This window comes from Hippoglossus stenolepis, chromosome 16 (assembly GCF_022539355.2).
Source record: "Hippoglossus stenolepis isolate QCI-W04-F060 chromosome 16, HSTE1.2, whole genome shotgun sequence".
Lineage (NCBI taxonomy): Eukaryota > Metazoa > Chordata > Actinopteri > Pleuronectiformes > Pleuronectidae > Hippoglossus > Hippoglossus stenolepis.
In genome coordinates this window covers 13366914-13652823 of record NC_061498.1, presented here as the reverse complement: position 1 = coordinate 13652823, position 285910 = coordinate 13366914, and the positions used below count along the sequence as shown (strand labels likewise).

General features: G+C 42.1%; 12 protein-coding genes and 7 non-coding genes across 35 annotated transcripts; 11 read left to right on the top strand and 8 right to left on the bottom strand.

Moving 5' to 3' along the window:
• Nucleotides 1-66226: 66226 nt before the first annotated feature.
• Nucleotides 66227-72207, bottom strand: arf2a (ADP-ribosylation factor 2a). The gene is made up of 5 exons (XM_035180747.2): nt 72077-72207; nt 70316-70470; nt 70066-70176; nt 69829-69953; nt 66227-68853 (listed from the first exon to the last, which is right to left on the bottom strand). The coding sequence occupies exons 2-5, from the start codon at nt 70458-70460 to the stop codon at nt 68692-68694; spliced, it is 543 nt and encodes a 180-aa protein (XP_035036638.1). The 5' UTR covers nt 70461-70470; nt 72077-72207; the 3' UTR covers nt 66227-68691.
• A 3292-nt stretch (nt 72208-75499) lies between these two features.
• Nucleotides 75500-81430, top strand: wnt9b (wingless-type MMTV integration site family, member 9B). The gene is made up of 4 exons (XM_035179805.1): nt 75500-75762; nt 76258-76511; nt 77821-78086; nt 79533-81430. The coding sequence occupies exons 1-4, from the start codon at nt 75677-75679 to the stop codon at nt 79992-79994; spliced, it is 1068 nt and encodes a 355-aa protein (XP_035035696.1). The 5' UTR covers nt 75500-75676; the 3' UTR covers nt 79995-81430.
• An 8834-nt stretch (nt 81431-90264) lies between these two features.
• gosr2 (golgi SNAP receptor complex member 2) lies at nt 90265-96422 on the top strand. The gene is made up of 6 exons (XM_035180244.2): nt 90265-90471; nt 90642-90706; nt 93012-93120; nt 94191-94323; nt 94482-94622; nt 95090-96422. Exons 1-6 carry the CDS (start codon nt 90443-90445, stop codon nt 95249-95251), a joined length of 639 nt encoding a protein of 212 aa, XP_035036135.1. The 5' UTR covers nt 90265-90442; the 3' UTR covers nt 95252-96422.
• A 677-nt stretch (nt 96423-97099) lies between these two features.
• On the bottom strand, nt 97100-125228 carry gpatch8 (G patch domain containing 8). 10 transcript variants are annotated; one of them, XM_035180241.2, is made up of 11 exons: nt 124930-125227; nt 120327-120404; nt 119385-119420; nt 115515-115533; nt 112202-112274; nt 106076-109128; nt 103652-103719; nt 103019-103105; nt 102708-102851; nt 102457-102587; nt 97100-102203 (listed from the first exon to the last, which is right to left on the bottom strand). In XM_035180241.2, the coding sequence occupies exons 7-11, from the start codon at nt 103676-103678 to the stop codon at nt 98261-98263; spliced, it is 4332 nt and encodes a 1443-aa protein (XP_035036132.2). In that variant the 5' UTR covers nt 103679-103719; nt 106076-109128; nt 112202-112274; nt 115515-115533; nt 119385-119420; nt 120327-120404; nt 124930-125227; the 3' UTR covers nt 97100-98260. The 10 variants fall into 10 exon arrangements, with proteins under 10 accessions (XP_035036132.2, XP_035036131.2, XP_035036128.2 ...); XM_035180240.2 differs by having other exon boundaries at nt 106076-106117; XM_035180237.2 differs by having other exon boundaries at nt 103652-109128.
• Nucleotides 125229-127832: 2604 nt separating this feature from the next.
• On the top strand, nt 127833-142011 carry map3k14a (mitogen-activated protein kinase kinase kinase 14a). Of its 2 annotated transcripts, none has more exons than XM_035180148.2 (16): nt 127833-127964; nt 135138-135404; nt 135492-135564; nt 135661-135883; nt 136133-136525; nt 136620-136754; nt 136836-136965; nt 137731-137859; nt 139374-139478; nt 139578-139735; nt 139845-139995; nt 140361-140681; nt 140774-140883; nt 141128-141266; nt 141368-141468; nt 141566-142011. In XM_035180148.2, exons 2-16 carry the CDS (start codon nt 135152-135154, stop codon nt 141725-141727), a joined length of 2583 nt encoding a protein of 860 aa, XP_035036039.2. In that variant the 5' UTR covers nt 127833-127964; nt 135138-135151; the 3' UTR covers nt 141728-142011. The 2 variants fall into 2 exon arrangements, with proteins under 2 accessions (XP_035036039.2, XP_035036038.2); XM_035180147.2 differs by lacking the exon at nt 127833-127964 and adding an exon at nt 132558-132830.
• Nucleotides 142012-142639: 628 nt separating this feature from the next.
• On the bottom strand, nt 142640-146576 carry LOC118123058 (apoptosis regulator BAX). Its single transcript, XM_035180150.2, has 6 exons — nt 146368-146576; nt 145098-145146; nt 144844-145002; nt 144592-144727; nt 144367-144471; nt 142640-144259 (listed from the first exon to the last, which is right to left on the bottom strand). Exons 1-6 carry the CDS (start codon nt 146396-146398, stop codon nt 144161-144163), a joined length of 579 nt encoding a protein of 192 aa, XP_035036041.1. The 5' UTR covers nt 146399-146576; the 3' UTR covers nt 142640-144160.
• A 129-nt stretch (nt 146577-146705) lies between these two features.
• rps11 (ribosomal protein S11) lies at nt 146706-149270 on the top strand. The gene is made up of 5 exons (XM_035180152.2): nt 146706-146848; nt 147352-147492; nt 147716-147791; nt 148559-148688; nt 149077-149270. Exons 1-5 carry the CDS (start codon nt 146834-146836, stop codon nt 149198-149200), a joined length of 486 nt encoding a protein of 161 aa, XP_035036043.1. The 5' UTR covers nt 146706-146833; the 3' UTR covers nt 149201-149270.
• Nucleotides 147559-147641, top strand: LOC118124109. The gene has a single exon (XR_004698670.1). It is a non-coding gene; the product is annotated as a small nucleolar RNA SNORD35 (small nucleolar RNA).
• LOC118124110 lies at nt 148003-148085 on the top strand. Its single transcript, XR_004698671.1, has one exon. It is a non-coding gene; the product is annotated as a small nucleolar RNA SNORD35 (small nucleolar RNA).
• On the top strand, nt 148916-148996 carry LOC118124111. Its single transcript, XR_004698672.1, has one exon. It is a non-coding gene; the product is annotated as a small nucleolar RNA SNORD35 (small nucleolar RNA).
• Nucleotides 149271-172167: 22897 nt separating the features above from the next.
• On the bottom strand, nt 172168-172239 carry trnac-gca. Its single transcript has one exon. It is a non-coding gene; the product is annotated as a tRNA-Cys (tRNA).
• A 3853-nt stretch (nt 172240-176092) lies between these two features.
• trnac-gca lies at nt 176093-176164 on the bottom strand. Its single transcript has one exon. It is a non-coding gene; the product is annotated as a tRNA-Cys (tRNA).
• Nucleotides 176165-176452: 288 nt separating this feature from the next.
• Nucleotides 176453-176524, bottom strand: trnac-gca. The gene has a single exon. It is a non-coding gene; the product is annotated as a tRNA-Cys (tRNA).
• Nucleotides 176525-179923: 3399 nt separating this feature from the next.
• On the top strand, nt 179924-179995 carry trnac-gca. Its single transcript has one exon. It is a non-coding gene; the product is annotated as a tRNA-Cys (tRNA).
• A 2939-nt stretch (nt 179996-182934) lies between these two features.
• On the top strand, nt 182935-190698 carry lfng (LFNG O-fucosylpeptide 3-beta-N-acetylglucosaminyltransferase). The gene is made up of 8 exons (XM_035181278.2): nt 182935-183432; nt 187513-187561; nt 187766-187868; nt 187963-188116; nt 188228-188313; nt 188573-188738; nt 188856-188941; nt 189032-190698. Exons 1-8 carry the CDS (start codon nt 183076-183078, stop codon nt 189096-189098), a joined length of 1068 nt encoding a protein of 355 aa, XP_035037169.1. The 5' UTR covers nt 182935-183075; the 3' UTR covers nt 189099-190698.
• Nucleotides 190699-201358: 10660 nt separating this feature from the next.
• Nucleotides 201359-224055, bottom strand: ttyh3a (tweety family member 3a). Of its 2 annotated transcripts, XM_035179794.2 has the most exons (16): nt 223684-224055; nt 223115-223306; nt 219364-219533; nt 217060-217171; nt 216679-216899; nt 215831-215926; nt 215212-215284; nt 214413-214488; nt 211678-211733; nt 210952-211044; nt 209694-209786; nt 208825-208961; nt 207504-207677; nt 206684-206759; nt 205770-205871; nt 201359-203483 (listed from the first exon to the last, which is right to left on the bottom strand). In XM_035179794.2, exons 2-15 carry the CDS (start codon nt 223238-223240, stop codon nt 205791-205793), a joined length of 1584 nt encoding a protein of 527 aa, XP_035035685.1. In that variant the 5' UTR covers nt 223241-223306; nt 223684-224055; the 3' UTR covers nt 201359-203483; nt 205770-205790. The 2 variants fall into 2 exon arrangements, with proteins under 2 accessions (XP_035035685.1, XP_035035686.1); XM_035179795.2 differs by lacking the exon at nt 205770-205871 and having other exon boundaries at nt 223684-224053.
• Nucleotides 224056-225124: 1069 nt separating this feature from the next.
• On the top strand, nt 225125-234255 carry snx8a (sorting nexin 8a). The gene is made up of 13 exons (XM_035179796.2): nt 225125-225205; nt 226628-226755; nt 227378-227507; nt 228286-228476; nt 228677-228797; nt 229407-229543; nt 229651-229731; nt 229822-229982; nt 230140-230269; nt 230366-230434; nt 231256-231405; nt 231859-232008; nt 232844-234255. The coding sequence occupies exons 1-13, from the start codon at nt 225169-225171 to the stop codon at nt 232922-232924; spliced, it is 1566 nt and encodes a 521-aa protein (XP_035035687.2). The 5' UTR covers nt 225125-225168; the 3' UTR covers nt 232925-234255.
• nudt1 (nudix (nucleoside diphosphate linked moiety X)-type motif 1) lies at nt 233745-238538 on the bottom strand. 5 transcript variants are annotated; one of them, XM_047343879.1, is made up of 4 exons: nt 238335-238538; nt 238080-238244; nt 235663-235808; nt 233745-235005 (listed from the first exon to the last, which is right to left on the bottom strand). In XM_047343879.1, exons 2-4 carry the CDS (start codon nt 238229-238231, stop codon nt 234833-234835), a joined length of 471 nt encoding a protein of 156 aa, XP_047199835.1. In that variant the 5' UTR covers nt 238232-238244; nt 238335-238538; the 3' UTR covers nt 233745-234832. The 5 variants fall into 5 exon arrangements, with proteins under 5 accessions (XP_047199835.1, XP_035035693.1, XP_035035694.1 ...); XM_035179802.2 differs by having other exon boundaries at nt 238080-238269; nt 238349-238538; XM_035179803.2 differs by having other exon boundaries at nt 238080-238243; nt 238354-238538.
• Nucleotides 238539-238999: 461 nt separating this feature from the next.
• On the top strand, nt 239000-242473 carry mrm2 (mitochondrial rRNA methyltransferase 2). Of its 2 annotated transcripts, XM_035179799.2 has the most exons (3): nt 239000-239378; nt 239467-239600; nt 241244-242473. In XM_035179799.2, the coding sequence occupies exons 1-3, from the start codon at nt 239290-239292 to the stop codon at nt 241672-241674; spliced, it is 654 nt and encodes a 217-aa protein (XP_035035690.1). In that variant the 5' UTR covers nt 239000-239289; the 3' UTR covers nt 241675-242473. The 2 variants fall into 2 exon arrangements, with proteins under 2 accessions (XP_035035690.1, XP_035035688.1); XM_035179797.2 differs by having other exon boundaries at nt 239233-239600.
• Nucleotides 242474-285910: the final 43437 nt, after the last annotated feature.

Genomic DNA, 285910 nt, shown 5'->3' with positions numbered 1-285910 from the left:
GACAAAAATGAAAGCAGATTTTTCCTTATGATGGATTTGTGATGAAAAGTAGGTTTCCATGTTTTCTGAGTGCATTTACACAAGACAGGAAACCAGTGGCTCCCTGACAAGAAGGAAAACAGATAGAAGCAAAGCTAAAACTGGAACGTGGGTATAACCATTAATCTAAAGTAAAACATCTGAACCGTTACAAAAACATCTGTCCAATGCTTTCAGGTAAAGTGACATGCAAAAGACTAATCCATCAGGAAAAATGGATATAAAATGAATATACGAAAGACAAATCTGTGTTTATGGGACAATTTCAATTTCCGTATCCTTGCTCTGACCATTTGTCTAAATGTTAATATCATCACCCCTAAAATAAAGTGGGGACACTACAACCTCTGACAGAGCAAAGTAATACACTTGGCCCACTGCCTCATGTACGTAAACATCAACCATTAACAGTGGTGGAGGAAGTACTCAAACATTCTACTCAAGTCAAAGTACATTAGATAGAAAATAAAATGTAAATAAAAGGGATAAACTGATTATTAAAATTTTGTGGATATTTAGATATTTACTGATATATGTAGTAGAATAAAAATGAAAAGTACCCAAAAATAAATCTAAATCTACTTGAATAAAGTACAGATACATGAAAAATGTACTTAAGTACAGTATTTCATCCCATCTCTGACCATAAACACATGCAAATTCACATATAGCAACGCACAAAACCACTTGCAGACGTATTACTATTGTGATTATTATTATTACTATCGTTAATCTGATACGTTATTGATCCCTGCTGGATGTGTCTCTTCCTGCTGGACCTTGTCCGGATCAGAGCACAGTGTCAGTTACAGAAAAGCCTTTAGTGCCGGCAAGATATTAGTGTCAAGGCAGCAGATCACCTCTGAGAGAAAAAGGTGTAATTTAAGGGCCTCTCACTCTACACCATTGCCCTTTTTTCTGCAGTGAAGTGAATCCAGTGAGGACCTCCTGTGTGCAAAGTGAAATGAAGGAAGGAAGAGCAGAAACAGGAGGGTACTTCAGACCACATTTGATAAACCTTAATTTACCTTCCGCTACTTCAAATCTACAAGCGCCAGCGAAAAGCCCAAACTGGACTTGTTGCCTCTTTATATCACGCATAATTATTCACAAACAGAAGCAACAATCTGCAGCCACAGAGAGAGAGAAACAAAAAATCTATCTGCACATGTTCAACTTATCCTGTAGCTGTCGGAGGTACTATGTCAAATGCGAGATATGGCCCGATGTAGCTTCACGGTGATCTAAGCTAACGGATTCATCAGAGCAGTGCAATGCAGCACGCTGCTGAGCCGCAGAGCCAAGTGATGAAAGCAGCAACAAAACAAGGCATGAAAGAGTGATGGTGGAGAAACGCTGGGGAACAGAGTCACCAGCGGAACCATCCTACTGACTTTTCATGTCCTTAAACGAACACGCTGAAATCCTCCAACCACCAGCCACGTTTCTTTCTTTGAGATATGTCTTAATTTGAAAATATTTTGTAAATTATTGAACCGTTGACAAATATGAAAATTGCATGAATTTTGTTCCCATTTACAGTGTGAATGACGCGCTCAAAAGCTTTAAACGCAAAACACTCAAAAAGCAGCAAATAAAAACATCATTGCATAAAAGCAAACAAGTCAATGTGGCTGCCGAAAGGGAGCGGTATCAGAGGAACGGCAGCAAACCAAGGCTGGAAGAGCCAGACTTTCCTCGGGGGTTGGACGTGACTCTATCGTGAAAACAGGTCAACTGTGGCGGCTGCAGCAGGTGGATGCAAACTCTCAGCCAATCAGAGACTGTCCGCTCGCTCACATGTCGCCACACATCTCTCTCAAAGGATTCTTGAACCACATGAAAAGCGCTGCCACTTCAAAGAAAATGTGCAGACATTGAAAAAAGGAATTCCAGCTACTATTCTGCACCGCCCTGCCTGACAGACAGGGGGAGCTACAGCTAAGTAAGAGATAAAAAGCAGGCAGAAAACCACTCAGGTGGAGGTCACTGATAATAGACATCCTCCTGTGACAACTCCCAAGGACTCTCTATTAAATCTCTCAGGTTTCATAGGTCATTATCTCTCCCATAGGCCCTGTGTTATTAACACCAGAGTACACGCATACTTCTACGCAGCCACACACACACACACACACACGCATACTTCTACACAGCCACACACACACACGTGCGTGCACACACGCACGCACGCACGCACACACACACACAGACATCCAGATGCATGAAATGCTGCAAAGCGTTCACTAACTGAAATTTGACCGCTGGAGTGAAATTTGGAAGTATCTTAATCGACAAATGAAATCTGACGACTTAAAGAGAAGATTTAAGAAGTCGTCTCTATCGGAGCTGATACACAGAGCGTCAGCTTCATGAGATGTGCAGGGTTGTTACGAAGGAGGGGGCAACACCAGAAAAAGAGGGTCTGTAACTCTATAGAGCCTGTTGGACACTTTTAGTTTATGTCAGGTCTGTGTTTCTGTCAGCTTGTTTTCTGTTTAGCTTATATACACAGCTTTAAAACGTACAATATGCAACTTTGGCCCCAAGAGGGTCTCTCAATCAAAATAACAAAAGACTTAGTTTGATGACGTCATGAAGCAGTGTGGGATCATGGGAGTTGTTGTCTGTACCACCATTGTGGTACTGGATGTGACTCAGGCACAACTCATGTCCACGTATGAGGTAATGTGACAAAGGTTTATCCACGTTACGCAGCCAACGACAAGGAATAATCCTGATCCATAACAAGTGACCAATACAAACAGTGGAAGGACAGAAAACAGCTCACTGCCTAATTGGCTAACAGTGTTTTCCTTTGTCATTCGTTGTTTACGTCAAAAGTTATAGCAGAGAAAGACAAAGTCACGGGTAAAGTAAGAAATGAAGGGAAGTCAACTGCTGCCGAGTAAACTTAATGAGTTAGAGGTTAGTCAGACCTTGATAATGCATAATGTGAGTGTGAGTAAAACTGAATGTAAACAGAAACTCTTTACAACCTCCAAAAAGCACCTTTAAGTAAAAGTAGGTATTTTGTTTGTAATGTGGGCAACCAATTAACTCAACATCAATCAATTGTTAATTAAATGGAAAACAATGTGGCTACATTTTTAGGTTATTTGCCAGATGTTGATGAGGTAAAAATATCGGTTTTACTTTAATGACATCATGACAAAAAAGTAAAAAAAACAGCAAACACATTATACTTGTGCAGTACACTTCTTGCTCCTGTACATCACGTTCTGCAGGTTCATTAAGCTGCCTCTGGACAGGTCAGAGCCTCTGTCCGTTTCTCTGCTCCCCCACGCTCACAGAATCAGGCTGATTACACAACAACCTTCTGCAGGCATGTTGCCAACACTGATGGTCGGAAACCACAGCTGTCAAAACCTCCAATCTGGATGTTGTGCTGTGAGAGATACAGGGTGACGTTTTTAAAGATATCGCGGGGACCAAATTTCAAGCTCTTAATCTCTTAAAAAGCTCCCGAAGGAACAACCGGCAGATACATAATGAGAAGTGTGAAATAATGAAAATGTAACATCACGACTCGTGTACAGAATGTAAGACTGATAAGTGTTTTCTCTCAAGTGGGCGAGGGGAAAAAAAATCATCTTGTAGTGCTGCCACTATCGTAAAGGGGTAACGGATTAAATAAATTACAACAAGAGCTGTTTGAGAAAAAAAAGCTGTTTTGATTTAGTCCTGCTACGGTTAAAACACTTCGTCTGTCCCTCTCTTCCTCTAATAACAGCTGAACTCTCAGATTGAACAGGCCAAACACTAATGAAAATGCTCATTTAATGTTAAAAGGCTGACTGCCAACACTAATGACTTCACTGAAATTTAGCTATGAATCACTGAATTAAATGAAGCCCTGTTATCTGGCAACGTAAAAACACACAGCTCCAGTAGAAAAACGAGGTATTTGCAGACAGCATCTTCAGCATCCTTTTGTTGTTGTTGTGTTGTTGTTGTGTTGTTGTTGTTAAAAGAACACCCTTAACAAGATCATTACTGTTCTAATATCATTTGAGTTAAGTGAAAGCCAAAACACGATTTGCGCTGCTCAGACTGGGAGCCTAAGGTTTCCTAATGATCGTGTAATGAGGAGCAATTTGCAGTAAATCTTGTCATCGTTGCTGGTTAAATAAGAGGATCTCGGCTGCTGGTGGAGCAGCGCTGTTATAGTTACTTCTCCTTCTACGGGGCAGGATTACCGAGACGGCTCTTACACGCATTTGTTGCCTGCACTCTCGGCTGCACTGCTGCCAAGCCTCCTGAAGCATTAGCATGCTGCCATTCCTGCATCAGACGGAGCCAACCGGCCACCCTATCAAGCAACCCTCCCACAGGAACACATCTGTTGTCAGATTGGTTGGGCGCAGGCAACGGGTTATCAATCAAAGTGGTGAATTGCATTCCAAACTGAAATTCATTTATCACTTCCATCACTTGATTAAATGATCTACCAGAGCAGACAGGCAGGAGCGGTGGAGAGGTGTCGAAAAAAATAAAAACAAGGGGGATGTTAAGGAGAGAATGCATATTCAGCTCCACGAGGCAAACGGAAGCGACTGAGAGAAATGAGTGAGATCATCTGCTGCTGAAAATAAAGGGCGCCTGGCACAGAGTTTAGATGCATTTCACTCAGTAACATCATTTAATGGGTTTGTTGGACTCAGTTTGCTTGATTTGATATTTGACAGTGAAGTACAGTAAAGTAGCTCCCCGCTGAAGCATGCAGGCATGCAGAGAGGCTATTTAACCACACAGGTGGTATGTTTGTTGGTGACAGATGTGGTGGGAAGGCTGGGCTGCCGAGGGAGCTGGGCACCAGGTGATTAGAGCTTAAAACTATGCAGCACCAGCTGAGGCCCTGGAAACACGAAACACAAAGCCGAAAGGTTACGGAAATTTAATCCGGAGGGACCGTATGTGAGAACGCAAATGTCCGTGTCAGGTGCTCTGGAAAATAGCCCATTATTTTCCAAATAGCAAATTATTGTTGCACTGCTGTCCCTGCAGGATCTTGTGGCCCCTCAGAAAAGAGGCTGTATTCTCTTGTCTGTGACCTGGTGCATTAATGATACGCACAGTCACAATAGTGCAGACTTTCTTCAAATCATTAGAATAATTTTCCTCTTCGATTGGAATTAGCCTGACAGTTTAATTGGAAAAGAGCAAGAGGCAAGAAATACCTTCAAAATCTGAATAAGAAATAAGAAGGGATCAATCATAACATTAGCCGAGATGAGCCCGACAGCGGCTGTCACTGCAGATCGGTTGCCTTGGCAACGGGTCAGCTGTTTCACAAGCAGCAGTTAGCCAGCTACCCCCCCCCAACACACACAAACATACACACACAGGCATAAACACACGTTTGACACAGCCGGTGACAGATGTGGCACAGGCAGGGCAGAAGAGATTACAAGTTGTCGAGTCAACATGACTCAGATCTGTGTTTTGATGCCGATAGTCGTGTGTCACGGTGAAAACTCTGCTCTCTGTCAAGTGGCATCAGAGGAAAGAGAAAGGAGAAAACACAAATAGAGAATCAGAGGGTTCCTGTGGCTGCCTTGCAGGAAATGGCTTTTCACTGCAGAAGCCTGTGAAGTTCAAACCTCCAAATTCTCAACTCTTTCATCTTCACATCGTGTTTTGTAATCATTTTCTTTTGTGATATTAAAGGGAGGACAGAGAGATCAGAAAAATAATATGTTGAAACAGTGTCACAAATACAAAAGATGCCATCTTCTTTTTCTATGACGCTAAGTAAAAATTGTGCACAAATCTTCGATGACACCCCGGCACTGAGCCGGTTAAGAAAGGGCTTTTGTCGAGCCTGTTTGTGATCCAGGAATGAGAGGGGCGATCAGCGGCACACAGCAGTCCCTAGTGGGATGTTAGAGTAATTGCCTGTTTCACTATTTCCCAGGGGGACATCACAAAGCGTGCTGCGGGGAGGGTCTCCACAAAAAACAGCAGCCCCACCTTCTGCCTCACATCTCCCGTCACCCTCTGCTGCCTGCCTCTTTGTCTCTGTCACACAGGAGGGGACAAAAAGTACAACTTTACTTTCTACTTTACAGGATATGACTCTTTAGAGTGCCAGCCACTGAAAACAGATTTTTACCGCTAACTCCTTTGAGGGTCACAGGGGGAGCTGGAGTCAATCCCAGCTGACATTGAGCTAGAGGCAGTGTAGACCCTGGACACCACTGGGCCAAACATAGAGGCAAAAATAACTATTCACATTAAGAGTCAACAATTTGTAGTTAAGAGTGTGGGAGGAAGTTTCCGGGAGGATCCCACGCAGAGACTGTGAGAACATGCCAACTCCACAAAGAAAGGCCCTGGTTGAGCACAGAACCTTCCTGATGTGCCGCAACACAAATCATACTTCGGCTATTTGTTGTATAACACATTTACTGGGAGAAATATGTTGCACAAGGATTCAATGCTATATGTTTTGAAGGGTTTTTGTTTATGGCAGGGCTGCAGGTTTCATGAATAAACCCGAGATCTCATAATCTCACATCAGGTTTGGTCATTAGTGCTGATACGGGTTGGGAAATCTCTGAACGTCAGATGTAAATAAGAGATGATTCGACTGAATGTAGCTGAACAGCAGCTCATTAGAAAGATCTTAAACTGAGTCATCCCCTGGTGAAATCTTTACCTTGCATGGCTGACTTAGCTTTTATTTTATAATACGGATTATAGGGTATTATTTAGAACAAATTGCTTACTGCTGTATACAGAAAAATCGTCTGATGCTGTTGTTTGGTACAAACTAATAATAATTAATTGAAATAAAACTACAGAAAAGAGCTTTATGTGAAAAAGAATCCTCAGCACTCAAAGATCTCGGTCTGCACACGTTAGTAAAGCACCATCCGCTATATAAATAGACTTATTTAACTGCTCTCCCTGAAGAGAAAAGATTTTGATTAAGGAATTTAGGTCACAACTTACAGTAAAATTTTCATTTCTGTTCGGTTCTCCTGGATGGAGGATTTTAAAGAACTGAGGCTGGAGGAGAACCATTGATTTAACAGGCTTTATTTGTTGAGCCACAGATTTTATTTATATTGTAGCGTGTGTTACATTAGGTTACTGCATATTCATGACAGGCAAATGTATCAGTACCGCAACAGCAATGTTTAGGTGTCTTATGACGCAACGTATGTGGGCCTTGCATTTTTATGTGCACGCTACAATAAATAGAGGCATTTTCAGAATATCTATTTAATACAGTCGTTCAAAAAACTAGACGCAAAACAGCCCATTCCAAAAGAGGCAGGTTTAGAACAACCACTGAACTAGTGGTAATAATTCCCGGTGCCAGAATCTTTGTGGACACTTTTTACACATTTCACGTCAGTATTCGCACAGCAGCAGCGAAGATTGTTTAGAGGGCAACTGGAAGGCATCCCCCGTGATGAATATTTGCTAATTGCGTTAATTTGTATTCACTTACAGAGTTGTGTTATGATAATGTTGCATTTTCTGCAATCTGCTTCATTATTCCATGTCCTTGGGCTTGTGAAAAGCCTTTTTACAAACTGTAACCTTGACCCTACTTGACTCATAGAAATAGTTTTTTTCCGCAGATCCGGCTTATCCATCACTTCCTTCTCGATTGATTGGCTGTCCTATACACCACATTAGCCCAGACACTAATGGTCGTGCAGTAATGTATGCCACATCACGTGTGTCTGTCTATGTTTGGAGGCAGGATTTTCCCATTGATCTTTGTGCACATGCATTAAAGGCATCATTCTCTTGCTTCTTAAAGCAACGCTGCGTTCTTATCCTCCTCCTGAACCCTCCCTCTCATGCCTCTTTCCCTCTCCATCCCCCGTCTTAACCGGTGCCGCGCGTGTTCGGACCGTCTCACTTGGGTTCGGTCGCAGAGGGAAGGGAGGGGCGGGTCATCCGCGTACAGATGGATGTGTGGGTTTTTCTGTGGCGATGTGCTGCAGGTGAACGCAGGAAGAGCAGCCAGTTGGCACGAAAAAGAGGAGGAGAAGATGACGAGTTAGACGTTAACAAGCTGTCACTGCCAACACAACACGCGCCCACTGCAACAACAAAAACAACAGAGACAACCCCCCCTGACAAGCCTGGTGTGATAAACAACAACCAAACAGACGTCCACTCGGTTTTCACCCGCAGGGGAGTGTTAACAAACCGCAGGTCGGGCTTGTTAAATGGAAATTAATGTGTTGAGATGCGTCAAAAAAAAAAAAACAGTCTTAGTCGTGAAAACAGCTTTAGTTGGTGAAAGTTAGAAAAACAGCAGCAAAAGGTTTCTGTCTCCTTCCAGACTAACCTCGATGTCTCAGCTCATTCTCAAATGGCTTACTGCAGCAGGACGAGGATTAGTGAATGCTGCTGCTGCCACATCGACACTTCTCTTTGGATGCTGCATTCAAGATCAATCAAGCCAAACAGAAAAAGTTCACATGTATCTTGTTTGGAACTTGTGTTTCTTTATTTTAGTATTACTTTTTAATTCATGCTCATTAAGAGGGTCGCAGAGGGGCTGGAGCCAATCCCAGCTGACATTGGGCGAGAAGCAAAATAAAAATAATTAGTCAAAAGTGTAGCACAATGTTCCTACCACTAAAGGTGCATTGTGCTCTGACTATATTTTTAGACAGATTGTACAATGGGATTAATAGCTGCCGGGCACTGATGCACAATTGCCAGCATTCCCAAATCCCTGACACTCAGAGCACCATGTAACATTTACCAAAGTAAATTTGACATTTCACGATCAGTCCTGGGGGCTGTTTTACTGGATGCTTTCCTTCAGTTCTCACGCTGCCAATCACGCCCTTGGGAAATCTGTCTCTCCGGACACATCCACACAGACTGGCTATCACGCCTTACGGAGCTTAGGCAGGGCTCCTGTGGAGACCCAGCCCCAGAAAAAAGTTAGAATAGAGCAACATGCAATATTAATACAGACGTCAAGACATGTCTCTATTTTAGTAATTGTTCCGCCTCTTTCATCCTGCCACCTGCTGGCTCAATGAAACGGAAATCTGACAATGGTTAAGTGTTCTGCCCCACAGCCCAAGAGCACTTGGCAGAGCGGCCCATGGCTAATCCAGTAAGCAGTAACACTGACTCACAACTAGAGAGGCTGAAAAGAGATGGAGACTGACAGGGAGGGGAGACTGAGAGACAAAGGAAGCGACAGAGAGCGAGAGAAGCTAAGTAAAGATAACTGAGAGCCACGGACAAAACTGGAGAAGACAGAGGCTGGCAGAAAGAGGTTGGTGAAGAGGACACAAATGGATCTGTAGTGGTGTACAGGCCTGCAAACACAATGAAGAGGGAGGAGGAAGAGTGAGCAGAACTGGGTCAGGAGGTGGTTTATACATACGCAAATAAACAAAACAAAGAATTAAGGAAGACTTGGGCTTAGGGGCCATGGGCCGGGTGAGCGATGGCAGGGAGGAAGTCCGAGTTTGCAAGGTGTCCGATCAAACCCATTTGAAACCCGCAGACGGATTAGTGCTTGTGAGTAGGTGTTTGGTTATAAATAGTCTTTGGAGCGAGTGTTTGACAGGAGGGTGTCTACGATTTGACGGCAGGACATAAATCTCACCGGAGAACTCCAAAGAGACAAACAGACGGGTCTCCCAAAAACAAGGAACTCTTTCATCAGTCAGCGGCCCTAAAGATCAACCGTCTCTCACAGCCTCTTTACGGTGTCCGGAATCTTGCCCATATGGCACTTAGACAAAACTGACCTTTATCTGATACACATCTCTGGTTTTAAAATTTCAAAAGCAAAAACCCTCGCCCCAATCTCTCCGTCCCGGCTTCTTTTTGGCCGCCTTTTCACTTCCCTCCGAGTTCTGACTGCAGATCTCTTCATGCTTCACTGGACGCCTTTGAGATATTTCCAGTTCCCACTTAAAAGCTTGTCAGTCACTCACGGCATGCTCTCCAACTTCTTTGTCTCTCTTCGACTCGCTCCGCTCTTAATTGCAGCCTTTCTATACAGTTCCCTAAAATGCAACACTCTGACGACCTGTAATTAGTCATGCAGCAGACATCTGGTTATGACCTGCTGTTCCTCTCACCCTCCAGCCAGTTCGGAGCAGATGTGTGCAAATGCTCCATTCTTTTTTTCCCCCCATCTGTAGATGGCACCTCTAGCTACAGCTTGGCCTCGGCCTCATCACCCACCAAACACAAACTATTTCAAGCTCCACAAATCCCGTCTCCTCTCAGCATCAGCGTGGATCCTCCAAAAACCTGTGTCTCTAAGGTGACCTGCCACTAACCTCAGCATGGACCTTTGACCCCACTACGCAGTGGATCACTGGGACATAAAGCTGTCGCTGGGCCCGGGGAATGAATGAAGGAGGCACAGAGCTGTGGCTCAATCATGACCTGAAGCTGTGTGCAAATAGCTCAGCCCAGGCTGCTTTAAACTGCAGTGATCATTACTAATGACTGGTTTAATGATTCTGTCTGATCTGGTTTCTCATCACTGCCACCTCCCTCTAGTGATATCGGACTCCCCCAAGTGATATAATCCATAGAGACATAATGTGTACACATAAAAAATGAAAACGAAAACACCTTGATCGGGATCTGCGTTCAAATTTTATGAGTTCTTTCCTGACCCAGCCCGCATCCTTTCACCAATTGTGATAAATCATCCAAATGTTTTTTGTGTAATCCTGCTGAGAAACAGGCTGAAAAACAAACGCAAATGTCAACATAACCCCCCTCAGAGGCAGTAACAATATATAAATGAAACTTTACAGTTATCGCCTGAATGTGGCTCATCTCAGCTTGACAGACTTTCTGCTCACTTATGGTTCACTCTCACCGCCCTCATATCCTCATGTTTGGTCACAGCAGTAAACCCACTGCTCAGCACCAAGCAACGTGCCAGCTGGTGAACGTAGCTGAGCATTTAGCAGATATTTCCCTCAGGACTTGGTAGAGACAACAACAGAGTTAACAGAGAGTGAATATCGGGCTTACAGCACATCCATCATCCCTCACATGTGTAAATAAACAACGGTTTGTTAACACGTTTGCCATATCAACATCAAAATCAGGATCTGTCTGTGTTCTGCTTCCAAGGGGCAAATAAATCAGTTACAGCAGGTATGTTTTTTTTCAAAATTCTTTTAATTCCCTGTTCTATGTCTGACATTAATGTTTAGCAAATTATCTAATTTGTTATTGTTTTTTTTTTAATTATGTCTTGTCTTTTTATTTTTCTTACTCCTATGGAGAAAGAGAAGAATCCCTGTGAAGTGAGAAGGAACGACTCCTTGCTTGTAGTCCTGTGTGGCCGTTTAGTTTCGACATTGGCACCAGGGATCCCTACATGGATTTGTATGGTCCTGGGCATTAAGTTAATTTATAATGAAATAAAAAGCAGGATGGTGTGTGTGTTACCTCAATGGTGAGACGTAACAGAGCCAACGTTAATAAAACATTCAATTTAGGTCAACGTTTTTTGGGGAGAAGTGGCGCTAGCTACCAAATAACAACCTTCCTTTGCCTCATAGTTAACACAAGAATAACCTGAATGACAGTGTGTTCGGTCCTGTTGCATGGAGAGAAGCTCGCACCAACCTCTGGTCAAACTTCTGGCAATTTGAATGTTTTCATGCTCGCAATGGAATGAGAGCACAACCTCCACATTGTGTTGAACTCACCACATGACCATAAAAATCAAAGAATATCCGCTTTGTTTTTCAAACCAGGTACAAACGACAATATTTCAACCAACAGATTGGTATTAGTGATACTTAGAGATGGCCGATGTTGCTGGGGTGTTTTACAAATGTATAATTTTAATGCACTGTGTGACTATGTGCAACAATGAAGTTATAGCTGAATGGAGTTGAATTTAATCTGCTGAAATGTCCTTGAACAAGACACTGAGTCATCAGCTTCAGTCATGAGAGTCTCTTACTGAGCTCTGATGTCCTTTGTGGAGGGACGGCAGCGGATAAGAGCTTCCTGATAAAGATCAGTGAAGCATCTCATGTTGTTAACATGATTTAATGTGCGGTGCATCCATTGGAACATCTCCAAGTGCAGCAGCAGAGGTAAAACAATTTTTCAAGAAGATTGCTGCAGCTAATGTAGATCCTATGTGTTTCCCATCCCCACAGTCGCTGTGACAATGCAGGAGAGAGAGAATCTATGAAGACGAACCACCACAACGGAGGTTAGTGGGAACTTTCAGAAATACTGCCGCCACAGCCCTTCATCATCTCCTCTCTCTTCACGACCAATTTCACCCTCACATCTCGCTTCTCTCCTCCGTGGTTGTGACACGGCAGATCCCGAGCTCCAAGTTCAACCCGTGCCTGGAGAAAGGCGAGGGGGCGAGCAAAGTCGATTAATCAGAGACAGCAGCATTCAATATTTCCAGCTTCTCCGATGTGAGAATTTGCTGCTTTCCTGTATGATACAGTTGTTAACTATACAGGCTTTTCACTCTGGAGTGCAGTCTATAGATATCACCGTGGGCACTAGAAAATCATGGCCATTCCGTCAATCGGCCCCTCACAGCCGATGATTCAAATCCCTAGTTTAAAAGTCCCAGACTCAACTCGCAGCTTGTTAGCTGAATCACGACACAGAGTGGCACGACTCCGATGCTCTCAGCTCTGGTGCAACAAAGTCAGCAACGCTACTTCTGAAACAGACCAGACGAGTGTGACTCAGTTTTTCTGGCTGAGTCACTTGGCTGCTAGATGTATACTTTTATAGTTCTCTGTGTGGAAATCTGTTATTGTCACGTGACACATACCAAACAAACATAAAGGTGAAAACGTGAGACTCATACATCTGACGAGTTTCTTATATCACAAAAGTTGTTTTTCCACACCAAACACAAACAGCAATACTTTTTGTAGGTGTTTTAGGTCCAGACAACATTTTGGCCAATCTCTTTAAACAGGCTTATTGCATATGAATGCTGATAATAGCCAAATGCATTTCAGTCAATGTGTTCTGCTTTTTTTGTTGGGACCTGCGGACGATCAAATCCTGCTCAAATGTGATTGGTTAAATTGGACCCCCGGCCCCCAAATTTTCTCCAACACTTAAAGATTCTGCATATTCACATATCAGACTATATTTATATAGATTAACCCTTTATGAGTGGGGTACAGTGGCTGAGATTTAATAAAGTGCAGATGCCAGAGATTGAATCCAGGGCTTCATACATGCAAAGCATTACCACTTCATATGTATGCACCACTAGTGAACTGGACTTTGTAATAAATGGGTGGAGACCATAAACATGTCCAAGTTATGTAGCTGAGATTTCTTTGAAGAAAAAGAAAAACTTTATCAACTGACACATTCCCACTCACTTCAAGGTTCGCATCCATATTGTCAGCTCAGTAAATCCAACTCTGAATATCCTGATTCATATACAGCCAAAGCTTTTTCTTCTAGGTATTGTTATATTAAGATAGCCACACAAGCTCCCTCCATCACGTATACCTATACCTCCATATTGGCTATGATCCATCACCTCGCACACTGTGCCTGCCTCTGCTCAACAGATGTAAGGTATCCCTGTACAAGCGCAAATGTCAGCCGCTCACTTTTGATCTCCCACTGCCGAATCTCCAGCTGTCTCGGATCATTTAAACTAATTTTATGAAGACAACAGCGTAGGTGTGTTTGGAAGAAGTAAATGTGGAAAAGTCATTTATGCAGGAAAAGTTCACTGTGTTTTAATCTCTGTCGCTGCTGCTTCGCTAAAAGTGAACACCTGAGTGTGTGTGTATTATGCTCTGACTTTCTGAACCCTGCATCCTCCTGGCATTGATCCCAAATGTGCACACACACGCACACACACGCACACGCACACACACACACACACACACACACACACACAAACTCTCTATTCAATGATAAGATCGAACTGAGGGCATGATGAATAAATAATGGTTTAAACTCTGGAGATTCCCTTGACTAATTAACAAGGGGGAAAATATTCTTCTCAAGAAGCAACAACACAAGAGAGCCAAAGGAGTCCAAGTAGTACATCACGGATCACTGCACATATATAGACACCAACACTCTCTCTCTCTCTTACTCACACACTCACGCAACACACACGTACGCTTGTGCACATCCTAAATTGCGATTCAGTGTGCTGTGAAGCGAAAGACAAAAGTGGGGAGGAGAGGTGTTGGCCTCTATTGACTCCAAAGACTTTGGGCTAATGAGAACTCTAGCACACGGGCACACACACACACAAAACACACATACACACACTCATTACCGTCATTTAGCTGTGTCAGAGCGAAGGCGGCGAGTTGGTCATCACAAACAAATATCTAGAGAAAGAAATCCCCACTTGGTTGTCAGTGTCCTTATCGCTCTGTGAGCTTCGTGGTTACCGAGCTGCACGCACACACACGCACGCACGCACGCTCACTGTCACTGAGGTCATTAGAGGGGTATAATTATGAAGAATAACCAGTCTAGCTGGCCCAGCTGCTCTGCTCACATCGCCCAACTAATTTGCCCAGATCGCACACTGTCACTGAATATGAGACAGAGGTTCAGAGATTTGGAACAGGGAGTGGCAACGCTGATTGACTGGGGGCTTTTATTTTGGAGCGCTGACATCTCCCTGGAAACAGACATGCTCGATATACGAGGGATAGCAGGAGCCGAACATTGAATCCAAATTAGCTCCAACAGCAACAAAAAAAAAATTCACTCTCGCGAGCATCCACATATGAATCAGAGTGGCAGCAGAAGAGGCAACAATAGAAATCAAATGAACTAAAACTGACTGGCTACAAATGACTTAAAAAGTCCCACGGGAAGCCATGGCAGAGTTTGTGAAGAAGCGAGTGTCACGAGCGAGGCACCGGCAGCAGCCGCAGCTTGAGTCCTAGAGGAGCCACCGAGCCCCACAGCCTTTGAACATACAGGAGGCAGGCAGAGGCAGGCAGCAGGGCTACGTGACTCTCATGACAATAAGTGCAATCACACAAATACACAAACACACTGTCACACCCACGCATCCAGAGAGAGTCCCCTCAACGCTGCAAGTTATCAAGATTAAATACCACGAGAATCCAAGCAAATGTGCCAACTACAAAAAGGATGCCCTGAACCAAAGTCAGAGGTGGGGGGGGGGGAAGGAGACAGAAGAAAAAAAGAGAGGAAGAAACAAGCGGGACCGGGACACACAGGACGAGGAGGGGGGACCGCTGATGCGCCCACCTGAGGGTTTCCCAGTATCCTCCATTAGCGCTCCTTTCAGCCCTCTCCGCCTCGCCCTTTTCACGTCTGGGTCAATCCATGCCTCGACCCAGCTCCTCATTCATCCCCCGCCTGCTGTCCCCACTTCACTGAGAAACTGGCTTAGATAGAAAATTGTGTTTGGGAAAAAAACTAAAAAGAAACCAAAAATTCAAAAGAGTGGGAAGGCAAGAAGGGACAAAAGTATAGTGGAAGTGATGGGAGAGAGGAGGAGTATCGGAAGACACAGAGAGAGAGAGAGAGAGAGAGAGAGAGAGAGAGAGAGAGAGAGAGAGAGAGAGGTACGCCTGCCAGTTCTGAACATTGTCTCTTCCTCTCTGTCTGATCGTGTGTCCCTGACTGTCGGTCTCGCTCACTCCTCGCTCTCTCTCCATTTCCCTCATTATGTCGATGTGAGTGGTCGTGCCAAGCTCGCAGCAGATAACATGGCTCGCCGTGGCCCTGAAACACCTTGCAGACTGGCCACCTCCTGCTGGCCACTGACTGCAGACCTGCGTGCACTGGTCGTGTGCTGGAGGCCATGGATTGAGCAGGAGTGTGTTTGTGTGTGTAAACGCATATTTTTACATGTGTGTGTGTGCACGAGCGTGTGTCCTGTCAGCTAGCCAGAGCAGCAGATTACTGACGCTTCACTGGCACGTCCCACTTCATCCTTCTCTCCTGTCGCCCCGGCAACACCTCCGCTCCCTGCCTACTTCCCCCATCCCCCCCCCTCCGCCTCCATCTGCCTCCACTTCTCCCTCCCGACCTCTCTCCCCGCCTCGCCCCTCTCTTAGTAACCCTGAGTAAGAGTCTTTAAATTTAATTTCGTCCATCTCTGAAATCTATAGCGGCAGAGCTCACTCCTCGCATGCCCACAGGAATAGAGAAGATCGTCAATCTCTGCGTCACAACCCTGCTCTAATAAAACGAGCCCCATCGAAGTGGTGCATATACACATAATGCCCCCAGGGTGCTTTCTGGCTCAGTTACAGCGAGCCAATCACAGGCTGAGGGAGGCGAGAGGATTTGTGCATTAATGAGCACCACTGGGCCTGAGCTGAGGTCCACGTCGACCATGCAGCAGCCACGGTTCAGATCAGAGGTGGATGAAGGCGAAGGCTTTGCTCTCTGCTCTCCTGGCACAGAGATGTTTAATTAACATGTTAGACCGAGTCTGGATCTGCACCTGAGAGGCCGTCATGAGAAGCAGCGAGAGGTCAAGGCAGCCGTCAGGGTGATGACCCCCCCCCCCCCGAACACAAAGCAGTGCATGCAGGGAAGGAATCTCTGCACGGAGTGAGAATCTGCTCTGTGTCAGTGTGCGTGTTTGTCTGCATGTGAGAGATGCTTTAGAATTTATGCTCAGCTGGGACTTCTTGTGAGTGTTTGGTCAGACTGTGAAGTGTTTGAAATATAAATCGCAACATTACATATTCCGCACAATTATCCTCTTAATTAATCCCGTGATTGACTGAAAGCTAAACTCTTGGGTAAACTGCATATCTTTGGATTTACAACTGCAGGTCAGCAGACATGAAGAAATGTTTTTCAGTATTCAATAGTATTTTAAATAGAAAATGGTTGACTGATTAAAAGACTATGAAAATAATTATTGGTTTCACCCCTGAATTTAATATTTCTAAATTTGAAAACAGCCTTCATAAGCTAATTGGCTATTTTCAGTTCTAGTTTTATAATTATCCTTTTCAACAGAATACGTAAATGTTATTGAATGACTAGTGCCACTGGGCGATATATCAGCACTTAACCTGTGGATTTTTCAGAAACATGCATATAACCTCAAACCCTGACAAACCTTGTTTAAGTCTGTCTTGCAATCGCATCCAATGTTCCTGCTGGAATCATTTCTGATGCCATGTCAATGTAAAAGATGGGAGGTCCAAAAAATGAAGTGTATTTTTAATTATTGCATTTTTATTAAATAAGATTTTTATTTTTTTTCTTTCCCTGGACTACGATTGCAGTAACTTGAACCTTAGGAACAAATTAAAGTTGACATCTAACATTGGAAGGTGTCTGCTTGACACCAGAACCAGAACCGGAACTAAGAAACATGATCACATAGCTCCTGTTTTACCGTCTTTACACTGGCTCTCGGTCTGTTTTAGAATTGATTTTAAGATTTTACTGATCACTTTAAGGCCCTTCATGGCCTCGCCCCCTGCTACATCCCTGCTACATGTTGAGATCCTCGGCTGGAGGTCTCTTGTCTGTTCTGGAGGCCCCAGCTAAAAACTAAGGGGGACAGAGCATTTGCAGTCCGGGCCTCGAGGCTCTGGAACAACCTGCCTGAAGAGATCAGGTCAGCTGACTCAGTGAACTCTTTTACTTGGTCTTTCAGAAGCCTTTAAGTCTCTTCTTAAAACACACTTTTATCGGAGAGCCTTTCCTGATTTTACCTGAGTCTTAACTTTCTTTATAACTGGCTTCTTTAGAACTTTTACTGAGCATCTTACACGGCACTTGTATTTCATACACTAATGTATGTTTGCCTGTTTCTTCTAAACCTGATGTTTTATGACCTGTCTGTTTTTATGCTGCCTTTGTAAAGCACTTTGAACCATTGTTTTGAAAAGTGCTCTATAAATAAAGATTATTTATTTATTTATGTGTCAAACTGACAGACTGCTGCAGACAAGGTTTTGAATACACCTTTGCCCATCCCCATGGCATCACTTCCACTGGGTGTGTGTTGGGTTATTGTTCCTTTAATGACAAAACTACCTCAATGGTTATTTGGGCATCCACAGTAATTATTGTTATAATACGGACTGAAAAGTTACAACTTTTTTCCTTTCACGGGGAAGAAGATTAATCTGAACTGTGAAAAGCTCAGCGTCACTCCCTGCCAGTGCAGGAGAAACTGACATGTTGTAAAAATGGCAGAAATGTTGATTGACTGTTTGAACTGAGGTCACACATCGGCTACTGTACGTACATGATTTAAAGGCACATATTAAAGTGTCTGTCAAAACAAAAAAATAAAAACTGTCTAACTGCAGTGTCTGTGTGCGTGTGTAAGTGTGTTTGTGTGTAAGTGTGTGTGTGATTCTGAGACACAGGCCCACCCTCCACCTTCACTGTAGTGGAGATAGCACCCACAGATACTTCACCGGCTGCACCTGCTGAGTGGTGCAAGGTTAACAACGGCCACATAGGGCTCGACAACTGCTGAGCATGCAGCTTTTCTCCCCACAGCGTTCACACACACACACACACACACACACGTCATAGCAGCCTAAGCACATGCATGTTTTGCAGTGCTGTGCTGGTGATTGCCTATACTGTCTATGTCGTTAAGTGTGTGTGTACATGTGTGTGTGTGTGTGTGTGTGTGTGTGTGTGTGTGTGTGTGTGTGTGTGTGTGTGTGTGTGTCTAGATAAATGACAGGGGGAAAAAAAGTAGGTTGTTAAGGTAACACAGTGAGCTAATGGCTCACAAGGACAAGTAAACAACAAGTAAACAAAACAGCGTATCGTTTACCTTTGAAAAACAACCCTCTACCCACCGAGCAATTTAGCACCTACAAACACATACAGATGAGATATTAATGGCTGACTGTGTCCTCTTTGACCTTTTAATTATTCTGATTTGTGTACAGAGCAAGCGTGCATTAATTGCATTAGCATCTCACAGGTTTACTTAATGCTCAAGTAGAGAGGGAATTGTGATACAGGAAGCAGATAGTTTAACACTCTCTTCTTTTGTGAATATTAAACGATCCAGTGTGTGTGTGTGTGTATGTGTATGTGTGTGTGTGTGGTTGCAGTAAATCATCTGAGATTTATTAGCTCAGTTACCACCAGTCAAACCCTCTGACGTGCAATTATGCTCTATCAGCAAATAAATTATTTGTCCATTACAGGCCATAATTGGTTATGGGGCAATGGCTACGATACACTGTCCATCTCTCCTCTGCCATTGAACACACGGCCCCGCTCTTTGCTGCTCGTATTACCGTAGAACTCGACTTGCCCCCCGTTTGCCCCCTCGTGCTATTCCCCACTTCCCCTTCCTCCTTCATCTAAAACATTTCCCCAGAGAGGACGACTGCTCCCTCCTTCCCTTTATCTTGAGAAGGGAGGCATCTGGAAAACAGAACCCGTCTCCGCCTCCTTCCATCACATTCAATCATCCCCGTGTTTATTCAGCTCTCCCGTCCTTTCCACTGTCCTACCCTCCACATCCCTTTTCTCCCTCGCCTGTCCCACCTGCCCGCCTCTGTACGCTCGCTACGTCCCCGCTCTTGAACGCAGCATCGCTTATCGCAGTCCTGCATCTTTCCATTTCTATCCATCTCCCTCCAATTGTTTTCTTCCCCACTATCTTGCCTCCGCTTGACTCCTTTTCCTCCACATTTCCTCTCAGCCTCGGGGTGTTTGTGTTCTAGGAGATGCGGCGCCAATGTGATGTGTGAGCGGAAAGCTTAAAGGTAGCAATCCTATGTAAGGTGCTTCCATTTAGGTTAATTCCAGGCTTATCAAACAGGTAAAAAGGCTGACCCATGGCTCACTCCATCCATGACCACTTTATGCACTAACCCAAAAGCTTTTACACAAAGTATGTTTTCAGTCTAAATTCAGCCTCAAACGTCCCCTGTCCCTCCAACCCGACTACTTGCACTGACTTGTTTTCATACGTAGCAGGTTCCTAAAAACTACTCTAATTTCTGATGTATACCTCAATCCTCAAAACCCTACAGCATACCCTGAACCACCAGCTCAACAGATGGAGTGCAACAATCTGTGTCAGCCATATATTAAAAGAAATATAGCTAATCGTGACGTTTTTCTGTGTAACGTACTAACATGTGGTTTACTGGAGGGGTTTAAATCAAATTCTCTACTGCAGTGCCTGTTCTAAAATTGCCTATTTGGAATGGGCTGTTTGGTCGGTGGTGATGCTGGTTGTAGTTTTCTTTCTGAAACTGACAAACTGGACTGCAGTAGTTGGGCGGCAACAAGTTAAGACCGGCCACAGGAATCAGTAAACCTGAAGCTGCACCACCGCTGCTGCACAAAGAGCTGTTCATCTGTTCATTCAAAGTTAAGTGAAGCTCGACTCAGTTCACAGAACCTCAAACTAGAGAATGAGTTGTCGGCCGTGAACGCACAGTTTTCCTGAGCAACAACGTCAATTACATTGATGAGTCCGGGGGGCTGCTACTACAGAGCATGGATCACTGTTAATTCAAAGTTCATTATATTAATATTGAACGTATCGCATGTACGAATTTGACACTGCACTTCGTTGGGACACCAAGTGTGAAATCAATAAGAACGGTCCTGGAGATATACGAACCACATACAGACTGGAATTATAAGATAGATTAGATAGATTGTGGGCTGGTGAAGACAGCAACAGAACCAAGGAAAACAAGGCAAGTAACGGGGGGGGGAATATGAATAAAATGTTACATAAAACCCAATTACGATACATGTTGTGCTATAGCAGCAATTATGTCTGTTTTTAGCTGATTAAGTGAATTAACCGACAAATGAAAAAACTCAAGTGTACAATAATAGCATTAAATATTTTAACATCCTATTTGATCCTAACAAAATCAGAGATATTGATGGTATAGCTGTATGCATCTAGTACAGCAATACAGCATATCGTATTACTGAAAACCCTCAACAAAGAATGCTATATGCATGCACACATTGATTTTTTGCCTTCCGGAGTACAAATTCTGATTGTACACAAAGTGAAACCACCTCATTCAGGTGGACATACGTAGAGGCAGCATCAGCTGACGGCTCAGAAGAGGAGAAGTAATACCTATTGCTGTGGGTGAGGTTGACCGGTGTCTCGCTACGAAGGAGAAGATAAGCCGGCCGCCCAGAACTGCAGCTAATTAACGCTGAGGCAGTTCTGGTTCAACAAGGTCCGTGTCTTCAACATCTTGACATTTGGCAGAGTGAGGGAGAGAGATACAGAGAGATAAAGAGAGGGAGACTGTCATGGCAGCACAGCAAATCTTTTGGACCAGATCTTATTGACACGAGATAAAAAAATAAAAGTTGGTGGGAGAAGGATGAAGCTGGTATCTCCGCGCGAGAGGGTGGCTGCACGAGGAAGAGGCATCTGTCTCATTATACCCTGGCTTTGGCCACACAGGACAACTCCCTACCCCGCAGGGATGAGCTGTGCCTCAGATAAGAGGAAGCTGGAAGAGAATGTTCAGCCGATAAGAACTGGACTCAGCAAAAAAAAAAAAAACTGACAAAATGGAAGAAGAGCTCGACAGCGAGGCAAAGGGGGAAGAGAGCCGAGGGAGAGGGGATGGATGGATCTGCGGAGCAAATGGCTGCGAGCTAATCATGACGCTAACAGTAATAGATAGGCAGGGCTGTTCAGATTTTACTCATTGAAGGACACTTGAGTATCATTTAGGTAATCTCTCTGACGCACTCACAATGGATTTGAATCATGGAGACGGAGCGGTCTGCAAGGAGACGGATCACAAAGAGTTTCCTTATATACACGAGTGTTTCACGATTCTCAGGTCTGCGCTGACGTTGACGATGTGAGCGGTGTAGAAAATAGTGTAGCTCTGTGCGTCCCCAGGGGTGTCGGAGCTGACGTGGCGAGAGGTCAGCACACAGAGTCTGAAGACACCAGAGTGTCACTGGACTTTTGCCCATCTTTGATCCCCCACTGGAGGCAGAACAAGAGAATGAATGCCAGCGACCCCGAACAACCTTTGCTCGGATGTTCACACATACATCCAACTACCCACATACACATAAACACCAATATTATTGCCCTGGGTACGGCCATTTACACTAATACACAGACTCCTGTACGTCAGCACTCACTTCTCTTGCTCTGCACACTCCCTATGACTCTGTCCCTCTTCTATATTTTCCACTAATCTGTTTTTTATCTCTCCTCATCCCCGACAGCATCAAGGGTTTTGTTCCTCCCCTCAGTACCTCTCAGAGGTGTTGTTGACTGTACTGTGGCCCACACTGCAGTAATCCAATGTTATTGGGGCTGCAATAACTCAGTGTTATGGGATCAGGGGGCCCACAGCCCTGGCTCCTGCACCCTTATGACAAACGACCCAAGTCAGACATGGCAGAAATGAGTCAGCCGCTTTGAAAGCTTGAGATGAAAATCAACTTCTTTTGTGTTTCTCCTGGCAGCCGAATGTGTCAGTCAGCGCTCGTCATCGTGTGGGTGAGGTTCTCCGTCAGTGACGAGCGTCTGCTGAGGTTTAACATCAACATTAGATGCGATCGGTCCACCAGGACTTCAAAACAGACAGCGGAGCCATGTTGGGCTGTTAGCTTTGTAAAATGGTACAATGTAAGTGAACCACATGGCTGTCTGTTTGTTCTGCTCTCACAGAGGGAAACTCCCATCAGCCTGTTCCTCTCATTTAAGTAAAAGACTTCCGCAAAGGCACACAACAAAGTAAACGAAGAAAAAAAAAGACATGCGGATGATTCCTGTTGTTGCTCGCTCTCATTCTAAGCCAAGGGGCCGCAGTTGCTGTTTATTAGCATTCCCTCGCCTGAGCTATTCTCTGAGAAGCAAGAAAACAACTGAAGTGCATTATTTGACTCTAGATAAATCACTGAGAGGATCCATCTGTGTGAGGAGGGAGCGCAGCGTTAGACTTTCACAGTTTGCTTCAGTTTGTCATTTTAAGAGTCTTCACGAGGAAGTTAATCATACACACTGCTCTCAGATAATATTTTATTCTATATCGCAGAAACAACAAACAGTTCTGCATCCAACATGCTGTTCTTCAAATTCTTCAGGCTCATTTGTATCAATTATTACCAACTTTCATAATAGAATAGAGTAAAATGTCAATATTGTCCTTGTATTGTTTCTGTCATTTTAAATCTCACTGATGTTTGTTCAAGTTTGGTTTAAATTAGTTATTTAATCCAATGAAAATGGCATTGACTCGCGATATATGAGCAGGTGTATCGGTTGGACCTCGCTACCATGGCTCCCTCCCCAAATCGCTACTGTGCAGACTCTGACTCCAAATGACGCCATCACCGCAAGATGGCAGAAGTGGAGATGCGTCGTCCATCTTACTATACACCCTATGGTTCTTTTTAAACTTCTCTACTTTCATGCACCTACCAGGAGTAGCACTGTTGATTGGACCTATTAGTTTGCTCCAGGTCCCATCCACTCGCATGAGAGAGTCTTGTGTTATGACCTATATACTTAAGCCAGCCACCAGGGGGCGATTGTGGCTTGTGGCTTCACTTTTGGGGAGCTGTCATGTGTCTTTATAAACAGTCTATGAAAAGAACACATTCCACAAATAACATAGATAAAACAACCTAATATAGATAAGTACCATAGTGAGCAGTTTGCATAGTCCACAGAAACTATAACAAAAATCGTTGTTGCAGAGGTCACAATAATTATTGCAAAGTAAAATATAATGCAGTGTGAATGTTAAGGATATGTAGTGATTGAGAGTGTGAAAGAAAGAAACTGTCGAGGAGGCTGGTGGTCTGAGGGCAGGGGGTCATCAGGTGGTGGGTGAGGTGAGAACAGTCTTTGACAAGGTTTTTTTGCTCTTAACAGGTTCTGGCTGTTGTGAGGGACGAGGGCAGAAAACCTCTTTAGAGCTTTTTTCTGTCTGATGCTGAGCAACCAGCATATGATACAGTATGAAAAACAACCACAGCTTTTCATTCACATTTTATGTCTCCACTAAGGCAAAAAAGATTCCTATTGTAAGACTCACCACACTTTATTGAGAACAAGTTCGGTTTGCTATGTTACAAATTCAGAAAAATATCCCACTGACAGAAAGTGGAAAAGAGGAAGAAAATACAAATGAGCTGCTGATTATGCTCCTCAGTCCCTGGAAGTACAGTGAAAAGCAAACAGTTTGATTGAAGAGCGTTTGCTCTGCAAATTATATTTTTTAAATCCAACTGTCAGTGTTTTTCTATATATGATGTTTGCTCGCTTAAATAAACACTAATAAATAAACTAGTAAATGCTGTATTCAGAAAAATAACCTTATCCAATACAAAAAACACTAAAGAAGTACATCATTGTTACATATGCTCCCAAATAACCAGGGCTTTACATTAATCATGCTGCTGCACTACATCAGCAGTTCTGTGTAGCTGCCCTCTCAAGGTCTATCCATCAATCCTCCGTCCCTGATGACCGCCCGGTCCTGTGATGAGGACGGAGGCCGTCTTCATCCTTCAAAAACCCACTAAAAGCCACAGAGGATGGTCGCTCGGATAAGGGCGTCAGAAGAAGTTGAATCCCGCATAAAACCCCATGATGCAGTTAGGTTTATTAATCATGTCGATTTTGTAGCACAAAGCACTAAACACTCTCATCCAAATTAGTATCGGTGAGGCTTGGAGAGAAAGAAAAAAAAAAAAAAATGGAGTGCAGCGTTCTGTGAAGTCCTAAGCAGCTTTTAATGGCCGTTAGAGAGTGCACACGGGCCCCTGGCACAGTGCAGGAATTAGCATTCAGCAGTGGAAACACGGAGACTCGGTGAGGTCTGAAGGAGATCCGAAGGGAGTAGGGGCGGCTCTTTCAACAGGAAGCCGGACAGGACAATGTGACATATCGATCGGCTATTGGCGACGCGGTACTGAACTGCGGGGCTCCATCACCGCCGCGGCTACACTCTGTCACTCCCTCTTTTCAGCTGTTAATTTGTGATACCCTGGATCTTAACATTCTGCCCTACACTCTGGCAGCCATCACATTCAGGGGAGGACCACTACGTCAAACCGCTGCTATGACGACAGGAATCTCAACTACTCAGAAAAGGAGGTGGGGGAGTTGGCGGCAGAGCACAAATCCACACTAATGCTTTCGTGCATGGGTTTGTGTGCACCTTCACATGCACTTGCTCCTTTGTACTGCATGTCTGAAACCTGTCCTTCTCCATTACCCTCCATCCATCCACCTCTCCTGCTCTGTTACGTCACACTTACACACATGCATCGCTGCTTCACCCGGATGCCGATGTGCTGCATTGTTGTATTAATAAAGCCAGAGTGGCAAATTATGAGCGCTTCTTTATTTAAGAGGCTTTGCGGCTTCAGCAAGCAGCTTTTTAACTCTTCTACTTAACCTTATCAGCGCAGATCCAGACGTCCTTGGAGGGGGGGGAAGAAAACACATTCTGCTGACAATAAGACAACCAGACAAGAGTTTTACACAGCAAAAGTTAAGTTTCCGCTCAGGCTTTGTCTGCGCAGATGTCGACTCGGATAATCTGCGCGATGAAAAACAGACTGTATCACTAATGAATCCACTAATTGGCTATTTAATTGGCTGCAGTTAGAGACTTCTGTATCAAACAGTGAGTTCAAATATCAGCAGTAATGAGCTGCCGTATCTGATGATACCTTGTGTAGAAATGTGGAATACCATATAAGAGAGGGGTGAGGTTATCACAGGGGTGCAAGGGGAGAGAGGACGAGATAATAAACGGGAGGATGTTCCGCGAAACCAGAATAAAAAGGCTTAAAACGAAAACCCGGCGCTCGTGCGCTTTAATGAAAGTGCCGTTCATTCTGTTTTGCGAGCGAGGAATGAAATGTGTGTTTTATGGAGGGGGACTGGAGGGTTAATGCTCGGCTCTCTACTCAACAGGGCAGTCCCAGGCCTTCTGGGGGCCCTTGATGAAATTTAATTTGGGCTCTTCATTTTCAGGTCCGTGTCAACCATCAACCTCCACACAGCATCGACAAAGCATGAGGCACTTTCGCAAAAAACATTGGTTGTTTAACAGAAAACCGAAATAGACTATGACAACTGAGGAGAGCGTGTTCAAAATGATTCGGAAACTGTAGAGCGAGAGATGTCCGTTACCTCAATCAGCATCGGCCTGATCTATATTCAAATTAACGGTTAAACATTCAGCTCTTTAATCCTGTTTCTTAATCAATGGCTTAATGATAATTATCAACACTAACATTGTGTTGATTGCATTGTTCTTAAAATGTCGTCTATGAACGATCCCTGTTTCAATCGTCGTCTTGAAACTGAATTCGCCCTCCTACTCCTTTCCTTCGACTCAAACCTTCACCCATGCCATTATTTTTTTGTCTTTTTGCACAATACACCTTAACAAGAATCTTTCAAATATCAGAAAAGGGCAGAAGGAGACAACATCTTTGCTGATAACGAATAATTACAGCTATAATCAAGAATCAGACGTTAGTGGGAAATGAAAGTGAGCTTGGATATCTAATAATTCAAGAAATCTCTCTCTGTCTGTCTGTATCAGGCCTGTCTATTGTTAATGGCCCAAGCAAGTGCTGTGCCTGTTTTGTGCGATTAGGTTTTCTGACACATTCAATATTAAACTGAATAAACAGACGACTCTGGTGGCTGGGATTCATCAACGTGACGTAGTCGATCATGACAGTTTCAGAAAGAAATCTGCAACCAGCATCACCACAGGCCAAGAACAAACAAGCATATTTACAGGGGCCACTACACTATTATCAAATACTGTCATGTTTTACCACTTGATCACAATGAACTCAAATCTTCATTCTTATCATTATTTCGTTTTGCACTACACACCTTAACAAAAATCTGTCAATGTCAGAAAAAGGCAGAAGGAGAAAACATCTATGTTGATAAATGCAAGAATTCCTAAAAACTACAACTAACCCCAACTGATCGAGCATCAGACCTTGGTGAGAAATACCCCTGAGCTTGGAAATGGATTTAATTAGTGATAGCAAGATTTATCAGCCTTGGACACGTCGACAAACTGTGGTTGGTTTAGGATTTGCCAACTTAAACGTCAAAAAGTCCTCTCTGCTGTAACAAGAAGTCTGACTCTGTGACGCAGGCGGTGTTTTCTCCACCCTTGACCCTTCCCCATATGGAAGTATATGTGAGACCTCCGTATGAACTTGAGTCTGAGAATTGTTAATGTAACTGTCCGATTAAAATGAAGCATTCAAAATGCATGTGGGCTGGCAGGTTAGGTCTGCCGTAGCACAAAGTCATGAGTGATGTGGGAGGAGATTTCTGTCCCTTCAGCTGGTGGCTGGCTGCGAGTCCAGTCATCGGGGAGAGGAATCTGCATAGCTTCACCGCAGAGGAGTGCAGCCTGCAATTAAGAACTGACAAAAAAAAGGGGGCATTTCAGTGCTGCAGTTTTGCCTGTAGCAAAATGAGCTAAATCCAAAACATTATCAGCTTCCACTGACAAAACGCTCTGCATTTTTTAATTTCAGCCTTTACAGTGCCCTCTGCTATCTACACAGTTTGTTTTTTTATTAAAGCCCGGAGATATCCTGCCTTGCATATCCTGGTTCTGTTCGGTGTGTCGGTTGTCCACGTCCTACGCAATTAAAGATATAAGATGTAACAATTCTACTGGCCATATAAATATATATTTAAAAAAATATTTATCTTATATTATCCTAAATGTTTCCAACAATGTTCAGACCTAGAGAAATACCCAATTGTATTGGTCAGGGGTCGTTCCAATGTGGTCGCCTTTTGATTCCATCAAAATTGATTCCATTGTCTGTTTCTGACGTAACTTTAGGAGCAAACAACGTGTGACATAACGGATCGCGTTTATTAATGGGCTTTAGTCTTTTTAGTCAAACCTATGATAGTTTTTAGGGGTCCCATTCTCTGTGGCTCATACTGAAGACATAATTCTAATTGCGTAAAATAATATCAGGGTCCTTCCTGTTTCTGAGTTACATGGGCAGGATCTATTGCATGTGACTTGTGCCTCATATTTAATTTTTTGCTGATTGCCATTGGTTAAGGTTTTATAATAAAGATATGTATTGACCAATCATTGATAGTTGTTTTTCTACCATCTTTGTGTTAGTTCTGTTTCCTTAATATTGATCAATACTAACCTTTGAAAGTCAGTGTTTGTGGTTTTTATTTCCAGGTCTGTGTCCATTGCTTTATTAACACATTATTTAAAACTTACATATGATCCCAATAAGCTTCATGCAGCGAGCTGTGCAGATTTTCATTTGTGCAAGAGGAGATTATGTTTGGCACTGGGCATCAGTATATTGGCAGATATGAGTTGAGGCAGAAGTTGCCTCTGCAATATCCTGGTGCAGGAAGTATTCTGCATTAGCTTTCCGAGCAGCATTAATATTGTGAGGAAATGGAACAGTTTGACTTATTCAGTTCAGCACACACACGCACACGCGCACGCACACTGATCCACACAAACTTAAATCAATGATCAGACTAGACTTTGTGTTTTTCTTAAGACACCATTTCAGCCTCTCAGATCTGTTGTTTCCCAGGGGATTTAAAGAGCTACTGTCTCAGAAATTACTATGACTTAATGTGCATGTCATGTCTGATCATGATTTTGATCATCTTTTCACTTCTAATTATTTTGTTCAAAAAACTGAAACCTTGTGTGATATTCCTCAAGGGCTGAGAAAACCATTCCCCTGTTAACAGGTGGCTACCGAAAAAAGTAATCCCAGCCAGAGATGTGAGGATTTATCACTTTAAGCCTGACAGATCCGAGAGGAACTCCGGTCCTTTACCTAAAACCCTGCTCTCAGCTGTAGCCTAGCTCTGGAACGGAGGTAATCATTTGACTCCTCAAACTTTAACACCCTGAGTGTATCCAAACTGTTTAAGAGCATTTGTTTGATTTGACATAAGTTCCATGTAACGTCATGCGATTGAGGAACCCTAAGGAAGCACACAACAACATGTGTCTACGTGTTTGTGCGTTTTCACCTGAAACTCAATTTTTCAGGTCACAGGAAAGTCTCGACATTCACTTCGTTTTTGTCTCTTCTACCTGAGTACACATCAGTGTCACTGGCAGAACAAATTAGGGAGCATGCAGAGTGTGCTGAGCGTCAATAATGACTGAGCGGCGGAAACAGAGGCATGGGTAAAGGACGAGGCATTTCACATGGCTGGAAAGAGATGGAGAAGAAATCCAAAGAAAGATTTGTGGATGTGAAGGAGACAGATTTGAGGAACAAAAAAAAACATGAAGATGACATGAACAGTGAGGGAAACGGAGAGGCGAGGCTAGATCCGAGTACGACCCCTGTCATCTGTTGACAGTGTGGAAATAGAGTGGGGGTGCACGCCCTTGTCATCTCAGCGTCACGAGGATGACAGCACATGGAGTGAATCACAGAATGACTACAAGTCAGAGTTATTAAAGGGAGAATTGGACAAATGAGAGCCTGCACTTTCTACACCCTAAGAGGACCCAGATGCAGAAGTCCAACACGAAAGACAAACAAGACATCAGACTCTCGTCCTCATACTGACGACCCTGATTTGCTACTGTGATATCACGATGTGTGCGCATGCCTGAATCTTCTCCTCTACTCTCAGTGATGATGGCAGGGTGAGAATGTGTCAAAGGGAGGCAAGACACCCATGGGAAGGACGTCCAATCCTGTTGCCCCGCCGCAGGGAAAACAGGAGGAAAGCACTCTATCCTCTTCCTCTCAACCAACCACCGCCCCCCAGCACTTTACAGCTCTTGGCCTTTCCCTTTTGTGTGTCTGAGTGGTGATAATGGCAGGATGTCCGTCACGCAAGGTCTGACCCAAATTCACTCACTGTGAGGAGAAGGACAGGGAGTAAGATGATGAGGATATCTCAGCCCAATCGCCCATGGGAGCGATCCTCCCAGGTCGCTTCCCAGACAATGTTGAGAAGAGGCCAAGGGCACAGTCTAGCCAGCGTCTTCAACCTGTGCTACTGCAGGGGAGAAGTCTGAGTGAGGTGCAAAGCAAACCAGCAGCAAGCAGCTCATCAGGCCGATAACCACTGGTGCGGTGTCGACGTATTCATGCACAGCTCCACAGAATAAAGGCCACTGAAGCATAGTTAACTTGCTTACTAGTGTGTGCCAGGCAACGACATCTTAACTTTGTGGTCCACAGTCAAATGGTCAAACGTGTCCCCTGATGACAAAAATGACAAAAGCTATAAGCCAATAAGAGAAAAGCCCCTGTGGCCCCGCCCACACCTCCTTGCATAGATACGGTTACCAAGGCAGGCGAGAAGGAGCAGAGATAGCGGTGCTGAGGGAAGGCAGAGGAGACGGAGGAGGATGGGACACAGAAAAAGAAATAAGGAGACTAAAATCTATAGCCATGAGGCTGTAATAACAAAGTAGAGAAGAAAATGGGAAGTATTTTTAAGTGGGGAACATTTGTGAATAAATGTAATTGTAACATTTGGATTATTATACCAAATGTTATCAGAATAAAAATGTGTTTTTCTCTGTACAGTGTCAATACAAGGCCTCAGGGGCAAAAAGATGCTTGGAGCTCAATCCTAATGTTATCACATTCATCATTTGAATTTTACTTTCTTGAAAGCACTTAATCCTTAGTTAAAATAAGGTAAAAACTCAAAAACTTCCAAACATAAAGCCATGATAATTTTACAGAAATCTTATTCAAACTGCTCTTTTCTATTTAACATCCCACAAACATCCATCACTGCACTGTGCTTAAACATCATGTTTCAACAGGAACTACCTCAAATACAGGAAAAGTCAGGGAATCAGCATTTTTTTTAGATGTGTCCCCTGCGGACAATGTTTGTCTGTGCCAAAATAGCAATCCAGCCAATAGCTATCAAGATATTTCACTTTGGACATTTAAGGGGAAGCGTTGGACTGATGAACTGACTCTTCTCTCCCCAAAGCCGCACCAGCAGCATTGCTAAAAATAGTGGCAGGAGACAGTTATTTTGGCAACGACCCTGATATCTCACCATCAAATGGCCACTTTACAGGGATTAACAATTTAGTCATGGTGAAGAGAACTAGTGGGAGCAATGCACGGAATGACAAAAAAATAGAACGGTCGGCAGAAAGAGGAAGAAAGGAAACTGATAGTTTGCAAAGACGCCATATTTTGAGGAGAGATTTAGTAGTAAGAAAGTAAGACATTATTTTCTTTATTTGAACCTTAGACATCTAATATGTCCTGGTACTGTAATGACATATGCATGGTGGACATTCACTCAGGTGGTGGACAAACAAAGGTTAAATAAAGGCCTGACATTTAAGCATCCAGCCATAATCTATATCATGAATCCTTTGAGGGTAGCGGGAGGGGGGCTGGAGCCAATCTCATCTGATATTGGGAAAGAGGCAGATTACACCCTGGACAGGTCGCCAGCGTATCCCAGGGCTAAAGGCATAAGACAAACAACCGTATACACTCACACATACAGTCAGTTAAGAGTCTTCCATCGATCTAAACCCAATCTCTATGTCTTTGGACAAGAAAGCCCACGCTAACATGAGAAAACATGCAAACACAAAATGATCCACCATGCCACACACATTGAAGCATCAGAATTCGAATTACAATATCCACAATTCATCTAAAAAGATGAATATTATCAAAGACCAATTCTACAATGACACGACAAAGTATGCTTTGAATTTGCCCAAAGTCTGGGCAGATCTACACACCTATAGAGGCTCATATAAGTTGCCTATGAATATAAACGGAGCCCCCTGTCCGTACTGCTTTCGTTTTGTCTGTATTTGTGTACGTCCTCTGATAGATTAAGCATACAGATGAAAGAGACTATACAAAGCAGTACCACCGAAAAATAATAGGGGGCAGTGTAGCTAATATTTCAAGCAAAATGACCATCAGGCACGAGGAAGAAATTTCAATAATGGCGGAACTTTTTTCATGATAGACTTTGTAAGTTGGTAAGAAACTACCCAGACGCAGTCGTTCCTTCCTCTTTCTTATGACGTACATATCCGACCTCCTCCACCATGTTTGTTGTTGTCAAAAACTCTCGACTCTGCGCAGCCCTCTAGTGGCTTTATTGCTTAACAACCATGCCAAAGTAAAGGATACATGGAAATATATGGGCAGTGACGGATACATCATTTAAAACTAAAGTATCTCGTACAGGCAGCATAAATGAGCCTTAACACAGTGTTCCACTTTCTTAAATCCCCAGAGAACTACAGGTTATCAATGTAGAAGAAAGGTTGAACTATGCCACGGTGGAGGATCTGTGGTCAAGGCAGAGGACAGAGCCCTCTTATGTGATTGTTTGGTCCTTCCCCTATAATTTTGATCCATCACCAACCATAGTACTCTGTAGAATTAGTGTTATGTGCTTTTATTCAAGATTGTAAAAAACAGAAAAGAAAGGATGGTATTACTTTTCAATTTGTCCTCTGAACTCAGTAATAATGGGTTTTTATGATGGAGGACATGAGCTACAGTGGTATCATTCCCTCTCAGTTTGAATGCTCTCTGCCACGGAGGTGTAGCTATCCTCTCTCCCTCTCGCTTTCTCTCCCTCCCTCTGTGTCCTTCATATGTCCTTGCGTGACAATGCAACTGCAGTGTGCTCCACCGTTTCTGTGGGAGGTATCTCTGGGATCCCAGTACGTGGGAGAGGACTTCTGCCTGGCTCCCCACGTTTCCGTGGCTTATCTCGATCATGCACACTCCTGCCATCCCTTCCACTGTCTCTCTCCCCCCTCTCTCCCGCTCTCTATCATGAAGCAAAATATCATTCTTTCATTCAGCTCTGCTTCCCTTTTGTTATACAAACAAAAGGGACATTTCTCAATCCGCCACCCTGATGGTGACTGACAGCAAATTGAAGCATTAGTTGCATTAATTCTTCCAAAGCTACCTTGAAAATTATTCCATGCTGCTTAATTAATAGGCTATGTCTACATCATGCACCCCCATTTACACCAGGCATTAGAATGCGTTTTTGGTTAATACCTGACTCGAGCCGGGCTGGTTTCCGAAACAGAAAATTAGAAATTTGATATTTGATTTGGATCGGGTTGTACTGTTAGCCGGGCTGATTTTTAGACTGCCCATGTCCGCAATTTGGAAAAATAATAGCAATAACCAGGGACAGGGTAACAGTAACCCGATCAGCCGAATCACCTCCAGAGGTCGCCAGGGATGCATTGTGACCACAAGTGTAAATGCAAAAACCTTTGACAAAACAGTCAGATCCCAATCAGATCTCAATGTGACCACTGGAGACAGATATTAATACCAGGTGTAAATGTAATCAGGTTACAATCGATACAATCTGGATAGGAAATGCATTTTAATGCCAGGTGTACATGGAGTCTGAGACCATGACAATAATTTGCAAGAAATTCAAGGTTTTTACAATCCTACAGTATAAATGGCACGGAGGTTAGTAAGGTTAAAGTGAGAGAACCTCATCCCCGGGAGACCGTCTGACACCAACCTGTTCAGGGATGCAGTTTCACTGTGAGATAGATCATTTCATTTAAAAATATCTCAGGTTGTTGATGTACCCCACCAAAAGTGCAGGATGAATTTCCTCTAATCATCAAGGCTGATAATCAGGATTAATGACTGTCATAATCATAATTTAACAAAATGGTTGCGACAGTCACACACACAGTCACACAATGACACACACACACACACCCTGTACTGTAGCTCATAGCTGCAGAGGATTTCTCCTGATTGAGAGTGCTATAGTGGCAGAACTAATTATCAGCGTCTGATTGTCTTGGCGCAGAGGTGGAAGTCATTACCATTTCTCTGTCTATGCAGAATATAGTGGTTAAAAACTCCAGCAGATGTTTGCCATGTGGCTTTAGGTGTGTTTAATTCACATTCCAATTTCATCGAGGCAACATTACAAAACAATGAGGATGCTAATTGAGGCGAGACTTAAGGGGTTTCACACCTTTAACTTGTTTGGTTCAGACCTGTCAGTTAAGTCCGAACCAAAATAACAGGTGTGAGGGGTGTTGTGGAACATGGTCCGGAGCAACATTTTAGTGTGAAAACACTTTTTTGGAATAGTTCAGACTATGCAGGAAGTGCAGGAAGTTGAGACAGCATTAACCTCGAGAGGAAAAAACAGAAGTGGTTTGCAGGATTGCTTGTAGTCTTCGCCTCAGAGGTTATAACGACAAGAACTTTCATTTTGTTGCCCCCATAGTTTTATTTTGGTCAACAAACCAGCTAAATGAATGAAGTGAATTGGTTCATTCCTTTTCTCAGTTCAAATGGAAAGACTACTTTTTTCTATGCACTTTATTCAAAAAAGTTTCCCAATCCGATATAGCCAAATTGCCAACATGCAGATGTCAGACACACAGACCATCTACAAACCAATCAATGTCAAGTTTAGGTAGACGCAGCACATGTAGGTGAGGAAGACAGGACGTACGTGTGTCATACAAAAGTCTTTGGTCCGCTCCCTAAATCAAATGTGAATCCAAAACTAACTGGATCAAATGTAAACAATGTAGCAAAGACATGAACCTTGATTCAGACTTTCAGGTGTTAAAAACGTCCTAAATACAGAAGTGATATTAGTTTGATCCCTCCTTCCTACATACTTCTCACATTTATCATTGTGATAGTAGAAGGAGACACGATAGTTTTCTCATCTTCCCACCACATAGCTGTACTCCAGCCAGTTTGCCCATTCACTTCAAAGTCTTCTGAATGTTTTGATTGGGATGGAACAGGCTAATTAGCCTCTGTGCCTGTACAATACAGGCCAATGAGAGGGAGGGAGACAGAGAATGCAATGGAAGGGAGGAAAACTTGGAGTCACACATCCCTTTCCTATTCCTTCTCTGATGATCAATCAAAGCATCTCCTCCATTCACTCCTGTCCAAGCCTCACAAAGAGGCTCGCGGATATCAAATGAGCTCCGTAGCACACGTGGATAAAGCTGCCAGAGCACGACAGCCCACACCAAATTCACACATACAACATAAAGCAACAGCAGAGACAGAGAGGGGTATGAACACAGGAGCAAAGAGACTCCAAAAGCAAAAATACAAAAAAAGTGTCACACTTCTGTGAAATGTTCTCTCAGGCTCCAGTTGGCAGACAAAGTATCGGCCTAAATGATTTATGGGAGAGGGAACAAAGCTTGCCAGTTGTTTGTTTTAGATAAATGCGACACAAAGCAAAAAAACTAACAAACCCGATGATGGCAAAGGAAGGAGAAAGTTCTTGGCTGGGCAAAAAAAAAAAACCTACCTATTTTCCCTGAGCCCCACATTGCCATTTCAAGAGCGGCCTGAAAATCAAACCTGCAGGCTTTGGCGCAGATCGAGGTTTCTGTTACAGAGGAATAGATTTGAAAAAAGGTGGCTTTGCAAAAAGAAACGGATTCCCAGTGGCCGGAACGTGCTTACCTCCTGCAGCAGGATGCCCGCGCCCCAGCACCAGCACCTGGCCGACTGCCCGCCCATCAGGTAAGAACACCTGGTAGTCCTCGTCAAACATCTCCCCCCCCTGCATCGCCAGCAAACACCCTCTCTCCATCGGCTCAACCCGCACAACTCTCCTCAACTAAAGCGGCGCATCCCAGTACTGTACTTTATTGTGCTCCTACTGTAATCTACTATATTGAGACTAAAGAACATCCCCTTCCCACAGAAGCATCACGCCTCAATGATTATGTTAAAAGAGATACTGAAGTTGGAAAACGAAGCCGAGGCCCGAACAGGACGGCTGCCAGTTTACATAGTGAGCACACACAATAGGAGAGCTTCACTGACAGTACTTGGTCTCTTCTTAACACACACACACACACACACACACACTACTATGCATTCTTTCAACATCTGCGCTCTTCATCAGCAGCGCGTCTATTCAAAGTCAAGATTGGAGACGAGCACTCGGGCCTGCAGGAGCACTTCCCTTCTCCGTTCCTCTGCGCTCTCTCTCCCTCCCTTGATCTCCCCACTTTCCATCTTCCTCTTTCTTCGTCTGAAAGGTTTTCGGTGAAAGGGCTCGAGATGAAAGGCCACCCTCGGTGGGAGCGTGATTGCAGAGACAGCGCCGGCGGCCCAAGGTGCTACCAGAATTACTCACTCAGAGCCGATCCGCCCCACAAAAGATGTGCACCGCCATTGTCCGCAGTTTGTGCACGGGTGACATCGGGGGAGATGCTCGGTTCAACAAGCTACTTCTCACTCTGATTTATGTTGCAGAAGTAAACAGACTGTATCCGTACACAGGAAATCAGAAATATGAATGTAATATATCTTATGGAGGTGATGTAATCTGCTGTGACACACCAGAGAAACAGAATGAGATAAATACCAACAAAGTCTAAAATGTAGATACACCTACCGCACAATGCTTTCTGTGACAATATGATTATGTTCGGAATACACACACACACACACACACACACACACACACACACACACACACACACACACACACACACACACACACACACACACACACACACACACACACACACACACACACACACACACACACACACACACACACACTCTCTCTCTCTCTGCGATGATAAAACCACTTTTCTAATGATAGCCACAGGCCTGGGGCCTGGTGCACAGAGCAGGCAGTACACAAACATCTGGTTATGTGTGCGTGCCTGAGAAGAAGCAGGACAAACCAGACGACGGGCACTAACTGCCAAGAGGAAGAGACGTATTGCCCGATAACCGCCAGGACAAATCTATATCCCCCTCTCTCTGTGGCGAGCAGGAATGTTCTTGAGAGGACGACTTCAGCTCCAGTGGGCAAAATGCGACAGAGAAGCAAAGTTTAAAATCAATGTAATTAGGGCCGTGATCAGAGTCTGTGTCGCTGGGTTTCATTTATCAAGAGTTTAAACAGTAAACGTTGTATTTGGAGCGTAGGGCAGAGGGTCATGACAAGCTTAGCAGATACCGTGCAAATCATGAAGGAAGCTTATGGTTCCATCGGAGGGTGAATATGTTTGGAGGGAAGAACATTTCTGAACCAGAGAATATTCAGCAATAAGAGACTCAGAGAATAATAAATCACACTTTTTTGCTTTTGCACACATCATCAGCCCCGGATAGGAAAAAAGTTGAGATTTAATTATTTCCTTCAGTCACAGAACCACACAGAGGCACAGACAGTCCCCCTCAATATGTCTTGGTTATAATAATAGCGCAGCCTTGTCTGTTCCTCAATAAGAAAAGCTGCAGATCGATAATAGAGTGATGATGGTGTAATGTAACCACAAACCTTCTTTTCTACAGCTCTGGGATGAATACGAAAGTTGAAATGTGCCAAAGATGCTCGGGTGAAAGTGATTAAAATCAATGTGACTGAAATGATTTGACCGGCGCGCCAGATTGATAGTAAACACGTCTCGTGTCATGAGACATAAATTGTGGTGCGTAGTGAATTACATTTCCAGAGGCCAGTGACAGGAAATAAGTGAGAGAGAGAGAGAGAGAGAGACGAGTGCTGAAACATCCCAGCTCCGATGATGCTGCACAGCACGCACGCACAAAATGGCTACAGTGAGAGCTTCCTGTCAGATCTACAGAAAGACAGACAATTACCCCCTGGTAATCCCACAGGAAATATGCAAACATGCACACACAGACATAACCCCTGAGCCTATCCGTATATTTGAGAGGAAACAGTGGATTTTCAGACCAATTCATGCCAAATGCCTCTCTTATCTCCTATCAGTCACAGAATCGCCTCTTTCTCAGCTGCAGTCCAATTAAAGTGATTATGTATCAGAGGGGGACAAGTAAAAAGATGATGATGATGATGGTAATGACGGTGAAAGACAGACACGAGTCTCTCTGAGAAGAGGCACAGGTGCGAACTTGGCGGGAAGTTAGGGGGCAAAGAGTTGGGGAGTAAACAGTCGACCCTAGAAAACTCCAGAAACGGTAAAATACACACGAGCTGTGAAAAGACAAAACGTGTCACAGCCCATGTCTCTTAATTTCTCTGGGAGTGATTTACAACAGGAGCTCTGGGGAAGCTTCCATTTAATAGGTCTGCAGAGTCTGTGTGACTGGAATTCATCACGACGGATGACAGGTGTGATAATAATTCAGAAAAAGGCTTAGAAAGTTAGCAGAATGTAAAGAGCGTTGACCATAACAATGACATCAGCCTAAAAATCAGCTGCGATAGCACTTCGGTTATAGAGCCGCTGATTATTTTCAATATCGCCTAATCTGTCAGCCAATAAAATGTCATTACTCATCATAATTTCTAAGGGGCAAACATGACATGTTAACATGAAAGTAAATGAGCTGATACCTGCTGATGAAGATAAGTTAGATCTGCTCAAATACATTTAATGACATTCATTTTTTAATTAATGCATAACGTTCCCTTTTTTGATCAAGTTCCCTGAAATATTTCTTTTAATAGTTGTGACTAAAATGTTTTACTTTCTAAAACTTGAACTTGTCTGTGCCCCCTAATGGACAAACGATATAATGACAGCAATATTTGTAAATTTCCTGAAAAAACATCAGCATTTCTGTAACGTAATTCATTGTTATTAGCCGACATTTAGCCTAATACAATCCTATAAAATCCATACATTTAATTGTAATGCCTTAAAATCAATAATTATTATTATTGTTATAATGATAATAATAATGTTGTTGGGAGGACATATAAAATCTAAAGTGACATAAACAAATCCGAAGCATCAGCACTGTGTAAACAAAGTATGGTGCTTTTCTGCATATGCATGTACATATGCTGCACTCAACAACCTCCATCTTGAAGCTCTGACAGTGAGACGATTCCACATCCGGGCTTATGGCTGTAAACAGCACATTATCCCTTCTCTGCTCCGATCTCGATTCGAGTAACTGTATCGACAACTAGTTACACGTCCATTAGTGCACCGTGGAATTTCTGCATTTTCAAACTGTTTAACATACATGGATTTCCAAGGTGCTCTGGAATCAATAACTGGGATATTTCTTCATTTAAAAACCCCGTTGAGAATTCAGTGGGTCCTGCGGCTCCAGTGGAAAGTCACACAGGCCCGCGTGTGACACCAGTGAGGGCCAGCATCCAGAGGACATCCTGTCAGGCGGGCGGGACACATGAGGTCGGGCATTTTCTTGTGGTATATGGATAGGACGGAACAAAAACAAGGAACAAAAGGGCAACAACAAAGCCCTGCATGTCCCTGAACTCCTGCGTCAAACACCCACCGACAGAGCACAGTGAAGAGAAATCGATATCGAGTCATGCTATGCTCAGGAAGCTTCAGGTATATTTGACCGTGAAGACAAAACGAGACCGAGGAAGACATGAGGAGAGGAAGAGAGCAATGAAGACCACCAACGCTGCCTGTTGTTATTAGACAGCTCTGTTGCTTCCCTCGGCTGCACAAAACTGATGTTCTTTCTCCCCGTGACCTTCTTCTGTAAGTTCTTCTTGTACTCGCTTCCCAAACAACTCATCTATCGGGGAGCGTCTGCAGAAATGATTAATCTATTTCAATCTGGCGCTCATATTGCTTTCAGTCTTGTACGCATTGTGCCAAGTGTCATAAATTACCATACCAATGCACAAAGTTGGGAAAGGTTAAATCAAGCCTGGGACAAAAAGGAAATTAAGAACTTGCTGCATCAGTTGGCATTTTGCATGGAGATTCTTTGAGTTTGGAAATCGTGAGAGCGACATGTGCAGGTGACCAGCATCCCCGAGGGCTGAGCGACACCTAAAGGGCACAGCCTGGCTTCTCCGAGACATCTGCAGCATGTCTCATTAGTATTCAGCTATGAATCATTCAAACGCAGCCGGCTGTCATTATCACAAACAGCAGAAGAGGGGACACACACACACGCATGCACACACACATGCACACGCACACGCACACACACACGCACACACACACACACTCGGGGGCACAAGCATAAAATAAAATGCTCAGGAAAAGAAAATCGGCACCAATATGGAGGAAAAGTATAGTAGTGCTGAAACGTCTGCTCGATCAGCAGAGGGGGGAAAACTGTTCGAGACATTTATCAAGTAAAAATGCCAAATAGAAAACCAATCACTGTTTCCAGCTTCGGCACTAGGGTGATTTAGATTTCACATCTTTAACATTTGAACTGTTGGTTGGACAAAAGAGGAAACGTGAAAACATCTGATATGAGAAATAATACTTTTTTCATTATTGATTTATCTTCCAATTAATTTGTTGGATTGATAATTTGTTCAAACATTCATTACAATGATCTGAAATCTAAGGTGACATCTTCAGTTTGGCAGCAACTAGTACTTATATTCATTATCAAATACAATGTCTCTCTGTAGAGCACATAACTCTGCCAAGGCCCAACAGTCCCCTTATGAAACCACATTTAAATTCACTAGATCTGGATTTTTTATTTGGATCTGCATCAAATTTCACACATGCATAAATATCAGTCCCTTCAACAGGTCTGATGTTTTTCATCAAGATCCAAGAATTATTCTCTGAGAATGAAGGAAAATGTAAAAAAAAACAAAAAACCCTATATCACAATGTTAAAGAAAGTGAAAACATATCCTGGATCTTCCCCCTGATCCGGATCTGCACCAAAATATAATGGCGTTTCTCTTGAGTCATGTCACACCTCTCAACAACCTTTCAAGAAAATCAGTTGAGCAGTTTTTGCATAATCCTGCTAACAAATAAACACAAATTAAAACATAACCCCCTTGGTGGTGGTGATTGATCTGTTGATTACGTTCTAAATCAATTATTTGGTCTAAAAAACATGAAAACAGACAAATGTGTCATTACATATGAAACTAAATCGTGAACTGTATATTTGGCATTTTTGCATAAAAATGACTTAAATTAAAACTGTTGCTGAGAAATTTTATGATGTCTTACTTTGTCGGACCAATAGCCCAAAACCAAAAAGAGATATTCTTCATTGGGTCCTGAACAGATATTTAGTTAACAGTAGCTACAGAACCAGAGAATATTGAACATTTTTGCTTGAAATAACTTAAATAATTGATCAGTTTTTGAAACTGATGGTGTGTAATAATCAGACATCCTGCTTTAACAGTCAAAAACCAAAAAGAGATGTTCACTATTGGATCATAGAAGAACCAGAAATATCCTCATGTGTAATTTGCTGGAACCAGAGAACATTGAGCATTTTCGTTTGAAATACAAGTTATCGATCAATATTGATCAACTAATCCTTCCAGCGAGCTGATTCCAAACATATGCTGGTTTTTTACAGCCTATGCAACACCCAGCAGTGCTATGAGGAAACATGTAAAAAAAAAAGACGTCTCTTTGTGTTCCTGCACGATTTGAAACCGCTCTCCTCCTTACCACATTTTCACACAGTGCAACAACAGATTGTGGTTAACAAGCTCACACGCCCAACTCGAGCAGACTACTAATGCAGGAGGGATGAACTTCAAATAAAGACACTCCTCTCCATCTCTCTCCCCGTGTCTGTGTGAGTGAGTCAGAGTGCACATGCTCAGTGGGGATGCAGAACTACAAGGGCGCCACGTCTTTGTGTCCTCGACATTTCATCGCCATACTTGACATTGATTATCTATACGCTTACATTACAACAGGCGCTGTGCTGTGACAAACAACAGGAGCATCAATGGTAACCCGGTGAGCCGCGACGGCTTTGTCAATTTGCGCTGGACTTCGCTAAGACTCAGCATTTATTAAATACCTCACATCTAATCTCTTCTCTATTCACTTACTTCCCAAAGTATGCAATATAACTTTGCCATTGTTATGTTATTGCATACAGTGCAATATAAACACATACCGCGTCGATGTCAACATACAAGCACATAATGAATGCTTCTCCCAGCGAAGCTTAAAGCGTATCCGGGGAAGATCTCCTATTCCAATTGAAATGTTTCACCGCTCTCAAGTTGCATTGACGCGTCGCAGAGGGAAGCAGCCGTGCATTTTCAAAGACAACACTGGAGAAGTTAGAAAGCAATAAGGCAAAGTCCTCATTGGCCTCAGCAACCTTTTTTCTAGCATTTTACACATCTGAGAAACAGAACGTCTTTTAATGAAGCCAGTAAAATACAAACGCCCCCCAGAGCATGTGGTGAATTAATAATTCCATGATGGTATGAATATTTGAAGCTTTGTATAGGAGTGTCAGTGAAACGTCTGATATCTGAGGAAATCAGTGAGATGATGTTGGTAAAATGATCCAATGCTCAAACATTCAATGTATATAACCTGAGCAGGAATCACAGATGGTCAGAGAAGCAATCTCATGAAAAATAAATGGATTCTAATGCAACAGAGCCGCCAGCGGATATTCTTACATTTACTGATGCTTATAACTTAGAAAGCACTTAAGGTATTTAGAACATGGCATCACATTATGGAACACGGACAATAAAGACAACATGTAAAAGACTAATGAACATAGCAACATGTGGCTGAATGCCTGAGAAACACACCAAGGGCCAGGTCTGGAGATACGTCTGTTGGAATCGAATTTGCGGAATCGAATTTGCTTTTTAATTACTCCACAAACAGGAGTATGAACACGCTGGTATGTGCTTGACTCTGCCTACAGGCAACTTTCTGTCCGAGCCCAGGAGAAAATCAGCCCAGTCAGGAATTCTGTTGTTTGTGTTTAAACCAACTCGAGCCCGATGTTTTCCCCATTTACAGCGTAAGAAAAATCCAGTAGATAGCCCAGCCAACACCAGTGAACCTGACCCCAAACAGCATTCCAATATCTTTGTCCGAACCCGGCCTGACTTGGGAAACAACAGGTTAAATGCCTAATTAATTCTTCCCACATTCTGGAAGTACTAGTCAACAAATATTTAAAAACGTCTTAATATATGTAGAGCGTCTTGGATATATTCTTCACGGACTGAGAAAAAATTGTTGCCAGCAGCAAACACAAAGTTTATCACAAAACACTGGCTCCAGTGAAACTGCCTCACTTATCATCTAACAAAGAACTGGAACGTATTTTATGAGTCTCCAGAAAGAATTGGGAGAAAATGATGTTCTTGTACATCCAGTGAGACGGTGCACTCGTAATAATCCTATTTATCGTGTGAGATAATGTTTCGAATAAGGCAAACTGGCCTTGATTCTTTCTAATGACCTCATATTTGTTTGTTTTTTTGTTTTGTTCTCCATTTTTTAAATATGAAAAATGTTTATGAACAAAAAAGAAAAAATAATGAATGGATAAGAATCTTCATACACCTATACTCTGACTGTATTTTCAGAAATGACATCCCTGCATGAACAGATAACTGAACTGGGCACAGACTCAGGATCTGTAAAGTGTCCCTGAAAGTGACCCCAAAGACCCACAAGCAGATTCAAAATGACCAAAGAGTGAAGCAAAATAACTACAATTAACATAAAATGTCCACTAAGAGATGCACAATGTCCACAAAAAGTTTTCAAAATACTAAACACACACATTAAATGTCCACTAAGTAATGCAAACAACCACAAAGAGTCACAAAATGACTAAAGCCAGATGCAAAGTGTCGACAAAAGAGACAACCACAAACTCTGGGTGGCTTGGGATGGGGGCCAACTGTGTCATAATCCATCAATACATGGGAGTCGATATATAATAAACCGTCTCAATGACAGGCAGCGACCTATTTGTGTTGTCCTTGCCATCACGGTTTGTTTTTTGGTAGTGGGAGGGAGTGGGACCTGCTGCCAAACCCCGGAGCTTCTCACTGCAGCTCTGCAGCCGTCAGTGCTGCAGAGCTGCTGCCATCTAGAAGGTGGGGCTGATATTGTACCGTGATGGCCTTTGGCATCCCAGTGTGCCCACAGGCAGCACGAAGAAGAAGGAGAGAGAATTGCAGCACAAGCCAGCCCCCAGTTCCCGACACATCTGCCAAACCAAAAGGAGCTGAGGGAGCCAAACTGCCGCACCCACGTCTCTGCCAGGAATAAAATAATACTGCTAGAGAAACACTAAAATGTCATAATACATGTACCTGCACAAAAATAAAATAAATGCAGAAATACACAAGCAAAGACAGATTATAAGGCGAGGACTGCTACGCTTACACCTGCTGGAAGATGCAGTTGTTTGATGTACGGCAGTGTAATACCACATGCATGCTCAATGAGCTTAGCACGTTGTTTATCAGGGAGGGAGGGAAGTCTAATGACCAAGTGGAGTCATTAGGGCTGCGGACACATTTATCACACCAGAGAGAGAACAAATGTACAGCTTCACATTGTCTGAAATGTGTTTTTAAAAGGACGAATTTGATCAAACACACAAGAAAACGCTCTGGATCACTGTGAAGTCGAGATGCAGGGGAAGTGAGACAGAGCGTGCAGCATGTGTACAGGTGTCAACGTACTGATGCCAACATGTGACACACTGGTCTCTTTAATGCATGTCGCATTTTTATAGCTTTGAACCCCAGAGCCTCACTTCTCATAATCACGTTACCCCTTGATGCCGGTCTGCTCCTCGCCTGCACCTCCACAGCCTCCACAGCCGGCTCTGTGAGCCTCTTGTTTCCTAGTAACTGTGGGAGGATATGTAGGGCTCGGTGAACGCAGGAGCTGCTCTTATCTTAAGGTGTCTGTCATTCGTGAGCGTGCATGCAATGATTTAACAAATGATTTCATGAACACGTATGTACACGTTTTTCTTTTTTTGCTATGCATGTTGCAAAGCCGTGCAGGTGGCAGCATCCGTCAGGCAATCCCACACTTTGGTCCTGACTGGAAAAAAAAACTACACAGCTATTAAATGTGTTAATATGATTTTATTCAGATATGCAGGATCCCCAGAGTATGAATACTCATAACTTTGATCATCCTCTGACCCTTCCTCTATCTCCACCAGAAGGGCAAACGTTTTATATAGTTTAATATCTCACCCTCTACAAGATGGAATGGCACAAAATTTGATATACAGACATTCATGGTCCCAAGAAGATTGATCATGAATTTGATGGTCACACGTCTTTTCCTCTATAGTGCCACCTTGAGGTTCACATTTGTGGTTTTACAAATTTGTGAAAAGACTGCACAACTGTTAGCTGGGTTGCCACTGCATTTTGATTTTGTATTCAATTTAATTTGATCAAATGATAAATAAAAAATCCAAACAAAAAGAATAATTGGAAAAAGAATATGACTTGTTGCAGTCCTGAAGAAGGAACACGTCAGCACCATGACAACCTTCAAACACCCTTGCTGTAACCCACGGGCTGAGCTCCGGCTCCGGCACTGATTACCTCTGAGCCCTCAACAGAGCTCCTGTTATTGAACAAGGTCAAACATTAGAAGGCAACTCGTCGCCTTGCTGCTGGAATTATGACAGACGAGTGACTCACTACCACCGGCAACAATAACTCTGTTACACACAAAAAACCAGAGGAGCACATTCAGCTCAGCCATTTTCCTCCATCTTTCTCTTTTTCACCTACAAGTCAGAAAAACACCTTTCTTGCACAGTTGTGCCTCTCTCTCTCTCCTCCCGCTGTTGTGTGTCTGTTGCACACTGGCTGTGTTTCATGTGCCATGCACTGTGTATAGGAGATGGATGCCACCCAGCAAATCGATCCAAAGACACAAAACACAGGCAGCATCAGATGAAGCAGAAGGATACAGGTCCGTCTCAGGGGAGAACAGATCTGACCTTTTCATACTCACTGCTCTAATACTTTATGACAGTGAGTTTGGACTCATCCATGGATTTCACATGCAATGTTTGTTACTGCAGTGCCCCCCCCTGTTACAGAAAATCCATCTTTTAGGCTTGGCTGCATTTCTGGATAATGCAAAGTCCATATCTGCTTCTCAGCCGGTTACAAGTCATTACATGTATATTAGTGAGTGGTAACATAGGGAATTGGTTTCCTTGAGAGGAGGGTAGCTCCTAGTGGGGAAAACGGGAAAGGGAATGAAAAGTTGTGCACAAGGTCACAGCAGAGTTTAGTCTTTCGTGCAGCAGAAACCTGCAGTCGCATGGGGAGACGCACCAGACTAGAAACACATCTGACAGCGAATGTGGCTGAGGTTTAAATGTCGGATGGAAATGTAAATTGCAGCTGAGCCACAGGGCACTGCAAACACCCACCGATCGGCCACAACAGTAAAACTGCTGACTTATTTTGAGGTTTGTGGGCGATCTGTGTTTTTTGATGCTTCGCAAAGTGATTTGAAATCTCTCGTTGAGATTCGATCTTTAGTCTGAAAGGAAATAGCAGGAGGATAAAGAGGGAGCTGGTGAAGGAGTCTGTTGAGTCCAGGAACAGAATGAGATGGGTTGGGGTATTTGGATCCAGTCAGGAGCAGAAGGAGACTAATCTGCTCGAATTTGTGTTCCTGCCTGATTGTCTTGGGAATGAATATGAAGTCATATGGGGAGAAAGTAGGAGGAAGGGCGACTTTTACCGCTTCTTCTTCTGCTCGTTATCTCCATTTCCTCCAAATCTCTCTGCTGGGGAAGTTTTAGGGGGGACTACTATTTCCCTTCTTTCAGGTGTCTCAATTGCTGCGGTTCAGTGCCCTTTGTGAAATAACACAGATGCCAGAAATGAGCCTTCAGCCCAGAGGTATTTGAAATGTAAATGGTGCGCTCCCTAATTTGAAAGGCACTCCATCCCACGCTCAGGAGCTCGTAAGCGATTCGGCTCAGCCTGTTCTGAACCATTTGAAACCTTCACCTGCCTTTAAATGTTTAATAATAACCACAGAAAAACATGTCCACTTAACAAAACACAAGCTTGCAGGAAGGAGGACGGTGCAACATGATCTGCATTTGCTATGTTTAGACCGCCGCTGTCCCGTGCAGTATTTGACTCTGACACCGTGTGCCCCATTTCTAGCGAATATTAAAAGCAGAGTGGTGGCTGCTGCTATTTCAGGTAACAACTAAACACCAGGTGAGGCTCATACGCTTGGCGGTAAGAGATAAGGAGAGAATTTATTTGGTTTTAAAGATGCAGACGTCGTACAGTAGGTAAAAGATGCATTTCCTCCTCATGCTCATCTAAATATGCAGCTCCTCTCGTTGTTACAGCGAGGTTCAGTTCACTGCCTGGTCCACAATTTTGCTATTTAAGCTCACAGTAATTCTTCTCATTGCATCAATTTCTGTGCAAAAAACTAGAAAGCAAATGTTCGGTTCTCTGTTTAAGACCAAACAGCAGATACAGACACAGGTAGCGACTGGCTGGTGAACATCGTGGAGCATTTTGCAGGTAAAGAGACAGATATTTCCCTCAGGAGGTGGTAGAGACCAAAAACAGAGCTAAAACAGCCGCAAGTGGACACAAACTAGACTCGAGATAAATAACGTTGCTAAATAACTACTGGGTGTGTAAAGAAGATCTGCAAAATAGTTTGCCATATCAACCAATCAAGAGGGGATATGTTTGTTTCCGTGGTTTCCAAGTGGCAAAATATATTTACAATTTAAATTTAGCATGACAAAGATGACCACGCTTCAATCAGAAGTGATAAAACACAGAAATCGATGATTCTAAAATGAGAAAAGGAGGATTAACTCACTAAACTCTTGAAGAAAATGTTTTTGCAGCAAGGCTGAGACAAAGAAAAACCTCTAGAGTCAATAAAGCAGTGGTTCCAACATTTTTGGGAAATGCATTATTAAATGAGACGATTATACCACTCACCATGTATTTATGGTAAATGTGTAACTAGATCCAGAAAGCATTTTTACACAAACTAAATAAACAAAGACATTAGATGATAATTAGTGTGTTTCAGAGCTGCTCATAGGGGGATACAGTTATCTTGGATCGGTCCAAGAGTAATATACTCCTCTGATTTTTAATGTTAAACTAACTGTTGGCTGTAAAACCATATTTACTAGACAGACAGAGTGGCATTAATCTCTTTCCCAGCAAGAAAGCAAATGAAAACATTTCCCAAAAATATTCCATTAACCTGAACGAAGCTCATTTATTGACTTCATTACTAAAACATGACGTGATTACATCGGATAAACGTCACAGGGAGTGGTTCTCCCGGGTCTGACTCAGAGGGTTGATTCAGTGAATCAATGTTTGAGTTAATTACACAACTGAAAACAAAATTTGCATGTGCACGCACACATAAACACACACACACACACACATGCACACACACATGTCAATGATCACAAAGTCAGTTTTAAAGTTAGCAAAGGTTTTGCAAGTTGATGTCCCAATTCAAAAACACTATAAGATGCAGACATCACCATCCTGGAAATATGAGCTTTACGCTGCAGGCTGTCAGTCATGTGTGTGCTGATTGCCACAGGCTTAGAGAGCAGTGGAGGGAGAGGAGGAATGAAAAATGTATCATTACCTATTATATCTTATATAGGAGAAGTAGGATGAGAAAAAAAAATGTAACTACTTATTTTTTAATTAGTGCAGTTTCACTTCCAATGTCATCAGAACAAAAGCTGAGTTTTACAAACATTCATAAGGAGCAAAAAGTGGCTAATACGTTCTATGATCAGCTAATCACTGCAATGACATAATGGTCAGAACAAGGCCCCCTGGCAAAAAAATCAATTAAAGACTTGAACGATGTGGATTGGTATAATGTATTTCTCTGGGGACCGGTTTGAAACGCTCCTGACTGGTAGGATGCATTTTTATCCAACTCAGTAAAGTGTCAAATAGCCAACAAATAGAGAAGTTGAAAACTAGGATGTGATATTTTCATGATTTAACAAACATTTTGTCGCGACACTTCGACACCACTTACAAAATATACAACCTTTGCTCCGTTTCTCTCCCGCTGCAGCGCAGAGCGGCTCTGCACCACTTGGTCTCTCAGTCAGCGGAGGGCTACTGTTGATTTAGAGTCCATTTTGTTATGTCTCACAGAAAACCTGAGCGCACAACAAGTTGTTTTTATGACTCACAGGCTGGAGCTTTCAAGCAGCACATTAGTGCAGCAGGACCTTTCCAACATATCACTGTGGACCAACTAGAGCTCTGTGAGCGGGGGGGAAAATCTGGAGGATAATCAAGTACTGGCCCCTTGGACCAACAGGGCACTAAACTTCAGGTTTATGTTGTACAAGCTGCTGTGGAGTCGTTTTGCTGTCATTTCCTTTCTTTGAGTTGCAACCATCTCTCTTGATTTGTGTACCGACATGCAAACTTCATGAGCTGACAGGAGGATATTTGTATCCTGCAATGGACAGCACCGCGTGTGGCATCGTTACTGACATTTATTCATGTTACAATATATTGAAAACGATCTGAGGATGTGTATTCTGTCAAACATTCTCAGCATCGGTTGTCTCAGCTTGTATAATTCGGATAATTATGACAAGATAAGGAGGCAGAGGCCGAAGGCAATGTAGGAAGGTTGGGAGGGAAATGTCAGACTTAAACATGGGAGACTCTTGTTTGTTTCCCACTTCCAACCAACAATCAATTTCTAATTAATTGTCTTATTAAAGCACTTATCTCCACTCAAACTGATGAAAATTATGTTTACTTGAACCGAACTAAGCTGTTTTTCTGCCTCAACCAAACCGTACCCATTTATTGTTCCACAGTGATTTGTCAGGCAGCACAGACAAATGCTGATGAAGACGTCGGATCAGAAATCACTTATGCGTTTTGTGTTTTAGACGGAGAGGACATGCGGCCTACTTCTGTTGTTTAATGTAGAAGACATGCACTGTGGGACAAAAATGAAATAATTCATTATGAAACAAATCAGATAATAAATCTTTCATTTGAAAAGAGAACGCAACAACATGCACATTGATTTTCATGAGTGCGCACATGACATTTCCAATTCACTTCAGTCTCTTTGTGTATTCTGATTCCTCAGCTCAGTGTATCTGACGATAGTGAATACTGATCTCAAGGCAGTGCTCTCATTTTAATCTGTGATCCTACACAACAGGGGACTCACAGGAATCCTTTTTATGTGACGCAACACGAGTCTGCGGCTGCCACAACTGAATTAATGTGATACCCGAAACATGTATTTTTACTTTGAAATGACGACAACGCTACATTTAACACACAGCGGCCACATCCTGGTCAATACCTAATATGCTTGATAACATAATTAGTGACTTCAATCCAGCAGTTTGTAGCAAGCAAGACTACACGACAGCTGCAGAATGGATTTCAGTGATACTGGGTAGAAGGATGCATTGTGGGTCAGGAAAGAATCAATAAAGTTATGGTGCGGATCCGGATCAGGGGTGGATCAGGAAGTTTGTATCACTTCTTTTTTTTTTAAACGTTTTCCTGGGAACTGATATCTATGAATGTGTGCAATTTGGTGCAGCTTGAAGTTAAGGGGGCTGTTCGGCCTTGGCGGAGGTATGTGCTCTACTGAGTGCAATTCTGGGATTAAATGTTCAAAATACCTTTGCACTGGTTTTGCCCTAAATTGTAAATCCATCCATTTCATCAAACAAACAAAATACAAACAATGGCTCATATTCAGTCCATCACTATGTACGAACATCAAACTCTGCCATGCACGGAATTGTGGAGGGGAAACAAGCACCTCTGATCAATGCATGTAATATTTAAACTCTTGAATCATTGATGACCTTGAGAGCTTACTAGTGCGCTTACCACTGCGGCTGCGAGAGGCTCATCATATAGATCACAAACCCCTGGAGTAAAAAGGCAAAACCATTCACATCACAATTAGATTTTTTTTTTTGTACTTGCAACCTCACTTTACATCAAGGAATCCTCGCCTAGTACGAGAAACCTGAGAAAACGTGATGTGAGCTCTTTTTCCTCAGAACTGTTATTTTATATTGATGCAAGCTTTGATGCAGTTTTCCTCTACAATGCCCAAATGCTGCTTGTGTGTAAGTGTCCCTTTGTGTGCCAATGCAAAGCTCATATTTGTGGATGTGGATGCACATATGTGAGCTCACGTCCTGTTGCATTTACAAATCGCTGAGACAAGGACACTGCATGAAGCAAAGCACACACAAAGAACAGCTTGCTGGGTTTGGACGGAGAAGTCTGGCAGTTTCCCATCGCACAGTCATTATGTGCTTAGCCCCTTTCAAGCACAGAGAGGTTGTGCCCCAGAATGTGCGGAGCGACTGGAATCTGTATATCGTGTTAATATTTTGTTTGGCTGATTAGCTTGAACATCAGTACAACTCTGGCAACGCTATTCCCAGCAGGGTCAATTACTTAGGAAATGCCCTCAAAACAGGCAGCTCCTCCTGCCATGAAGCATTGCATCACCGTCAGCCAATCACACGGCGGGCATCGCTGGGGCTTTGTCTCGCACAGACCGGGGGAATAGGCAGGTGCATCAGTACAAAACAATGACTCCGCAAACACACCGAGACCCACACATGTCTGCATGCTGCTGTCAATAACATCATTAACATTTCTGCTAAGAAACCATATCGCCTGTGACACGATCCTTAGATAAATAAACCTCACAAAGGCGAGGATATTATGTGGATCATTCGGAGTGTCCTTGCATGTTAGATAAAGAAAGGGTGACCAGACCCAGCAGAGTCCACCTGCTTTCAGGTATTGTCCTCCGAAATGAATAGAAGAGCCCAGCTGGTTTGAAAACAAAATATTTTATAGCATTTTTTTTTTTTATCTGCTTCTGTCCATTAATGGAATCTTACATGAATGTTGGAAGTATGCATCTACCGACGTCAGACTGAAATATGACATATTTAAAGTTTACATCCTCCCCGAGTGAGTCGTGATGTTGCCCACGTTGTCAAGACAACATCCAGAGCATTTTCTGCTATCAGTCTGTCACACAAGAGGTAATCTCAATGCCTCGATCAGTCCAAATGGTGCTGGATGAACATCACTCTATTCTTCACCACATCGTGTGCAGCCTTGCCATGTCCGTGTCTTTGCCAGCATTTCCCCCTCACGCTGAATAACATCCTCAGTCACCGCAGGCCCCTCCTAGGCACATTCTGGCTTTTCCTCACCAGAGAGGATCAGCAGATAGACAGACACATGCGCTGACATAAACCTCGGCTGAGCGTACGAGGCGTAACATGGAGGCACAAAACTACCTGGATCTGCCGTCGCTGTACAATGGCAACGCCACGAAAAGCATTAGCTCTCCAGCAGGCTAATACTGGGCTTAATGCTTGACAGAGCGTAATCTATTCTTCACGGTTTAGCCTAGCAGTGTGAACTAGTGCAACTTTGTAACTGGCTTATGAAGATGCATCTATTTGCCGTGATAGGCTGTGGTTAAACTGTGCCTGCAAACCCTTATCCCATATTTCTCTACCGGCCAGCTTGGCAAAGCTTAACCTGATTTGGCACATTGCTGGCAGCGACGGGAGACCTGAATTTGCTGGATCCCGTTCCAGAAAAAAACTGCTTCTGTAGGAAAGAAACTTATTGCTCAAACGTTCGGCCAAATCTGTTCCCTGTTGTTGGATAAAATACACAACCTAATCCAAGTCAATCGGTCTAAAATAGACAGACTGACAGAAATCCTAGGACAAGCTTTAGCTAAAAATATCCCATATACAAACAGACCTCTGGCTGTGGTGCAAAAGGTCTCATGTCACTGCAGCTTTAATCTTCACCTGAGCTTCACACTAAATTCCTTATGAGTTTAAAGAGACCAATACCAGCATCTGCCAAGAGAATTCAAATAGCAAGTTGAAGAGATAAAAGCTTCCAAAGGTCACCAGCCCCCAAAAAAGCCGAACACAGCGGCTAGAAGCTGACCTGTCAAGTTGTACGGATCGGTATTCCTCACCAACAAGTTTAAAAAGCTGCTTACTATTCCGCTGCTGAGCCCTTTCACTCATCCCGAGTAATGACCTTTTTTAGACACTCTGCACTGTTGAAGAGAATTTTGCTGTTTTGCCTCTGCAAGACATCAGCATTCGCAAACTTACCCGTCCACCTATGAGCCAACCCTCTTTTCGTCCTTTGCTCTTTCAAACTTCCCTTCATCCTGTCCCCATCTTTCATATCCTCCGCCTCCTCTGTTGCTCCCCCTTCTCCCCCAACTAGTTACCATATACAGACAGTCCCTGGGTGACACGCCAGCCAGGGCTGAAGGCGAGGGGAGGAAGAGAGGAGGGAGACAGCGGGTGAGAGAGAGTGAGGAGTTAAAATAGGGGGGAAAAGAAGGTGGGATGTTGTGTGGTGCCTCTTCTATAAATGAGCATATCCTTTTTCCTCTTTTCTATTTTCCTTTGCATCTTGATGCTGGATACTTTTTCTCTCTTTGACAGTCAGAGAAGCCTTTCAATTCAAAGACGCCTCAAGTATATTTCCCCCCTAATTCTTTCTTCCTCTAACTCCCACATCCTTTCCATCCTGTTCGTAAAATGTGTCTCATGGGCGCTGATGCAAATATACAGTGTACTGCATACAGAATTAGTGGCACGCATATAGTCACATATGCCTGCCTCTCATCGGGAATCAGGGAGCTTTCAAGCTTTGCATTTTCAGGTCGCAACTACAATTTTACCGAAGGGACTGGAAAAGAGATTGACATCGAGATTAAAAAGGAAGATAAAAGGGATAGAAAAAGAAAAAAGAGAGAGAGAGAGGCCCGAGGGGAAGAGAGAGCATCACAGGAAGGAGTTGACCCACCCGATCATCCATTTACATCACCATCCCCCATTCACTCAAGGCAAATCTGCCTCGTCCCTTCACTATTTCAAACATCACATTCTTTTATTTGTCTTATTCATCTTCCGTTCCCTCTCCGTCTCATCAGTGGTCACACACGCACACACACACCTGGGAGCGCTGCACTTCCCAGAGGTCGTCCATATGGCTGACAGCGACAATTGCAACACACACACCCTCACACTTTTGCACTCAAATACACACATGACAAATATCTCTGACCTGTCACCTCCCTCTCTGTTACACACACACACACGCACACACACACACAACACAACACACACACACACGCCCACGCCCACCAGCACCACCTGCTTCACTGATGGCACTCCTAAACCAGCCCCCTTCCATTTCCTCCTGCTCCCACACATGGTGCCCAAACCCCGATGTTCCCAGCCCCTCGTCCTCACATTGAACACCCCTGCTCGGACCCCCAGCAGGGCGCCTCGCTCCCGAGCATCCAGCCCATTAACTGACGCTACCTTGCAGCATTACTCTCCCCAAGTGATGCTGCTCTCCTCAGCCCCACCCCCCATCCTCTGCCGCCACAGAGTGACAGGAGGACGGCCAGCTGGTCGGACAGCGACAACACACACAATCCAACAAATACCTGCTACACAAGTATGCATGGAGATATAGGGGTTGACATGCCTTGGGATGGTGCATTGCCCATGCTGCGACACGGACCGCTGCAGCTGAAAGTGATCGCGTTTCCTGTGCCCCCTCCTCTTTTTTTCCTTTCTCCTCCTCCCTCCTCCTGTCCCTCGCCCGCTGTTCTTCACAAAGCGCTGGGTCTCTCCTTCCTTGTGCCGGTCCCCGCGCTCCTATTCGCTCCTCTCCTTCTACCGTCCTCCTTCCCTTTGTCTTGCTCCGACTCCGGCTTTCTCTTCCCTCCGCTGGAACCTCCTCCGCGAGATGGCTGTGGTCCAGCAGCGGCGCTCCTGACAGCAGTGCGCGTGTGTGACTGCGAGCACGTGTGTGCGTGTGTGAGTGTGTGTGTGTGTGTTTTGTGTGCAAGGGAGAGGTTGGGTGGGAGAGCCTGAGTGTGTGTGTGTGTGTGTGTGTGTGAGGTAGAGAGTGAGAGAGAGAGAGGGGCGTACTCTTCAACAGGATGATCCTGAGGAGACTGTGCATGCCGGTGCAGGGATGCTCAGCACACGGCGAAGAGTGAGGCACAAAATTTACCCAATGATAAATTCACACTCCCTCACCCACGCTCTCTCACTTGCTCTCTCCATGCCTTATTTCCTGGCCATCACACATTATACTCTCTCTCTCTCTCTCTCTTAAAGACACAGGCGGCACGCTGCATTGCTACACGCCTTGGGCAAATCTCATGATATGGTAATAAAGGGGAGTCCAGGGACAGGGTCCTGCGTGGGGATCAGCAGCTGAGATAGCAGGGGGTCCGGCGAGAGAAAGGCTTGGAGCATCTACTGTACCAGCAATGGGGGTGGGGGGTAAGAGGGTGGTGCTGGTGATGCTGCGAGTGAGAGAGTGGAGGGGAGAGCCAAGAGTGAACACTTGAAATATCCCCAAGTGACATCAGCAGCTAATGATGAAGCTGTGTCGGGCCCGCGGCGAGGTAGTAGCGGATTGGCATGGCAACCGTAGCGCGGTGGAAGGTGAGAATGACAAGGAGGGCGCCACAGGAGGGCAACCTCAGCATCCCTGTGGCCTGTGGCGTGGAATTGTTTGATGTTTGTTTGCAGGCATTAATTATTACTCTTTCGAACTCCTGGCAACTACCAGTCACCAGCAATCAGAGTGCGGAGGTGGGGATGAGTCCAGCTCCGTGTCAAGCAATCCAACAATGTACTTCAAACACTGTGATGAAAAAAATCCATGGTGAAATCAATGGCGTGTAATACTGTACCCGATGGTGGACAAAGACCAAAAACATATGAGCCACAAGTGGCTGAGGAAAACAAAAAGACGGAGTGGAATCAAGGACAAAGAGAAAGGTCAGAGGAAAGCGTCGCATCGCTGTCAAACCGAATGAAGCTATTCTTTGCTATGAGGAGCTAATTGGTGCTGATGAATTAAGTAAGGAAGGGAGGGAGAGAGCGAGAGACGGTAAAATACCAAGAGACGGAGAGATAAAAGAGGATGGAGAGCCTCTTCATGATGAGAGTGATGAATAATGTATGGTCCAGGAGGATACTCGTGAATTACACAGCACACCGGCCTGTCCATCATGTCCGGCTGGTTCACAGTTTCAAGGAGGTAATACGTCGGCCTGTCCACCTGAGCTAAAAACAAGCCGACAAATCCCTGCAACAGCACAAAATGTATTAACAATTTCCTCCAGTTGAAGTTGAGGTAAGGGGAAGTTTACAGGACTCCTTTCCTCGAGGTCAGCGCACAAACACAAAACAAGTGTTGTGAACGCATCGTCGGGGATTCAATTGTCATAGTTGGCAAATGTGAATGCAAATAAGACGTTGCTACGGTGGCCCTGAGAGCTCAGCACACTACAATTTAAGAAAAACCCATGCAAATAGACAAAACATATGCAAATGGGACACTCAACACACAGCCAGATACTGGCAACACAACCAAATACTCTCACTATCACACTACTAACAAATACTCACAGCACTACCAAATACTCACAACACTACCAAATACTCACAACCACTACAGAATACTCACACTACTACCAAATACTCACACTACAGAAGAGTTTCCAGGGGACTGTAAAAAGAGATGAATACAACCAAGACTTAGCCTGCTCATTCAAGTAATCTGACAAAGTAGACAATTACAAAGTAATTAATTGAGAAACAGGCTAATAACATGTTGGCTAGTAATACTGTACAATATGACTTTGTCTTTTTCCAAATCAACAAGTATTGTTATTGTACTTATCTGTGACGTTGATCTGGAAAAGACTTCAATGGCATGTTGTAGAACTGTGTGACTGCGTTGTCGGTTGTGTTGCGAGTATTAGCAAAGTGTTTTTTTCATTGCCGCGCATGTGGCGTCAAAATGAGGAGGATGTTTTCTCCTTTTGGACGTGTTGTGTCTGTGTGCACGTGTTAGGGTCTTTCTTGGCCAACGTACATTACCCTTCGTACGACACCCCAAAAAAAAAAAGATCACCACACTTAAAACAAACACTCGGGGGGGGGTTGTTCTGATTTACTGTCATTAAGAGGAACACACATGTTAATGTGTTCAGAAGTATAATGATGGATTTTTAAACAAAGAGCAAACTAATGTACTCTGTGTTTAACTCCATTGTATAAGACCTAAATTAAAGCCGTGCTGCTCAGGCTGCTCCTGCTACTGGTTGTGAGAATTATGTTGCCCAGTAGGGGTCGGTTACTATTTATAGCAAATGATCTCTTATTGAGATTGGATCGTTTTTGAAAATAAATTAGTTTTAAAGTGATTTTACTTTCCCAAAATGAGTAATGTTCGCAGGAGGCTGATGGGTTTGCTGTGATTACATCGCCGGGGTATTTTATGCAGCTTATTCACCCTACAACAACACAAGCTGTGGAAGTGACAGGACACTACTTAAAAAGCAGATACTTATCCCACATTTAAAATAAATGGGGATATGGGACTAGGACGCAGTCACAGCTGTTTAACCCATAAAAGGAAAAAAATACACTTTGAAAGATTCGCCCCAATCGAGTCATGTCAAACCTCTAAGACCAAAACCAGTGGTTTATTAGGGTAATCGGGTTCAACTGAAAGAAAAAATACAACAATATATGGCATTTATCTCTGTACAACGGCAATATATGCTACTAAAAAGGACAAATTGCTGCTATTTTATCCCCAGCTTCCATTATTCACATCCTGTGGCTTTTTCAATGGTCTCTTTCATGTGATATACACCTCACACCAAGCTTTGACAGGCAATATATAAATGTGCCAATTTTAAATCTCTTTTCCGTTTATATACAACAGCTGCGTGGCTATATTTCATGTTGCATACCTGCATACCTGAGTACACAATCAGGTCGAACAGATTATCAGTCCAAAGATGCTGCATTTGTCATCGGGAGATAATTTCTATGATTTGTGACACATGCCTGACACTGTCTAAGAAAACAACAGTGGAGAATAGGACGGGCTAATGGCTTGTTTCGCCTCAGGGTTCGTATATTTTCCTCGAGAAGGAAGCTGATCATTGCAGAAGTGCAACTTGCTGAGTAAGTAGCTTAGTGGAGTTCATGAGCACAGTGGGCCACTGTTTGCTGGTAAAATGACATCTGCTGCTTTATTGTGGGCTTGGAAACTGGCCATATTACGTGACTTAATATAAAGATAATTCGGATGATTTCTGGGTGTCATTTTAGAAACTTTCATTTCTAGTCATCTCTAAAAGGGTTAAAGGAACCGAGTTTGTCCCGGTTTTCCTCCTTCCGTCTCTCCATCTCAGCTGTGCGAACCCGTCGACCCAGAAACCCTTCAGCACATTCAGTGGCACAATAGATCTGTCCTCGCTTCAGTGGAAACTGGCCATCTGAGGTGATTGGAGGGGGCTGGGGAGGAATGTCAATGACAGTGTGACTTAGATGCAGGAAGACAAGACACCTTGGCCAGGCAGGGGCAGAGGTGTTGGTACCGTATGTGAGGGCGCTGTCGTGACCCATCAATCACCTCTCAACCTTCCCTTCACAGCATGCATAAACGACATAATGCCAACAGTCGCATATGTCTTGTAGTAACCTTCAGAGCACCATCCAATGACACTGCTCATTCAGAGCAGTGCAGCGGCGTATGCAGCATCCTCTGAGGCCAGAGAGAAGCGGATGGACCTAATTGCACACAACGATTGGTATCGCTCCTCTTCACCAAGACTTTTCCAGTTAAATGACCAACATTCCTCATCTATCCATGGTCAACTTTTGCAGAAATCCAGCAGTATCGCTGCCAGTGATTCACTTACGACCCTATTTCTAGTGGAAAGAACAGAGCAAAAATGTTTATTGGAGCCAATGAGCCCCATTCAGTCCGACAGAGAACAATCCTAAACATCTGCCAAAAACTGGATTAAACACAGAGTGTGACACCAGCTATTGTGCTGAATCTACAGTGTGCGGCTGCTGTGTGGCCGCTCCTTTGAAGGGCACCTCTCAGCACAACACGCAGTGAGCATCTTATGGGTGTGAGCTGCCCATTGAGACACACGTGGGATACATTAGCTGAGCTGGAACATAATCATAGTGAAGTAGGGGTGGGCGATCTGACCTTTAATTAATATCACAGTGTTTCTCACTATTTGGAAGGTGATGGTATTATATCACAGCATTAATCTGTTTGGAAGTTTTGGGAGGAGAAGCCTGTCGTGATATTTGTCCATCGCTCATTAGTCTTGTCGTATATGTGGTGGCAGCAGTAAACAATACCTGGAGGGACACTGGTGAGGTTTTTGGGACGTGCTCCACCGGCGCTGGTTGTCCGTCTACTGGTTTCGGCCCCGGAGCAGTTTGCCTCCTCATATTCACGGATTCTGTCACATTGGCTGGGCTATCCCCTGGATGTTTTACACAGCACCTGTCTGTAGTCAATGCAAACAAGTAATAAGTGCGTCATGGACGGAGCAACACAAACTTTAGTTGATCAGTTGGGCTGCTCATTTTTTTATCACCCAACTTGCATGAAGGCAGTGGCTGATATAGCGATTTACTTTTTGATATAATCGGGCTGTTGAAATCACACCGGTGATGACGGGTTTGCAGAATCCATGTCGCGGTGCACTATCACACCGGTGATGACTATGACAATGAAAATTAGCTCCACGTTAACCAGCTAAAACATTAAAATGCTGCTTACACCTTTATGCATCAGTGTCAATGATGCAATAATGTAATCAAACCTTTTGTTATAATATTAGCGTATTATTTATTATTAACAAATCATCATTCATTATTTCATTATTTTGTGGTTATCATCATCGAAATAATTGTGGTTGACCTACTTGTACGTTTTGGTTAAGTACATTTCTACTTGTAATTAAGTGTTTTTATACTGAAGCATTATTAACTTTTACCTAAATAATGGATGTGAATACTTCTTACAAAAGGCCTTTAAGAGCTGGGAAGAGATTTTCTGATAAGTCACAATTTGTATTTGCACAATCTCATAGCTTTTCTTTAAACCCACACAATCTTTTGTCTATTTTTGTGCATCTGCTCTTAATATTGTGTGTATGCAGGGGTTGGTTGTTGTAAATTCAGGGCTGCATATTGTGAAAATGAAAAGGATATTAAAATTTTTATGAAGTGCAATAAGTGACTACATTTGCAGCCTTGAGTCATGACAGTGCTGTTAAGTGTAATTAGAGTCTATAAGAATCCAGCACAGTTCACAGGTGACTGTGGTGACTCAGAGCGGTCTGCTGACCTCGGCTCTCTGCATCAATATGCACTTAATCTATTTGCAAGGCTTTATTCGTATTCAATGACGCAGCTTCTTTTTCCGTGTACAGCAGACATCTTTCTTCAACTGTGACTACACCATCTATTATGAAATCAAGGAGTTCTTGGCCTCAGCATTCTGCTGCCAATCAACAGGACAAATCCTGTGTTTCCATGGCGATGTGAAAGGCTCGAGAAGACTCATCCTTAAAAACTAAAAAAAAAAAAGGTGTAGTCAGTGGTGAACTCTGTTTTCTTTGGCGTGTGTGGGTGGATGGTCAGAATGTAAGATACCACCCCAGCAACGGGGCACACTGCTGAGCACCGTCTGTGACTTCTGCACGCCAAGAAAATGCAAGTGGCCATTAATTTTACATACACAGGGTATGAGCATGTAGACAGACATGTTGTATCACCGCAGCACACAGGACAGTGCACCTGTATCAACCCACTTAGCATACAGGTTCACACATGTCGGCAAAGATGTACAGGAACATTTTACACCTTTTTAATTGAGATTACCAAAAACGAATAAAAGATACTGGCTTCATTTATTGGCTCCTCCCCTTCACCAATTCCTTACCGATACCCTTTGATCGATTGTGAGAGGTGGATTATTGATACAGCTGGTCAATGGTGCAGTGCCTCAACTGCCCTGGACAGTGTTCAGATCCTTTAAGAGGATTATAAGATCACTCCATTAAATGTAGGAGTGTTATTATCATATTAAAGGTATAGAAATATTAACAATAAATGCTATTTAATTATTTAAACAAAAGCACTCATTTTCATTTAGACATGACACCTATTAGTATTAAGTATAACATCATAATTATGTTAATTTAGATGTAACGTGTTGGCAGCATTTTACTGATGCTGCAAATTAACAATGTTCCTCTGTTCGATCCCAGTACACAACATGATCAAAACTGATACAGGCGAACCGGAGCTACCATCTTTTTCATTCCATGCATTCCTCGTCAGAACCCGACGTCTACATTACCCACAGTGCACCTCGACTGCTGGTGATTCATTAGCAGCCGAGGCACCGACGTCAAGCGGAGATGAGGAGCAGTCTACAAAAGGTCCATTCCCATATTCTTAACTCCACGCCCCCAGATTTTTGTTTTAATGGGTCTTTTGGGTGGAAATATTAACAAACCATAAACATCTGAGACATGACGAGGGATCCCCTAGTTGCACTGTCTACTCCACGGCCATTGGCTTAATCTTTAATAATGCATGAATTTTACAAGCTTATCTAATGTAAGTTTAATTTAATGTCATTTAAAAATATGAATCTGAAAGTAGCTGAAGCTCTTTAATAAATGCAGCGGAGTAAAAGGTCCATTAATGGTCATAAAAGTCTTTGTAAGTAGCATCCAAATGTAATTATTAGGTCAAAATTGCTCGTTAGTCCATAAATAACTGTACTTGGTTACTTTCCGTCACAGGAGGTCATGAGTGGTTTTCGCAGTGTGATGAATGCTGAGTGGTCGTGTTGGGGTGAACCAAGGGTTAATCTGAGAGATGAGAGAGACGTCTGCAAATGATTTAATTATGAGTGAACCATCCAAATGCACACAAGCCGTGATCAAGATCCTTGATGGTTTTAGCAAGATAAACCACAATCAGTCCCTGGCCTAACCAGCTGGAAAGAGCAGCAGCAAGGGTTTCTCACATTATTTGCCCTTCAAGGGGACTAATAATAAATTCTAATATCGTGGCATGTTCTTACCATCCAAGCTCTTAGATTTGAATAAATCTAATTTCCTACCCGTAGTCTCTACAATCAAATTAGACCTTCAGAGATGGTCGCGCGTACCAGCGTCTTTACTTCGATGATTATCGGCGGGATTCACTCGCCCAAGCCTCGGGGAAGCTTCCAGGGGAGAGGCAGCTGGTAAACAGGAGGTGAAGAATGAAGGATGGAGAACACAGGTCCATTAACGTATCATGGCCTGTTAGAGCAGAACAGGTTTACAGCAGTGTACTTGACCACATTGAAGCAGACACTGTTTATTGTGTGTGTGTGTGTGTGGAGTTTTTATAATGTGTTTATAAGTGTCGGAGTAAAAATACAGAACATACTGTAAATGTGGAATAACACTTTTATGGCAAATGAGTTGATGCATCAAGCGCTTGTACTCTGTCATCACAACTTTACTTCTATGAATTGTGACATCTGTACTCAGATACTGTGTTTAAACGGATTGTTCCATAATGCAAATGAATTACACTTCATGCATTAAACTGTTTCTTCTAACCAATGTTGTAAATACTGTTATTTTGCAGCATCTATGACACTTCTGCCCGTCCTGGGAGAGGGATCCCTCACATGTGACTCTCTCTCTCTCTCTCTGATGTGTCTACATTTTTCCCACTGTTAAAAATATATTTTTGGGTCGTTTTTCCTGACTCTTGTTTAAGGTTGAGGACAAAGGATGTCCCACCGTGTTAAGAGACAAATTGTGATTTGTAAATATGGGCTATACAAATAAAAGTTTAAATTTGATTGACCATTGGCTACAGAACAATACACAGGCCCCACGCCCTCAATATCAGTGCTGGCCCCCAGTTGATCCAGATTACTGGATCGTGACAAGAATAATGAGAAAAACGTGGTCTGATTATTAATATTGATATTATTATTTAGATGTGTTCAAGGGTATGAAACCACATCATATTAACCATATGTGTGTCTGTATAAACAAAAGCACACCCCACACAGTGACAGTACTTCAGTAAATAGCCCTGCAGTAGACACTACCTCTGTGTGTCTGGTCCACAGACTGAGCCCGGACATGTGCATGGATGACAACAGCAGGGAGGACCCCGTGTCTTCTTCAGGCCGCCATCGTTCAGTGCCTGTTCTCAGCAGGTCTGTCTGATGTGGTGATGGTGTTTGCAGTTTTCCTCCTGAACGTGGAAGAGTGACGTGCAGTGACTGGGGCTGCTCGGTGCACAGAGACATGAAGCTGCTGCTGCTCCACCGCAGCTGCACAAACATCTGTTCACCTGCTGATTCAAAGTTTACCGAGGATCCACACCAGTCCACGTGGTCGTGAACGCGCTGCTGACGTGATCGATGACGTCACTTAGGTTGACGAGTCTCCTCTGCAGCTCCAGAGGAGTTTATTCAAGGTTTAATATTGTTGAACTGTCAACATTGCACCTCATTGGCTCATTAACACCCCATTATTGTAATTATTATTATTATTGTTATTAATATTATTATCGTTGTTGTTATTATTATTATTATTATCATTACCATCATCATTGATATTATTGTTGTTGTTGTTGTTGTTGTTATTGTTAGTATTACTATTATTAATCATTATAATTTTTATATTATTAGTAGTAGTATTATGATTATTATTGTTATTTTTATTGTTATAATTATTATTGTTGTGATTGTTGCTGTTGCTGTTAGTCAACATGAACATGATGTAAAATGGCGTTTGTGATTTCGCTGAAGAGATTTTTCAAACTTTAATTTCATTTTCTAGAGTAAAGAATGAACTAATAATTTTCTACAATATTTGAGACACTTTGTTTTGTGTATTTCAAACAACAACAACGTCAGTGTTGCCTGGGATCGTGTCTGGGATCGAATAACATAATCGTGAATCGGGCACAGAAACAAAGATGGAGTGAGGGGTCACTTTTTTTCCAAGCTCCAGGGGAGGTTAACAGTTAAGTCAGATTTTTAAAACCCCTGCAGCCCTGTCAGGTTTTATTATTGTTATTATTATATTATTATTATCTCACTGATGCTCATCCAATCACATCAATCACCATAAAACAGAATTTTTTTATTTCCCCTTCCCAGTATGATTGTTATGCCTATCTATCTTAATATAGTAACTGACCAGTTAGTGTGACCTGTGTGGAAATGGGAGAAAAATGCTGCTGTTCACATTGAATTAATTCGAAAATAGAGGGAAAAAAAGATGTCACACATCAAGATGAGATTTAGTGGATCCACAGAGAGCAGCAGCCAAAGGTCAAGAGCAGCGGAGTGCGGAGGGAGAGTGTAGCTCTACATATCTTATTAGAATAATTCAGGTCATCTTTATATGATAGGCAAGGTAAGTGTGAGACAGATTGTGGCAGAAAAGATGGGATATACTGCACATGTGTTGAACCAGCGAACATTATCATCGCCTGAACTCAAAACTCAATTACAAAGCAGGATCTTTCAAAATAAATGATATCACCAGATGACTTCATCAAGCGTCCTGTAATTCCAGCATGTGCTAAATGAAAATCTCCTCTGCCGTCCTTGTCTTGTTTCCTGCTCTCCCTTCTCCATTTGTAGTCAGTCGCTCTCTATAAATACATAAGGTGCTGTTTCCAAGGTAACAACTCTATTGAGAATCGGCCACCTGAAATGTGGATGGAGGGGAAACAGCAGGGTGAGTGGTTGTCTGCCTGTTCTCTGATCATCAGGAAAATATCCTCACCTACTGTCCATCTTGGTCCTGCTCTGTGGCCCCCGGGACCATCGGTCCTCAGAAACGCAATAAGTCCTCTCAAAGTTATAACATCTCATGTCTAAAAATGATTGTGATTATTGTCAGATGATGTGTTTGTCATCTGAACTGTAACCACGAGGATCATTCTGACATCAATCTTGTGTAAAATGTTGGAACAGTCCCTCGTGTAAAGCTGACAGAGCTGAGGGTTTTTCTTACACTGCAATGTGAAGCTGTGGAGACTTGCTTATTTGCAGATTTGAACTCAAGTACAACTGTCAGTTATATATTTCATCTGCAGTTGTCCATGTTGTATTCAAAAGGGTCACTGTCTTCAAAATAAAAGTTCAAAAGGCTCAAGGTCTCATTTCATGTCCTACAGCTTAACACTTTCCTTACCCTTTTTTAAATATTTATGTGGTTATTAAAAACAACAATAACAGTGATAAAAGTTAATATTATATATTTTTGATCAAATTTGAATTAATAATATATTTATAAACGTTCTGTTAATCACATTGCAAATTTGTATTATTTATTTAGAGTATCAGGTCCACTTGCTGGATGTTTCAAGCATATTCAGAATCAGTGATTGCTGCCCTCCAGTGGTCACAGTTGAGAACTAACTCTATTAAAATGATTTATTTGTATTATTTATGATTTTTATTATTTATCTTTTGTCAGTGTCAAGGAAGGCATTACACAGTTATAATTCTTAGAATTATTGTAACGATGGAGGTCTGTAATGATTATTTTAATAATAGATTAATTGAGAAAGTAAGTGGTAATAAATCAACAAGTAAATCAATCAGTAAGCAAATTAGTTGACTTGTTAATAAGTCTTAGAAAATAGTAAAAAGCGCCAAATAGATTTTAAGAGCCCAAAATGAGATCTTAATGCTGTTGATCAGTGAGATCCAACACAGAAAAATGACTTGTGTAAATAAAATCGAGTGTGTAAACAGGGATATCAGCAGACAGGAATCCACATGGTGTAAAAACATCATCCTCTGAAAGTGTTTTGGTAAGGTGAGCTGGCTATTTGTGCCAATGCATCAAGTCTTTTGTGCCATTGCTGGAATGACGCTCATTTTTCCAGCCACCTATCCCTTGTAAAGTCACAATCAGAATCATTATTCATTTGAAGCTTTACTACAGCAATTAACATTAAAGACACTAATTAAATCATCAGTAGTCATTATCTTCTTTCCTGATGGAGCACTGAATAGAAATGAAGAGTGCGAGGAGGAGCTGGCAGAGAATTGCTTTTAAAAGCTCCAGATGCTGCCACACTATCTTCACATTATCAGTCTGATAAAAACAAAGCTGATCAAGCACATCCGCATGGGGAACAGAAGTGCTGCACAGAACGTTTACATGCTGGTGGATTTACTAAAGGAAATGTCAGGGGATAGAAATCAGGACCAAACAGACATTTCCCTGAACGTCACATTTCCTGGTACAAAATAAATAACCCTCAGAGGACAGATGAGCATCGCTGCTGATCAACAGGTAACTCGCTGACAACGGGGACAGTGTCGTGTTTGTACATCTTACTTCATGTTTCCATTTCACCTTGAAATTCATTTGTAAGTTATTCCAAAGAGAAGACACAACAGAGGTACAATAGAGAATTATTTATTATAGTGCATTTATCAGCTGATGACAAGATGGAAAAAAAGCATTAAAGGTACTTTAGAGATACATATGCACATATGCTGTCAGTCGTCCAGAAACTTTTGAAAAATTAAAGCTGTTTGAAACACGAGTAGGTGGATGAAGTTAGAGTTAAAAAAAAAAAACAGAATACACATTTGTACTTCTTGCTTTGTACCAGATTATCCAACACACCTACAGATGTTTAGGAAACACCAGAATGTAAAGAGGGGAAAAAAGTCAAAAAGGATTAGTCATCCAGTTACACAAACCTTCCAAGAAAACCTCCAGATATAGAAAAACTAAAACTGGAAAATGAATTTCCCTTGAGAGGTCAGTGTGATTATATGACAGTATCGTCATCTTCACTCTGTTATGGGTGTGCATGGTTGATTTCTTAATAAACTGCAGGAACATTTGGGATCAATGTGAAGGAAACTGTTTCATGGCTGGTTGAACCGTTGTAACATTCTCACTGGTACATTTTAACTGTCTGCTGGTGATAAGTAATGGGGATGGTTATTACCTCCTAGCGCTGGGCGATAAATCAATATAAATAATAATAATTACAATATTATTTTAAATAGCAATATAACAACATTCCAATCTAATACACTGTGTAAGCACAGTGAGGTGGTATAACACATAATTGCTCTACCTCAGATTCCTCAAGTGTTTGTCATTCTATGCTCATAAAGAAAAGTTTAAAACCACAACCTTCACTCAAGAGCAAAAATCTGTCGTTCATCTTGATAATTACTGATATGAATTTTTTTATCTTGACATGATTTTCAGCCATATCGCCCAGCACTATAAACCTCTACTAAGGAGAGGAGGAGATTGTAAGAAGCATTACTCAAAAACTACTGAAACCATTTGCATTATTCTTAGTGTTCCTTCTTTAATATGACAAGACATGGTGTTACCTCTGTTTAACAAACGCTGATGAATATTCTGCGGTCTTCACACAGCCCTGTGTTGTGCAAGCCGATGAGGTTGTGCAAAGGGCATCAGAGGGTCATAATTTAAATAACAACATGGGGAAGCGCCCTGGGTACATGCAGGGACTATATTGCCTGAAGCATTGAAGAGGCATTTACAGTGCTGATTTATAAAGCGGGTCGGACTAGATGCTTCCCATTCAACTGTAATGTCTTATCACGGAGCTGACGATTTGGGTAAGAGTGTGCGCCTGCCCTCTGGGAAACAATCGAGGAGGAGACTTTACGCTCTGGAGGCCAATCCCAACACCGAAAAACAATGAGCTAATCCTGAATCCAACCAATTGGTCCCGAGAACATTTTATTCAAAAAAGACGGCACACCTGGCACGTCAGCTCATGCTTAGGTAAACCAGGTCATGCTTAACACCAACATAAAAAAAACAATAAAATAGAATAGAAAACAACCCCTAACCAAAAGAACTAGATACAAGAGAATATAAGACCACCAGTAAATAATAAACCAGAGTGGGAGCAACTCTAAAAAAGGCCTCGTTGTTCCAATGGCGTGAATGTAGCTGAAACTTACACGGGAAACACAAATCCACCAATGATGCCTTAACTACACTCAATACACACAATCAAAACATTTATTGTCTTTTGTGGGCACAGCCAGGATGCATCCTTTTAAACCTGTGTGTAAGGCCTGAGATGAAATATCAGGGTCAGGGAGGTGGAACTGAACTGGATTTAAAATGGTTCAACAAATGTGAAAACATCTGGAACAGTTGCTGAATAGCACAACATCCTGACTATTATTGTGACCTACGGGATATGGACTTAACAATTCAGACAGAAACTCTAAAGATCTTAATTATAGGAGAGAATCAACAAGCATCCAGTGTTTGCTGCCACAGTTAAACTGGAAACATGCAAAAAACAGATCTTGGATGTCAACTACATATTTTAATAAACCCATACTACTACACTGTAGTATGCTGTGTCTTGGAAGGGTGAATAAACAGTAATTACGTTTAAGTGGCGCTGTGGCCGGGCTGTGGAGCTGTTTATGTTTATTAATCGCAATATTAGACGTTATCGCATGTTTTCCTAATAATGTGCAGCCCTATATTATGGTCTTAATGCCACAAGCGCATGTTTTTTTTAAACAAACATTCTTGACAGATCCCTTCGTCCTTAAAAACCAGTACCTTTGGATGTGCTGACCCTGAAGGGAGGAGGTGTCGGCGTTAACTCTGTTCAAGGCACCGCAGGGCTGCTCCCACTCTGCTCACGCATACAAACACACATTCTTTCATTCATCCAAACACACCACTACAGTACACATACAGTATGCATGGGAGCACTGGCCCAAGGTCGGACTCTTCAGGGGAACAGAGGCGAAAAGAGGGGTGAGACAGACCAAGACCAGTGTAGTCTCCCATTACACTGCAGACAGAGGTGACAGACAGGACGGGGAGGAGTGATGGATCATTTCATTGTCTTTAGCTGGTTTGAAAGCCAGTCCAGACCCTCGTAGAGACCATCTCCAGTCGTGGCGCATGTGGCCTGGATATACCAGTTCCGCCGGCTCAGGTTGTGCAGGCACAGCTTGTCTGTGATCTCAGCTGCATTCAAGGCATTGGGCAGGTCCTGAAAACAGAAAACACAACCGTCAATAAACAAGAAGAGAAAAAGCAGCTAAACCATCATTTTGAACAGATTGGTTAACAATTATAAGGTGATTCAATATACTGGATTGGTATCTGTGTTCTTAATCAGTGCATTCAAATTGTAACACTGACACTTGAAGTTGTTTCTTACATTAATATAAAGTTAATTTTCATGATAGATTACTGAAAAAAGGGTTCTAGCTTCTCAAATGTGAAGTTTTGGCAGTTTTTTCGACTAGAAGAATCAATACGTTTTGGGCCTAGTTCCAGACAAATGTGTGTTGCACAGAGAAACCTGTCGAGATCACAGTGAGGAAAGAGCAGAGGTATAGGTAAATTACTAAGTAATGGCCGATTATAATCTAGTTTAGGTACCTGAAACATGAAGGTAAACCTGTCAGTGCATTCCTACCGATGGGATTTTTTTCTACCTTTATTGGTTCAGTCGAAAGCTGATCACACCCTCACCTGGGCCCTATTCCTCAAATGTAGCTCACGTAACCCAGGCTAACAGGTCACGTCAGGCTAAGATGTTCCTGTTGGTTTTCACTCTTCTACACTTTTTTAACAACTAGTTATTATGAGTAAATGCAATTAGACTGCAGGTGATGTTGTAAGCACTCATTGGCAAATTTAATAAAAAATACAAACTGTGCTTATGATGGAAGTTTTATTGATACATTTAACAAACAATCAAAAAATAGTTATGGGATTGGGAAATTATGTGTCTATCAAAATTAAATTGCAATAACTCAGCCAATAGATCTTAATATGCTCTCAATATTCAACATGATCTCACCTACAATTCATTATTCAAGTAATTTGTCTTTACAACTGGTTTCCTAGATGAGGTTTTATGAGTGGGCCAAGCCCCTGTTAAATAACTAAGATCAGTTGATAGCTGCCAAGTTCTACAATTCAAAATGTTTTTAGAGGAACACTGACACAAACTCACCTGTTTGTTGGCAAAGACAAGCAGCAGTGCATCTCTCAGCTCGTCTTCGGCCAGCATTCGCATCAGCTCCTCCTTCGCCTCACCGATTCGCTCCCTGTCATTAGTGTCCACAACGAAGATAAGGCCTAGCAATGGAAAAGAGGCACGGTTTGCATGGAGGAAGTCTTTGTGTGGAGGATTGAACCACCAATGGGCTAACGCTTGTTCAACAAACTTGGAGCGATGGGGAAATATTACCTTGTGTGTTTTGAAAGTAATGCCTCCAGAGTGGCCTGATCTTGTCCTGACCACCGACGTCCCACACTGTAAAACTGATGTTCTTGTACTCTACTGTCTCAACATTAAAACCTGCGGATGAGAGAGAAAACCAAATAGACAAAATTAAGTTTTAAATGTCTACATTTTCATATTGCAAGGTCTAAGTCCCACCACCATTGAGGCAGTCAGCATAAGCATTAAACTACTGAAGATGCAGGAGAGGCCTCACCGATGGTGGGAATTGTGGTAACAATTTCTCCCAGTTTGAGTTTGTACAGGATGGTGGTCTTTCCAGCAGCATCCAGCCCCACCATCAGGATCCTCATCTCTTTCTTGCCCATTAACCCTTTAAAGAGGCTTAAGAAACCCCCCATCTTGGCTCACCTGCAAAAGGACAAAGGATATCCAGCGGTCAGACAAAAAATGTGTTATCACAGAATCAGTATCAGGGAAGGGGAAAATGGTATCGGAGCATCTGACTGAAGTAACAAACTAATGATGGCATACACACATGTAATACATGTATTTATGAATTAATGACCTAAAGTAGTTTAAATGTCAATTCAGTTTTTACTTTATTGTGAACTGAACTCCTTCAGATCAATCACAGCCTTAAGTTTAACTTGGATCATTGTGTCTGTCTGAAAGGCGTTGAACTCAACAGAACTCAAAAGTCTGGTTTAGCTACATAGTTAAAAAAGAAGGGGGAGCCTACACAGTCATTGTCTGCTTCTTGTTCGGTGTGTCTGAATCTATTCATTCAGCCAACAAATTCTAAATCTGGCATCGCTACCCGTCATATATTGTCTTCCACCTGCTCATACTTTTAAGGTTTTCATGGACGGTCTGTTGACAACTAGAGAAAACCTGCCTCCGCTTGTTCTGCTCAGCTGTGTATTACAGGTGGAGAGTGCAGTGGAGATAAGCACCAGTATGTTTTAAAGAAAAAAGAAAAGAGCACATTCTTTGAGCTCATTAACACGAGAGCCAGCAATTATGTTCTCTGGCAGTGTTGGATTCCGGACCACTGCATCTATTGTCATTAAAGAAATGGATATCACTGCTTCTTCTATGACATATTCTGTGTATTTCATGTTCCAATTCTAAGGGACTGGCACCAAGTCGTCTTAATAAGTGTTAAAAACATGCAAGAAAATCAATGTTACAATTTTCCAAAACTCTAATTCATTGTTCAATGATTAGTCTAAAAACACGACAATATTGTTAAATCTTCAGGGACAAAACTGGAAAAGTGGCTTTACACTTGCTATCCAGCAGCTCATGTGAACACTGAAACGAGTGTGAACTCCATTAGGCAGTATTACAAAATACTGAGGCCGATCATGTCAGGCACGCTGCAAAGTCAGGGAACACAAATCCGCTTTTGACAAAAAGACACATTTCAAATCAACCAACTAACTGGGTTTCGGTTTGCATCCTGCTACTGGAAGTCATTTTAGGTCGAGTCTCCTTAAACAGGAATGACTGGTTTCTCTCAGCAGGACACAAGCACTGTTTGAATAGTGTTAAAGAAAGTCTGAGGTTTTGTTCTAGACTGAAAAATTACACCTGTCGTCAGTTTTGAGTGTGTGCGTGCGCGTGCGCGTGAATTACAACAAGGCTTCAGTGTTTGACTTGATATTGACAGGTAATCTTCTGTTAGCATGTAGCTGGGAAGCTAGCAGAGCGTCGTTTTAGGTCTCATTAAAAAATTAAAGCATAGAAATGCCCGCTTATGTAAACACACTACGGTTGCTGACACATCTCCTAGTTGTCGTTCCACACTTAACACTCAAATGTTTTAAACTTCTCAAAGGCGAGCTAGTTTCAATGCTAAGGAAATAGCGTACGAACTTCAAGCTTTGACTCCGTACGGCCATCTGGCTGTAACCGTGGAAACGTTGACAGGCTCGCGGTCTCTACCTATGTTTAAATTTGAGTTATACATCCGCCACGAGGACGTGAAATGTTTTAAAAAAGAGAATTTTACCTTTTCTTGTGCGTTGCGGTGCTTTGCGGTGCTTTTCACTGCTGCTCTGCTCAAACAACAAAATGGCGTTAGCTGACGTATCGTGTTCTTCGTCATCATCCGCCTCCTCGTCTTTTTCGCTGTGTTTTTTAAGGTGGTTACAAACCGCGAAAAGGCTCATTACCGCCATCTAAAGATGTGGAGGACTGATCTGAATTATAAAACTGTGATGGTGTAGAAAGGACATAAAGGCCTAGTAGTGCACAGGCTGGTGATATTTGTATATACATTTATTCCTGTCAAAAACTAAAGAAAACATTAAAAACTACAATAATTATACTGTCTGTAATGTCCCAGTTTACTCTGTCCAATAGGCCGTCATGGTCCTAAGACATATTAATAATCAGTGATTAGCTTGATCGCAGTGGGTGACAAGTTCCTCAAATTAACGTAAACATGGCTAGAGTAGTTTATTCTAAATCTTTGTACACACATGAATACATACATATGGATAGATAGATAGATAGATAGATAGATAGATAGATAGATAGATAGATAGATAGATAGATAGATGGATGGATGGATATATACAGTGGACCCTATACTGTTTAAGAATAGTGTGGCAGGCTATTCCTCCACTGACCACTTGTGAGCAGATCACTCAGGACCGATAATACCAGGTCTGAATGCAGTCATAGACTAATGGCCCTTTCAGAAACCTGTAATTATTCCTAATACATGTGGGTGAAGTGTAATCTTAAGCGTGTTTCCTCATCAAACTTTGTTTTTGGGTGACAAAATCAGTTTTTGACGCCCATATCAGTGAAAGTTACACTCTTGAATGTGGTGGAGCCCATGTGTCTCCAATTCCCTACTTGCAGATCTGATATGAGTTAATGTAGACCTGGAGGTGTTCCACTAGATGCCAATATAACCAGTGGGACTAGTTACTTTCTGTACTACTGCATTCTGTCATTAAAGCATGAGGCCAGTGAAGCAACCAAACGTTCTGAGTGACTGACAGTAAATATTACTTTTTAACTTGTTTATCTTTTGTTCAACCTCAACTGTCTCCTAATGTGACAACATGAAGCAGGAAATTGGGGCTTTTTTCAATTTATAGAAACAGCTAAAGCTGCAAGGATCAATTAATTGATCAATTAATCAGGAAATACTCAGATTATTTTATTTACAATGTTTACCTAATCACTGTAAAGCACTTTGACATCTTAGGGCCCTGGCAACCTACTAAGACAATGAAATGTACCAATTATGAAAACAATCCTTTTGTTTCAGCCCTTGTTTGGTTTATTTGCTCTATTCATTTTAACTACAGCATAAAATTTGTTCATAGGTTGAACATCTGTCTTAAATCCACTAGATGGGGCTCCATCTTTGCTTGCCTGTGTTTTTTCCTTGCAGGACCAAAACATTCAGGGAGAACACAGAGTGTCGTTTGATTGGAAGAACAGACTATACAACCTTTAATAACATAGTACGTTTGCTTCCTTTAATTTCAGCCCACATGGATCATTTACTTCTTATACATAGGGTTAAACGCTGACTGCTGTGCTTTGCTGTGCTTGGTTGATTTATGCTGCCTAATGGTAATGATTATAATGTAATAACTTGAGGGACAAAAATAGGGATATTGCTTTTTTACTTTCTCTTCTCTATGTTATGGGATTCAGCTTGTTGCTCAAGGACACTTCAGAGTGAATGTTTGCTGTCTTTAGTCCTTGAACCTGAGTTTCAGACTTTAAACATGAAACCACCACGCTGCTTTTCATTTTTTTTAGATTACTGATCAACCAAATATAAATGTATTCAAAAATGAAATCTGAAGGGCAGGTTTTAACGGATAGTCTGAGAGTTTGGAGTTGAGAGACCGTGACCACAAATGAACTCTTTGACATCAAAGAGATGTTTAAAAACCATATTCTATTTTGATATTTCTGCCTAACCAGAATGGCTGAAGACCCAAACATCCTAATGATGAGTATCCAGGTGGCTATTGGAGATTTCCATTTCACACCATGTAAACTCAGTCATTCTGCAGCTTCATCCACCTGGGTGTTACAGTCCCAGCAAACAATGGTCCCAAGGTTACATTGTGTTTCCAGCATAGACAACATGACTGTTTCCCAAAAGTGAAGCCAAAGAATCTTGATTGCCACCTGGTGGCTGGCTCGAGTATAGGTCATACATCCAACCTATAAAGTCAAAGTATAATGCAAATAAACTTTTCTTAAAGTTGGTTTCTATCTTTTACGGTAGTTCTTATCACACTGATGTATGTCCAAGTGTTGTACTGAAAGTTTAATTTTAATTAGTTATTTGATGCTATAAAAACAAGTCATGATTGACAGCGTAGACTGACTTGTGATTGGGCAAGAGTGTGTATCGACCTTGTTACTGCAGCTCCATCCCTTGAGTTTCATGGTGTAACCTTTCTACCATTTAACTTGAATTTTAAATTTGCTTGCATTAGCTTGCCGGCTAACCCTCCATTAGAGGGACTGTTTAATTAACATACAGTCTAGACCTTAACATGTAAATTGCCTTGAGAAAATGTATGTTATCATTTGGCTTTATACAAATAAAATTTACCATCATTGTTTTTCAAAATGAACACTATACTTGAGCTAACTAGCCAAACGTTTGGCTAACATTAGTTGTTCTGCTGGTTGTCATTTCAACATATCACCTATAATTTATACTTAAACCTCATTGGAAGCAGTATTTCAACTTTATATCCAGCAGAGTGTTTGCTTGATGTGTTGCTTGTTAGGACGAGCAGGTGCCTTTTATTTCCCAGAGTAGTATTAAGGATTTCCTTCAAGGTAAAAACGAAAGGCTGGGTGATGGGGAAATATGCATTCTATATGCATTGATGTGAACATTTTAAATGAGAGAATTTATCAGACAGAAAACAAATAAAATGATACACATGTTTGCAGATGATATTCAATCCACACGTGTAAATAAACAGGGTTTTGTTGTTGCTGTAGTTGCTGTGAACTAACGTTTATTTTTTTCTTCAATCAGATGATGTGAGGATGAGCAAAGAGTGATACTGCCATAGGGGAAAGGGCTCCATTACAAAAAAAAACAACATTTTGTTAGTGTTTTTATTTGTCTTTAGAATAAAATGTATTGTCTTGAGTCATGTTTTTTTGTTTCTCCTTGAAATATGATTCAGATGATAAATTGTTAAGATGTGATATAGATTTTTATTCTGGCACTAATTAGTTCAAAGGAAGGACGTCCAGCCACAGCCACACATGCAGGTAACCTGGATTTCTGCACAACCTTTGACAAATATTTTGTCGACGTTTTGATAGGACGTTCCAACAACTCTCCTGCACCTTCGATGCGTTTTGCTGGGGTAAACATAATATTGAGAGTCCAATGAGGGTGCGGTAATTGTGAGACAGTCCAATGAGGGTGCGGTAACATGATGTGCCTCCTCCCAGCTGCGGACCACTGCGGGCCAGGCGCACCGGGTTGAAAGTTTGCGTGCGTGTGAGTGGGGCCCCTCACAGAGTTGCGCCGAGCAGACGGCACAGACTTTCTCCGAAGAAGAGTCAGCGAGATGAAGAGCAGCGCCAGCCCGGCACCATGCGCTCCAGGCTCCCACGGACCGCCTGTCTACTGCGACTCACCGCGCTCTGCATCCTCCTCTCGCACACCGCAGCTTATTTTGGGTCAGATCACGTTTGTGTTTGCAACTTCTGCTCATCGCATGTGGTTATTGTTTAGCTTTGTTGCTTTAATCCTCAGAGAACATGATAACAACATCTTTGACCAAATTACGCGCCGCTATTACGCACGAACTAACCATAAATTGTATATATTGTTATGCGAATTAGCTGCACTAAACTATAATTATTACCAACCAAATTAAGATGACTTATTTGGCTCTTAATGTGATCGTCATATATATATATATATATTTTTTTATTGTTTTTGTTTATCATTAATGGTTGATAAACAGCAGAAAGATTAAAGTATGGGCTGCCAATTTTGTCATCTAATTATCAATGGAATTTATATTTTGAGGAACCAAGGCACAAATTCGTCACAGTCACACATTTCCATCAGGAAAGAATTTCCCTCCAGAGGGTATTTCAGTATTTGTAAGGAATATTTGTACGTTTTATCCAAGTCCTACTTTGTTTCTTTCTTATTTCCTCTCCCAGGCTGACAGGTCGGGAACCCTTGGTGTTTTTACCTGGTCCGTTTTCCAATGAACCTCCGACGGGAAAGGCCCACCTGAAGCAGTGCGAGCAGATGCCTCTGACCAGGCGGCAGAAGAGGCTCTGTCGCCGGGAGCCTGGTTTGGCGGAGACGCTGCGGGAGTCGGTGCGCCTCAGCCTCCTGGAGTGTCGCTACCAGTTCAGGAGTGAGCGCTGGAACTGCAGCCTGGAAGGACGAGCGAGTCTTCTGAAGAGAGGTGAGCCTTTTTATTTACTCTGTTAGATTCTCTTTAATTCCTTTAATCTTTATTTGTCTGTATCTGTTTTTACCTAAACGAGACAGGTGCCTATTCTTTCATAAATCCATCTCTCCCCTATAATAAGACATGCAATGTTTTTCAGAAAAAACATTTGTCTCTAGAAGGATGACAAAATAAAGGGTTATCACAAGTGAAAAGTTGTATCAAAGTCTTGAAAATAAAACAGAAAAGTAAAAAACAAAATTAAAAAAGAGGTTTTAAAATTATTAACCTTTTTAGTGTTTTTTTCTAGTCCTGTGATCGCAAACTTTAAAGCAAGATCCAATACTACCGACAGTTTTCCTTAATGCGTCACTGATTTTACAATGTAGACATTTGCTTCAACTGCTCAGGTCAAAGAAAACTGTCTCAAGAGTTGTGACAACACTCTTGTGCATCTCATTTAAACACAGTCATTCCTTCCTACGTCTTACTAATGCAACACCAACGTGTTTGTGACATGACACCAGCCCTCACTTCTAGGATTCCACTGTATTTTATGTGACTTAAGATTTTGCTGCAAAGTTCCTTGTCCTGACACAACCCATGAAAAAGTTTTCCATTAGTCTCCTTGCATATTTTTTGCATGGTCTGATAACCATTGATTAGAAAATAGACGTGTTCGTACTAAATCACCATATTGCATAGATAGCTCAAATCCACTGCATATCTGCTGTGCGTAGAAAATGCTGTCGTATCCTCCAGGATTTACGCATATGATATCAGCGTGTGGGTGAGCATGAACAGGTCAGCATGGAGCTAATGAGGGAGTAGAAAGCCAAGAAATGTGGTGCGGTGCAGAGCGCTCAAGCCCTGTGGTTATTTTTATCTCGGGAAAGCGCCCATTCCCAGAGGAAAAGGGTGGCGTGATTACCCACTTTCATCTGGGAAAATCCTTCCTAGTCAAAATAATAATTAATTGGATCAAAATATACCCTGGTGACGGCTCTGGGTGAAGCAAATAACAGTGCGAAACCAAAAGGAAAGGTCAGAAGAGGAGTTATGACACAGGGAAACTTGCAGTATAATGCTGATGTTGGTTTAAACCATGACGACGTAGTGAGGACTCTGTAAACATTTTCTCTTAAGGGTTCATTCGCTGGCACAAAAGACAATGTGACAATTGGGAACTATAAATCAATCCCTGAGGATTTACACAATGTACACACATTTTTGATGCTCAGGACGGTTCTTGCGTTTAAATCCCAGTGTGTCCAGACGAAACTGATGTGATGCACTTTCAACATTGTTTTTACATTTATCACAGCGTTCAAGGAGACCGCCTTCCTCCTGGCAGTGTCCTCCGCAGCACTGACCCATGCACTCGCCAAAGCATGCAGCTCAGGCCGAATGGAGAGGTGCACGTGCGACGACTCCCCCGGCATCCAGCATCGGGAAGCCTGGCAGTGGGGGGTCTGCGGGGACAACCTGAAATACAGCACCAAGTTTCTGAAGAAGTTCCTCGGCCAGAAGATGGTCAGCAGGGACATGAGGGCTCAGGTGGACGCCCACAACATCAACGTTGGCGTTCGGGTGAGTGTGAACAAATGAACCTTAAAAAAGTTGAGTAGGAATATTACAGCAAAAACACCCCCTCTCTCTTTTTATGATGAGGTTGCCACCCAAGACATGCTGAAAACATCACCTCTACCTGAGCCACACTTTGCTCAATTAGCTGGCCTGCAATTTTACACGACAATTATACATCTGGCACACTCCTGCACCATCACAGGATGGAGAATTACAATCCTCACCTACATAATTTCTCAGTGCCAGCCAGACAACCCCCTTATTTGCTGCCGTCGTTGGCCTTGGTTGGCTAATGCCGGGGCAGAGGCGGCGTAGCAGCGAGACAAGACGGCTGTGGGATCGCTGGAGCCAGGTGTTCTCAGGCATGATAAAGCTTGCTACGCAGGCCCACAGAAAATTAAAGGTCTCATGTCGGAGAGAACGATTATAACCGAGGCCTCTTTTTAATATACGAGCAAGCATTTTTTTCCTCTTACTGGATCACCGTGCTCTTCATAAATCCACCTAATGTTCATAACCACCAGTGTGGCGCTCTGAGATAGCAGGCCCCAGGGTCCTGCTCCTGCAGCTCACACCTACGTGAGAGCTGCTGGAGACGGAAAAAGGAAAAACAGGACAGGAAGAACTGAGGGCCATTTATCTTATCTCATCTTTACTGAGTTAAATGTTTTCCTCACTTTTCGCTAATGTGGCTTAGAGGAGCCGTGTTAACAAAAACATGAAGTGGCAGCCCCCCCCCCACACACCCACACCATCTCCCAGTAATGGTGCCCTGAAGCCCCCCGAGGCTTTCATACCTGCAAAGGGAGGAACTGAGCAGAACTTTTCGACCCCAGAAGTACCCTCTGGCTCTCTGTGCGTGACCTGTCTCTGGCCCCCGCCAAGACAGCAGCCTGAGTGATCGCGCTCCCATCACTGACCATCAAGCTCAGTGAACTATTAACCTATATCAGGGGGCAGCATCACAGAACCTGCTGCTACTTTTTTTTTGGCACTTCTCGCACAGAAATTCTTATCAGTGTTTTCCATGAGCAGACATGTACTAAGAACAGGGTGGAGAGATTCCACTGTCTGCGCTGTTTGTCACCTCTGCCTCGGGCTCCAGGGAGGAGAGACAGGAGAGGAGCAGACAGAGCTAGTTTCAACACATTGGGGAGAAAAAAATATATATAATTGCAAGAGCTGTCCAAGTGAGAAATGTGCGGTAAATGAAATACAGCATCCTGAACCGTCCCCCTCAATCCATTATGTCAAAACTTTTGACTGAGGTGAGTTAAAGGCTCGTTGGTTTGCAGACCACCACCCCTAACCCTCCACCCACCCTGCAGGAAACTGTCTCACTCTGTCCAGATAGACCTCCCAGATAAGAGGGCAGGTAATGAATCAAGTGGAAGGAACTGACATCTTTCTCCTTTTTCCCCTCCCATGCCTCTTTCCTCCACATCTCAGGCGGTGAGGAGCGGCCTGAAAACAACCTGCAAGTGCCATGGCGTCTCCGGCTCGTGTGCCCTACGGACTTGTTGGAAGCAGCTGTCGCCTTTCCACGACACTGGGCGGCTGCTGAAGTATCGATATGACACGGCAGTGCGGGTGCTGAGCGTCACCAACGTGGCCACGGGGGAGACGGAGCTCACTGGGCCCCGTCGTCACGGCCAGAGCCTGCGCACTACTGACCTGGTCTACCTGGAAGAGTCCCCCAGCTTCTGCAAGCCTTCACGCTACTCTCCGGGCACGGGGGGCCGGTCGTGCGCCAAAGACACCAGCTGTCAGAGCCTGTGCTGTGGACGGGGTTACAACACCGCCATGCATCTCACCAGCCTGTCCTGCCACTGCCAGGTGCGCTGGTGCTGCCACGTGGAGTGCCAGACGTGTGTGAGAGAGGAGGAGGTGTACACCTGCAAAACTGCATAGAAGTATAGGGAGTCTGAAGACATACAGGGGAGCCAGTGAGAGACACAGAGTTCATCATCGCTCTGACATAGCAACACTGACTGAAGTGTGATCTCCTGTACACAATAAACTGCTCTGATCACACATCAGAGCGGTGTCTTTGCTGAGCTCCGCTTTTGAGGTTTCTTTGTTTGGGGGAAGGAATGTAAAACGCTTCTAACATTATAAAATGTATTTGCTAATCATCATCGATCTGATATGCACCCGCTCACAGTAGTTGAGGATGTTTTCAAACGACTCTGCTCTCCTCTCAATGGATGCACTGATAACGCCCGCTCTCCTGGGACAGAGGGAAACAAGCTCTTAGAAACAGGTACTGGCCTGGACTGGACGCCGCCAGCAGTACGACGTCGAGCTCTGACACTTTGACCTTGTTGTATTGTATTTTTGTAATTACCCACTTTCTGTTGACTATTTATTGTATCAGTTGTACTGCTGCTTTATACTTTAACCTTGTTTTTATTTTGTATAACCCAGAGTTGCCACTAAGGCTAGCACGGCCTGAAAAGGAATCTACCTGTCTGTCTCTCTGTCTGCTGTGTTCTAGTGGAGAACGTTTTCGGGTTCTTTTCTGAGTAAAAAAAGCACTTAAGTTGCTCTTTCTAGGTTTGATTCAAAGTGTAAAGTCGATCGAAGAAGTTAAAGAAAAAATGTTTAGGTCTAAATATATGTATAAATACAACCACTGGAAGTTTTAAAGGGTGGTTAAAGCCACTGATATGCATTGTAACTACATGTTATTGTGTTAAGAAACAAGCTGGGTTTCAGTTGCTCTTATGGAAATGTCTATGGAAATCTCTTCATGTGGCCTAATGTGTGCTCAGCAGAACAAAGGGAAAATACCCGGCGTAGTAATGAGAGAAACACCAAACACAAAACTGCTGCAAACAAGAATGAAACACTTAGTTTGTGAACAGACAAGCTCTCCTCTGCTCCCCTTCTATTTATAGAGTCAAACGCTCTGCAATACTTTCATGTTTAAAATGGCCTGATTGAACCATTTTGGTGTTTAGAGTCTAATTTGGCCACATCTTTGTTCTCGGCGCCTTTTGAACTGGCCTCAATCATTTGTCCTCTTTTTCTCAAAGAGCTAATCAAAGAAAATCACCCAGTTATATCCACAAACCAATGTGTTCATGTGTGTGGGGTCAAACGTGCCCCTTAGACCCACAACGTTTAATCTTTATTGGCCAGTTTATGTTTAGCTTGAACGATTCTGAACTGTATATATGATATGAATATAAGTCATGTCAGGGCTTTAGGCGTAAGACAATGTGGAATCGTAATTTTCTACCTCACTTCATCTTTTGGCAAATATCTGTAAGATTTATGAGCTATGCAGAGTTTTTCTCTCTGTAGATACATGTTCTTTCCTTTGCATTTGTTTTAAAGATCAGATTTCAGATTTCTGTACAGTTTTGCTTATATATATATATATATATATATATTTGTTCAAAATTTAAAAAGTATATTTCAAAAGTAAAATGTTTTTCTTTAATCCCGTTGCATTCCTTTCTTATTTAAAAACAAATAAGATGAATAAATGGACGTACATTTGTAAGAGCTTTGTGTTTGTTGTGTCTCGTTCAGCTGACGCAGGTGGTCGCCCTCCCGCCGTGCACACACACGCGCACACACACACACACACACACACACACACACACACCTGGGGAATACACCTGCCTGCAACTCGGCACGCTGCATCAATCTATCTAAAACCACGTCCTGCTGATGACGCCCTCCCCTCCTTTTTGTCTGAAAGGCCTGTGGTCTCGCTGCATCGCCCTCAACCGCCCCATAACAGGCGAGGAGGGGGTTGGTGGTGCGTGGAGGACACACTTACAGGTGTTGTGCCTCTGGCCAACACAACAACAAACACGATGACAATCATAATGACGATGATGACTCAGAGGAATGCCGTCTCGCTGAGCGTTTGACCCCTGATTCACCATTAGAAAGTTTCAATCGACCGCCCAAATGTATGACGATGATGAGAGCAGTTTACGTGCTATTATCCCGTGAATCATAACCCTTCCTCTCATTTGCAAGGCATTGGTGAAACTGCAGAACACAGAGGGCTATTGTTTGAGGTATTCTGTTTGGTGTGTGCTCCGGTGCTTTTGATGTTGCTCTCTAATTACTATGATTACCCATTATTATTCCTTATTAGAACATCAGCCTAGTATTGCAAAGAATTATAAAATAATTTCAAGTTGTTTTAAACTCTGGAGTTTAATTAACTCAAGAATCTCTTATGGATGTACAGTGTAGGGTATTGTTAGCGCAAATTATCTCTCAGTGTGATGAGTGTACCGCGTGTCTTGGGGGCAATCCTCAGATGTGTTTTTATGTAACTTGTAACTACACAATGAGATGAGCCAAATGTCACTAATTTCATACACAAACTGGGGGAGAAGAAAAGGTCAAATGTTTCCGTCACGTGAAAGAGAAAACGGCAATAATTGAAGAATACACAGGCTTCTAGGCACATTTCAAAAGTAGAATATTGTTAGTGTAAGTGCTCCTGTATGGTTTGAGAAAATTCTCCCATTTATATACAGTTAATACAAAACTGGCCTGGCTGAAAATACATTGTGACTAAGCTGATTTTCCATGATTTTCACTGGACAGAAAAAATGATTGTTCATCGACGACATTAAAACTTTGCTTGTATCCTTTGCTCCAATGTTAATTTACCCTCTCACATAATCAAGTTGAAACACTTCCGTTCAGCAGATGCATACATGAATCAGACATCTCTGATGACCGAGGTCAAATAAGTTTGTATGCTGAGACATACTGACTCACCATATTAACTCGTCGTATTATAATATTGCAGATCAATATTTAACTTTATTCAACTCGAATGCTTCGTTATATAAAAGAAAAAAAAACACGTTCTTCTCGGCGGACCAAAGAAAGAATGAGACAGAGGAGTGTGTCGCAGGCAGCGGGGCGGACCGGGGGGTTGAGATATTGAAGGACATAAAGGAAAAAGATGAGGATGGAGGGATGAGAAGGGATAGTTTGTGGCCCCAGGAGGCCTATCCCCTGCTGCTGCTGTTGTTGTTTTATAATGAACTCCTAAAGCCTTCATTTCCCTCACTACCCTGAGTGGAGGGGGCGCAGCGATGGGGGCCGCTGAGTCCACAGCCGGATTCGCACGCACAAGCCCCGAGGGTGGCTGCTTTGAGCAGGGTGGGGGGTTGGATGGAGCAAGGGGTGCAATATGCAAGATCCTATGTCTGTGTGTGTGTTTGAAACAGTCCTGACAAGAGACAGGTGAGGGCAGGGAGGTTTTTTGCATATGTGTGTGTGAGTACCTGCTGTGTGCACACCTGTGGTCACTTCAACGGGAGTGATGTGCCAGTGTGTGTTTGTAGTGAGGTCTTCCTGTGCGGGTGGGAGCCGCAGTCAGTCGGCTGTATGCTGGAGCTTTCCTCTGTCACCCTGGGACACTGAATGACATAGATAATGTAGGGTGATGCTGGTGGTAACACTATCTCCCATGTCTGCACTGGTCTGGTTCAGGTAAAGGTTACTATGCCGGTCTGGGCCGCGGCACCACACCGTGCTCTGATAGATGAAGATGAATTGACGGACTGCAGGCTGGAGCGTTTCTTTTGAGATATGTATTTGTGTTGCTAAGCAAAAAGATATTATCCATAGCAACTTACATAGCTTTCAGGTTTATACATCACTCATTTGCGTAAGAACAGTAGATGTTAACTGAAGCGTAGAAGGCTTGGCAGAAACTTTGCTCAAGGACACAAAGCGCCGTCCCGTCCTGTAATCAGAACCTCTGAGCCCCGGGTCAAACTTCTAAAACCGACGGCAAGACTTCCGCCTCTGAAGAGAAGGTACTTTGATAGCATCAGTGTCGGCCCTAATCCCTAAACACCCTGACACTGCACAGAGGGTAAATTAAATGATGAGGGGGATGTGTAGTGATGGATTTGGTGCAGAAAAAGAGAGGAAGGAGAGAAAGAAAGAAAGAGAGACAGAGTTGTAAATACGGCATGGGGTAGGAATTTGGAATGTGAAATGACTAATGCAGTTGCTCAACCCACAACAAGAACATGCACTGCCTAGAGCTATGACAAGGCTGAGTGCATACCTCTATGGGGGGTTCTCGCTGCAGAGACTGGGAAGGACTGGGATGGTGGCTGAGCTCCTCGCCGTGGGTGATGAGACGCTCCGGTGTAGAGACGGTGTATACACGTGTGACGGTCAATTGAGCAGGCAGCAGGGTTGAAATGATGGATTTTCACCCGAGAACGGAGATAAAAAAAAGCCGGATTACAGCAGTGACTGCACAAAGTGATGTAGTAAAATACATTAAACTAAAACAGGGGAGGATAAAAATAAAGAGTTGATTTGCTTGATAAAAAGCCACAGCTGCCATCTTGCGCATTCGGGGCCAGAGTGTGCACAGTGGTCAGGGGAGGGAGCCGCAGAAGCACGGGACTGCCGATCGACCAATCACTTCTTTGCCATGCAGTAGCCACACTAATAAAAGGCTATTTTTTATTATTTCCGCAGCAATAAAGCAGAGTTTATTATTCAATTTCTTTTTTTGTATCAAAATATTGGGTTTTGGACTGTTCTAAAGACATTTTGAAGTAACAAACTGTCCCAGTGAAGCACAGACAAACACAGAGAACGGTAAACAGAGAGCTGGTGCTTGAGGGCAGCAGCACACAGCAGCAGCAGATAAGGCAGGGCAGCGTGTCATGGCAATTTTGCAATCCCACTCTGACAACGCGGAACAAGACACAAATCTCTTACACCATTGTCACACTTTAATGCTCAGAGCATGGTGCACAAGACAAAGGTTGGTTTGTAATATGCACACCGATGGGAAGCTGTTCTTTCTCTTTATACCTTTGGCTGGTTCCTCCCCCTCTGGTTGAGGTTGTTTCTTAAGCCAAATGTCAGGATCTTCTGATGACATCAAGGTGGGCAACAATACCTCTGTTTAGGCAATCAGGCCAAGATTCATTCAGTCAACAAAGGTTGTACATTGTACAGGATTCAACATGATCAATACAAAGGGGAAATGAGCATGATTACATTGTGTAGGATCAAAATGTTACATCTCTCTTAAAAGTGCTTGAGAAATGATTTCATGCTTCAAGATGCCCTGTAATGTTCACTGGTAGCTAACCCCCCACATTGACCAGTCCACTGCCCACCCCCTTCCTCCTCCAACTGGGAAACTCGTGGGGAAGGTTGTTCCCATGCTGCTCCACAGAAACACCTGCAGCACCAACAGCGGGGTTTACATTGCAGCCGTTGTGATAGGACGTGATAAGGCCTCATGCAACTTCATAACTGACTCCCCCCTGTTCTCAATGTATGGTACTCCTCTGCTTTTCTCCCACAAAGAAACACACAGCCTCGCAAACACCCTGACCTCCATTACAACTGAAACAAAACTTTCCCAGGTCAACAACGTCCGAGAGAGGAAAACACAGATAAAGAGCAGAGCTGTGTGTTCTCTCAACCGGCAACACTTCTGAAAAAAAAAAAACAAGTCTGGAATGTCGTCTTATGATTATTTTTATTTTGCACAGCCACACAATGAAACCGTCTGTTGGCTGGAGAGCTTACACTGATTAAATCATCACTGTCATTTAAGGATTCAAATGCACAATAATGCAACATCAAAGTCTATCATCTGTTGAGCTCCGTGAACCACATTCGACTTAATCATGAGGCTGTGGTTAAAAGTGGGTGCATGACTGTGGGTAGGAAGCTCTCAGGCGGGGGAAGCCCGGCGCAGCGCTCCGTGCCATGGTGCTGTTTGCGTTTCCAATGCCGGCTGAGGCGTCATGCGACCACAGGGGTGGACAGCGTCTCTCATCCTCAGAGGTGTGGGTGTCACAGGTGGTTTGGCCACAGGGCTGCACACAGCGTGTCTGACAGCTGTGTGCAGCCCCCTGAGGTCAGAGGAAGTTAGAGGGGGCCACAAGTTAGAGCCTATTATTCAGATAGCTTATACTAGTTAATGCAGTGTAATACATTAATGCTACTCTGAACTTAAAATATTATCATATGAAATAATATCAGTGATAAGATGTTGCTTTAATTCATATAAGCCATGGACAAGAAGGACCCCGTGGGCAAAACATGTGAAAGGCCCCTCCCCTTACTAGCAGCCATCTATGCTTTCATCCATCTATCCATTCATCCATCTGTCCATCCATCCCTCCATCCATCAATTCCTCTATCCATCAATCCGTCTGTCCATCCATCCATCCTTTTATTCATTCATCCATCCATCCGTCTGTCCTTGCATGCATCCATCCATCCATCCATCCATCAATTCCTCTATCCATCAAGCCGTCTGTCCATCCATCCATCCCATCCATCAATTCCTCTATCCATCAAGCCGTCTGTCCATCCATCCGTCCATCCATCCATCAATTCCTCTATCCATCCATCCATCCATCCATCAATCCTGCTTATCCTTTGAGGGTCGCAGGGGGACTGGAGCCAATCCCAGCTGACAGTGAGCTCAACTGGGAGGCGGTTGTGTTGCACCACTGCAGCACCTTGCACTAAAACTGGACACCTGAATTGTCTGGTCATTTCCCCATCTACTTGTATTGACTTTGTGTCTCTTTGTGGTGGTTTTGCATCATTTCATGGTTGCTTTGCATCATTTTGGGGTCATTTTGTGTGTCTTTGTTGTTTAGTGTTATTTTGTGGTAATTTTCAGTTTCTCTGTGGTTGTTCGATTGACCTTCCAACAAAAATGTTGCAGCCTCTTCATACAGAGGTTCTTATATTAACAACCCAACACCCACATCACGTCCGCCCATCCGGGTCACACTTTTCCCACCATAACCCACCGAGACACTGGAAGCTTATGAGTTTCTCCTGTCAACTCTGACAGGCCCTCATTTGCTTTCATTCAGCTTCTCATCACGGCTTCAAAGACGAGTGGATCATCTTGCTCGGGGGGTAGTGAGAACATCAGTGTGCCTTAAAAAAAAATGACTGGTATCCAAAAATTGTTGACCTGAGGCAACGCTGCTCCTCATAATTGGCTTCTTCAAACTAAATGTCTTGTGCAATCATTGCAGAGTTATGATGTATTATATTGCCAGGAAAACCTCATTAAGTATGTTGTTTAGAAGTGATTCAGTAACATATCATTTTCCCTTGATGAACAAGGGAGGGGAGGGAGGAGGTAATCACAGAGTACAGTGAGCGCTACCGAAAAAATAACTGCTGCTGCCGTGTTGTCTAACCAGGATAGGGAGGCTGATCCAGCGCTAAATTGTGTTTGGTTCCAGCAAGAGCAGCCAAAGCATCAGAACATAACATTCTTTAGTCGATGCAGCAAGGTGGCCACACACACACACACACACAGACACAAACTAATGAAAGGTATTTACTGAATTACAGTACCCAAGTACATATTTTAGGTACTTTCTTTGAGTATTTTCATTTTATGGTACTTCAGCCCCACTACATTTCGGAAGGAAAGTTGTACTGCATTGCATTTATTTCAGTTCAGGGTTTAGGTACTTTTCAGATGAAGATTTTATATATAAACATGATCAACATATACATTTAGCTAATACTTCTGTAGTTTTACTTTGTAGTTTAGCATTTTGCTTGCAGGACTTTTATCTCTCAAAAGTAGTTTTACAGATTCTGGTTTTGTTATAAGTAAAAGATGAGTAAAGATCTGTATAATAAACTATCTAACTCTAACAAATTTCCATTAAAACCATTAGAGGTATATTAATAAAACCAGAAACACAAACAAATGGAACCTAGGTCCTCTTCCTCTGCAGATTAATAACCGAACAGAGCCGTAATTTTGTGTTATAAACACTGTGACATGAAACTAGGTGATCCCTCGGTCAGTCGGAGTGGCGTGATTGTGCTCCACACCTGGTGTCTGGATTCCAGCTTGTGCCCGTGGTGCTCAGGTGTGGAGGAAAAACCAGTAAGCTCATCTCATCCTCTCCCGAGGGCTGAAAGATAAAGGACAGACGCAAAGAACCCCACGACCTTGAGAGAGAGAGAGAGAGAGAGAGGGAGGCCAACGTGCCTCATGCAGCCCGCTCAGAGAGGGGTTTGACGTCCTCGGCTTCTTCTCTCTGCTGAGCACACAGGTTAAAGCCGTGCACATCCAACCACTGCCCCGGGGATGTGTTATGACAACCGAAAAACGGTGAACAGCGAGAGCAAGAAGTGGCATGAACAGACCTCAAGGTTCCTGACATGTGGGGGTGGGTGAAAAGGACCTCTGTTGAGAAGTGTCTAGCCCGAAGATACAACCATCAACTCAAGTACCATCAGGCAGCCATGGAGAACTGTCTGGGCGGACTTCTGATCGCTGAGCTGGATGAGGTAAACAAATACAATCACTGGCAAACAGGAGCTCCTAACAGCTCACGGCACTGATAATGGTAAAAGGATGCATGAATCTGCAATCGCCCACTCCCGGTCTCATCAATTTGTCGTAAACCGGACGGTGATGGAGGGTTGGTGAGAGGTGATTGAGATGTGGTTTTGTTTAGGTGCCAGGCGTCGCCTCGGGATGATTTTCCTCCCATTAAATCACCATGTAACTATTGTGAAATTTCCACAGCTCCTTCTGGGAAATCCAATCACGGCACTTTCACACAGTACTCCGTGACAGGGTCGGTCTGTGACGGGCTACTTCACAAACAACCTGTCTCCTTCCTCAGACGCTGTGACGTGTAATCTCGGCTCACAATGAAATGTTTGATATCATTACGTGTGGCGTCTGTGACCTCGGGCAGGTAGGAAGCCTCTGGATGGACGGCAACGAATATTCCGACACCTATCTTTGGAGAAAAAAAAGAGGATGGACTAATTAGACTGAGTCAGGGCTAGCTGACAAAATCTCCCCCGGGACATGTTTCCCAGAGTCTTTCCTGTCACATGTCTACATGTCAACAGATTATGCTCTATGCTCTCAGAGCTTGTTTTAGTAGGGGAAAGGATCTTACACTTGTCAGCTATTACGTTCTAGAGAATATCAAATACAATGGAAAATGTAGCCTGAAGCCGGGATTTAAATTTGTGACGCTTAGCATGAGTTCAATGAACTGAAGGAAATGTCGACGTGTCCATTATGGGTCTGATTATGGGTCTGATTAACCTTCCAGAGGACAAAAGAGCGGAAATTTGTTGTTGGACCTCTATTGATCGTCATGGTATTCAGAAATCCAACATGCACACTTCAGCTGAAATCATTAATTAATTTCTGATCATTTCAATTAAAAATAATTCACTTGGTTCGAGAAACTCAAATGTGAATATTTGCAACTTTTCTGTTGTTGCTAAGACAAAAGAAAGAATCATTTTGAATAAGATATTTTGGCATCAAGCATTAATTATGGGCATTTTTCACTATTTGCTGACATCAATAATGTGCCAATTAAAGAAAAATAATAAGACTTACAGTTCTCTTCTAATGATATGATACAACCATTCCCGAGGTGTGTTAATCGATGACAAACAGAAAATAAAATTAAGATCTTCGCTAAAACAAATGAGTTCTACATAAACTGAAACATTTAGGGTCTTAAGACTGGATTTTTACACAGGGTCCCTCTACAAGATCAGGATTATACAAAAATACATTTTTGAATATAGGACAAGATTGTGAATATCCCTTGTATGTTCTACCGCACTAATTAATGCCTACTACCAGTTGATGTTAGTGGGTGTTAGTCACATGTCTTCAGTTGTGTACCTTGATCAGACCTGGGTACATGTCTCTGGCATAATTGGAGTAGAACTGAGGGGTTTGTGGCCCCGTCGTGGGGGTCGGAGAATCCAGCTTTGATTACACGTTTCAGTGTCTGCATGGGGTTCAGCGTGGTGTGCATCACAGCATTTAGGATTTAAAACCAATAATAATCAATAAAATTATACAAACAAGGAAATTTGTATCAGGCTTCTTGTCTGTGTGCTACTGAGCTGTACTGACACTAGGTGGTGTATCTTCAGAAAACGATCATTAGCTGACAAAATATCTAATCAACATATATATATTTTCATTGAAAAAAAAAGGGGGTTTTGATCAGGTTAATGTAAGATGTAAACACTTTACACATAAACACTTACCGGCTTCGAAAAAAGCTAAAGAAACAGAGTCCACGTTCTCAGTTAGCCCCCAAAAAATCCAGGAGTGAGCACTCTTCACCTTTCTTCTCTGCTCTGTCCTGTGACGCAGCGCAGCTTCCGCTTTCCTACTTCCGTACACAAACGCTCTGCTGATGACGTGTACCATCCTGTACCGTTAGCTAGCCGCTAGCCAGCTAGCCCAGCCACCTGTCAGAATAAAGCTGCAGTAAATAAACCCACGACACAAAGTAAGAGAGGACGCGGAGCGTTTCAACACCTCAGGGAAAATGGAGACGCTTTACCACCAGACAAACAAGTGAGTGCGCCTGCTGCCGTGGAACCATGTCAGAAGCTAGTGGCAGCTAGCTAAAAACAAAACTAGCTGAGTGGTTTAACTGTAATAAACTCAAAATGAGGGATTGTTGTTCACTGATGATCATTCATGTTCATGCCTCACGTTTCGTGTGTTTGTCTGTTGTGAACCAGGCACATCCAGGAGGTTCAGTCTCTGATGGGGAACCTGGAGAAGACAGACCGTGAGTCGGTGCACTGTGAGTAGTCCGAGCTGCCGTTATTCCCCCTGAAATAAACCCAAACTACCGCAGTCCACCTGACTGCAGACAGCTAAAGCCCCAGGTTCACTCTACGTCATGTGCTTCTGTATAATTTGATAAAAACACATTTGTTAGAAACCTGCACCACTGAAATACTATGACTGTAAATACTGACCATGTTGTTAAAGGAAAATTAGTGATGTGCCAAAATGCAGTTAAAAATAACAAGAGGACCTTTGGATTGTCCAAAAATTAACACACGCACACACACACACACACACACTAAAAAACCCTAAACCCTAAATTTCTGCATCTGTATCCAGGTCTGCATTAAAAATAGACATGCCACTATATGTGTCTTTTTCATTTAAAATAAAGAGTTGAGCTGAAGAGGTGGAAAGTAACTAAACATTTTTGAGGTACTTTACTTGAGTATTTTCAACTCATGATGGGCTATACTCCAACACCACTGCATCCCAGATTGAAAAGTTGTACTACACCACATTTTGTTGAGATTATTTACTTTTCAGATGAAGATTATAAATGTAAATATGATCAGTTTCCAAACTACACATTATTATAGACTACTTGAAGCTAGTGAGTACTTATAATGAGAACTTTTAACATACATGTTGCTGATCACCAACAAACTATAAACAGCTAAAGCTCCAGGTTCATGCTATATGAAGTGGTTCTGTATAATGTGATAAAAAGTAATTTGTTAGAAATTTAGTACATTTTTCTCATTGGGTGTTAACTTGTGTTTAATCAAATTGGTCTGTAGTGTCTGTGTGAAAAGGGATTTAACTAACAGAAAACCCTGGGAAAAGCACTCTTACTCTGAACTCAAATTCAAACTGCTTGTTTGTTTGAGCAACACAACAACAGAACGATGATCGGTTTAATATCTTAGGAAGATTCACAGAGCCCACCAGAGAAGCTGGTACCAGTGATTCTAGAAAGAAAAAAAAAGCTATCTTCATCAAGATCCATGAATTATTCCCTGGGAAATTATGACAATGTTGAAAAACGCCTTATCTCACAATGTTAAAGAAAGTGAAAATAAATCAGCCCCTGATCCTGCTCACCTTCCCTGACCTCTGCCTCATCTGTCCACCAAGGTCAGGAAAGAACCCATTCAATTTTGGTGCAGTTCTGGATCAGGGGGTGGATCCAGGAATATTTTCCACTTTCTTTAACATTGTGAAATAATACATTTAGGGGACTGATATTTAGTGAATTTAAATGTGGTTTCATAAGGGGACTGTTGACAGTAGAGAGGTATGCGCTGCACTGAGTGCCATACTAGTTAGTATCTGAAATAGATTACACACAGTATATCCAAATTAACTAACTAAACTGTACCTGTACTTAAATCAATATTTTTATGTACTATATTCCCGTCCGCTGTGATGTCATTGTTGTGTTTTGTTTCTCAACCTCCGGCTTTATTTGTTGTTGCTGTTATTTGTTCAAAGAAAGGAAATAATGATGGGAAAACACAAGTTCATGAGTCTCACATTCAACCCCCCTCCCCACTTCTCTCAGTGTTGATGGCACCACTTCCACTCCACTTCCCTCAAAATCCTAATTTCTGCTCCTAACTTGCTCTTTGTTATGGCTGCCTGTTACCCACTGTGACATAATGACTGCAGGAGGGGCCGGTGTCTCCCTGGTTGATTGTTTTCTGTGGTTGGTTCCTGCCTGATCGGTTCTGGGCGAGTCTGGTGCCAGGACAGGAAGCGGTGGGGTGGGTGCCGTGACAGAGGCTGGGAGGGCGTCTTCCAGATAATGGTGGGAGCCAGGCAGTAGACAACCCCCCCTCCTCTCTTCTCCTTCTTCGAAATATGACATTGACTTGAATTTTAGCGCCAGGGGGGGATGCAGCATGCTAACGTCATACACCTACTAATGAAAGAGGGTAATTCCAGTGGTGAAAGCCAAGGATCTTAACATGGCCAGATGTGCAGGAATGAACTGAAACCTAGAGTCTCAGCAATAAAAACACGGAATGAAGGTGGGAAAGCAGAAAGTCCAGAAGGGACGTGTAAGAAAATCTGATGTCGATTATTAGTCAGATAATTCATTAGTTAATCTAAAAAAAAAGGGTCAGCTATTTTGACAAGTGATTCATCATCTTTGTTCATTTTTTTTCACACAAACTGCCAAATACTTGCTGCCTACAACATCTCAAATGTCAGAATTTTAAGTTATGGCTGTTAATAATCAGTTTCACCTCTAATATGATTTAGTGTGTTCCTTCCCTGATTGCCATTTTTTGCATCCTCTCTTTTTTTTCAAGTGTTGGAGAATGACCTGCAGGCTCGAACTGACCAGATCTTCAACCATTTAGAACGCCTCGAGATCCTGGCCAGCAAGGAGCCACTAAACCGCCGTCAGAACGCCAAATTGTGAGTTTGGAGCGAGTCAATTGATGGTGACCTTAAAGCCCCAGAGCTGGCAGGGCGAGCCATATCTCATAAAGGCACAGGGAGGGTGTAGAGGATGAGACAGGCAGCCCCGGTCCTGCCCTGTGGCGACGTGGCTCTATGAAAACATTTCCTCAGAAGTCCCGTCATCACCAGCATTCCTGCTGCATTGGGCAAAGATTCATTTCTGAGCTGGGTAAACAGGCCTTAGGGGACACAGACCGTCCCATCCTGCAGCTCCTCTCTGATCTCAGCGGCGCTGTAGAGGGGCCTGAGTGGAGCTCAGGAGATGGGGGAGACTGTGAGACACCCTTCACACCAGCTGCAAGTGGTTTAAGGGAAAATAAATGTTCTCATCAACCAGAGCAATCGTGAACAGTGAAAATTAAGATGTGGTGCAATGAGCAGTGTCATGGAGCAGACGGGGGAGCGGTTGTCATGGTTCCTGCTGAGTTTCAAGGACCTTTTTTTATCACCACTCAGAAAACAATTTAACATGTTTCTCATCAGTCAAATAATCACAGAAAACCAACAGGGACATTAAGGCCTGCAATTATTAACTAAGTAATTACATTTGTAGACATTTGAATCACATTATTGTCACTGCTTACCACCTGTATAACAACAATACAAATTAAAAAAATTCTGAACCGAGCTCTGCTGGAGGACTCAAGCCTCCACATGTGTGATGCCTGCGCTTATCAATACTGAACAGATTAATATGATCAGATAAGCAGCAGAAAATGTATGGATTCAATAATATTTGGATTAAGTTAAGGTTTTGTTAAAATCTTCCTATCTACTGTAGCTAAAGATCAATAATCTACCTGCAGTACAGTCTACTGTTGAAAACAATCTTACTTTTAGTTTATAGGTGTGTAACATCTCCCAAAGGCTTGCAGTCCAATACAAAAACCATTAGAACTAATTTGAGACGTGTGTAAGTGCAATTTAAAAAAATCTAAATACCCTTTCAGGCTATTTTAAAGGGAACTGAACTCTTTGCTTTGTAAGACTCAACGATCTGTACTGTATTCTTTTCTCCTCTTCAGGCGAGTGGACCAGCTCAAATACGATGTTCAACACCTCCGCACGGCTCTGCAAAATTTCCAGCACCGACGCTACGCCAGAGAGGCCCAGGACCGAGAGAGGGAGGACCTCATGAGCCGGACCTTCACGACCAACGTAAGTCAAATGTACCCGAGAAGAGACGGGGCTGTAAAAGCGACAATAAACTGAACACGCTCAGATCGTGGCTAGAGAAGTTAGAAACACCTTAACTAGGTACAAATGTCTTGAGCTGAATAATGTGGAATTAAAATGTCATTGTTCCTACTCAATAGGACGCAGACACCTCCATCCCCATAGACGAGACCCTACAGTTTAACTCCAATTTGCACAACGCACACAGAGGCATGGACGACCTCCTGGGCAGCGGCAGCAGCATCCTCAACGGTATCAGAGATCAGAGATCCACGTTGAAGGTGCGTTCGTACGATTTATATTTGATTTGATAAGATCTGTAGAGCTGAGGACTTTTCTTTTTTGTTTCGTCAAGTAAGCACGCATGATTCATTAGATGTAACGATATTGATAGTCTACACTGATCACAATAGTCTCATTGTTGGTGTGCGTACGCTCAGCTGGAGGGTGAGTCCTTGTTTCCAGGGAGGAGATGGTCTTCCTGGTTTTGCTTCAGGCCTCGTCTTATCAGGGTGTGTCTGCTGATCAGCACTCACGGCCCGGTTGTCTAGCCATGAGAAACTTCTGACGGAGCGGCGCGTCAGGGAAGGCGTTGGCCCGCGACGTCTCTCTTAATCCGATGAATTGGCGAAGATAATTACCGTGTCGTCATGTAATGCCTTTGTCTTCCAAAACAATGTGTATGTGTGTTTCTGGCTGTTGTATCTTAAATCTAACACGTGATCGTTGCTGTTCCGTCTCCACACAGGGGACCCATAAGAAGATGCTGGACGTGGCCAACATGCTAGGGCTGTCAAACACAGTGATGAGACTCATAGAAAGGCGAGCCACCCAAGATAAGTTAATCATGATCGGAGGAATGCTGCTGACCTGCATCTTCATATTCCTGGTGATCAGATACCTGGGCTGACCGTCCATCGGCTGTGGACATTTCTGCAGCGCATTGTCCCTTATGATATGAAGTGTGGCAGAGCAAATTTTTATGGATTAAAATAAAGTAATTTTTTTAAATAAATTGTGCCATTATAACAGTATTTTGTTCCACGTGAACCTACAAGAGGACATTGGACTTTCTGCTGCTTTCCTCAGATTACTGGCACACAACCATAATCTTTTTTTCTTTTTTTATCAAAACCACTCTGGAACTGGAAATCACTTGTGACTGTACAACAAAGGTTTCTTAAAAATACTTCAACCAGATATTTCAAAGTGAAAGTGAAAAACTGTTTGTTTTGTTCCTAATATTGTCGGTGTCATTCTGCCACGGAAAGCACAGTTCAATAGAGAAATAGAAATATTACTGTGGAAACACTCGTAATGATCCATTTCTTTACATCGCAACTCAAGAAAATTCCCTGGAGAATCTTTTTCTGTTTTAATGTCTCACTAATGAAGTCAAATGCAACAATCCTGCAGTAAATTGTTCTGAAATGAAGGTTATAATGTTGAAATCGTCTTTTAAAAGGTGTTGATTGGGCTTTATGATTTTTAGGATGTAGTTTCTGAACAGTATTGCATCACACAGAGGTGTTTGTGTTATTAAGCCTTCCCTCATTAACATAAAAAGAGCAAATCTCTGTTACACAATACAGTTCAATCTACAGCCTCCAAAATGATCGTACAGTTTAACCAACTAAACAGTTTCAACTAGAACATTCAGAGGATCCATTAAAGAAAAGTTTTTGGATCCGCTCCAAAATTTAATGGATTCTTCCTTTGTGTCATTCCCCACCCCTCCACAATTTAAGTTGTTTTAGAGTAATCCTACTGACAAATACATAAATAGCAATGGAAACATAACCTCCTTGGCAGAGGTAACAAAACTTTAACATTATAACCTTCATGAAGTTAAGATTCCCTGCAGGACTGATGCATCAGACTGTATTTAGTCGAGCTAAGTGAACCTAATCAAGTGGCAACTGTATCTTAAGCGCCAGATGGTCACAAACATCTGTTGAGAAAAGTGATGGAAGCAGCCGATATTTTATAATTGTTATGTACCTTCTCTTGGATTCATGCCTGTCTAGGCTCACTATGTGAGTCATTTAATTCTCTTACTAGAATAAAACATTTTCCATTTCCTTTGTATCTAATTAATGCGTTATTAACATTAGTTATTTATAGGAGTTGTCTTTTTCAGTGTAAGCAACACTATGGGAAACCAGGGGGTGTGAACACCAGGGTGCACACATGCTGTGGATTTACTGCTTTCACACGTCTATTCCAGGAAACTAGGGCACCATCTAGTGTTTCATATTCAACACTGACCTATGCAGGGCCTATGACCCAGATGAATGTGACAAACGTCTCATCTCTTACTCCCAGTTTTGAGACTGGAGACACATTTACATGGACACCAATATTCAGATATTAATCCGATTAACATGCTGTATTAGACACTGCCATGTAAACAGTATTCTCTGAATAGGTATTCCTCTAATCAAGAAATATGGAGTACTCTACACTTTAGTCGCATTATACATGTATACATCTTAATCATATAACTTCCTTTTGGAGTTTTCAAAGTATTTTTCAACATAGAGCAGTTACCAACTGCTTGACAACACAAACTCTGGGTTCCAGTGTAAACAAGTGGCATGATAGACAGGAATATGAATGGGGTATTGTACTAGCAACTCGTGTAAATATCATCAAATCGTCTCATTCAGAATGAGGTCGGTAGCTGGATCATGTAAAGATAGTCAGTGTTTAGATCAAGTGTGTATTTCATTTATCTACAACATGGAAAAACAACACATGAACTCAATGTTTTATTTGCTGAAACAGAGTAAGTCTTTATAAAATACAGCGTTGCTACTGTTTGACAGATCACTATCCTTTTCTGTCACAGCCCATCTCAGCCGGGGGGTAATTTAGAAATAACCTTGGAAAAAGACATGGCGTCTATTTTCCATCCAACTTGCCATCCTGCTCACCCCCCCCCCACATCCCCACAGCAGTTTCAAACCTCTAGAATGTTAATAGGTTAATCTACAGCAGTTTTATTTACAAAATTACACCAAAAGGAAGAAAAAAAAACACAGCCCTTCTTTTGAAGAGCATTTTGGAAAATAATTTAAAAACAGAAAAATACAGTTATTGCAGTATACTACAATCTTATTGTTACATGATGCAAAAGCACCAGTTTGATGTACAGGTTTCAGTGCAATTAATTCAGGTGTACCCTCACCACAGAGAACATGATCTTCACCTCCAAGCATTAGGGATATTAAAAACCCCGTGTTACTTTTCCCCTTGAGAGGGAGAGGGGGGCCTAAATGACAATGTCATGCTGATTTGGACATCGTAGCTATAATCACATATGGTCATCATTGGTGGGATTCTTCACATTACACACTGATATATGTACAAGTTACTGCATTACAAATTATTTAGAGACCAGGGATCCAATAGAAAGCGAGTAGTCGTATGAGAACAAAAAAAAGCATCATCACTATGAAAATTACATTACAGACTAAGCTGTTTGACCTCCTCCGCTTCCTCCTCTGACCTATCTGCTTATAGCCTCAGCCATTACATCTCTCTTTGGCTACCAATATAAGCAAAAACTGTGATCATAATATGTTTATATGGAAAACAAATAACAAAACTCCAGTGGTTTCTCTGTTTCGTCATTCAAACAAATTGGTTCGTGTTAATATTCCCCCTACATGGAATATCGCTTCAAATTGACCTCCTGCCTTTAAAAGTACAGGGAAAACCATGAGAAAAGTCTTAGTGTCAATTTTAAAGCCAACACAAGCAGCACCACTTTGTGGCTACAACTTACTGCACTGTGTGGGCCTGTAAAACGGTGGTTTGACAAGCATCTTGTTACACTGACTGCAAGTCTGACTTCATCAGAAAAAAAAGTCTTTCCACCAGAGCTGTGATTTAACTCCTTCACTTTCAGAATTACTCAAGAGCCATGGTTAGGTGGGTGCTGGAGGTCCTGCCCAGAAAAGATTGGGTGTAGCAGTGGGTGGAGCTGGAGAGCTGCTGCTGCTGCAGCGGCCTGTGAGGGCCGAGGTGAGAAGAGTGTGGGGTAGAGGGCTGCGTGTGGGACATGGTGCAGAGCTAAAGGGGAGTGGTGAAGTGCAGAAGCAGGGATAATATGTATGGGCTGACCAGAGAGGAAGGCTGTCGGGTGTGCAGGAATCAGCCCAGCGTGTCCCAGTGAGTGTCCCAGAGAGTGACCCAGAGAGTGACCCAGAGAGTGGCCGAATTGAGAGAGGGAGATGGGGGTGAGGTGGTGCTGGGGAATGTGATGTACCTGCGCCAACTGGGCATGTGCCGGGTGTGGGTGGTGGTGGTGATGATGATGTCCTGGGTGTAAGCCCATGGCGGCAGCAGCGGCAGCATGGTGCTGCAGGATGGCGTGTTGCACTGTGGTGATTGATGTGCCGGAGGCTAGGGACATAGTTGGCTGCTGAATGTGGATCTGCTGCAGAGCTTGCGGAGGGGGAGCCGGGGCCATGTTGGCAGCTGCTGCCGCGGCGGCGGCTGCGGAGGGAAACGTCTTGACCTGCTTGGCTAAAAGCTGCTGCTGGATATGTTGTTGTGCAGCCTGCTGTAGCTTGCCGTATTTCTCCATCTCCTCCGGTGTGAACGTAATGGGCTGACTCTCCAGAGGAGCCAGTCCGTCCTCCTCTGCCTCCATGCAGTCCTCCTCCAGGTTGGGTGGTGGATAAGCAGGGTAGGCATGCATTGGGGGCTGCTGCTGCATTTCTGGCATGAGGGACTCCATCATGGGGTTCTGTGAGGGGTCCTGTCCTGAATCTGCTTGGTACTGAGGCATCATTATGGAAGGCTCCTGTTCGAACAATGGCCGGGGTTCTTGGTGCACTTGGGCTTCTGTAGTGGGCTGCTGCGTCTCCTCATGTACCACTGTGCTCTGTGGAGCCTCCTCAACCTTTTGGACTGGTGGAGCTGGAGGTGGTGGTGGAGGAGGGAACTCTCTTATAGGCTCTACCAGGATAACTTCTCTCTCAGCCTCAGAGCCCTTCCCCATTCCTGATTTCTCTCCCTCATCTGGTCTGGTTAAAGGAATCACTGGTTTCTTTCCTGCCTGCAGTTTACCAAAAAGTGGAAGCAGGGCTTTACTTCCCAGGGTCGGGGGTAGTTTTGGGCCAAAGTAGCCCTGAGGGGGGTCTTTAATCTTGAGACCAGTTTTTGTTCCAGTGCCAGAATCATTTGAACTTTTTTTAGACTGAATCTTCTCCAGAAGTTGCCGTGCTGTCAGGGAGTTTTTCTGTTCCCCTGCATCTCTGGATCCTCCAGGCCTCAGAGCCTGTGAGCTGGATGAATGGGTGTTGCGGATAAGGCCTCGTGATGAAGATGAACGTGGAGACTGGGAGCGGTAGATGTTTGAGCGGTTAAAGTCTCTGCGTTGTGCGTCACTGTCACCTCGACCCCTAGGGCCTCGTCGTTGAGGGGAGACTTTGGCGGAGCTGGAGGAGCGGCTGGCTGAGCTGTGGCTTCGGCTGTAGCTGCGCCTCCTGGATCTTGCGCTGGTGCTGCGGCTCCAGCTGCTGGAGCTTCTCGAACTGCTCCGATGGTGCCGTCGGTGCCTTTTTCTGCGGCTGTAGCTGCGTGAACGTGAGCGGGAGTCATCTGAGGAAGAAGAGGAGGACTGGTGTCTCCTAGATCGTCTGCGCCCTCGGCTACCTCTCCGCTCGTACTCTGACTCTGATGAACGCTTAGACCGCCGCCGTCTGCGCCCCTCTTTGCTGTAGTCACTGTAGCTGTCAGAGTAGCTGCGGCTACGGTGGCTGTAGGCACTGCTGCCTGCTGAGGAGCGCTCCGAGCTGCTGGAGTAAGAGTGACTGTGGGAGGTTTGGCCACGATGGTGCCGACGACTGCTGCCCCGTCTATCCCCTCGTCTTGATGAACGACTACGGGACCGCCCCGATTCCTCACTACGGTGGCGGCGTTGTTCCCGGGGACTTGACCTGTGATGACGAGAGCGCTGAGTGTTTGAGCCGCCTTCTTCTTCACTCTCACTGCTAGGGGGTCTACCTGGACCAGGACTCTTCTTGGCTGAGGTGGAGCAGGAGGCACTTTGAGATGCACTGGAGTCAGTCTTTTGTCTCTTGGGGGCACTGTGCTCCTCTGAGGCGTTGGCCTTATCGGTACCTTTTCTGGTTCCTCCCTCCTCAGCTCCAGACTTGGAAGGCACTTCCTTAGTAGCACGTTTCCTCTTCCCCAGCTCAACTCTTGTATTTCCTGTAGCTCCTCCCCCTGCAGGTGTCAGCTGAACGGAGGAGGAAACAGCTTTATCTTCTGACTTTGGTTTTGCTTTATCTTTTTCGGCACCTGTTGCCTCATCCTGATCAGGAGCTTTGTTTTTGCTCTTCTTCCGTTTGTGTTTTTTCTTCTTTTTGGGCTTTTCTTGTGTTGCCTCCGTCTCCCCTTCAGCACCTTCTGCTGCTGCTGCTTTTTCTTTGTGTTTTGAGTGCTTCGCAGACTTCTTATGCTTCTTCTTTTTCTTTTTTTTCTTGACACTACTGCTGCCAGTTGCAGGCTTTTGCTGATCACCTTCTGATTTACCAGGTTCTCCCTTCGTCAATGGCTTATCTTTGTCAGTGCTGGTCCCAGGTTTAGTCGTTGAATCTACTTCCGCTGTTGAGGTCGCTACCTCTTGTCCCTTGTCATCAGATTCTTCAGGCTTAGAGGACTTTGCTGCTTTACCACCACGCGCTCCTTTGTTGCGGGATAGCTTGAAGTCAAAGTAGAGGGGATTACAACTGTAAGACAGGGAAGGCTGAGCTTTTGTAAATTCGAGGAGCTCAGAGGGCCACTGCAGGGTCGTGCTTTCATCTTTGCTAAGAACTGGGAAGAAGGGTCCAGTGGGGATTTTAGGGCCTGAATTTGAATCCGGAATTTCCTGTGTGCTCTCTGGTTTTTGTGTAGGTGAAGTGGGTACCATAGTAGCTGTGGGTACCATAGTAGCTGTGTCTACTGCGCATGAAGAAACATCCTCTGTCTGCACTTTAGGCGAAAGAGGAGTTGGGTCTGGGTCAGGAGCTGGAGGGGCATCTCCTTGTTCTTGATCTTGTTCATGAACTTGTTCTTGATCAGTCTTACAATCTGCAACATTGGATTCTGTCTGTTCAGGACAATCTTCACCCTTTTTTTCCTCTGGCCCCTCTTCCTCTTCCTCATCATCATCATCTTCTTCTTCATCTTCTTCTTCTTCTTCATCTTCTTCTTCTTCTTTGATCTGAGACTGATCAGTGGCCTTCATGAACAGCAAAAACTGAAAGTGAGGTTTTACCCGGCAGTGAGCTGGAGGTACATAGTGATAGTACTCAGGCTCCTGTCCAGCATATCCTTCCTCTTTTTTCATCATCATCTTCAGTTTGTTGAGTGTGGAGGCTAGAGAGCCTCCATCGTCGGGCTGCTCCACCTCTTCCGTCCCTGCCGGACCACCAACCTCTGCTACTTCAACCCCTATTGATATTCCCTTGGGGCTTTCTGTTCCGCAGCCAGACGTCTCCTCTTGTTCTGCTGTCTTTTCCCCTTCCTGGTTCTCGTCTTCCTCCATAGCCTCCTCACCATGATCAGCAAACACTGCAGCCACCGTGTCCAGCTTCACTGGAGCTTTCTTTGCAAAAGAGAAGGAAACACTGACTTTTGACGAACCACTTGGGGTCGGGGATGAGGAGCTGTTCTTTCCTAGAGAGAAGCTGATGGCTGGGCCAGGCTTCGGGGAGGTTTGCCCACTTTTTTCTGTCGGTGATCCTTCCAGGGCACCATCTGTCAAAGCAGGGTTCTCGGGCATCATGTTGTCACCATCTTCTGCCTTCTCTCCGTCCACAGCCACTGTGGTCGTTTTGAACATGGGCCCACTTCCTGGAGTACTGAAACAAAGAAGCATGTAACCAATGAGATGGGGATCAATGTTTCCAACTAAAGAGATAAGGGGCTCTGACAAATCTTTGTTTCTATTTTGGGAAACATGTCCTCCAGACATACGGTTTTGACCTACAGTGGGTAACACTTGTTAAAATAATAAATACATCTTTATGTTTTGATTTAATATGTGGTCTCATAAGCTTAACAGACTGTGCCATTATCCAGCCAGCAGAGGGCACTGCGAGAATAAATTCTTACCGATCCTGGAGTTTCCTCTGCTCAGCCAGCTCGTGTAATCGGCGTAGCATTTTTTCTTGCTTCTTTCCACCCTTTCGTGAACGTGAGGACACATTACGAGCAAATTCTCTCTGCTTCAGCTCTTTAAGCCTCTGCGATACATAAAAGCAAGACAAAGACAAGACAGGTAGAAACAAAGCATGTCAAAATCTCACCATGTTTCAAGGTAAAAGAGATGCATTAAAAGTACACAAATTGACAGTCGACAGTACCTGCTTGTGAGCGTGGTCATAAGAGTTAATGTGGTTGTCAAATTCCTGGTGCTTGGTGTACTGTTTGTCACATAGCTCACAGTAGAAGTTGGCTCTCAGGTCCTCCAGAGCCTTTGCAATGGCTTTCTCCTTTTCCACCTGGTCCTAAAGTAGGTGGAAAATAAAGGAGGGAATGAGTAAATGAATCTTGAAATGATTTTTAAAAATACAGTCACTTTGCAGTGGTCACCTTCCACATTTACATGGGTGTACACAGGAACCAAATACATACAAGCATGATACTAGAATGACAAAAGGCTGAACGGCCTCACCTTGTATTTTTGACGCAGTTCCTCTGTATCCTCCTTCTCAACTTCCAGGACTCTTCTCTTCTCTGTGGCGTCCTCTGCATAGTCCAGCTAAAAAGGACAAACGGAGCAATTACTACACATTACACAAAACCCTTCTCAAGCAACGGCAGCAGTCCTAATTCATCTTATACTGTATGTATTCAACAGCTGTTAATCTATTATTCCATGGTGTCAGTCTTTCCTGAACTGTAACACTTGTAGGTCACAGGAGCTGTGGAAATACCAGTTTGTCTTGCTTGAGTTTTTGTTCGAGTTTCGGATGTACACAGATAGTTGATCGTTAAGATGTGAGGGATTGTAGGAGCATCTGGTCATTGAAGCTCAAACCCTCGAATGCTATTTAATTGAAAGCAAGAGCTGGAACTTGCAGAAACCTCAGAGGCAACAGATATGAACCATATGCATATTTACTATATCATTTTTCATACTGTGTTTTCTGTTTCAAGTCCTGTTTGACAAATAGCGTTTTGAGGTCAAGGCTCCACACACTGCAATCAAGATCTTTTCATTTCTGCAAGTTTAAACAATTTAAATTTAAGACTTTTTAATACCATGATGAATAAACTTTAATATAAAAAAATATTTCAATCTCACCTCCATCTCCATCCGTCCCATCCCCATGACATCATATTTGAGGATAATGGGCACAGGGTCGGTGCGTCCTGAGGGAGAAGAGACAGAGAAAGGACGAGGTGAGTTTTTGAGGCTGGGACGGAGGGTCAGCTCGGAGACAGCCTGCTTTTAGAGCATAGGGTGCTGGGGTTAGAGAATTTTGCCTTGAAGTGCAAAGAGACCAGAAAGCTACAGTGAACCAAACACCAGCCATTCTCACAGCTTACTGCAGCCACCAAGTACATACCAATTTACCCTATGCGTTTCATTTGTCCTGGCTGCTGATTAGCATTTGAATAATTCAAATTAGCTGCACTTTACTGTTGTCTTGTTGAATTAGATGAGGTCAAGGGCATCAGGGTTGTTTGGCTACATGTCTTACAGGAAAAAGATAAAGTTCACTTGAAATAAGCTAGTCAGCTACAAGCCGATCTGTTTGTATATCTTTTCAGTATAGTTACTCTGCCCAGTACCCCTCCTCCACCCGTTCATTGCAGCAGTCCTGTTAAATCAGAATGCCAAGTTTATCAAGGACGATACAGCTTGAAGGACTGCGGTGGGTGGTGTGTGTTTGCATGTGTGTGTGTCTGAAGGGAGTTGCAGTGGCAGCAGCTGCCAGCACAGCTGAGCTCACCGAGTGCCACTGCGACATCCTCCGTGAGGGGGAACAAAGCCTCCTAATATTATCTAAGGCCTATTGCATCATCTCTTTCTGCACTGTGTGCGGGCTGGCTGACCCCTGAAAGACCATTTAACTGTCCCAAGGTTCAAATCGGTTCCCCCTTGTCCCAGAGCCCCTTCCTCATCAAGACTGGAGCTTTAAGATTTTTCCCTTTGTTTGCTTAAGCTATGTTATGTAAGCTGTGAAAAGAGCTAGATCAGAAGGAAATTAACTGTAGAAAAATAAAACAAACCAAAGACAACCAAAAAAAACAAAAAACAGAATGAAACATTAAAATATATAAAAAAATCAAAACTACTTTGGAGATTGACACAGAACTGCTTAATCCACTCATAATCAGCCAAACAAAGCAGAGATAAAGACAAGAGTAAAATTAAAAAAGGACACAAGCACTGAACTACAGCAGAGTGACGTCACAGGCCAGGTATCGCCATGGTGACAGTGCAAGGGATGGGGGATACTTACCTGGTAAAACATGGATATGGGTAGGAGGAGAAGGAAGGGAAGGACAGACAGACAGACACGGGAATCTCAAAACAAAAAGGCATAAAAGAAGAATTTGGACTAGTCTGCTGCTCCTGTTGCCAGCCAGATACAATAATCCATTTTACTGATAGTGATTATCAATTCAGTTTGGTTTCAGTTTTTTTTCCTTCCACATATTCAAGTTAGGGGTTTTTTTTTCTCCATGAATCAATTTTCGATGTATACCATTGGGCATATGGAATAGCTGTGAACACTGGGATTAGAAATTAACAATTTAGGTTTAATTCTTGTGATAATTAAGGTTTTCTCAAGTATTGAGGAAAAATTCTATAGATGTGTCATTGTCCTGTCAAAGCAATATTTTTAGGCAAAACACGTCCACAGACAAAATGCATTAAATATGTATGCATTTGAAGGCTTTCAAACTTTTAATTTATTACTTCAAATGAGGCTACTATCAGGCACATTCTTACCTTCCTGGACAGAGAAGGGTAAGAATGTTACTACAGGTAAATATCTGTGGTTTCCTTGAATAATTTAGTCATCACAGCCCAATGACATATTAATTCTGAAATCATAGATGCATGGGCATTGTAACATATAGAGGCCTGCCTGGACTCTCAGTCCCACTGCAGTGTCTGTCAGCTGCTATGGCCTAACACTTACTGACAACGTGATTGTGGAGGCCTTATTCCACAAAGGAGGTGAGGAGATTGTGTGATTTGTAGATCACAAGACTATCTACTGATAGACATGTGTGTTCATGCAATTTGCCTAACAGCAGTAGAGAAGTGAAACCAAAAACAGGGTTTGGTCTGTTAGTCAGCCACTGCAGTGGTCTGTCTGAAAGGAGTCACAAGTCAGGCCAAGAATTAAAGATTAATGAACAATTACACTCATCCCAAACTATCACCAATTTTTAAAACACAGTGACAAAACTTCCACATTACCCATTCCAGTGGAAAACAAAGGGACCAGACAAAAACAATGTGCATCTAAATCACAGGGTGTGAATCACAAGGTTTAAAAAAAACTGAAAACAAACAAAATGACAATGTTCTAAGAGTAATACATATGCATGATAATATACAAGCAGCAGAATGAGGACTAATACAGAAAGAATTGAAAGCCTATGTAGCATTGGTGGTCTGATGAGAGGAAAACAAAAAACAAATGGGAGAAATTAAAAGAAATTTTAAAAAGAAAACAATTCAATTGGGGGATAAAATAACATTTACCACTAAGTTTACCATCAGCACAACATGGGCAGGATCAAATCGCTGTAAAAAAGAAACACCAATTGGTTAAGCAGGAAGATTGAGGCACATAGAGAAGGGAGGGTAGGGTTGGGAGTGTGATTGTGGGGTTAAGGGGGGTTTATTACCAGAGGGGCTTCAGTGTGTCACCCCCCACCCCCCTCATCTCTTTACTCAGGGCTAAGTGCTTACAGGGATTTCCTCTCACCACTCTCTTCCAACCACTGGTCCCAGTGCCCAGGCCCCTAAACCTGGCATCATCTTTCTCTCTCAACCACAGTATGCCCCCAGGAAACCAAACAACCACCCCTTACAAAGTATACCAAACGTCATATATCCTTGTATTAGCAAAGCAAAATACAGATGTATTTAACTAGTAGCAGTGCAACGGAGCTCAAAACTCACAGTTCGGATCAGATCATGGTTTTTAGTCAAGGATCGGATCATTTTTTTTACTAATGGAACAAAAAAGGGAGACAAATATAAATAGATTTTTTTATTAAAGAACTTTTATACACTCTAGGCGTCAATGTCTAAATCAAGTTTTAAAACAATATACTTAATATTAAATTGCAACATGACAGTAAATAAAAAATAACTTAAGTTATTGTTTTGTCTTCAGTGTTTCCCCATTTATTATCTAGACTGTGGTGGTCCGCCAACTTCCAATTTATACCGCCACATAGGGCTGGGCGATAAAACGATAAAGATAGTTATCGCGAAATAACAATTCCTCGATAGAAATACAAGACATGGTCGATACAACGTCGATATAACTCATTCCATGTATGTTTTGACAAACAACACGAACAGCCAATGATAATGAGAATAGCGCCGCGCAACGCACACAACACAGAGCGTAGGAGTAGCAGCAGCACACGTGCTACTGTTTTGGCTACAGCCGCTGTGCACAACAGCACGCCCGGAGTGGGAGTGACATAAAAGAGAAAATGACGACAGAAAATTTTAACCAAAACTTGAGCGACAGCGTTACCGAAGAACACTCCCCAACGTACACAGCCCAAGGCTCAAAAGACGAGGACATTGCTGAAAAGAAGGGTCAGAAGAATTCGGTAGAGTGGAGATATTTTGGGTATTTAAAGTCCGACATGAAGCAGAGAAGCGTGCACTGCAAAATTGTGTAGAAAGTTTCCACAAAGAGGTAATACCACTAATCTTTTTTACCATCTGAATTAGATATGGCAGAAATAGTGATTTGATTTATATCGTGATATATATCGAAATCGAGTGATGTGGAAAAAAATGATCTTTATAAGATTTTTTTCCGTATCGCCCAGCCAGTTTTTACCCTACACGCAGTGAGACGTCATAGTTTCAGCTGCAGCTGTTTGCATAACCACGAATGGCATACACTGTTGTTCTCTCACACAAGAGAACTACTCTTTTTACTCTCTAGTCTGTACACTTGTCATTCGTCCTCTGTTGCACAAGAGAGCAAACTGTGAGCGAGTGCAGGTGCACCAGCGCTACCCCCACAGACTGAATCAATTTTGTGGAAAACACTGTTTTTAAAGGGCTGGTCCCTGTAGATTTAACTGGGAAGCCTAAATGCTCCCATACATGTGACTTAAATGTTACTACTTTGATTTAACTGCATCTCTGGATTGAGATTTATGCTATCATTACTTTAAAAAGTGCAAGCGACAAACTGTACTTTAAAACAATATGTAAACTTTGTCATTAATCTGCAATTCACATGCATTCCGAACTGATCAACCGTGGTCCGTTACACCACTAATGACTTTTTTTTTTATTTTTTACCTTAGCCGAGCCAAAGAAACCCATAAAGTAAAAACTTTTGGAGGAGCTGTACTGGGTGAGGGAGTGATAAAAAACTGATGGTACCTCAAGTCGTACAGATAACGGAAGAAAGGAGTTGCATCATTTAACAAAAAATGTGAATCAAAGCTTACCTCTACTTTTACAGTGCGTGGTACAGGGAAACATTTAAGCCTTTTTAAACTTGGTCAAATATATTGAGATGAGATGATAAGTACCTCTAGGGACAACCACCATTTTCCCCCTTTGAGCTTTTTGCTTTGCAAACGCTTGTCAGCCCAGTTAGTAATTCTCCCTGAGATTCCTTCATTTCCTCCCTAGCCTAAAGCCACAAAGCTTGTTTGGGGATGTGCTTAACCCCACAAAAAGTGGACATATAACACACACATAAAATGTATCTGAGGAAGTAGCCAGCAAGGCTTTAAGCAGTGCTTAGAGCAGGTTCTGCATTGCAATTTTTAACCAAAGTACACTTAAAAATGTGAACTGTGCAGCCGTTTGGACTGTGAAAGTGGGAGTTCAGTGCGTTACCTCCACCACTGCTTAAAGACCCAGGTGAGTGACAGTCTGGGGCAGGCAATTGTGCACCTCTGGGACAAACATGCTGTGCAGGAGGAGCAAATAAACAGGGGGAGGATGGGAGTGTAACCATGGGGACAGAGACTTCGGGTGTAGAAGGGTGGTGAGGTTTTCCCTGTAAGTTGACTCTATGGCCCGGTCAGTAACAGACACACACATCCACAAACACACATGTGTCTCAGTCCCACATAATGACCACACACATTCACACAAGTTTAACAGGTTTGGAGGTAGAAACAGGCAAACAAGCAGACGGGGGAAAACGTGTCTACTCTGCAAGCCATTCAAAGTCTGAGCCGTGGTTACAGCCAATCAGATACCCGACAGCAGCCACGGAAACTCAAAGAGGAAAAACAAATCTAAAATACGTGGAGATGATGATTCTAAGGGATTTGATGGAATCATGGCTTCCTACATCTACCTCGATTCAAAAGAGATTTTTGTTCTTGGTTTAAATCGAAGCATTTTACTCTCGAGCAGATTGAAATAAAGGTTTAGTGATTATGCAGCAAAGAGGAAGAAGCTGACAGAGGCCATTAGCCTACAGTACACTGTAAAAGGGTGTTACATTGAGGTCAACGGCAGAGTGGGAGAAAGAAAACACACCCACACTCGCACACACACATGACATACAGAGGGGATCCAACAAACCTTACCTAAAAAAGGGGCAAAAAGGACAAAAGAAGAATAAGAACAAAGTCAATACAGTGAAAAACTTAAAAAGGGGACACAATGCTTTCACTTCAGATTTCAAAAACCTTCTCTTCTGGAAAGAGGACAGGAAAGGAGAGTAAGATAATAATTATTATCCAGCAGACGTAGTGAGATATAAGGGTGCAACTGTGCTATAAGCCGACTCCTTAGTAAATTTGAACAGAGATAGTGGGTTCCAACACCGGGTCATTAATTCCTACACAACAACTGGACACTTTGCCGCAGTCTCATCTGCCCACAAAGCAGGATGCTTATATAACCACGTCAGTGGTGCCAGCGGCAAAAACAAGCACAGTCAGCTCCTGCAACTTGTTCTCTCAGCCACACAAAGCACACATTCTTATCACATCAAACAGATAGCTATTCAGCTGTCCAAGGCCACATGGAAATAAACAACGATGGACACTGAATGCTACGCTCAGAAATTTCTGCAGTGTTGTTAGCCTCCATGCACACTGCCCAGAATGAAGCAGCTTCCTGGTCTACTCTGGTCCCTGGCCACAGTCAAGCTGAGAATACCTCGGAGATGACACAAGGAAGCAAGGCCATATATGCACATGAGGGAGAGGTGCTGGAGCAGCAACGACACAGTTTAACAGCCAGTCATCGGATCTGTGTGTCTCTGGAAGCTCACCAATACATAATCAACATTTTAGTGTCTAAATGTGGAGTTCACATACGAGTACAGATACGAGCAGTTTACAGCAATGCCCAACTGAACGACCACGTCCAAACTGTGGTAAATAAATCAGATTTTACGATTCACCATTTACTCAGACCACAGTAAAACAAAACCGTGCAGATTTATCTGTTAAATTAAGGAGATATTAGGACCACCTGCTCTGAAAGACCATCTATATTATTGTATGTTGCAATATAGACTAGTAGAGGTGGGCAAATTAATAGATTTTTCGATGCATCGCAATGCGGACATGCACGACTCTAAATCGATGCAGAGACAGAACATAATCAATTCATATTTTCTCTTACGTAAATTCTTTTAGCGATGTCCCACCGCTGCATCATTTTTAACCACAATCTTTGTTGCAGAAGAAGCGACGCCCTGTGTATCCAGGAACATAAATATTAATTCAGCAGGTTTTTATAAAGATCAGCTCTAAGTGCGAGTGATTCGAAAAAGGGCAGAGGAGCAGAATCTCTTGTTGACCAGCGGAGTAATGTGCCTCGATGCTGCCAAGGGACCCCAGAAGGGGCAAACCTGATACAATAAAGACTAAAGATGTAGCACACAAGTGTAAACTAAATGAATGTCAAATCAATGTGGAGAGCACTGACCACTGTTATAGGCCGACTGTTGACTGTAGTCTGATATTTTAATTGAAAACCTTATTTTGTAGATTACAGCACACTTGTAGTAACAGTCTAAAATACTTTTTTAAAGCACAAATCATGAGGCTAGTGAAGATGAACACCTCTAGTAGTCACAGAGTGTATAGGAATAAAATTCTTTAATGCATCGATAATCGTTTTATAACCTAATTGTAGCCCTCTGAATCGAAATCGAATCGTGAGGTGCCTTGAGATTCCCAACCCTAGAGTCCAGCGAACAATCAAGAATTGTCTGTTGTCAGACTATTGTGAAAATTTTAATTCTCATTCCCAGAACCATAGACACACAGAAGGCATCGACTTGAAAGAGGTAATTTCCATAATATTTCTAATGCGGCTAACAAATCCAGTTAGGCAGCACAAGTCTGAACACATATCTCAGCATATTTAATTTATGATGTGAATTTTAATGACTTACTTATTTTGCTAGTTCTGCACAGGCTCCTATGTGTTAAAGTGTAAGGCTATGACCACAGTTTGGGTGTGTACTGGAAACTCCAGATTGAGTGGTTGTTTCTCATTAAAATGATGATATTGAGCACAGCTGTCACTGCTGGGTTTACATGGAGAACAATGCACTGGGTAGGAGTTGCAAATGCGCCACCATGAGAGAAGAAGAGGTCAGAGACAAATGCGTAAGAGTTATATAAATCGAACTGGTGAATCTGCTGTTAAAATGGGTTGGACCAAGAAGACAGAGAAGGACATGCTGAATGAGGTAGACAAGACTAAATGCCAGAAATTATGTGGAAAAACAAGCTTCAGAGCAGACTGCAAGGATTCATGAGCTTGTCAGAGATGATATCACTCACTGACAATGCTATACATCATCCTCTCTAGAGCCTGGAGTACAGGCAAGGGTGAGGCTATGAGGGCGCGTTAAAGTTAAAAGTTAGAAAGACAGAGAATGAAGATATAGATGAGGAAAGTGAGTGAACATACAGGAGGTAGCTCAGTGGAAACATGCTAGGCCTCTGCACCACTGCCTGTGAGCCAATGAGCCAATGAGCCTATGAGCGCAACAGGGTTGAGCTAATGAGGTGCTAACGTTAGCCAAGACTAACCCACACACTAAGCTCTGTTGAGCCTGATTCCTCTTACAGCGACTAAATATCAACTCGGCCATTCAATCACAGTTACCTCCAATGAGTAAATGGCTTTAAAGCAGCTTTCTATTTCTGGAGAAGGTAAGAGACCAGAAAACAAACTAGCACAACAGCAGATTTGAAGTTCAGAACCACTGTTTCTCAAAGCAAATTGGTTAAACAACTATTCTGCAATTTAGAAGTGAAAAAAGCACACCATAGTCTAAATTGCTGAAAGCTAAGTGCATGACAGGAAGATAAATAAACACTTTGCTTCCATTTCCCAATCCCCAGGGTCCCATTTCTCATGCTTATTCCTTTATAAGCGTCCAGAGCTCCAAAACAGCAGCACGAGAGCAGAACAGAAACAACTGAAATGACGTTTGTTTAAATAATAATCCATTTTACCCAGTAACAGACACAAAGGAAGAGGTCAGAGGAAGGATGTGAAAGAGAAAAGAAAAGTTGCTAGTACAAAACAAACCCTGGAAATATGAGGGGGGGAGAAAATGGCATAACATAGTGGCCCAGTACCACCAGCATACTTTGAAAATAGGTGTGCAGAAGAGTGATTTCTTACCCTGCATGCTTTTGCCAAGTCCTTGCCCCAACTTCCAGCCATGTTTCTGAAGCAGCCGGTGTCCGATGTTATCCTAGCAGAGAGAACAGAGGAGAAAAAAACCAAAAATATTCCAATAATAAGATGAGCTTTTCCCCGTGGGCACGGGTCAAAAACAGACACACACACAAAACAAAATAAAACACTCAGATCACGCTATCATCATCAGCACAACCACCACCACCATCACCATTATCATCATCCACATCACCTACAGCGTGTAACATCAGTGTCTTCCAGCACAAGGAGTGGTAGTTGGGGGTGGGTGGGGGAGGGAGATAAGAGGGGGGGAACTGAGAGGAAGAGTAGTTTTTCCACTATGATAAATACATGAGGCTATGTGTGGCCTGTAAACTACAGGAAGTACCGTGGAAGTACAGTTAATTGAAAATCTTTTTAAGGCAAAGGAGTTGGGTGGGAGCATTTCTGTTATATTTGGGGATGATAAAGATAAAACATCAAGTCACATTCACTAGCTGAGAAGTTAAGAGGAGGAGGAAGGAGAGGGTAATATATGTATCACACGCATACATATATGAACCACTACAGAGCAAGATCTTAGTACACAAAGAAAAGTGACACAAAACAGGTATGGAAATCTTGCATTAACAAAAACAAAGACCAGAAATTCCAAGCTTGCTGTGATTCCGCAACCATGACAAGGGGAGCACCATGAAACGTATGCAGCTGTCACAAAAAACAATACAGCAAGAGGAAGAGACAGACGTGGAGCTAGTGGGCCTTGGATTACCATTACAAGGCCCAGGGTGGATAGAATATGCACGTGTGAGGGGGATATGTGGGTGTGCAGGTGAAGTTAGGGAGACATTGTGAGCATGTAACCCCATTAGATGTACTAGAGATAGATGCTGTGCATGTTCTGGGACACCTCCAGCGTCTCTGGTCTGTTATCAATATTCTGTTCCCAAACCTGTTCACACGGTCTTATCAAGAACATATGTCGTTAGCAAGCTTCTAATTTGACCATTCACAAAGATATCATTCCTATAGCCAAGAGAAAATACTTTAAAGTAGAGATAATCTGAAGCCAGCATCGGAAATGCTTCAAGATTTTCTATTTACCATTTTCTATTTAACATGTTATGGTGTATATGTATATATATTTATGTATTACAAGTTTTTTGTAAATACAATGGTGTCTTATTGTTACTCTGTATCACCAGATATGCAGAATTGGTATTTGGATGGGAAATGGTGTCAGAATATCTCTATTTTAAAGACTAGACGGCTTTTACAAATTGCAGCACACTCACAGTAGCTTTAAATCAAGCTCTTTAGAGGACCCAGAAAAGTGTGCAACTGCACTGATGTTCTGATTTACTCACAATACTAATGATTGTTAGGACAAACTCTACACTATCAATGAGGACAAGACCAGGCAACTGATAACGAATCAGAGAGGCTTGGGTGTTGGAACATCCACAACAGGAATTCCTAGCACACTGTGGGGCCCAATGTGCATGTCTGAGACTGTTATATCACTAGTGTGGGTCAGCAAGAAAATAAGAAAAAACATTAAGTGAAATGCAAGACCGTCCCACCACTACACACTACAGTACATCCTCAAGCACAAATAAACAGGAAACAATGAGATTTCTTAATAAGCAGTGTTTTTTCTGTTGTGATTATAACTATTCCAAGCTTGGCTAACATTCACCAGAGTGCTGCATTCTACAAAAAACATACAAACCAAACAAAAAGGATATTTATAATCACAAAGAGATTGACATCAACTGTCACAAACAGAAAGTGAGGGGGTTGGAACAAAACAGAAGAAAAAAAAACAGCATGCAGCTTTTTGTTAAAAGAGTTTTAACAAAAAGCATCGTCGGTGTTAGTAGAGCACTGTGAATGGTACACATACAGAGGGGTGGGGCGGGCTGGGGATGGTGGATGGATAAAAAAAACTAACCAAACAACTTAGTTAGTCTCAGGTGGATCAGGCACAGAGAGGAAGGTGATGGCTCAGCGGGGCTCAATTAGTTCTCTTTGACAAAAGAGGAGGTCAGGAAATGGGGCAGAACAGAGCAGGCTGAGCCATAGTGAAGGTAAGTTTCTAGGATGGTGGAGGTGAGCTGGGCTTGAATGGGTTAGTGCATGTGAAGGGGAGTGGTTGTCACACACACAGCACACACTGCATCTCCGCCCACAAGGTCTCAAATGGGATGTTTGATTTAATCTTTGGCGTTTCAGAGGAAACTGTTGCCTTCCTTTGACTTATTATATACAAGATTTTTGGTAGAAAAATAACATGTCAGTTTTAACAACCATGAAATAGCAATTCTTTACCATGATGCCTCGAATGAATAGGTTCAAAACATCTAGCTGATGCTTGCCTCTAATACCCTAGAGAAGGACTACACTGACTCACTTCCTGTTTCTGTTAGGGTTTGGTATTTTTTCCCCTCCAGTTCATGATTGTTTGCTGTGCGGCTGTCAGATCCTTTCCTCTGCGGGACGAGATAAGAGAGGGATCTGTGCTGGGGCTGACATGGTGGGCAGAGACCTAGAGACAGCCAGCCTGTCTCAGCCCATAACTAGGACACAGAAGGCTACACTATCATGCTATCACTCCATAACTTGTCCCTGCCTGTCGGTTTCTGGTCATGTCATAAGATGAACAGAATTAAGAGGCTGTGGCTGGTTAAGTGTGTTTTCCCCTGACTGGTGGACAAAATGTACCCTGACTTCGTTGTGGAGAAACACTGCAGAATTTGCTGCAGTGAATGCCTCCCCTCCCACCGACATTGGGCATGCCTCTGTCCCTTACTGCAGGATTATGGTGCAACAACACTGCACATGAACATTTATATTAATTTGTAGGGTTGGCTGGTGTATGAAGCTTGGAGCAAGGAGGGAAATAAAATGCACCCTGAGTCGTAGTCTTGCTCAGCCTCTTCACAATAATTGGTGAAAGCTGAGCCTCTGCAAGCTCAGAATATTATCCCCATCTTAAATTTAACATGTTTCTTCTTCCAAATATCTCACATGTTATCTATTTTATCACATAGATTAAAAAAAGAGTATCAAAACAGGAAGGGCAGGTTGGATGAGGCACGAGTCGCAACTGCTAACGCTAATAAATAGATTAGACCAAAAAGGGCTCAGGAAAGGTCAGGGGGCGGAGATGTGGCGCAGACTGCATGTTGAACAACAGATGAGTGCACCAAAAGAATTGACAGACAGACGGATGAAAGCAACGACGGCGAGTCCAACAGCAGTGCAAGTGGAGTGAAGGCATTTCCATACGAACCTGGCTTTAAAATACTGGGCTGTCAAAAAAACAGTCACACGTGACACAACGTAAGAAACCGGCCAAACGCTTTGAACTGCAATTTTGCTAGCTTCTCTATTGCTTAAAAATGCAAATCTCTCTCTCTGCTTTTAAACAAACATAATACTGTATACAAACAGAAAATGTAGGCATGTCAATAAATCCACCAATGGAGAGTTATACAGGAGAAAGAAAAAAATAGAAAATGTTATCCAAACAAACGAGATCTATAAGAGGAGGTGTTTTTAAAGTGTGCATTGTGCCTTCATAGGCACAGTGCATTGTAAAAGATATGGGTAAAAGAAGCGATATGCAGGGGACCCCACCTAGAGACCTCAGAGTATAGAGCCATTTATATGTGTAAAGTAAGGGCATTTGTGTGTGAAATTTCTCTGGTTCAGCTTTCTAAATCTAAACTACCCTAAACCAGACCTTTTTTGTATTTGTTCTTGATGGTTGCGCTGAAACAGATATGAGATTTTCAAAAAAGCAAAGACTGAGACAGACTCTTTAGGGATCTGTCTAGCAAGAAGTGGACCGCTGCAGTTACTCATCATCCTTTCTCGTGTCCCTGAGGAATGTCTTCTGGCGTGAGCTGGTCGTGGACAGGCTCTGCTGTCCGCTGCTCCTCATAAACTCATGGAGGTCCCTGGTGTTGTACATTCCTGTACTGTCTCATCCACTGTAGGTGTGACTAAATGAAAACAATTGTCTCTTTGCAGATGGCAAACTTCTAAAACAGAAAGCTCCTACTTCCCTGTGAGGGGATTAAAGATTGACCTCAGTGGTGGGTAAAATGACAGAGGCATTTAAGTTGGATTAATGTCAATTTTACACATAATTTAAAGATCATACTTACCTCATAAATCTGAAGACCCAATTCTCAAGCGATAGCTTGGCAAAGTTAAGTAAAGACAGCAATAGCCCAAGTTTGAGGGGTGTCCTGTTTCTTTAAAGAGAGACAGTGGTACTAGTGTTTTTACTGAATTTAAAAGCCAATCAGACTGGTTTACAGACAAATGCTTGAGGTTATTTTTTGGGGTTTGTTTAGTGTTTTTATTTGAGCGTCCTGAACAATGACCTTGAACCTGTCACCCCAGCTGCTCACTGGATGAAGACTGGTGCTTAATCCAGAGGTCAAGCCTTTACAAGATGGTTTGACCTTTTCATGTGTTCTTCTTTTAAACTAATAGCTGACAGAAGTCTAACAGTTAACAGCTGTGTCAAATGTGGTCTGGCTATCATGCAAAAGCCTACACACTTCATGATGTAGTAACAGCCAATACACTTAAAGATAAACAAGACCTTTTTGGCCTCGCTAACTGTATAAGAGAGAAATAGTAATTACCACAACTTGGATGAACCTACCAAAAAATGAATCTTCCTGTGGCCTGTATACACCTTTGTTAGATTTGTGTATGTGTGCGTTCTGTGGCTCTGAGGCTGCCCGCTGCATATCGCTCTGAGACGGGGTCAGGGAAGGGGAGGGAGGAGGAGGGGCGGGGGTTTGGGGGACTTGAAGGGGGGCAGGAGACGTGGGAGGAATGACTTTGGGAAGGGAAAACTGTAGTAGTGATTTAGGACAAGAGTGTTGAGAGGAAATAGTACTGAATGCTACCAAGTTAAAACATGCAATGCAAAAACAATGTTAGAGAGAAAGAGCAAAGACCAAAAGGGGGAAGAGAGAAAGAGAAAAAAGATCCCAATAAAGTACCACAGACCTCTAGCTGCCTATAGATCACACACAATAATTGGCAGGGGAGGGGCTCCGAGAAGCCGGGCAAAAGCATTTACCAGCAGCTCCGAGATGTGTTGCTTGTGAACAACTGCAACAAGTCCTACCACCTTAGGGGTCACACTAAGGTGGCAGATACAGTCCTGTGTTTCTAGTGATATGATTATATCCATAATTCACCTCTATCTGACAGAATGTGTCGCATTCACCAAAATCAATAATGATAATTTGTGGCAAATTTTCACATTTAGTTGCCTGTGGATAAAAATTCCGCTTTCCAAGGGGAAACATCAGGTGTGCAGACATTACTATCTGTATTTAAGTTACAGGTGACAGGACCTCTGATTTGGCCGTTTTTCCCCCACGGATGGGTGAATAACTGTGTGATGCTGTAGCGTGGCCCTCAGCGCCCCTCCACAAATAATAGCGCAGGAGTTAAAGAGCAACTCAAGCCGGGTGAGCAGGCCACCTCTCTACCTTTCTCTTCTCCCTCTCCACCACCCACTCAAGGCTGGAGGTTTGTGTGCATGTGAGTCATACCTCAAACTCGACCAGGATATAAAATTTTAATGCTCTTGGTTCACTGGATTCTAGCAATGAAAAACACATGTTCAGGCTACAGATATGATCTTGGGGTAAAATAGAAAAAAAGAAAAGCATATATCTGTAAGAAATAGGAAAATGACCATGGTCAGCAAGGCTGACTGAATTCCCAATTGTTGTGCTGCAAAAATTCAAAACTTAACAATATACAGGGTTTTTAATAGAGATGTTCTGATACCAGCTTTGGAAATGCCTCCGATACTGCGGAGGATGCTGGTCAGGCAACAGTGAATACACAAATCTATGTACAGATTCGATACCACATCTTTAGAGTATACAAGTTTCATCCAGATAAATTGACATTTTCTTTTACCGGAAATAATTTCATCGCTCCAAAACAGCAGTTGCACTGTACTGCAATGGGAAAGTACTGCCTTTAGAGCAGCAAAGGAGGAGTGCTTTCCGGTAGTGAAGCGTTAAATAAAATGTCAGCAATTCAGCTATATTTCATGCTGGAAAGTCCCAGAAATAAAATGGTGATGTGCATCGTATTTAAGACTTTACTTTTACAGCTACTTAAAGTAATTTATTTGTATTCTTAGATTTATTTATTTGTGTTATTTTTTCAGAGGTTCTATGGCATTCTTTCTTGGTTTGTAGCCGTTTTTTAAAAAAAAGAAGAGATTTTCAAAGAGTTTAACCGGAGACAGGCTATACAACAATGGTAGCAATCATTGCTTTCATACAGGGTTAGTAGCATACTGCTGTTAAAATAGTTATGTACGTGTTTAAATGCACTGGTTTCGGATCGGTACTCCGTATCGGCCGATACACAAAGTCCAGGAATCGGTATCGGGAAAGAAAAAAATAATGGTATGAGAACATCTCTAGTTGGTTACTGTGTTTTCATTCATAGCCTATAGCTCTTTTCATTGAAATTCAAATTTAGAGTCATCTAAAATGATCTCTAGAAAATCCTCAAAATGTAAAGGACAGTTATTGTTTATTCGTGCAAGTTTTTAATGATTGATAATTTATTGATCCTTGACTGGACAGACGATTATTAAGAAATTATTTATACATGTATGTTCAATACCCTGGATCTATATATTTGGATCTAAACCTGGTCACTGATGGTATCCAATTGGCTAACAGAGCACACTGACTGATGTTGAGGAAAGGTTAACCCGACACTGTGGAGGTTAACCCGACACTGTGGAGGTACAAGGAGTTAGGGCCTGCTCACCACAGTGCTTCAGAGACAGAAGAGGGGATGGAGAGTTGGGAGGGACAGAAAGAAAAGAGCTGCCTGCGCTATTATTGATGTGCCTCTTCAGCGAAAAATGCAGTTCCAGTTGCACAAGCACCATGCCAGCACAGAATGACAGAGGGTACTGTACACCGAATCACTGTGTAGTAGGGAGGGAGCGAGAGAGAAATAAGAGCTTGAGAGAGAGAAAAGATGTAGAGAGACAATCGTGAAACAGAGAGAGCGAGAGAGAAGATAGTAAGAGAAGCGTTACAAGGACCCTAAAGATAGGAGTAAGAAAGCAGAGCGTGCAAATACAAACCGGGTCATTGCTGCTTAGCTAATAGGGGCCGATTCGCTGCAGGAGAGAAATGTCGAACACCCCAAGTTGTGTACAATAAGATAACTGTCCTATAGACACAAACACTATACACTAACACATGAATTCTAAAGCTACATAGACACACACTCACTCTAACACAAATGTAGCCATTCACACCATCTAATATGTGCTCTCGTTTGCTGGAATGGTGTGGAATAAGCACTGCATGGATTTTATATTTGAGCCGAAGCAAAACAGATCTAACATTGTAAACTCTACCTAATCGGACTGTTTTATTACTTCCAATCCAAATGTGTTTATTCTTGGTTATGATGCATTTCTAAGAATGAATCTTTGGTTGAAAAATTTGAGCAATAATGGATCATACCATAAAAGGACAAAACTGGAGGGCTCTTATGCCGAACCTCACTCAAAGCCACTGTATGAATAATTCAGAATAAAATCTGTTCAAATATGGATTTTTTGAGTTTGTTCCAACTCCAGTATTTAGATGGCAGCCATTAATGACAGTGCTTTATCCACTTCATGCTTTCAGAGTCATCTCATCTCAGTGCTAGGATGACTAACAATGACTAATGGGACTAATACAAAAAAAATAAAAAATAAAACTTTATATCTGTAAACTCTACATAAAAAAACTGTAAGATCTAGCATATATACACAATCATTTTAACTGTCACACAGGAAATGGAGTAGGCAGAGGACATGGGAAGTGGGAGGGACTTTTAAAGGGAATTAATAGACATGAGACAAGTGATTCTACAGGTTACGTGGCAAGTGTGTTCAAGAAAACACGGGATGCATCTACATGGACAGAATGAATGGAGTAAAATAAAAGATGTGGTTTTTATTCCTCCCTGGACCAATCATATCCACTCTCACAGCTGGTCCAATGGTTCAGGATGATGGATGTAGCCTTACCGATTCGATGGGCTTGTCCAGGGACGCCTGCTCCAGCTCCAGCTGGCCCTCTTCATACTGGTCAAAGTGATTTCCACCCTGAGGGACACATCACACCGAAGCTTATTTTAGAATCAAAACAGGGAGATAGTGTGGTTTGATTGGCAGGTCAACAAACACAAAATCAGGACCTATTTTGATGACTGATGACTGTATCACTTAATGATTTTTCAAGCAAGACAATCAGTTTTTTATATATATGAAGATAATAATGAACATTATATCATAACATATACCGAATATGTAGAGAAACATCCTAATAAAATCCAGCATAGCTGCTAAGCTCCAAAAGGTATGTACAGCAGATATACAATACTCTGACTGGAACCATGTGTCACCTTCTTGCATATTATTACCTTTTATTCAGTTTCCTGTAATTCTTTAAAAAGCATATATTTATATTATAAATAAAATTTTAGTTTGGGAGAGTTTTGGTTTCTTCACAGCCACAACTTGAAATGTACTTGACATGTTTGTTTTTCAGTTACTTTATTTCTTGGCAAATTTATTCTGGCAGTGACGGCAGAGAAGGAAGACTTCCCCGGGCTGTATGGAGTCTGAATCTGAAGCACAACTTCACTTGTAGTAACTGAGCATTTATGGTTAAATCTGTGCCCTGGGTGGGATACAGATTGAGTAATGGGCTTGCTCCCCAGAATAAAAGAAGTGTGTTTATAGAGCTGTTTCTGCTCTGAGACAGATGGCTTCCTCTCTAATGCACTAAAGGAGACATGAAGGTCATGTATGCAAGTCTTGTTTTCTCCTGACATTCACAAAAGCACCATAATGTAAGTTAAAAAAAACATCTGTGCTGTTTTATTATTAAATTACTGCTTGTAGCAACTGGCCATCACACAAGTGTAGGCAGCTTAATCTAATGTAACAATCGTTATGACATATTGAGATTTATTTATGTTTCCTTAAGGGATGGAACATGCAGCTTAAAATGATAATAGACAAGACAATGCTTATAAAGGGCTGGGCCATGCAGGAGGCTTTACCCGCCACATTCTCTTGGGAAACTGGCTTTGCAGAGATAAGCAACTGCTCAAATCAGCCCACAAAAATGATGTGATTTGATGCCAAACTGACCGTCATTAATTCAAATGAAACAGGACCCTGCGTCAGTATGACTAAAGCCAGGGATTAGAAGAGGAGAAGATGCTGGGGTAGAGCAAAGGATTTATTTATGAACAAATCGATGGCTCCCTGCTCCCCTCCTCCCTTCCCATGTGTCCTCCTTCTGGCTTTCTGCTTAGACCACTAAATGTGCTATCAGCCCAGTCGCCCTCACAATGACGTCTTATTCTCTCTGCTGCTCGCCTCCTTATCTCCCCGACTCTGGTACAGAAACACCACATCTATGCTGCATAGAAATTATCTCCCCTCTGACCTCCCCTGTGCATTAACACAGTAGATTTCCATTTGTGCTACGGCAATGAAGTGGATGCTCCATTCCACCCCACATTAGGAAATGAGAGAGCCACTGCTGGCCAACTGTTTGGTTGCTCATAAATTGCCTTGTGTGTTTCTGCAGCTCGAGATTAGCCACATGCTAAAGCTCCAACAACAATGTAAATCAACAGAGTTGTTGGACTGGTTGTGCAATGGATATTAGGTAGACCATCTGTGGGTGTTTCCCACGCCGTGTTGCTTGGCAGCGAGCTTTAGTCCATGGAGTCAAGAGAGCAACTTTCTGAATACTGAGCATATGAATGCCTTCACATCAGATCTCACAAACAGAGCTGCACTGTGCTGGAGCTGCCTTCAACAGACTCATTCAGACCACACAGCAATTCACCTCACTGACAAAACAGCAGAATACTGAGTTCTAACTGGATACCAACACAGTGGGCGTAGAGGAAAAAACAACTACACAAACCGCTCCTTATACACATTTCTAAACTTATCATCAGTTTCACAGCATGTCTGATAAGTTGACTATTTTTACCAACAGCTACAGTAATAGTTCTACAAATATAGGAAATGTAATATATTTTCAGTACAACTTTTATACTACACTGTTATCTGTGACCAAAATATCTCATACGACTACCACACGTTTTATAAACCAAAAAAACGTTCAAACCCAACCAAAGCTTCACTTTCTTTGTTCAGAAACACTGCCCATATTTTAAGTGGTGGCATAAATTATAGAAGGTGGTGTTATTATCAAAATAGGGGAACAGGAAAACAGAAGGAGACAGACATGTCTATCTGTGTTTTTTATTCAAATTAGTCATCTGAGCCCTTAGTATGACCCAGCCTGAACGTCACCGTTGATACAACATATCTCCATTTTGTGCACAGATCACTGGGGAAAAGCAGTCATACAGGGCCACTAAAGTTCCTGGGGTTCAATTTTCCGTATTGGCATTAAATCCACTCTGCGGAAATGTCACTGAGCAAGACAATAAATCACAAATACAGACATGGATGGTAAAACTGTTACTCAACGTGACTCACTTGTGCTGCCAGATGGAGTGTTAGCTAATAACGTGGGAAGCTCCAAAAAATTCAAATCCTGTTAGGTGGATGAATAAAATAAATATTACTGTTGCCAGGTAATGCATGGCTGTTTCAAAACATCATATGCAGGATTTAGAAATTATTCAGATTCAAACCAAAAAATGACCCAATAACCAATTTCAAATAGGTTTTTGGTTTCTTTTGTCATCTAACCAGTAGTGTTGTTTTTTTACTTTTACTGGGTGTGGTCACAGTTCACAGATAAGAGAGTGGTAGAGCTCATAGCTGGATTGTGAAATTCAACTCATGTTGTAAATACATAACCGTAAATAATGTGTTTTGCCAAAAATAGTGTAATGAATTTGCAGTAGGGCCATATTTATTGACAGAGCTAGCAAAATAAGTATACCGTGTTAGCATCCTACATCATGAAGCCTTCTTTGTATCCACTGAATAGTACTTTTAAAAGCATATGGTCAATATTCAAGTCTGTCCTAAAACAACATACAGATGAACATATGTACTGAAAAAGGGTTTTCTAACTTATATCATCCTTCCTGTTCATTGTGTCCATCAAAAGGTCCTTGCCAATATTTTATTGTTAAAAAGGATGTGGGACAAAAATCAACAAACATATTTTAAAGTTAATGAGTAGCAACGATACAGCACCAGCTTAACTCTAAAAAAAAACTCAAGAGGATGTCTTCCAGAGTTGGTCCTTTTAGAATAAAACCCCCTCTTTGTGTTACTGTCAGTGCTCCGCAGCTCAACAGTGAAACACTGTCCAGGGAAACAAATAGGGCTGAGAAACAACCGTTACTTTGCAAGATATCCACTCGATTTGATTAACTCAACCTGCTGAAGCCATATATCAGCTTCACATTGAGTCTGCACTACATTTTGCACAGAGCTTCAATGGTGCATTTTGTTTTCTCATGCCCTTAAAAAGGTACATTAGACGGAGCCAGCGTGACAGGTGGAATGGTTAGAGAAGGGTGTCAATTATTAATCATTTTCATTGTCAATCAATCCGCCGTTCATTTTCTTGATCAATGATTATTCATAAGGTTTGACATGGTGCAACATGGCAGTAAAACCTTCCAACAGTTATAGTTGACATATTCAAATGTCTTGTTTGGTGTGACCAACAGTGCAACATCCAAAGATGTTATCATGTTCGACAAACACTTAAATTGAATCCAGTGAAACACTTTTTTAGAAAAGCACATTTTCATTTCATCATCAAAATATTCTAGTTCGATTGTCGCTTAATTGATTGATCGACCATTACAGCTGTAGATCCGAGCAGCTAAAACACTTTCAGGGCTTATGCTGCACTTGACTACTGTTTTGAGGATTAAAAATTAGGAACCTATCATTTCACTTGCATCATAGAAAAAAAAAATTAAGGCGTATTACATCATAAGAGAAACAACAGAGAGAGCAAACGCAAAACACGTTTGACACCAATAGAGAGACAAACAGCAATGTGTGACGTAGAACGTGTTTGGATATCTGAATTACATCTTCTCGAATGTCGTTTATAGTTATTAACCCAGATATTAGACGTACTTTGATATCCTACCACCACATAAAAGGGTCCACTAGAAGCTAACTGTGTCCATTTAAACGTGCTAACTAGCCGTAGTGGCTGTGCCCCAGTTGTCAACATGATACAGCCATTTCTGGCTAGCACTGTAATCACCCAACGTGCAGTCGAGTTAGCTACCTGCTAGCTAGCTATCCATCGTTAGCATATGTCGATAAATAACCAGACTTCCCAAGGTCACTAACAAGCATATCAGACTCGGGTGTGTGTTTTACTGTCGCATGGGTGTGCGGGTTAACGTGGACCGATGTTACGGTTAATAACCCGCGGCGTGAGTGAAATGATCCACGCAGCGGAGACGTGAGGGCAGTTAAATTGAAAAGCGCCGCAGCGCACTGGCGTTAGCTTCGTTAGCTTGCGGTGCTAGCGAGCGACATCCACACCGAATTGCACGACGGCGTTTGAGGTCACGTCTGAGTCCGTGTGAAGAATCACCCGGACGCGTCGAGGAGCCGTGTACATGCTCGACGTCGCACCGCACATTACCTGGAAATCACGCTGTTCGTTGAACCTAGAAAATCTGTCGGCCATTTTCTGAACACAGCAGCAGCTTCTCCGCTGCTCGCTCCGTCCGCGTCCTACACACCAGCGCTGTGTCGGTTGTGGTGGTGGCGATGAAGATGATGATGATGAGGATGCTGCGCACTTCACAACCGATTCAGTCAACTGACTTTTCACGAACCTGTCTCCAGCAGGATGTTACAGTGTCACCTGTGGGAATTCAGCTCAGACATATTAATGCTTTCATGTCTGTGGTTTACGTGATCTGCTCCACTGACGTAGCTGACATTACCAGAGGCAAGTGTCCTGTTGGTCCCTGACATAAAGGGGCCCGCAGAGGTGCCTTGATAAATTACAGATTTAATATAGAAACGTGCCCAAAGTTAAGTAACGTGTCAACAAATGTATTATTCCTGCACTATTACATAAATTTGTCCTCCTACTTTAATGCAATTATTTACATTTTTAATACTTGTTTCATCATAGGAGAACTATATTGCTATTATCAGCCCATTGTTCATTATTAATAGGTTTGGTAATAATCTTTGTTAAGACTGGTTGTTTGGAGTTTCATATAAAATGTAAGAAAATAGGGACAAACCCACATCACTTTTCCCTGAGGCTCAGGTTCACATACTCATATCAATATGGCTTTGCTTTACAAATGACTTAAACAATTACTCAACTATAATTGGCAATCAACTCTGACTCTGATTCATCAACTAAGGTTAGTAATTACATTTTAACATGTTGGGTTGGTGTCAGGAACATTTACATTTTAGTTTGTGTTCTCCCTTTAACAACAAACCTGTACTGATATTTTCTAAATGGGTTGTAATGTACCTCAAAACATGAGCCACATTTTACCTTTTGGTCTACCTGGAGGATCACACTATTAGTAAGTGATGATATAACTACAAGCTAATGACTCCCTTCCGAATCAGAATCAGCTATAGATGTATAAGTAACAGTCCTGATGTAGAACACTAACGTGTCAAACTATCCACAACATTTTCACACCTTCTTAAAAAGTATACCCTAACTCTTAAAAAGGTATCACTCTTATGATTAGCAGAGCACCTGTCGGTTTTCTTATCTTGTAACATAATGCATAATTGTGACCTCTGTTAGGATGATAGATTTGTGCAAGGGTTCATCCAATTTCCAGACTTCCATTTTTTTTGCTTTCATATTTTTTGTTCCAATCAAATGCCTTTAATACGTTTTGGCATTAAATCTCCTCAGCTGCTTGTTCTGTTTAAACAAAATATGTCCATGGTTTGCCTCCAGAATCGTTTGGCCTTTCTTCATACAAGTGTCACAACAAGAAGCTATCCAGGGATTTTTCTTGTTTTTGAAAAAGAGGATATTACCAGATCATCAATATCCTTTTTGGCACATGACACAGACACAGAACTTCCAGCATGTCTCTGGATGAAGCTGCAAGCGATTTACCGTTTTTTCCATGTTGACAAAAAAAACCTGTGATCTACTTTAGTCTAGGATTCACCACTGTTTATTTAGTTCTAATCAAGTAAATAAACAAAGGCGGTTTAAAACCATTGTCATTGTGACAAATATTCAGCATTGAATAATTGATTTTACCATTAAAAACATTATACTTTTACCAAAACATTTTCCACTGCTAGGTACAAAGCTAGGGTAGACATTTACAAGATTGTTGCATCTGAGAGAAACCATGCTGATTAAAATGATTAAAATTGAATACAGATATTTATAAATGTAATCTATATAATGACATTAGATTGCACATCAGACGGATAACATAGTAAATGTGAATCTAAGTAATAATGTTTTTGCCTTAAGTCCATAGTTTCTGACTCCATCTTGTGGCACTTTTGTGTCAATACAAGTAACCCTATTCAGATTGGGTGTGTTCCACAGAATGGTAAAACTTTTGGTACAGTCTAACTTCAAGGAATCTTTTTTACTATTGGAAACAGGAATATGCATAATCTGAGAAGTTTATCACACATTTTTAATATCTATATCTAATTTTTTTTTGGTTTATATTTAGCTAAAGTCCTTGTTAGGTTGCATTTTAACAAGCTACTTCATTTGTTTTTTATGTGTGTCAATAATTAATACCCTGAAACCTCGGATGAATAGGCCTTCATATTGGATAACTTTGAGACTGCCACCACAAATTATTTTCCTCATCTATATATAGAAGAATTACCTTCTTTAATAATCAATTGACTGCTCAGTGTAGCTATGGAATTTCAGAAAACAGTGAAAAATGCCAATCACTATTCCCTGAAGCCCAATTTAACATGCACTAATCGTGTTTACTTTTTCTGACCTACAGTCTAAAACCCATTGGAAACGGTCATGGGAATATGGAAGAAATTAATTTTCACATTTGAATACCAGCAAATGTTTGGCATTTCTTTTTGCTTTAATTATTGAAAGATGGCCAACAATTAATCATTAATCATAATTATCGGCCTCGTTTAATCAAGTAGGCTCTTTTCCTCAACTATGGACTTGTTGTTTTTTTAATTTCCAGGGGATTTAATGTAACCGGCTTTTTTATTCCTTTTAATTTAATTTTCATTTATCATATTATTATTATTAAAACTATTTGTACACATTATATATCATATATATCATGTATACCATATATTGTTGTCAAATGTATACCTCAATAAAAAACAAACAAACAATTAAATAAATAAATTGCCACTTCCTCCTTTCTTTCTCCAGGAAGTGTTACAAACGTTACAAATAGGCGCTTACAGGAAGTACTGAGGATTCTGCCTCAAAATAAAAGCACAACAGCCACCTACCCAAAGAAATTGAGATAACATCACTTAGACTCCGAGCAGCAGTAACAATATGTTGATGTCTTTTATCATTTCATTTTATACGATACGTGCGTAATTATGGGATCAATATTGTTATTTTGAAATTCAACCGGAAGCCCTTCTCGTAGCCAGCTAGACTGGGATCTGATTAATCGCCATCGGCCGACGCCTTCCCTCAGAACTGGAAGCTCGGTGAGTACAAAACAAACATAAAACATAAAATGAAGTCGTTGAACCGTTGAATCTGACTCCAGACTTTCCTACTTTATCTCGACACAACTAGTTCCTTCTTTTAAATCTTTGACTCGTGAACGAGGAAGCAGAAACACCTCGGGCGACGTTTTGCGTGGAATGGCGATGAAAGTGTCGAGAGGGGGAAGTTAAGACTTCAGTTCTCTGACAGTACAGTCAAGAAGAAGTAAACACACGACTGGAGAAAGCAGCTTTATTTGTGCGATTGTTGCGAATAAAATCGTCAGCAGTGGGGGGGGTCTGAGAGTCCGGCTGCTGTTACTGTAAATCTGGATAAGTCTGGATGTACAGGTCACCATTACAAAACTGCACGTACGCCTCTTGAAGCCAGATGTCTCTGATTAAAACAACTGTTGTGCTCCTGCTTGTAGTTTCCTCAGTGGTGATGTTTCGTGCTTTTGTTCTGACAAAGAGTTCCTTGTGATAGGATCTAGTTACATTAACCTTGAGGACAAAGTATCAGGCGTATCATAATCTGAAATAAACACAAAAGCTGCATGTCAGTGGAGTCCTAAAGTGTGCAAACAACCAGGATGCACATTTAATACACAAGAAAAATGAGTGGAAAAGTTGTAATTCATTACAAATTCAAGTTTAAGTTACTAACTGGACCCAGGCGTTCCCACAAGAGCAGTTATTATGTTCACGTCTGCTTCATGTCACGTTATTATCAGTTATTAACTCCTTAATTAAGCCATTATAAGCTCACGTCAGATGTAATTGTTTACAACAGGTATATTGTTGAAAGCCAGTTCTGCTGCTTCTTTGCATTGCACATACAGCACATACCAGACCTGTGTTGGCCCAGAGTCAAACTCCTGGTCTGCATTTGCAGCTAAGCAGCTCTGGCCTGGGTCCATTCTTCATAGAGAAACATGTGGTGTCCTGTTAGTGCAGACGTCTTATTCCCTTTTCAGCTGCAAAAAGTGTACGTATGCTCTTATGTGTGTGTGTGTGTGTGTGGAAAATGAAGGTGGCAATGCATGTTTTTAAGAATTTTACAAATTATGTGTGGTTAATTTGGGGCGGCATCGGCAACCTTATTTTCATTATTCCATTATCATATTGGTTTCTGGATTCATTATGTCACCCTTTTGTCTATTTACTGTCAAAAAGCAATAAAAGACAAAAGGAATCCCAGAGTTTCGGGTTGTCACACCTTCCCGATTAATGCATAGACTGTAAATAAAGATGAACTGCGTATCTCTACTTCCTCCCTCTACTGGGATATGAAAGCTGCCATCTTGCACATTCGGAGCCAGAGTCTGCGCAGTAGTGATTGAAGGAAGGTGCTGCTGTAATGAGGTCAATCGTGATGTTTCATCGTTTTTTTATAGCATCAAGTAACAAATTAAAACCAATCTTGTCAGAAGCATGTGCTCCTGAACATGCATCAGTGTGATAAGAACCAACTAAACTGACAGCAACCATCTTTAAGAAAAATTATTTAATATTTTAGTTTTTGCTCATGCCCCACCCACTAACATGGAGGAGGTGAGATTTAAGTCCTTTATTGCAGCCAGCCACTAGGGGGCTATGGAGACGCTTTGGTTTCACTTCCGTGAGCTCTCATGTCGTCTATCTTTATATACAGTCTATGGTTTTATTTTATATTTGACCGACAGTTCAAACAAACAACGTTTTACATTACATCTGTGGGAATGGATGATAAAAGATATGCATCCACACGGAGTCATGTTATTTATTATTTACCACAGTGAAACCTGTTTGTTCAACCTGTCATTTAGACTTTATCTGTAAAGCACTTTTAATACAAACACATGTAATGCTTTACAGAATAAAAGCAATAAAAACAGTATCCGCACCCCTCCACCCACCTCAATACATGCAGAGAGCAAAACAGTATTAACCGGAAATGAGGAAACACCAGCGTAAATCTCATATTTGAAATGAGGAAACACCAAAAGCTGGCATGCAAATGAAGATAAAATAACAAAATGCTTAAAGAGAAGTGAAAAGGAGAAAAGACCATTGTAGTAAACAGTGACGAGGAAAAGGGAAGTTAATGCAAACAGACCGTTATGACTGAATAGCACAAATGGCACTTGAAGCTGTACATGCGAAGTGTGCATTTTTCCAAAACGCACTAGACGTGTCTCGTGTGGTGCATATTAGAACATTTCCTTGAGAAGCAGCCGGTGTTTTGCTCAAGGAATGCTCGGCTTTTGTGTGTCAACTTCAGATTCAGTCCCTTTTCACTTCTCTTACTAAAGGCTTTGGAATTTTATTAATCTGTGTGGGTGTACAGCAGGAGTTGGCTCATTATGGCCACCGACTGCATGTGGCAGTAAACTCAGGACTTCTCAGGAAAACTAGATCATTATTCATTAATCCTGATTGTATTTCTCAATGTTATTGGGTGTTTACTCTCAGTTGCCAGGTAATTATTAGCTGTGCTGATGTAAACCAATGCAACAGCCCTGTCATAACTTTCATCCCTTATCTCTGTGAAGCTTGTGGTGTTTGGTTTTTGTTGTCACTGTCAGAGTGGTGTTGGTTCATCTTGATTTCACATTTGAAGGCGGTAGTTGGTGGTCATGTTCTATTGGTTTGTACTCGACTGACAGAAAACAAATTACTAGTTTTATTATTTTATTATCCGTCTGTCATACTTTTACTGGTTACAGTTTCTCAAGGGATTAATCCTTCTCTGTATTTTATCACTAAACTGTAAACGTAGCATTTGTTGGTTTGGGCTGTTGGTCGGTAAAAATTTGCAATTTGTAGACATTATCTTGGCCTTAATGAATGTATCTGTTGACATTTTATAGACCAAACTTGGACTACAACTAACTTTTTAAGTTATTGAATCTAACCTGTATTTTCCAACTTAATCAATTGTTGTCAGCAAACGGCAAAAAAAAAAAAATACATCACAATTTTCCAGTATCTTTGGTAATTGACCAATAGTCCAAAACACAAAGATATTTAATTTACTGTCATAGCAGAAAACCAGAAAATACAAATTTCAGAGGCTTAAACCTAAAAAAACACTTCAATGTGCCATGAAAATCATCCTAGATGAATCAATCAATTTATGAAGAGATGTTTTCAGGTGTTGAGAAAAATATGAATTGTGAATAAGATGATTTATCACTATTTTGCAATGCTGCTGCATTGTGATCAGCCATGGTGACTGCTGCTAATATCTACTTCTCATGTTGATTCAAAATCGCTGCTGCTGGAAATATGAAACATGACACGATCAAGACTTTTTTTTCCTTCAAAGTTATGTCAACTTTTAGAATCAGTCTGTGCCTAATAAGAGAAGCATTATCAAATCCTAACCGGCTGTGACATTGTCTGCAGTGCAACATTGACATTGTTGCTATGACAATAAACATTTTGCTTATCACAAAGGAAGCAGTGAGCAACTTGTCTTTATCTTTCTCGGTCATGGCTTACAGCAGAGCCTGTCGTGAGGCATTCAGAGGTTCCTGTTCTGTAGCAGTTTCAGGTTTTGCTGCAGAAAATCAAAGCAAGTGAGACTGTTTCACAAAGCTTCAAACACTTTCACCAAAGTCTCATGTTGGCAAATCTTCCATGAGAAGAACGTCATAACATCAGATATCAAATTTTTTTGGACATGTAAGTGGGTAGTTAGCAGTTTCATGGAAACTCTGTATTGTTGTTGTTAGTTTTATTGACATGACATAGTGGTTGCTGTGCATTTGTCTGACATGTGAGTAGCCACACGCTCTTTAGCATGTCAGAGCCATAGAGTGTACGAAAACAAGGACAACTTAACAGCTCCCCAAAAGTGAAGCCAAAGTGTTTTGATCGCCACCTGGTGGCTGGCTGCAGTATAGGTCCTTAATGGGACACTGACCAAACTAAAAAGTTCACATCAAATATATTTGCTCAAAAATGGTTTCTGTCCTTCTAGGTAGTTGTTATCACACTGATGTATGTACTGTACTAAAGTGTTAAGTTTGGTTTGAATTAGTTATTTGAGGCTATAAAAACCGGGTGAAATGTCATGATTGACAGTTGAGACTGATTCACTACTGGTTGAGCGTATGTTTTAACTACTGCCGACTCCGGCTCCAAATGGCAGCGTTTATATGTGGGATATTTGAGCTTTTCTAGATAGTATGAGGAAGTGGAGTGACATAGTCCATCTTTATAAACAGTCTATGGTCAGAACCTATAGAAGGTCACCAAAATCCTAATGTTTTATTCAGTGTTGTGGGGGTGTGCACAGGAAATCCCTACTTGCTGTCTTTAGTAAGAATATACACAGAATAATGTGAAAATCATGTAGGAGTTTTGGTTTAATAAGAGCTTTTTAATCAATAATCCACTTTAAATTTGACTCTGAGGCGATGCTGTAATGATCATGTCCATCGGTTCTTCTAAACGTAAAAACATTAACATTATCTTAATGGGCGTGGGCCGCAGAAAGCTGACATTCAGGTTTTTTCACTTTGCTCAGTTCACAGCCATCATCAAAAACAACCACCACATGCTATCCTTTTAATCTATTCTGAGGGAAGAGCTAGTGAGCCTGCCCTGGTGGAGGGAGCAGAGGGAGGGGGGGAATATGGGGAAGTGGAGATCCATTTCCCATAAGTCATTGTCAGCCGGCTCCTCCCCCTTGTGTTGGCTGTCAGCCAGCATCAGACAGCACAGAGAGCGGAGTTACAGGGACAGAGCCAAACTGTTGCTGGGAATCACACCATGAACGACGACGAAGACAAACAGAGCACCTAGTTTTGCTCATGTAGATGACAGGTTACTCAGAGAGAGAGGAGAGAGGATCGCGGCTCAGACTGGCATCGGGCGGTACGTCCACAGGCAGCTTGGCCACACACACACACACGTATCCACAGAGCTGTTTTTATGTTTATTGCACAGGATCTTCTCTATTTCCTTTCCACGTAAATTCACTGGGGTGTGGTGTCAAACCGTGCTTTCACAGAAACCAATGCAGCGTCTTCAGAAGGAAGTTGAAATTGCTGGGCTCTAGATAATCTTGCAGTGCATGATGAGGTCGGCACACAAGTTAATGATTTTTTACGAAACTTAAACAGATTTAGATGAAATTTGACAACAGTGTGATGTTAGAACAAGGGTCATTTGCTTAAGGAGCCAAGCGATTGTTTTATGGAAGATGTCAGGATTCATCCTCGTATGACCTCTGTAAAGAACATTTTTATTTAAATGTGCAGAAAGACTCTGCGTGTTGATAACGTGCTGCACATGTCGTCCCAGCTCTCAGTTTGTGCCTTTCACACAGCATTTAATGCTTTACAGCAGTGTTAAGATGAAATCAGTGTGTCTGAGTGTGTTGATTTCACACTGAGTCTTTGTTGATTATAACCTCAAAGCCAAAGGGAGGTAATAATGCAGATCTCTATTGGAAATTCAGTGCGGCCGTGGCTAACATGCAGCCTTTTACTTCTTCCTTCTGAAAGAGAGTACGCGCCTTCAACATTTGGGCTGCAACTGTCAAAACAAGGCCAGGGTTTGAGTTTCCTGTCTCATATGCTCGCTGCAACACTTTCAAAGTTTCAGTTCATTTCAGTTCGATGATCAAGTGATCATCATGCTCCTGCACTGACAGGGTCCAGCTGAATGTATTCATTTTTAAACAAGCTGTAAACCAGCAGATTTATATGTACTCAGCAGCCAGAGTACAAGACCTGTCATTGTTGCATATTTCTGTTCTTCCCAGAAGAGTAAAGATCTTGTGTGTTGAGCCTTGTGGTGCCTCTTTGAAATAAAAAAAGACACACTAAGAACTAAATTAAGAATCCAATAAAAGCAAGAAGACAAATTCCATTTAGTGGAGCTTTTAACTTGAAAATAACCTAAATATTTATATTTAGTTGTCACTCAGTGTCTCTCTTTTAGGCTCTACTATACTACTAACAGGAAGAAGTCCTTTATGTTTCATTATGTGGAAACAGTTTTTACAAACCTTACATCATTTATAAAGGTCACTCACTATTGCGAACAGGCAGAGAAAATGTGATACAGACACATAAATGCAAAAATCAATTGGAAGTGCGCTTTCTGGAGCAGAAAAATGCACTTTCTTTTCATTACAAATGGAAAAATATCACAAACTCGAGTCTGCAGTGATTAGTTGATCAATCGATTCAATAATGATTTAGATCAAATAAAATAACAAAGATGTTGGTTTCAGCTTTTCTGGTAATTTTCTTGTCGTTATATGATAACAAACTCAGGCATTTGTCTCATTAAACACAATATATCTTCAGTTAAAGGGCCCATATTGTGTAAAATACATTTTCTGGGCTTTTACTATCCGTAATTACTTGAAGGGGGTCAGTAGGGACCCTCAAAGTTTGAAAACAGTCACTACGCGGACTTTTTCGCTCAGTCCATTCTAAGAAATATGTTATCGAAACATCTCGTTTCGTGCTTCCTCCCCCATATCATGTCATTCGGGGTCGCACTCGTCTCTCAGCCCCACCCAGCCGGTACCAGTCCAGCCTCCGAACCCACCACCCCCACTCCCCACCACCACCCCTCCACACCAAACTCGACACTAAGCAGACATGTTGCTGAGCTAGCAACTTGTTAGCTACCACAGGCTAACCACAACAAACAACACTGAAGAAACACTTCAGCGTGGAGGGATGCAAGGAAGAGAATGTGTCCGTGCACATTCCTGCTTAGAACGTTACGTTACTCCGTTGTGAAACTCCGTACTGTAAGTTGGGACGTTACTCCTACTTTGGCCGACTGTCCTCCTAAAACTTAACAGACTGTAAATATGTGGCTGGTCTTCTATAGCTGTATCCAAACATAGCGTGACTTTCAGCTGTGTTTACCAGAGAGATCGTCAATGCGCCAGAATGAGACCGGTGATAGGCCTGGTTGGCCTATCTACAAATATATTTGATCAGTTCATTCTCATAGAGACAGTATATTTGTGTTAAAGGAAAAAATGACACCACAGTTTCAGAAAAGTACCACTCAAAGGTTCTACGGATATACGATCAGTTATTATAGTAATTATTTATTGTTTGACATCAATATGTCCGTTAATAATCTAAAAAAAACTTTAATTGTGGAGAAAGCCCTAACTCATAAGTTGCGTTTGATATCTTCACTTTCCAGATCCAGCAGATGAAATGGCGGTGAGGCAGAGGATTTTCAACTCAACGGCGCCGTTCTCCGGGTCACCCCAAGCCGAGCTGAAGGGGTCTTACCCATCATGCTCAGCTGCTGACCAGGAGACAGAGGAGGAGGACGAGGAGGGGAAGGACAGCAAAATGGACTTCCCACATCTTAGCCCTTTACTAAATAAACTCTTAATGCATGGAACTGCAGAGCAAGTGGGCGAAATGCCATTGAAGACCTCAACCTTCATTGCCCAGGCTGAATGTAAATATTTATGTTTATTTAATTAATATAACACATCAAATAACTGTGCCTGGACAGGATTTAACATCAGCTCTCTGCTCTCCTCAGGTGAAACCCAGGACTCCCAGGAGTTTATCCCATCTTGCTTTGAACGCTTTGTTCCCTCCCCCTGCTTCTTCAGGTATGACGTTACCTTGACAACAATGCCACTTATTCATTAAGTCATTAGTCAATGCCGCGTGTAGGATTCATATTTTTCCTTTTTTGTTTGCATCAGTCTTTCCTCAGAGCACAACAATGTGGCATGCCCAACAACAGCCTCCGTCCAAGAGCCAGGCAGCTCCTCAGAACAATTCAAATCCAGGAAAAAGACCAGGAAGAGACAGAAGCGTAAGGTGAAGAAAAGAGAGTCGGAGAAGAACAAGAAGCAGCAACGCAGACAGCGAACGCATTCTGGAGTCCCCGAACAGGAGAGTGGAAGTTCTCTGGTCCAGATTCGGGTGAGAACTTTGGTTGCTCTTCACATCTTGTTGAGAAAACTCTTGTATTATTAAAAGAACCTATAGTACTTTCGTTGTTTCCTTGTGAATCATCTTCAAGGATTAATGGAAATATTTTTGGCAGTCTGAGGCTCGACCTGTAGACATGCCCATACAAACATTAGCTTACCTGTGAGGTTGATCACTGAACAAATTCACATGAGAATGTAAAGAGCATGTAGTATCATGGTTTTTGTTTGTCTCCTGTAGGAGGAGTCGTCTCTTGGAGGGAGAAGCAGCCTCTGTGCTTCCTGCTGCAGCAGCGTTGAAAGGTCAGAGGAGCAGGACAGAGGGCCTCTTCTCTACAGCCGACAGATTTACAACACAGGCAACTCCGGCTGCTCTCCTCTGAACTGGAGGCACCAGGTGTGCGGCTCCCTCTCCAGTCTCCGTTCCTTCAGGCAGGACAGTGACTCTGACTCCCTCAGCAGCTTGGGAGACTGCTCGCTGGCCCTCGCTGGCCTCAGGGGCAGCGTCAGTCAGGGGGACCCATGCTACGCTGGGCCCTTTTTCAAAGCTGTGGAGAGGGATGCGAGAGAAGAAGAAGACGAGTTCTCTGCAGCCGATTCCATCAGCAACGAGGGAATAATCTTTTATAATGATGTACGTTGTGCTTTACTTCAGTTTACATCCTGTTTTCTGTCTGTTAAAAATGAAGCTCAACAAAACTGATCTGTTTTTCCTCTTCCCCTGATAGAAAATTCAGCCTGTTGACTCCGAGTACAAGGAGGGGAGGGAGTTTGTCCTCACACATTTTATCAAGGAAGGCTCCTACGGTGAAGTTCACAGTGCTCGAGACGTCAACACAGGCTTCGGATTTGCTGTGAAAAAGGTAAAACAGAGCATACTCTTCTTTTGATCTTTTCCTATCTTCTGTGAGTGATTAATCGTTTGTTCCATTGGTTTCTCGCAGATCACCTTGAAGAGGTTCAGCAGTGAGGAGGTGGGTGCGTGGAGTGCCCTCAGATCTCCTCGTGTGGTGGAGCTCTTCGGAGTGATCAGGGAGGGGACGAATGTTGTCCTCTTCATGGACCACAAATCTGGTAAACATCTCTTGCCTTTTACTGGACATGACACATTCTGACTTACCGCTGCTCCTCAGATAGAGGATGAAAATATTAGAATCAGATGTGATGAATTAATAATTTGTATTAATAAAAGACAAAACATGTAATTGAAATTAATTTTTGTAACGACATGGAGGTTTTTTGTCTGATTAACAAACAAAGGTTATTGTGGAGTCCTCACTGTAAATGCCCGACCTCCCACTGTCACAACTCTTGCCCTGGGTACTGAGAGTAACAGCTGCTCAGCAGATCGAAGTGTACGACCAGGGGTATAAGGGATGAGGAGGACTGCTAAGTAAAGTGGTGCAAGGCCATTCAATGACTTAAAAACTAGGTATAGGATTTTAAAATCAATTTTAAAAACCACAGACTGTTCTTGTAAGAACCCTAACTGCTGTGTTTTGAATATAGAAAAAGTTAAGCGTAAAAGCATGTGCACCAGGTGCAGCGTGAGGAGCCCAAGTGTCGAGAAATACGAATGAGATTGATGTCAAGGAAGTGGGTGGTTCTGGGAGGCTTGAAATGTTGAGCCAAATCACACCAAACGTCTGTAATGGGAGATTCCTGCTAGATAAACAACCTCATACTTTTTTTCCCCTTTGTCATCAAACTCAGTCTCTGGCTGAAACTCTTCTCCATGGGTCATGATAGCAGGAGGAAGAGTTGAATCGGATGCTGTGTATTGGGAAATATTAACAACACCTCGTCTTTGTCTTGCTCTGACCTTATCTGTGGCTCCAGGCTCTCTGGGCCAGCTGATCGCAGAGCGTGGACGGCTGCCAGAGGATTTAAGCCTCCACTACCACTCACAAGTCTTAACAGCGCTGGAGTACTTGGTGAAGAAAAAAGTGGTGCACCTCGACATTAAAGGTATGTTGTAGAAAATGGATATTTCTCTTTCCCCAAGTGTACAAATGTTCAAGTATCATCTGAAAAACATAAATAGCGATGCCATAATGAAACTAGAATGGCACTCAGTAGAGCGCTTACCTCCGCCAAGGCCCAACAGTCCCCTTAAATTGAATTAAGCTGCATCAAGCTTAACACATTCACCAGTTCCCTAAATGTGCCAGATGTTTTTTCTTCCATCAAGATCCATGAAGTATTACCCTGGAAATCAGTGGAATGTTGAAAAATCCTGGACCTTATCTGCATCCACAGCCAAATTTGAATGGGTTGCCTCACTTTCCACATCCACGTGTGGAAATCTGTTCACTTGTTTTTGTGTTATCCTGCTTACAAACAAACAAACAGACAGAGGAGAAAACATAACCTCCTTGACTGGGAAATTATGATTAGATCTCTTGAAGGTTTATTTTAAACATCTACATTTTCCCTTAAAACGTGGGAAAACTAAATCTGTATCTCTTTATTGTCTCCATAATAACATCCCCATGTCCTTTTAGACATTACCACAAAAGTAACAACAGTGATTAAACAAAAAAACTGATATCCTAACATTAACATTTTCCATCTTAGTTGTAACACAAACACAAACTGGCAAAACAAAGTTCTTGCGGTTCCCAGTAAAAGATGAAAACACGCAGAGAGAGTAAGTCAGATGTCTTATTAGTTCTCATCAAGAGGATTTTGTGTCTTTATGCAGCTGTTGTGTGGAACACAAGTGTCCCACAGTCTAGATTTGATCTTCGGCACCTGTGTTGTGAAACCAGACAACCACAGAGAGAGAGAAAAAAACGGCGAGCTGGGAATTTCCCACAGTGTGACTCACTGCTGCTCTTTAGAAACGGCGCATGTGCACAGAATCAGGAGAGCAAGAAAGAAAAAAAAAGGAGAAACGAAACAGGGGAGGTGGGGGCGTGAGACAAGGCGCCGGAAGAAGTTAGAAAGAGAGAACGACAGGAGAAAGAGGACAGGGGATGAAGATGAATACTTGAAATGAAAAAAAGAAAGAAACAGAAACCAAAAAGGGAACTCTGTAAGAGGATAAACAGAGAAAAGCTGGAGGGGAAGGTTAAAAAACATGATGGTGCTGTCGCAGCTCAGGCGCCCCCTGGTGTCTGTAAGGCCACAGGAAAAACAAGGCAGTGACGCCAAATGGCTTTTATCTGCTGCCTGTTTATTAGTCTCCACATTCATTCCACATTAGAGTTTTCTCCAGCAGCTGTACTCCAGTGACTTCATATTTCCCTTCCACTTCGCTCCTTTGTCTGTGGGCTGTTTTATGTTTGCGCAGCTGCCCTGTTTCTAATTATGTCGCCCGCGCTGTCAACTGCACAAGTTATGGAAAAAGTGCCACTGCAAGCGCTGAGCAGTGTCGAGATTAGTCCAGTCATTTCAAGTCGGTTTATTTAAAGAGCACATTTGAAAACAACCTGCGTGCTCAAAGCAGATTAATGCAGTGGATCATTGTCTCCCCACAGCTGACAACGTGCTGCTGTCGGACGATGGTACCGAGACCTTCCTGTGCGACTTCGGACACGCGGAGAGACTCGACAGTCAGGGACAGAGCCTCTGTGGGTCGAATGGTAAATCCCGTGGAACTTCAGCGATTCAGTCAAGCAGATGTGTAATTTATCCACTTCCGCGTCTTAATCCACTGTTTTCCCCAATGTAATTCAATGCAGATCTGAAGGGCACCGAGACCCACATGGCCCCTGAGATTGTTAAAGGGGAACCCCGCGGAGCCAAAGCAGATGTGTGGAGCAGCTGCTGTATGTTACTGCACATGCTCAACGGGTGTCAACCCTGGACAAGATACTACACCTGTAGACTGTACCTGAAGGTATCTTTCACAGCGACACGCAGCTGCTTCATCCCAGGTGTCCGGTGTTCTCGTCACACTATTCGCATCAGACCCTTGACCCTGGCCCCTTTTTTTCTGACGGTTACAGATTGCTAATGAGCCACCGCCTCTGAGAGAGATCCCACCCAACTGTAGCCCTCTCACGGCTGACGTTCTGAAGGCGGGACTCCAGAAGGATCCAGTAAAGAGGTCGTCATCCTTTGACCTGAGAGTTAAAACTGACAGAGCTCTGAAAGAAGGTAATGACACTTGTACTCCAATGGTGCATAATCCTAGAGTAAAGGTTTGGTTGCAGAAGGAGAACAGAGCAAATAATATCATATATTTAAATCAATTGAGGAAACAATGATTTGGGATTAAATAAATTTAACCTGTGCATTCTATGCTAATGGCATGAAAGCCTTGGTATTGTAACCATACCTGTTCTTATCAAGTCACTTAGCAAGTGACGAATAATCCTACAGTAAAGGTTTGGTTTCAGAAGGACAACAAAGAGAAAACAATACATTCTGAATAAATTGGTTTCTGTGCTTTCTATAATAATGATGTCCTTGAACACATCAGTTAGTTAGTGAGTTAATGTGATGTGTTTTTGTGACTGCAGTTGGAGGACTCACCAGCCCAGTGAAGGGACCCTACACCGAGCCCCAGTACATCGCCAACAAACCCCCTGACTGCCTGCCACTCGTTAGTAGAAATGTTGACCATGACGAGGTGGAGGAACATCGAGAGTCTGTCCAGAACTTAATCACAACAGGGGGGAAGAGGAAGGAACTTGATGATGAGGAAGAAGAGGAGGCTGATGAAGATGAGTTAAAGCCAGGCTTGCAATGCTCGCCCCGAACACTGATCTACGAGCCGAACCACAAGAGGAGCAGCAAGTTAACCACAGTGTCTGAACTGGAGCTTCGTAAACTGGAGCGAGGTGAGGTTCCTTTCAGTTTTCTGCGTCTCTTGCCCACTAGTCTTGTGTTTATTTGAAACTCTGCTCATGGTTTTTCTGGGTTTTTTCTTCAGATTTCTACCTGAGCAGTCTGTCCCAGCCTCAGTCTGCTGAGATGCAGGTGCAGCTCTTGTCTTGTCTCAGCAGTGACGCTTATTCAAACTGGGAACCATGGGACAAAAAGGTAACGCAACCAACATATAGTGAACAGTTTGCAGAAGATACTTGTTGGAGTGAGACTGATTATCTGAGTTGTCATTGTCTTGCTACACAGAAAAACTAAATTCTGTTTAAATGAACGTATAAGTACTCTAAAATTTGGGGCCATGTTAACAAAGAGCTTCTTAAGTGTTCATCCATTTGGTGAAAGTATTAACACAGACTGAAATTTTGGCTTGTGCTCCTCTTTTTTTTTTTACGTATCCCAGGACTCTGGCCGCTGGTCCCTGAGCCCGGGAGACGACTTCAGCTCCGGTGTCTTCTCCTACAACAGTCAGCCAGATGTGCAGGTCTTCAGTTTGGATTTGCTGGGTAACACCCACCTACCACCACCCTGTTGCTTTGAAGGTGAGATGATAAAACATGAGCAATTCTCTTGTTTTTATTTGTAAAATGTGATATCATTGTCCCCTTACATCATTTGTCTATCTGCTTTTTGAATGGCTCAGGGGTGGACGTCTGCATTAGAGACTTCAACTGGAGAAGCATCCGGATCAGAGAGACACGCCGGGTGAAGGTGGGCCACATCGCCACAGGAATTAGTGATCAGGTGAGGACTAAGAACATAACCCTCTATATGTTGGTCCGTTTCAGTGTTTGTCAAGTGCAAAGTTACACGTGTTTGAATCCTTGTTTCTCTGTTTTAGATCTCTGAGAGAGTTTTCACTCTGGAGACGCAGGAGGGACAGCAGGTCGCTCACGACGAGGAGGTGCAGGAGTCCGGTCTGGAGCTCTGCTGCGTTCCTGCTCCAGACTTCAGCGCCACCTGGACGTGGAGGATCAGAGACGGAGTGCTGGAGTGTAGATAACTCCCTCCTCCCATCGGCCACAGTGTCATCATATCTGTCGTCATATCGCCTTGTGTTGAATTACTTTTAACATGTGCCTTTTGTTTGTCTTATGGTACGAGGACCAAATGTCCGTGTGAAAAAAAATCTGCCTGAACTGCCTCATGTTTTGAAGCCATAATGTTAGTCGTAGCTTTTTGTCTTTTCCGTATCGAAGCGCTGGAGTACTGTACTGTGATGTTTACATGTTGCTTGTTTCTATAACACAATTACGTGGAGTCAATAAACAGTACATTGACCTATGATACATTATTGATCTCACTCATTCATGTGAAATGTCCTGTTGTATTCTAATGACTATACCTGGGATTCATTTGGTTAAACTAAATAACCATTCCTCAGCATTACATTAAAATTATTTTAGTCTCTTTAAACTGTGTGAAAAGTAGTCACCTATTTGTCAGGTTTACTTTGTTTGGTCCCCATTGTTGAGACGTTGGGCTGGATCTACCCCAGAAAATGATTTGATCAGTATTCACTACCCCACGGGTTGAATCTGGTCGGCCACATTGGCTATTTCTTCTACCACATTTATCGAGCCAAACCGTCTACAAGTGCAGAACTAGATCTAATGAGCTGTTCCTGTGCAATTTCTCAGAAAACATTCAACCTCACCCTATCTCCGTGCTCCACAAATACTTTCCTCCCATGCTACCTATAGGCCAGAACATCTCACAAAATATCACAGAAGATGCAGTAATTAATATTCGAACTTCCCAGGATTAAACTTTTCATATCAGTAATGACCGATATTCTAAAATCCTTCCTCAAGTTAAGTTCATGATGTTTATGCCCCGACATCGTCAAAGTGTATAAATGTGCTTGATTTTTTTTTTGTGGTGCTGCTGTGAGCCTCTTGATCATCATCCACAGTAAGAGTTAAAAGATTTATTTTCAGTATTGTAACATACAAAGTCACTGCAAAAAGATTATCAGGGAGAACTAATTTCAGCTTTTACAAACGTGATAGAAAACCGTGAAAATTTGAGAATATCAAAATTGATTCCGGAGTAAAAAAAAAAAACACCAAGGCACTGACAAACAAGAAAAATGTATAAAAAGCCTGTTGCTATGTCGAGAAGATTGCAGATCTAAGAACTCAGATAACAATACAGTACTCTGAATATGTATAAAGTGAGGTAAGTATCTGTGAGCGATCCAGTGCTTTCTGTGGCTGCAGTGCAACGTCTTCCATTGAGTTCAGGAAACATCAGTTCATGAGGCATGGAAATAGAATTTCATCTTACTGGGAGCCACATTGTCATCACAATGCTGGTTGAAATGCCCTTAGACAATAGGTAACACACGGTAGGAATTGGGATTCAATTGTCACAATAGTAAAATCCCTTTTGTTGTGGTACTTTTCTTATTCACTAAAATGAGGCTAAGCTGTGCCTTCACTGGTAGAAAGGGGGAAAATGACTCAAGGTTGTTTCAACCCAATTGTTGCCTCCTCCAAGGAGGTTATGTTTTCACTCCTGTCTGCAGGATTATGCAAAAACTATTGAACAGGTTTCCACTAAACTAAAAGGGTGAGACATTGGCAAAGAAAGAACCCATTACATTTTAGCAAGGATCCAGACAAAGGGATCCAGGATTTTTCACCCATATCTGAGGAAAATTCATGGATCTTGAGGGGGGGAAAAAAAAATCAAGCATATTTGGGATTATATTACATATTTTGCAATTTGGTGTGGCTATATATAATTAACAATTAGCAATGGGGGAGGTATCTGATGGTTGTTTGCAAAAATATCTCTTTGTCTTGATTGGAATGCGACCGCCCTCTTAACACTTTCATTGCCAGCAGATCACTACGGATTTACACCAGTAAACACTCACAAATACATGAGAAGATTGGCAGGATTCAGAAGCTACAGACACTATGATGAATGAGATGGATGGAGAGAGCTGGAAGATCAGAAAAAGCAAGTTGAACGGAACAAAAATAAAACTATGAAAATAATGGAGAAAGGAAAATCCTTTGATTATTGAGAAAATTTCAGACCATATAACTGTTCGGTCAGGAAACAGAATGCAGTGACTTTTTTTCTCTGTACCAAATAAAAAATAAATTACTTAAAATTGCATTCCCTGTTTAAGTCTGACAAACTCTCCACCCACCACATTTTGTGCATGTGATTATGCCAAGCTCACTTCCTCAGTGGCATAGGAATCATGGCTAAGAGACTGCTTTAAGTCAAACTCCAAATCCTTAGACATGAAAGGGTGGCAGAGATGGTTATCCTTGTCCAACAGGTTCTTCCTGTTCAGCTCTGCCATCATTTCTTTCTGTGGTCATTCCAATGTTCTTTCGTGTGTTTTTGTTCCTGTCCACATTTCCTACAGTCGTAGTCCCTCCTGTCTTTCTCCCGTCTGCTCTCCATATACACCTCACATCTTTCGAAGGACTAGAGCAGTGGCGAGAACACCAGCCAAGAAAACTCCCACCGTCTGCCATGTAGGAGTGCCAAAGTAGGAACCAATACCATCCTGAAAAAAGAAAAAAATATTAACAACCATGAATATTAATAAATGTCTCATGAGGAATCAAGAGCAATAGATCAAATACCAATCCATGATGTGTTGGAGCTGCTTACCCAGCCACCTTGCTCCCTGATCCAGTTGATCACATTTTCACGGAGGTAATCCATGGTCCAGCAGATGATGGTTTTAATGATATCTGGAACTTGGTTCACAACAGCCTGACACAGGTGTGAAGGGAAAGGGCTTTGTTATTCAATCATGTTTTCATAAAACAGATGTGTCTCAATTTATTTTGTTTTCATAAATAAAGTGAGACACAACTCAGCTACTGCACTTACTTTCATGACAAGTCGACAGGCAAAGTAGAAGAGTGCGACCACCCTGCCCCAGTTGAATTTTCCATCCGAAAAGATCTCGATGGCAACTTTCAGAAATATTTCTTTAGTGGGACTGAGTGCGGAGTTGTTTATCATACTAGAAAAAAGACAACATTAATCCATTAGGACAGGTTAATTATGCAGTTGTAAATGGTAAAACATTGCAATTCATAATATGTTGTTCCTGAACAGATGCACAGACAGGGAGCCTACTTGTTGAGCTCTACATTTCCGTCCAGCTCGTCTCCGATCTGCTGCAGACACTGGGCGAGCTTCTTGTGGTTGGGGTCACACAGCTCTCCTCCACCCAGCTGTGCCCTGGTCACTGAAGTATTGCCGTCTCGCTGCCTCTGAACCCGCTTGAAGATGAAACTAGATAAGGGGAAGACAGATACACACGCATATGTATGATTTGACTATTTGCTCTGGTTAGTAAATAGAAGGTAGGATGTGCAGGATACACTTACTCCTTGAGCAAAACAGTTCCCACTTCCAGCAACTGATCTTTGGCAATTCCTGGGAAAAGGAAAGGTCAATGTTAAGTCATACAACCACAGTTATATGACTGCATACTAAAAAGCAATAGAGAGAAATTAATTTATAGTTATAGTATAAACCTGTTGAGATGTGTCATCGCAACAGTGGGCGCAAACTCCAACAGTGATATGGAACACAACAGTTACAAAAAAAAAAAACCCAACAGGAAATCAAATTAAGGAGAGAAAGAACAAAAGTTACAACTTTAGCCTTGACATAATCAAAAGAGGAAAAAGGATAAATCACTAACTAAATACAGAATAAAGGAAATACAAGAAATCATGGAACAGTAACGTTTTGAAACATTTTAAATGAGCTAAATGATAACGGGTATTTAAAGCTTGAAACGTGTAAACTTTTTTTAACCAACTTCCTTAGATACAAAGGGGACAATACAGAGTCTGATCAGAGCTTCTTAGAGACTTATTTGATGTTTAAGGAACAAACGTCTTGACAATGAGGGAACTTATTGTTAATGCATTTGAAAACAGTAGTTTTGGAGGCATTCTGATAAACAGTCAGTTATGGGAAAAGTCTCTTTCTAACATCATATGTCAAACTGGAGCGATACAAAAACATCCAACACCAAATGTTACTTTCTTGCAAGACATGATCAATGTGGGAAATTAGAGAACAACTGCATGTTAATGATCCGTGTGGTTTGTGAGTTCACTTAGTGATCAGCCAAGTAACAAAAATAATTATAAATATAAAAAAATCTTGGTATTTTTGTTCACCATTTAACAGTGCATTCATATATAGCGCTACTTTGTGTATGTATGCAAGATAACTGTATGTAAACATGCGCAGCACATACCCACAGTGCTGCTTCTTGGCTAAATGAATTAGCTTCAGTTAATTTGCCGAAGTTAGACTGAACCGTGGCCATGATGTTCGCGATGTGCCGAGCCCGAGACATTTCCTGAGTAGACGAGAAGCCTGTTGATGTCTGTGTTTCACTTTCCTTCAAACATATCTGCTAACTCACTGCTGTGGCTAATCAAGCTAACGCGGCGTTGTCGTGTTAGCTAACATCGAGCGAACCTGAGTTCAGCTGATGTTGGCGCTAGCATGCAAACAAGCTACAAACGCAGAACACGAGTTACTCGATCGGCCGCCACATTGTCTCCGTGCAGCGAACTACCGGCGACGCTGTCACAGTCACTTTAATGTCAAAACGGTGTCGATGTTAGCTCGTACCTGGATCGTCTCCTCCTGGATGAGATGCCATCTTGTCGTCTGTTTAGATCTGAGATCGCAGCTCGCCCCTCTACTTCCGTGCAGTCACGTGACAGCGTTTTATTTTGTTTGCGAGAGCCGCAGGTGAAGATCTACAAGTCTTCACCGAGGCTGATGGGACTGTCGTGTTGTCCGCAGCGCTGCATCCACAACAAGGGCGGGGAAGTTCCCTGTCGCCGGTGTTTTGTAGATCTGCTCAGTGTAGTCGAGGGAGTTCGGAGACTTACAAATAAAAGACAAATAATTTAAAATACATTTTTTATCTAATTTAAATCTGACGTGGACCAGTTAAATAAGTTTGTGGAACAATTTTTAGAAATTTCTGGATCATTTTTATATCCTCGTCGTTTGACGTCACTTCCCGTGCCTCGTGGTCTTCCGCCCGTCGCGCGCATGCAAAGGCCTCTTTACAACTCGGCAGGCAAAGATGGCGGATGCACAAGTAGGTCCGGGAAAACGGCGTGGTGGCTTTCAAACGAAACAAACACGTTTTAATCATGTTAAAACTCCGGTTATATTAAGTATGTGTATTTAAGGGGTCCTTATACACAACCCTCTGTAATTTGTAACCACATTTAAGCTTCAATAACCGATATTTGTTGTTGCCGAGCTGCATACCCGCGTGTACCGTTGAGCTAGCTTGGGGTGTTAGCTGTGTTAGCCTAGCCCGCTCCTGTTAACCCTTCCAGTTGACTCCAGCTTTGTGTATTTTATACTGTTGGTAGCAACGACTACAGCTTTATTGTTAACGTGTCGTTTACCTGACAATGTGTCAAATCGGCAAATTTAATCCTTCGTAGGAGGAAGTGAGTTTTTAATTAGTTAGCGAGCCAGGGCGATGGTTTGTGAAACGAGCCGCTCAGTGCATAAGGAGCTGGGGAATACGAGTTGAGGTGTCCTTGGTGTTTCTGGATCTGACTAATCTTGATTTTTGTTTCTCCACAGACCGAGAGGGCTTATCAGAAGCAGCCCACCATCTTCCAGAACAAGAAGCGGGTTCTGGTCGCAGATGGTGGCAAGGAGGCCAAGGAGAAGCTCCCTCGCTACCACAAGAGCGTCGGACTGGGCTTCAAAACCCCAAGAGAGGTACCGCATCGTTGTCCAGAAACTTCCTCATAGCATTAAACTGCAGTTAAGTTGTTTAATGTTTGCTGCAAGTGATGTTTTCTCACGATGGTCTTCCAAGCCCTCTGGGTGCTGACGACATCGCCTTTTGGCAAAACTGATGCACTTAGTTAAGACTATTTTTTACTTCTTTAAATATTCCGAGTCAGAATTCTAATACTATCTTTGCTTTTGCTTTCTTTAGGCTATTGATGGCACTTACATTGACAAGAAATGCCCCTTCACTGGAAATGTCTCCATCCGTGGTCGTATCCTCTCTGGTCAGTTTAATACTTAATCACAATCTTCAACACTGTCATGTTGGTCCTGGCCTGGGTTGCTGAACTAGTGTCACTGAGTCCATGCATTTGCTGGGATGAAAACACAAAAGTGGAAATTTTGTGATTTTTGATCAGTGAAGCAATCCAAGCCAGAACCAGCTGGCTAACTTAATATAAACTGTAAATTATAGGTATTTGTATATCACTGTCCTACAAATGATGTTTTCTCACGATGGTCTTCCAAGCCCTCTGGGTTGTGACGATATCGCCTAATGGCAACACTGATGTCTAGTGACAGTATATTGAAGCGAAAGGTTCAGTGTGTAAGATTTAAGTGAACGGGATCTATTGGCAGAAATTTAATATAAAATAAACCATAAAGTGATGTTTTCACTAGTGTCATCTAAATTGTACAAATTGTTTTTTTCCTTAACTCTAGAATGGGCCCTTTTATATTTAAATATTATATCATTACATCAGGAGTAGGTCTTCCCTACGGAGGCCGCCATGTTTTTTTTACAGAAGCCCAGACTGGACAAATTAAACACCTTTTGAGTTTTATGACAACCTACCACAGCTTCTCTTCATGTTTGGAAGGGTGAGGTGAGGGGTTTTCAGCTGCAACATGCAACTTCACCACTAGATGTCAGTAAATATTACACACTGAACCTTTAAGAATAGAGGAATGAGTTTCTCACATCCTACTTCTGTTTGACCTATGTTTTGAGGGCAGCTATTAAACACAACTCTAATGCCTCTTTTTAAAGGTGTGGTGACCAAAATGAAGATGCAGAGGACCATCGTTATCAGACGAGACTACCTGCATTACATCCGCAAGTACAACCGATTTGAGAAGAGGCACAAGAACCTCTCTGTCCATCTGTCACCTTGCTTCAGGTACGGCACCTCTCACATGTGATTAGTTTACAGATCAGTTATGGAAAGCTCTGTGAAATGGTATAGTAATGATTTCCTGCAGCCACATTTTTATCTGACTTAATTTGGTAATAACTTTATCCAAAGGTGTAAAATTTACTAACTTCTTGAAGAGCTGTATATATTTTTCCTGCAGCTCTCAAAAGTAAATATCACTGTAGTCAGTTCGTTCAATGATACAATTTTGCTGCAAATGATGTTTTCTCACGATGGTCTTCTAAGCTCACGCTCTGATGATACTTGCCTTTGGCAAACACTGATGCAGCTCAGCTAAATCTTATTCTGCTCGACTCTGGACAGATAAACCTCAACTGCCTATTAATGTCTGGATTGTGTTTCGTTTCTGCAGAGACGTTACAGTCGGAGACATCGTCACCGTCGGAGAGTGCCGACCACTCAGCAAGACCGTGAGATTCAACGTCCTCAAAGTGACCAAGGCTGCTGGAGCCAAGAAGCAGTTCCAGAAGTTTTAGGCGTGACTATGAACAGGAAAGCTGCTGTTGGCTAACTTGTCTCATTGTCAAATAAAGAACCTTGTTTAAATGGCCTGTCATTACTGTTTATTTGTTTTTTTAAATGTTCAACTAAATAATATATTTACATACTCTGACCTCCTGTTTTCTTATTCAGTGTTTGGCTGGTGCTTAAGAAACATGTGATGTTACAATGTAGACTTCCAGTTCATGTGTAGTAAGAATTATAAAGGGCCTCATCAATTTAATCCTTGACGATAAAGGAGCCTCTAAAATCTGCTCTTAGTTTGCAGTGAATGAAAACTTCTATTGTAGGGGGCACTTGTGGGATTTTATTTGAAATTCTGTTGCTTGAGTTTAGTACTACAGGGTGAGTGAACTTGCATGCGTTCTTAAAGTAGAAATGTTTAGTTTTTATATACTCATCAATTCACAGAAGAAACTTATCTGTCGATGGCTAAACAATATCCAAGAACAGCAGTGGATGTTTTAATTGTTTCTATACAACAGTTATTTGTGTATACTCAATGAACAGAGCCTGGTGATATTTACCACAGTGAAAATGAGCCTTTTTCACCCTGATAAATATATTGCATAATGTTTAATAGTTTACATAGTGAAGAAAAACAGACTATGCGTCTGTTCAATTTTCAGATAGTTACAAATAAACAGCTTCTTCACATTACATTTCATTTAGCTGATGCTTTTCTCCAAAGCGACTTACAATAAGTGCATTCAACCATGAGGGTACAAACCCAGAACAAGAATCAAGAGCCAAACTACATATATTTATCCCAGTGTAATAAGGTTTTGCCAATTTGGGTACAAATCAGATAAACAGAAAATATATTTGCTATGATGAAAGTAAAAACAGAAAAACTAGAGGAAGTACCTGGTTGAAAATATGTGCAATTCACAAGTCATTAAAAACTGCTCATTCACTTCAGTGTGATAAACATTTGACATTTTAAAAAGAATATATATAGAAATACAGAGGTGGAGTGTGGGAGTATAATGGAGGAACCAGGTGCACATACATGAGACACTGACAGAGTATTTGATTTCCTCTATAGGACATACATTGTATTTAGATATATATTAGATAGCGTGCACCAATGTCACAGTTCACTGTTTAAGTTTGAAATTCAATTTGTCAAAGTGTGTGGTGGTAAACCTTGATATTTAATTAAGATTTTAAAAAGGAATCAACATTTTTGCACAGTGCAGCGCCTCCTAATGGTTCATACGTTTTTAACATGTTATTGACCAATGTGGCCAGCAGAGGGCAACAGATAACTATTTTATATTGATATACAACCCAACAGATCATTGTTGAATTCGTAGAGGAGCCACTTTGTTCATTTTCAGTTTTTGTAGTATAATAGTATAGAAGCCATTTAACCAAAATCTGAAAATTACACGATTTCACAAAAATAATTAAGCTTCTAATGAACTTACTAATTCAAGTTTTGATTCAGAGTTGACCAGAAAATGTAGCCAAATGATTGAATGTGAAGGTGTTTTCTGTGAGATGAATTGAATTCCAGCATGAGTGAAATAAAGATACACAAGCAGGCTTTTGGCTAATCCATGATGTGTGTGCACCCCCTGGATGTAACGGTATTATCTGCAGTTATATATATACTGTTGACCCTCAAAGGATTTGCATTATCCAAAGACAATGGACGAATCATCTTCATTTTGAACGTCCTCATTTTTGACTGAAGTCTCTTAAACGACCTACATCACAGTTTGTGTCTTGGGGGAAGAATATTATTAGCAACACGGTGCTATACGTTTGTGGTTTGTTTATTTTCAAATGTCCCCTTCGATTATTCCACATTGTGTTTAAGTTGACCAGTCGCTGTTATCTGATGGCCTCAGCATCCCTGGATGACGCTTTAATATGACCTCCTTCCTTTGTACAGATGATGCTCGACAGGGTCTGAGATCCAGATAAACACTTGTTAACGCAACAAGACACAGATCTCAGTGTATTCATGGCCCGTCTGCATCAGCCCATCAGTCATTTGCATGTGTCCTTGTTTGTGCTTGAGAACGTGACAGATTTTCTGTACGGGGAATCAGTGAGCACCCCCACTCCCCCCACCCCACCCTGCACTCATCCCTTCCGTCTGCTTTGTGCCACAGCAGAAGCATCGGTATTAACATAATGATGCCGTACATGTGTCTTTCCCAATGCTGCAGTGAATGTGGACCATATGGCGATGACGTAAACGAGGAGAAAGTGCTGAATGTGAGCTGAGCCGTGTGAGCGGTCTCATGATTAGCAGAGAAAGCAGTCATCAATCCGAGGGTTTGCTTTGGCGAAAACAAACATTTCCCTCAATGACTGTTATCACTTTTGTTTTTCCTTGTGCTGACAAAAGTCCCAGCTACAATATTTACCTAAACAGCAACATCTCAGCTCCAAACCACAAATTGTCCTCCCTTGTGCTTGGGGGTTTTCCCAGCTCCTCTTCTCCACAGGCACAGACACTCCAGGAGGGTGGGAGGGCCCCGGGACGTTCTCTGAATAACAAGGCCCTCTCATGAGCAGACACCCCAGGGAGCACGAGGGCCCAGCAGGCCGACGAGTCCACATGAGTACGTACATGCACCCACAGAGTGTTTGTCTGGGGGCAGAGGTCTGATCCCTGAAAGAGTCCGAGCGAGCATAATAAACCCGAGCTGACAATGTTAAACTGTGATGGATATCTGTGATGTCACAGACGACTGCCAAAGCTGAGCTGTGTGTGTTTTTAAATGTCCATTAGTCAGAAACTCAAGATCACAAAGATACAAATTCAACATGGGACAGGAGCTTATAGTCAGAAAGAAGCAATAAAAGAAAAGTTGGACTTTTGTGATACAGTGGTCTTGTTATCCACCTTCTTTCATAAATCACTATATTTTTTCGTCATTCTATTTTTTATCCTTTTTTTCCTATCCGTTTCGGACTCCTGCAAAACAAGTCACCTATCTGAAAAGATTCTTGGTTCAAGTACATATTACATATGTTACATGATAATTACATATATTTGAAAACTACGGGGGCGCTGTAAATCACAACAGCAAAACACAAAACACAACAAATCTCGAAATTTTTGCATTGGTCCGATCAGCAACAAGCCTCGTCGATAGCAGGCCCCTAATTTTTCCATGAGAAGTTAATACCGCTGTGTTTTCCTTATTTGTTGGCGAGCTTTTTTAATTTGCTGTTGTGTTTAATACGATTTTCTTCAATGTGTTTTGGACTTCAGAGCCACCGGATACAGCACAGGATGGTGTAACAGATGTCTTGTATTTTCCCCCACATTTTCCGTTGAATCCGAAAACAAATAAATGAACGTGAAAGCGTTTCAAAACAGTACGTTTCCCCTCCTCACATATTGAGAGACTGATGCATGTGATGGTCCAGCTGGTGATGTGATTGCCAGTGATGGAGAATCCAGTCTTGTCCCGTGTTATGCTTCCAGTTTTCCATTTGGAGGCGTTGCCAAAAGGTGAGGGTGAACTTGTCAGATTGAGATTTAGTGCCACAGCCGTCAGAGGCTGGTGACCCAGGGTCAGAGCAGATAACCCTCTGTGTGTCCACCGGAGCAAATGTATTCCACAAAGAAATCAACCAACCAATCAAATTATATTTGTATAGCCCATATTCATAATCACAATTTGCCTCATAGGGCTTAACAAGGTGCAACTTCCTCAAAAAAGAATGAATCCAGAGGCAGGCACCATTTTTTTGCAAGCAGAAGTTTTCATCCTTACATGTTTTTCTGTTCGACAACAGTCGTTAAACACTGACATGATTGATCTACAGCGAGGCAGCAGACGCACACACACGCACACACATACACGCACACACTCTTTTGAACTGCCTCACTTCACATTCCCCCGGTTTGCCAACATGTTTACCCAGTGTCATGGAGCGCACTGGCAGTCGTGCTTACTTGTGTATCTAATGGCAGGGATGTTAGCTCAGGGGGTCGGCCCAATGAGGGTAATGGCCACTATGAAAACAGAGGCCTTCTGGTGGCCCGGCAGGAGGTTTGGGCAGGGGGACGGGGGACGGGAGGGGGGGGGTCCTCTCTTGTTCAGGGTCTGTTTGGAGGTTGTCAACAGCACCCGGACTATTTTGCAGCAGGAACAGCAGCAGTGGCTCAGACCTGATGGACAGAACAGATGGAGAGCATTTTACGTGATGGAGTCTGGGCTGTAACAGATAAAGACCCTCATCCCTTCCTCCTCTGCTCTGTTCTGTCAACGGGCAGAACAGCAGGCCTCACGTCAGACTGAGCTTGACACAGAACTGGGCTTTTGTATTCATCTGCTTTAAAATTCTACGTTACTTTCTCTTTGTGTGAGTTTCTGAAATTAAGTGAGCACATTCAAATAATTGCCTGAAAGTGGTGAAATGATACTTTTATCATTTTGATCATTCATACTTTTATGTTATTTGCTTTGTTTTTTTAACACAGACAATCAAATTAAATTTAATCTAATGCAATTATTATTGTTATTTAAATGTCACTTGAATGTTACACACCTTAAATCTTGAAATTATGCTGTTGATTAAATATAATATTAATAATCAGAATAAGGGCTTCAAAAAGGTAAATGTAATAGAGCAAAAAATGTTGTAATCTAACACTAAATGGAATTACTCAAGTACAGGTACCTCAAATTGTATTTTAATGTGCTCATACTGTTACTTATGTATTTAATACACAACTCATCCTTTATAATGGAAAATTGGATATGGTAGCTCTTATTAAATGCATATCATTACAAATCCTAACCCAAAATAAGCGGCTTTATAGAGCTGCTGGTTCAGTAGAATTCTATGTGTAATTCATTAAATGTCGAAAGTGTTGGACAAAGATAAACTATGACTGTGGAACCAATAAATGTGAATCTATTGCTGTTTTGGAGTAAAGTTATTGTATTCCTTCACATTCTTGTTGCTGGAGTATATAAACCCATCAGTGTCCAGCAGCTCACCACTGGGGTGCCCAGAGCACGGTGGGCTTTGCAGAGGGTCAGCCCGGGGTCACCCTCCACATCTGGATACATCATCAGCCTCTCCAGATCTGCACAGAGACGCCAGTGTTCTGATACCAAACACACATCTTGTGTCTGACAACATCTTGTTGATAAAAATATGCATCGTATTCAGCAAAAAAAAAGGTGTATGGGCCACAAACTGCATTTTGCCGTCTAAAACCTGTGCTGGGATTGGTGTTTACTGGGGTTTTCTGTCAGTGAAAGTAGGTACGTTGGATAATGAGCATGTCGAGATCTATTACCTTCAGGTTAGAGGTTCCGGTCACGGTCATCAGTGTCTGATATCTCCTACAGCACCCTGAGCTTCTTAACTGATTTGAAGTGATCTAACAGATGTGGCTCGCTTCACTTCTTCTATCTCATCCGCCTTCGCTTTATGTAAACACTGCTCATTTACGCTGCTGCTTGTTATTCACATGTGAGCGAAAATGATCTGATGTGTAAGGTTTCAGTCGGGCTGGTGGACTCCCGCGGAGCTCCATCGGGATCAAATACATAACCTTGATTGATCATCGCTCACCTGGCCCCTGTCTGGTAATTTAAGAGCCATGCAACCGCATCCGAGATTTGCTCGACAGCTCCTAATTCAATATGCTCATGTTCGGCCCACGTCCGTGCCCTGTGTTTCAAGGCAGACTGCGTGTCTGGCATGTGTGAGTGCGGCGGGCATCTCCGATTTTACAGCAAGTCGTCAGATCAAAGTGAGGGCTGGTGCCGGCAGGTCACGGGACAGGGTGTTGCGTGCAGAAACGCTCTCGGGTCATGTGTGAACCATCCAGCACGGCTGTCATCGGAGGATCCCCGGGGTGTGCTCTCGCTGAGTGATGGCCTCACACTGGAGCCCCGAAACCTGCAGGCCAGAGAGGATCTGGACTGCATATCTAACAAGTACTACTACTGCTGCTTCGTGTTTGATGCCAGGTGTCCAGGGTCTGCAGATGGAATACATATATATGCACAATTTACAACACATGCCAGTTTTTGGCTAATGAAGGAAAAACGACAGAGAATTACTCCTCAAATACCGGAAGTTTCTGTTCTTTGTTTGCAGCAGTTTCTTGCATTCTTCCAGCTCATGTTTGAGGTTGTAACAAAAGAACTGTAAAGTGTAACACTTCTCCCTATAAAAAAGGTAACAGGAGAAACTCAAAGCAACGCCCCACAGCAACAGTTTGTGCAGCCACAGAGTGCTTCCCCTGCAGCAGGGAGGAATTCACCCTGGCAGATGGCGGGGCCGAGGCCCCTGAGGCCCCAGGCAATGCTACACCCTGGGACCCGGATATCTAATCGCGCCCTGTTGAGCCTCTCACCTGCTGCTCCGACGCTCACAATGTTATCTCATCTCTCTGACCTATTGTGGCTCCCATCGGTGATAATGGCAGTGGAGAGACCCAGGCAGCGCCGGAGCAGAGGCTCGTCCTCCCTGGAGAGACACGGGATCATGGGAAACCTCAGAGTAATCGATCTCCCCATCTTGCCTCCCCTGGCGGATCTGGTTTCGTATCGAGACCTGTGGACAGCTACTGCGTTGTCTACAGCACAGATTTCTTTGTGTTATTTTTATTTTTTATTATAAATGAGATCTGGTTGATCACTATTTGCCCTTTGTACGTTTGTGTATTAGATTCTTTACTTGAGAAGGAACGTTTTTCTTAATCACCAGGAAAAGCTGTGTAGCATTAAATCCGGCTCAAATGTCTACTATAAACAATGGCATTTAATTTGTTTATTCATGTTCTCCTGTCTCGCCATTCCGCATCACAATGGGAGAACATTTCCCCTCTTACACTGCGAGTTCATAAACGGCCAGACCATAAATTTACGGCCTTCGGTTAACCACAGTTGGTTGCATTTTGAAATCTTTGAGTCTCGCAATGCACTTAACCAAACCACAGTGTTGTGGAGAATCTTGTTGTTGTTGTCGTTGCTGCCTTTATTCCCGCTCTCCGCCGTTTAAATTCTCGCTGAGAAATCACCACGCAGCTCCGGCCTGACCTCGGTTCCCGACATCTCAGTCAGATACGGTCACAGTGGCCCAGTTCTCACTGAGCTTTGCTGGATCATTAGTTAGACTCTCATTGCTTTATTTTGCCTCTTGAGCATAAAGCAGCATCACACACTGGATGAGAAAGTGTCTGAAAAACCTGTTGTTTCAGAAATATAAATATATATATATATATATTTATATATACACTTCATGTCAACAGGAGTTCCAGTCTTTATGCAACTCAGCGGAACTTTGTATGGAGCTCAAACAGTGTTGCTGTGCTAGTGAGTTTTGGATCTGTTTAAGGTAATAAAGGAACATGCGACAATGTGGCTCGTTAATTTATACATTTTCTAATTATATTCTTTGGACACTCACTTGTAAGTATACATTTTGGATGCCTAATAGCTCACCTGGTTCAGTGGGCGTGTACAGAGTGCTGAGTGCGACGGGTTTGGTTCTGTCCCTTTGTTTTCACATGTTTTCACCCCTGTCCATTTGTTTGTGTTATGGAAAACCTGCTGGACAGATTACAAAAAAAGTATTGCAAGATTGAGCATGGAACTTGGGACTGATATTTATGAGTGTGAGGAAATTGGGGAAGATCCAACTGAAAATCCAGATAATTTGATAAAGGACTGTTGGGGCCCTTCCAGAGGTATGTGCTCCACTGAGTGCCATTGTAGTTGGTGGTGGTCTTTTCATGGGATTTATTTTACATTTGGAAATGAAAAGAATTATATCATTAGACCTGTTGTTAGTTAGAAAGATTAGATGTTGCACTTCCACAAAGTTGGGGAACTCATAAGAAAGAGAAACGGCTCCAAAGACAGTGGACCCTAAATTTGCAATAACAGCTCAGTGACTTTAATTATTAAGAAGATGATGGTCTAAGAACAATCGTCAACTCTGTTAGTTGCACTTATACATCCCACTTACATGTAGCACTTTGTAGTTTGACTTGTTGAAGCTAATGCACGTGATTCTTGCTGCCCTGGGTTTGTACCCTCATGGTTGAATGCACTTGGATAAAAGCCTCAGCTGAATGATATGTAATGTAATGTAATGTAATGTAATTATCCTCCTATGCGACTAAAATAATCACATCTTTAAAAGCCCACGACTAAAGTTTGTGAGTCTGAGGTCCACGCTGAGATTTTGTCAAACTTTGTAAACAGTTTTTCAGTGCAACAGAAGATATGAAACATATTTTAACAAGATGAAAAGAGGTTTTTCATGAACACACAACTGAACATGTGTACAAAGTTGTGGTTGTTGCTAGCGAAATGTTTTCCAGGGTTTGTTAAATTTAAGGTTAGAATGTGATAGTACATGTTGAAATTGAAATGAGTGGAAAAATATGATAAGGTTATGAATGTCACACGTAGCTTTACACTCCTGACAGTCTAGTGTAATGATCCTGCATTTCAACTGCTGCTGTGGTTGTACGGTGAAACCATAAAGGGAAGGAAGTGAGGGGGGTTTCACAATGATGTTTCTCATCACCAGTTTCTATACGAACAGGAATAAAAAGTATCTTCTTTCCTCAGAAAGCTGCGGCTGAGGATAGAACAAAAGAGATCAAATGGAGAGAGCACACCCAATTACTGTGTGAGCCACTCAAACTGTGTCACCTTTGTTGTGGCACGATCAATATGTAACCAAGAGACAGGCAGAGCTCTTTAGGTCTCAGACAATGCAGAGAGGAGCCAAGAGAGAAGTGTGTGTGTTTTCACATGAGGTCTCCTATAGATCTGGTGTCATTAAAGGTCATGTCACAGTCATGTTTTCCACTTCAGGCAGCTTTAAGGAGGATATGAGCCCTGGTGAAGTGAAACCCCCTTAAATCCAACATGGCTTAACAACATGGAAAACTTTCGGTTTCAATGTATGAAACTGGAGGATATTTTGTGACTTTCTATTCTGGCAGAGCAACACATCTACGTTATATGTAATGTTAAAGTATAATTCCGATAATAATCACAGGATTGTGAAGATTTTACAGTTTGGACGAGGCTCAAATGTTGGATTGATCGAATTAAGAAAAGAGTCTTAATGTCAAGTGACTCCTGCAACTTTTTTCATTAAAGCAAAAAGGGAAACTGACATTTAAACTACTTTCAGACATGAACTGAGCTTTCTCCTGAGAGAGAGCAAATGTCAAAGTTAGTTCCTCCTGACACTTTCGGCAGCAGCCTCCCTGAAAAATGTCTGATTGAGTTCATGTGAGAATACGGCAGGAAAATGTCTGAAAAATTCAAAGCGAAGTGATTGGGCCTGTTCAGGACTTTACTAACACACGATGGAAAACAAAACTGAGAAGAAAAACTAAAATAATACAAATATCCTGGGATAAAAAAGAGGAGCCATACATGTAGAAGACATCGACAAAGATGTAAAATTGGAAAGACAATGAGATTTGAGTGGTATTGGGAATGAAGGCACACGCCGGTGTCGATGTGCTGGACACAAAAATAACCCTAACCCCCATATTCTAAACGGGCTCCACCTCTGGAATGTTTCAGACATTTTTCTGTTGTTGTGAATTTGTCCGACCTGAACAATCTCCTGCTGCGTTCTGTAGCCTATGTGCAATTTATATAAAAGTATACATTTTCCAGACATTTTCCAGAGTTCATGTCTGAAGTCAGAGTCTGACAGAAATCATACAAAGCTGGATTTTAGGCTTTGTCACAGTCTCAATGGAAGTGAGATCATATTTCAGTTCACTAATCTGTAGATAACATTGACTTTTCTGTATCGAAGCGTTATCCAGTTCACATAAGGTGACTTGAAGATCCAATCGGTCAATGGTGTCTTTGTGTGGAAAATGATAAATAAAGTTTCTATTCAAAAACACGCAGAGATCATCACCTCTCTGTCCTCGGTGGAATTTATGGCCCCGGTGGACAAGACTTTTTCTGCAGGCAAAACAAACTGTGGAGTGAGACGCCCTCCCTGAGAAACAGAGCAGGGGTTGACTGCAGCAGAAAGTTAAAACGATAACCCTGTGCCATTGTGTGCCTGCTGCCGGAGCATCTTCTGTTGCACTGCGGTGTGTAAAACACGACGGCGATAACAGCCAATCCCAAGCATCCCCCCCCAAAGAAAAAACAAATCCGACATTTGTCTTCCACTAATACAAACACAGAATCTTTCTTATCTTAAGATAGATTGCATCTGTCAGACCACCACAATTCAAAGAGAGGAAACTCTTTGTAATGTTAGGCCTCTCGGGACAAAATGGCATTTTGCAACGTATATGAAAACATACTTTGGTAGAGTAGAAAGCCGACTAATGGGTGTGTTTACAGGGGAAAGTTAATTTGCTGATTTTAACATCTGAGAGGAAAATGTGTACTAAACTGATGATTAATCTCCCGGTGCGACATACAGTTATTTTCTCCTTTTTATCTGCCATACACAAAGCAGGGATTGACCAAGTTTATTGTCTCTCAACAAAAAGAAAACACTGAATTTTGGGGGGGGGGTTGATGACGCTTCTGACGCGAAAATAAGAAAAAGAAAATATATCTCCTGGTGAAAAAGTGGTGTCACACATATAGAAGACACTTACGAAGATGTCTAGGGAGTTTTTGGCAATCAGAGCTGACACCGGTGTCTGTGTGTTTACAAGAAAATCACGTGATATCTGCGTCACTTTCTGTCTCAGGCAAACCTCCCGCTGTGTTGTGCATGTGTGAAAGGCAAACTATGGGTAATCTCTCGCCAATTCTCCAGATTGTACCCACAGGTCATGTCTGAAAACGGCTTATGTTGGTTGACACAGCTCACAGAGCTCAAAATCTATACAAAAGGAGGATGTTATAAGTTCTTCCTACTGACAGTAAGCCTGCTGAGAGACAAACAAATGGAAAAGAAACCAATAGAACAGCCCTCAGTAGAGTTTATACCTCCACCAAGGCCCCAACAGTCCCCTTACCTTCTATCAAACTTCACCAATATGTACAAACTCATAGATACAAGTTCCCTAGATAGGCCTGATCTTTTTCATTAAGATCCATGAATTATTTACTCCCTGGGGGATTGATTAAAATGTGAAAAAATGCCCTTTCTTGCTTATTAAAGAAAGTGAAGAAAAAAAATCCTGGATTCGCCTCTTTGTCCAGATAAATATAATTGTGGATTCTTTCTTGTCCCATGCTCCTTTCCTTCCCCCAAGTTTTGTTAAAATATGTCAAGAAGGTTTTGTGTAATCCTGCTGACAAACCAATCAACAAACCAACCAACCGACCAACCAACCAACAAACATACAAATGTACAGGGGTGAAAACATAACCTCCTCGATAGAGATAAAAAACCAAACAATACTCCTTTACCTTCCTGAGCCTCCATCTGACAAAAGTGACTCAAATGCACGACTCACAGACACCAAACAAAGTTCCAACAGTTCACCTTCATTAAAAGGTTGTGGAGGTGAGAGCAGGTAATGACTGAGAGGCAACAAGCAGGTGGTGCTCAGGAAAGATGTAGGCAGGGACGCAAGTCAAAAAGAAGTCCAACAACACACAAACCAAAAGTGCGAAAAAAACTGGACTGCTACCACTGGGACGACACAATAGACAATCTGTTGGACCAGTACATACCATCATAGGGAGCTAATGAGGGAATTGGGTACAGCATGGGGGAGTCAGGAGACTAGAAAGGCGGGAAGGGACTGTTGTCGAGCAGGTGGTCGTAACAGGGTCTGAAACGAATAAACGACAAACTGAATGAACTGTGACAAAAACTGGTTCAAGCTGTTCTGCGCTCTCTCTCTAATCCTGAATAGCATGCAGTCTGTATGCTAATGTTTTAGCATACACACTGGATATTCAGTGACAGTCCCGTTGTTGCATAAGCTGACCAACATGTCCAGACTCAGAGAATCACTGCAGCAATGACAACAAATGACATCAACCGGTATTGTGACGGTGCTGAAGTAACAGAGGAGGATTAGACTCCGTCAAACCTCTCTTAGCGGTTCATCCAAGAGCAACATCCTGCGCTCCATCAGCAACAACAGCATCGATTTGTTTGCTTTTCACTTATCATGTGGAAAAACGTGACTCATTTAATGACACGGACAGAAAAAAAAAGAAAAAAGAAAAATCAAAGCTGCTATGCATCCTCACGAAGTGGCCCCAACATAAACAGTGATCTGTTGAGCAGCAGAGTAAACTTCCTCTGCTTGCACTGGTGCACACACTTCCTGAGGGGATTGAGCGATGCATCAGTCTCAACCCCCGTTCTCCACAAAAGGCTGGAAGTGTTTCACCCGGCGGGCAAACGGTTCAACCGAGCAAATTCAAGCCACATGCTGATGGCGCTTCTCTCCCGGTTCTCATGATGCTGTAGGTGAAGGCATGTTTTTATGTTGCAAGGTTCCTGAAAGTGTGTTCAGAATTTCCAGCTTCATTCTTTGAATAATAAAATGATTGTGTTCCCGACAGGACAGTGCCGGTTTGTCAGTTGGTCAGTCCACCACTGTGGTCCACTCAACAACTACCAGATGGACCGCCATGAAATTTGAGGCAGATATTCAAGATCCAGAGGATTAATAATGTCTTTGTTGATGCTCTGACTTTTCCTCTAGAACGACCAACAGGTCAATATCTTTTCTTACTCAGTGAAATACCTCAACATTTATTTGAAGGATTAGTGCAAAACGTTGGTTAAATACTCTTAGTTCACAGATGAGGTATCCTGGTTACAACGTCTGCGAATCCCTGAACCTCTGCTGCACGTATGCTAATTAGCAAATGTTAGCATGCTATACACTAAACTAAGATTGTTAGGATGGTTACATTATTATCCATGCCGATGGAGGAGTGGGTGAAGTGTTTGAGTCCACGAGTTTCAGGGGTAAACAGCGTTGCAGTCAAATTCAAAACAGATAAAGTAAATGGCGACCACTCCTTCAAACGTAAAAAAAACAACAGTTGCAGTTACTGAAGAAGTGGTCGGCCATTTACTTGAATTGTATTGGATTTGGATGCAGCGCTGTTTACCCCTCCATCGGCATAGTGGTGAATAGATATAAGTGAATTTTTATTTTTGGGTGAACTATCCCTTTAATATGTTGCTGAACTGCATGGGGGTGCCATTGCAGTGATCTGCTTGTTCTGCATGGAGTAGAACTTGAGAAAAACTCAGGCACCAGCCACTCAAATCAAAGTTCAAACTAATATTTAAGCGAAACGCTAACCGATCAAATTAATGCGAATACAGGTCCTGTCAGACAACAAACATCAAAATATTGGTGAACCTTCATGTGTGGAGTTTATTACCTGCATACTTCACTTTACGTTTCATGGACAGCTAGATATGCAACACTAGCCCAAAGGTTGGCTATGTTTTTTTTTCCGAGCATTAGCTGTTGGTTGTTTTCGCCGGCACCAAGCACCAGTAACGACTAAATCAAGCTCTACAGCAACACATACATTTGAGTGCCCAGTCATTGTGAGCATGTTAACTCAACCCATGTGCCAAAGTCGAATGGCAACACACTTATTCAAGCATCAGACTGTCTTGGGAAATTTTCGTTCTCAACCTGAAATCGAGCAAACAATAAAACATGGCTCACTTTCCCACAATGTCTCGTATTCGGATTATATTCCTCTCTTGTAGATCTCAGCATTAAGATGTTTTCTGAGAAACATGTCTGTTACTTTATTGTTGTGGAGAAAGTGGATTAACTGTTTCCCCTATAATTCAGTGTGTTCAACAGCTTACTTTTGATTTCCTGCTCCATGGCTGCAGATTAATATCTCCGGTGGCAACAGCCCAATTGCAACAAACCCCTGAGTATGAGTGTCCCTAACCTCAGCACCCTGAGAAACGCTATAGCCAGATCCGTAGCGCCGCATAATTGGAGGCAATTGGGGGAACAGCAGATACAGTGTGTGTGAGTTCTAGTGGCCTGGGGAGCGTCCCACCCAGGGAGACTGGAGAGGAAGCTGTACAGATGGAGGTCAGAGTTGGGTGGCTCACATCCTACTCGGTATTTGTCCTGTTATTCCAATCTCCGCCAACACACAGAGAGGATCCTGATTAGGGCCAATGTTCAGGGAATCAGCGCGAAAAAGCACCATTTTGAAACCTCTGTTCCACAAGAGATTCTTACAGTAACACAATCCAATCATGAACATGAGAGCATGAATTGACGCTTAGTAAGCTGCAGGATTTCAAGAAGAGTTTTAAAATGCGGCCTTTGGGGTGAACTTGCAATGAAATTCTTCTAAAAGGCTCAGAAAGCTTTAAAGTATTAGAACATTTTTTTGTTCTAAACTGTAATTTGACATCTAAAAAGGATGCCAGATGCTACTTTGCAGCTTGAATTGGCCAGTTTAATGTCCTCGAAGACTTTGAAGACCCTTCAACTGATGTTCATTATTCCCATATATACGATGTCCCTCTGCGATTTATTTGCAGGGCTTTTATTATGTTATTTCCAGACTGCTGCTGGATTTGGCTTGCAGAAGCTAAAGCTGGCTGATGTAATGTTTTTCATGGCCTGACCAGGGTAATACCATTCTCAGATGTTAAATATATCTGTGCAGATATCAAAATACACAGTCAAAGCCACAAGGATTTTTCCTGGAGATGTGACTATGTTCACGTCGAGGTCACGTTGAGCAGGTCAGGCAAACTTTGGCAACCAGCAGCGACGCAGCGTCGGCGATGACCTGGGAAATCAGGAGCTTTTCCGTCAATACTACAGAGACAAAGAGATGTCAGAGGGCAATGACCCTTTCCTGCAAATCAGAGGCAGATCCTCGGAGAGGAAAGGACTACTCCCTCCACCTCTGCTCAGGCAGTGATGCGCTTTCCATGTTTGTGTTGGCCTGTGACAGCATGAAGGTACCTGTATCCTTTCTGGCAGAAGACAGGATGGAAAAGACAAACTGGAAAGCTACGTCAGTCAAGTTTGTTTTGAGTACATTTCCTTTTCATCGATGATGTTAAACTTGTTCAGGAATGGTGCTCAAGTGGAGCACTGTAATCATTCATTCTCAGATAAACTCTTCTACCTGTTTCCATGTCATTTACTTTACCTTTACATTTATCATTTACATTGCTGTAGTGACGGCAGTGTTGGTCTGACCCAGACCAAAATACCTCAACAGCTACTGAATGGATTGATATTACATTTTGTACAGACGTTCATGGTTCACTTCAAGAAGAATTGTACCAACTTCGGTGACTTGGTACCTGCAGAACTAATGGAATTTAGCCTCAGCCTTAAAATAAAGTTACTGTTGGGCTCTGTTTCGTGCCTTGTTGTGTTTTCTCTCTGCTCTCTCTCTGCACTCTCTCTCCGGTGTCCATTCAGGTACCACCCTCTTCCCTGCAGCTGCAGTGTGTGAGTGGGCAAGGCTGCTGGGCTCAATCACCAATCAAGGCCATGGTGGTTAAGAGGCCGAGAGAAGCAGACAGTCGGCAATGTGTGTGTGTGTGTGTGTGTGTGTGTGTGTGTGTGTGTGTGTGTGTGTGTGTGTGTGTGTGTGTGTGTGTGTGTGTGTGTGTGTGTGTGTGTGTGTGTGTGTGTGTGTGTGTGTGTGTGGGTGTTGTGTGTGTGTGTGTGTGTGTGTGGCGTGTCCATTTCATTTGTTTTAAGTTGCGGTTTTGAGTTCGCTGCTGGTCAGTGTCACTTTTCCTTTTAGAAAGTTGTTTTCATTTCATTGTTAATGAATTACTGGTTTTGTTTATTCATCTGTTGCCCATGATTCTTTTTTTCCTGGGTGATTTATATTGTTACCGCCCTCATCCCCTGGACTTTAATCCAAAACAAAAGCATGGGGCCAACTTTGTCTGCCAGCAACAAAAACAACATATCTTACATCATATTACTCCATCAATCTTATTCATCACTCACACCACATGCATGTGAGATATGCCATCTTATATAGTTCCAGATCATAAACAGGAGAAAACAATGTGTATACTATATGTCATAACATTAATAAAATCATATATATTGTCTGTAATAAATCTGATAAAAATAAGCTGATCTACAAAATTAAGTTTCACAAAAAGCCCATATTATACTAGAAAATGTTTGCATGTTATCATACCTGCAAAATCTCAGCATGTCAGCATGATGATTATGACATTTTAATCTTACCTCTTCAAAGTCCAAACGTGTTAGTAACCTGTTCAGAACGACTTTAATAGTGTCACACTCGGTTGTAAACCTTCAAAGTGTCAGAAATCAGACAAAAGAGATTTTGAATGAGAAGTTCAAACCCAGATAGTATTTCCATGGCACAAAAAGAACAAAAAGTTTTATACAAATTCATCCTGTATTCATGAAAACATGCTCGTGGCCTTTTGAATCCTTTGATGGATCGTCTACTCTGGTACGATGTGAAACTCTTTTTGTTCTGTTGAGCTGCTCCTTCAGTTTCTTCAACAATGGCTCCATAGAGATTCGATCGGGAGCTTTGAAGGGTTCCTTTCAAACATTATGGCTGAAGATGCATATCTAAGTATTTTCTGACCTGTGCTGAAGTTCAAGATTTGTCCGGGGCCCTGACCCCCGCTTTCCTTCGTTCCCCGCTGATCTTCTTGACCATAGGGCTGTGACCCCGGGTAATGTTATACAAATGACATGCATCACAGGACTGACGGCTCACGTATAAGAGGCGAGCGCTTGGCCTGCGAGCATTGTCAGATGGCCCTTTTGTGGACGCACAGAGACCCCTGGCAAAAGGAACAATGGTGCTTTGCGGACAAGGTCAGGCAGAAAAAAAACACCAGGAGTGTGAGGCAATTTATCTGCTCGCAAATTCAGCTTAAAAGTTCTTCTGCAGGATGTTTCCCAATCTCTGTTGTTTCCCCAAAGCTATTTATGGAGTACAGCTTCTGAGGAACAAAGAAATGTGTGCTGCAGTGTCGTTTATTAATTATAACATTTAGAGTTTGAATATTTATCACAAACCCTTCTCCTAGTGTGAGCTTTGATATTCAGAGTCAGACCCTATATTGATGCAACAAGGATGTGATCAAACTTACCACAGAGTCTTCCTACAGACTGGTGTCAATGTTTATTGCCTATTTACTGCAGAGGCTGAGATAACCTGATGAAACCAGGGATTGATCAAAGTCACATTCCTCCGCAGCCGTCACCTCAAAGGAAATGAGTCATAGTCCAGCTACAGTAAAAACAGTCAGGACAACAAGCTGTGCCTTTTATCTCTATTTTATTTCTGCTGCACCCTGTGGCTTCGAGGCTCCGCAGCCAAAACCGGCCCCATAACATTAAAGAGTCTCATTATAGTCGCTGTGTATTGGTCAAGATTTAGTATTGTGTTTGTCTGCAGAAATGTAAACCAGAAAAACAATTCGAGGAAGGAAGGCATTATGAAAATAATGAAATACTGTTCTTTAAAATAGACAAGGAACTGTCAGTTGTGGAATGAAACTACATTCATCATTATGCCAGTACTTGAGAAACATTTACTACATTTACTTTATTATAGTTTCTACCCACTTTGCAGATTGAGATTTTACATGAAAAACACATAACAAGTTTATAATATATAAAACTTGCAACCACAGCATCAACAGTTAAATAAACTCATGTTCAACCAGCTACAAACTTTGAAAGCTACTTATATATTAACATCAGCAAAATAATAAAATTGTTCAAGTGAGTAAACAATAAATTTACACTCACAGGGGCCATTTTCCTGCATAACTTTTACTTAAATCTATACTGCTAATACATGACTTATACTTATAATGGAGTAAATCGTGGTTCTTTAAGTATCTCAGTACCTCATCCATCACAAGGTGCTTTCACACACATGTATTTTATATCTGTGGGCACAGAGGTGGCTCGGAGAGCACCTCCACCTGTACCAGAGGATCAATCAGCTCAGCTGAGGGCTGTTAGCTGATCGATCCTCTGGTACAAAAGGCAGCAGCAGAGCTGCCGAAGGGGACAGACACACAAGGACTGAGACGCACATGAGGCACATGGACAGAACCCAGCTGCAAAGCCAAGGTTTTAGTTTAGTTTTTGTTGAGAGAGATTTGTGAGTTTGTTTGTGTTCATAAAATGCTGAAAAGCAACAGTTTAGTCTCTGGCTGTGTGTGGGAAACCCCGGTGGCATCGGACATTGCCACAAAATCCATACAGAATATGATAGTAGAGTGAACTTGAAAATAGGGCCTGTTAAAATGATAAACTTTTAGAAACTGATCAGTTTAATTTCTGTGCTTCACAGAGGTGGAAGAAATATTCAGGTCATTCACTTACATAAAAGTACCAATGCAACAATATAAAAATAAGCTATTACAAGTAAAGCTTGTTATTTAAAATCCTGCATGTGTGTTAGTACAGAAGTATCATCAGGTGAATAAGGCGTCATTACTAAAAGTATTTGTTTGGGCTCTTGATTCATACATTATAATATATTTCACATAAATACATTTACATACAGTTATACAGGTATTTTAGTCCAGTGATTCCCAAGGTACGAATTCAAATACAGCCCACTAAATTAAATCTGCTGTCTGACTGAGAACCAGATTTTGTCGTTGCCATGAGAAGCTGAATAAAGCCAGGTTTTGTCAGAGATCCCGGAGCCTGAAGTTCTATTTCTTTTTCTCAGAGAACAGACGGCTTAGTGATGCGGCAAGCTGCCATGGAAACCAGAGTTGTCTGTTGTGTTGGTCGTGTCAGAGATCCGCCCTTTTGCTCTGACCCCTTTCCTCTGTGGCGGCACACTTTCCCCCGGGGATTTCACATACAACATCTGCCCTGTGTCCCCGCACCACCACCCTCCTCCTGACCCACCCACTCCAAAAGCCAGAGAGCTTCTGGACGGGCTCCCCTCAACAAAAGACCATCCACACACACCTGCTGAGAGGTTAGAGGTCATCGTCCAAACAGAGGCACACTATTGTGACCTCCAGCCTGCATTGGACTCTCATACAACACATTCTTACACTTTCTATGAAGGACAAGGGGGAGAGGAGAATAATGCCTTTAATCTTGCTTTGAGCTATTTGTAAAAAATTCAGTATTAATTGAAATGTCTGCTGAGAACCTCGAGGGATCTGAATACTTCAAACATGAAATCGGTGTCCCAAAAGTCTTTCCCAGTATTTTCCCAGGTTAGCGTCTGGCTACTGCATCATGTGACTGCTGGACGTGGAGACAGAAGTAGACGAAGGAGTTCCCTTTAGTGTCTATTCGGGCTCACTGTGCTGCCTGCTGCCTCGCCGGGCCCTAAAGGAATCACCCGGCCCTCATCAATCTGCTTCGACATTCCACAATAGCTGACAAAGGGACTCCACTCTCTCAGCGGCAGATGGCCTCGCCTCGGGCTGTCCACGCCAAGCGTTCATTGTTTAGGCTCTGGGGTTTGATGCAGGGACCTTTGCTCCTCCTCCTTCAGTGTCACTGGAGGATACTGGGGTGCAGAAGTTGAATTCAGCCTCTAAATTTGGTGAAACATATACAGAATATGTAATATTTAATGGTTGCTTTTAATTAAGCTGCACTGCATGTACTTAAATCTATAAGAACATGGAACAAAATGTAAAAAAGAGTCAGTAAATGAAACAATATATCTGCGCTCTGGCAGAAAAAGCTGTGATCTCTCTGGATTAGCCTGATTCCCACAGGAATACAGGAGGTAAACTGGGCCCCAGCAGCCAAACAGCAACAGGGTTTCACAGTTTGGTATTAAAGCCAGCCGCTATGGTTTCTTTTGTTGTCAACAAATAAGAGAACCTGAGTCCAAATACAGAAACAAATAAAAATATATTTTGAAAATATCTTCTGTTTTCATTATTAAAAACATCAATGTGATATAATGTAGGGAAGACAAATGTGTCATGGTTTTTAAGCTGAATGCAACATCGACAAGCGGATTCCATTGGTAGAAAGTTACTAAAACATCTAATTAAGTAGCATTCTTAAGTACAAATTTGAGGTATTAGTACTTAACTTTAGTATTTTCATTTTGAACTATATTATTATTATTATTATTACTTTATACTGTGAATGAATCATAATAAATGTTTATTGTCTGAATGCTGTGTGAACCCTTGAGGTGATTGGAAAATCAATGCATGAACCATAGGAAGATTGTTTGTATGTTTAAGTGATGTATAGTAGATCAATGTTTTAGGTATTGATCCTATGGACACTCTAGTAGCAATACTCAAAACAAGAGTTAGTATCAGTAGTATTGATTCTATCATGTCCACCTCTTGTTTGAGGTCACAACCATCCAAACCTTTCGGAAGCAGAGCTCAGTTGTACTTTTACACCCGGATGAAGTTACACACGCGTCTTTGTGGGATTCGAAGGTGCAGTTTGTTTAAAGGTCTTGTAACAATTTTATGGCCTTTCTTTGCAACGCTCTTCCTTTCCTTAAAAGTGGAGGGAAGTGAAGTCTCCTTTATGATGTGGGATTCCTTGAACGTGCTCGGTGAAAGCTCGCTGCAGCTTTGACTGACTCCATTCAGCAATTAACATTAAGCTGCCTGTCCATTAGAGAGCATGCAGCCCCGGCTCTCTGGGTTTTTTGTGAGGACGCTGGCTATGTTTAACACATCTGTTGTCTCCCATGTCTGAGCAACCCACAGACAGGTCTGCTCACAGTGATCCTTTTATTTGGCCCTGAAAGGACCTATAGGGGCTCCTGATAGATGGCCTGCATCCTAAAGAAAGTGCAAAGCCTTATAATGGGAAGAATGGGGAGCAACCCTCCAGCACACCCCCTGCCCCAAGCCCCTAAACATCCTTTTAAAGGGCTCCTCTTAAACAGGCTGATGCTGAGCCTAATCATGTTGAATTGAGCCATGAACCATGTCCGAGCAAATTTGGATTCCCGCTCTTTCCTTTAACACGGAAAAAGAAAATGGATGTATCAACTTTTCTCTTCTGTGAATATTAGCAGTAGGATCAAGCATCAAACAAAAAAAAAATATAAAAACTAGACTGGCACCCAGTTGAACATATGCCTCCACCAAGGGCCATTTCTGGAAATATTGAAGAAAGTGACAATGTCTCATCCTTCCAACATTCTTCGTGGAAATCTGTTCAGTAGTTTTGTAACCAACCAACCAACAAGCAAACTGACTAACTAACTAACCAACCAACCAACTAACTAACCAACAAAGAAACAAACAAGAATGATACTCAGTAGTACATACACCTCCGCCAACAGTCACCTTAAATTCAATCAAGCCGTCCAAAATTGTATACACTCATAGATATTGGTTTCCTAAATATTAATTTTCATCAAGATTCATTAATTACATTTGGAAAAAACACCCTCTCACAATGCAACAAACCAATGGACAGGGGTATAAACATAACCTCCTTGGTGGAGGTAAAGCCGCTCTGGACTTCTGTTTCCAATAGTTCATGTTTAAAGCAAAGAGATTTTCGGCCACATGTTTAAAACAGCGAGGCCTGGACAGTGTAAAGGAGGATTATGTTTCATCCATGGGAGTGGAAGGTGAGGGGGGTCACTCAGAGGATGTTTACCGCAGTGTTTCAGCATCAGTGATCAGGACAGCACATGGATGGAAAGACAATAGACAAAACAATGTCCTATTTAGAGATGGGTCACTGCTATTTATAAACCAGAGCAAGGGTCAGAGGAGGTGGGTTGGAGAATGAAGACAATGTCTCATGTTGTCTGCTCAGGATGCGTCTAATTTATTAATGTACACTCCTCACTATTCTCAGGTAAATTGATGGCATGTTGCCTGCACGGCTGCTTTGTGTCAGGCTCTTGCTTGCTGATGACTAATGCTGTTATCAGAGCAAAGGACCTGGAGGACTGCTCCATTTGTCACACTAAGCTGTTATTTTGACATGTCCAAGAGGCCCAGTTACATCAGTTCGAAACTGAGATAAAACTCAGCCTGTCATGGCAGACACAGAAATACTCTGCAGCTGATGGTTTCTTAACTTCTACCATATCAGCTGTGGTGGAGTCTGTTGTTTTTAATGCAGCTGTAAAACATGCAGTGTCTCGATCTCGGGGATGATGCTGACACGCTGCAGGGCTCGATAATCCTCCGGTGCTGTGCAGTCCTCAATGTGTCCTGTGTGTTATTCCTGGAATTCCCTCTTCATTGTCCATCAGCTTGTGAGATCCCTTTTACATCAAAATAGACACTTGTGGCCGGACACAATGGGCCGCATTGTTTCTCTGTGAAAGGAGAGCATGTGCTTTGCTAATGCCGCACTTGCAGTGGACAAACTCCACATTCAGCCTTTGATTAAGGAGCAGAGTTATGCATGGATGACTTCCTCCAAGGTGCCTGGAGGTTGTGGGAAAGGGCCAGTGAGTGGGTGTGGCCTCACTGAGGCAGGCCTCAGTGGAAGGGCTGAGTCCAGCTGAGCCGGGAGGGGGGCGATGGGGATGGAGGGGGTCCTTACTGTAGATCACATGAACACAACGATCCAAAACATAATTTGACTGACTCGAACCTAGTGTGTGTGTGTGTGTGTGTGTGTGTGTCTATGTCCCTGTTTTTAAATAGATAAGCTAAATACCAAGCCCACCCCCGAAAGACACACTCACATCAACGCACATGCACATATACAGAAATCACACAATTGGATCTGTGTATGTGCTGATCTCTTCTATGAGCTTTGACGCTAATAATATATTGTTGACTTATTTAACTGAATATGATCGTAACTGATCTGTCAGAGGTTAGATGTCGGACATTTTATTTTCTTGTTTGTGCGTTGTTTTTAGTGCAAATGTCTTTTAACCTCAATCTGTACTGATTTATTTTCATTGCACTTTGATCTCATATGTCGTCAATTATGTGAATTTATCTCATAACAATTATTTTGAGGTATTCAGTGAGTATTCTTTAAAACAGTGCTGTTCCTGTAGACTCTCTAAATGTTGGTTACTCATAAAGGGGGCATCCGGATTTGAACCAGAGACCTCTTGATCTGCAGTCAAATGCTCTACCACTGAGCTATACCCCCTCATAGCAACTCCTGTGAAGCCTCACCATTATGGCAATACATGGTGATGCTTAACTTACTTTATTTCAGATCGTTAGTTTGTATTCCTCAATGTAACTCAAGTCATTTTTGGGCATGATCAGTGAAAACTTTGCATTAAAATGTCCACGTTCTGAGCAAGAAAGTCAGAGCTATGAGGCCAAAACATTCTAATTTGACCTTGACCATGAAAATTCATAAAGATTTCTTAGGGCTCATCCGTTCTCAGATAAGGACTCTGCTCTACTTGTCCACACTGCAACGTAAGACAAGTGTTTCCTCATTAGCAATCTAAGAAATAAATAAGAAAGTCAAAAAACACTGATCTTAACCACAGACCGAGACGGATTTATGTCTACACATATTCCTGACTGATTCTGCATCATCACCACGGAGACGCATGCTTTGTCTGGGGGCCAGAAATAGACGACACAATGGTCCTGGAACAGGGACATGGGGCTGATCCATGGTCAAGGCTGTTTGTGCCCAGCCTGATCTCAGCACATCTGTCTGCGGTGTGAGGGCTCGGCCACAGACGGCCTTCAATTAAACATAGTGATTAGCGTGGCGCCCGTATGGAAGCCTGTGAGGATGAGGGGTCGTCTGCCTTCTGAAGGAGATTAAGAGAAGAGTGCAGGCAGGGAGGAGCACCTGCCATCCGTCTGTTCAAAGACCGGCAGGGCATGAGATCTAACACTAACTGTCTTTCAAGTGCAGTCTTCCAGAAGTGGAAGAGATATTTAATCACTTTCATGCTCGTGGGTTACATCAAACAAGGAGAGTGAATCAACAGTTAGATGTGTCTGAGAATAAATGCAGTCTGGCATGCGGTCAGTGTGCAACCTCACACTCTTCATGTGATTCTTCCTGATATCTGCAACCTGATCTCCTCCATCCTAATCATGCCATGCAACGTTTGGATCCCAACCTAACCTGCTCCTGTCATGCATGTTTCCCATGGGAAATCATAAGGCTTGTAAGCAGTGCTAATGCTAGAGTTTCCCACGGATACAACAAGAGCTAAAAGGGGCTAATGCTCTCAGAGGGCAGCTACAGAATCATGTTTCTGGCACCGGTGTAGAGAAATACTTTGAAGAAATATACCCTTGATACGCTCAGTTTCTAAGTCCTGGTGTGAACAAGGTAGGAGCCCACGATTTTACAGTTTACACTATGAAATGTTGTCAGAAGAATATGCCAACATGCAAAATCCCTATTCTTTTCACAAGCTCCTGACAGTAGAATAAGGACTCTGCTAATCCATTTAATATGAGAGGATCAGCCTGGTTGGACCCACCACAGGGGATAAACTGCTGCTCTGTGGGATGGAAGCTGCTCTTGTTCCCCCGGCTGGAGCTGGGCCAGGGCCGGTGCCAGAAATTAATCTCAGTAACACACAGAACGGATTCCCTCAGCTGGCCAGGTTGGACAGTCTGGAGAGAAGGTGTGTGACTGTGTGTGTATATGTGTTTGTGGACTCTGTAATGATGCAGGATTTCCTGACAGGTGGTATGTTGAATATAAGCCATGTGGTAACCCCTTGGCCTTATCCGTTAATTCGTCCTATATGCGTCCCCCTGCTATCATTTAACATCATTTAACGTTTCCCTGATTTTAATTGCGATTAACGGATCATGCAATTAACGGATCATGAGAATAAATAGTAGCTTTTCAGATGTGGGAAAATCACAGAAAAATGTCCAGCTCCTGGATTTAAATCAACATCTGTGCCAAAATTCAGGGGCCGCATCCTTCGGAGACAGCCTTTGAAGCCTGATGGTGTCATGGTGTGACTAGGCTGTACCATTTCGAAGGCTTCTTCAAATAAAACCTACAATTGCATCGCTTCATTCTCATGTGACAAAAGGTCCAGTGGGGGGGATCCTGCTTGTGCCAAACCTAGCCCAGGATTCATTGTACGTTGGTGACGAAGCTAACAAGCTAACTATGCAAGCTGCCGAGCTATATTAAGTGCAGTTGCTCAAATAGGTTGTGATGCAAATAGGAAAAACTTCGTAAACCAGACCATCATTTAAGTTCGGACTTTATGGTCTAATAGGTCTACGAAGGATGCAACCTTGGAATTGGGACATAGATTTAAGGCAAGATAGGTTTGTGAAAACATTTTGGGGAACAACTTATTCATTCTGGCCATCTGCGTCTATATGCTAGCAGTGCTAGTTAGCTTAACTCAGCACCAAGACTGGAATCAAGGAGAAACAGCTAGCCTCTGTTTGTAGAACTCATGCTAAGCTATTGTTGGTGGTAGCTTCATATGGACATGAGAGAGTTGCTGATTTTCTCATCTGATGTTGCAAGAAAGTGAATGAGTGAATCTCTCAATATGCCAAGTAATTGGTTTAAGGACAACACTCATAGAATTTTAGGCTAATAAACCTCTTTTCATTTACATGGAAATGGGGGGGGGGGATTATTTACAGCCCACATATTAACCACTGTATGTTCAACCAATTACCAGTGTCTTTGACAATTAGTCAGGATTTACTATTGTCTCTGACTGTTTTCCGATGGGAGAAAATAATTTAGCTACGACATCTGCCACAGTCACATCTGCTTTACATTGTCATGGCTCCGTAATTTGTCGGGCCTCTCGGGTTGCTGTGCATCACCCGACTCCCTGCTGAGCCAACTCTTGGTAAACAATAAGCCATGACTGAACTGTACCGCTCCGCATTACAAAAACACGAACTAAAAGATCCTCACGAGTCGTAAAAACAACAAAGGTCGAAATTAATTTAGACTGTGGAACTGAGGCAGGGCGATTAATCATTCTGCTTGGTAATGAGCCTCTGGGTGGAGAGTAAACATTCATTAAAATCTTAAATACCAACATATGAGAAGTAGTATTGCATGTATACTGTGGGGACGTATTGAGGAGAATTTGCGATAAAGCTCGGGGCAAAAAGAATCTGAGATATTTTCTGTCCTTTTGTGTTGGGGAATGTTTGTGGTCGTTTCATTTCTGCCAGATGGGAGATGACATCAACATTTGGAGGATTCACTTAAAGTCTTTCCGCAGCAGCTTGTTGCAGTCATTTTGGATTAATAATAACTTTTATTCGACAAGAATTGTAGAACCAAGGTGTGGGTTTTTAATTTTACAGCTTGAACTAGTTTTTCCGTCTGTTTGCCTTTATATGGAATTTTTCTGCATCATTGGGGACTTCACCTCTCTTCTTTTACTCCACTGTTCAATGAGTCTTGCTCATAAACTTCTTTTCCAGGAAGTCATTTCTGTAAATGTTTAACTCCTTGTGTGTCGGTAAGTTCGCTTGTAAGCAAGATAACACAAAAACTATTAGATAAATCTCCACGAATCTTGGAGGAAGGATGTGGTATGGGCTGGGGGATTTTTCATCACTTTCTTTAAGGTTTTGAGTTTTTTCAGTCCTATTCTAATTCATTATTATATCTATATTTTTTTATCATTTCTCAAAGGCTAAGCATCTGGATGAGTCAGCAGAAACTACAGTAATTCAGAGTGGATAGAAACTAATCGTGGATTCGTCTGGTGAACTGTACAGAAATCAACCTATTTTGAAAGTAATGCAGTCTGATTTGGAATAAAATACACTTTGAGAATTGCATTGTTTTATAATTAGATTTAAACGTTGTGTTTAGTGCAAATGTCTTTTAACCTCAATCTGTACTAATGCATTTTCATTGCACTTTGATGTCCTTCAGTTATGTGAATTAATCTCATAAGACAGATGTTTTCAGATGTATTCTTCATTATCGGCTGCCAATTATGTTTTTTTATTAGGTTTATGATGAAGTTGACTCTGTAAATGTTAATTACTCATAAAGGGTAGAAAGGGGGCATCCGGATTTGAACCGGAGACCTCTTGATCTGCAGTCAAATGCTCTACCACTGAGCTATACCCCCTCTTGTGAGCCACTGAGAAGCCTCACCATTATGACAATGCATGGTGATGCTTAACTTTCTCTATTTCAGATCATTAGTACGTATTCCTCAATCTAACTCAAGCCATTTTTGCGCATGATCAGTGAAAACTTTGCATTGAAATGTCCACGTCCGGAGAAAGAAAGTCAAAGCTATGAGACAAAAACATTCGACAATTTGACCTTATCAAATATAAATGATGACTAAAATAGCCATATTTAGGTGGTTGTAAATTGTGACTTTATAAATATTCGACAGCTTCATAAGTTGAGGGGGCATCCGGAATTGAACCAGAGACCTCTTGATCTGCAGTCAAATGCTCTACCACTGAGCTATACCCCCCTACGTCAAAGATAAGTTTCAAAAACTTCCAAAATTTTGATAGACCATGACGTCTTTTTTTCCATTACAGGCCGGATCAGCCTCTCACCGATATCCTTCTCGAAAAAAGAGAAAAGTCACACACTGTAACACCCACATGGCACTGCCTGAGTGTGACCTCAGCAGTTTCCCACCAGAGCCTCGCTCGCTGCAGCTCCTCTCTGCCTGCCGTCCCGTGAGAGTCTGACACATCAGGCCGCTCTGTCATTTTCACAGTATCAGATCCCACAAGCCCTATTCTTCCTCCATAATACACACACAGATCATATCTCGTCACCTCTTCATGTTCCACAACAGAGAGCCCTCCCTGTGACACTGCTGAGAAAGGAGAAAACAAATAAGGAAAACGGTGCCATTCTCCCCCATCATTTATTACACAGTGTATTTTTCTCTCCTGCTTGGAGACACAGTAGTGAGGCTGTAAAGACCAGACTAGACTAGAGTCCTCCCCATTTAATGTATCAGTCATTTGAAGTTCCCACAACAATGAGATACAGCACAAAGAGACAGTGCTGGGAAGCATTAGGCTGACAGAGTGGAAGTAGGCCAGTGGCAGGGGGTGAAGAGCAGGTCTGAACAGTTATGCAAATAGCATGAGTTTGCCTGGTTATGAAGAGGAGAGTGAAAGGGAACAATTATAACAGAGGGGGGGGGACTTTAAAATAGGACATCAACCACCGGCCGTGAGTTTCCTGTTTTCATTGGATCTGCTGTGTCGTAGCTTTCTCTGCAGCGAAAATGTCCCTCGCCTCAGAGCGCTGACTTTGTTTATTTAGTTAAGAAAGTAGGAATAAACTTTACCACGAGCAATTTGTCCTCGAAAACAATCAAAAGTGAACTAACTCTTTCAACCTACTCTTTTTGTAAAATGTCAAATAATTAACCTTAAATTAAACCAAGCCCAATAGCTAAGTCCTCATTACGTTTCTCATCTACGCATTGATGGTAGTTACAGGTTTCTAGCCCTATTTGTTACCATACACTGGTTGAAAAAATACCCCAACCATATTTAAATCCACTAGATCCAGATTGTCATTTGGAGTTGCACAAAATTGCACTCATAGCAACCCCCTATACATGTCTCAATTTTCAAATCCTTCTACCAAGTTTTGTGGGTATCCGTCAATTATTGTTTCCATAATCGTGCTTACAAACAAACAAACAAATGAAAACATATTTAAGATAGTTTAATCTGCATTTTCCCCCCGATCCGCACCAGATTTGCTACAGTCAGAGATACATTCCTCCTAAATATTATATTAAGCTATTTTTTCATTAAAATACATTGATTATTTGCTGAGAAAATAATGAAAATGCCCAAAACTATCAAGCAATGTAAACAAAAGTGACAAAAATAACATCCAATCATTCAGACAAGTTTCATTGAAATCTGTTCAGGAGTTTTTGCGTAATCTTGCCTACAAACAAACATCCAAACCAACAGCTGAGATCATGCACATCACCTCGGCGATGGCTCACCCATCTGACATAGTTAAAAAAGAAAGACTGTGATGAAAGGACACAAAAGGTCATTAAAAGTGCCTCAATGACGCCAATGTCTTTTTCTTTGTCTGCTCGGCCTCCCACTGGACATCTCCCAGTAAGGTAGCCATGAGTGTGAAAACGGCCTTTTACCTCAACAGAAGGGACCTTTACACACTTTTGTCATCTAACCAACACCTTCCTCCCTCCTAACATTTACATCATGATATGGAGATAACTCTGAGATGTCAACAGCCTCTCAAAGTCTCTTGAGTTGAGTGTTTATCCTATGAGTTTATCGAGCTCTTCAGTAGAAGCATAAACCTGAAGGGTCTCAAGTGAATATCCAGTTTCCAGTGACAAAGATTGGATTTGTACAGTGGGGAGATGTCAAGGCTGTTGTGGAGGAAATGAGGTTGGTCTATGACAAAAACTAATCTGACTTTAAATAGGCTATTATTTCTGAGTGGTTTATTTAATAGAAGGAATAATTGTGTTTGACATGTTGGGGCATGCCAGGACGTGACCCTGCAAGCCCGGACAAATCGAACTGCTCTGGAAAAAAACAAGGCAAATAGAACTCGCCACAGCAAATAAAAACAGTACATAAAACAGTAAAAACTGTATATATACAATAATAGAATTGTTAAAACTGTGTATAATACACTATATTCATATTTATAGTATTTTTCCTATTATCATGACACTTTCACTTTGAGACATTTGACTGATCATTCTTACATCCTATTAAACAAGTGTCAGTCTCAAATAATTATTAGTTGCAGTACAACAACCTTTATTTACAGATATGAAAACCGCCTCCGTCATAGTAGGATGTAAAAAAATATTGATACTTCAGAGAGACAGGAGATGATTTAAGCAGCCTTTTGCACGATCGTTATCTGTCCCTTGCATTATAGAAATGCTTTGACCTGTATCTACACATCTGGTCTTATACCATATTTCATCTGTATATTGTATTTACCTGAAAGACGTCCATTCAGACCTATGAGAAGACTCCCTGGAGATCAATAAAAATGGGTCGTGTTTGTTTTATCTCTGGAGCAGCTGAAGCATTCTCAGCCGTGGGCCTCGGAGAGTTTCCCCTAACGTTGCACGGGGAGGGAAACTGAAGTCGAGTTCTGGCTCTCACTTCTGGTGTGACCTGTAATCTCGACAGAGTTAGTGTGTCTACGATGGGAAAATAAACACAACCGAGGACTGATCCCACCGCCCGGCTCTCACCCACCGATTCTCAGAGTCAGTGTAGTGTTGTTCCAAATGGAGCCTGTGCACTTTTTTATAGAAAGCTCTTGTTCACATTATAAAAGTAGTTGTCAATTCCAGAGCACGACTAATGTGGATCTTTGGTTGCCGATAATAGATACAAATAATATGGACAAAAACATTTCAGATAAATCAGCTACTATATATGCTGAAAGAAAAAATGCCAATGATCCACAAGAAAGTTGTTATCAAAACTTTATTACAAATGTAATTGAAGCTTGATATTTTACAGTTTAACCATAAACGTTATTATGAATTAAAAGAAAACATGGAAACAACCAAATACATAGAAAATAAACATGTTTTAATGTATTGCCACAAATGCACCTATTTGCTGTATTGCTTCCTTTGTAAAATAAATGTTTTAATATCGGCAAAATTAAACGCCAATACCAATGAATCAGTGAAAGGCTGAAATTGTCTAACAGATAAATTGGTCGGGCTGTTGTCAATACTCATCATCATCATGGTTATTGTTTTTATTATCATGTAAATGTGTATTTACATGACGTGAAAATAGGAGCTGATCCCAAATGAATCCTTGCCTGATCTGTTACAGTCTGTTTGATGCTTCATTGTAGTTTCTGTGTAGGGGGTATAGCTCAGTGGTAGAGCATTTGACTGCAGATCAAGAGGTCTCCGGTTCAAATCCGGATGCCCCCTTCCTTTTTACTTTTTAGAGAGGTAGAACAGGTCATTGACCAAACTGGTAGTTTCAACATGACGAAGTGTCCCTGGACAAGAAACGGAACCCACCATGTGCTGCTAGCGTTTGTGATAGATAGATACTGTACTAGTGAAAGACAGTGTCGTATAAATGCAGTGTAAAGAGTGTAAACTCACCATAAAGCGTAGGAGAGTCCAATATAAATGCATTTACCGTGTGGATTTAAGTTAATATTAACCTTGTTCCTGAGTTTTAGTGTGCAGCAGATCTCAAACGGTTTCAGAGCAGCAACTTAGATCATCACGTGAACGCTTCAAAGCTTCGAGAATCAGAAACATCCGGGGGAACCGTCCAGAGGAATATCAAACAAACTGAAGAATCAAACGAATGGAAACACGATGAGTTGAGTGGAATGATGTGGCTTCGAGCTAATGTCTTCCATGTTCCCTCTACATGCATCATGTAGAATATCAAGTTTATAGATGACATGTTCCAGAGCTCAGCGTGCACATGTGTTTCCAGGTTTTTATTGTGTGCACCCAGGGAACATAAAGGAGATGCTCCGTGCTGAAATGAGACATTTTGGACAGTTGAGGGATAGTCACAGAGATGATGGACATGTCTTTATGTCTTAGATACATGTGGATAGAGTAACTGGGATTCTTTACCTGCTCTGTTATATGTGCTTCATATTGAATCATTGTTGTAAAACCACGAACTATAAATAGCAGGCCTGTAATTTTACCATCCAGCTGAGACTTCTGTGGTCGCTCAGATCCCCCATGACGCTGATACGGTTGGAGGGGGGAATCAAACACACTGTGGCGGTTACTTGTGGGTTTGTGGGCACTATGGTGAGGAAGTGGGCTTGTCTGGAAAAACTGGATTTAATCTCTGGTATTCAGTGGTAATGTCAGATAGACTGGGTTGATTTCAAAGGGGGGCGAAACATGTTTTGTATTTTTCTTTGAGAGGAAGCACAAAGACGAAATAAAGTGTGAACGGAAAGGGAGGTTAGAGCCAATACAAACGGAGAACTTCACTTTTTCACTTGCCATTTTAATGACTCATATTGTTTTTATGAGTCCAAAGGCCGAGTCAAGTTTTTGAGGTGGAACAAATTGCTTGCCAGCCCAGTAGAAAGAGGCAGCTCATTTCCTTATTTCCTTATGTACTTTTTTACAGTTCTTATTCACAGCAACCACGGCTTTCAAACCTTCACTGAACTATGGAGATTTTCTTGAAATTTTTCCAGAGGGGCTGTAGGTGAAAACGTAAATCTCTGAGTCAGTTGCTCCAGAGATTTTCCTGTTTTGAAAGGCAAAAGCTCATGTCAGAAAAATGGCTATCGACAAAAAATGATCTTAATGAGATGCATAACAACCACAAAGACTTTGCTTTTTGATATTGTCATTTGGGGGTCGCGACCTCTTACCTGTCTGTGGCCAGGGGCCCATTTTCTCATAATACATACGTGCTCTGGGACATTTTACCTCTCAAACAATGCATGCTGGGACGTCTGTTAATATGCCAATCTTGTTGAGATTCATTGAAATAATAAAACATGGCAACATTCAACTTTACATCCTCCGGTTTCTAAGCAGATTATATGAAAGAAAAGGTTTACAGCAGACTGTAATGAATCTAAGCGCGGCAGAAAGAGGCGGTTAATCGAGAAGGAATGAAGGCCACAGAGACCACCCCCTCTGCCTGGTTTCTGAAACTCGCCTTTAAATGCCTTTCTGTGCTCACTTTTACAAGGTGAACAAAAGGTCTTGTCAGAAGCCACAAAGAAAAGAGGTAACTCATGTTCTGTTTGTCCCAGAATTAAAATGAATAAAACACCTGCAGTGGAAAATAAGTTTTTTTCCATGCAAATGTGTTCGGAAAGGCACCTTTGTGGTGCTGCGAGCAAAGCCAGAGGAGTTAACTGAGGAAATGTATTACAGCCAAGGGTGTGACTGAGCTGTTCCTTCAGACAACTCTAAGTACAACGCTGACTATTGGGATTGGATTCAGGAAAACATGTGTGTACACAGAGGTCATGTTCTTGCACCAAAGCAAAACTCGACATTTGTTAGACTGTAAACGGTCTCAGTATGGTGATTGCTGGCAGTCGGTGGGTGTTTCTGAGGCTCCAGCAGCTGCGCGTTGGTCTAAATGGAACTCGCGTCTTTCGGTCGGCCAGCGCCAGACGGCACTCGGTTGTGAGAGCCAGAATTTGAATAACAAGTGTTCAGGAATGGCCAACTGTTCAGAGTCCTCACAAGGTCAGCGAAGAACAATAGAGGCCGTTTCTCTGGTGAACACCCAGCTCACACCCGGCTGAGTTTAAAGAACGTCACCTTGAAACAAAAAAGGAGAGAAGCGAGTCTGATTTGGAAAATAAGTGTTGAGTGTTGTGAGTTTTTCTCCAGGTGCAGTTTGAAACACACCTTTTCATGTGACCACCTGCAGCTGTGTTTTCTTTAGGTCAATGTTTTACTTGCATTATCTCTCTCACACACACACACACACACACACACACACACACATACATTCATTTCCTGGAGATACCCTCACCATAACCCCTACTTGCCTAACCCATACTTAACCCTACTGACCCTAAACTATTTTTTTTTTCCTTTATATTATATAAAAATATGATGTGTCCCCAATGGTATTCTATGACACACACACACACACACACACACACACACACACACACACACTAACCCAAACCTAATTCTAACCCTAGTAACAGCCCATTAAAGGTGGGTCTGACACACACACACACACACACACACTTACACACTCAAATAGAGAGGGAGATAGCCACGCCCCATTGAATCGTCACTGAATGGCACGCTGCATTCACTGAGCCCCTCTCCTCCAGGGGGCGTGGCCACCACAACAAGCTTATATATTTCTCCTCCTATCGATTCTCTTATTCTGCTCCCAGCTATGCAGCCCGACGGACCCTACATCTCTGCTCCTGTGTTCCCTTAGGTTTAAACCCACCATATGGACTTTGTATTGGAGACCCCCGCCGCGTCATAGTCTCGAGTTGTGTTTAATTGTTTAATTGGTTCTCATCATGCTGAAGAACAATGCGAAGAAGGCAGCGATCACCGCGGCCAGCGCAGCATCCCTGGGTCTGCTGCTGCTCGTGCTCACCGTGCAGCTGCGCCGCGTGCAGGTGGACGAGGTGACGCGCGTCGAGGAGCCCGCGAGCGCGCAGGTGAAGACGGGCTTCTCCGCGTACTTCACCAAGCTGACGCGCGGCCGGCGGGAGGCGGCGGTGCCCGCGCGCTCCGCCGGCTCCGCGCCGCCGCCCCCGGCCGAGGACATCACCGCCGACGACGTGTTCATCGCGGTGAAGACCACGAAGAAGTTCCACCGCTCCAGACTGAGCCTGCTGCTGGACACGTGGATCTCCAGGACCAAGCAACAGGTAAAGGGCGCATGCAAACTTTTAAAATGTTGGCCATGAATCACTCCGCACGCTTTCATCAACTCCTCCACTGTGCGTGCACATTTAAAGGGTGCAATCTGTTCGTGTCATTGTGTTCTGGGTGCACAGCTGAACAATGACCCAGTGCACACATGGAGGTGATGCCTGTTGGCTTCACTGCTGTATTGTTCCACTACCATGTCGCCAGATGACGCACTGGAATAACCTCCCAGCCCCTGTTAACCGTGCTGAATTTCCTCCCCGGCTCTGTCACTTTTTATTCTCCCCTGAGTGATGTCCCTGAGAACGCAGGGAGCAGTTTCAGGACTCCCTCTTCTCCCTCTCCCAGCCCCCCTCTGCTCCCCACTCCCTATTATCCCTCCTCTTCTTTGGGTGTCCCCTGTGAATGCCCCCGGTGCAATGGATGCCTCACAGCACCGAGTCCAGCGCTGTCCCCCTTCCAGGATCTTAACAAAGCGTCTTTCTGAAGGGGGGAAGAAAAGCTTTTTCCCCCAGCCCCTTGTCTCCCCTCTCTCCATGGGAACGTGGGAGAGCTGAGTCTGGGTCACTCGCTGAAGGGATGGGAAAAAAACTGGGGGGCTTCGTGAAGGGGATGCATGGGGACAAAAGGGGCGCATCTATAGGCAGGGGTGGTGCTGGGAAGTGGAACGCTGGGTATGAATGTGTGGCCCTGAGAACCAAGCGTCTGCAGGGGGGTGCACGCACGGCTGCAGTGTGAAGGAAACAGGGGCCAGTCAAAATGATTTTTATCCCGCACCCAGAGGTGTCAGATTCAAAACGTCTTTTTGATTGGCCTCAGACTCTGTCACACACATCTTTTACAAACTCCCCCTTTTGTTGCAAGCACTGGGAAAGTTTGGGGAGATGCTCTTGAGATGTGTGTGATGTCAGGAAAATTGTGTCAGATCACACAGATAACCTGCATCTGACTCAAGTCACTAACCCCCCTCCCTAACCAGACTCTTATCATCTGCTTATTTGCAAAGTGATTGTGCTAAATACTTGTAATTACTGTGCTGGATGTTGTTGTTAACCCATCGCACAGAGTTAACAGCAGGGCTCACAGGACAGGCAGCTGGTGGGTGACTGCGCTGACAAAAAAGACAGGGCGAGCACCACAATGCCGGGTGGGAGTTCCCGGATAGAAGGGTGCCAGGTGGCCGAGAGAGAGACGGAACAAAGGGCGGCCTTAATGCCAGCCATACGATGCTCTGAGTTTCCCACCGTGTGCATATGGCCATCCTCCGTGTTCAGGTTTGATTCTCACGCTCAGCTGATGAACATCTGTCGTGTCTGGACCACTTTTGTGGCACGGGGGACCAAAGTATTACAGAAGCAGAAGCGAGTACATGCGAGTTTCTCGGATAAGAGGGAAGACTTCTTTACTCTCGGGCAGCTGTATTCATGAAGAAAGGGGAGGGCAGATTATCTCTGTGATGCCTCTGCTGACATAATAATGCCTGTGGCCTTCTGAATGTTTGAGCCCATTCAAAGCACAAATAGGACTTTTTTTTGGTAAAGCCAATCAGTAAGAATCTGGGTAAATGGTTCCCTTTGTGGCTTAGAAATGTCAAACCTGAGAAGTTTCTGGAAATCAATTTGAAATCAAAATTTTGCCTTTTATAAAACATGTAGCACCCTTTCATGATTTCTAGCAACTCCCCATTCTCCACACCGGAACAATCATACTGAGAGGGGGAGGGGGGCGGGGGCACAGAATGGATCATGAGGTTTCCTTCCCCATGCAATCAAAAACTTAAAGTTTCGAACCTTAAGCTCCCTTTCCTGAACTGATTTGTCAAACTGCAGAATGCTCAGTAGCAACTTTTATCAAAGCCTACATTCATTTTTTTGCGAACGTCTCGACAGCTGGTGTCCGCATCTTTGTGGCGGTGCTCCCTGCATCCTGCTCTTAAGAGTATGGTAATCAGCCAGCGCTGCAACAATGAGCGCTTTTAGCATCTAGAAGAAGAAAAAAAAGACACCCTCGACGCTGTATGTGAGTGAGTTGAATGGCTGCACATTGAAGCGATTACAGCAGAAGTGGTCCGAAAGATGGTGGGCGTCATTCAAGTTGAGGGCCTGGTTCGAGTACAAGACAAGTTTATGTGCAGAATCCCACTCTGCGTATTCTTTATCTTCCTCCTGTCATCGCACTGCGACTTGTTTTCCAAATCATTAGTGCCGAGGGGACAAAAGTGCTGAAAGGGCTTTAATGTCTGGGACAGAAGCGGGACGGAGTCAGGGTGGAGGTGGTGGCCGGGGGAGCCGTGATCCCCTTCCTTCCGGTGGAGCTGGAGACAGCCAGCCAGCCAGGCAGGCACCACGTCCAGCTCAGACAGGGCCGCGCCAGGCCTTCCTGTGGTCGGGAGCCAACCCCCACCCCTGGACCCCAACCTCATCCTTTCTCTTTGCTCTCTTGTCCTCACCCCCCCTCCTCACCTCTCGCTTCTTATCTCTGCTTCACACGACCCGGTTTTTTTATTTATTCTTTTTTTATTGTTCTTGCTTGAATTAGTATTCCATGAAAGTAACTGTTCCTATAAGTTTCAGTTAAGAAACAAAGAGAGAAAGAAAAGAGAGAACCCTTCCCCGGGAACTTTCTCTTTAGTTAACTCCGGCAGCTGTATGCAAATGCCGGCAAACATATTTAGAATTTACCCAGTGGAGACTTTACCCAGCATGAAAACTCACAGCATTGTTCTATTCAAGGGGCTCCGGCCGTGTATGTGGCCCAGAGGGGAGGAGAGGGAGGAGGCAGGATGAGGGGGTGACAAGGGGGTGAATGGCCACACACGGTTTTCGATTTACTAATCAGCAGTGAGATTCCTCCCCACACCCTCCATCCCTCCCCTCCCTCCCTCTCTGTCAGTGCCCTGGCAGCTCTGGCAGCTGCCTCAGTGATTAGGCCGTCTATTCAGCGGCCTCTAAAGCAAACAGTGCCAGCCTCTGATCCCGTTACCAGTGAAACCACCACCCTGTCTTAAACAAATACAGGATCAAGGCTCCGGCATTGGGCAACATCTGCGCTGAGTCTGATCCATAAACGCTCTGAGCTGTGTTTTCCATTCAGAGGAAAAAATAGGGTTGAAAGATGTCGTTTTATTCTGAAATCAGCGGCCTGTTTATAGACGGCACAAGTAGTCGCGGTTGCTCGGCAGCAGGCTTGCATTCTTGCAGGAATGTGAGTTAAAACTGATAAAAAATACGGACTCTGTCAGCGAGGCATCAGGCTGCACGACCTGGCATGTAGAGACACGTGGCGTAGATAAGGCGGCGTGATGTGCGGCAGGTGCTGCCACACCTCAGATGAAGAGTAAACAGACCACTGGCAGTTACAAAAACCGGCGGCCTTTTCATCATCGCCATTCACCAGCTAGCACCTGCTCGGCGTGAGCTGCCACAAAGAGGAGTCTAATCTCCCCCCCGGCCTTTTTAAAAAGCGTGTTCCTGTAAGGTGCTCTTTGTTGTTAACTCCTTTTATGACTAACTGCTACATCTAACAAGAGCCTGCAGGTTCACGGTCTGATTCCTTTAACCTGTGGACTCTGTCGGGCATAGAGCGGCGAGGATAAAGAGGACGGTGGTGGTGGTTGATCAGATGTGTGTTGACTGTAACATTTGTATGCTACAGTTTTAGCCGCATTCAACACATGTTTGAGCTCGGCAGCACGTCCAGCAGGGTGCAGGGGCTCGGCCGGGGGATGGGATACATGAATGGGGATGTGTGTGGGGGCGGACAGTCTGCCTCCTCCTTTGTTCTATGTCTGGGATGCTTCAGGAGGCTGCATAGTTGCCATGGAGAGAGTGAAAACGCAGGACAAAAGGCCTTTATTAGAGCAGGGGGTTGTTTAACTCAGTGTGTTTTCCACTGCATAAAGGACACGGTGATTGATGCTAATCACACCCGGGTTTCATAGGAGGAAGAGGGACTTTGCGCACGCTGTTAAATTTGATCACGTGACCGCTTCACATGATCGACCGAACCCAAGCTGCTCTGATGTAGTGGGTTTAATGAGCAAGTCCACTAATCTGTGATGTCCTCTGTTTGGTTTACAGACGTACATCTTCACAGACGGAGAAGACGAGGAGCTAAAAAAGAAAATGGGTGAGTTTCATGAGGGGGATTTCATCTCGGGAACAGATATGCACATTGTTTTATTGGATAAGGGGCCAACTGTGAATTTGTGAGGACATAAAGGGCATAACAATTTGGCTTTGGCCTTTTGTGCCTCTGGGAAAGATGGCATTCAAATACATAGAGCCTCCATTGATGTTGTCCACTCATATGTTTTTTTCTCTGTTGCCACAGGGAGTCATGCAGTCAACACCAACTGCTCCGCGGCTCACAGCCGACAAGCTCTGTCTTGCAAGATGGCGGTGGAATATGATAAGTTCATAGAGTCCGGGAAGAAGTAAGTGCCACCTACACGCCACATTTGTTTATCATAAATGGTGATCGTCGCATGAATCTCTGGATCTAAATATTCCTCTGTTTCTGCTTCTTAGGTGGTTCTGTCATGTCGATGATGACAACTACGTGAATGTTCGGAGTCTAGTGAAGCAGCTGTCCCAGTACCCCCACACCCAGGACATGTACATCGGCAAACCCAGTCTGGACCGGCCCATCGAGGCCACGGAGAGGCTGGGCGACAATAAGATGGTATGCATCCAAAACATATTTGTTTATGAATATAATATTTCAAGGTCACAAGACAGGTTATTTGTCTGAAAATACTGTAAATTAAAGCATCTCTTCTGTCCCCTCTTAAAGAAACCAGTCAACTTCTGGTTTGCGACTGGAGGAGCCGGTTTCTGCGTGAGCCGGGGTCTGGCGCTGAAGATGAGCCCATGGGCCAGGTAAGAATCAGATTCGCTTACACACACTGTGTATTATCACTTTACTGCAGAGACCTTACATTTGTAAATCAGTCTTAGGATGAAAAAAGCAAAAATTCCTCAAATGTCAGTCAGACATCCACCGAATATTGAGAAATATTGTGTTAAGTGTTTACTAACAAGGGGGGAAACATTCCACATTCCTTTAAAATCATTACAAAACTATGTTGTGTCACACCAGCACTGACCAGGTATCTCTCCTATCTTCATGTCTTTTCAGTGGCGGGCACTTCATGAACACAGCGGAGAAAATCCGTCTGCCCGACGACTGCACCGTCGGCTACATCATCGAGTCGGTTCTCGGGGTTCCGCTCACCCGCAGCAACCTGTTCCACTCGCACCTGGAGAACCTGCAACTGGTGTCGCGATCTGAGATTCACAAACAGGTGAGAAACTCAAGATGATCATTTAATATCAGACAGGATTCTTCTGTCTTTAGAGCTCCAGAAGGTGGTTTCTTTTTTTTTGTGTCGCTCATGTTTCTGTTATAACCTTTCTTCCAGATCACCCTCAGTTATGGGATGTTTGAAAACAAGAGCAATATTATCAATTTGAAAGGGGCGTTTTCTGTGGAGGAGGATCCATCAAGGTGAGAGATCTGTCTGTATTTAATGACGTGACTCAGATTTCATCGACCCGTCTTCACTTGTCTAACTCTAACCTTTTCTGTTTCATCCAGGTTCAAGTCTGTGCACTGTCTCCTGTACCCAGACACCCCGTGGTGTCCTCCTCAGGTTGCCTATTAGGGCGACTGCTCCTTTCTCATCCTCGTCCCCCTCGTGCCTCGGTATCTGAAAGGCTCGAGGGGACCAGTGTTTGGTATTTGACCGCGCGGCTGCTGTTACTGCAGTGGTGCGCGGTCTTTAATAGTTTAACTGGGCTGCTGTGCGGCCCGCATCGGGACTATTCCTTCCTGTCCGGATCCAGGAACACCCCCTGCTCCCCATGATGCTGGGGGCGGAGGGCTCCAGCTCCTGGCAGGAAGTAGCTTTCAACGCTACGCTTTGCAGGCAATCATTTGAGCTTTGTGATGTATATGTTGCTTGTAAATGTTTGCAATTCTCATAGAATGTATTGTCATATATTTGAGCCTTTTTGCCAGCTTTACATGAATTTCTTCTTTTGTTTAAGCTTTTAAAAATGCCTTCAGGTCCATGGTATGTGTGTATATATGTGTATGTGTGTATATATATATATATATATATATATATATATATATATATATATATATAATTGGCTTTTCCAGGAATTTTTGTTCCGACCTTTTCATCCAGATGACTCCGGACAAACGCTCTATTATGAAGATGTTACTGTGCTTTTTAAGTTTACAGTGTTGTTACTCCCACTAACCTGAGCTGGCAGTAGGCAGATTTCCAAAAGCATCCTTTGCTTGTGACCTAATCTGAGGTTCATCAGGACAAAGCACTTTTACGTTTTTTGATATTTTTTGGGTGAACTGACCTAATTTACATCCTTGACATTCCTCAGATTTGTGTCCCAATGAACGAAAAAAGAAAATAACCCCCTCAAAATCTCAGCATCTATTCATTCTTATGTATTTAATAACACTCCTTGCAATCAGGGAGGAATAATGAGAGGAAGCGATTTTGATTCGGAGGGGGTTACAATCAGCTTTTGATAAAAGATGTTGATCTTTGTTTGAAAATTGCACAGCTGAATTTCAAATGACTGGTGTTTGCTCCTGAGAAGACGTTCACCTCCAGAGGTTCAACAGCGCAGAAGCTTAAGCTCGAGACAGAGAAACCCAAAATAACCATGTTCTCTAAGTAATAAGCACATGTGTAATCCCAGCCTCAGTCTATAATAGTTTGCACAAAAGACTGATGAGCCTCTCTGTTATTATTATTATTATTATTATTATTAACATGAATGTTCTTTATTTACACATAATATTGGCTGGTTACTGTTGAGGCCTGTGAGGTGAAAACTTAGCAGGAGCAACACCCGTGTTTCCACATGGAGGCGTTTATTCCCTCTGTGTATTCTCTCACCCATATTGGGTTTCGCTGTACATCTTGTTTACAGTATTGTGTACTGTGCCTTTTGTTTAAATGAGTAGTTACTGTAAATGTTTAGAATGTAATTCCCCCCTTTTGCGGTTTACATATGCTGTTAATGACCTGGACATGATTGTTGTACAGCTTTGAACTGTGTGACTAAACAACTGTGGTTTTTATTCTCCAGTATCTGGAGGGGTTCAAACTGTTTATTCCCAATGCCGGCTTCTCAGGAATTATGAGCTTGATGGTGGCGTCTGCTGCCTGAAGGGACCCACAGTGGGACCTGAAACTTTGAATAAAAGAGCATAACCACTGAGAAACTTTACATATTTGGTCGTGTTTTTATTTGTGAGTTCACCATTGTACACGTAATGTTCAGAACAATCCGTCTTAACTTGCTGAACACTTAAATGGCACATGAGCTTCAGTCAAATAGACAATCTGATGGCAAGGACATTTATTTATTTACTTTGTAGATTTCTATTTCATATAGGCTGCATAAACAAATTAATCCAAACCATTAGAATATATACATTTCAATGCAATTCAATGCTTTACAAATGTCTATATTTTGTTAATTCCAATCAAATTCCACCGAGTGACACCATGACAACTAAAAAGGCAGAATCATCAAATATTTCACAGAAATAACTGAACTAAAGTCAATGCACATTATTGTAGCAGAACCTTCTGCTACAATACCTGTTTTTTCTTTGTAACACCATTTTACACCTGAGGAACCTCTTGACTTAGAATGATGGTTAGAGGCTAATACCTAAAACCAATCTTAAACCACATCCCTCTACTACAATACAATGAACTATTTAATTATGAAGATTATAGATACAGAGTAGAGTACTTTTACTTTTGTTATTCTGAAGAATAATAAAATGTAAAATCAACACACTGATGCTTTACAGTGTTATGTAATGTACAGTTTATTGGCTGTTACTAGTTGCTCAATACTGGAATCTTAAAAACCCTTTATGAGCATGTAATAAATAATGTATTGTTATTGTATGTTAAATTCAGGCAATCAACTTTTATTAGTAAATTTGGTCCAACATTTCCCACAGTCTATGGCGGTAAAGGGGGTGCAAAACCACTCTCACAAAGGCCGATCCCATGAGTAACAATTCTGAATGACCAAGTCTAAAGAGTAAAACATAAGTTCTGTCACGAGAGAAAAAACTGCCACAACTGCAACTGCTAAAACAATGAGGTCTGGCTCTGTGTGGATGGTAAAAATATTAAGGACCATAGCGCAAGCATGCGGTAGTCCAACAGCGTAAATAGTGCTTCAGTACTTACTTACTAGTACTATGAAAAGTGTGAAACATATTGGTTCATTATGAAACCACAGTGGGACAAATTAAAAATTAGAAACAGTGTCATGGTTGCTAGCTACAACATCCAAATGTTGCTTGAATGCTAATCCATCACTTCAGTGTTGCTATCTTTAAGTTGGCGATGTGAATACTTCCACTGGTGATTGTGATGAATGGTCCCATTCAACGTTTTCCCAGCATCAACAATAGAAGAGCCTCATGAGATATTTTACTCCATTCTGACAAAAAGACAGATTACGTACTTACTTACTCAGTCAAAATTATGCTCCCAGCCTCCAGCACACACTGGCTGAACCCCGGCAGGCCTGAAGATCCATCACCAGAGCCTCACATGAGAGACAAATCACCCAGAGAGACATCCTCACCACAAACCATAATCACAGCTTTGCCTTCCAGTTATGTATAGTGGGAAAAACTGCAGTGTTTAATGTGTCTAAACTTTGTGTTCAACATCAGTCATCTGCGCCTTGCTTTCTCCTCTCCATTGACTCGTAAAATGTTTCCACTGAATCTGCACAGAGGTTTCAAATCATCCGTTGGGTAAAATAAGAAACAATCCCAGCAGTTTGATTTGTAGCTTCATTCAGTGTCAAATCGGCTTCTCCCGGCTCGCTAACAAGAGGAAGAGACAGATCCCTCCTCTGGCACTGCACCCATGGGAAAAGAGGGCCCGGGGATTAAGCATAAAACTCTTGTATTATTAAACTGGCAAGCTGTGAATGTGCAAACAGTAATCGGATCAGCAGCAGTTTGATCTGTTGCTACAAAAGAGAAAAGTTGTTACATAAATAACAAAATCAGATGAGTGTTGGTCTAATCTGCCCTTAATCGTTTTAAGCTCCGACTCTCAAAACTACCACTTTTATGTAACAGGTCCCATCCAAAGAGTGTTTATGTTCACCGAACGGCAACTTTACTTCACAAAGACGTGTGCATCTGCAGCATTGCAATGGAAAACGACTTTCACATTTTATTCCCAGACCATTTCCCTCGGCTCGTTTGTAATCTCTCTGAATCGGTGATCCTTCAAACATACCAGAGTGTCACATCTGCGAGTAACTTTGCAAGAATGGCAGTTGTTGCATGTGAGTGCTTTCTCCGCTGTTTATCTTCCCTGAGCATTTGCTATTGTAGTCCTGTTTGTTCCCATACCAGCAGACGCAGCATAATAAATACAGCGGGTTTTAAGTGTGCGGGATCAGCCGCTCAGTTTACATCGCAAGCTGAGGCCAAACGTTTTCAGCGCCACACGGAGGGACAGATTTTACAGAAAGGAGGACACTAATGGCACCATTATACCTCAGAGTTCAGACTTACTGAACCTCACCACCCCTGACCTTGAAATCCAAGATGGCCCCTCTGTATATCTGCAGTTGTGAAAGTTGTAGTTTATACTGTTTATTAGCACTTTTGTCATTAAATGTGTCGTACAGGTAGTACTGTCCAATTACTGTCTGTGGACATTTTACTACGGTGTTAGTATAATGCGTTGGTATGAACTGTTTTTGCTAACAATGGCTAAACAACTGGCTAACGTAAAAATTGTTCCTGTGCAACTCGAACGCTATCAACTCGGGTGTTTAGGTGAGACTTCATTCCGAGGGCCGATCTCCGAGCGCCGAGATGGGATGGAACGTTGCATACATATAGCAGCAGGGGAAAAATTGCTACTGGCAACGGGAAAGGTGTTAATTCTCTTTTTTAGAAAACCTGCATATACAGTACCTGATAATTTTGGTGTAAAAGATGTTTTAGAGGTGCTAGGAAGTGGGTTCATGAAGCATTGAGACGTATCCAGGGCAACTACTTCACCCTGTTTTCAGTGTTTTCAGTTGTGCTATGGTAAACTGGCAGCATGTCAACATCAAAAGAAGATATGATATGTATCACAGGGGCAATGCAAATCGTGCACAGAAAGTAATAACTTACATTATTCCTACCACATGATGACATATGGCTCGTGCAGATAAAGTGTTCCCATTGGTTGCAAAAGTGAATGTATTACTTCACTCTAAGACTTCAGAGTGATGTCATGATGATGTCAGACCCACCGTATGACCTTTCATTAATTTGTGATCTATAAAAGCTTTAGGTTGTGTCTATTTTTTTTTTCTTAATATGCTTGATTTCATTTTCTGACTTCATTGTGACTTCTCCATGACGAATATGACGGTGATTAATTGTTTGATCAACATAAGCTGTGGATTCTCTCTCTATTCCTATTAAATGAGGAGATATCTTGGAAAATGTGTTTTTCAGACCATATCTTTGTCAACCCTAACCTTTGACCTTTGACTGATCAACTCCAAAAGTGAATCATCTGAAGATACCCTCCCAAGTATCACTCCCACTCAGTTTAGTTAAAATTCATTGATGCTTTGCTGAGTTATTTTGTACGAATACATACACCCACAGAATGGGAACAATACCCTGCCATTGCACAATTTGTTAAAAAGTCAGTATCGTGACTGGAAGTGTGACTCAGGTGTGTGACTCTAACTTTCGAGCGCTCGTGTGATTTCAGCTGTTTTGCATATAGAGCACAGTGAGTGTGATGTGGCAACAGATAACAAGAAAACAAACACCCAACTGCAGCCGTCCACCGCTGCCCGACCACCTGCCTGTCATCCCCACCGCGGTGAAACATGACTGCAGGCTGGAGCTGCGGATGATTATCTGCCACTGATAAAGGATCCGGCTTCCAAAATGTCATCGCGCTCTGTTTACACAACATGAAGCGCCTGCATGACTTGAGTCCGTCTCAGTTTGAGTCATAGTTGAAAAGAGATTCAGCCTCATTGCTCTTTTTTCTTTTCACCCCAGGCAGAAACAAAACACATGAACATGGAGCGTCTCGTCTGTCTCACATGAAATGACCCAGCAGCCGTCAGAAGTGTGATCGCTGAACCTGCTTCTCTTCCAGGAGTTCAACTTTTCATTTTCAGGATATTCTGTGCAACCTCACTGGTTTATTTAAACACAGAAAAATGGAGTCGAAAGATGATACTTGTGTTTATCATATATGGATTACTGAAGTGGGTTACCTGACCAGAGCCTGTGTATTGATTGAACAACCATAATGAGACGCCAGATTACAACAAAGTGACTCAAAACTATGACAAAAGGATGCAGAACGACTACACAGATATGAAAGGGACTGAACGGAGAAACGAAATGACTAAAGAAAGACAAAAAAAGATGGAAAGAGATCACAAAGAGTTGCAAAATGACTTAAAATGACAGAGGAGATGTAAAACGATGACAGAATGAGCCACAGACCTGCTAAACGGCCACAAAGAGATGCACAACGACTACAAAGACACACACAATGATGACAAAGAGATGCAGAGTCACATGTGGAAAAGGAAAAGCTAAATAATCAAAGAGAGACAAAACATCATCAAAGATATGCAAAATTATTACAAAGAGACATTAAACGACCACAAAGACGCACAAAATGAGCCACAGTCCTGCTAAACAACCACAAAGAGATGCTGGACTACAAACCCCGACACAAAATCAAAAAAAGGACAAAACGTTTTATTGTGGTTTTCTTAAGAGACAGAAAACAACCACAAAGATGCAAAAAATTACTTGTTTTTGTTTTTTTCCTGTCCTGAACATAAATTGTGAATAATTTGTAGAACTTTTCTTTCATTCACAACTTTCAGGAACTCAATACTTTTAATTTAAATGCATAAAAAGATGGATTTTTTTCATTTCTTATCTAGTAAAAGAACATCTCACAAACATGGGATATCGAGGTTTTTCAACAACAACATGATTAAAGCCTCGTCCCCGTCTGAAGGTGGACTGACAGGACACACTTGTAAATCTGTTAATGGTTTGTTCCCTGCTGATTAAAACACAAACACCGGGGTGAGCTTTCTCACACCTGCCATCGCTGCTCTGAGTGGAAGATGTGAAATTTCACAACACTTGTAAAATCACTCTTTTGTGTTTGTCTCAGCAACACAGCAGCACGTCTGACCGTCAAAACCCCAGAGAGGGAGCAGGGGAGTGGGAGCAGGGGAGTGGGAGCAGAGGAGTGGGAGCAGAGGAGTGGGAGCGGATGTGGCTCACAGTGGACGGCTGCCACAGAGGGACATTCCTCAGAGTGCAGGGGATTAGAGACGCTGGCCACTCGCACATTGTCTTCATGACTCTCCTCTGCTATATCAGTCAGTCTCCAATTAACAGGCCGCATTGTCTGCAGGATTAGCAGCGGCGGGACAAGCTCCGCTGGCCTGCAGAGAGATCTCACAGCAACTGGCACAGGCCTTAATCCTCCTGTACGTGTGCTCTGAGGACACGCCAAGTGGAAGTTTACCATAATCCAGGTATCACATAACCCCTCTAAAGAAGGACTTGAACTTTGTAGTAAGCAGCACTTGAGTGGCGGACTTGAGGAATTTGGAGGAGGACGAGGTTTTTCTGCCTCCAGCCGAGCAGGAGCTGCCGTTTTCCTCCTTAGTTAAAAGATGCACTGGAGCAAGCGAGTGATTTTCACACTGTTGTTTTTCTTTCAGACAATCAATTCGTCTTTGACTTTTGTGATTATTCCAATATTTCATCATCCACATTTTAACACCATTTGCAGAATAAAGTGGGAATCATTCGTTTTATTTCTGTAAATTAGTTTTCATTCAAATATCCACATCTGTTTCACATCTGCAATGAATGAAGAAAACAGACTTAAGAGCATTTTGAGGTTTTTAATAACCTACAGCAACAATTATTCCTATAAACACATTGTATTTATATAATTAAAGATGTGTTATATTAATTGTCATTAATTATCTGTTTATATACAATCATCCAATTATGGATCACTCACAGGAGGAGTTTCCAAAATCAACGGGATGATTTCAAAATTAGAGCTGAAACCTGCTTACAAGCATATAATAGTTTGTTATAAACTATTTAATTATTTTATTCTGCATTTAAACTATAAGCAGGGGTGTCAGCAGTCCAACATTTGTTCTTTTATATCAACACTTTTTGCTGAAAGGGGCATAAACAGATTGGTTTCCTATCGTACATTCAAGTCATTCAAAGATTCACCGATAGAAACTCCACAATCTGTTGTGTAATGGTCCTCATGCTCCAACTCGTAAAGTGAAAAAACAACAAGACAACATTCATCATTTCAGTCTGTCAATGTTCAAACGATGTAAAACTGCCTTTCAGAACAAAACACCATGGAAATATTTCAACAGTGTAATAATCTTTTAAAAAGTAGTCAGTTGTCTTATTATTACACCGACAAGGAGACATCAACTGTCAAACAGGCCAAAGAAAAAGAAAAAGACAGTTTAGATTGACAACATGAAAAATGGTTTCGGTGATTTAAACAGTCAGATAACTGTGACTAAAATTGACACTAAAGCTACAATAACAGAGTCAGGGAGCAAATGCAAATCCGGATGCAAATGATGCTGAACAACGTCAGAAAGTGATGAATCATAACTTCTGTTCACTTAAGGCTGCTTGAGGACAGCTGCTTGTCTCCTGTGCATGAATTGTGTCTCTGAACATTTAACGTGACCTCGGTGATAAGGATGCACACGTTTCCTGGCTCGGAGCTGAGATCATGTGGTTGAAGCTGCATTGTTGGTTCATTTTAAAGGTGGCAGTGAAGCACTGGATCATGAAAAGGTTCTTCACTCAGGCGACTTAAGACAACGGTGAAAGAACAGGGAGGAAGGGGAAGTGCTTTTAGAAAGTCACGAAGCATCTCAGTGAGCAGGGATGGGGGTGTGGGGGGGGACCAGACAGCTCCGCAAATAATCCTTCTCTGCCTACGTGCTCCCTCTGACTGGTCCGGGTGACGTGTACAAAGGAGGAGGTGAGGTGTGAATAACGAGAGCGCCGGCTCCCAGGACACACAGCTGCCTCCCTCTGAGCCACAGTGGAGACAAACCAGGGACCCTGTTTCCTTCGGCTCCCTTTAACTGGAGAGCAACAAAGAAGCAGGATTCCCTCCGGAAAACAGGAAAACTGCCTCATCCGTCCTGCAGCGACACGATGAGAGGAACGAGAGGCGACAGTGAACATGATGGAGAGGATGCAAGAAGCAGAACTTGTTTTCTGCCTCTTCTTAGTGCTTCAGAGGGAAATTTTGTTTCTGCTCCAGTTTGTTAATTTGACAGCTGTACAAAATATACAACTCACCATAAGAAAAGGAAAACGACAACAAAGCAGTGCTTAGTTGGGGCCCTTCTCACATTTCAGATGTTTATTATGTTTCTTTCAGACGTGCACTGAACTCCAGACATATTTCCTGAAATCAGTGCACTGGAGTGAGCGAGTTTGACCAAGTTTCTAACTCGTGACCGACTCGGAAACTGGAAAAACACAAATATCTGAGGGTGTAAAAGTGGTGCCATGCTCGTAGGAGACAAAGATGTCAACTTGCGGTGACAATGAGATTCAAGAGCTTTGGTTGATAAGGGCCGACGCCAGTGTCCATGTGCTGTAAACAAAAATCCATGATTGATGTCCTGCTCTGTCCAGACGCCTCCCCTCGTCTGGATGGTCCGGACATTTTAACATCATTGTGAACTTTAACACGTAAAATCTCCTGCTGCTTTCTTCATATGTGAGTCTGGAGAATATCCAAACCCCATTTTTTTTAGTTCTTGTCTGAAAATGGCTCTAGAGTTGTTTGCATTTCCCCCAGAGATTTCCTGCTGTAAATCTTCAAGTACAAATATATGTTTGTTATGTGTCAGAACTTAGTTTTGTCTTATTTCTTCTCCATTATTTATCTCACAACCCCTGAAATCTCTCTGGTGACCCTTGGAAGGGCCCAGACCCCCAGGTTGGTAACCACAGGACTAAACAACCAAACTGCTCAACTGCAACTTTTTATTAAATGCAAGAAAAAACATCATCGGTTTAACAACAGTCACGTAAAGTTGTTAATCGTCCATCAGATCTGAACATCACTATAATGATTATGGTTATTATTTCTACAGACTTCAGGTGTTGGATGTTCCTTGAACGCACCAATGAGGAGGATTTCCAAAATGCTCCTTGCTGTGTAACAAAAAATGTGTGTAACATCCACTGTGAGTCTCTGTTGTGTTATTTTCATCATGCTCTTGAACAAATGGAAACTCTCATGCAGCCAGTGAGGCCGGGAAACAATCTGAAAAATGGCATGTTTTGGAAAAAAGCCGTCAGTGCTGTGGCGTGGAAATGAAATCCTGCTGAAAACATGCAAAACCTCAAGTTTATGTTCTGCTCCATCATCTTTCTGTGAGTGTTTGACACCGGAGTTGCACTGAGCACAATGTGAACTATAGAACAGACTCACATACACACAGAGGAGGTTGTACAGGTGCATTTTGTAAATGGACATCTTGACTTGTGCAGCCTGAACCCTCTCGTGTGTCTCCTGGCAGCTGCCTGGCACCGAGAGGACGGAGCTAGAAAGACCTCATGGCAGAGCGCCCGGCCACACTCAGGAAGTGTCCTTGGGGGGGGGAGAGGATGGGGAGGAGGGGGGTAAGAGGGTGCAGGCCCCTCACCCGCCCTTCCCCTCTGCCCCCTCACCATTCAGCTCCCTCACCTCAAAGCATTAGAGACGCATTCCTCCGGTCCAGCAACAAGCAGGGTGATTCAATTTCCTCGACAGTGAGGGCCGTGTGAAATTTCATTTGCATCTGTGGGTCTGCGTGTATGACGGGTTGTAAAAAAAAAAGAAAGAAACTCAGCCTCCGTCATGCTTTGTTTGTTTACTGCTCTGTTTAGTCCGGCCCCTTGAAACCTCCCCAGTAAACAGCAGGGGCTCCAGGAGGTGATGGAGTCTCTATATTCCTCTTTAGAGACAGATAAAAAAGACAAAAAGCAGAGAACATACTGCCCCAAAATCTGAAAAAGACAAATTTTCATGACATGGTAAAAGATCAGTGAAGCATTTGAAAGCAAAATTAGGAGAAAATGATGAGGCCTGCTGGAAATATGTGAAGACAGATGAGATAAAAACAGTCTATTCATATCTGACCCCAGCCACCAGTCTTCCTCATGAGAAGTCAGTGTTCGTGGAGACAGCAGCTGCCGCTATGAAGGAAGTTGACAAAGCCCGTCTGGTGGCCCGGTGCTGACACTGACCTCTCGTCTGCTGTCGGCCCGGAGAGGTCAGAAACACAAGACTGCTTTTCTGCTCCGGTCAGAGGGATCTGCCTGCAGGCCTGCGCTCTGTCAGCATTAAATACTGATTAGAGAAATACAGCTTTCTTCAGAAATCATGCTCTTCAGTCTCATGGACGTTGGAGGAGGAAGTCATCACAGTCACACAAAAAGATTTAGAGAATCTTAATGTGTTTTTATCTTAAAAACCTGAAATAAGTGAATTTTGTGTTGCGACCTGAAAACGAGTAGTGAACCCAACACTGATATATTTTCACTTTGTTTGCAAAAACACTATCCTCCATTTGAAGTCCTGCTTTTAGACACCGGACACATACAAGTCACATATTCACTCTCTTTAAGCTCTGTGTTTGGTCTCCTCCATAAACTGAGGGAAATTGTTCTGGCTTCGTAGTTAGCTGCTAAATGCTGTTTGGTGCTGACTGGTTGACTGTTAAGTTGTGTTTTTAGTGGTTTTAACTACAACTAAAGTTGATGCTGAGAAACAGTGAGAATGAATAAAAACAGTAAAGTTGTGGGTCGTACAGGTAAAGAATGAGCTGAAGCTTGTTATAAAGCTGTGGAATGTTGAGGGGAGCTGCAGATTTAGGTTGATCATGAACGAGCTCTTTCACATTGTCACATTGTTTCCATGCAGTCATCTCATACATTGTTATAATAGAATAGAGATTAGTGATGTGAATAATCTTCTGTCTGATCTGGTGAAATAACATTTTCATGTCCTGGACCCTGGACTTGTCCAACGATCGTGTCTCCAGATGAAGTTTATCAAAATAAACATCATCTGGAGACGCTGCCTTCATGACAGACGGTCAGAAAATCTTTCCTGGGAAAAGTTATTGTTTTAAAAAGTGAAGATATGCCAAGATATGTACAAGAACATTTTAATTCCACATAAAATCTAATCTTCTTTCAAGTTCATACTCAACAGAAGTGATATCTATCAGTGATATATAAGTGGATTAATGGTTGGCTAGATGAGAACTAAAACACTCAGGAACAACTTACAGATCCAACATTACATGACTGATTTTATTTTAAGCCTTTGTAAATGAAAATATGACTTTTAAACACCTATTAAAGTTTTTTTAAGGAAACTGAAAGTAATGTTTTTAATACTCTTAAGATCTGCAGATAACATGTACACTATAAAGTCAGAATGACGTACACAGACAACAAAAAAATCATCTTTAGCATTAAAATATACATCACAAACTCCTGTATAAACTAAAAAGGACCATTTGTTTAAATGGGTAAAAACCTTTCTAAGTATATGTAGTATTCACATATTATGGCTGTTGTGACTTTATATTATTGCTTCAGTCATAGAGCTGAGCTTTGGTAAGATTCAGTAAAAAATAACGTTAGTAAAAACGACCAGTACCATTAAATCTCAGGTCAACAGTGACGTTTTGCTGCCCCCTAGTGTCACTTCCTGGTCTTGCTGTTAACACAAAGGAATCCAAAGAGGCGGAAGTCTACAGTTAAGGTTTGTTTAATTTTAAAACACAGCATTCAAGCTCAGAATCACCACAGGTTTTACATGTACACATTTTAGAGACAGCAAACAAGATGTACAAAATAAAAAATAAAAACTGATTACATCCCTAGTGATTTCTTTTTAACAGAAAAAATTGAAACCTATTTACCTTATTCACATTAATGAAGCAACACTTTGTGCTTGCTACAGATTCTAAAATGAAATAAAAAAAATCTACGAGCAAATCAAATAGAAACATTTTTTGAAATGTAAAATATTTTTTTTTAAGAAATTAAAAAGAAAAGTCCATTTCAGTACTTTTTTTGTTTTTCTTCATTTTGTAAATGTCCACGACCTGTACAACAGCTTTGAGTAACAAACAACAAATAGAATATGACCACTACGAAAAACACAAGGATTGCATCAGTGTAGTAAAAGTCTTACAGAGCATAAATGTAATGAGAAAAAAAAGTCAGGCTCGTTTTCTCGTTGGAGCTGTCATCGTTACAAACAGGCCTAAAGTAAAGACATTTAAAAAATAAAGATATTCAGAGTTTAAGAGTTGTGCTTCCATTTGTTGGCACAATCTCAAAAAAATACAAAATCACCTCTTGTACTGGTCACAAAAGCACATTGAAGAGAAAAGCGAGTTGAAGCATCGGAGGTACAAACATCTCGTTCCACGCGTAAAGGATCGTCATGCTTCAACAGGAACAGCTTCCAGTTTATATGAGAGAGCGGAGTCGTGGCAATTCCTTCACAGCGTCCACTTCGTTTTTCTACTGTTCGTATAAATGCTAAAACACATTTGTGAGACACTGGATTGACAATGCACAGGAGTTCCCTCTTCTTGAGAAGCTGGAATATGCAGACTTTCACCAGAATGTGCATTAAGACTTAATGATGGGACGAGTGGCTTCCTCTACCAGGCAGACTCAAGAATGTGTGATTGTACTTCCCGGCCATGTCGAGGGAAATGGAGCTTTACAACTTTTGAGAATTACAAGCAGTCTGGTGAAGAGGGGGCACCGCAAAACGATCTTAAAAAGTCTGGAGCAAGATTGAAGAAAGACATCACACACACTCCTCTGTATTCCAGCGCATCACCATCGTCGGTAAAAAGAGAAAAGAAAAAATTCTGCTTCCAGTAGTATAAAAACTTCTCTCCACTATTTAACTCATTTCATCTTTGTCCTTTTCAAATCCTCTGAGAGCGTCAAAGTTCACAGCTTCACGAGTTACAGTGTTGTCACTGCTTTGGAAAAGTGGCTTATAAATGTATTTTGTTGAAAAGCCACAGGAAATAACAGTGTCCCGAGAAGACAAAAAGACTTGTTGCGTGTTCGACGTGCAATACCGCAGGAAAACTGGTCCCAGACGTCAGATTTAAGACGAAACGCCAAAAACAAGCCCGTGTGCACATATGATATCAAACAGGAAAATAATGCAATTATCAGATTTGCATTTTAAGATCCACGAAACCTGAGCAACCGTGATGTTGCGCTGTGAAATTAATCTAACTACGCCAGTTCGGTATTTTGTTGAATGTGTAATAATGCAAGAAACGATATCTACTCCTCAGGTGGGAAGATCTCCAACGATTCCTCCCGTAATTACGTGTAAGGCATTTTCCTCCCTCTCCGACTGAGGGGGGGGCAGGGGGTACAGTTCTTTACAAAAACAACTAATAGTAATCAGTGTTAGTCAGTGAGCACTTCCAGAGTCCTCAACACGGCAAAGCCTTGTTAGATGTGACGCTGTACAATGTCATAATGTAAAGAGAAAAAAAAAAGGAGTGTAAACGTCAGTCCAGGCTCCGTCAAATCAGAGTGAGGATAATATCCCAGTAGGATGGTAGAAACTGGAGAGATGAGCTTTGATGTCACGTCCGTCACTTTTCACTTCAACCAATCAGCGAAAGCACATTTGGTTTTCCGTTTCAAGTCGAGTAAGAGAGTTAACGGTGGAGGAAAAACAGAAGGTGGAGCGGCTGAGTAAAAAAAAAAAGAAGAAAAACCCTGACTGATGCCAGTGCAGAAAGTCCAGCGTGGTCTAGGGCGCTGGAGGGTTGGTCGGCTCCGGTCGGCTGTTGGCCAGGTACTTCGCCCGCATGCTGGAGGTGTACTGTGGAGAAGAAACAGAAAATGACACATGGGAGCAAATGAGAATCACGATTTCACCCTTTATGGCTCAAAATGTGAGAAGAACAAGTGGAACACAAAAGGGTAAAAGTCATCCCTACAACATACAAAACACATTCTGTGTAGGATTTGAACTGAAACTGGTTTTGAAGCCTTTTTTAAAAAAAATGTATCCGTTGTAAAAAACAGACAAAATCTAAACTTAGCAGAGTAAGAAGAAAATCCATCAGGTAAATCAAACTCCCAAAGCTGCAGCGGAGGAACATATGAATATACAGATTGGACAAATGCATAACAGAGCACGATTTAACAGATCAGAGAAAATCCTACACAGATGAGCGTCCACACTGAGTCCAGAGAACTGGAATCTACAGGGATCAAGAACCATTCAAATACAGAGAGAACATCACAGCAACAGCTAAACAGGGGAAAGCAGAGAACAAGGAGTTGAGCTGAATAAATAAAACTCCAACCCTGGTTCCATCTATATCACTTTGTGGTTTTCGTCAACCTTCGTGCACATCGGCAGGGTCGCTCATTCGTTTACATTTAGGATGCACCCATGCATTTGTGGAATACAGGCGACACAAACACAAAAAGGCTGCATTTCAAACTCATGTGGAAAAAACCATGTTGGACTTTTCATGTGGAATTTATTCTCTCATGCTACGATCATCCTTCAGATCCACTTTATGCTTAGGGATGTTAAATATATTCCTCTGAATTTAACAACATGATTTACCTCAGATGTCAAAGTAAACGACGTCAGACGTTCACATGAAAGACAAGATGCTAATTCTCAACAGTCTCAATTTGTATAAACAGGAGTTTTCAAAGTTGAACACAGCGACTCCTCTCAGATGAAATCCAGACAACCAGGCCCCCTCCACTGCAACTTTAAATTAAATGCTTCGTCTACAAGTCACCAGTGAACTTCAGGGACTGTAGGATAGAGTTTAAGTTTTCCATTTAGTGTGTTAAAAATACGCTGAAGTAAACAATCTACCCTCTGATGTGCATATAAATATACTAGCACATTAACTCTGATACTGGAGTTAAAGTTGTCACACAGACTTTAAAGATGGAAGAGATGACAGCGCCTAAAAGTGAAGCGAAATCATCTTGATTGCCCCCTGGTGTTTGTCTTCAGTATGAGTCATAAATACTACCTCCTCCGTGTTAGTGGATGGGACATGGACCAAGATAAAAAGTCAAGGTCTAGGTAAAAGTTTTTACAAAGAGGATTTCTGTCTTTTTAGGTAGTTCTTAACAATTGGTTGCAATTGGTCGAGTGTGTGTATTGGCACGATCTCTGCCACGAGATTGTGGCTCCAAATTTTGTCACCAGCCCAAAATAGCAGCACTTGAATCCAGGATATTTTGGATTCGTTTTTTCACAGTGGGAGGAAGTGGAGATGCGTCGTCCATCTTTGTCATTGGTCTTTACATCTTTTGGTAAGATTTGGGATTTGGATTTTAAATCATGCTAGTAAATTATTTGAAAATATGTATCAAATCTGAGTGTTCAGAACTAAGACCGATTTTTGATGAAAAATGTGTAAACCTGGTGCTAATTAAAAGATTGTATTTGCCTCATGTGCATCACAATCACTACTACTGACTGTGATGTTAAACAGATTAAATCAGAGAAACAAACAATACTGAATCTCTCTTTGTTTTAGTGCTGCGGTGCACCCCCCTTGTTCCTTTGTTTCCGTGGCAGTATCTTTCCCTCAAATCTCCCCCCCTCACGGGAAGGCACGGCTTAGTTAGAAAACTGTATTTATAGTTATCTCACCAGATACAGTGCCAGTAAAGACACTAAGGAAAATAAGCAAGAAGAGATACAACCTGATGACTAATAAACCTTGTGAGTTCTTACAAAAACTCACTTTCAGTGGAATTCTCCCTATTACACAGAATCCTAAAAACAAAGCAGTTCCATGTAACCGGTGAAACGGCTTCATAACTTCACGATGACTCATTGTTGACTCATAGATAACAGTGAGCCACTGGGCAGAATTACAGCATCCCATGATCCTCCCAATACATCTGTGGTGCAAGGGGTGTGGGGAAACATGCAGCCCGGGGCCAAAAAACAAACATCAGGTGAGACACCAGGTGGGACAGGAGTCAGGACAGAGGGGGAGTGGGGGCATGGGTGATTCAGCAGCGCCTGGTGAGACCTGAGCAGAGGGTGAGTTAGAGCTGGGTGGGGTTTGGGAGGAGGAGCAGGTCAGCGGGTGGAGGGGACGGGCATGTTTTGTACCTGTTAGCATAGCAGACGAGGTTACCAAAACGATCTTGAACTCTCCGAAGGCTTTAACTGCCAGCAGTGACCGCTGTTACTGTCGGCGGCAGTCAAATACAACTGTATGGATTCGCAGGAAAAAAAAAAAACAACACGACAAGAAGAGAGTATAGAGATGTAACACAAAGCAGCGTCTAGGTCCAAGCAGACACACAGACACCAGGGAGAGCAGGATGTCTGGTAGAGGTTCAGGCCAGAGGTTGGGGGGCAGGAGGGAGAAACTGAATTTGGCTCGTTTGTAAATTCTCTAACATCATTCTAACATCTGCGAAACTGTGTCAACCTGTCAAAAACAGTTCTTGCACAACATAAAGAGACAGCTGCAGAGGATCAAACGCTCTGGACTTGGAAAGACAACACACTGTTCATCACTTGAACGTTCTTTGCCAACGACGTTTCTGTCCTCAGATTCTCATCAGACAAAGTTCATGTAGACAAACAGTGACTGAGAAAAACCACCAATCATAGGAGGTTGGCTGCTCGTCTGTACAAACTTTGCTTGATAAAGGTTTGAGTGATCAATTGGATGAGAACAAGTGAAGAGCAATGTGCACGATTCGTGTTCTTTCCAACTTGTGTCACGTAAAAGACAGACAACATGGTCACTTTACTGATCCATGTAGGGAAATTCATTTTTGTTTCACCGACCTCTTCCATAAAAAGGGTCAAGTTTAGCAAAGCTTCTTTTGATTTGTTCTTTAAATCCAACTCAAACATCTGCGTACACGCCATTTAGTTCCTCTGGTTCCATAGTTAGCTAGAATATTTTGTCCATCCATAAGGGCAGACAGATAGTCCCTGACTAAAAGCTGCCAAACGACCCAGAGGTGCTCCGACAGCCCTCGTGTTTATACAGGGAACATAACACTTACCGTGGGGGGAGGAGACTCTCGTCCAATCAGAGGCGTGTTTTCACAGCGAGAGTTCTGGAAGCTGGCGTTCTGAGCCCTGTTGAATCAAACACACAGCGAGATCAAACAACAACATGCACACAAGTACAGTGTCAAATCCCTACATGTTGCTTTACAGATGTGAAACAATATACTGTACATGAAACTCTACACGTCAGTTTTCAGCATTCCAAGAATGCCCCCGTCACTCTCCCTAACACTGGGCTTTGGGTTTCACAGCCACCAAGACTGGTGGGCAACAGCTGAATCTGCAGACCACTGCATCACTTTGTATAGAGAACTCGGGACGTATAAGCTGAATGTAGTCCGAACCTAAATAACAGGTGTGAAATGTGCCTCCGACCAGGGTCAAGACCAATGACATAAATCATCTGCAGTGTGAAAAACATTGCTTTTCTCCATTCAAACAGAGAGACTACTTCCCGCTGAACTGACAACTTGCAAACATCAGATGCACATCTGTCTTTAAACCAATCAATGTCAAGTGTCGGTAGACGGAGCCCACGTAGGTGATGACAACAAGACGTACGTATGTCATACAACATTCTTTAGTGAGCTCGATAAATTGCAATGTGAAACCAAAACTAACCAGATCAAATGTAAACAATGTAAGATGGGAACATTTGTATCAAAGACATTACTTTGTCTCAGACTTTCAGGTGTAAAAAATGCCTGAAGTAACATATATCTGTCTCCTTAAGCAGAACAAAACCACTTCTGCCTTTGTCTAAGTGATCCTCTCTGTTCAAATTCACAGTAGTGTGCAGCAGTGGCAACTTACATGTACTCTGTTACAGGTGCGTTGCTGACGGTGTGGGCGGCCGCAGGGATGGAGGTCTCACTGCCATAGCTGCTGCCACAGCTGTACAGGCTGGGCATGTGGACCCGGTACAGGTTATCATGGTTCTGCCTCCCTCCGTGGCTCGGAGACTCATCCTCACTGTCGTCCTCGCTCCTGCGAAACCAAAAAAACTTCAATAGCACCACCAGCAGAGGGAACCCCTGTGCTTACTGACGGACGACAAAAGGAGCATTAAAAATGCCACGTGGTGACGTTTTAGTGTTTATTCAACGTCACGTTTTGATTAAATTTCCCCACAGGGAGAGAAAACAGGTGGAATTTGTTGCTGTTTGAGGCAAAGAGGAGGCAACTTTCCACTGACCCTAATGGGACTGAACAAAGACTGTAAAAATAGACTCATGTAATTGGTTCAGTTTCTACAGGAAATTTTGTATCAGCACACTGATTGCATTTGTTTTCTGTCAGGCAGTGGCCTACTTCTGCAGTAATCATGTGATTCCACTTGCTTCTCTTCACACACAGAGGCTCAATAGTGTGTTTCCCATAATAATGTACAGAACAATGACACTGGCATTATGGAGCCTGTCTCCCTCTAGTGGCCAGGGCGTGCATAGGCTATTTCCTGCATACCAAACCTATGACATCATAGAATAACATCTTGTGCAGATTACAGCATATTTTCAATTAAATATGCATATCAGGAAAAAAAACACAGAGACAATATTGAACTGATTAATTAATTAATACTACTAATTCCCCCATCGTAAGGAGGGATCAGCTAATTACGTGGTGCTGCTGAGCCGACAGCTGTGCTCTCGTCGTAGCCATCCTGAAACCCTTATCTGCCGCTGATAGGACAAAGAAATCATTCTGATTTCACCCCTGCGCTGCTGCTGTGAGCGACACCAGCTCAGACGGTGGTTAGGATAGATTTAGGCCAACTCTGCACAATTAGAGGGGATAACGGGAAGTAATCTATTTGAGGAAGCAGCTGGAGCCTTCTGGACTTGTCGCAGTGGTAAACACATACAGGCTTTGAACAGCAAACAAACACACAAATATTCATGTTTTCTTGTCTGTGTAGAGCGAATTTCTTTGTCGGCTTCATTCTCGTACCATGTAAGGGTTCGAAAAAAATGCTGTGAAACCATAATTAATTGATGGGCTTATCCTCTTGAATTATTTCTGACTGTATACACAGTCCGCCACACAAAGTCAGCTTAAAAGCTTTTATGCAGCCTCCTCTGCGGCTGCGGGTTAAAGGGGATTGTGTACCGTATGAGTGCAGTGGATGCCTTACCTCTTGGTCCGCCAGGTGTGAGGCACACTGCAAACAATCGAGCTGAACATGAGAGCAGTGACGAAGGAGAAGAGCACGAGGTAGATGAGGCCTTCCAGTCCGTCGTAACACAGACCTGTCATGGCCTGGACATAGTCCTGAAACAAGCAGTGGCACAGATTTCATTATTGCATCCATACACAGATCAGTGTCATTTGAGTAGGAAAGAGCAAAAACAAAAATGCATTAAGAAAGAAAAACCCAGAGTTGCTGTTTTTAAAACTCAGCATGTGGATTGCAGGGTCTTTAAAATGCATCTGCTGGGATTTCTCATTTAAACTAGGTCAAACCAATGAGCTCACAGTTGGAAGACAGTGCAGTTTCACCCCGGTTTGGAAAGAAGCGCAACGCTCCACCTTATCATGACTGAGAATCTCCATTCTGCATGCGCGGCACAGCAGAAACGCATTTCGTATTCTACTGAAGATTCTACTCCCAATTTTTCAAGAAATAACAAACCCCGGCGTGATGAAAGGGCTGAATAGGGAGCAACATGAAAGAGCTCCAGTTGCACATGTGCACTTGGAATTTGGAAATCCCCAAGGCACAATCCTCCACAGCACAGCCATGGCCAAGTATTTATCATTCAGCTTGCTTCATAAACGAGGAACTGCCGGCATCAGTTGGGACAAGAACTCGCAGACAGGAAGGCAAATGTTATCTATGGTGACAGGTGTAGTCAACTGCACAAGTATGAAAGAGCGGCTGCCTCATACAACCAACCTGGACTACGAAGGTGTCACAACAAATCAATCCCCAGGTTCCCCCACCCCATCAAACACGGAGTGACCCTCCAGTCTTCTCTGGTAAGTCTTCTCCTCCCTGCTCACCATGTGCAGGCTGCGACAGTCCACCAGTGCAGTGAGCTGATGTAGGCTGATCTCCGTGGTGTTCAGTATCCCCTGAATCTGGTCCAAACTTTCCTGGAAGAGAACGAGGAAAACGAGCTCTATTGAAACAGGCTTAACTTGAAATGCACCTTCGGATACTTGAATGCGACGACTAAACATAATGACAATACTTGGGAGAATGAAAAGCATTCACTCGAACAACACTCACGGTCTAAGTATTACAGTAAAGCCATTTACAGACATGACATGTGCGCAGAATGGGGTCCGGAGTTTGCATTTGGGGTCTGGGTTGAACATGGAGGAAGCAGGACATAATGTATATATTCCACTGCAGAGATAATGTGTTTTTGTGGACAGTCACCAAAAGTTTCGGATCTCATTGTCTCTCTAAGTTGACATCTTTGTCTGCGGCTTCTACGTGCATGGCATCTCTTTTTCATCCTTAGATATCTGTATTCTTCTTGTTTATTTTTCAGTTTTGCGTCTGACGTTAGGGGGCTGGCAGGAGAGACAGTCTCACAAACAGTCCCTCTGGATAATTTCAGGGGATTATCCATGTCTGAAAGCAGATTAAATGGCAGTTTCCTACTGCTGCTTATTAAAAGTTTAAACAGTCAAGAATGAGATAACGATTGGAAAAACTGGAAAACAGAAGCAGGCGAACAGTGATTAATTCACAGATTATTGATTCTACACGTGTTTCTCAGGGATCTGTCTTTCATTATTATACAACAGGACACGTCAGCTCCAGCGGAAACAAACAGATTTCCATGTGTGATACTTATCAATCTCTCTGTTTCAGCAGAAATTATGTCTGATTATCTGATAGAAGCGTTTCCACAGCATCAGCACATTTCTCTGTGTGGGTATGTGAAGTGAAATATGCCTCTCTCTATTCCCAATGTCAGCTCTCATTTGTGCCTCCGTCAACACAGTGCAAGGACCAGCGCTGGACAATACCACAGCGCTGCATTGACAAGGGGCCAGTGAAAGCCTAATGCAGCTAAATGGACATAATGCATGTCCCAGGTGGGCTGTCAGCAGATCTGTATGTGGACAGGTGCACTTCACTTCTCTGCAGGTCAGTGGTTTGGGCCCCTTCACTGGGTTATTCATCACAATGGTACAATAGTGAAGGGACAGCTTGTGGCGTGGGGGTGGGAGGGGAGGGGGTTGCAGATACCCTGTAATGTGCCATTTCTAGTAGAGTGTATTGATTCTGGGGCTGGAAACATACCTTAGTTTGTTTGTATTCTCCGGTGGCGGAGCGCAGCAGCTCGGACACATCGTCCTGCATCTCCACTAATGCTTTGTGACTGCCTGAGAGCTTCTGAAATGAAGAATAAATAATAATATAGCAGCGCAGCTCTACACTGTTTTTCATTTTTTATCACTACCAAGAGCCTTCAGCTGCCGTCTCTCTTTGTAGTCAAGTGGAGATCTCGAGGAGGCATGCCGACAGTTTATAGACCGGAGCTGAAAGACTTCGTATATATAGCTTCTTTTTGTGCACTAACAATAGATGCCTCGGCTTCAGCGGCACTCAAAAGTTTTGATTTATTCATGCAGCTTAAAAGATAAAATGTAGGTACTCCATTAAAGTAACAAACATATAGTGCAACTCTACTTTAATATAAACATCACTAACATAGCAGGCACGTGCTTCAGCACAGACTCACTGCTCTGCACCACTTTTCCTTGTGGAAGAATGGGAAGTATTGTACTGTCACACAAGGAAAAAAAGTCCTTCTTTGAGGCAATGGAAGTGACTCAATGTGCCCACTTGGATTCTCATCAGTTACAAGGTCATGCATCATGCAGTAAATATGTCTGTAATATTGTGTCTGCTTAGATTAGAGTATTATGAGCATCATATTGATGTTCAAGCTATTAGCCCGACGTAATCTTATAACTGTAAAAAGAGAAAACTGGTTTCACATGTTATGGAATATATGAAACAAACCTGCTGGAATGGATTGTTCTTTTCCAGATTGCAACTAAGGTAGTACTGCAGGATTTCTGTGAGTGAGAGGACAGTAAGAACAGAACAGAATGAATTAGCAAAGCCACATAAAAACACACGCAAGGCTGCAACTAACAATTGTTTTAAATCAAATAATCTGCTCAATGTTTTGTACAAAATAAAACCTCAAAGAAATTTGCCCTAAAATCATATATAACCCAGACAAGCAGCAAATAGAGGCTGGAACAAATGCACATCTGGAAAATGTTCCTTCAATAAAGACATATCAATTACTATATCAACCTTTTTCAAGTCATTTTCTGTACAATGTCTAAGTGATTAATGGACCAATCGTTTCAGCTCCACCTCGGGTTTTGGTCTCCACCATCTCCTGAGGAAAATATCTGTGTCTATAGCTGCTAAATGCTCGACCAGCTAGTTGCTACCTTTGTCTGAGCAGGGAGTATAAGTCAGTAAGTTAAATTATGATCTGAAACTAACTAGAAAGCTCTGTAAAGCTGAGGGGGAGCTGCAGATTCGGGTCATAATGTTCTGTTTATTGCTGTAATAAAAAAAACATAATTTTGTATATTAATTCTGCACTGTGCTTCAGCTATTTATGTTGTGTTCTAGGAAAGAGGCCAAGAGAAATGTTCCCATTTTATTTTCTACTTCTGTCTTGTCGTGTTGCCTGCTGCAGCGTCAGAGCATGACTGCTGCTGTAACTGTGCACCCGCTGAGCTAATCCTGAGCTCGGAGGGGAAATGTTCCAAGAAAATAAAGTTCAAAAGGTGCTGTAACAGTATGAATGAATTAATGTGTTTTTCGCAGGGACAACAGAACATGCAGCAATGGAGAGGCTCGGGCTAAACCCTCACTTACTGCACCAAGACTCCTGCGAAACACCACAAAGAGCGGTTACGTCATCTCTGGAGGAATTGTTAAGTAACAACAAGACCGAACGTGTGTGCTGTTCACAGTAAACTAGGAACCAAAGCAAGGTTTTTGGACTTTCACACGCTAATACCGTCCGCTTAAAGTATTTCTCCTAAAGCACAGCAGTGTGTAGGAGTTGATGAGCAATCATTTATATGTGTGACTAAAAAGCTGTACAGCAGTATCCTCACACACACACACACACACACACAACTGCTGTATCAGGAGCTTGTTTCCCACACAGCTGAGCATGAGAGGAGAATTTCCGGTGCAGGAAAGTACATATAAAGCCAGCTGCTGTCGGTCCAGCTCTTATACGTCCGCCCACACATGTTAATGTCAGGAAGAGCAGATTTCCTGGAGTCTGACTTCCGGTAAAGGATGGAAATAATTGATGCCTCGTCATGGGGCTTGGGTTAGCTTTTGTGCCACTTGGTGTCAATTCTATTAGTTTTCTGCCACTGTTCCCTGAAGCAGAAAATGAAGAATGTGTTCTGCTTATGACTAAGGGATGAAACCACAAGACTTCAGCTACCAGGCAGTGAACAAGACCAGGGGGGGCTCTTCTGTTTAACAATCAGATTGATCATGGCCATGGTCACACGGGATCTTGCTTATTGGACAGAGATTTGGCAGCACATTACCCCAGCAGGTTAAACGTTTGGGCTGGATTAAAGAGCAAAAACAAATCTGGTTCTGGAACGTCACATAAATCGCTCGGAGAATTTCGTTATCAAAAGGTTTTAAAAGCACAAGGAACTGCTGGCACCAAATGTAAACTAAACTGGAAAAGCACATGTAGAGGGAGACCGGCCTCTGAATAAAGACTTCAAGATAGTTGTTGTTAAGACAGTTATTATTTCAATTTAAGTTCTATGTCTTGGTAAATAGCTGCATCATTTTTCAGAGATGCAGCTTAAGACTTTCACAAACAACCAGAGGGGAGAAATACAAAAGACTGACTCACACTCTTTTTGTTTGTTAAGACCATGTGTCTTATACACAAAGAGGAGAAATGAGCGGAATGAAAACAAATATTAATGAGGGTTGTTGAAATGTGGGGATCTTAATAAACTGGTAAAAATCTTTATTAGAGTCCAAATTCATACATTGAGCTAAATAAAGATGTATTTGAATTGCTAACTAGTTAACATGTGTTTCAGAGAATACCACTGCATGAAGCAGCCCCAGGGCAAAAGTTTTAATTTCTGCTGAATAATACACTGCATGGAATGAGTTGGTGCTCATGGATCAGAGGATTTACAGCTGATGTCCTGACTTCTGCCCACAAGCTTGGACTGTGCAGTCAGAACTCACCATATTTTAGCAGAAGAGGAGTAAAGGACAAATTCTGAAGATGTGCGATTTTTCCATTAACTGAAGAGGGATGCAGGAAATTTACTGTCTCTGATCCTCCCCCTCTGCCCCTCTTATCTCCCTAATACACTCTGTTTCACACACACAAGACCGAGGCACACTGTTTTCCCTCTTACGCGCATCCCATCATGGGACAGATTGGACAATTACTAAAATGAGACGCCACAGAGAGGCTCCTATTCTGTTTAAAAGGGCAGCCTATTGCTCTCTTAACCCTGCTGCAGTAAATTTAGAGGCTCTTTATGGGCTGTGGACAAGACCAAGCCCCACTCTTTACAGCAATGTCGTCTCACTGCTGCACAATAACAACCTCTTCAATTAGAGAGGAGAAATATTCATCGTTTGAAGAGCTGACTGAATGAATAATGAAACCCTCTCTTTACAGCACACCCATGAATGCCACTTATGTTTGTTATTCATACCTTTATTGACGACCTTGTACTGGTCGGCCACTTTTGTGACATACGTGTCAGGAGCGACACAGAAGTCACTCGAGGTCTAGGAAAACAAAGACAGTTTTTTACACGTTTACAACAACAAAGTGAAACAGCATCACAGACACATTAAACTCACTGTCATCGTTGATGTAATGTAAGGAAATGTTCACAGCTTTAATCACTGTTTTATCTGTGTCTCAACTAAACTAAGCTCATCTGAATGTGAGGTGTGATTCATCTTCAAAAGGAGGAAAATCCTCCACATGAAAATGTAATGTAAATTCAAAAACATTTTTCTTCCTCCTGGGGAATATACAGAAAAATGCCTGTTTGAATGAAACCATAAATAAACATTATGCAAATCTCATGGATTTATGCTGCTGTAGTCCAAGAACAAAAGGCTGCAATGTTAGTGCTACAGAGCTAATTCCACAAATTTTGCTTGTGATCACAGGTTTTAATCACCATCTATAGACTTGAGTATTTTTTGAAAATTTTGAGTCACCTAAAAGATTCCCCTTCACCATAAAACAATGTGTTAAGTTAACACTAATGTGTTATTACTACAAATAAAGGGGTTTTAACAAAAACAGGCGCTGACTTACATCATGAGGGTATTTCAGTGCATATTTTAGCTGTGTCAACACTGCTCAACTAATTAAGTGAAAAAAAATTCCCCTCCAAGGCCAAATTTTGTAATCATTGGCTTTGTTCTCCAATTATATGCAATGAACTGTGCTGTTCTACCTGGAAAACAGCATTACGCTTGGATGGGGACACTTACCGCCGAGACGGCTAATTCCATCCCCAAGGAGACCCAGCTGATAACCAGAGCCACTACGCCAAACAAGCACACCCTGGGGAGACCGAGAGGAGGTTTGAAGTGTAAGCATCTTTAACATTGTGGGTTATATGTACATCGACAATCAAATACGCTGTGGAAGGAGATATGGTTAAGCTAATTAAGGTGGTTTCAGCATAGTGTTTGTTATTAGACGAGCGATTCATTGAAAGTAAAGACACTGAATTAATATCCATCCATTAATATCCAGTGATTTAGTTGATTTATCGATTAGTTAATTCATTTTCTGTTAATTAACTGAACGATTAAACAACTGTGACGTTTTCACTATTTTTCTAAATTTGTTTAGGCCAATCAATTCATCCATTTATTGAGGAAAATAATGATGCTGATTAAGCGATATTGGAACAAATTGTAAATCTAAAGGAAGAACAGGAGGAGAGGCACAGATAGAAGCTGTGTAGTCTCATAAAGAGGCTTACATTAATTGTTGTGTACAGCAATTGCCATCGACTCAGTGACAAGAGCAAAAATCATTTCCCAGGGCAGGATCATTTTCCCTTTAGAGCTCCTGTGGCCGTGATCTCGTGATTAGACTCACCCTATAAGCGTTCCCTTGGAGTTGCGAATGAGGCCAAACAGCACCAGGAGGCAGATGAGGACGTCGAACAGTAGCAGGCTTATGTAGCCCAGCCACCTGTGAAGACCAATGTCATTAACAACACATGGCTGAGGGCAGCACAGCTAAACATCTCTCAACAGAGCATAAGCTTGTTAATGTTGTTCAAAACAGTCAGAGTTTGACACCACAAAATGGGTTTTGCTGTGTTAATGCATTACATTAAGATAACACATCATTGATCCCCAGGAGAAAATGCACAGATTAAGTTGGACAGGTTACCTCAATTTGGCATTCATAAAGTGCATCTCATGTCATTTCCACTTTGAATTACTGCCTAAGCCACTTGCATATTTATAGTTGTAAGCGTACATGTCGACAAACGTGTTACAGCCCAGAGGGGCTGCCACGACATGGTCTTCAACATTTTCTAACAAACTGGGAAACTCGATGCAGACTTAAGATTCTTGGTGAGTTACTTGTCTGTGCTCGTCTCTTCTCCCCACATCGGATTCACTCAGACATCATAATGCAGAAACATATCCCACAGAGCAGCGTCAGACGCCACAGTCTCACCAGGGAGAAGATGGACTAACTTTCAACAACATATGCAAGATGAGTGGCGGCCACTGTCTTTGCAGGGATGTGAATTATTAATAGGAGCATGTGTCTCCATAGAAAAATTAATGAAGAGATGCAGCATGCTCTGTATTCAATGCTCATATGATTATTAACAATGCTGCTGCTGCTACTACTCCCAACGCAAGAGCTACATACAAGTTTGTTGTACTAATCTGCATGACCCTGTTTGTTCACTATAGCAGACCTACCTGTACCAATCATACAGCTCAATGTTGACGGCCAGCTCCTCCAAGGAGATGTTAGTGTTGTCCCAGAAGGGAATCTCCACCATCTGTTTCACCAGCTCGTCCAGCTGGCCTTGCAGCTTTTGGACGATGGACAGGTAGTCCGCGTGCCCCGCATACTGGCCCTCAAGCTGCTGCAGATTGTCTTCTACGGTTTGGTTCAATGAGGATGTACTGTCATATACCTATAATCATCACACACACAAAGAAACGTTGCGATTGAGCACAGAGAGGAAAAGGGGATTCACTACAGAGCTTTGGTGGTAGAGGAAACCAGGACCGCTCATGGCAGTGGGACGATGAATTATTAAACACGCTGGTATAATTTGTGCCATCGGGCCTTACCAGCTTCTGCACTCCAACGATTGTGCGGTTAGCATGGCGCAGGGAATACGTCAGCCGATTCACTCCATCACAAGTCTCGCCGTTCCCATAGAAACCGACAGCAATGCCAGCGCTGAGGGGAGACAAAAGGAAGGGAGGGGAGACAGGGTGGTGAGGAGGAGGGATTAGCTAAAAAGGACACAGAGCGGAGACAGAGATGAGAGCGAGCGAGGGGGACAGCGAGGCGGCCAGCGAAGCGTGTGAACTCTACATTAACCCTGTCGGCTCAGACCCCAGTCAACAGGCTCCATTCAGCTGCAGCAGAAAGACTCCATACAGAACCATGGAAACACAGAGGAATGGACCAGCTATGCCCCAAACCCCGCACTACGGCTGACAAAGGCTGCACTGAGGCAGGAGATCAGCTCCCATTTGCACAGACAGGCCTCAGGTTGCAGGAAAACAGTTCTGGCGACTGCACAGGAAACAGTTTCTATAGGCATATAAACATGAAAAATATTCGCACAATACTATAAACAATTCTGACAATTTATTTGCCGCTATTCACAGTAATGTTGCTTGGTGTGTGAAAATAAACTCCCTTGCTGTGCTCTGAGAAACAATTTGAAGACAGAAGGCTCAGTGACGATATCGCTTCCTGTTGTGCAGCTGTTGGTCTCTTTTGCTATGGTCCATCTGAAGCCAGAGTGGATTCTATCAAGTGGGAAGATGATAAGTGAATCATTCCAACAGCGTTCAGCCAGCCATCAGTGGGTTTCCCCTTCCTGGACGGCTGCTAATCTCTTCCTCTGTCACACTCTGCTGTGCGAAGAACAGGAGCAGGGTCACACCAAAAATAAAAACCAAGCTCCCTGCTGAGAAGTGAACCTGTGGAAACTACACTGTTCATTCTCTATCGTAGAAAATAAGAACGAAAAAACAGAAAAGCACTTGCAGATATTCCTAATATCTTTAAAAGAGGTGCAGAGCTTTGACACTGTCAAAGAACGAAAGCAAAACAGAGTTGTCTGATCTATCAAACTTCGTTTTACTTGCTTTTACGAGAAAACATTTGTGCGTGGGTACGAGCGCACACACACACTCTGAGATACAGAGATTGTGATGCAGTTCATGTACTCATCAGGTCCCTGAGCTCTTTGTGCTTCCCTGAATCACCCGTGATGGCTCTCCGGTGGCCCATCAACAGGAGGGGGAAAACAGGAAGCAAATGCAGTGTTCAAGGAGTGAAAGCATGTCCAGATGGTTCAGTTCTCACAATACCGTCTTCAAAAAAAAAAAATCCTAACAATGAAGCCAATGTATACGACACATTCCCTCAGTTGTATTAATTCAAGTTTTCTTTAAAAACAATGAGATATTTTTAAACTTTCGTCTGGGTGTTAGTTCTACCTGAGATGCTTCAGATTGTGGTCATAATTACGTCATCTGCATTTCTGATAAGAAGCTGTTTAACTGAAATGTGATTTCATTTGACCTCAGATCATCTTTTGCGGTGAAACTTTGTCTTTTTCCAACTTCTCATGTGGTCTCTTTATGTAATAACACAGAAGACACTGAACATAATTACAAGAGTTGGGTGGTTTTCTGTGTCTTGAGGATACAGAGCGGCAGACTGTTCTCAGGCTGGTTGTCTCTGAATCTGTAGCTTTTTGCAGCCGACCACAAAATGTAAACACTCTGCAAAGATTATCAGTCGTCGGCGGATGCCATGCCTCTTCCTGTATCTTTGTCTGTGGGTGTGTGAATGTAAAGTAGCAGTCACAAACAAAGAGAACTGGTGAATGCCACGCGCAGAAAATGCAGACAATATGAGATCTGGTTGCCTTCTTCTTTTCTTGTCATTCCATCTAGCTCTCCTCTCCTGCCACTCTGCTGTCAAACCCAAACACTCATCAGGAAATTCAGACTCTGAAAACCGCACCATATTTAGGGATGGTAGTTAGGGGCGGCTTTGACTCAGGAGGTAGGGCAGGTCATCCACTAACCGCAAGGTCAGTGGTTAAATCCCTGGCTAATCCATTCTGAGTACAAGATTGCCGCTGTACGAGTGACGTGTGAGAGAGAAAGTGCTGCACATACTGTATATGCACTGCATGAATGTGAGAGTGAGTGTGATTGGCACTTTGTAGAGCACTTTGAAAGACTACAAAAAACATATTTAAATACAGACTATTGACCATATTAGATTTAGTCAATTTCAGGATTTAAAGAATTATGACCCTGTGTTAAATGAACAACATAAATAACTTTTCTTGAGGATCAAAAACACACTGCTCCCCAGTGTCATCCCACAGTTACACTCACCTGCAGACAAGTGTTGCGATGATAACACACCAGGCCGTGCAGCAGCAGTCTGCCTTGGGCTGCTCAACATTTCTGTTTCGCCGGCAGCACAGCCAGATGGAGTAGAAGAGCAGAAACAGGAGGTCCAGGGCCAGACAGGCGAGCGCCACACCTCCCAATAACAGGATGGACTGATGGGACAGAAGAAGAGCATGATGGAAAATTCACTGCAATGTCAATAACAGTGAGGTTAATGGCCTCCCCAAGTTTCCCACAGAGAATCATCACACAATTAGCTCGAAGAACTAAAACATGTTGCCTCACGTGCTTAACATTTGTCTTCTTCGCTGTGTGAGACGTTGTTAATGTGTGTGCATCTGTTACGGCCGTAACTTTAATAATAAATACTGTGCGACAAAGGCACTTACTACAGTTGTCTTACCCATTATCCTAAATAAAACAGAAGTTATGCTATGTATGCAAGTACCCAGGAACACGCACTATAATTTGGAGAACAAAAATATATTAGATAGGATTTAATCATTCCCTGTGATATTAAAAGAAAATTAAAGGCGGCTTTTGATTTTGAGTACAAAAGTGGTACAGAAGAGCCTGCTCATTTCAGCAAAGTAATACAAGGATAATTGTGGACTTGATCTAGACACAACTGAAAATAACCACAATGAAAGGCTTCTTTTAAGTGAATCAGGATTACAAAAAACGCTGGGTGCAAAAATTAAAGAGACGAATGCTCCCAGAAAAACCAGACTGGTACACGTAAGCGTTTTCTTCATCACTCAACACAATGGTTAGAGTTTCAAAGTGAGCAGTAGAGAAATATACAGGGAAGGTTAACAGCAGCTCTTCCTATGTAGGTCAACAGAGGGGTGTGTTCACTGTAAACTCCTGAGGATTCTGGGCTGGTGCAGTTTTCCATCCTGCCACTTTTGTTTTGGGAAAAATCTATTGTTGTTCTATGTGCTTGATTTTGTCTCAACAAAGAATGTGTAACACAATGACTATGATTCAAAGCTGGTATACAGTAATTGTATTTGTCTGCTTGAACTGGGATGATGTTTAGGATGGCTGCTACAGATGATCTTGATATTTTGTTTATCTGATTGGTTTCTGAGATTTCTAGGTCGACGGACGGAGGCACCTGAGGCAGTGGTTTGACAACACTGTTATCGTCAGTGAACAACTGAAGAAAAGCATAAAGTCTGGGCAACGCAATACTTTCCGTGTGCCAATCTTGTTTAACGTCGACAGAGATGCAGACCGCACAGACTCATCCGACACAAATGCCATTGAGTGACTCAGCTCCTGCATGTTGCTCTGCTTAGTTCGGCTGAAAAGGGTTCACTGAGTGCAACAGCACCACAGGAGGAAGAGCCTATGCTCCTATTCCGTGTTACTTCTGGTGCATCACTTCCACACATCATCTGTGCATCATAATGACGGAGCACCGCTCACGGTTCAGCCATCTGGACATGTCGAGACTTCCCCTGAAGCCTCAGTGAGAGCACTGCATCGACAATAATAAACAGCTTGTCATCGCAGTTGGCTGATAATTATGGTTTATTGAGGCAGCCTAATGATGACCTCTTTTACGTTGCGAATAAATGTGTCAGGGAAGTGAGAAAATGCGCTTTATTTCCTGCATTAGTGGCTTGTCGTAATGCAATGTGCAATATGGTTTAATCTAACACATTCAGTTTCCCGTGAATAACCACATTTTAACAGTGGTGTTGTTTGTACTCAGCTTCTGCACACACACACCCCAAAACGTCAATGAACCCTTCCTGTGTTCTACAAGGAAAAGGCTCCCAATCATAGGCAACAGCAAGCAGATACAATGATGTTTTTTCAGCAAATAGACTCCAGTGAAAACATCAGGTTAAGAATACAGTTCATTAAAATGCTCTTTTTGTTTTGAACAGCGCCCTTCCGTCCAAGCATCCACCAAATAGTGAATCAATTAAATAAAGGACTTTTATCGATGCAACCACTTGAATTACTTTCATTTTAAATCACAAATGTATATACAAGCACCACACATGACCACAGCTTGAGGCCGTGCATGTTCTTCTTCTTTAGCATTTCTCATGAACTGACGGGTTTCACTTCTGGTTTTTCTGAATCACGAAAGGGGAACAGCGTCGGAACTTGCTAAAACTGGGAAAAAAAACTCTCTGGCAGTTTTTCAACTTCTGTTAAAAGCCTCCCTCAATCTATTCTGATTCACCCTGCCCTCAGCAGTCTCTCCAAAACACACACACATTAACCTCTCTTTCTCAAGAGTCTTTTAAAAAACCTCGACACCATGAGAGGATTTGGCAATGACACGTTTCCAAAAATGAACAGCATACACAATGTTCATTAGTAAATAAACTTAAGATAATTATTAATTTAGGATTAGACAATGCTAGTACATTATTAGCTCTTTATTATGAGCATGACAAACAAAAAACATCCCACCTTACCAGACAAGGGATTAAGTTGAACTGAACAGTTGAGTCAGCTGTTTCAACAGAATTTAAGTAGTATTACCCGACTTCTTTATGACGTGGCTTTAACAGATGTTAAAACGATTTATTTGCTGAGCATTAAAAGAAGGTAATGTTATCTTAACCTAATGCTGACACAGATAATAATTTTCAGTTTTATTTGCATACACAATCTCTGCACTGAGAGGCGTAGACTGCAAACCAACCGCAGATTCACGGAAACAAACTGCATCAGGATGAGTAAGAGCTACCGTCATGGAAAACAATCAATCACTGGGTGAGTCTGTGTCAATCATCACACTCTGGCACTTTTACAGATCTTAATGAAATTTGGCAAGCTGATTTGGTCATTTAAGAAACCTATGACACCGAAATATAGATATAGATACGGGCTAACAAAGTTTTTTTTCATATTGGCGATAACATGCTGTTAAGATAAATATGGAGCTGGAAAATAGCTTCAAAGTGATATGACGACCATTGACTTTAAGGAGGATATGGCCAGTCACTCCCCCCCCCAAAGGTTCAAACTTCCTTAGCCAATGTCCCTTAATTAGGATCAGAGACGCATTCATTTCCGGTTCCTTGGTTTCTCATATGATCAAATCAACAAGGCAAATGTCATCAACATCTGTGACGGTGCCGCCCAAAAGTGTGAGGACCTGACACGGAATGACCCCACTGCAATAAGCAAACCAAATATCACTTGACCTAAATTCAGAGACTCTCTTTAATATTAACCATGTGGGCAACTGCTTCCTGAGCTCCCCTCCCCCCCAGTCTTAGCTTTTCTCCAGGCTGTGTAGTCGCCTTACCACCAGTTTAACCACTTTAATCTGAGAACATAAGGCAGTATTTTTTTTTAATGGAAAGGCACTTAACTGTCTAAAAGCCCAGTATGTGGTATATACGAAACTCTGCTTATTGACTGATTGCATCTTAAGGAAAATAACAGGTCTCAACTTGGCTCACGCCGCACAATGGCAGCTGACTGGCCTGTGGCAGAGGTCAGGACACGGATAGAACAGCCACACACAGATGGTGACATGGATCAAAAGGTGAAGGGGGACAACAGGTGGGAACAGGTCCTGGCCTCACGGGGAAAACTGATCATGCATCCACACCATCACCATCACACCCTGCACCTTGAGTCGGACGGTGAAACTGATATAATGAAACAAACAAAGCAGTAACAGTGGGTGGGTGTCTGCAGGCTGCCTGGGGAACCACAGCATCTAGGATCGGCCGGTGTGGGGTCAGCTTACCTGTTGATATGTCCAGTCGTCCGGTTGGAAATCGCCGCTGGTTTGCTCGAACCTGAGGTTGAAATGTGGAAGCCTGTGGAGCAGTTTCACCCACCATGGTGGAGAGTAGCTGACCACTGCAGCCATGACGAGTGAGTGTCAATGAGACTTTACAAGCAAAGGATGCGGGAGAGTCCACCTCATAAAGTCTGTCTGCATCCGGGATGAGAAGAGGACAACATAAACATTAAAGCACAAGAAACTAGCTCGAGGTAAAAAAACACCCCATGAAATCTGGGGTGTTTTCCTAAAAAAGTGAAAGTAAATTATTCAACTAAATTGCAACAAATACCCAAAGTAAAAGCTGCACAACTGTTTGCTAACATGACACCAGCTAGTAGTTAGCTCTAAACCCAGCGACCCGAGGCTTAGCCAAGCTAGTTAGCTTGTTAACCAGTAAACTTGATGTAGAGATGTGTCACCACCAGTAAGGACGTGGCTGTAATGTTAGCCGTGAAACCCGTTACTGCCGGGCTCCATTTAAGATGTGGTTGAATAAATAATCCGACATTAAAGCCGGTTACACGTACCGGGGTGTAGTTAGCATTAACTCCGCTAACGTTAGCCGGTGTAGCCGCTGGTTAGTTGTGTCCGCCGCGGCTCGTACAAGCAGAAGTCTCTTTTGTTCCTCCGGACATTCTGCAGCTCTCTCCGAGGTTTGTTTACGTTTACATCCTGTTTTGAGTTTCTTTGTTTGTTAGCATGTAATCCCTCAGTCCGTGTGCTGCAGAGTCTCGGTCCACGTCCGCAGCTCAAAGACGCCGCTCCGAGTTAAACCTTCATCCAGGTCCAAGTGCAGCGCAGGGGAGAGACTGTGGAACCAACGCGGCGGCGGCTGCTCACGACGTTAAGCCCGCAGGCAGTGAGCTCTGCCCGGCCTCGCTCAGCCCACCTCACCGGCACATACACAACACGGCAGCGCCACCCAGAGGCGACCCAGTGATCGTCAGGCAGAGTTGAAAATGTTGCTGCTGCTCTTCGACTGCAACTGTGAGAAATAAGTGGTGAACATAGAGTGGATTAACCCGAGGGGCCATTTTATGACCCCTTACCATACATGGACCTTTATTATCTCAAGGCACATATAAACTAACCAGTTCTCTGCTGCAGATGGATAAGTTATAATAAACTAATGGTGGTAAACTTTATTGCTGTAGCACCTTTCAAAACATAGTTGCAAAGTGCTTCACAGTAAACAAGACAATAAAAGGACAGAGATAAAGTAAAGTAGAATTTTATGAAAACCACATGAATCCATTAATACAAATTAATCAACCAAAATAAGAACAGCAGGAGGTAACATAAGGCAGGATTAAATACTTAAATAGCCCTGAGGATAAAAATGAATGTTCAGAGCTCAGTTAATACAGTCCTATAGATAGATAGATAGATAGATAGATAGATAGATAGATAGATAGAAGATTCAAGTTATTAAAATAATTACATTTAATATATCAACATGTTAGATAATTGTTTGGGTCATCTTCAAAAGCAAAAAACTGCCAAATATTCTCTGGTACCAGTATTTTAAAAATGAACAGTTGCTAGTTGTTCGGGTGATAAAGCTGTTGGGTTTTTTGACTGTGCGTAAAAAAAATTATTAGAAGATGTGGGTTCAGTTCAGTGATTAATAATGGGCTTTTATTTTATTTAAAAAAATAATAATTTTATAACATTTTAAGACAATGTATTCGTATCATATCAATATATATTTTGGACTTTTATTATATTGCTATTAATCTTTATCATTATTATTATGATCCTTATTATCCGCATTATTATTTTTATTATTATTAATAATAATAATAATAATAATAATAATAATAGGCTTGCGCACTAGTCCACAGCACAAAGTTTAAAAATCTCTGCTAACACGCGGTGATGTGCATGTGAGCGTCAGTTTATATAAACTTGGACTTCAGCCAGCGCTCACTACAACTTTAAGAAATAAGTTACTTGTTTTTTTTTTTTTTTCTTTGCTCCAGGAAATCACATGGAGGTGCTCTTGCGCTCACATGACACGGGGAGCCATGGCAGGAGAGATCAATGAAGGTACAGTGCGTAAAAACGTCCTCTCACTCTTTCTAACGCCGAGTTTTACGCGTCACTCGTGTTTTGGTTCGTAGGGTTGTTGTTGCAGTGCCAGGAAACCGAGAAATGTGGTGTTTAGACGCGTTCAGCACGTGGACGCGTGTGTTCGCCGTGAAAGGACGATCGGGAACTTTTGGGTACATGGAGATCGGAATGAAGTTGCTCCATCTTTGAAGCGTTCGCGACTCGTTGAAGTGATTTTAAATGGCCTCGTTATGTTTTCCTTACGGCGGCAGCAGTGCACATTACGGTTAAACGTCATGTCAGAGGTTTTAAAGGTTTATGGGAGATTTCGTGTTTTTTTTTCTACTTGCCACGTGAAAACTGTCAGCTGGTTACCTCAGCACAGAGGCAGCACATCACCAGGCCTGCACACAGATGTATTATATTCATCTTAGACACTAGTGTGTAACTCTGATGAGGCTGTTGTCATGTTCTGAACCTGTAATCCTGTATTTGAATGTGTTCAATTTAGGGGTATTCAATTTGTTCTTATTAATCAACACAAACATAGTGTTAATGAGCCAGAGTTAGCTGTATAGGCTAATTTCTATCTGTTGTTCCTGTAGGCAGTTCTTACAAGGCAACCAGAAATAAATAGAATTACAACATATATAGTTATAAATGTCTATGGACAATTCTTGTGCTTTATGCATATCATCAAACTAACTCTACAACAACACTATGGTTGGTTAATACAGAAACAAACAAATCAAGTAAAAACCCATAATTAAAACACTACGGCTGATAGAAAATAAATAAATAAAAAAAACAGGTAAATAACTCACTATTAAAACACTATGGTCGATTAATTAAACAAACAAGTAAATAACCCAGGATTAAAATATATTGTAAAAATCAAATAATACAATGCAACACTCAATACAATACAATGCCACACATGTATGCATTAACTAAATCACATAAGATAAAGTGGAATGGTTGAACACAATCACAAGTTTGGTTTAGTTTGGTATCAGAGCAAAACTCTAGAATACTGGGACACTCAATCATTATCGCAATATATCTTTTATCAATAGCAATATAAGTTCAATAGTGAGGAGGTGTAACACACAACTGTTCTTTACTCAGATTTATAAAATGTTTATACGTTTTTGTGATTTTATGCAAATAATGAGGATTTTAAAAGCACAACCTTCACCTACAGAGCAAAACGGAGTCTTAGAACTTAACAGAAACGATAATGTGACATTCATTTTGATAATCCTCAGTATTGAGCCATATCAATTTTTTTTATTATCACATTTGATTGGCCATAATGCTCAGCACTAGTTGGGATGATAAAAAGTCTTGTGATATATATAAAACGGTTAGGTGTACTGTATAAAAGGTGGTGTGGTGATTGTGCTGCTCCTCTTCCAGGCTCCGTTCCTGCCTACTACAGGGAGGTGTATGAGGCCATCCGCTGCAGGACGGACGAGAGGGTGCAGGTCGAAGTTTTCCAGCGGTTGCTCCAGAGGACCGAACTCTCCAGGGCTGTTATAGGCCAGGTGAGTTGTTCAGTCTCATATCAAGCTTAACAGTTTAGAATTATAAGCACAACTGTAGTTTGGATAGAGAATTACTTTCTACTTCTTGTCCTTTAGCTGACATGTGCCTGATATAACTTGTATAACATATACAGACCTTGAATTTCCATAATGGGGGTGAATCCCAAACATCCCATTCACTTTTTTCTCTCTATACCAGGTTATTCCTGTTTCGAGCCAGGGAAGCTTATCTATGTTGATTCGTATTCATTCATGAATGAAGGTATCCCTGCTCAAATATTTGTTTGATTCTGATAAGGCAGGGTTTTGAGTTACCATTAGGCAATTCAGTGTAGATAAGGTAGATACAGGAAGCTGGTACTAGACTGTTGATCACGAGTTAATGCCACAACACACAGATGTGACAGAAATTGGTCAGAGCATGTGTCTGTGGTATAGTTCAGATACACTTTCGCTTCACTGGAATTTCCCTTTTCCTGACCTTCCAGCGTATCACCTCCCTTTGTGTCTAGCAAGCACTTTTTAAAAAAAATAGAGGAATGCAACCCGCAGTTGAATTCTGTTTTCGGACTGAATAACGACGGGCGACCTTTGGGGGTCACGCTGTCTTTGTCTTACTCAGATTGCAGAGCATGTCGACTCCTCGGACGGATCCCTGAGCAAGTTGTCCCTCTATAAAGCGCTCGCGTTGATTGCGCTCGCTCAGCAAGGGAAGCAGCCAAGCCCCAAACTCTTGGAGAACTGCATACAAGGTAAGAGACAGTGTGTGAGAGCAGGGCAGTTAAGGTTTGGCTTAATGAGTAGCTTGGTAATGCTTCTCGGCTTCTCCTTATACAGTCAGCGTAAAGGGCTTTAACCACCTGTTGTGTTCTATTCAGTATATTGCATGATGTGGCAAAAGTTATAAAGCAACACAGGGGCCTTTGGCAGAATTTAGATACATTTTAGTTGCAATTTCCACCCCTGACTTTAGTGTCTTTCACAGCAGAAGAGCAGCAATTTGGTTTAATTCACCTTCATTTGTTTTCTTTTGTTTTGGTAGCAATCTTTTATTTTGGTAGCAAAGCCGTAGCTATGTTTAAGTGTTGCATTCTTTCACTAGTCCCACAGTGGGAAGATGATAGGGGGGGGTTTATGGTTTTCATAGAGGTAGCCATTATGCAGGCTTGACGTAGATCCATTCCCAACCTTCTGTGATTATTTAAGGCCCACTCTGTTATTTCAGGTGTGGCGAGCACAGCGGCTTGCTGCATGCCACTTCCTCAACAAGTTTTCTGCATTTGTCGCAGTGCATTTCATTCAATTCACGACCCTCTTGGAATGTACAGGAAGGGACAAATAACAGAGCACACGCACAGGGCCGGCCAGAGGCAAATAGAGGCTGGCACGTTTGACTCTGTCGAACAGAGAAACGTGGTTTTAACAGCAGCATTCCTCCCGATTGGGAAATTCGCTTTTCTATCCAATATGTATTGATTTCATCATGAGAAAACAAATATTAGAAGTTGCTCCCTGTCGTGCGCCGGACAGAGTTACCGAAACCTCAGCTCGGGGAGCCGAAGGACCTGAGCGCACTCAGGATGCAGCCAGCTCAGGAGGACGTGCTGATGATGTCACACACGCTGGACAAGCTGCTGGTCAGAGACACGGTGCAGGTGGAGCTCATACCCGAGAAGAAGGGCCTGTTCCTCAAACACGTGGAGTACCAGGTCACAAGCCAGGCAAGGCATCCAATAACAACTACTCACCCTTCCTTTGACGACACTGGTTATGATAATTGCTTTTTTAAAACTTTTTGCACCAGCTCTTTTCTTCTCATTTAAATTCCGATTTCTCGATCATGCTTGGATTTAATTGCGTCGTAGGAACAACGACTGCCACATAGATAATTCTCTTTCTTTCTTTACTTCTTGTTTTTCAGCGTTATAAAGTATCTGTTTACCGACGCTATAGTGATTTTGACGTCTTCCACGAGGTGCTGCTTCAGAGGTTTCCGTACAGAGTGGTGCCGGCGCTGCCACCTAAAAGGATGTTAAAGGGAGGTACGTTTCTCTGCCTGACGCTCCGACATCTGCACAATCACTGATGCATTTCTCTGTTCCTGCATTCGCTTCATCTCTGGGATAATTTCTATGCTTTACTGAAAGGTCAGTTGAGAACATGTAAATAACCGGGGGGGGGTTTGGTAGCTTTTTTGGGGGATGATAAGAATTAAATTTCTTCTTGTTTCATCAACAAGGAAAGCTGCGATGCATAAAATGAGCCGATTTCACTTGACACATTTAAAAATATCCCAGCCCACCAGTTGAGCTCTTTCTCTTTCATCCCACTGAGTGATATGTGAAGCCCAAGATCTACTTCAGGGTCTGTGTACTGTACGTGATCTCATCTATTTCCTCAGAGCTAAGTGCAGATTGATTTTGCGGTTCTCAGGGAGATTCTGGAAAACTGTAAAAGAGGTCACCAATGAATTAGCAATAAACAAATGTAAAAACCAGCAGTGCCATACCAAACAGAACACGCCCATTAGCCTCTAAGATCATCGGACCATCGCCCATTTTTGGATCTCAGCGTCAAACTGCTTCGAGTGTTGTTGTGTTACACATCTTCTCTTCCTCATGTTTTTGTATTCTCTTGTCGTCGGCCCACAGTGTTGACCTCCGTCTCTGAGCGGGAGTTCATCGAGGGAAGGAGACGTGCTCTCGGCAGATTCATCAACTTGGTGGCTCGGCATCCTGTCTTCTCAGAGGATGAGCGGGTTAAGACCTTCCTCACCTTCAGTGGCTCTGTAGGTTTTTTTGTGTGTGTTTTTTTGGCAAAATAAGCGCATCGAAATGCCTCCTGTTCTAACTACTCAATGTCTTTTTTTCCCCCTCGCCCGCTCTTCCCAACCAGGATGTTCAGACAAAGCTGCGCGATGCCTACAAGAGGACGGGTGATGAGTTCATGACCAATAAAGTTGCGACCCTGGCAAAGGTTTGTCACGCCTGTACGTTGAAAAGAAAATTGTTTTGCACAGTTCCCCCAAACAATAACCTGCAGTACCTTTTGTTATTTTCTCTGTAGGAATATCTCCCCGCTGACATCCAGGCTCAGTTCTCAACAAGCAGGGAGCTGATTAGAAATATCCACAACAGCTTCCACAAGCTGCGGGACAGAGCTGAGAAAATGGCAGAGCGCTCAAAGGAGAACGCCACTGATCTACTCATGTTTGGCAGAGAACTCAGGTATTTCATAATCGTCCATATGAAGTTAAAGTCGCTCTCTGGCATGCAGAGGTGTTGGACTGAGAAAACAAAATGTTGATATTCAAAAATCCTGCGCTTGGCAGCTTGGATGCAACAGTATTTCATCCTGTCCCTGTAATAATGCTGTTTCCTGCAGCACACTGGGCTCAGACGCCTCGCCTCTTCCCTCCTTGGCCTCCTCACAGAGCACGTGGGGGACGCTGCGTCAGTCACTGAAGAGTCTGTCCGTGGAGTTCGCTGTTCTGTCTGACAAAGCTGCTCAGCAGGTACCACCCTCAGACCCTCATCCTCACCACCTGCTCTGCTGCTGCGTGTCCAAACATGGCACCGGGTAATAAATGTTGTTTTGCTAATGTCCTCAGGGCAGCCGGGAAGAGGATGATGTTGTGGAAAAACTGAATCTTTTCCTGGATTTGCTGCAGTCATACAGAGTGAGTCCATTTCATTTTTTTATTTTTTTTATTTTAGGCTTCTCTCAAAGGTTCCCCAGCCTTTCATGGCAGGAGATTGTACGAGTCACGAGTTCATAACAACAGGAAATATGTCCGTAGCATAGAGGCGAGGGGTGGTGCCTGAGTAGAGTTTGCACAAATTCGGCTGCACAAATCACGTATTTTTGTTTACAGCACATCAACACAGGCATTAACCCTTATCACCTAAAGCTCTCAGATCTCGTCTTTATAAGTTGACATCTACGTCGGCATCTTCCACGTGTACGACTCCTCTTTTTCATCCTGAGATATTTGTATATTTGTGTCTATTGTTAAAATCGTAATCAATGCGCCCTTATCGCTCACTGTAAATTTTCCGGACATTTTCCTGCTATATTGTCACACGCACATTTTACTAGGGATGTGACAGGAAATGTTCTGGATAATGTCCAAGGTAACTGACCTGGATATTTGCGTTCTCACATACAGCCCCTCTGGAAAATTACAGGAAAATATCTGCGAGTTCAGTGCACGTCTGAAAGCAGCATGACTGTATGAGGCACTGCAAAAACTGAAAATCAATCTTTCTGTCAGAGGCATAAGAAGGAGCTGTGAAGTTGACATAAATCAAGTCAATCTCACTTGGAAATGTAGTTTTTAGTAGTGGATCAGATGTAAGTGGTAGCTCTTCAACAAAATCATTTGTCTGTGATACACATGGTTATTTCAAATCCTCGGCTGTTAGGTATTACTGTGTATTGTGACATTTTGCCACTTGGAGGCAGATCAGAAATGTTTAAGTGCCCTGTGTTTTTCTCTAGGATCTCTGTGAGCGCCATGAGAAAGGTGTGCTCCACGAGCACCAGAGGGCTCTGCACAAGTACGGCATGATGAAGAGGCAGATGATGAGCACCACCGTTCAGCCTAAAGAGCATGCGTCTGTGGAGCAGCTGGAATCACGGATCATTCAGGTGATCAGTCCCTTTCAGTTTCACACTTCTCGGCGCTCAGGCTGCTGCCCTACTGATTGTATTCTGTTTCAACTCCTTTACTTTAAGAAATAAGATGCTGCATTGACTTGAATCTGTCTGTTACTAATACACTCACCTTAAATAACACAGTCAGGTCAAACCATGTGTGGTGTAGCATAGCAACCCTGGGGGGGAGGGGATTGAGCCACTTTGGCTTCCTCAAACAGATGGGGGGGTTTTGGACTCACAGACAGAACTCCCCTGCAGCTAGCATGTCCAAAAACACCTTGTAGTAATAATAAAGTAATAAACTGGCTTTTTTTATAGTGTCTGCATAATCCTAAAATAATTACTGAACCCATATTACTCTTAAAGTATTTGTTATATGGTTTTTGTTTTGTGATTATTATTGTTACAATTTCATAATGTATTTTTTTTTCACTCCGCGAACAGCAAGAAAACGCCATTCAGACCATGGAGCTGCGCAACTACTTCTCTCTGTTCTGCCTTCATCAAGAGACGCAGCTTATCTTCACCTACCTTCCCATCACGTCCCACATTCTCGGGGCTTTTGTTAACTCCCAGGTCCAAGGACACAGAGAGGTGAGTGAGTACGTCTGGAAATAATCGCTTCTTCAGAGCCTCGCCTGCATCGACGCGGCGCCGCCAGAGGAGGGTCAAAGCGGTTATGAGACAGGCTTCTGAAGTCCAACAAAAGAACTAATAGGATTTGAGTTGGTTCACATTTCACAGGATCGAGTGAATCCTCCTCCTGTACTTTCACCTGTTATGAAATCAAACAAGTCACACAGTGAAGGACTTTATGTTTCACTCAGACTCCGACAGGGCAAACATTGAAGATCCATTTACTGCACTTCTTTTTCTTATCAAGTCAGTAAACCTGCAAACACTAAATAATATTTAGATGTATTATTTTACATTTGTATTTAATTGTTGAAATTTAAAGTCTGTTTGTATGTTTGTACGTCCGCCAGTCCCATTCTTGTGAACACGATATCTCATGAACACCTTGAGGGGATTTCTTCCGATTTGGTACAAATGTTCAGGTCAAAGGTCAAGGTCACTGTGACCTCACAAAACAAGTTTTGTTGCCTTGTGAACGCATTATCTCAAGAACGTCTCGAGAGAATCCTTTTCAAATGTTCACATAGTCTTAACTGCTGGGATTGGGTGGTCAAAGGTAAAGGGTCAAGGTTGTGGTTGCCTCATAAAACATGATTTGCCTTTGAACATGATATCTCAAGTCTGCCTTGTGGGAATTTCTTCATATTTGACCAGCTCAGTGGACAAAGGTCAAAGGTCATGGGGACCTCCTGTGACTCTGGAAACAAAATGTACGCAGACAATAACTCCACTGGTTGGCGGAGGCATTCAACTGTAGGGAGGTGATTCTTGTTTTCCTTTTTTTTTTTCCCAGATGGGAGAGGTGTGGAATGAACTCCAGCCGAAGCTCGGATGTCTCTTTGGTGCTAATAACGGATTGAAAACCTCCATCTGAGCCCCGAGCAAGCTGCGAAAGACAAACACTGCTGCTGATGAGGACGAGAAACTGGAGAATAACTCGCTCTGTGAGCTAAAGCAAACACGAGTCAGGCACAGCTGTATTTCCTTCTTACTAAATCCTCTATAACACAGTCTACATTCCATTCAGTGAGAGGAACTTCAAACATATCACCTTTAACTCGACAGTGTTACTCATGATTCTTTTTATGCCTGATGCGGATACGTTGTCTGTGTCAAAATCAACTTCTACAACTAAATCCAACAATGTGTTATTATAAAACTCCTCTGATAAAGCACCTATAAAGATTTTATACACTCAGAGGGTTGAGAAACATGGAGGGACAGAAAGCTGTTCTTTATTAAATGATGGGATTGTTTGCAATCTCTCGTCATGAAGTTCCTGGTTTAACTTACTCAACAGCTTTGGACCGATATGTTTTCGAGACAGAGTTTAGTTTATCGGGGTGTTTACCGGCATACTTTATATTTTTATGAACAAGTGTGCCATTTCTTACTGTTTACTTACATGTGGTCTTGACTTTCTTTGCTTTAACTGTTTGTAAAACTCACTTTTTATTTCATAAGCTATTTTTTTTTTTTTAAAGCCTGAACTCAAATTATAGGATACTACAAAGGGCAGAGATTTGAGTTTCATTGATCTAAACTATGACACTAGTGGCAGCGATATGTCAGTAATTACACTATAAAGAAACAAATTTACTACAAAGATAAATGTTATGAATTGACTTAAAATACGCATTTGTGAAATCAATCATAAAGCAGATTTCTTACACAGGACCAAGTCAAAACTTCCCTAATCAACCACTAAATCTTTAATTTCAGAAGTGCAATTTTGGTCCACACATGAGGACTGTCACAGTTGCAGATACATTTTGTAATTCGAATGAGGAAAAGCACAATCTGGACATGAGTGTGTCTGCAGTTTATCAGAACATTACATGTCTACAAAGAAATAAAAAAAGAAATCTAAAGTCAAAGGGACAAGTTGAGAAATGTTTGGACATTTTTGACATTAACACCAGCTCTTCTATCTCTGCCCTGAACTGACAGTGTGGAAATGAAAGGTGCCGATATGCAAATCAGAAAAAGTGCACATAGTTAACAGGTATTTTATGGAGAAAAATGAAACTCGTTTGGTTTTTGGAAACAGAAAATGCATTGGGAATCAAATGATCTTGCACAGAATATGAAACCCAATAAAATTATCACTGTAGATATTGTAAATATTCTATCAAAGAAAAAAAATGAACTTGCTGAATGATGCTAAACTGAATATCCTGAAAAATAAAATGTCAGAACTGAAAACATTTTCTCTTTTTTTTTTACCTCCACCAAGGAGGTTATGTCTTTGGCCCTGTCTGTTGGTTTGCTTGTTTGTCAGCAGTATTACACAAACAATTACCGTATTCCATGATACTTGGTGGAAGGATGGGACATTGGTCAAGACAGGACCCATCAAATTTTGGGTCAGATCTGGACAAAGGGGCAGATACAGGATCTTTTTTTTCTATGAGGTATATTTTTACATTTTACAGATTAGTATTTAATAGATCTTGGTGGAAAAAAAGAGATTATTTATGAGTATGTGTTGCAGATCCAAATAAAAATCCAGATCTAGTGTATTTAAATGGGGTTTCATTAGGGGACTGTTGCCTTGGTGGAGGTATACACACATATGAATACATGATAGAATAATGAACAGATATGTAAACACTACATCTTCAGTTCAAACAGTTTTTGAAAGTATTCAGGAACTTGTTTCTTCCCACAAACGAAGTGAACAAGAACATTCAACAGTTGGATATCTTCAGTGCTTGATGTCCACAGCTGATTATCTTTGGTCCGACTCATAAACAGTGTCACCACCGGCCACATTATCATCTCAGACCTCGTCCACCTCTTCCAGTCGGTGGCTGAGGATCACCTCGTGACCCTGGAACTTAAAGTATCCGACAAATTTCTTCTTTTGCAGTAACAGAGGGAACCACATGATGTCATCAACCCACATTTCACTGAAGGGAATTTGATCACAATCGAACCACTGAGGCCTCATCTCTAAAAAAAAAAACCAAGAGAAAAAAACAAAAAAGGGAAATAATTAGTCAACCTCACTTTATCATCTGGAGTTCATCACTTGTGACGCACCTCACATACTGCCCAGGGCACAACAGAAAGCATCACATGTTGCATTAGAACAAAACAAATAGAGAAACTCAATAAATCGCTGACAGAGGCATTCACTATTAATTAAGGTATAACAAAATGTATAACCTACAAGTTTATATGATCCCATAATTAATAGAATTTAGTTTTTTCGAGAAAGATAAATTATTTCATTTATTCATTTAAATGTTTGGCATAAATTTCTTTACTACAAAGTTATTTTCAAAATTTGTGACAAATGATGGAACTTTTGGTATCATGTCCAGGGGACTAATAGAAAACCTGGGATGGCTTATCAAACTTATTCTCTTGCCCAGACTCTTCAAACCTTGAACTTCCTTCAACTCCTGACAAGCTTTTCCCCTCCTTATCTCTTCCCCCCGCTGGCTGTTTGAACTGCCTGTCCCTCCAGACTCTTTGGTCCACTGCTGATTTCTGCTGTTTGATCTACAAACAACGCCCAATTGAATTTGACACACAGGATCGATGCAGTGTTCCTGCAGCAATCTCCCCCCCCCCACAGGCCGCACGCTGCGGTGGAAATCGTACCTTCAGACTCTGTCGGGTCTCCGTTATAAGCATCCGCCCTGAAAACGTGGACGTCCAGTAGCTGCGTTTCTCCGACGAACTCAAACTTTATGTTTCCGACCTTCTCGAGAGCGTCCACTGTGAGCCCACTTTCTTCTTGCAGTTCCCTGACAATGAAAACATCAAATACCGTTTTGATTGTGTGCATTTAAAAAAAAGAAGCTCAGAGCACATTTCAAACACACACTTAAAGCAGGCAGAGAGGATAAATTGTTGGTATCTGTGTTTCCCAGTGAAAAGCCAACACAGGCAGAAAATCGTTTTTCTATTGACTCAACTTCATCCACAGATGAGGATAGGGAGAAGTAGTTTGCTGCTCCAGAAGCTCGAGTGCAGTGGATCTTTAAGTTTGTGAGGTCATTTTACCACTTTGTTTATTCCCCCCCCTCTTATAAAAATTGGAGTCAAAATAAAACTATGCAATAATCAAACATCTGCCGGGATGGTGCATTCTCCTGCTCAACCGATATGGATTTCTGCTGGCCAATGCTGATACTTAATAGGCAGTAAAAAACATGTGCAATTGTTCCCAAGATGTTATCGAACTACCATAACATAGAAATGTAACTTGTTGCAAAAAACTCTTTCGTACATTGTCATTCTCTTGCTAAAGAAATGTAACAAAACACTGTAGTGTAAGAAAGCCCACATGATTTGACTCTTACATCTCAGAGCCCTGTTTTGATTTATGTGCAGCTGAGTTGAGAAAATATGGTTCAACCAATTCTGTCCTAATGTTTTCTGTTCGTCCTTGATTTAAATTGTATTTCATCAAACTAACCGTCAACACGGCAGTCACAACATGAAGAATATTTATCGACAGGATTGGGACGTTGATTAAGCAGATTTTTCCGATTTGACTCTTGCTTTTGTTCCAAAGTGTAGAAATACAATCTCGAGATACTGATTAATTTATCATTCTAATAAAATTGCCACAAACCAGATCTGTTTTTCACGTCTGAGAGAGAACAGCTCAGGAACTGTTCGCCTTCAGCACTTCCTTCCTTTGCCTTTGGAGCTAATTTCCTGCTGATGATTTATCACACATTGAAACAACAAAGTACAACTTTTTTCAACTTTCCACTTACTATACTCGCCTCTGCTGGAACACAAAAAATACGCACTGCTTGATTTCAAAGGCAAACAGTAAGATCTTTTGTTATCTTGTATAATTTTATACTAATGCATAAAAACAGATTGTGAAATAAATTATATTTCCTTCGAGAGAGATTTCACAGGCCAGAGGAAAACTTAAACATTATTTATTTTTTTTTTGTTACCGTTTTTCAATTTTGGGAGGATATTTTCTATTGCTTTTATTTCTTGTTTTCTTAATTCTTTATTAGTCCCACAATGGGGACATTTGTTGAGTTACAGCAGCAATACAAACACAAGCAAATATAAAAATAGGAGAAATAAAAACAAAAGGAAAAAGAAAATGGGCAAAATGTAAACATGAGAATATGAAAGATGTAGAAAAACCAAAAAAGAATATATATATTGGGTACTAATCTATGTCTCTTCCTGCATTACACCAAACTGCCAGATGAAGGATTATTGTCATTGTCGGTTAATCTGCTAATTGTTTTACTGTTTGATTAATAAATCAAAAGTTCGGTCTATGAAACATAAATGAAAAAGATGTCATCAATTCAATGAGCTGGAGATGAGGTCTAGAGAGATGTCTGGTTTTGCTTGAACAAAAAATCCCAAACTTCCATAATATTCAGTTTAAAATTAGATATATGACATAAGAAGGCATGACATCCTCTCATTTAATGAGCTGGAATCAGATAACAGCTTGACTTTTATCACTAATTGTGCATGAAAAATGATTCAAACAATTAATTTATTATAAAGTCAGCTGCTGTTATAATCATTTGTGACCAATCAATTTTGATAAATTGCCTGATTGTTTCAGCTCTCACCCTCACACCTCTTCTACTTAAAGGGATAGTTCACCCAAAAAGGAAAATTCACTCGTAAACAGTGCTGCAGCCAAATCCAGTACAATTGAAGTAACTGGTGACCGATTCTTACCTCCATACTGCTTGTTGAAGATGTGGTTACTATTTACTTCAATTGTATTGGGATTTGGCTCTAACGCTGTCTACCCCTGAAACTCCAAAAGTGTTTTGTGGACTCAGAACACTTTCACCCCCCCACTCCATCTGCATGGTGGTGAGTAGATAATGAGTGCATTTTCATATTTGGGTGAACTATCCCTTCATCCTAATTCTTGCTCATCAAACTGAAAACCCTCAGTGTTTCCCAAACAATCCCCCTGGTGGCGAATTTAAACATCCCAGCAGTTTCCTCCGAGGTTGACAGCTTCACATTACTTCACATGCAGATTCATTCATGGGGATGGGATGTACCTCCTCGCGCCCTCTTCGATGCTCTCTCCGGGCTGAACTTTGCCCCCGAAGCCGTTCCACTTCCCGACCCCGAAGCCCCTCTTCTTCATGCCCAGCAGCACCCGGCCGGGCTGCACCACCAGCACCAGGGTCAGCAGCTTGGGGCTCAACATCCCACCGCGTGTCTGAGGCAAACACAACGTGAATACAACTTTACGCAACGTTAGCTGCAGGCTGAACACTGTGAACGTCTGCGTTAACGGCTTTAACGTACCAAGGCTTTAACGTACCGTACCGGGCTGCGTGGTGTAAATGGAAGAAAAAGCGTAAAACAAACACAGAATATATATTTCCGTTAGTAGAAGTTGTATTACATCAGTTCACGTTGCACGACTCCCGCGCTCAGCCCTATGGTGCCGCCCCACGGACGTCCTCACACGACGCACTGCTACGTCAGAACGTGGATCGGTCTAAGCGACGTCGGACTGCAGGAGGGAGGACCATCCTATATTTTAGAGATCAGGTAAGTGTGTCACCGTGAGATATGTTCGACTAGAAACTGCGGCGGGGTAATGTACCGACCTGTAACTCCACGTGATTCTTCTTCTTCTTCTTCTTCTTCTTCTTCTTCTTCTTCTTCTTCTTCTTCTTCTTCTTTAACTGTCATAATCGTTAAGTGTGAAATAATCTTTTTCATTATATTTACAATCAATTTTATGGCATTAAAAGCAGCAACACACAGGAAGGATAAAAACGGCAGGAAATTATTAACAAAAACAAAATAGGACAGGAATTTATAGGATGTTGCTAATTTCCATTGAAGGAATTGACATTATACAGCCGAACTGTTCAAAGAGATAGGACACATAAACATTTTATATGTTATAAAGCTTTTTCTATAAAGATAACATTTAAAATGTCCTCTATTGAGATTGAGATCAATATCATAAGAGTGGCGTAAATACCCAAACTTATATGAAGGGTATTAAAGAAAAGCAAAAAGTAAATAAACGTCATGAAGAATTTGATCTTTTATCTCTTTTGTTACGATTGATCCAAATAGAAAAAGTCATGCATGGGACTTTATGACAATAGTAAAGCAAACAGGTAAGAACTGATGTTGTCATCGTATTGTAGCACGGTGACTTTATAGGTAGCACACACATATTTTCCCTCGACCAATGGGCGAGTGGTAGTTGCACGCAGGCGCACTGGGACGCTGTTGGTCCACATGACCTCTCTCAGTCACAACAATGTGGAGCGTGTGTCTGCAGAGGAGAAGTTTCCACTGGAGTCTGAGTCTCATGAAGAAGCAGAAAGGTAAAAGTGCGGCCGAGCAGCGCTGGGTGACCCGGCAGCTCAAAGACCCGTATGTCAAAGCCTCTCACAAGCTGAACTTCCGCTGCAGGAGCGCCTTCAAGCTGCTGGAGATCGACGACAAGTTCCGGCTGCTGCAGCCCGGAGACACCGTGGTGGACTGCGGAGCTGCGCCCGGAGCCTGGAGCCAGGTGGTTGTCCAGAGGGTCAACTCAGCCGGGACAGGTGAGAGGGCAGCCGGGGACATGTTCGTGGATCAACACCAGACATGGTTTCATGATGAAGCTCTGGAAACCTGTTTATTCATGTATTCATCTTAGTCGTTTTTTATTCTGTGTGGATCTAATTGGTCTTGCCTTGTTTTGGTCTATTGTATTCTATTCCTAATTTGTTTACATATCTTTTATCAGAGAATGTACTTTCAAATATTCAGTCTTGGTAAATGTCACAATTCCTGGAATTCTTTAGACTCAAAATAAGAAAAGTTAAGACATTTTACTGGCTGCGGTCACACGAGGGGGAAATAAACAATCCTGGAGGAAGTACTTGGCACAATAACAAGAAAATCAAACAATTACTTTGTCTTGAATTTATTAATCAACTAAGATAAAAGCCTGAGTTACTGTAAGACCGAAAAATGATGAACTACAATTACTATATTTTTGATTCAGCACCTCAGTGGGAATAACATTTCTTTATTTTGTATGAATTTTGTTTGTTTACATCACTATCTGTTCATAGTGCTATAATCATATTTTATAATACATGTACCATAGATTATACTATTAACAGTTTGGGATCAGTGATATTTCCAGAGTTTAAAATAAAACAAATTATAAAACTTTTCTGCAGTTTACTGATGGATTAGTCTCTGAACAAGACAGTTGAATAAACCAAGTGTGATGGACATACTCATTATTTCCTGACCTTGTATGGATCATTTAAAACAAATCAATGTATAACTGGTAGATCAGAATCGGGTTTAATGCCAAGTAAGTTTACACATACATGGAATTTGCTGTGGTGTGTTTCTGCAATTGTAAATGTAAAAAATAAGGAAATACTATAGGCAAATAAAAAATATACTTTAAGTGGGAGGGATTGTTCAAAATGTGCAGTTATTATTATTTGTAGAGTGTCAAAGTGTCTTCATCAGTGCAGTTTGGTTAAAGGGTCCCAGGCCTTATTTATGAGGCCAGCAGCAGCCTGGAAGAAACTATTTTTGTTTCACAGATTTAATTTAAGGTTTTCTCTCTGTGTTGCATTTTCAGCCTAGGTGAAATAAATCATGTCACTTCTAAATGGATATTTTTAAAGCTTACTGATTAAGTTTTTGTATTTGTGTTTACATGGTTTGTTTGGTTACTGTTTTTTTTCCATTATGGCATGAGAATTAATATTCATTATATGCAATATATGTGCATTACATATGTCAAGTTTTCTTGTTTTGTTGAGGTAATTCCTCTGTATATATATACCATGTGGGAATTTCTTTTTGTATTAAAAAGGAATAAACACTAATAGTCTAATATTGTATTATTGTATCTAAATTACAATTTCCCAGGTTGGCTATTTGTACTGTTGAAATTGTTCAGGACCACACTGAATACCTTTCGATTATCGGTTATCATGTTTCCTTAAAGTTGTGTCAGTAAAATCTGTTTATAATTAGATTACTATTGGATGTTTTGGGAAATCTGCAGCATATGTAAACAGACGAGCTTTGAACATTGAGGTGCAGGAAGTGAAAGAATGGAGTCTCACTGACAGATTTCAGTGTCTTTGGTCGTATGTAAAACATAGTGGAAAAAAACACAAACGCGTTCAACAAAAAATATCTGATTTGTAAATCTATGATTTCATCCTAGATCCAGAGTTACCTTGTGGTACCCTTATTGGTATTGACCTGCTCAACATACCTTCTCTGGACGGTGCCCACTTCCTGTCCAGTCACGATGTCACGGAGCCCTCCACACACAGCAAGCTGCAGGAGCTGCTCCCCAGGGGCCGAGCTCACGTCATCCTGAGCGACATGGCGCCAAACGCCTGTGGTTTCCGAGAGATGGACCACGAGAGACTCATCATGATGTGTTTGTCTCTGACAGACTTGGCTGAGAAGATCCTACACCCGGGGGGCTCTCTGCTGTGTAAATACTGGGACGGGATCCTCGCTCAGAGACTTCAAGACAAGCTCCTGAGTGTGTTTGGGAGCGTTCGGACTTTAAAGCCAAACGCCAGCAGAAAGGACTCGGCTGAGAGATATTTCCTCGCTAGGATGTACAGAAAGCCGGTGAAATGAGGACATCCGTCTTTTTTTCTTCTTTTGAACGCAAACATTTGGTCAATGTCTATGTTCTGTTGAGATTCACCGAAGTGCCCACTGTGTTTTCTGAACGAGGAGAAGCACTTCATAGCTTTGATCAAAAGGTGGCACTGTTGAGGCATCAGTGAGGCTCCCGGCTGCCTCACATGCTCCTGGTGCCGATTTTTACCACAGCAAACTTAACACAGTAGCATCAGTGAATCAGTAATATGTGAACCTATGCAAGAATCATCAGTTTGATCGTCCTCGGGAGCCCAATGCTGGAGTTTCTCTGAAGTTTATTGTTTGCCCCACAGTGTTCGCTCTACACACTGGCTTTGCTATTTGCTCTGTTCCAGAAAGTCATTTGCAGGAGCTGCCTGTGCTGCCAGCCGTGTAGAAATATGTAATCGTTCTCTCATTGAGAGTTTATGAAGGGAATACCTAATGCATCAGAGTCACATACAGTGTGATTAATGGGGAGTGGGGTGATGCCGCAGCTTGGCACGCTGCAAGCGTCGTTGAGCTGCGCGCCCCGACAGAGGGGATGGGGCCATTTCCTCCAAAACATTTTCAGGCCAGTAAAGAGATCCTCTTATATGATTCTTCTTTAAATCCCTGCACTGACCATAAAACTATTTATTTGTTTCTGGGATTTCTTCCTGAGTTTATAACCACTGGTGATAAATTGAAAAATTATGTTTCTGTCAGAGCTACATTATAAAAGTCTTATTTTTGATGTCAAAGTAAAGTTTATGGAGATTAAAAGTAAAGACCTTGCTGATATAACACTGTCTACGGTCTCATGTACATAATTTTTCCCCTTTGTTCCTCCCAGTTGTCAGGGGTCTGACATGACATGCATATGCAGTCTTACTGGGCCCCCCTTCCCTATTATTGTATTAGCTTTATTGCATGTCATACTTTATTATAGCCAGCACTGGATAGAGATAAGAAGTGACTTGTAAAAAAGGACCCTGGCTTAACCAGCTTGGTCAGCACAAGGACCATTTATAAAGATGGATAACGCATCTTCACTTCCTCCCACTATATTGAAATGAAGCCAAAATTCCCCCCATCCCCCCCAAATGTAGTGCTCAGGGGATGGAGGTCCTGCCCTTACATGCACTTGACCAATCACAAGTCAGTCTCAGCTGTCAATCAAGTTACTCATTAAAAATAAACTCACATTCGGAAAACTTGCACTTTAACATGCAACAGTGTGATAAGAATGAACTAAAATGTCTGAAACCATCTTTGAGAAAGAAATCCCTTGACGTGTACTTTGACTTTTTAGTTTTCCATCTGCTAACATGGAGGAGGCTGTGTTTATGACAAATATCGCAGCCAGCCACCAGGTGGTAGTGAAGACGTTTTGGCTTCACTTGGGGAGCCGGCATGTCGTCCATCTTTTTATACAGTCTATGCTTCGGCATCTCAACCCCTGGGCCTGCAGGACACCCCCGTGTGCAAATAACTGAATAAACACATGCATCCTTGATGAGGTAAGCTACTCAACAATGACCTTTTATAAACCTCTGAGTCAATTGTTACTCGGATGAATCTGTGACACTCTTACAATGACATTTGCATGGAGAGCGATCATCGTCAAAGTGCCAGGGCCAGGTTCTCTTTCACAAGTAGGAAAACCTTATTGAACGTAAAATTGCAACTTCTAACTATATCTGTTCACTCACATGATGTTTGATGGAAACGATCTGTGCAAACTGCTGCAAAAAGTTGCTTCGTACAGATCCTCTTGTAAGAGCTTCATGAGCTCAACCTGTCTTGAGACTCTGAAGCAAAGTTACTTTATCCACCAGCTTAAAAAAGCAGCTAGGTACAATTAACAGTTTCAAATTATTTACTTTATTCACTTTCCTCTTTTGTTAGCCTGACTCTAGTTTTCTGAAAGTGATGATCCACTGTAAATCTCTGAATCCCCTTATAAGAGCATCAGTTACCATGTTTTAACCAATCTTGCTTGTGCACTGAACCACCTGCAGCTCTTATTGGGAGGATGGCTCCAAAATTGTTTTAGATACAAAGAATAATCAGTTAGGCAGTTTCTTTAGTAATAATGAATAATAGCGAAAAATGGCAGAAAAAACTTTTTGAAGGACCTCTGCATGTTTCAGTCCCAGGTGGTTTAGTTCCCCTACCCACATATGTTGCTGCTATTAAGATATCTACATTTATCATGAAAATAAACTCCTTCAAATTACTGACCCATTAGCATTGTTATTTAATTTTTAGACTGAAGTCGGATCATTGTGTGAAATGACAACAAGAGCCCCTATCAAGCCTGGATTTGCATCTATGGCAGCAAAGGAAGAGATGGCTCACATGAATAAATTAATGAGGCTGCTATTTGGCCTCTGAGTCTCAGGAGTGATGAGTAATACAGTATGAAGTGAAGCATTCAGTGTGAACTGAAAATTAACTGCAGAGAAGGGGGACTGACCTCTAAAGATGATTGTTTGGAATGAATGGGCGCAGCCATGCCTGTTGATGAAGCTGATAGTGAAAGATGTGAACAGATGACCAATTTTACTTCTCATTACTTGTTTATTATTCAGCCCTTTGCTATTTAGATCTAAATTATTCTGAAATTACTCTGGGGTTTATGTTAATTCCATTGGAGCAGAGCTCTCGGGCTCGGGATGAATGATGATTCATCCACAGGTTAATATGTTCTTCTCTGGCCAGCTGCGGGTTCAGATGTAAATATTAGTAAATTAAGGGAGAAAAACAATTGTGGAGACACCGAGTTTTGAATTCAGACGACGGTCAGTCCTGTAATTGCTTCTGTAATCACTCCAATTTTCAAAACGGGTTGGTGCCTCACACAAACTGAACTGGTTTGCTTGTAGTTTTTTTCCTCTTGTTTGTTACTTCTGCCAAGGAGGTTCTGTTCTCACCTTTGTTTGTTAGCAGGATTACGCAAAAATATCTTAACAGATTTTCACCAAACTTGGTGAAGGGATGGAGTCTCAGCCTGAAAAGAAACCATTAAGTTTTGGTGTGCATGTGGATTAAGGGGCATTTTTTATTTTCATTTCTTTTGACCACACTTGGTTAAGAGAATAGACTCTATATAAAGATGGACAATGTGTCTCCACTTTCTCCCACTATCCAGAAATGAAGCTAAAATATCCCGGATATGGATGCTACCATCTTGCACATTTGGAGTCAGAGTCTGCCAAGTAGCGCTCGGGGGGATGGAGCCCAATGAGGAGGTCCTGCCATTACACGCGCTCGACTAATCGTGAGTCAGTAATTAAAACCAAACTTACTAGGAACACTCTGAACACTTGATCAGTGTGATAAGAGCTACCAAAAATGACAGAAACCATCTTATTTGACTTGTACTTTGACTTTTTAATTTGGTCCATGTCCCAGCCGCTTACATGGAGTAGGGAGGGTTTATGACATACATTGAAGCCAGCCACCAGGGGGCAACAAGAGGGTTGAGCTTCACTTTTGGTGAGCTGTCATGTTGTCCATCATTACATACAGACTATTAAGTAATAAGTTACTTTGGTTTCCACTGTTCAGAACTATGTTTTCTAACAAACAAGCTGTGTAGGTTATCGGACTACTTTCTTTTTTTTCTTTTTATGTATTTCTACAATAAGAACTTGACAATCATGTGTCTGTTTTTTTTTCAGATTATGTGTAAAATGTAGTGAGTGATCAGATTATGGGATGAAGATGAAGAGTATAATCGGCTGCTGCCCTCATGTCGTCTTCATATAGTTTCGCATAGAGGTGAAACAGAATTGTGTTCACTTGTGCTCAACTCTTAACAGACACATCTGCCTCGTCCTGCGTGCCCTGATGTTTCTTGCCAAAGTGTCAAAGTCCTGATGATGACAAAAACGTAGAAAAGCAACTCAATAGTTTGAAATCTGAATTGATTTGTTCCCCCACATGCTTTTATGTAAGAAAAAAAAGAGGCTTCTGGACCTCGAAGCAATTTCAAAAAAGTCATCCTATTCAGATGCAAACAAGCAAACGGAGATGCCACAAAACTCCCAGAACGTGGAACATTTTTCGAAAGGAGGAAATGTTTCCTCTTTTAAAAACGTTGCGTCGTCTCCATAATGGAAACAAACAGTCCCTCTGATCTTAACACAGTGGAGGTCTCAAATTGACAGGAAATTAAAGAAATGGTAATATCGTTTCTAAGTACCGTGCCATTCATTCCCTTGGCTGACCCAGGTTGCCAAAATGAATTGCTCGTCTGACAACATTCATCACTCCCCGGGCCTGTTCCTGAATGTTAGCAGACTGAGCCAAGCAGCCATTCACTGACACAGAGTAATGAGTGCTATTATGATGATAATTTCATATCGTCTTCACAGATAAATGAATCTGAAATCTCACGACTGTACGGCGGGCGCGACTTTTTTTTACATTTTTATTTGTACCGGTTTCAGTTTATGATGTCGATGTTTTGGCAGGCCCCATTTGCCATAATGACACTGGGGACATTTCCCTGTAAACAACTGAGATATTCAGAAAACGCAGAAGTTTGAAATGGGAGCGTGCAAAATTAATTCATGCCTGTTGACACATGATATTACAGCCACAGCGCTCCAGTGCGTCTCACACGATGACACATTTAAAACAAACGTCCTGGTATTTTCTTTTGTTTCCGCCTCCATGTCAAGCAAAAGGACACATGTGAGTGAATAATCAAAACGATCTCCGCTTGATCTTTGCTTTTTCCGAGGTTGCGGCAATCCTGCAGAAAAATGTCAGGAACATTATTGCAGACAGGGTGAGGGATGGTTGTGGGTGGAGGGTTAAAGAGACAAGGGAAAAACAAAGCAGCGGCGGCGGGGAGCAAACAAAGCGCTTTGCATCCCCCGTATCTGCTGACATTTACTGCGACGGAGGGAAAACGAGTGCAGGCGGCAACTGAGAGCTCATAACTTCATGTTAGCTTGCTTATTGCTAATGTGCATTTCCTCCAGGTAAGAGACATTTGTCTGACTCTCACTTTCCGAGCGTTTCAGCATAGCCAACACTTCTGCCAAGCGCGGACAAATGGTTCGGGCTCATGAAGAGGAAAATGGATGTCCTGCCCTCTTGATGTCCCGTGTTATCTCAACACCATCATTTTCGACTGTCTTCTTTGCACTGGACCCAAACGCACTTACTCACACAGCTTTCCTCCTCCACTCAGACACTATGCAATACTTTGCTAAGGGAGGCCTGAGCTGATGAAACACAGTGCTAATGTTTAAGTGGCAGCTCTTTAAAACTTTGAAACATGAGTGGAACTCGCTCATGAACAAAAATGCTTTATTAGCATCGTCAGCTAGAGTAAAGGGTGAGGGCGATTGTGCGTTCACTGAAGCCACACGAAAACATTGGAGCCGTTTAATCATGTACAATTGGGTGTTAGGAGTTACGCCCAGACAGTCTATGGCAAAACAAACTGTAATCTGTGCGTTGTTTGCCTCTATTCAACAAGGGAAACTCTTCAAAACTCTGGTTTCTACGGAGCCCCTCTGGTGACATGTGGGGAATTTTTTTGCGTGGCTACATCATGTGATTAAGTAAAATGTTTCATCTCTCATCCAAGAGACTTCTTCAGTTCAGTTCGCCAGGTCTTGAACAGATTTGTATTCTTGTTCCCACGACTTAAATGCCAGAAGGGCTCAGAAGGTTTCTGTGTATATGTGTACATATTATTGGACCACAGCGATCTTCTCTGGTGTTTGATGGATCGTTGTTGTGTTCTTGTTTAGACGGAAATATTTCTGTAAAACTAAGGGTTTGTGTGGATGGAGATTTACATTGGTGCTCATAGGTGAAGCGAATCAAGGCTGGGCAGTTAATGAACGAGGGACAGGAAGGGCAGAAAAAGACTGGCAGTGAAATGCTCTGAAATGATATATAATCGTGAGTACAAAGTAAAGCTGGAAGTATTAAACTGAAGTAGTTCGCAGCCATCCAAAAACCAAACACAAGGAAGTCAACTCTGACTTATCATATGAAAACCAAATTGTTACATCATAATATTATGTTTCCCTTGAATCAGCCAATGAGAAAGTAAGTATTTAATCTTTTTACTGTGTCTAGAGAAGACATTCTTCACTTCTAATCTGATTAAACCCGAATATGCAGTTTACAGTTTAATTTACATATTTTTTAGTCGCCCACTCCAATATAAAAAGCCAATTCATCTTCAGACAAGGACTCTGTCCAGTTCTGCACATCACACTGCGAAGCGCTGCTTCCACTTTACAGTAATGTGAGCTTCTATATTAATTTTAATTTAATCATGTTATTATTAACCCAGAACAAATTGGACACTGGCTCAGAGGCAATATTGGTGGAGCTACTACAAAGAGTGACCACTCACTGACGGAGGGTCAGGCAGTTCAGAGAAGACTCAAGATGTTAGATTGGAATTATATTGTCTTTAGTCGCCCATCTACCGGTTTGACCAGTGTGGGTTCCTGGTACAGTTTAACTATTTACAACTACAACCACCAATTTATAACTATAACAGTAGTTATAGAAATTTGTTCTTAGAAAATAGCTGATTGCAGAATTTCATACCATATAATTTAATCTCATCTCTTCTTGTGTCATCTCATCCGATCTTGTTTCATCTTATCTCTTTTCAGCTCATCTCATCTTGTTTCAGGATTTGTTATTTCGTTTAATTTAATCTCACATCGTTTTGTTTTATCTTGTTTAATCTCTTTTCATTTCACCTTGTTTGATCTCTTATCAATTTATCTCATTTCATCTTTTTTCATCTAATCTCATTTTATCTAATTTCCTCTCATCTCTTCTTGTTTCATTTCTGATCAACTTATCCCATCTCGTTTCATCTCATCTCTTTCCACCTTGTGTCAACGCATCTTGTTTCATATAATCTCTTTTCACATCGTCCCATCTCATCTTCCAACTATAGCACATAGAGTAAATTAAGTGACCAACAGTGGAAACTGATCTAAAGCCAATATTTAAATATATCAAATGGAAAAGATGATCCCTTACTTATATGAACATGTTCATGGTTGATGTTTGACGGATATAAACTATGAATTCACTGGTAAAAACACCAACTCTATGACTCAGCAAATGCAAAGAGCTGGAGCAGTTGTTATGACTTTTTGAATTTTATTTCTACTTTATTTTTATAGAGGATAGCAGGATGAGGTGAAGTGTCACACAACAAAGGTCCACAGAGAGTTCTAGGATAAGGGCTTTGTTTTTATACGGCCAGTGTTTTGAAACCCAGAGGCCACTGTGACTCTAATGTTGTCGGCCCATCCTGACATCACTTGTGATATTAGGCTGTACAAATAAACTTGACGTGACTTGACAGTGTTGGAACACTTTGGTCTTGATCTTACATGTCTGTTGTTGCGTTGTGTTTAATAGTTGTGGGGCATTATTTAGACTCGTACGAAACAAACAGGCTTCGCGGCTGTTCAAAGTCAACAAAGGAGGGAAAACATAGCTTTCTTTTTAGTTTGAGGACTTAGATATAAAAGTTTTGATTGGATCTTTGATATTTCGTTTGCGTTTAATTAACTTTAATTAACAGGTGGGGAGCTCTCTGGTGGGAATCATGGGGCCGATCTTGCTGGTGGATGGAAAAATGAGGAGATGCAACTGGGAATGAAGACTGGGCAGGAGACAGATGGTGCAAAGGCTAATTGTATGACATCTCCCTTCGTGTGAGCGTTTGCATATTTTACTTACGAATGCACATTTGACAGCAAGATATTGTTTTATTTCAATTTTGAAAAAATGTTTTCCACATATTATACACCCGTGTTGCCGACATTAGCATCTTATGGAAGCTCGCTGGACTGTAATTATATAAATCAAGTGCGCTCATCAAATCCGAGACTTTGAAGCAAAATTCCCCCACTTCGCATCTCAGGTAATGACTGGAGCCCCCCCCCCCCAGGATTACTTAGACAGCGAGAGAGGAAGCGAGGGACTCTTTTGGTTCGTGGTGCCTCTTTAATCTTTCTTAAGTTGCTGCAGGCAGGACTTGACATGGTTTTACAGTGGGTGCCCCTCGGGTTCACGTCAGCGCTGTACAGAGAGCCGGGTTGTTCGACCAGAGGCGCGGTGTTGGGTTTTGTTTATCTCAAGCCGATTGGGGGGGGCAGATAGGGTTGAGCTGTCTGCGGGCTCCCACAGAGCTCCACTGGTTATGGTTGACTTGCCTTATTCCTGGAAGGTGCAAAACTTCACCTGTTGGGGGAGTTGTCAGTCTACCAGCAGGAGAGGAAGACAACACTTTTGGCGAGGCATCTAACATTCTCTCTGAGTGGAAGAGCAGCGGGAGGCTGATGAATGTAGAGGAAAAAACATGTCCTCATTGTTATGCGTGGGGACTGAATTATACTTGTTACCGGTTTTGAGCTCTGGTCGATTCAAGCTGTGATTTGAAATATTCATATAATTTGCGCCGATGGTTTGTTAACTTGAAGGATTTTTCAGTTCCACAATTGTGTGGCTCATCATGGTGTAAGTGCTGACACACAATGCCAACATATGTCACTCATGTACTGATTAGAATCAACCCTTCTCATCGTTTAGGTTATTTTTAACTATTTTATGTTTGTCTCTCTGCAGCATCATGAAATTAAAATCAATCCAATGTTTGTCTCCAGGGAAGATACTCAACATGGGATTGAAGCGAGCCTTCTGTACGTGTACGGGCGGCTGCTCTGGGATGTTTCTTGTTTTCCTTTACTGCCACAGGAACCTGTACAAAGGCTTTGAAGTGAGCTGAATAAGAATCTGTTTATGAAGAGTCTCCTCAGAATTAAAGTTGGGTTTCTATAGCCAGCGCCGTGCAAAACCACAAGGAAAAAGAGGCTGCAAATGAAATACGGATATGAAATAATATAAATGCACAATATTGAAACCCATCAGTGAGAAAGGTGGGGAAACGAGAAAAGGAAAAAAAAATCCACTAAAAGATGGATGTGTGTGGCGTGCGGGGCCGAGTCGGGTTATTGGTCAGGAGGCGGCGAGAGGTGAGGGGCGGCCTGATGAGACAACCAGCAGCACCTGAGTCCCATTAAGTCTCTATATCTGCCGCTGGCCTTCTGCACAGTCACAACCCGTCCCCACCGCCTCGCCATATGGTGGCTTTCGTCTTTTGCCACACAGCCATTTATTTTATGAAAATAGTCTCGGGCTGCCGCCTTTTTCCTTATCGTTTCTTTTTCAGGTGCTGTGGCAGAAACGGGCCTTTTTTTGTTGCAAATGTCTCCTTTGTGGCAGGACTCCCGTACCTCAGCAGGATGAGCAGGCTCTTTGTTTCCCCGTTTTATTGTTCTGATTTAGTTTTTGCTAATTTCTCTCAGCCTGCTGTTAGATGAATGAACAGCTTTTGCTGTGCTCCCTTGGTTTTGTGAAAGGGGAAAAGAAGAGAAAAATCCTGCAAAAAGAAAACTTGTTGCCTGCTATTTTGGAGTTGCTCCTCTTTTACCGCGCTCCTCGTTGCCGTCGCATACCGGGGTTAGCCAGGTTGCTATAAGCCAGGCATGAGGGTGTTTGATGTCAGTGCAATTGAATCTCAGGACATAATTAAATTAAGGTTTTATTTTTGATCGGGACAAAGCTAATGTACTGAAGTGTTAATTTCAAGATTTATGGACTAATTAACTCGGCGTCGCTTCCCCTGCTCCTTTCACCTGTGCAGATGAGTGACGATGCCTGAAGACTGGAGCTGCTGTTTTATTGTCAGTGACATGTTTGATTGCACACACTTCTCACCAGGATTCTCAGCGTTATAATTTAACTATTTCTTGATGAACAAATATTGAAAGTATTGCATGAATGAAAAAAACGTGTTTGGCAAGAAATGGCCCAAAATAAACTTTTTCACATTTCCCCTTTGTATTTGAAGTATTAATTAAAGCTAATCAACTTTCAAGAGTGGTATCAATCTTTTGATTTGTACAAATAAATTGAATAAGTCTAGATATTTAACTCTATCTTCGCTTATAATACACTATAGGTTTATGTTGTGCATTTATGTGTAAATATATAGAACAGGATATTCATCACATGTGATATTTCCTTCAGCACCACATGACGGTATCTTGAAAAAAAAGGCTCTTCACCGTTGAGTGAGTATTTGGTTCTGCCACAGTTAAAATCTCACTCATCACTCTTTTCGTTCGTGCTGTGGTGGAAAAATAATGCCAGATTATTTCCTTGACAAAGTCTTAAACCAAAACTAATGAAACCTAACAGTGAAAAATGACCATTGTCAACGGCTGCCAACATGAAACGATGATAATAATTCTGCAGGTCACTCTGTCCTTGTATTTTGTTGCCTTCAGTTTGCCTTCCAGACAAAGTGAGGCTCTCACATGCACGACTGTCAGACATCCTTTATAAAGATCTGCAGACAGAATGAGTTTTATTTGCGCTCAGGACAAAATGTTTTGACAGTTCCTCATTTCGGCTTGATGTGATTTTTCATGATTTTACAGGTTTGCTTTGTTTAAACATTTATCTTTGGTACTTTTCTGTCCCCTCTGGTCTTGTGGTGTGCAAATATCCACCTCGCAAATAATCTTGATTAGACGAAGATCAGCACAACGACGTTAGAAATCTTTCACAGCCGCCTCAGTCGAACACCGCAGGAGTTTTGTTTGCAGCGGCAGAAGCAGCATGCGCGCATCGCTTCGTCCTCGTCAGATCCCTGTCACTCTTTTATAATCAATGTTTCAAACTTGCTGTGTGACTACAAATCATTCTGGCCACTTTGACGATAATGTTGAGCTGGACTCGGCCAATCCGAGTATCTCAGTTCCTGGGGAGAACGATCCCAGTTGGACTCGAGACACGATAAACAAACTCCCACGCAGATAAAATGTCCTGTTCTTTTATTTAACTGTTCTATGCGGCGTGGCGTAGGGACTGAACTCCCAGTCCACCCTTATGGCTGAGTGTACATCCTGCTTATTACGAGATGTCTGATTTATTATTCATACAAGTGGTCTGCTGTGACATTGCGGTCATTGTATGTGATGCATCAGAGTACATGTATTATATTTATAATTAATTCTTATTTCTTAGTCCAGCTACTCTGCCACATATAAAACAATGAATATTAATACTTAAGCTGTGCAACTTGTCTGTCTGTCAGTTGGTTGGTTGTCTGCTTCGGTTCTTTCTGTATCCCAACAGCGACTGCATGGTATGGAATTTAGTAGGTTGCATGTATGCATGGTGCGGATGAGATGGATCTTAATTATTTTTGTGTAGCACAACCAGAAGGTCAAAATCTTGACTTTAACAATCTCATTTACTCAATGGATTATTGAAACCAACGTTTGTACAGGTATATATCCCCTAAAATGACAATGGATTTTTCCTCTTCATTCAACATGAGGATTGCATGGGCACCTGTGGCTCAGGAGAAACAAGGGTCATCCACTAACCAGAAGGTTGGGGTTTCAATCCCAGTCTCCCAGATTCTGCTTGTGTCCTTGGGCAAGATACCTAACCCCAAACTGCCCCTGACATATTTGTGTGTGATGCACTGTATGAATGGTTGTGTGAATGGGTGAATGGCCAATAGTGTACTGTAAAGCACTTTGAGTGGTCATCAAGATTAGAAAAGTGTGATATAAATACAGACCATTTAACATTTGTGCTTTTGAATAAAAAAACACATTTATTTACCTACCAAGATTAATTGTAAGCACTTGGTAGTCCCCTGTCCTTTCACCTATAAAGGCATTAACAATTTTCAATTCTAAAAACTGCACAAAAATAACTATTGAGAAGTGATTTGAGTGTGTTAAGTGAAAACATGAAAATGACTAAGGATGGAAATCTTTTGACCTGTGCTGAGAAAGGCGCCGTGCTTGTCAGACTGGATAAATGCTCAATAGATCTATTGTCAGTTTACTCCAGCAGAGTTGATGGGACACGGCTGGAGGCAACAATATTGATATATGTCATGACAGTTAAAAAGACAGTCAACCTGCTGGTGAATCAGGCTTTAATGTCGAATGTGGGCTAATTTATTAGTAGTAATTTTTAAATGGGATTCAGGGGTAGAAACAATGATATCATTGGAGAAATTTTTCTGAACTTCTCCATTCCCACCAGCCTCTCATGCTTCTCTTTGTCGGCCTCTATCTATCACTGTAAGTGACAATCACTGTCAATGCAAAAGCTTAACAGTCCTTGTGAGATTTGTGACTGTTGTTTCAGATATATGAGAGCGAAGCGCTCCCCGTTCACAGAGAGGGACCGGATCATTATGAAGGGAGCTCAGGCTGGAAGTCATGGGAATAACACGTCTCAATTCTGAACGAGGGCGGATTTTCCTTTTAATGAACAGAGCCTGTCATAGTAATTGTTCTGCTTTCTGTCGTCTCTGTTGCACTGACATGTAGCTCATGAGCGGAATACAAAAACCTCAGCGTTCAAAAGGAAAAAAATGGGTACTTCAATAAAGCTTTGAATTACCTAATTAAGTCAGTGGGTTATGTAATGTTGAAAATGTTACATATAACTGTAGAAAAACATAATTCTCATGATAACATTTACTAACTCAACATGCGTGTTGTTGTTTTTTTACATCTTATATCAGACTTTACCACATAATCTGGAATCAGCCCGGCAATCCAATACATGATTATGTTGCTGCTGCTAAAAATACAACTGCGTATCATGTGACTGTTTAACAAACAGAGGGGCCATCGATTGAAGTTGGGACTGAAACAAGCCCATGAGAGTAGATCCGAATGAAGTGAGTTAATCAAAGGAGCAAGTTGCGGACAGATCGTCCATATTATTGATGTTCCATAAACAAGAGGCATACATTTTACCTTTTGACAGGCCTCCTAGTTACTGAACCATTTCAGATCAGAACATTATTACAGCTGGACAAAAATGTAATGCCGCGGCTACTTAATGACAGGAGTTTTACTGATGCTTTTCATTAGTAGAGCTGGATTCTTTTTGTTTGGAGGAGTGTGTGTGATGGAAAATGATGTTTAAAATCCAGCACGTGTTAATTAGGAGTTGACACATACGTGCACAAGCCTCCCAGCCCCTCCTACAGTGGGGCAAGACTTACAGTCGTCTTCTATGTGTCTCTTTTAATTTCTTTTTTAATGCTTTTTAAATTGTCTTATGTTGCTTCTACAATTTGTCATGATGCCCTTTTTGTACTTTATGTGAAGCACTTTAAATTGCCTTCTCGTTGAAATGTGCGATACAAATAAACCTGCCTTGCCTTTGTTGCCGTTCCATCTTTCTGTGGTTGTGTATCTTCGGCCCTGTTCACACCTGACATTAACATGCATCCTGGACAATCTAATCACACGCCGACAGCTCTGAATAAGTCAGTTCACACCTGAAATTAGAAAAGTGTCTGCGATACGTCTCTGGTGACCACTTGTGATCAAATCTAACACCCCCCAGAGTCAAGCGAATCAATGCGCTGCACACAGCTCGACAATGAAATAAGATTTTACTCATTTGAAAACAAAATAAAGTCAATATGTAGAGGTGGACACATATAAATATGGGTATGGGAAACACTGAGAGGTGTTAATGTATTTTCACTTCACCGTGACACGGTGGCCGGCCACAGGACGTCAGCTGAGTAAACGCTCCTTCAATTATGGCCCCAGGATGCATTTGCGATCAGATCGCAAATGCATCCCTTCTCGACGCATCTTTGGTGCCTGACATGTCTCTTATATTCAGAATATATTTTTGTATAATCAAGAAATTGAAACCACTGATGCACTGCATTAAACAGGAATCAGTCCTTTAAATTCTCCCCAATTTGCAGTTCTGTGCTTTTCGACAACAGGGGCTGAGCACCTTCAAACCGACTGTCTGTTTAAGGAATGGTTTCGACTCTTTTATTTTCATCGGATGTGACCAATTGCGGCGGGAATGAGGAAGCCAGAGTCCTCCGGGGCCCAGAGCTTCAATTTATGTTACATTGTTGAGAAGTCTGCTAAAGCCCCGTTCAATCCCTCATTCAGGATGTGAAGAAACTGTTTCCAAACAGTGGCTGTGCTTTCCCGGAAAGCTGCGAGTATTGGCTTGCTGCGTGTTGATGAAACATTGCAGCCTGGGCCACCGATAGTAAACACAACAGCACGATTTGCCTGATTAATTTGAAGCTTTACTACTCGAGAATGAAAGTTTATGTAGCTTGCAGTCATGGTGATAACACAATTGCTCCTCCGCTGTGTGTCGAAATTGGACTTTTCGGTCAATAATGACACGTTTGCCTCACATTTACTTCAGCAAGACACAGCCAACAGCAGCAGGAAAATACAAATGAGGGAGGAAAAAAAACAACACAAAGGTAATGTAGCAAAACAATTTTTTGAGTAAAAAGTGAAAATACTAAGTTTGTCTGCGAGAAATGATGCTGGCAGGTCGGCCTTTTCTTTACACTTGTTTGGATCACGCCGGTGTTGGATCTATTAACAACTTTTTATTGAGCTTACTGCATCACAGAAAAGTAAGAGCCATTGAACTGATCGAGGCTGGAGAAGAGTGTGTGCTTGTTCGGCCGCTGGGAGACACAGACGAGACCAAGTGGCCCAATTACAGTCTCTCAACGTGCGGGTACATTTTAGGGAGGTGCACATCAGGCCATGACGCAGGCTGCTCCGTACCGTTGATTCAAGACACAGGCGCACGCACACCTGAGTCTCCTTGCAGGGAGGTCACAGCTCACCAAACAGAGTAACAAACAATGACGGGTCACTTTTGCATTGTTTGTCTGAAAAGCCATTTGAGTGCGGTATTTTAAATAAAGGCCACTCCAGCCATGAGAGGTTTGAATGTTTAACAATAAATTTGTTGAAGTCTGAGGTTGAGTTGAAGAAGAAAAAACAGGCAGATTTATGGCTATTGTGATGGTTAAATATTTTTTTAAAGAAAACTGTGCAGCAAAGAAAACACTTATTCTGGTGAGCTTCTGTTGTCGTGGCAGCAACTGTCTCATCTTATGTGAGAAACCGGGTTCACATTATAATGTAATCAAACATTAAACGTACACTTGCATGTATTTGATTGGTCAATGCAGCCTGAGTCATGTCCTTTCATGTCGAGCTGAAGTCGAGCCTGGTTTAACTTTACTGCCGGAGCCGTCTGTGTTTGGCAACAGGCGATTTTATGACAGTTGTCAGGACCAAAACGCAGGAGTGACCGTTACACTGCCTGCTACAAATCAAGCAATAACTCAAAGGTTCTGACAGTACAGTGATTTCCTTCCTTTTGAAAAGACCACAACATAAACTGTCAGTGTGAGATTGCACACACCTTATGTTTCCCTGGTGTTGATATCAAACATGATTTCTGCCCGTTCACTAACCTCCTCAAACCTTTAGTTCAGAGTCTGTCCTCCCATATAAAAATGACCTCGGGTGCCATTTGTGCAATGAAACGCAACTACTCTGTAGTTACGTTTCACTGTTGAGCGACATCTCGCAGACCTGCACGACTGCATCAGTGTAAATGGAAAAAGGGCCAAAACACAATATTTATGTTGAAGTGACAAAACTCCCTGTTGGTGCAGTAACTATGGCGACAAGGAGGAGGTCAAAGTCAATGGATGGGTCAACAAAACACCAGAGCTTCAACATGGACACAAGACCACTGCTCGTTTCCCATTTCAGACTGATATTCAGGATTGTTCTGGTTATTTACGACTGTTCCATAATTACCTACAACAAGAGATTATGTTTTTTAACCTGCGTCTGTTTGTTGGTTTGTTTTTTAGTTTATACAAAAACTACAAAGCCGATATCCACCGAACTTAGTAGATGGATGAGGCCCGGGTCTGAGAGGAATCCATAAAATGTTAGTGTAGGTGCAGATTAAGGAGGTTTTGTTCAGCGTTTGTTTGTTAGTTGGCAGGATTACGCAAAAACGATTGAACACGTTTTCCATGAAACTTGATTGGTTTAAAGTTGCAGTTCAAAGTTGGTTTATTTGTTTCCAGGATAATGTACAAACGAGTCGATTTTACACCAAACTGCCTCGCCTGGAATGAAGCCATGAACATAGGTGGATTAAGGGGCAAATCTTGTTTTATTTTTCCTTTGATAAATAAATCATGTCAGACCACTTGCCTTTTTATCCAAGGATGCTCCAGCCTTGGTTGAGGTTTGTACTTGACATTGATTTTTGACATTGATGCGGCATATATCTCCTGTCACTGCGGGGGCTCTAATTCAGGAAATGCGGCTCTGGGTTATATCAGAGAATTGGCACAAACAGTTGGACGACTTGTTGAAAATGTCTCATTACTTTTCACATTGGCACCAAATATGCTGTCACTTCTGAGGAGACTGAGCTGGATCATTTCATATTTCCTCTCCTCGGTGATAGACTTGAAAAAAACAAGTTTTTATCTCTGAAAACTGTCCACTGAGTGTCCTCACTGTCTTAGCAGCACATTCCAACACGACAGTCAGGCCGACCGCGGGGATAAACTAGAAAATAGCCGCGCCGGCTCAGCGGGAGCACAGGTATGAATCGCTGGTTATCTATTGGAAACAGCAAAGTGAAATGAAAATAAGTACCACACGAATCGCTTTTCGCTCTGTAGGATGCCCCCGCATGTTTTCAAGTCAGAAATGGCACAGTGGATTCATTGATTATCCTGGGTCAAAGTCTGTGTTATCATGAAACAGGGAATCAGTCTCTGAGCCAGTGGTGCATCGGCGCTCAGCGATAACCTGATTCTGTGTGTTCATCCAAATATGCGAGTCACGTCGCTGAAAGTTCTTTCTTATCGCGGCGGATACAACGGCCCACCCGGGTGGTTACACACACACACACACACACACACACACACACACACACACACACACACACACACACACACACACACACACACACACACACACACACTTCTACTGTCCATCTTGTTTTGTGCTCTACCTTTTGTTGTTTACACATTTACATTGTTGCACACACCAACTGCAAGCGATGAAAAAGATGGAATTAAATGTCACTATTAATCAGTGTAATTCTGGAAACGGATGGAAGTGGAGGAAAAAGGTATTACCGGTGATCTTATGCCAAATGAGTGGGTCTGCTGGTGCACTGGTCGGTGCACAGCCAAGGCACCGTGTGATTTGGCATTTATGATTTTTTAAAACGTGTATTTGTTTTTAAATACCCTGTCAGGGATGATTTATGTGGATGCTCCGGTAGATGCTTTGTAGAGACTCGGCATCAGAAAATCAGGTGGCTTTATCCATGACAAAATTGAAATTGGCTTAGTCTCCATCATCACAGTGGATGTGCAATCACAGCGCCGATGGATGAGCAACCTATCAACGGGAGGCAGGTTTCAAAATGGGGTAGACGAAAACAAATCTACTCTGGTTGAGCAATTTTGTGTATCACCTTAATTACATTTCTAAACCTTGCAAGGAGACTGGAGAATACACTCAACACATTTCTGTTATTATTTGACTGAAGACAGTTTTTCATATTTTAATTGTACTATATTGTTTTTTTTTAGGTTTTATAAAAATATGGATTAACAGTAGCACAGCAATTTGTATTGATACATTTACAGATTTGGTTTATCATGTTATGAGTGATCAACGTGAGTTATCCCCCTTTTCAAATGTCAATATTGATTTTGACCGATAAAGTGACACAGACGTTATATTTGAACGCTGAAACCTAAAAAGGGACCCACTTTGTACATCACTGCGTTTTTACTTGTAGCAGGTGTAACATGTAATATTTAATCTCCCTCGCTCAGTCTCAGCCTCTGGCACCGTATCCATCCATTCTGCCGCTCCACTCTTTTAAAGCCTCTCCTTTCCACAATGTTCCCCCTGAAGTGAATGTGAAACTAGTTGACTGACAGTCGCTCTTCAAAGTACAGACTGTCCTTTTCCTGTGGCACCGCCGCAGTCGTCAAACAGCTAATTCAGGTCAGTAGTCAGGCACCCGTCCCATATTCCATTTGGCAGCAAGCGAGTGGAGCTTTGTGCGTTAAATGACATGTTCAAAGCTTCTACAGTTAGGTTACATCTGCAGGTGACCTCTACTGACTGTAGCTTAATGCAGTGAGGTGCAAGTCTGCTGGACGTATACCTAATATATACATTATCATAATCTTGATTTTAAATTCAAATGCAGTTTTTTTTTATACAACATATTAAAGGTCCAGTGTGTAAGATTTAGGTTAAAGGGATTTATTCACAGAAATTGATAACAAAAATAACCCTAGTGATGTTTTCACTAGTGTGTTTCATCTTAATAGTACAAGTTGTTGTTTTCTTATCTCTAGAATGAGCTCTTTATATTTAAATACTTTTAATTAACATCTGGAGCGGGTCCTCTCTATGGAGGCAGCCATGTTTTTTACAGTAGCCAAGACTGGACAAAGTAAACACCATTTGAGTTTTTATGACAACTGAAAGCTACTACAGGTTCTCTCTCATGTTCGGAAGGGGAGGGTGAGGTTGGGGGTGTTCAGCTGCAACATGACACTTCACCACTAGATGTCACTAAATTCTACACACTGAACCTTTAACAATGGATACCATAGTGACAGTGACAATGATATAAAAGAATGAAGATTTCTTGAAGTGGTGTACTCAAACATATTTATTGCCTGATTTGGAAGTCCCCTTGAGCTGTTCCAAGCATTTTAGCATCTTTAAACTCATTGTTTGATTTTGACTGTTTTGGTTCATTCTTTAAATGTTTTTTAGCAACAAAAGAACGCCCTAAATATAGACTATATACTAAAGGCCCTGCATCAAACAGCGAAAAAACATTTAGGAGTCAAAGAACCAGATTTTCCCTCAGGAGTTGGACCAAAAATGGAGATCAAAGAGACAGTAAAATATGGAAATCAGCTGCTGGTCACCATACCAACTTTACAAAGGGATGTCAGTTTTACTTTTGAGAGCTTCTTGTGCGATCCCCCATGAATATTATTTACATTTTATGAAATAGAATATAAGCAAGACAAAGTTCTCCGAATGTCACAATAAAGCAGTTTCAAACTACACAATCTTTGAAAGGAATCAGAAACAAACTTTGGAGACACGAGTGATTTAAAAATTAAACAGGAAACAGGGTTTTAAGTCTGCTTTTGAATGTGGGAAGAGTTGGCTCTAAAAACATGTTAGATCCTCTGCTTATTTGTTCCACAAGTATGGTTCATGACTGAATTAAGTTTTTACCAGAAAAACAAATGTCTTACAGAGGATCTGGGACTAGATTAGTGATTACACCTCAACGTTTTACAAACTAACTCTATGAAACACTGTAATTGTAATGAAAGCACTATGTTCAATGTTGTGCTTCAAATCTGCATCCGTCCATCTAGTCCTCGCACGTGTGTGGGCATCGAATACATAACCTGGGGTCAAATGAAACACTGCATCTGTTTCAGCTTGATTATCTGCTTTCTCCACAGATTCTTAGAAGATATGAGTGTTTAGAACGTCAGCGCTTAATCACACCAATGTTCCGAGCAGCAACAGGTTACAAGACACAGTGCATACCTTAATTTCCCAACATGCACTGCGGGGCCTGTGTGGATTTGCAGCCTGTTCAATGCAATCTCTGACTCATCTGCCGGGGAACAGTCTCATTACATTAATTTAACATAACAGTAATTGTCTTCTTTCCTTGTATGATTTCTGCTGAGGTTTATGAGTGGAGGATGTTCTGATCCTCATATTACAGAGATAGATTTAAATAACTGCCTCATGCAGTCATAACAGTGAAAGTAATGGCCACATTATCTCTGAGTATAAAAACTGGAGGAGACTAGCAATTTCAAAAATGGCACGGCTCCTTTGGTTTTGGCAAAGTGTGACTTTCATGTTTCACAGAAAATCCAATAGTGTTAGAGATTTATTTTTGCAATAACAAGCAATTCACAAAATCCTTGGCCTTTATAGCGAATCATTTAGTTACTAGCTAATAACAAAAGAGAATCAAAATGAAACCGTAATCCGGTCAATATGTTGTCCTCAAGTTAGAGGAAGGACAGCACCACTGTGAATTTATTTTTCTTCTCAGATAAAGGAACTAGTAAACATGACAAATGGTTTGAATTCAGGATTCACTTGAGAAAGCAGCTGAAAATGGTGGGAAAACAAAGAGTTATTGTGTCTTCAGGCTGAGCTTAATTTGGAAAAAATCCCCATTGAAATGTAAAATAACGAGTAAATTTAAGCTGCGAATGAAATAAACCGCAAATATCTACTGGGTATCGTCCACATTTCATGAGCGGGTATTTTCATATTAAGTCTATGGTCGTTCATTTTCAGCAGAAATTTGCTTAATTAGCCAGAATGGTTTTCTTACCGACAACCCACAACAAGGGTGTAACATGACATGACACAAACAACCTGAGCGACTAATTCTTATTCTTTTCATGGTAGCTGACCTGAAACTAAAATAACTAACTAAGGTGGCGCGGCACCAACTCGTTGTTCTTTTCAGCAATCGCAACTTAAAGATGGATTACGTGCTTGGAAGACGGTTTTGGTTTTGACTAATGGCTGTTTAAAAAGATGGATGATGTGTCTCCACTTCCTTCCACTGTACAAAAATGAAGCCAAAACATCCCTGACAAGAGTGCTGCCATCTTGCGCGTTTGACGTCAGTCAGCCAACCAATCACAAGTCAGTCTGTAAATCCCAACGATTCACCATATTTTTATAGCATCAAATAACTAATTAAAACCAAATGTATCTGAAAAATTAACGCTTCAACACACATCTGTGTGATTAGAACTACTTTCACTTTTTAGTTTGGCTCATCTCCCATCCATTAATATGAAGGGGGCGTGTCCATTTTCATATACAGTCTATTAAGTCAAAACCAGATTGTTTTGATCTGCACCAGTCTCATCCATGACCTCTCTGGAGTCTAACTGATGGACATCAGTCATAGCGATGGAGAACTTTTCATTTTCATTTCTAATTTGAAGCCTTCAGGACCCTGCAGACGCTTCTGGTCTGAAGCTGCTGTCACAAAGCTGTTCCATGTGATGCTTTGAAGTGTCACATGAGTGAGTGAAACAACTTAAAACCCTCCTTCACACTACTAGCGGAAATAGCCCATGGAAAATCTCAGAAGTTATGTTGACGCGGATATTAACACAGAAGTGACAATCATTAGTGTTGTCCTTTATTTATTTGTTTTACAATATTTTTTTGAAATTAGGTGGAACAAATGAAAAACAGTTACACTGACAACATATCTATGAGACACAAAATAGTTAAATGGTTTCTCTTTTCTAGTTTTGCTGCTGGAAACTGTAATTGAATAATCTGTCTTGCGTTTTTTTCATAGAACTATTATGTAAATGCTTCGACAAATTCAAAGAAATATTGTGTATATGAAAAGAAAAAATGCATTAAACCAAAACAAGTTTTTTTTTATGTGATCTCGGGACATTTCCTTCGGGCTGTGAGCATCTTTTGCATTTTTAAAAATACTGGACTGAAGAGACAATCACAAATGGATCCGAGAGCAATATATATACATTATTCAGTACATCGGCAGAAACCAGGGGACAGACTTGTTTCTATAATTGCCACCCAATTAATGAGCTCACTAAAACAGTGTCCTGCAGTGGTTTCCTCGGCTTTATCCTCAAATTCGAGCCATAGTAAGTTGTGCCTTAATTCGAATGACGCATGTCTTTGCAAGATAAACATTCGCTTTATTAGTTGACGCCGCTGCCCCTGTAATTCCCCCTTGTTGTGGTGTGAAACAATCCCCATTGTATTACTCAGGCGTGTCAGCCAGCAACCAGTTCACGTTTTTGAGGTACAAAATATTTAATAACACATTTGCAGTTGAACACAGCCCCTCCCTCTGCTGTATTCATTAAAGAGCCACGGTGGGGACCTAGACCTTATAAAAGTGCTAAATCCTAAAATGAGCTGGATAAAATCTGGAAGGGAAGTTAACCAACTCGCTCATTATACAAGCACTGAGCTGAGGTGACTGGAGGATACTGCCCTCAGAGGAACATCGACAGCAACAGCTTTTTGAGCAAATGCCCCAAAATGACTTCTGTTTATGTTCAAGCGCGATGCCCTCAAGCAGCTGTACTAATAATGATGGAAGAGCCTAACCAAGTTGTTTTGTTTGTTTATGTAATTTCTTCTAATTTCAACCTGGACTCAAAGATTCCGGTGCTCAAAGGTCAGAGTGACCTCACATGAATCTGGAAAATAATGTAAACTGAAACTGCACCGGCTGGAGGAGGCAAACAACTGCAGGATGGTACTTTAACCTATTATCTATCTGTGAAATGACAGTAGGCCGACATATAATATTAGATATACATGCAACCATGAGATTTGCCCTGTTGGTATGACATATGTAATCAGCGCTTATATATCCTAGCAAATATGTTCATATCTTAGAAAAACTATTTATTCTGGTCTATCATTATGTAATTATGAATTATGATTATCTGTGCATTAGTTTGACCTGTCCAGGATGTACTCCGCCTGTTTTGCATAATGTCAGCTGGGATTGCCTCCAACCACAGGACCCTCAAAGAATAAGCATTCATAGATGATGGATGGATGGATGCATGTATTAGTTTTTCACTTCTATTTTTCTAGGTTATCAATATTTTTTCTTCATTTTGTAACCACCCTGATTGGCATTTAAATATCCAGCTGAAAATGTAATTTTATCTCAATACCTCGAATTCTTGGGAAATGTCTGTGGTTGACTGACTAAAAATGATGGATGCTTGTTCTTAAGGCTGGTTTTGAAGGGAATGGAAGCTGCATTTGAGAGTATGCATATAATCTTAAAATCAAATATATATATACAATATAAGTAGCTGCCCAAATTTGCATCTGGCCTTTGAATTTGACAGAGCAAATATGCAAAATATAAATGTGTGGCCAATGGAATTTAATGACAGTATAAATTGTAGGTATTTCTTTTAGTGTTTCGTCACTAAATTATTGTGGATACTTTCAGGTAAGGTTTTTTCTGATAATTGCTACAAGTCAGTTGTTGGATTGACCTTCCTTTTAACTTAATTTCGTTCATCAGCTCAGATGAAAATGAATCCGTTTGATCAACAGCCAATATGGGTCAAAGCATGTCCTCCTACGCTTGTCATCGGGTGCAGCTGCAGCAGCAGGAGGGCTGCTAGCATCGCCGCCGCCATCGCTAGATTGCGTGGGCTTAACAACGCTGGTACTTTGGCCCAACTTTCCGACATTTGGGGTCGACGGGGGATTTGTTACACTTCTCTTTATCGCACTTTACGTGACAAGTTGACAACCTCTCTCCTCCACTCTGCTCGGTGTGTGTGTGTGTATGTAGGGAGGTGCAAGGACACACAAAACAATGAAAGAGTGAACAAAAAAATATATATAAATAAATGTATTAAATTAATGTTTCGATTTTTAAATTTGAAACTTTTGGGGGATGAGGGTGGTTCAGAGGGTCCTGTTGAATGGCCGGCCATCCACCCCCACCCCCAAGGCAATGCTAGGGAAACACATATTTCCCTTTAGATGAAAGATTATTGTCAGGATGGTACACATAAAAGGTTTCCTGTTTTTCAATGTGAGCGCAGATTTCCACCGGCCAAGCAAGGTCACAGCTGTTGCACAATTTTATAGATTTTTTTTCCTTGATGTGGTGTTTTTGTGTAGCATGCTATTATTTAGAGGACGACAATATATCCACTGCATGCTGCACGCTGCATGATAAAATCCCTCAAACTGCAGGAGAGACACTGAATGTGAATGAAGCAAAGGGGAATTAGACCATGTATGTGTGTTAGGAAAGGATGTGTAAAGGGATTTTACAGTCCTGGATCTTTTTTCGTAAAATGTCATCACAATACAACACCATTGTTCCCTCTGGATCGATGACAAACCCAGGTGGAGGTGGATGAAAAGAGAACCACCTGTTGTGTGACATTTAGCAGTTCATTTCCATCTTTGCTTGTTTTGAGAGGAACTCTTTAATTTCATTGTCTTCTTGTATAACCACAAAGTTGAGTCAGTGCCACATCCTTGACTGGAGTCAGAATCCACTCAGGAGGCTGTTGCCTGTCATATTTCAGTAAGTCTTCATGGGATTCGTGCTGAAAACTATTCAGATTGAGCGTGGCACTTCCCGAAAATCTGCAACATCAAAGCTAATCGTCTGGTTGCTTCCGCCGCAGCACATCTGAGTTGTTTCTTTTCTTTTTTCCCCCCCTCTGAGATATCAGACAGTTCTCGGTGCGGTGACTCAGGCCTGCAGCACCTTTTTTTCCTCAAGATTTTTATTATTATTATTTCGGGCATTTCTTTTCTTTACCTTTTATTAAATTGGCGAAGACAGACGGGTGATGTGGGGAACGAGAGCAGGCGGGTGACTTGCAGCAAATGGTCCGACTGAATGGACTTGTCTGCTCAGGGCATTAACGCTGCATGAGGTATTCGCCCATTACCTAGCAATCAGGTCGCCATTTAGATTTTAACAGTGACAAGGACAAAAACATTAATTGCGGCATTGAAATAAAGTAAATTGTGCCTAAACACACTTTCTCGATTTATATGACACCTTAAAATGCAATCCAGAAACACAAAAGCCATCAGATGAGAAAAGGCTTGCCTAATATAGAGCCCTGGAATGTAAATGACTTTGGCTAATTGCTGCATTTAGACACCCAGCGCGGCTGAAAAGCGGAGAGAGCAATTGGAGAGAAGGCATGAGCTGCAGGTGCAATGGAAAAACATGAAAAGTGTGACGTGTACTTTCTTTGGAAGAAAAATGCAAAACTGACAGGAGATGGGGTGCCTCATTCTCCTGGTAAATGAGATATATTATATCATCTTCATATCAATGTCTATACTGCTATTCCAGCTACTGTAGCTACTCACCCTACAGCTTCACGCTATTCCCCTCAAATGATGCAGAAACACAACTAAACGTGTCATCTTGTCGTACATGATTTATCAGAGAAGGAGCCGAGTCTGACAGCGTGAATCTCTTTTCTAGTGTTTGTGGAAGAACAACGTGAGCGTCAAAGAAAAATCCTCTCAGCATCTCTCTCTACTGGAAAAGGTTTGTGCAGAATGAAACAGATGTTTGAGAAATGCGTCATTTCAATACAACTGCCGATTTTGTTCTCGTCATACAGTCTTTGTGGAACATTGACTGGAATTAGTGAGCAGCAGTACAATGAGAAACAGACAGTGGAGCCTTTCGCTTTCATTGCTGTGCTTCATTTGTACCGTCCACTGCTTTTCAGCTCATTGCAGCAGTTCACAGAATTACAACAGGTATCAGTGAGCTGTTTAATCATTGAGGCAAATGATTGGGCCATACTGAGGGGGCCCTGGAGGTTCAATTACCTGAAACTATTCATTTTCTAAATGGAAAGTATTGATTGAATTGGCGTTAATACAGGGATGTGAGGATGTCCTCCAGAAAGGTGCTTGCGGAGAGAAATCACTCTTGAGCCGAATATACATCTCTCTTTTTTTTCCCATTGCAACATGAAAATCGTTATTTTGCAAATGAAGATTACATTACATTTGATTTAGCTGACACTGAGGTTAGTGGCTCAGAAATCCAATATGTGAATATGTTTTTGGATTTAAACAACATTTAAATGTCTGTCTTTGTTTCTACTGGAATTTGTTGAGTCGAAAGAGGAGAAGCTACAGGTCGTGCTTTAAGCTTCTTTAGGCATTAGATGTATAAAATCTCCATAATCTTCTTGATGTTTTGTTAGATTCTTAGACATGAAAGGGGAAAGCTTTTTGTTCTTTTGCAAAAATGTGCTCCATCTCTCTCGGGTGTATGTTGGCCTAACACAGAGCAGGTTTAATGAACAATAATAGAAAAATAGAAAATTGATGTTATGGGCAAAAAAAAAAACACAACTTCAGACAGATATCAGATTATTAACAAACTTCAAAATGTAAGGGGATGAAAATCTTTTAAACTGTATTATTTCCTTTAGTCTGTTCACCCAATGTCAGCTGGGATTGGCTCCAGCTCCCAAAGGATTAGCGATATAGATAATGAATGTTTTTTTTTTGTCTTTCATTTGCTTGTAAGTTACACCTGGTGTCCCTTTTATTAAGGCAAACACAATATTCGCTAAATAATTTCATTTCGCCCTTAAACCACTTTAGAGACACGAGGTAGTTGCTCACGAGCTCCTTAGGAAAACCCTGATATTAACATGTTAATCAAATCATCATCATCATCATCATTAGACATCATCAAACCCACTGTCAAACTGAAGTCTAATATTGATTCTTCAGCTCTTCAGCTTTTGGTCTCTGTTAAATGTTCCACTGTGTTCACCAGCCAGTAGCTAATTGTTTCTGTGGGCCGTCTGTTGCTGAACAAGCAGTACACAGTGGTTTTTTCAGAGCTTTGACTCACAATGATGAATCTGCAGAGAGTTATCATTCACATCTGCGGCTCTCCTCGGTTTTATGGAGTTTTGTATGTAGTGAGTTTCAGCTCATTATTTACTGGCACAGCTGATGCCAGGGACGCAGGGAAAGGGGCCCTAATGCAGACAAAGCTCAAGCAGTTCAGTGATTTCTTTCACAGCAGAAGAATAACAAAAGGCTTACGGGGCTGGTGAGGAAGGCAAAAACCGGAGGGATGAGTCCAGAAAGGCAAACGAGTCCGATGGGAAGCAGGCAAATAGAACGAACACAGGGAAGGCAGACAAAGACAAGTAATCTGGATAAGGAGCACTAAAGAAATACAACCTAGTGTAGATCTCTGCTGACTAAAAGAGGGGGAAACAAGGCTATATATATATACAGTGGGAACTAATTAACTAATGAGAAACAGAAGAATAGGGAAAAACAGTTCGAAAAAACAAAAGCAGGAAGTATAAATAGCAGCTGTTTTCAACAAAACGTTCCAGCGCTAGAAGTCTTACACAGTTAGCATTTAGCTGGTGAACATAATGCAGCAATTAGTAGCTACAGCGACAAATATTTACCTCAGGGTTTGGTAGAGACCAAAAATGGAGACAAAGAGAGTGGAGTTTGGACTTTTATATTTGCCATATCGCTAAAAAACACAACTCTAAATGAAGGATCATGATTTTTCATAATGTCGAGGAATTTTTGACCATTCTCACAAATTACATCTGCACAATACCATTGTGAGAATAGTGCCTGTCTAATTCCACACATGCTCCCTTCTCTCTCCAAGCAGTACCCAAGGTCAGGTTATAGATAAAGGATCAACCAACAGTACATTGTAGTGTCTACACTCATGGACTTTCATATCTAACTCAGATGCACCAGACAGAGGCACCATTTGATGTGACATTTTCAGACTTGGGGGCGACAATTGCTCATGTTACTCTGTTAGCGTTTGTATATTGTTCCACCTTCTGGTCTCCTTGATGCATCAAGTCTTCTTCAACTCTTCTGCATAAGACATCAGCTGCTGCCGGAGTTCTCTTTTCACCAGCTTCCAGAAAACTTCCATAACACATAACAGCTCTCATTAACCTGCAGTCAGGTTCGTTCCCATTGCACTCTCATATACATGTACGACAAAACACAATTTTTCCAGTGTTGAGCATTCAAATTACAGATACTTTAATTCTGAAGGAATATACGGAACTGTGTTCATAGACAGTTCAACTGGAAAGTAAAAACCCAGACGACCAAATGGTATTCTCATAATATGCAGTTTTCAGTGTCACAAGAATCACAAGTGTACCATTAACTGGTAGGTCGCTCCAACATATTATCACACTGTTGGAAAGCTCTGAATAGATTATTCATAGAGCCTGATAACTGTGTGGGATGTCCGTGTAGGAGTGGGGACAGAAGCTGGATCCACGGAATTACCTCAGCGACTTTACCAGCAGCTGATGTCTCCATCGCATTTACAACGGGCCTTTATCTGAACAATCTCACATTTGAGCAGTAACTTCACAATTTATATCAGCGCTGGTTTAACGGGGGAAAAGTTAGGAAGCGAGAGCCGTGCGTGAGAATAAAGAGTTACAAAAATCTTATCAAAATACACCGTCCTATTTAAGGATATCTTGAATTTGTTTACTCTACAGCAGTTTCCCAACATGCTTACAGTGAAAATATGAACTTTTTGGGTTGGTGTTATTGTCGTGGGGAAGTCTCCCCAGTGTGGGTGAACAGGGTGTCTAGTAGGAGTGTTGAATGCTGCCCCTGTTTTTCCTAGCCATGATTGACATGGGTTAAAGGGAAAGTGCACTCATTATCTACTCACCACTAAGCCGATGGAGGGGGTGGGTGAAGTGTTTTAGTCCAAAAAACACTTCTGGAGTTCAGGGGTAAACTTTGTTAAAGCAGAATCCAATACAATTGAAGTCAATGGTGAGTCCTTCTTCAGATGTATTAAAACAACAGAAAAAACATAACATGCCTCCATTCTGCTCCTGTGGTGTCATCCAAGAGTCCAGAAGCCCCAACATTCAATTACGACTCGAAACGACATAATTTGCATCATGTTTTAAGCCTAAAAGTCCTCTGATATCTTCCCGATGAGGTGCATTCAGGGACCGTCGCAAATGCTAACGTCCACTAGCTTAGCCACTTCTGTTGGACTTTTAAGCTTAGAACACGATGTTAATGACCTTTTTTCCAGTCGGATATGAATGTCAGGGCTTCCAGACACTTAGATGGCAGCACACAAGCAGTATGGAGGCATGTTGTGTTTTTTCTGTTGTTTTATTACGTCTGAAGATGGGTCACTAATCAGCTACGCTGTATGCCACTGAAACTCCAAAAGTGTTTTGTGGTATGTGTTCACCCACCCCCCATCGACAACATGCATAATTAACCAGTGCTACTAAGTAATTTTTTTTTTTACTTGTTATTAATATGGATTATGGACACTTGGCCACGTTTTGTAATCATATTTGCTGTTACATAAATATATGTTTGACCCTCCAAACGTCTTTTCCACTTATTTTCCCAGGACATATTGCCAGAATATGTTGATCTTGAAGTGTCTTCGCAATATCGCACCTCTTGAATAAGCCTATTTTGGTCACAAGATTAATTACAGGAGCCTTTTTAAAATTCATCACAAACACTACAGCATGGCTTAATGGTATTTGTGAAGCATTAGCAGAGGTTAACGGCTTTAAGATTTAATCACGTCTCAAATTGGCACAACAAAAGGTTTAAGTATGATGCTGATCACAGGTCAAGCTGAGAAACTCCCCCGAGACGAAACAGGTGAAGGATGCAGGTGACACCAAGAAGACCATGTAGGTGCATTCAGCTTCATATCAGGAATACTAATGTTAAATAACCCTGAAATACTAATTGTGCTCCTGTTAATCAACAAGACTGACATCAGGCCGGGTGAGCTTTGGAGGACTGGGAGGAAATCTATTAACATACAATATGTTGCTGTGCTTGTTAAAATAATGGAAAAGCTTTGGGGTGGGGGCGGCTGGGGGAAGGTGCATTGTTCTCCTCGCTGTCGCTTTAGTTAATTGCAAAAACTGAACCCTTTAAAGCTGCATGGAAGTTTGTGCAGTTTGACAAGCTTCATGAAGACTTGAACTCCACACTGCCAGTGAATTGTGTCTCTGGGTAATCCTAATTGAACATGTATTGGCCATGCAGCTTACGCTGTTTTGGCACTTATTAATAGGACACTGAAGGAGAATTCTAATGTGGTTTCTACAATTGAAATAAGAGATAAACAAGAGCCCAGATCTCTTTGGCTTGCGGAGGCCAGTAATGCTTGACTTGTCACTGTAACTCCTCTAATTGGGCCCTAGGTGAAAACAGGGTGGGGATTAAGGGACTGACTAGCTTTATTTTCAGATCTATTCTTGTAAAGCAGCTGTGGTTTTCATTTACATTCCTTTTCTCTCTAATAAAATCGACTGTGGCCTGAGGTCTACCTGAGGAAATTGGTTTGACCAGATAACGGGATATCTGCAGGTCTTTAAAATTCTTCAAAGACATTGCATTAAGCAAGAAAAGTATTGAATGTTTTTCTTCTCGTTTGGCTGTATGTTGTTGTGGACTTTTGGGAAATATTATACATTTACAGTATAACCCACACTGGTGTCACAGATGGTGCAGATAATCCTTTTTGTGGGGTTTGATTCAGCACCATTTGACCGAAGTTGTAAGGAAGCTTATTGACACATAATAGTCAAGTGTAAGTTTTAACAAAAACTTTAACTTTGTTGTTTCAGATGTTTCAAAAGTGATACCAGTATTGGAAATGCCTCAGATACTGCTGAAAATGCCAGGTCGGGCATCAGCAAGTAGCTACAGGAATCTAAGTACCGATCCAATACCACGTCTTTTCAATTTTCTTTTCGAAGGAATCCCTCCCTCCCACTGCTTCAAAACAGCAGTTCAGTCAGACCATGCACATATCAAGCATTAATTGCAACAGCAGAACATGGAAGTGTTTGGCGTCTAGGCTCCGACTACATCACTCCCCCAGATATGATTACATAGATATAATGGGAGTGATGAGCAAATATCCATAACCCTCCGTTGGAGCCTACAGGTGGATGCTGGGGTGGTGAGGGGCTGAAGCAATTGGCAGCAATAAAAGCGGAGGCAAGCAAAGTGAGTGATGGGAAATCTTTGTAGCTTAAAGAGGCCGCCAAATTGGGTGGGTGTGTAGGCTATAGAGGATGGAGAGTGACGTATGTCACATGATTGGAGCAGCGCAGCTCAAGTTGGCCGCCTGAACCAGTTCACAAGCATTGCTCCATTTTCAGTTTGTAGAGCATTGACGAAGAGGTGATATCTGGTAGTGTAGCCTTAGCCAGAGCTAGCCCAAAATTTGGCGATATTTCACTCTGGAAAGTCCCACAACTAAAATGGTGACGTGTGCCGTATGCAAGACTTCCGTTTCAATGGTGTGCATACGTGTTGTCATCACTAGCAATAGGCCATACAACAATGCTAGCATTCATCACTACTATAAAGGGTTAGTAGCACACAGCTGTTAAACACCTTATAAATGTTCTGGTATCAGATCGGTACTTGGTTTTGGCCAATACTAAAGTCTAAGTATCGTAATTCGAAAGAAAAATGGTATCAAAACTTCTCTAAAACTAAATTCATTCAGTCATTTAAATTGACAATTTCATTTGGTGAACGTTGAAGAAGCCCTAGGACCATAACCTTTTGGCAAACTGGTCCAAATTGTTCATTTCCTTTACTTGTAAAAATTGTAGGTGGGAAATATCTGATAATATAAAGCAAAATTGAATCATTGAGTCATTGCAGCCCCTGCTGGAATATATATGACAGAGCAAACTAAGCCTGAGCTGGGTGCTCACTGCCTGTGACAGAACGTTCACAGTCCCTGGGGTGCTGTGCAGAGGGGCTTCACCACGGTGCCTCATCCTCTCAGCAGACAGCAGAGAGTGGCAGCCCCGAGGGAGGACCACTCCTGTCCTGTCTGCCCACTGGTCAAGGCCCAGACATGTACTGTCAGATACGTCCTTCCACTGGGTAGCTAAACTTCTGTGGTTACGTGAGACTACATGACCTCCTCTTGGCTGGTTGGGAAATTGTACCCTTTTTGGAAGTCGGGTTCATGCTCGGACAGAGCAAAGGCGTGAATACTCTCCCAATGGTTGATTTGAGGTCAAGGTAAAAAAGGTGTGACAATGTCCTGCCCTGGCAAAGACAGAGACCTCCTTTAGTAGGTGTTTAAACCAAAAATAGTTGAAAATAAACGAATGAATAAAATTGTAATAGGCTGCATGGGTGTCGATCCTACAGGCAGAGGTGAGAAGACCAGCTTTAACAATTTATCCACAATTACATTTTGTCGGACACCAAAACACAACATAGAGGTTTATAACACTATGAGACAGGATTTCAAAACCCTGAAAGTTCTCAATGTGAAGAATGATTCTTCAGATTTCTTTGTTTTTGGGGGTATGACTGATATATATATTGATATATATATACTGAGTGGGACATTCTAAAAATAAAATAAACTCTGGTGGACAAACTTAATACAATTGATACTATCTCTGAATTATCTCCTGCTTGTTTTATAGTTTTGTACTCCATTTTCTTGACACTTATCAGCCAACATTAACACAGACATAGTGTCTGCGAAAAGTTAATATCGGCCAAGTAGATGTGTGTGTCTCTCTCATTAGTCTGTCTCAAAACTTCCACCCACCTAAAAGTCTGTGTCTACTTTGTGCCCCTCCTCCGCAAGCCATGGATTTTGGGCCACTGCCCTGGACAGTTGAAGTTGAACATCTCTTGCCATGCCTTGCATTTCACTAATGTTACTCTGGTTGATTGAACTGCTCCACTACCAGGTAAAAATAGTCCACGGGACCTGATGTGTCTTAAGTGCTGTAAAAGTAGGTCACAGGCCTGCGGAGGCTAAGAGTTGCACTGACATGGACCCAAAAGCCTCCAGGAGGCTCATCATTTAATTCTGGTGTCCCACGGCCACCTCCCTCATATCTAGCCCTGGCAGTCACTGGTGGTGCAGCACACTGTATTTACTGCAGTTTGCATTCCTTGAGGTTCAGAATTAGCCGACGGTATATGGAATCCCCAAAGTGAACATCAGTGTCAGCTGGCGTAGGCTGATGGGTAATGGGCTAATGACCCATGCGGCTTGAAAAGGAACAGTCAAGTGTTAAATGCTGTCTGTCCAAGTATTATTGACCAGAGGGATGTCTGCCCTCTCCGTCCAGACACCAGCAAAGCTGAACATTTGATGTAGCGCTTGGAAATAATTATATATATATATATATATATATATATATATACGTCCTGAGAAGTTAATGCTCGTGCATTAGTTAAATGCACACAGTGAGAGGCAGGTTCATAACCCATGCAGTGCAGTGTTGTAGCAGATTGTGCAGCTTCAGCGGTTTTGGCCTCTCGAAAATGTGTTTCTTAATGTCAGTTAAAAATCTCTGATATATAATCTTGCCAAAACCAATTAGGATACAGTAAATCTGCATCAAGAATTCCCACATTAAAATCGAAGCACTCTTCTGAGACACACGCCAGGACTGCAGAGTTAATTAATCCCTGCAATCATAGGTCTGATGAAATAAGAGCTGAACGTTGCCCCTCCCAAGATAACTGTGAACAAAGCTGTTCTGCTCTTATTAGTTCTGCAAACTGCTTATCAGACAGCTCCACATCTAATGCCCTACATGCTGTTTTCAGTCAGTGTGGCTCCTGAGAATTGAGCTGAAGGTATGATTGTGACCCAAAGTATTCATCATTGAGTTGTAGCCCTCATGGGAAGAGCATTGATCAAGGCAGAGCTACTGTTAAATAGCGTTGGAATCATCATATATTGCAAAATCCTGAAGCCCAACTCTCCTAAATGTGCCGTTTTAAAAATCAAGATTTATCTCTAACCACTCACTTTAACTCACAATGACATTTGAAAACCGTGACAGCAACTGAATCAAAGGTGTGAAAGAGTATAAATCTGTGTTTGAACAAAATTAAGTATGACATAATCCATGGTCGGATCAAAGTATTACTTAAATAAAGCTGAGTGAAAGTGAGTCAGCCTCTTATGGCTACTTCCCTTTCTTTTCCTGATGTTTTGAATAAGTTTTATAAAAAAAATGCTTAGTTAGCTGCTGGCCCTGTTTTAGTTTGAAAACTCCAGGGCAGCGTTTTAGTTTGTATGAGCAGCAACGGAGATGTTTTTTTCTGATTGGGTCTTTACGGTGACGACGTAGCCCTCGCTGATCCATCAGGCTCCTATCACATGACACCCCCTCTGAAAGAAAACAACTGGCATTTTCCATGGCTACCAGTGCATATGGCAACATGGGTAATCAATTACAAGCGTTTCTGACATTGTTGTCAATGCTAACAGATGTTGTGCAGTTAAATTCTGTATTTTACAATAATACAGCTGCTTACAGGAGACAAGGAGGTAGGAGACGAGCTATTATTTGTTTGTATACTTGTTTGTAGCCTAGCTCTTTCTGCAATTAACAACCATGCCTGTGTACGTGAATGATCCTGTGATATGCGTTTTAAGGGGTGTTAGTATAGCCTGGGAGCAAAAAGGCTTGTGGACAGAGAAAATGCCATTTTCAAACAATGGATGGAGCCTAAAGCTGTGTCTCAATTTAGGGGTCGCATCCTTCGTTGGCTGCATTCATAGTTTTAATTTACCCCTGTCATTGAATGAGCTGAATACATTTCACAACAATGTGAAGCAGTTGCAGAGAAGATGTTCCGATCAGGTTTTTCCTGCAGTGGCAGAACGTGCAAAGCGTTAACTCAGAAAAGGAGAAACGTTTATGGGTCACAGCAGTACAAACATTTTCAAAAGACAATAAAGCAATGTGATCCAGTTGTTCAAACCTCAGGACAGTTTTAAATCAGGATTAAATACATTTGTGGGGAGTGTTAATGTGGTCGCCCTGTAACTGCAGGCAAATTAGAAGTAGCTTGTAAACTAAATTGATTACATTTCGGAAGTGCTCCCCGATGTTTAGTGTCATTCGCTTATTCACGGGTGCAGCGGCACAACTGCAGCAAACAGTCACTCCCTCCATGTAGCAGAGTAAAGAGCAGCAGTGTCATTAATTTAGACATAACTTAGAGGTCAGAGAGCACATTGTTAATTTTATAAAGCCAAATACAGTCAGTGATGGATGTTCCAACATGCTGGCTCCATTTTACTTCATTTTAAAAATTTATTTTAGTTAAAGCTTTCAACCTAATCTACTTCACAAAGATCGGCTGGAAGCATAAAGAGACAAAATAACAAAGACACTTGCACTTTTATGTATTTTTTTCAGTTACGAATAGTTTAACACGGTGGGTTTTACAATGTCGAAAGGCAATTAACAACATTTATCATCTGTAAAATCTGCCAATTAGCACTTTGATATGAGTCGACTAACCAAGCTTCAAAGGGGCCACATCCTCTGTGTCAGCTGCAGGTGTGTCTCTTAAAATCCTGTTGAGTTACTTAATAAGCAGAGGGACAAATTAATGCAAATTACTTTTCTAAATGAAACTGTATTTACACAACCAGCGAGTTGGAAATAACCAACAAAGATGGGTTTGACAGACACAGTGATCAAGAAATAGTTCTCATTAATCATTTTATAAAGGTAGATTCAGACGGTGAGCTTTCAGCAGAGCACGGCTGATACTGATCCAGATCAAATGTAAAACAGGTAGGACAAATGATGTTACGCTAGATCCTGTGGGCTCTGCATATCTCCGGGTCAAATTATATTGTGTGGATTTATTAAATGTTCAAAGCTGACACCTGTATCCATGGTAACAAGGGTGTAGGTTTGGTTTTAGAAGTGGCTCAATTAAAGGATTTCATAGTGAAGTTATTTTACCCAACCTGACCTAACAACTAGGCCACTAACAACCCGAACGCCTTATCTCGCAATGTTAAAGAACATAAACAAACTCCTGCATCTGCACCGTTTATCGAATCTGCTCTAAACATTAATGGGTTCTGCCTTGGCCCACATCTCACCCTTTCACCAAGTTTCAAGAAAAATGGTAGTAGAAGGTTGTAGGTTTTTATGTAATCCTGCTGACAATCAGACAAACAGCAATTCTAACATTATCTCCTTGGCGACAGTAATAATGATGTAGAATGTTCTTGATAAAACCTGATACTTTATGTTAGATTGCGGTAATTGTTGTATACAAAAATCTTTAAAAATCCTATGCCATCATCAATGTCAACAATAAATCCTAAAACAAAAAAAGATTTTATCTTATTTAATCCAACATATCTTTTTGCTGGATTAACATTTTACTGATTGATCTGATTCTAGCATCTTATAGGATAATGATTTGACCTGAAGAAGTTGGATGGATGGATGGATGGATGTGTGTGTGTGTGTGTGTGTGTGTGTGTGTGTGTGTGTGTGTGTGCAGCCTTCTTTACAGGCTGCAAACAGCTCCAACGCCCTTCACTAAGAAGGTATGCAGCTTGTATATTTATTTCCTGAGAGGCAAAGTTCACAGTTAAAAACACCTGAAATCAGTCCCACAGCTTGAGTGCACCTTATTAATAATAGAGAGGATGCTGAATGAATCAGACTGAAACTGTGAAATCGATTGGGGCCGAAATAGGAAATGCTCCTTCCTCATGTCCTTACAAAGTCATCAGTCATGTTTGGCATGGTTAGTTATAGCGTAGTATTGTCTGAATATCACTAAATTATGTAGTTTGCAGTGTTGTTGATATTCTTTGGGGAACTCTCCTGGACCAGTGCTGCTCAAAGGCACCTTGATGGTACTTATTTAAAAAAAGGAGTCAGTATCCCGTTCACTTTAACTATAACGTTCTCATGTTTGGTTTTCCTTGTAAACTCACAGAGTAAATAAGAAATATTGCAAAAGCAAATCGCTGCCAGCGGTGCCTGCTGTTAATGAATGGCCGTGTACTTCTATCTCCTTGAACAGCAATACAAATCTCAGTTATAAATTATAGGCCCCGGCAGATCATTATGAAAGCTCCAGATGACAATGTTCTGTTTCATGCTCCCATAAGGCCATGCTCCTCACAAGCCATTATTCTGAGCGTAATTAGGATAAAGGTGGATGAACAATAAAGCTCAATAAGTAACATGGCAAGGATAATTGCTTCTGCCGCAGTAACTTATTTAAGTGTATTAAACCAGCTTCTTCCTTCTGTTTCTATTGGAACATTATTATGGGGCCACTGTGTGATGCAGGAAAAAGTAAAAACACTAGATTTCAGTCAATTTCCACATAACTTTTGTTTGTGGCCATCTCGTCTCAGGAGAATTGGTTTCATGTACCTGTCAGTTTTTTTTAAATCTTTTATTGTTCCTTGTTTTTTTCAGTCTTTCATTGTTCACGGCACGAAGCACCGGAGGCTAAAGACGGGTGTTTGTGCTGAAATACTTTAACAGCTTCATCACTGTACAGGAGCATTTCAAGGGACCTTGTAGGCCCCCAGTGAAAAGGGAACTGGAGCCCCCCCCAAAAAAACCTTCTTCTTCATTTTCAACCAAACCTCTAAAATTTCATAGCAGTCAAGGCGTTTCTGGCCATGTTGCTGCAGACACCTGTATATAGGCGAGCATAGAATTTAAAGGGGTCACAAAATTGTTTATTTGTATTATTAATTGTTGTAGATTTGAGGTTGATGGGAATGATGTAAACTTGCAGGTGTTCGGTCTTAGACCAAAGTCACTTTCTAAAAAAAAAATCTGACCTGATCATTGTGGTGGTTAAGCAGAAAGAATCAGGGATCACCAGAGTCATTAAGATTCATCCTCTGGGGACCTGGAATTTAGTCTATTTACAAATGCCCATAAGTTAGATACTGAGATATTTCACATTTTCTTATTCTAGATAAAAAAGCGAAGGGATCAAATAACTATCGGAAACATGAATGTAGTATTATTACCTCTTTGAAATAATCATTGACTTTTTTAGCCAGGGTCGGATGACCTGCAGACCAACGCTGTCACCCAGAGGGACACAGTGGATAAACAGATTCATTTAGTATAAACAAGCTGCCATTACCACCCAGTCAATTCACCTCCAACTTAGCAACAATATTGTATAACAGATTAAGACTAATGATACATTTAAATTCAAATTTAACTAATGACCAAACAACACAAATTCCCAGAATAAAACACCATTTACCATTTTTTTTCTCAACGTTTAAGCCTTATTTTTAGACCTGTTGATCTTAAACTTACATCAATCCTTCACAACAATACTGGCCGTTAGTGAGTGATCCATTTATTTTGTTGTTCACTTAACCACTGACTGAGCTCCTCCATCATTCCAGCAGGATGCTGTCACTCAGGAGCCCTCAGACACTCATTCATCTTAGGACGCCATGTGTACTAAATGATCTACAACCTGTACACGCTCACTTGTTATCTCTCTGCAGTTTTGACATCGCATTGGCACCCGAGACAAAACGGTTGTTTGTCCTGAATTTGCAGTGGATGCTTTACTAACAACAGCAGATTAAGGAGACGGGTTCTACAAAGATTTAACAAGCAGCTGTTTGTGTACTGGCTCCAATTAGAGTCAGTCATTTTTATGAGATTGTAAAGTTATGTTCCCCTTAATTCCTAAATTGGTAGTTTGTATGATCACCTGCATGATTATTCATCAAAATCAATCTAAAATCTCAAAAGTGACCTTAATGTCAGCTTATTTATGTAGAGTAAGATCCCGACGTGTCACATTTCAGGCCACGGTTAAAAGGTTTCCCCGACAGCTTCACTTTTCAGAAGCAACTGGATGTTTTTTATGTTTGTTTTACTCAGCATAGTTTCTTTTTCCAATTATCCTCATCAAATATTTATACATAATTATGAAAGTTAAAGCCTGCCACACTGCTGTTCACTCTGTCTCATCTTTTTTCTCACCACTGGTAGTGTGTGGCCCCAGCAGGGGAGAAGCATTAACTCCGGCTCTGTCCTTCCTCATCCCTTCATCAAGGGGGATGGAAATTAGACACTAAAGGCTCCTGCAAAGACTTATCCTGTTTATTCAATAATCATCTATTTAACACCACAATCGGTTACTTTGACTGAAGCTTCCTGTAGGATTTCATTAAGATATTAAGATATTAATGAACAATGTTTTTTTGTTTGGTTTGTTTGTTTGTGAGCAAGATTACAAATATACTACTTGATTGATTTCCATGAAACTTGGTGGAAGGATGTGGTATGGGTCAGTAAAGACCCCATTACCCATGGTGCATACATTGCCAGACATGACGACAGGACGTTTTCTGATTTTAAATAATCCATGAATCTTGATGAAAAAATCTGGCACATTTAGGGGCCTGATATATATGATTCTGTACAATTTTTCTGTTATGTACACACTGCGTATAGTTTCCTTGTTTTTGATTTGGATTGTATTTCCTATATAGTCTGGAGAGTGTGGTTTGCTTTAAAACTGAACATTGCAAAAAGAGCTGAATGGGAACATTAACAATAACTCAGAGACATTTCATCAATACAGAAAGCTTTGAGGAACAGGAACGGCAGGGAAATCATAAATACTGTACACACAGGGTTAGGGTTAAGGTTAGTGTTTGCATGGCTGGAGAGTCGCAATTTAAAATTGTCATCAATACAGGCATCAGAGGAAAGAAAATTAGCTATTGACACTTCTAACTTTGTATATTTAAACATATTGACTTAGTTTTTCAGCCAAGTTGAAGAATGTATATTTTACTAAAGTGGTTATTTTGTGAGTCAGCATCAAGAAAGGGGCTCGCACACCTGCTTCAGTATTCAGGTTCTGCTGCTCGCTGGTTGGCACTGGACCAAGGTAAAATAACAGTGTCCCAGCTCGTGCTTTTCTCTGTCTTTCCCACGGCAGTGACACATTTGTTCGGGGATGGTTGAGCCCTGAAAACATAAATAGTCAACTGAGGTGACATTTTGTTTGGTTCTGCGACTCTGCGTTTAAAGAAACTGAAATGTCATATATCAAAAACTGACACAATGGATGAGAGAAAAGATTCAAAGTATATCACATTTGTGAATGTAAAAGAAGTTCTTGAGAACTTTGTCTTTGGCATAAAGAAGTTGTCCATATTTTTCATAATTCATATTTGTCAATTCAGAAGACTTTCTTGAGCATAATCTTGATCCAAAATGTTTATTTAACAGATAAAGTAGGTGTAATGTCCATGTTTTCTGAAGCTTTATGTCAGTGAGTGAACTTAGGACAGATTTAGATTTGATTACCGACAATGAAATGTTAATGGAAGCAATTCTGAAAACCAAAAATGTAAAAATGATGCATCAAGTGGGTGAAAACTGTCAAAGTTGAGGATTAGAAGTCAAGTGAAAAGAGGGAGGAATGATACTGTTTGAAAAAAACAATGCAGTGGTTAATGGATATTAAACACATGCTGCTCAAAATCAATTACAAATAGATTCTTTATTTTTTACTCTTTATTTTTTTCTCAGCAGTTCCAGAGCTTAGAGAATCCTATTTGCCACGGGATACCTTTTCCCCTCATTTATTTTCTTCCAATTACCTTGTGATCTCTTTATTCTGTCTAAATTAAACGAAATGAAAGTCACAGGTTAAGATGTTCTCCAACTCCGAAACACGATTTCTGCTCTGACATGATAACCATGCAGAGCTGATTGAGGGGGATGACCTTCACAAATGCTTATCCGGGGCTGCTGCTCAGGGCAACCTAATATTGGCATTGGATTATTCCTACATTCCTAATTAGCGTGCTTGGGCTTTGGATCAGGCAACCTCCATCAAGGAGCGTCCGTGCAATTATATTTATCACAAATCAAAATCTAACCAGGCCGGTGGACAAAAAAAGGTTGTTTGTAAAGAAAAGGATTTGGAAACGGTATCGATCCTTTCTGTGAAAATCTTGCCAGCAGGGAGGGCACCCTCCGTGTTGGAACATAATTCAGTTTCTGACCTGGAGTCCACTTCCCCCCTCATTTTTCAACACCATACTGTCCAGAATTTTGTTCTTGTTCATTTCAGAGCTGCTGCTGCTGCTTCAATTTCCTTGAGTGTACAGCCCTCAACATCCTCTCAGGCCCGCACCTTGGCAGGCTCAAGAGAAGTAGCTCCATAGGGGAAAGATTGCACTGCTTTGGCCAGAAGCGCCAAATGAGAACGAGTGCCAACTGAAAACAAAGCATCATCCTGGATCTCGTTTGATGCATCAAAAAATTGTATCCATGAATTGCATGGATGAGCTATCGATAGCAATTTGAGATATCAATAAAAAGTATTCAGCGTCATTCCTTGAAGGGTTGGAACAGGTTTTACTTCAATAAAAGCAGTGCTGCTGCCACAAGTGCAGACTCTTTATCGTGTACTTTCAGCGAGTTGGATAAATCTGACAGGACCTTCCCTGTGGATATGCGAGAGGCCTATAACTCGGACAAGTGAAGGGAGCGGAATCACATTTATTGTACTTGACCTTGTGGGGCCACTGTAATGAGGAAAACCTTTGAAGAAGTGGACCACCACTCCAGTATTTCATTAAACTTAATGATATCCTTTAATTGTTCTCAAAGGTTGAGCAGAAATGTTTTTAATCAATGGTTTGTCTTACCCATTGACAGTTTAGATGGAGACGAACGCGCTGAAACTACTCCTTGAAAAAGACGGATACGAAGCCAATTGGTTGGATAATGATGGTAAACGAGTAGATTTGCCTCTGACAAGTCAAATGAGATATTAAGGTAATTAAAAATTCAAATAGCCACAGTTAAGGCAAACTTAACTTATTCAGCTCCCCCGCTAATGACTTCCCTGAAGGATATTTTGAAATGTGACTCCTGCGATTTTACAAATGTGGTCATTTGCAGCACACAAGCAGATTTGCATTCCATGAATTTATCAGTATAATGCTACTCATAATAAGCTGGCTGCATCCTACAGCATTTATATGGGCTTTTCTTTTTCAATGCAAATTTTCGAGCAACTTTCTCCCTTGGTAAAACTTGCCACAGATATCCCGCTGCATCCTGAGAGAAGCAGTGCAGTGTGGGATCTGAGCCACACGTCTCCGGGTCCGTGTGACTTTGATCAATGTTTGTCTGATTGACTGAGTTAACAGTAGCCTGGAGTGTGCACCTGCAACCTGGCTGCAGAGATTATTCTGTGTCGCTGCTCATTAGGCCAGAACCGTTTAAACTAGCGGGAGTTGTTGCCGCGTGCGACTCTGCTGGACTCATCGGTCTGTTCGTTCATTTTGGAACAACACACAGGGACGTCGCAATTTAAATGACACTGTTTAACATTGACTCTATCGGGTTCGGATAAAAGGCGTGAATTAAATGGAGAGCTTTCTTTGACGGACATTTAGGTCGTTGCATGTTCTCCCCATGTGTCCCCCTTTGGTCTGCTTTCTTTACTTTCTTCTCCATCCTTTGCTACCTGCAGGTCTTCTCCTGCCCCACCCCCTGACTGAGGAGCTGGCATTAACAAGTAGTGAACTGCAGAGGATGAATTTACCATGAGGACTGGCCACAACATAGTTTTAATGCTAAACTGAGCTGAAACTACTTGAATTTTTTATTAAATTGCTGATGAAATGATGATGTTTCCGATTTTGCCAATAAAAGACTTGGAATTTGTGAAATTTGTTGCCTTGAAATGTATTTCTTTTTTGTTTCCTTCACTCAGGTCAGAAATGCATTGATTCAGTTTGTTGTGGTTTAAAGAAAAAAAGAAAATCAGCACATCCTCACATTTACGGGGCTGGAACCAACAAAATTCAAGGTTTTTTTTTAATGCTTGAAAATCAAATCGAATGATTGGTCGATGTTTACAATGTTTCACCTGTAATGATAAAGTACTCTCTATATCTACAGTTTTTAGGCACTGAACATTTTTAATTGTATAAACGTCTGACTGACTCAAACTGCAGTAACTCCAGTGTGATTAGTTGATCAGTTGGCTGAAGCTGATGGTGGAGCTGATGTCATCCTCTCAGGCAGACCGCCAAAAGTACATTTAATAGCAGTTTGTCAAATCATACAAACTTCATATTCAATTCAAAATTATATTATTTGGGGCCCTTTGTTCCTTGTCATCGAGTGTCTGACCCTTCTCTCCCGTACAAACTTGTAGGCAGGTTGCTGTGACTCAAGAGCGACTCAAGTCAAGTCAAGTCAGTTCGGTCTAGACAATCTGAATTTTAAAAAATTGGAGCGAGTCAGTTCAGGCAGTCAACTCGACCTGCATTGATCTAATCATGACATTCCTCCCTTTCCACATTTCTCTATCAAACACACCCTCCTAATTTGTCTGTGTATTCAAGCTGCACAGATTTTCCCATTTCTCCCTTTGCTTGTCGATGCCTCTGCTGCCCTGTGTCAGTGTTGCTGCCTGTCGACTTCTCCACCCCCCCCCCGGCATCCCCCTGCAGGCTCTGACAAGGGGGTTCAAGACATTTGTTCACCACTCCCCATTATATCTATGTTATCACATCTGGGGAAGTGATAAAGTCGGAGCCTTGATGCCAAACTCTATGTTCGGCTGCTGCAATAAACATTTCAAACATGAGTTATGTGACAAACACAATCTGGAGGAGCGGAGTCAGAAAGAAGGAGGATTCCACAAGTGCCGTAGTCTGCTCCTCATTTGTCCATGACCACATGAAGGGTGCCATCATAACGCTCCTGAACACATGACTTAACTGCAGGCACTTAAGATGCATTGTGGATAATGTAGGCACCAGGGTTTTGACAAGAAAGAGGAACAATGACGGTTATTCAAATGAAATTCTGTTCTGCTACATTGATTTTGACACTTATTTTAAACTGTCAGTTGTGTCATAGCAATGCTCAGAGACGGCGGTATCCTTCTGTGGCATGTCAAGATTAACAGTAGCTGTTACGGACAATGGTTGCCTACGGGCAAAGTAAGCTCTCTGTGAAGAGACACTTAGCTACCTGTGAGCATTTAAAATGAGACATTTTCTGAGTAATGGCAGCTGGAATTTGAGCAATGTATTCTTAATGGTTTCTTGTGTAATTTTCATCTTCATACCTCAGTTGCATATTTAAACCCAGACTACCATGAGACTACCGGCCATGAACACTGTAGGGCTTTTATGCTTTATTCAAAAAAACATATTCAAACTGTAATGGCCTTTTTAATGTTTGAATCGGTGCATTAGACAGCTTGAAGCAGTTCGCCTTGTGGCATCAGATACTCTCAAGTTCACTCCTCTCTTGAACTATTGCTGCCCTATAAACCAATCAATAAATTAAGCTAATGAATAAAAGGGGAGGACAACACCAGCGTGGAATAATCAGATGAACCTAAGCATGTAGCACCTGTCAATACATGTATGGAAGTAGTTCTTTGCAAATTACTAACAAATAAAATGCCAATTGAAGAAACTGTAAATCTTTCGGCCTTATAATTAGAAATACTATAAAAAGGCAAATCTGACGACTCACTTGTTAGAGGCAGTTTAAAGGCAGCAAAAACATATGGAGGAACAACTGTACATCTTCCCTAGACTTAATACTTTTTGTCACACTCATCTTCAGATGCCAAAAATGTAATATAGCACTGTTACGGCTGTGACCGTCCCCTGTCTATGTCGGTGTGTGTCTCTGTCTCTGCCTCTGTATCCGGTGGAGTCCTGGCAGGTGCTCCTCTTCCTTCCTGGCTGGTGGTGGAGACAAGGGTCCGGACTGGAGTGGCATCAACCC

Bases quoted from the DNA above. Each gene is read 5' to 3' on its own strand.
- arf2a (XM_035180747.2), bottom strand. From the start codon at position 70,460: ATGGGGGGTTTCTTAAGCCTCTTTAAAGGGTTAATGGGCAAGAAAGAG. The intron at 70,177-70,315 runs GTGAGGCCTCTC...TCTCATCCGCAG, and splicing joins TACCACAATTCCCACCATCG to GTTTTAATGTTGAGACAGTA. The intron at 68,854-69,828 runs GTGAGTTTGTGT...TTCTGTTTTCAG, and splicing joins TTGTCTTTGCCAACAAACAG to GACCTGCCCAATGCCTTGAA.
- wnt9b (XM_035179805.1), top strand. From the start codon at position 75,677: ATGCGCTCCAGGCTCCCACGGACCGCCTGTCTACTGCGACTCACCGCG. The intron at 75,763-76,257 runs GTCAGATCACGT...TTCCTCTCCCAG, and splicing joins CACACCGCAGCTTATTTTGG to GCTGACAGGTCGGGAACCCT. The intron at 78,087-79,532 runs GTGAGTGTGAAC...TCCACATCTCAG, and splicing joins ACATCAACGTTGGCGTTCGG to GCGGTGAGGAGCGGCCTGAA.
- gosr2 (XM_035180244.2), top strand. From the start codon at position 90,443: ATGGAGACGCTTTACCACCAGACAAACAA. The intron at 90,472-90,641 runs GTGAGTGCGCCT...GTTGTGAACCAG, and splicing joins CTTTACCACCAGACAAACAA to GCACATCCAGGAGGTTCAGT. The intron at 94,623-95,089 runs GTGCGTTCGTAC...GTCTCCACACAG, and splicing joins ATCAGAGATCCACGTTGAAG to GGGACCCATAAGAAGATGCT.
- gpatch8 (XM_035180234.2), bottom strand. From the start codon at position 124,974: ATGGCCGACAGATTTTCTAGGTTCAACGAACAGCGTGATTTCCAG. The intron at 102,588-102,707 runs GTACTGTCGACT...TATGTATCGCAG, and splicing joins ATGACCACGCTCACAAGCAG to AGGCTTAAAGAGCTGAAGCA. The intron at 102,204-102,456 runs GTAAGAATTTAT...TCTTTGTTTCAG, and splicing joins CAGAGGAAACTCCAGGATCG to TACTCCAGGAAGTGGGCCCA.
- map3k14a (XM_035180147.2), top strand. From the start codon at position 132,773: ATGACAGGTTACTCAGAGAGAGAGGAGAGAGGATCGCGGCTCAGACTG. The intron at 136,966-137,730 runs GTAAACATCTCT...CTGTGGCTCCAG, and splicing joins CTTCATGGACCACAAATCTG to GCTCTCTGGGCCAGCTGATC. The intron at 141,267-141,367 runs GTGAGATGATAA...TGAATGGCTCAG, and splicing joins ACCACCCTGTTGCTTTGAAG to GGGTGGACGTCTGCATTAGA.
- LOC118123058 (XM_035180150.2), bottom strand. From the start codon at position 146,398: ATGGCATCTCATCCAGGAGGAGACGATCCAG. The intron at 144,728-144,843 runs GTAGGCTCCCTG...TCTTTTTTCTAG, and splicing joins GGAAATGTAGAGCTCAACAA to TATGATAAACAACTCCGCAC. The intron at 144,260-144,366 runs GTAAGCAGCTCC...TTCTTTTTTCAG, and splicing joins TCAGGGAGCAAGGTGGCTGG to GATGGTATTGGTTCCTACTT.
- rps11 (XM_035180152.2), top strand. The intron at 147,493-147,715 runs GTACCGCATCGT...TGCTTTCTTTAG, and splicing joins GCTTCAAAACCCCAAGAGAG to GCTATTGATGGCACTTACAT. The intron at 148,689-149,076 runs GTACGGCACCTC...TCGTTTCTGCAG, and splicing joins CATCTGTCACCTTGCTTCAG to AGACGTTACAGTCGGAGACA.
- lfng (XM_035181278.2), top strand. From the start codon at position 183,076: ATGCTGAAGAACAATGCGAAGAAGGCAGCGATCACCGCGGCCAGCGCA. The intron at 187,869-187,962 runs GTAAGTGCCACC...TCTGCTTCTTAG, and splicing joins TTCATAGAGTCCGGGAAGAA to GTGGTTCTGTCATGTCGATG. The intron at 188,942-189,031 runs GTGAGAGATCTG...TGTTTCATCCAG, and splicing joins GTGGAGGAGGATCCATCAAG to GTTCAAGTCTGTGCACTGTC.
- ttyh3a (XM_035179794.2), bottom strand. From the start codon at position 223,240: ATGGCTGCAGTGGTCAGCTACTCTCCACCATGGTGGGTGAAACTGCTC. The intron at 219,534-223,114 runs GTAAGCTGACCC...CTGTCCCATCAG, and splicing joins ACGACTGGACATATCAACAG to TCCATCCTGTTATTGGGAGG. The intron at 211,045-211,677 runs GTTTGTTTCATA...TCTTCATTTCAG, and splicing joins AGAACAATCCATTCCAGCAG to AAGCTCTCAGGCAGTCACAA.
- snx8a (XM_035179796.2), top strand. From the start codon at position 225,169: ATGACACGGGGAGCCATGGCAGGAGAGATCAATGAAG. The intron at 228,477-228,676 runs GCAAGGCATCCA...CTTGTTTTTCAG, and splicing joins AGTACCAGGTCACAAGCCAG to CGTTATAAAGTATCTGTTTA. The intron at 229,983-230,139 runs GTATTTCATAAT...TGTTTCCTGCAG, and splicing joins ATGTTTGGCAGAGAACTCAG to CACACTGGGCTCAGACGCCT.
- nudt1 (XM_047343879.1), bottom strand. From the start codon at position 238,231: ATGTTGAGCCCCAAGCTGCTGACCCTGGTGCTGGTGGTGCAGCCCGGC. The intron at 235,809-238,079 runs GTACATCCCATC...TTTCATTGTCAG, and splicing joins ATCGAAGAGGGCGCGAGGAG to GGAACTGCAAGAAGAAAGTG. The intron at 235,006-235,662 runs GTACGATTTCCA...TTTTTTTTTTAG, and splicing joins AGACCCGACAGAGTCTGAAG to AGATGAGGCCTCAGTGGTTC.
- mrm2 (XM_035179797.2), top strand. From the start codon at position 239,312: ATGTGGAGCGTGTGTCTGCAGAGGAGAAGTTTCCACTGGAGTCTGAGT. The intron at 239,601-241,243 runs GTGAGAGGGCAG...ATTTCATCCTAG, and splicing joins GGTCAACTCAGCCGGGACAG to ATCCAGAGTTACCTTGTGGT.